At 37.4% G+C, this 288,358-nt stretch overlaps 10 protein-coding genes and 1 long non-coding RNA gene across 23 annotated transcripts in view; 7 read left to right on the forward strand and 4 right to left on the reverse strand.

The window, feature by feature from the left end:
• The first annotated feature begins 2,939 nt into the window (after positions 1-2,939).
• Positions 2,940-9,762, forward strand: spryd7a (SPRY domain containing 7a). Its single transcript, XM_067441047.1, has 5 exons — positions 2,940-5,348; positions 5,720-5,836; positions 5,939-6,105; positions 8,093-8,195; positions 8,686-9,762. The coding sequence occupies exons 1-5, from the start codon at positions 5,243-5,245 to the stop codon at positions 8,781-8,783; spliced, it is 591 nt and encodes a 196-aa protein (XP_067297148.1). The 5' UTR covers positions 2,940-5,242; the 3' UTR covers positions 8,784-9,762.
• A 987-nt stretch (positions 9,763-10,749) lies between these two features.
• kpna3 (karyopherin alpha 3 (importin alpha 4)) lies at positions 10,750-44,290 on the forward strand. Its single transcript, XM_067441048.1, has 17 exons — positions 10,750-10,905; positions 30,572-30,616; positions 35,792-35,881; positions 35,967-35,996; positions 36,149-36,201; positions 36,661-36,756; positions 38,010-38,095; positions 38,209-38,295; positions 38,799-38,968; positions 39,733-39,777; positions 40,154-40,285; positions 40,368-40,496; positions 40,665-40,769; positions 41,300-41,371; positions 41,452-41,614; positions 41,800-41,894; positions 42,097-44,290. The coding sequence occupies exons 1-17, from the start codon at positions 10,837-10,839 to the stop codon at positions 42,193-42,195; spliced, it is 1,566 nt and encodes a 521-aa protein (XP_067297149.1). The 5' UTR covers positions 10,750-10,836; the 3' UTR covers positions 42,196-44,290.
• A 1,167-nt stretch (positions 44,291-45,457) lies between these two features.
• ebpl (EBP like) lies at positions 45,458-48,734 on the forward strand. Its single transcript, XM_067441050.1, has 4 exons — positions 45,458-45,710; positions 45,805-45,874; positions 46,753-46,891; positions 47,268-48,734. Exons 1-4 carry the CDS (start codon positions 45,531-45,533, stop codon positions 47,497-47,499), a joined length of 621 nt encoding a protein of 206 aa, XP_067297151.1. The 5' UTR covers positions 45,458-45,530; the 3' UTR covers positions 47,500-48,734.
• A 62-nt stretch (positions 48,735-48,796) lies between these two features.
• Positions 48,797-49,479, reverse strand: arl11 (ADP-ribosylation factor-like 11). The gene has a single exon (XM_067441051.1). It carries the CDS (start codon positions 49,330-49,332, stop codon positions 48,802-48,804), a length of 531 nt encoding a protein of 176 aa, XP_067297152.1. The 5' UTR covers positions 49,333-49,479; the 3' UTR covers positions 48,797-48,801.
• A 1,113-nt stretch (positions 49,480-50,592) lies between these two features.
• On the forward strand, positions 50,593-59,678 carry rcbtb1 (regulator of chromosome condensation (RCC1) and BTB (POZ) domain containing protein 1). Its single transcript, XM_067442644.1, has 12 exons — positions 50,593-50,731; positions 51,605-51,815; positions 51,969-52,119; positions 52,221-52,387; positions 54,243-54,401; positions 54,540-54,647; positions 55,244-55,386; positions 57,279-57,469; positions 57,631-57,757; positions 57,847-57,998; positions 59,142-59,272; positions 59,530-59,678. Exons 2-12 carry the CDS (start codon positions 51,690-51,692, stop codon positions 59,668-59,670), a joined length of 1,596 nt encoding a protein of 531 aa, XP_067298745.1. The 5' UTR covers positions 50,593-50,731; positions 51,605-51,689; the 3' UTR covers positions 59,671-59,678.
• A 2,918-nt stretch (positions 59,679-62,596) lies between these two features.
• Positions 62,597-71,993, forward strand: cdadc1 (cytidine and dCMP deaminase domain containing 1). 2 transcript variants are annotated; one of them, XM_067441052.1, is made up of 9 exons: positions 62,597-62,812; positions 63,581-63,681; positions 64,317-64,494; positions 65,024-65,605; positions 67,412-67,461; positions 67,547-67,716; positions 68,034-68,223; positions 68,377-68,431; positions 70,828-71,993. In XM_067441052.1, exons 1-9 carry the CDS (start codon positions 62,692-62,694, stop codon positions 70,890-70,892), a joined length of 1,512 nt encoding a protein of 503 aa, XP_067297153.1. In that variant the 5' UTR covers positions 62,597-62,691; the 3' UTR covers positions 70,893-71,993. The 2 variants fall into 2 exon arrangements, with proteins under 2 accessions (XP_067297153.1, XP_067297154.1); XM_067441053.1 differs by having other exon boundaries at positions 68,034-68,189.
• cab39l (calcium binding protein 39-like) lies at positions 71,848-86,945 on the reverse strand. Of its 2 annotated transcripts, XM_067441055.1 has the most exons (10): positions 86,795-86,945; positions 86,312-86,704; positions 83,637-83,769; positions 81,831-81,995; positions 79,148-79,266; positions 78,383-78,551; positions 76,809-76,868; positions 76,658-76,723; positions 76,435-76,578; positions 71,848-73,814 (listed from the first exon to the last, which is right to left on the reverse strand). In XM_067441055.1, the coding sequence occupies exons 3-10, from the start codon at positions 83,736-83,738 to the stop codon at positions 73,635-73,637; spliced, it is 1,005 nt and encodes a 334-aa protein (XP_067297156.1). In that variant the 5' UTR covers positions 83,739-83,769; positions 86,312-86,704; positions 86,795-86,945; the 3' UTR covers positions 71,848-73,634. The 2 variants fall into 2 exon arrangements, with proteins under 2 accessions (XP_067297156.1, XP_067297155.1); XM_067441054.1 differs by having other exon boundaries at positions 86,312-86,915.
• Positions 86,946-90,389: 3,444 nt separating this feature from the next.
• mcf2la (mcf.2 cell line derived transforming sequence-like a) lies at positions 90,390-186,628 on the reverse strand. Of its 4 annotated transcripts, XM_067441059.1 has the most exons (34): positions 186,414-186,628; positions 182,018-182,500; positions 138,963-139,046; positions 131,076-131,190; positions 125,977-126,067; positions 115,242-115,361; positions 114,868-114,984; positions 112,455-112,604; positions 111,387-111,511; positions 110,662-110,776; positions 109,356-109,475; positions 108,121-108,312; positions 106,130-106,321; positions 105,823-105,982; positions 104,819-104,871; positions 104,586-104,665; positions 104,425-104,491; positions 103,797-103,912; positions 103,641-103,710; positions 103,465-103,557; positions 102,488-102,580; positions 102,268-102,393; positions 101,947-102,168; positions 100,927-101,019; positions 100,756-100,834; positions 99,705-99,878; positions 98,950-99,042; positions 98,651-98,713; positions 97,243-97,320; positions 96,863-96,931; positions 94,622-94,731; positions 94,417-94,529; positions 91,893-91,996; positions 90,390-91,802 (listed from the first exon to the last, which is right to left on the reverse strand). In XM_067441059.1, exons 2-34 carry the CDS (start codon positions 182,178-182,180, stop codon positions 91,723-91,725), a joined length of 3,720 nt encoding a protein of 1,239 aa, XP_067297160.1. In that variant the 5' UTR covers positions 182,181-182,500; positions 186,414-186,628; the 3' UTR covers positions 90,390-91,722. The 4 variants fall into 4 exon arrangements, with proteins under 4 accessions (XP_067297160.1, XP_067297157.1, XP_067297159.1 ...); XM_067441056.1 differs by lacking the exons at positions 96,863-96,931; positions 98,651-98,713 and adding an exon at positions 99,962-100,018; XM_067441058.1 differs by lacking the exons at positions 96,863-96,931; positions 97,243-97,320 and having other exon boundaries at positions 186,414-186,627.
• A 3,688-nt stretch (positions 186,629-190,316) lies between these two features.
• tubgcp3 (tubulin gamma complex component 3) lies at positions 190,317-216,984 on the reverse strand. The gene is made up of 22 exons (XM_067441060.1): positions 216,736-216,984; positions 215,954-216,061; positions 213,684-213,751; positions 213,477-213,560; positions 213,159-213,370; positions 211,471-211,643; positions 209,704-209,816; positions 203,417-203,542; positions 202,784-202,852; positions 201,900-202,032; positions 201,587-201,753; positions 199,442-199,552; positions 198,598-198,706; positions 195,863-196,052; positions 195,596-195,731; positions 195,447-195,515; positions 194,067-194,202; positions 193,883-193,971; positions 193,674-193,805; positions 193,420-193,560; positions 192,332-192,448; positions 190,317-191,587 (listed from the first exon to the last, which is right to left on the reverse strand). Exons 1-22 carry the CDS (start codon positions 216,809-216,811, stop codon positions 191,426-191,428), a joined length of 2,721 nt encoding a protein of 906 aa, XP_067297161.1. The 5' UTR covers positions 216,812-216,984; the 3' UTR covers positions 190,317-191,425.
• A 2,047-nt stretch (positions 216,985-219,031) lies between these two features.
• The window catches only part of atp11a (ATPase phospholipid transporting 11A), a 94,946-nt gene continuing 25,619 nt past the window's right edge, over positions 219,032-288,358 (forward strand). For all 6 annotated transcript variants that reach the window (XM_067441063.1, XM_067441064.1, XM_067441065.1 and 3 more), the window contains exons 1-18: positions 219,032-219,467; positions 263,911-264,033; positions 264,825-264,914; positions 265,019-265,099; positions 265,189-265,296; positions 266,969-267,097; positions 267,557-267,660; positions 267,997-268,047; positions 269,631-269,695; positions 270,477-270,558; positions 271,038-271,188; positions 273,077-273,274; positions 273,366-273,539; positions 275,365-275,531; positions 275,951-276,022; positions 277,205-277,278; positions 279,443-279,546; positions 282,241-282,422. In XM_067441063.1, the coding sequence (XP_067297164.1) occupies positions 219,429-219,467; positions 263,911-264,033; positions 264,825-264,914; positions 265,019-265,099; positions 265,189-265,296; positions 266,969-267,097; positions 267,557-267,660; positions 267,997-268,047; positions 269,631-269,695; positions 270,477-270,558; positions 271,038-271,188; positions 273,077-273,274; positions 273,366-273,539; positions 275,365-275,531; positions 275,951-276,022; positions 277,205-277,278; positions 279,443-279,546; positions 282,241-282,422 (1,994 nt within the window). In that variant the 5' untranslated portion in view covers positions 219,032-219,428. The remainder of the gene's footprint in view (positions 219,468-263,910; positions 264,034-264,824; positions 264,915-265,018; positions 265,100-265,188; positions 265,297-266,968; positions 267,098-267,556; positions 267,661-267,996; positions 268,048-269,630; positions 269,696-270,476; positions 270,559-271,037; positions 271,189-273,076; positions 273,275-273,365; positions 273,540-275,364; positions 275,532-275,950; positions 276,023-277,204; positions 277,279-279,442; positions 279,547-282,240; positions 282,423-288,358) is intronic.
• Positions 241,830-245,147, forward strand: LOC137073934 (uncharacterized). 3 transcript variants are annotated; one of them, XR_010904829.1, is made up of 4 exons: positions 241,830-242,173; positions 242,435-242,533; positions 242,804-242,850; positions 244,891-245,147. It is a non-coding gene; the product is annotated as an uncharacterized lncRNA (long non-coding RNA). The 3 variants fall into 3 exon arrangements; XR_010904828.1 differs by lacking the exon at positions 244,891-245,147 and adding an exon at positions 243,342-243,391; XR_010904827.1 differs by lacking the exon at positions 244,891-245,147 and having other exon boundaries at positions 242,804-243,391.

Genomic DNA, 288,358 nt, shown 5'->3' on the forward strand with positions numbered 1-288,358 from the left:
AATACATGTAAATTATTTCTTACACTCATCACGTAAGAGTCATGTCAAATATAGTTTTGAACAAAGCAGAATGAAACCTTTTTGTTCAGCTTACTCATATGGGTCTTGACTGATTTGAATTACATCTATGAATATACTTGCAAATATTATATTGAATGTAAAACTCCATTAGACAGCTTAAGTAAATTGAAAATCTTTTTAACAGTGGCTGGCTTTCTGGAGTTATCTTCATTTATCAAATATCCCTAAATAAAGGTTTGGATACAGTGAACTTTTTAATCATGATGCACACTTACCTGGCAATGGTGATTTCATCAGTGAGAGGCAGGCGAGTGGTGTAAGAAGGGTGTGAATAGCATGTTTTTCTCAGAACAGGTACCATATTACCACAACTGACCAGATTATGCAAATAGATAATTCTGCTGAAAAATCCACTCATCACTGTAGAATAGAAATGTGCTAGAAAGGTTAGAATTTGTTTGGTAATATAATGAACAGGAATGTTACATTTCTGAAAATAAAAGTTCGACATCTTTAAAAAAAGATGCTCATTTCATTTGTGCATTTTTTCAAACTCAGATTTTCCTGATCTAACACTTTAAAACTTGAAAAACAATGCATTTGACCTTGACATTGGACAGTAGAAGCTGCATTTTTTTGGTTGCCATTTAAAACAAATGAAATATATTTTACCTGACCCCTAAAACGTTTTCAAATAGATTACACTTGCACACTTTTTCCATGCATGCTTATCTTAATGACCAGCTATGCCCTGCTGCATGTGCATAGCAAAACCAAACGTGAGAAATAACAGCCCACAAAGGAAGTCTGACGTTGTAATCAAAATTGCAGCTTTTTTATTCCTATCTTTGATTTGAAAACCTAATGTTTCGAGCAAGCATGAATCTCTCTTTTTTTTCTTTTCTTTTTGTGCCGATATCATTTTAACATCTTTCAATGACAACATGTAGACATGCTGACACTTGTGACACATTGCATTTTTGTTGGTCCTGTGTTTTCAGATTGCGAAGCGAGGACCGTGTATGTGCGGCTGTGGGGGCGCGCGCGCCTCGCGTGAGTGCGTGAGCGCGCGCTCTGTGCGGGGCCTGTCGGTACTGTAGCAGCACAGAATGGTTTGTGAGTTATAACGGGGGTGCAGGCCGTACTGTGCTGCGGCAAGAACAACAGGACAGACGCGCACTTAGATTCAAACGGGTGAAAAGGACAGAAGGAAGGTGAAGTAGGCAAAAACAACAGCGGCAGCAGCAATACTACGAGTGCCAATGAGTCTCCTGAACTTGGCCGTGTGACTGACTGGCTGCCTGGCTGTAGCAGCACGTAAATATTGGAGTCAAAGCACTAGCGAATCCTCCAGTATTGACCGTGCTGCTGGAGTTAGGCGGGCCGTTTACCGTCCGCTGGGGCCTCTGTGCTTCAGGATCCCTCATCTCGTCAGGAAAGCTCAAGGAGACTAACGACCGACTCATGACATGCTGTCCAGATGCCGCTATTCTTTGATTCGTTTTAATGCTTTTACTCTCTTAAAGAACCGATGACATGAAATGTGATGAAACATCAAATAAGCTGTATAACTGTTCATGCAATTTCATTTTAAATTGGTCATATATGCTTCTGTAAAGTGATCATTGATGATTTATGTAAATTGAAAAATGCAACCAAAGGAAAATACAATTAAAAACATTAAAACCACAATAATTGCATCTAGCCAGATTAATTGCACAGAGCCGGCGCTGCATGCGCGCAAATTGTCCAGTTTCTGAAACACGAATAAATCTACCACATTTCTCACAACAGATTTGGACAAACAGTAGGCCTACCTAGACTATAATAAGCTCCTCTGGACGAAGCACGTTGTTGAAAACAGTTATAAAATGTGAGGTATACACAGTGTTAAGCATCATCACGTCAGTAAATGTACCTTCCATCTTTATTTTCACATTTTGACTAACGCAGCATCGCCATCTTCTGGGAACTTTAGACTCGCCTGTTTCAAGTTTTAAATTGAGATTTAGAGAAGGGGTACTGACGGAATCACTCCTTTTTTTTTTTTTAGCACGTTTCGCTGTTTCTTACCCCCTGTAAGGATCTGTAATATAAAGTATATTTACACTTTCTCTCCGTTGAAACGCGTGCTTTTCTCTGGCAACACAGAGGAAACCGCATCCTCGCGTGTCCACCATCAGGCCAATATTAAGAAAAGTTTGCGTTCATCTAGCTGGATCAACTGTACACAGGACGGTCAAATAAGCTAATGAAAGATGACAAAGCGTTTAGAAATGCTAATCGATCTAAAACTTTTGAGGGCACTTCATCTCAAAACACCTTGAGGGACACGCCTGGACAAAATTCGCGGACACGCGCCTGTCCTGAATACATTTTAGCCCTAATTTAATCAACTAAGGTTTATTCAGAAATGAGTTAAGAACACTATTAACTATAATATCTGGCCATAACGCTCTTTTTTGAATGTACCTAAACCTGGCAGAGCTCCGCTATCTCAAGCGTGGACTTTTTTGGGTCGTTCAGGATTTCTTACAAGAAACCCTGATTATGTTTGACGACATTTCCTGCTCAAAATTAATATACACATTACTGTGTTTGAACCTAGAATCATAAACATAAAAAATAAGAAAAAAGGAATTCCTCTATAAGCAACCAATTTAAATTCGTTTGTGACGTCCTATAGCCAGTTGAATATCTGGTTGACACTTTAGTAGCTAGTGAATGTATACGTTAGAACCGTAAAGATTAAACAGACCTTCTAGGTTACTTATAAATAATTATTTATAAATAATAATAATCATAGATTTAATTTACAATGCACTTTTCATTCCGAAGAATCTCAAAGTGCTATATATATATATATATATATATATATATATATATATATATATATATATATATATATATATATATATATATGTGTGTGTGTGTGTGTGTTTGAAAAAAATCTGTACTACACGTAATTTCTAAAACTGATGGACTGATTGTCCTTAATGGTTAACTTAAGTTACGTATAAGACTCATAATAAATATAATCACTAATTTCGTTCGTAGAAACCACCTAAATTCTCCCTAACAGGGTTCCAGAGAAAACCCGGGACATAAGGATAAAGGTACTTGTGTGGAGCTTCACCCTAAAACTTTCGGGTGAACATAAATAAAAAACATTTTATTCTGTGTCATTGTGATTAGTCGCTCATGGTTATATGCAACCGATTTTTCTTTTAATACCGAGAAACGTGAGAATAAAGGTTTGCTGACTGCACTGGTACAATGTGATGTCCGACTTCTACTTTATCTGAAACGAAATCACAGGCGAGAGTTGAAACGAGATGCCCTTATTTGACAGTTTACGGTCCTTCCACTTGTATTATACATCTGATTACATAATAAAAACGTAGGTATGAAATCAATGGGATACATCACAGGCAATGTTAACCGATAAACATGAGAGGGAAAATAGGGCAGAAACCACGTCACTTTCTTCTGCTCTTACGTCACTCCCTTCTCATGTCACTGAGGTTATTCTTTCCCTGGGCTGAACCAGTTTGAATACTGTACTTCAGAATACGCACTGAACAATTTCTGAAGCGAAAAATCGTACTGCACCCAAAAGAGCTGCACAACCTTTTCTTTCTTTCCGAATAAGCTATTCTTGGCAGGTAAGGCGAGATCCTTACCCGGTAATTTCCACAGAAACCTCATTCGGAGTGTCACCGCTGAAGAGCGCGCAGGTTTATGCTGAAATCTGATTGGGCGGTTCGTCTGAAAATAACGGTTTTGTTGTCATTCAAAAACCAAAGGCACTCAGATAAGTGCGCTCGTGTTCAGCATCTCGTTGCTGTTTTTAACTAGTTAATACTACAGACCTCACTGTAACAGTACTTTATATGGCATCACCTGCACCTTGTCGATGAGGTAAATCACATGTCGATTCCGGTAAAGTTATTATTCCCCCTAAAAAAAGTCATAAATTAAATGCTCTCTCGTTTTTACAAGATGCTATTTATTTATGAATTATTAAACTAGCGTAAAGAGATCTCTAGATCAGAAATATGTTGTTTTAAAAAGGTCGACAGGGAGACCATGATAAAATATTGTGACTACTTTACCTTTCTCGGTCCATTTACCTCGACATCTGCTTGCTAGTCACCCCAAAGGACAAGACCGTGATGTTGGTCAAAATAATTAGTTTCAACATTAATGTAATAATCCCATGAAAAGTAGGGATGTTGGGTAAAACAGTTCCACCGCATAATAACTGCGAACACATCACGCGCTCTTTTATTGGATAGAAACCGCGCGCGCCAGTTACCAGGGTACTCTGCAAACGCAATCATGGCGCTTGTTGCTGTGCAGATTACTACACTAGCGAACTTCAAAGAAAACAAACAAAAGTTAATATCGAAGGTAAATATTACACAAGTAATAAGACCTTTTTTTTCCTTCGAAATGTTTAATTATTAGTATTTGATGTGAGAGCAAAACATATATGAACACAAATAAATACCATATATTTTCGTTTTTGAAAGAAGTTGGTCAGATATAGATACCCCCTTACTTTTGAGCGGTAAGGTTGTTGCTATGCAAAACTTCACAGCTGTAACCGGGTGGCAGAGAGCAGGTTAAAAGCTTTTAAGGTCACGTCAAATCCGATCCTTCATATTTGAGCTCTTGTCTCGCACATCGTGCTCGCGCACATGATGCCATTTAGTCTAACTACTTGTCAGTAGAAGCAAACTTTTCCTATTACATGTATGTTCTGTCAGTTTTGTTTATTTTTCATAGTATGAATTTTTTTGCCATAAGTGAATGGTGCCTGAGGCTTGTCAGCCCATAATTCTGCCTAGCAATGTTTGTCACATTACGAGGGGTAAGTAAATGATAGGATTGTGTGTGTGTGTGTGTGTGTGTGTGTGTGTGTGTGTGTGTGTGTGTGTGTGTGTGTGTGTGTGTGTGTGTGTGTGTGTCCGTCGGTTGGTCACTAGAGGTCGCCCTTGAACTATCCTAGAAATAATAAAATAAAATAAAAAAAAACGTGTAGGAGGAAAATCCTTCCACGGCGGAATCTTTCCACGTCATATCCTGTTAGCTTAGCATCTAGGGAAAATAAAAATGACCGCCGTTGATTTTTAGCACAAATAACCTCGTATAACAGTTAAATAGGGCATAACTACATTATTTTGCTACGGGTATTTGTTGTGAGAGAAATACCATTATGGCTGCTTTATTGGCATGTTGTTTTGGCTGTTGCGCAGACAATACGAGTGGCCACGTAACACTGAAGGAAATGCCCACGGTTCAGCTGGACACTCATCACATGGGTGAGTGATGCTATCTGAATTTTCAGACCATTATTGACTGAAAAGAGTTCGAGTCTCAAAGGCTATCATTCAAAAATGGCTGTCATTCAAAAAGCGCGTGTCTCCATATACATTAAACTGAAAACGATCATTTCAGCGCTGTCAAACTCGAGCGATAACAGTGTGTGATCTTTAAATTTGGGATGAGGTAAAGTTTCTGTGGAGAAAAACATGGGATTTAAAATAATCGATAACCAGCAGTAGTAGAATGGCACACAATCTATAGCAGATGATGAAGAGCACAAGCATGATGCATAAACGCTAGTAATTAATTTTGATCTCTGTCATGCAATTAAGTCTCTGAAAATAGATATATTTTCATGATTTTTCAGGTACTGATGTTGTCATTGTAAAGAGTGGAAGACGTATATGTGGAACTGGTGGGTGCATTGCAAACGCCCCTCTCCATCAAAACAAAAGCTACTTTGAATTCAAGATTCAATCCACAGGTAAGACGTGTGTGCAAGCATTTACTGTATGTTAGACTAATCAATCGTCAATAGTTCATCTTAGTCATTAGGTGTGACTGCAGTGAACTTTGCCCCTTGCAGGTGTGTGGGGAATAGGAGTGGCAACTAAGAAAGCAAATCTAAACCAGATTCCTATGGGTAGAGACCCACACAGCCTTGTGCTCAGGCAAGATGGCACCGTGTACCACAACAACGAAGAAAAGAACCGATTACCTGCTAACAGCTTACCGCAGGAAGGAGATATTGTGGTGAGTCTTAATGGCAGTTATGTCAAATGAATATGGAATTTGTTGTTGGCAAATAATACATCTATTTGTGAACTTCCATTCTGGACTTAATTTGGGATTTGCTGCCTATAATAACAAGGGTTCTTAAAGGGTTAGTTCAGCCAAAAATTAAAATGATCACCCTTCTCAAGCCATCCTAGGTGTATATGAGTGTATAAAAATATTCCTTTTTTTTAGCCAAAAACAATCAGTTTATTATAAATATCCTGGCTCTTCCCAGCTTTAAAATGGGGGTGAATGGTCCATCCATCCATCCATCCATCATAAAAGTACTCCAGGGGGTCAATGAAGATAGCAAAGTAATGCAGTTTTGTAAGAATAATATCTATATTCATAACATTATAAACTATAATTATTGGCTGCCAGTAGTGACCGTATGCAAATCTAGTTCAGCAGAAAATGTACCTCTGACCCGACACATTCTCGTTTTAGACGGTGTTTTGGTTTACGGCAGAACTAGACTTGCATACAGCTGTTACCAGAAGCCAGTGATTATAGTTTATATAGATTATAGTGATTAAAGTTATAAATATTTTTCTTTCAAAAATGGATGGATGCACTTTTTTTTTGGCTTAAAAATATATGGTGCCATTCACAACCCATTACAAACCTTGGAAGAGCCAGGATATTTTTCTTAATAAAACTCTGATTGTGTTTGGCTAAAAGAAGAATGTCATATGCATCTAAGATGGCTTGAGGGTGAGTAAATTATGGGATAATTTTAACAGATGAATTTTACAGATGAATTAACAATAATGTTGTTACAGATTAAATGCTAAAGCTTTTTTCCACCAGCAATAGTGTTACTTTTGGCCTAGGACACACTAGAGGATTTTCAAATCTTAACTGATTTTCAAACTGGGAGACTCTTTAGCATTACAATGCTCCAAATCCTTCAAACACACTACAAGATTCACCTGAACCGCGACACCACACACTTGTCGACATTTTCACAGTGAGACGAGATCTCGCAGAGACTTACGAGATCAAATATGACTTGGGAAAAAAAACAAATGGAGGACGATCAATGTGGTCAGCGGGTTCTGTTTTACGGGAAAACAAAAAAGGAAAAATAGAACATGGGTCATCTTTCTCAGTAGTCCACTTTTGTGGCATGTTTGTGGCTGCCAAGTTTCAGTTATAGAAGCACATAAAATCTGGTTGGTGAAGCTTGCTCACTCTCATTGGTCAGTGGCAGCCTGATATTTATGAAGAGGCATGAACATGTCTGATATATTTATGATTTGTAATCATGCAGGCTCCAACGTGATCAGGAGCAGTACAAAAATCGTAATGACACCACAAAATTGAGGATTTTTTTGGACAAAAAGTTGTTTGCGATCAGCCTCGAATTAGGCCACACTCCCCCGATCGCTTGGGGGTGAAAATAGGGCTTAAAATCTTCAAGTGTGTCTCAGCCTAAGGCGATTGCTAACAAGTGGCTAGTTGGGATTCTAGAGGTTGTCAAGAACATTAACCATCAAGTAGAACAGGAAAAATTGTCTACTTGCCTTCATAGCCTTGTTGTGTTTATGGTCATGCATGCTATTGAGAGCTGTTCTTACAAAAGCTCTGTTCTTTAATAAAAATGTTCTTTAAATAAAGACTGAAAAAGTTTTCGGAAGCTTAGTGATGTAGACGTGTGATTGTAGTGTACTTCCTTTTACTTCTGGGGATTATATCTATGCTTCAAAATTCATAAAAGTTGTTTTCATCTATGATGATTATTATTATGAATAACAACATGTTTATGAATCATACACTTTAGTTGGTCTCAGAGCATATTTTCTGAAATAATCCAAACAGCCAATAGAAAAATCCTATTGGGGAACCAGGGGGATCTTAACTTTCCTGCTTGAATGCAAAGGCATGTAAATTACACACAATTCCTGTGCTTATGGTTCATTTTGTGTGTAATAATGTATCTAATTTGTTTGTGTGAATGTAGGGTGTTACGTATGACCATGTGGAGCTGAATTTGTACCTAAACGGAAAGAATATGAACTGTCCTGCATCAGGCATTAGAGGAACCGTTTATCCTGTAGTTTATGGTGAGTATTATATAAATTGTATTCATTATTATTATTACTAAACACTAATATCTTTGGTTGCCAGTGTAGTTGTGAGACTAGACTTGAGTAACACAATTACAGGATTGCCTGGATTTTTATGCTGTTACACAGTTAGTGATGAATTGGACAGAAATTGCAATCATAAAGTGTTTTAAATTAATGTTCTTTGATGCACAATAATTATATTTATTTCATACTCTGCTGTAAATATGTATTTTAAACATTAAAAACATACCCTGCAACATTGTCTGAACTGGTAAGGTTCTGCAATATTAAAATGTATGGTTGCATGCATCTCTTTAAAGTAAATTGTAGGTTAAAATGGTGTTGTGCATGTACATTGCAAGGGTTGAGATTTTTATACGAGTTTATATGAAGAGTTATTAGACTTTTTGCAATGTTTGGGAATTCTTCTTTTTTTGTTAAATAACATATCTAATCATGTTTGCCATTGTTTTGTCCCTCACAGTGGATGATAGTGCAATATTGGATTGTCAGTTTAATGACTTCTACCATCCTCCTCCACATGGCTACCAGAAGATTCTTTTCGAGCAACAGATCTTCTAAACTTTCTGACATGTTGTATATACACTAAATATATGTATCACAGATGGGATCTGATCTGCTATGGTTATGAATGATTTCTAAATACTGTGTGGCTCATTTGAACTAATGCCGTTTGTGATTTTGAGTTGTGTAAATCCGTCACACATTTAGCCACTTCTACTTCTTTAAAAAAAAAAAAAATGTTTTTTCAGCTCAACTCAGTGAGCAATATCATCTGCACAGTTATCTGTGCACTGATCCCAAAATATTTATATCAGAATATACAGCTTTAATTTGCACTTTGTCAAACACTGTACATGTATCAACGTATTAAAAAATAACAGATGACAATCAAAGCTTTATACTTTCTACATTTCAAGAGAGCAAAGTGATGCTGACTCAAAAATACTGTAAACACTTTTCATTGCTATTATCTGATTTCATATAGCTTTTGTATGTGATGTTTGATCTGCAGCCCACACAGCACACACCATATACATAATGATTTTGATACAAACGCTACAAATATATATATATATATATATATATATATATATATATATATATATATATATATATACACATGCATAATTCAAGGAGCTTATATTTTGTGTTCTTCCATGTGTTGCTTTTGATATATACATTGTCTTATATCATTTCAGTTTGTGCACAGCATTTAGTGTGACTAATAATGTATTAAGAAAATTTGACATGCAAAAGGATCAAACGTTTATTTACCCTAAATATTTGATATTTTTACCTAGGGTAAAATTATATCTGATTGTCTGTGTTAATTAATTATGGTTTGTTGTAATTAATTATAAAACTGTCTTGAACGAATATTGAATATGATGCTATTTTTGGACGTCTTGTCTTTTAGTAATAAATGTTTTGCTTTTGTCACCTGGCTGACTATGCATATAGACGTTATCAGTTGTGCATACCTTAATTTACGACTTAAATGTTACTGTTTATTATTAAAATGTAAATTTCTACTGAACGTCCATCATCTCAGGTTTGTCTAGCGTAGGTGCGCGTTGACGCATCTTTACGTACGTATTTGGCGGGCGTTTGATGCGGCTCATGGCTGCAGAGTGAGTTTGCGCAATCACTAGTCTACGCACACTGACGCAAATAATCCACTGTACGGGCCCATTGAAACACATCGCTATAACTCCAATGCTGTTTCACTGTCGAATCAAAGATCGCTACCCCGAGGTAGGGTAAACGGTAGTGTACCTGTTATTTGTCTCACACACACCAACTTTACCACAGGACCCTGTGTTCCAGCTTCCCTGAATCACTCCGGTTTTACGTAAATACATCTACTACCCCGTAGTGATGGGAGGTCCGACTCATTCCCACGAATCGGATCTTTCTCGTTATGAACCAGTTAGTTTCCCCTTACAAATACTTTAACTCATCATGGTCTCTAACACCCCACCTTCGAATATTACCTCTAAAAGGTTCAAACAAAGCACAAGTAATTGCATGTGTCCCAGTTGAATTGTACACGCATGATTCAGCTCATTACATAAATTGACTAAATGCTGTCTTCATTGGAAATGTCGATTATCATCTTCCTGGAAAAGTCCCACTTCTGAAGTCGTAATTCGTCGCATTCAAATTTTGACTTGATTCATGTTCATTTTTTTATTTTATTTTTTACTATTTACGATAATTCCGATAGCACGTGAAGGCAGCATCATATTAAACAACACTACAGATTTGTTTGTAAATTTTAATAAAATAATACCTAACACCAAAATAAAACTTGCTGATAAAACCTAAGGCATTTAGGGCAAGTGGGCCATAAACATATTTCTACTTCGAGGACATTATATCTAGGCTTTTGGTAACATTTCTGAAAATGAAGGTGCGGTTCAATGAGTGGGTGAGTTATTGATTTGGGAACCGCTAATTTTGTGAACCAGTTCATTAAATAAAAGATCCGACTCTAATGAATGATTCATTCACGAATCGGTCATCGATATACCCCCCGCCCTCCTCTTCCTCCCTGAGCGGAGCTCCGCACGTCGGTCGGGACTACAGACACACACATACACACAGAGCCATGGCCGAAAACGCCGGCTTGGAAAACCATCGCATCAAGAGCTTTAAAAACAAGGGGCGAGATGTGGAGGTGAGTCCGCGGAAGACTTTGGACTCTGGGCTTTTCCCCAGTTCGTTTTCCATCTCTTGAATCTCTGTGGTTCTGGTTTTATGGGGTCGGATAGGAGCGGGTGTTTGTGGACCCAGCAAGAGCATCATGCGGAGCGGGCGCGGCCTATATAGAGGCCTCTTTAAACACATTTCCTTTTAATATTCACACATTTATCACGGTTTATACACGGACTTGACCTGTTATAGCGCATTATTTAGCCGTGTAATATTAAAATGGGTTTGTTTATTATGTTGGTTTGGTGGTTCATCTATTAATTTTCTGTTTTAAATCGCGCTGGGCCAAAACATACAGATTTAGCGTGTTAGCATGTGTGCTAACTGTTTAGCAAGCGGCAGATTTATCGTCTACTACTCCGTTTATTCGTGTATTTTCTTACCCATACTTTTTAACATTCATGGATAGAAGACAAACTCTCTAAACATTAGCAAATTACCTGAAATATATCTTGCGAAGCAGATATATGCGACAAAGACAGGTGTGTTAATACCGGCTTTAGCAAGCTCTCCAGAACTGAACTAGTGACCAGTCATACCTTAACATCTGACCTCTTATTGCTTGTTTAGTCACACCAGTTTAGCAGACATGCTAGAGTTGATCTTATTGTACTTGTTCATTGATTAGAGCTGATTATGGTGGTTTAAGAAAGATGTCATTGTGAAATGTCAGTTGCTTAGCATCTTTTCCTCTTAAACCAGACTGCCCTTTGGTGTGGTATTCAGCATCTAAGCATTTCATGGAAGATATACCGAAGCTACATACGCCTAATTTTATTACCTTCAAACTAAAATGAAAACCTCCACATGGTAGTGCTTCTAAATTTATTCCCCAATACAGGCTGCTCAGAGGCGACCTAGAAATGCTAGTAAGCCAGGTTGTGCAGTAAGATGATGGATTATATAATAGAGCAATGGGATTTTTCGTTCTTTGCCACAGTTGCCTTTGGCGTACACACAAGGGGATTAAATGTATTATGTACTGTATACAGTGTGTTATGTTTAATGGTAATGCCATGACTTTCAATTAACCCCTTCATTAAAGCTGTCTACTGACAGGCGATATGCTCTCACTTTTACCCATTTATATTATGGGTTATTTACCCATAAATAGTAATTTGTCGCTAGACCAAATAGTTAAAAATTGAACACAACCTTCAGCCTACACATGTATATTGATATACTTTACAGCAAATCTCAAGTTCTTGATCACTTGTATCATTGAAAAATGTAAACTTTATTATTGGCCAGAAATATATTTACGTTTGGATACATAGCACACCCGCATGCATACAGTATATAGCCAATCTTGATCATTTATATTGTCCCTAAATGTAAACTATATAATCAGACGGCAATATGTTTAAAGTTGGACTTTATCTTTATCCACATGCATATGATACACATAGAAATATATACTGTATAGAAAATCTATACTGCTTGGTTGTTTATATTATTGCAAAATTTAAACTATATTGTCACAAAGCTTTCTATTTTATGCTGGCTATATAAGTATATACAGCTTTACCCATACAGTACATATATGTAAAACAATGTTTTTTTTTTTTTTTAGCAAACCTACACTGCCTGTAATATCGCCAAACTTTAATCTGCCAATTACGACTAAGGCGTGTTCACACCACGGTTGATAACTATAACAATAAAGATATAGTTATAAAAATATCTAAATATTAAAGAATTGCAGAGTCCGCACCAAAACTATAATGATAGCAGCACAGATAAATAATATTGTTGGAATCACTGTCAGAATGATTTTTCCCAGCTGATGAATGATAAAAAACAATGAAAGCCAATCGTCGCCTACCAGAGCTTGAGACTTTAAAATGACATCTGCACCATGCACTGAGAATAAGCAGAACAATATCGTCTGATGGTGTGAATGCTAATATAGTTATCATTATAAAGTTATTTTTATAGCTATCTTGGTGTGAACCATAAGGCATGACGAGTACGATATTTTTATCATGGTTTTCTGTAAAGCTTGATACTGTGTGAATTGAAACCATTTGGCATCTATATCCAAACATATTCAGTTCAATTAAGAAGCGTGGCAAACGTCACATCTAACCCAGAGGACCACTATAATATGTGTCTAAAGTCACTTCCAAATGAGTAGTGTAACGGTAATGGTGCTGCTATCACATTTATGATGAACTCATTTACTCGCATACCCTGTTGATATTAGACATCATTATCATCTTTTGCTAGGGGCTCATCCGAGTAACCCCTGAAGCCTCCTTCAAGATTAATGGTGTGAATTGACTGCAACTGACTATAGGCTGGTGTGACTCAGCCATCAGACACACATGGCTTTGGATGAAGCCAGCAAAGCTGTTGCCCTTCTGCAGCTATTCCGGGAATTTGCAAAGTAGATTCAAATTTCTCATCTTGTGTTCCTAAGAGCGGAGGGCTTGTGCATGACCCATTTGATGTGGCCAGCAGCGGACTGAGGAACTGTGGGATACTTCGGCTCATTAGCTGCTAGATTTAGCCCATAACAAGGATATACTTGTGGCTAACTGAGAGAATGACGGGAGCTTGTGTGTTTTGCATTGCTAAGTGCCTGTGGAAAATGAAACAAAGGCATTTGATTTGTCACCAACTCTTTTAAAACCAACCCCAAAAAGCATCAATAGAAGGTCAGAAGAGTTCGTGTTAAAATTTGCATTTTAATCAAAGAACATTTGCTATTTGTTTATGGGGTTGTGTATTGATTTGGATTTACAAGTTCTTGATTTGGTTTCGTTCTGATTTCGATTTGATTCATTTGGATATACTGTATATCAGGTTTTATTCTTAAGGGGGGTGGGGGTGGGGGGTGAAATGCTGTTTCATGCATACTGAGCTTTTTACACTGTTAAAGATTTGGATTCCCATCCTAAATATGGACAAAGTTTCAAACACTAAGTTGGATGTTTGATGGAGTATTTCTGTGTCAAAAATACTTTTTCCGGTTTCTCACAAGTTTCGGAGAGTTTCTTTCGAGTATGGGTCCGCTTGACGTCGACAGAGCGGAAGGTCCTTGTATGGGTCCTTGTTAGCCTCTTGCTTATTCCTATGGGTGACATCAAACGACTTTAATTCGCCCGCACAGCATTCCGGGAAGGCAGCGCTGCATTTGAACGCAGAAATGACGTGAAGCGTCACATCAAGCTTCGGTCGTGTCGCAATAGTGGATCTCCACGGTCACTGCTGTCACAGGACTTCACCAAATCAACAAGAAGTGTGTTTTTGACGGAGCGGTCCCAGCGATAAATGTTCACTGTCGTGCTTTGGAAGCAGGCGGTGAGTAAAACTGCTTCAAATGTCTTTGTTGGCTATCGTCACGTAAGTCAACATCAGTAAACAACACGATCGTGTATAACGTTACTTAATTTATCAATGGAGCATGCGATGTATGGTATGTTTAAATGCATTTGTTTAGCTGACTAATTTGTCAGTTTGTTTGTTGTAAAACCACCCAAACATAAACCTAGGCTAGGGGACGTTCTCACAAAGCGTGCTTCTTCATTCAAATGCGCTAACGCTACTCCATTGTTTTTTTTATACACTATCTGACGTGCAAAACCGTTTTGCTTGCTACTGCTAAGGTTTAGTCGCATACAATAGTCAATAAACCAAATCGTGTCATAAACCACGAGTAAACGCACACAAATGTTGACAGGCCACTAAATACAGTAACTTACAGAGAGTTACACACAGAGACGGACGTCCCGCTGCTGTTGTTTCTCCTGTTCAATTTATTTCATCCTCCGGATCTGATTCTGGATCATATATGTATTGAATCTGATTGATAGCCATGGTTTATTAGAGTAACGTTTTCTTTTCCACGCATGACGATGTCAGCTTTCAGAAGCTCTCGTGCTCCGCGTCGTCATTCTTTAGCTCCGCCCACACGATGCGCCTCCAGGCGCTCGGTTTTTACCGGAAAGACACAGTACAGCCTATCTTTCTTTTATAAATATAATAAAATTAAAGAATTTTCGGAGATATGAAGGATGCAATACATATAGGATGAATACTATAGGTACTCAAGATTGATGTGAGATTGACGGAAACTGAGTGTTTCGCCCCCCCTTTAAGGAAAACCCCCAACCAATGCTGTAAATTATACAGGCACCAAATACTTAATACTTAAAGACTTATTAGGCTATTTATTTTCAAACTTAAACATTGTTTTAATCTGGACTACAACATGCCCTAATGATTCAAATTTTTTGGATTATTTGTCAAAATGACATACAACTTCATTACTTAACATGTTAATTCATTATTACCAAACTGACAATGAAAAATACTTATAAAGAATTAATCATTCTAAGTAATGTTAATTTCTTAGTTACTCCTTAATAACAAAATAACTTTTTTTAATGGACCTGAGATAAAACTAACAATGATCAATATTTTTTAACTAACATTACCAAAAACATTATACTTTCTATAACAAATGTAGCTATTGCTCAATCTCAGTTAATGCATTAAATGATGAGACCCTATATTAATTTGTTACCTGTTGTTCTTTATAACCTAATTCTTTTGCACTTTAATCTGTTTGAAAATTGTACTTTTATTTTTTTGCTATGACCACTTTATTTGGAACTTATTTTAACATTGTGATAATATCGTATACCGTGATAAAAGCTTTGCAATTAATCGCAACATGAAAAATTGATATCGGCACATGCCTTATATATATATATATATATATATATATATATATATATATATATATATATATATATATATATATATATATATATCTTGTGTACTTACTGTAATACAGTTCGTAGATGGGAAGGAAGGAGGCGGGAACCGGCGAACGTTTCAAACATTTATTAACTCAAAATAAATAAACAAAACGAAAGTAAAACCGCGGACAGCCCCTCACGGACGACTGCCCGCAAACACACACAAAATAAACGTGGGCAGCCCCTCACGGACAACTGCCCACAAACACATAAACAAAACATAACATAAAATTCCAGGCCTGGTCCTCTCTTGTCTTCCGCTGCCATGTTCCTCCTTTTATGCTCCCGTCACATGGCCGCGAGACGAGACCGGTGTGCCACGCAGCTGGCACTCGTTGACATTAATCACTGGCCCGCTCTCGCGGTCCCTCGCCCCGCTGCTTGCCACACCACACTTACATTATCCCAAATGTTTCCAAGAATGTTTAAATCCAGAGAAATAAGCTTTTTCAACCAGAACACAGACCATGCGCCATACCTGCGTACCCTCGATTTCAGGTTTTTTTTGTAGAAACCATGGAAACGCCAAAGATGCTATGATATATAGATATGATATATAAACAGATTAGCAACTGTTTGGATGAAGTGTGCCACACAAGTCCTGAAAAGTAAAGCCAAAATGACTCTATCGCCCCCAGTTGACTAGAGCAGTATAGGTCACACGTTCTCCATCTTTTTTTACAATCAACGGTTTGGATGCATTTATCAATTCAACATGAGGGAAGTTTCAGCCGTCTTTTTTTTCTTCTTTTTTCTTTCTTTTTTTTTAGCATTACAATCCTCTGAATCCACAAACTAGAAGAATCGTCCGGATTGCAAGACCACACACCTGTCGATTGTAGCAACATTTTCACAGTGAGACGAGTCAAAAGTAAAAAACATGTTTGATATTTATGATTTGGGATTGTGCAAGCTCAGATTCGAAGGCTAAAATAAATTGAACAGGAGAAACAGCAGCAGCGGGACGTCCGTCTCTGTGGTATGTACTGTATTTAGTGGCCTGTCAACATTTGTGTGTTTACTCGCAGTTTATGAGGACATGATTCAGTTTATGGACTATTGTATGCGATTAAACCTTAGCAGTAGCAAGCAAAACGGTTTTGCACGTCAGACTAGTGTAACGTTATACATAGAGCAACAATGGAGTCCGTTAGTGCATTTGAATGACGAAGCACGCGATCGTGTCGTTTTCTGATGTTTACACATGCGACAACAGCATAGACATTTGAAGCAGTTTTACTTACCGGCTGCTTCCAAAGCAGGACCGAACCTTTATCACTGGGACCGCTTCGTCAAAACACACTTCTTTGGTATGATTTGGTGAAGTCCTGACAGCAGTGACTTGCTGTGCTGAAGCGTTGAAGTCGCTTGATGTCACCCATAGGAATAAAGTGGAGCGCGGCGCGGAGTGTTTATGGGAGTGCATTTCCTCTCTCGCTCTAGTCAACGCGCGCACGCACCCTTCCGGGATAAGAACCTGTACGGTCCATACAAGGACCTTCCGCTCTATTAACATCAAGCCGACCCATACTCGAAAAAACTCTCCGAAACTTGTGAGAAACAGGAAGGAGCATTTTTGACACAGAAATACTCCATCAAATGTCCAACATTAGTTTGAAACTTTGAAACTTTGTCTATGTTTAGGATGGGAATCCAAGTCTTTAACATTGTAAAAAGCTCAGTATGCATGAAACCCTGCCTTTAAGGATTTATTTGGATTTAATTGGGCCCCGCCCCCCATGTCGTTTGGAGGTGCAAATCGGCCTTAAAATCTTTGTGGCCAGCCTTAGGTTGTTCAGTTGTTTTTGTTCAGGATTCGAGCTGAACTTTGCATTAAGGTAGCTCTCCAGGAACAGGATTAGGCAACCCTGATCTAACTAAACCGCACGCTATTTGGCAAAGGATGTGATTATTTTATGCATTACTTCAAGTGCCCAAGGAAGTCTTTTTTTAGACAAACCCTCGACTACAATCTATGGATCTACAAGTCTACTGTATGATATTGCCATTATTTTGACATTTAACCACATTTAATACTTGTTGTTAGGGGTGTAGCGGTACACACATTCATACCGAACCATTTCTGATCCAGTGTACAAGTACACACAAGTAGTCCGTATGTAGTAGTCCATACTACAGTATATTATTGAACACGCGGAACATACTTCAATCTGAGTTCCCGCACAAACATATAATAATAATAATAATAATTGTTATTATTATTATTAACAACCTGTTGTGACATCAATGATGATCTGCTACGTACATGTTTACATTATAGACTGTAAAAAAAATGCACGTAGTGTCTGTGACGTCACCCATAGGATTTCCGATAAGCCGTTCTGAAGCTTAAAGTAGGGGTGAGCTGGGCGTTGCCATCTTGCGAGTGATTCATCGCGAGTAACAGAAAATGGGCAAAAAGGTGGGATGTGGGTGGAGCTTAGGTGACGTAATGGCTATAGACTGCGGTTAAATGGCTTTCCACCTGTCGCTCATAGTAACCACGCCCTTAATTATGCAGAACTTTAAGGCTTTATATAACGTAAACGAATGAGTTCACCCCCTCACAGTTGTCATGAAGGTCAAAATTAGCCTTGTAAGCCAAAAACCACAATTTGTACCAGGCTGTAAACATGTTTTTTTCTGCTGTAAAGTTGGGCATTTTAACATTGGGCTCAATAAGATTCTGCTCCCTTCTGGAGGATGTCCCTATTGGTCAGTCGATGAATTGCAGTTTACATTACTTCCGTATCGGCTTCAAGAGAGATCGCGGGAGGTTGCCGCTTGGTTTTCATCCGCTTCCCTGTGAGATCGCGCGAGCTGCTCAAGGTGATCACTCGATGGGGCTGGCATGATAATCTCTTATGGCCTGTCCACATGGAGATGCGTTTACATTTTAAATTTAAATTTTGTACCGTATCCACGTTTCGTCCACACAGATCTGGCGTTTTGGAAGCATGAGTCCAATATTTTTAAAAACTGGGTCCCAAAGTGGATAAATCTGAAAACGACAATCCTTTGTTTTTGTGTGTGCAGCCAATCCGTATATTTTGTGAAACGGTGATGTCATCACACTACGTCCAGCACGGTGAAAAAGTTAAAGGGATACAACGACGGGCACTGGGCATGCGCACATCAATATCGTGTCATTTAATTATCGTATTTGCATTATTGTAAGGGAAGGTTTAGGGTCGGGGTAGGTGTTCTCCTTATGTGAGTGATGCCACTAGATTTCATAATCGTTTAAAATCGGTTTAAAACTCCTCTAGTCTTAGCCCAGCTTAACCGGGCTGGTGGATCAGTGAAGTTGCCACTCAGGATTGGTCCTTTTTACCTGATGCCTGGTTACCAGTTCTATTTGAGCGATGTTAAAACAGCACTAGGTAACTTTTTTAACCTTCATAATATATTTTCAAGACTCTTGTGATGATACATCGACTTACAATAGGTTGAATGACACGTCTGCCATAGCCTGATGGGGTCTGTATTGTTTTTTATCGTACTTTTAAACTTCGGGTTTCGGGGAGTAACCCGAGAACAAAAAGAACTACAAAATTCGACTGCATTACGGCAAATACGTCACTTCCACCAACACCCACACTTCCTTAAATTCGGACGTGCGAGCCCAACTTTGTTCGTCGGATAATATAGTCATGTCCGAAGCAGCACAGACAAATAAGAAAAGGTTTTGTTGGAGTAAAGCAATAAGAGGAAACGAGAGAGTGCTGTGATTAAAGGCAGGACGAGGATCAACATGTGACCAGCGTTCGTCAGCGCTCGTCAGCGTGAGCTGAAGGAGGCGTGCCCGACCGATGCTGTCATGCTTGTTACATAGTATCATATAGATTCTGTAAAATGGTAACCAATAGACTACTATAATGACGCTGGCTTGTAAACGTGAGCATCGTGATTATTTGGCGTTTGAAAAAAATTAAAACCCATGAAATTATATTCATATGACATGCTGAAACATATGCCACTGACTGTACCTGGGATGAAGACATTTCACACGCGCCGCCAGAAGAACACCTGCATGTGAACTCCTCCTGCAGTGTTCAGGGGAACTGTTAGTGCTGCACCAACCCGCGGGCCGCTTTTATGAAGTTATTTGGCCCGCACCGCACCACTGAAAATATTTTTAAAATCCACCCCGCACCCGCGACCATTAAATAGACATACGGGGTCCATGGGTTATGAGACGACCCGCGCATCACTAGTTCAGGGCTATCAGGGTTGTCATGTCAACAAATGCACGCGCGATGGCATCCCCTGTTGTAGGATGACAGAGCTTACGACAGTAGTTGAGGACATTATTTTTTCCCAACTGTAGGGGGACCCCGAGAGCAAAAGTTGCCAAGTGCTGCTTTAACACAAATTAATTATACAATTAAAATAAATATCTGATCATCCTCCATAATGCGGTTGTTATTTACTCATATAATCAGTAAATCAGTCATCAGTTGTGTTGCTACGGCAATGACTGACTCTTTTGTTACATTCCAACGAGTGGCCGTTATCAAACACACAGTGGAAAATGAAACCAGAACCAAACCAGCTGGAAAAGCGATAAAAAAGCCGCTACTGTCTCAGAGCAAGCTGTTTGCAGATGCTACCTTTTGTGACATCGCAAAATGCTTAGGCCCCGCCCACAACTGCCTCTTAGTTGAGCTACTTGTGGTGAGCTACACAGGCTGTCTTTTTCTTTTCTTTTTTTTCTTTTTTTACGTGCTGGAGCAACTGTAGTGAGAAGAAAAATGTCTCTTTCGTGCTAGGAAAGCCAGGTGTGGTGGTGTTTTATGTGATGTTGAGCATCAGACTCTTCATTTACTCCTTTCATTTACATCCTATTCCACATAGTCGCACGGGACCATAGTCAGCTCAGCTCTGTAAATGTTAAATGTGTTGTTGTTTTTTTGTTAGAGCGAACACAAAAACAAACGGGCTCCATTCCAGTCCACCATACATGAGGGAATCACTTCAAGCTGTTGCATCCATCTTCTAACCTTCATTATAGTAAACTGCTTTAGGCAATGATGTTTCATAAATGAAATCTGGTTGCAGAAATTACATCTATAATTGAAGTAATACCTGTCTCTATGCAACGTATTTTATTGTTTCATTGGCATCCTGTCCATTTGCCACATGAGTACACTAGGGGTGTCTCAGACTAAGGATTTACACATTCGAAATCATAATTTTCGAATCTCTCTATAGTCGACCGATAGTCGAATCATCTGTGTGTGTGTAAACCATAGACCGTAAAAAAATAAATGGTATAAACGGGTTGGGAAGGGCTGGACACTAGTCAGCAGGAGGCTAAGACTATTTTTATTTTACTTTACACACGGCACACAGCCACCACTTTTAATAAAGTGATCAAAACTAGGCTACACTGCACATTCATAAATGAACCATTCTCTCATAACATTTAAAAGCAGCGATCGAAACACAGAACATCACACAAATATATAAAAGAACATTTTGATAAATAAACCTAAAAAAATACCTGCCTAGAGAGGAAAAGAACACTTTGAGTGCGTTTATATGCACGTTCTTAAGCCAATTGTGCCTAAAGGGGGTCGCACACTGGACTACAAAAAGAGTTTCCCTGACTACTAATTCAAATGTGATTGGACGAGCTTCCACAAGTAAGGAGAAAGAAATTTGTTGATAAGAGAAGAAAGACCAACATTCTTTAGTGGCGTGGAAGTGGTTCGGCTATCTACAGCACTATTCACACGGGATTAGTATTATAGGGACCTCTGTGATTTAGAAATGACTCCCCCACATCTGAGTTTTGCGTGGCGCATTCGCACGGGATAAGCAAGCTTGTGATTTTAATTGAATTTACTGACTGCTCCCAGATATGATAGACTTAGTTATAGATATATAGTTGTATGAAATCATAAACAAGCATCAATATCGTTTTGATTATTTTACAGTAGCCTAATAAATAAACATAATTCCGTTCAGTTAGCGAACATACGCCATGAACTGAGCTCAGATCAGCGGCAGGAGTCAGATTTAATTTATCACGAGTGAGAAGCTGACGATATACGGCGGAAGATTCAGTTTCAAATGCAAAAGTGGCTATTTAATCAAGCTTGTCATTGTACTGTACTGTTCTGTTTTCATTGAGAACAATATTGGTGTTAATATTGAACACACCATTCAATCAGATTACTCCCAAATTGATACTCATTCTAAAGTGAAAGTATAATCCGTGTGGGTGCGGCTGCACGGGAATTCATAACGGTGCGCATTATGAATGCAGACTTTGTTCTTCGTGAAAGATAAAGATAGAAATGCTCATAGGAAGAAAAAAAGCTTGCAAAAATGATATACAATCCGCCTAATCCTGGCCAAATCACAGAGATGTCGATTCGCACGGGACTACTATTATCACAGGACCTCGGTGTTCGGCGAAATATGGTAGGTCATTTGCGGGGGAATTTTTACTTTACAAATTACAGACATGGCCGATTCGCACGGGATTAAGATCACAGACATTCTGTGCAATTATTACAAATCACCAGAGGTCCCCAGATAATACTAGTCCCGTGCGAATGGGGCTTAAGATCTGATATTAAACTTCAAGTTTCAGTGTGCTGCAAAATGTGCCGGAGAGGTGCCGACCACGGGTGTAACAATACATCGACATAGATGCATCAATCTAATGTCTATCAATACGATGCCAATTTTACAAATAATCCATGTAGACTATTTGTGTAAGAGGCAAGTGGCACATTTGTTTTAATACTTTCCACATTTGCACACAATGACATGTATTAACACCAACGCGTTCATTCTCGTTTAAATTACCTTTCAAAGCTTGTGAAAGACGGTCAGACATGGCTTCACGAAAATGTATCATTTTCTCCTGTTTAAAGCCTTGCAAAAAGCAGCGTGCACTCATCTCAAACAAAGTACAAATAGGCCACTGAATTGAGTCTTCTTTTATTTATTTTTTGTGCATCAGTAGATAAAGGTCTATAGTTTTGCATAAAAGGAGAATATAGCGCTATGTATCGTTCTTCACTGAAATTTAAAACTTAAAAGAAAATGCTCAATAAACTGCGTCTGCGAAGTGAGTCTTGTTTATTTGATGGTGATTTCACATTTCTTGTTCGTACAAAGGCTAAATGCAAATAAAAGGTGAACATTAATTTATTTGTACCGTTTTTATTTCTAAAATATTATATAGTTTTATAGGAGGAGATTTCATAGACTTGGCAAATTAATTTTTCAGAAGTTTGTAGGTACAGACATCCTTTGTGGCAGTTCTTGGTAGTTTTTCTAAAGCTTTTATATAGTTCATATCGATATCGAAATTATATCGTATCGACCGAAATTAAGAAATATATCGTGATATAAATTTTGGTCATATCATCCAGCCCTAATATGTTTGTATGTATGTGTGTATGTGTGTTGTTGTTGTTTATCTATGATATCAATTTCGTAAAGTCTGTCTTTAATATGAAATATGAACCTCTTCTGCATCCACTGTGGGGGGAAAAACTCCTGCACATTGAAGAAAAACATGGATTGTCCAATAAATTTATAAGTTTAAGTTTTAAAATGTATTATTATATTCTTATTATTGATTACCCAAAAGTTTTTAATTCATACTGAAAGCCAGAGGGCGCCCTTGAGCGGAAAACGCCACTTTTTCCTCAGAGAAGTATTTGACTAGTTATATGTGAAGATGTTTGACTTGTTGCTTTTTCAAACGCACGTTATAAGCGACTCTCTGCTATATTCCGACCTAAAACACACTAAAATACACTTTTCACAATGTAGAAGTAGCCTATTAAAATCATTCAGATATTGCTTATTGTTTCGATATGCATATCGCAATATGTACATTTGCGATATTTCAATATTTTTTTATATATTGCGCAGCCCTAGTATTGACAGGCAAGGGGTTAACTAAAATGTGTGCTGGTAACTTGTTATATTTACGCATTTTGTCAACTTACAGTTGAATTCAAGAAATAGTTTTATCAGTATGTGGTTTCCCTTGGAATTGAACCCTGACTTTTGTGTAGCAAGCAATACGGTCTAAAAACAAGTCAGGCCTGATGTTTGTGGCTATTGTGTAGTCAGCCTATTTATTAGCATGTCGTGGACCGAACAGGAGTGAGGCAGCATGTCCTCAGACCATGCTGGCAACCAGACAAGCACATGCACATACTGTGTCATTATGCTGATCTCAAGCGTGTCAAGCTGTCATGTCACCGGCGAAGCATCGGCCCGCTGACTCCTGGAGAGCTTCCTCCCGGCTCTGCCCTCCTGTCATTCCGCTGTGACTCATACATACCGCATGCGTCGCTAAAATACTGCTCATGTTGCGTATTCAGTAATCCGCTTTGTGCTTTCTTGTTTTGTTTTTTTTGTTAGATTTTTTAAGTAGGCGGAGTTGTGGCCTAGTGGTAGTTTAACATTGAGCTGCTTTTGCAGATAAAACCAGTTCAAATCTGCCATCAATTAAAATACAGCTTTAGGCGTGATGTTGCATAGATTGAATTCTAAAAGGAACATTTAGCAGGTTTAAGAGGTTTTATGGTGATCCTGTAGTTCAACTGCAGTGCACAACACTAGTAACACCAATGTTATGGGTTAATTTTCTAGGAAACACAAATTTATAAATATGCATTTAATGCATTGTAGTCTGCCAAATGCATTCATGCATAATTTGAGTTCTTGCTTTGAGTATTTCATGATGGATCTTCCTGATATTTTTAAAGACCCCCTGTGGTAAAAACAGTTACTTAAACTGCAGTGAACCAAAGACTTCAAGAATCAAAATACCAAAAACCAAAGAATCAAATGCGCGGTTTGAAATCTCAGTTTCTTACGTCACAAACTACCTTGTAACCAATCAAGTCAGTGTGCGGCCGGGTTATCGAAGTATTCGAAACCGAAATGTCGGTTATTTTCGTTTTTAATCCTCTTAATACTTTCCACTTAAAAACATACTACAGCGCACGTAATCATGTTACACCGCCCTGTCCAGTCAGTGGCGTGGAAGGAACACAGAGGTAAACTCAAACACGGCCAACACCTGCAGACAGCATCTCTAGTAAACTTTTTCATCAGTATGGAAAACACAGCACTTCAGTGCTCGTGAGCTATTTTCTGTGACACTGAGAGCTGAGTTCATTGTCAACTTGTCAATTGTATGTGTTTTAAGGCTTTAATTAATTCAATTAGACCATTGGATTCAATTAATCAAGGTTTTGTTGAAATATTTTTCTGTTGATCGGGTGCATTTACCAGCATAGCAGCTGAATTATATATGATGTATATTACGATGTTATGATGAACTATATGCCTTTCTCCACTAGGGCTGGGACAGTATGGATTTTTATTTACCGCGGTTGAAAAGCAAGAAATTCCCGCGGTTCAGCGGTAAACCGCTTTTAAACCCATGATATACAAAAAAGGGGGGGGGGGGGCGTGCAACAGGCGTGGCGCCGCGCACCCTCTTGCACGTCTTGTTGTGAGTGCCACACACACATTTATCTTTTTGTATAGTTTGCTCTGCAAATTAAATTGAGAGTATAACTAATGCATATATGTTATTTTAAATACTGTACTGTATTCCAGATATATATAGCCTACATTTTACAATAATAAATGCGCAAACATCCATTTCATAAGCATATGAAATCCGTGACTCCTTCAGTAAAACAACACATAGGCTACATCCTGTAAAACATTTAAATGATTATAAGTAAATAATGGTAATCTTAAGAATATAAGAAAATTAAATATTTGTTTAAAAAATATTTGTTTTATAGCCTATTGCCCCGCAAAGATGCGTCATGCCGGTCTGCATAAATGTGTCTGAATGTGGGACACAAGCTGGATACACCGTCTTGAATATCTTCGTCTTCATGTTTTCTCCTGATGCTTCAAAGCAACACTTGCTGTAAAATGTCTGAAGAGAGAATTTTATCTTCCTTAGGGTCAAGACATTTAGGCTATGTTTGATTATGCACTGCTAGAGAAAACGAAAGTAAAACCGCTGCGTGCACGTGAACTGCACTATTCAAATAACTTGACGCGTCTCATGTCTAATAACAAGCACAAACTGTGTTAAATAATATTTCGTCCTACAGTGTTTTTTTACTTTACCACAGTAAAAGATGTGAACGGGTGTAATAGACAAAAACGAAAGCAAACGAAAGGAAGAAACGTTTAATTCCCTGCAAAAATAAGTGCGCCGCGAGTGAAGATTTGGGAAAAGAAACGAGATGTCCCATGGGATAACGTTAGGCCTATTGTTAAAATTCACGGAAATCGAAATATCGGATGACCAGATTGCAAAACAGAATTAAAAAGCTGGCAAATCTTAAATTGGGCTCAGCCTCCCTCTCATTCAGCATATGAATCCATAGCCTGTTTTCATGGCTGCGATGTAACATCTGCAAATCTGTTTCCCTTAAAAGCTTTGTGCTTTCACCCCTTTGGTAAAAATCACGTAAAACCGCGTTTGCATTGCAATATTTGCAATATTATAGCTCGAAATTATAGTTTTAAGCAGAACATAGTATGAAAGGAGATATTAAAATGAAAAGTGCACAACTCCTCCTAAGTGAAAGCAAGCACATTTTTCCCCTCACGTGCAAAATAGCGCGGATGAGTCCTTATTCGGGGTTAGTAAAATAACAAAATTTAGTTTTTAAGTAAAAAATATATTTATGTAAGAAGATAAAATACAGAGTAGCCTATAGTAACTTATATCTGTTTATACAAAAAAAAAATCACGATAAAGTGAAATTTTTTTTTTTTTTTTTTTTTTTGCGGTGATGGTGGTGACGATCTTAGACCCGCGGTAGGCATCACGTGACCGTGGTATTGCGGTAAAACGGTAACCGCCCCAGTCCTATTCTCCACTGAGTTTTCTAAGGATACTGATTTTCAAAAGACAGCTGTCTGACTCTGAGATGGTGAATGGGAACATGGTTTATGTAACATTAGCAACACATTTTTAGCTATTTAAAAAAGAAGTCAAGCAAAAGCTAATTATATTAATTACCATTATATCCCCGATGTTGTAGAGAGCGATACATAAAACGCATTGCCATTCTGATACATCGACAAATCAGTTTCTGGTTTAAACATATATGGTGGAATTAAATTGATTTACCCAAAAAGGAAAATGTTATGTTTATCTGCTTACCCCCAGGGCATCCAAGATGTCTGTGTGTTTGTTTCTTCAGTAGAAAAAAAATCTTCATTTGTGTTCTACTGAAGAAACAAATACACCGACATCTTGGATGCCCTGGGGGTAAGCAGATAAACATAACATTTTAATTTTTTGGTGAACTATCCCTTTAAACTACTTTTTCCACGTGTCATTGTGCAGTGTTTACTACAGTAAACTGACCGAGTGGATCAGGTAGTCTGAGCTGTGAGTGAGTGGAGGCGGGGCTAATTTGCATATTCATAGTTTCACGTGTACTCAACGAAGCAAGGTTGTAGAGTTACATTCAGGCTATTTTAAGGCATGAATAAAAAAAATCGTTAAATATTTTGGTGATTTAAAGATGAGTTTTAAGGAATAAAAATTATTAACTACAGGGGGGGGGGCTTTAATTAGTAATTAAGAAATAATTGCTGGTATTTTGTCTCTTTCTATTTCCCTTTCTTGTTTGTCGATTTTGCTTTTACATCCTCTCTCTTTTCCCCTTCATGACTTTTGGATTGCATAAGGCACACTGTGGGTTTGCTGTAACATGAACTAGGATGCCTAGTCACAAGATCAAATCCGATCCGTCCCACCATCCCCACCACACAGCATGTGAAGTCTGCATCGTTGGCTGCTGATGTTTTTTTTTTTCCTCCTATATCCCATTGAAGTTTTATATATAAAAAAAAAACATTAGGGATTGGAACAATTTGCTATCTGTGACCTGTCCATCTTGTCATAAAGTCTACAATTCTCCCTCTATATTTTTTTAAATGCATGTTGTAGCTCTTACTGTGAACAATTATTTAGTCCGCTTATACCTTATGCCTGAAATCTTGCATTCATCTTTTGCATTTCAAAATCCAATCAGCAGTCCCTGCCCTATATTTTTTCTTTTACGATAATCCATTACATTCTGATGTACATCACAATACACTCTTAGAAGAAAAGGTTCTATCAGCGCTACGTATTTGGAATCCCTATCCCATTCTCTGTAGTATACTTGACTATACTTCTATATAGAACGTTTTAGGGCCTAAAAGGTTCTATATAGAAGTATACTCCAAAGAATCATTTATGCTAAAAAGGTTCTATAATGACAAGAAAGAACCCTTTTTAAGTGTCAAAAGGGTTCCAAACACTTATTTAGTATTTTTATCTTGTTTCTATAGCCTGACAAGCCTGACCCACATCAAGATGTTTGGTCTGGAAACTCACCATAGACAGGGCTCAATCCGAGGGGCGGGATAAACGGTTGTCTTTCAAACTCCCTCTGCACGCGATAGGATAGCGCTACAACCAACCAGAGCAACGAAGGTGAAACAGAGTTCGCTGACTGATTAAACATTCGCCGTATCCGGTCGGCTAAACTCCGAACACATCTTCCCTTTTTAAGAATGACTTCAGTGCCGCTCTTTGTTCTTTTCTCAGAGAAAAGCTTAACTCCAAGTCTTCCAGAGTCGCGGTCAAAGCTGATTCGAAAGACCACCGCCGTTCGCCAGTTTCTGTGTTTACTAGAAGCACGCAAACTAGGGATGCACGATATTATCGGCACGACATCGGAATCGGCCGATAAACGCTTAAAATATAAAAATCGGCATCGGCCGATATGAAAACATTATGCCGATATGCCTTGCCGATATGATAACGTGTTGATATGCGCCTGCAATAACTCACGTGTGCAAGGAGTGCTACAGCGATAAGACCATGTCAGCACTGCAGTCATTCTTCAAGTGAAAACAAGAAAATACATTGCATGTACAGTGATTTATATTGACTGTTTTTAAATGCTGCCTTGAATTTCTGAATGCACGTACAGAAGGACGTGACAGTCAGCAGCAGATTTGCCATGTTTTCACAACAAAACTAGCCCAAAACAAGCCCAATAGCGTCTCCCCACTCTCTAGCGCGTGCGGCAGCCTCCATAGCAGCAGAAGCTCCTCCAGGTCCTAGTGCCCTCCTGCTAGACCGCTATATATTTATACATGTAGTGGGGGTGCTGTTGTTACAGTAATACAATGAAAAGTAGAATACACAAATAAATTGAAGTTACTTCTTGTTCTGAATAAACAAATCAGTAATGATGTCATAAATCCCAAGCATGACACTTGTAAATTAAATACTTTTATATACAGTGTATTAATCTGTAATAAAATTTTACGAAATGGATGATGAAAAATAATCCAAGGAGCTCTACAATAATTGTAGAATTAAAAGACAGCATCAATGGATGTCATGCCACCCCCACTTCATGTGCACAAACGTTAAATCCAAAAATACAATATTTAGTTTACAGCTGCATCTGGGGTGAAAAATTACTGACTTTATTATTGTTATTTTCAGAGCTTTTAATGTACTCTTATCATAAAAAGAACTTTATTAACATTTATTTATCTTTAACAAGAATCCTTTTAGTAAGGATACCTCAGAAATCTGAAACCAGAATGAAAAAAAATAGTTTTTGCTCAATATGGTGTTGTTTCCAAACAAAGGGAAAAAATAAACATATATCGGCATCGGCCAAAATGAGCTGAAAAATATCGACATATGGGATATCGGCAAAAATCCAATATTGTGCATCCCTAACGCAAACGCAACTCGGCCGTCGTCATTATGGCCCCGCCCGCCGACTCTATACACGATGTGATTGGGCCGTCTAGATTTTGAGGAACACAGCTCAGAAGGGTATTGAGAGCTCCTAGACGACACTTCCGGGCAAATTAAATTTGCTGCCGCTAGGGTGCGTCTAGATTTCTAGGCTATTGTTTCTAGTCTAAATATTTAAAAATTCTTATATAAAGAAACAATTACTAGACAAGTAAAAATTCTTGTCTTGTTTTGGGGAAAAAACCCAAAATTAAGAGAGTTTTTGCTTAAAAATATGCTAATGGTGAATGTAAAATAATTTTACCTACCCCACTGGCAGATTATTTACCTTATTTTAAGCAAAAAAACTCTTAATTTTTAGCTATTTTTCCCCAAAACAAGACAATTACTTTTGCTTGTCTAGTAAATATTTTTAGATGTTTGGACTAGAAACAAGAAAAAAATACTAAATAAGTAAAGCATTTTTTTGCAGTGAACCCTTTAGCTGTTCCAAATACGTAGCACCGATAGAACCTTTTAAGGTTCTATATAGAACCTTTTCTTCTAAGAGTGTACAGAATAAAATATGTATATCTACTTCCATTGCGATAATGTGTTTTGTTGATCCAGACATGGTCTTGCTCTTCTGTGTGGTGCAGATTTGTGTTTTATGGAACAGTTTTAATAGAATGGCTACACAATGTGATTGTCTAAACGGAGGACTGACTGACAGCGGGGCTCTGCCGTCACTATGGTTACCACGGTTGGTTGCCTCTTTGTTCTGTTGGATTGGCAAGACTTTGGTTGGCATTAATGTAGCATTTTGTTTGCATCGTTACAGCCCATTAGAGGGTGTCACCGTGGCAGTGTGTGAACCAATCACTTGTGAATTTGTAGCTAAACCAAAGTATTAAACTTTACCCAACCATCCGCAATGCAGTGTCAACACACGGGCACATTTTCATAACATGCAAATCTCTGGGAGTTGTCTTTTTTGTCACTATTTATACCTGTCACTATTTATACCTCAGATGTGTTACACTGTGCTTAACCAACCTATTTCTCTTGTACTTTTTCAGACGATGCGAAGACATCGTAATGAAGTAACGGTAGAACTGAGAAAGGTAAGTTCACAATTTATTGTCTGTCATTGTTTCTGATGTATTTGAATAGGCACTATTCAATTGTAAGTTTCCTCTGGGGGGACTCACTTAAGCTACAGTGTGTAGCTGAACATTGCATTCTGATGCAATTCATGTGACTCATCAGAGAATATGACTTGCAACACTGATTATCATAGTGTTTTTCATTCTTAAATAACTATGTTCACTCTCACATCAACAACATTAAGCTATTTATTGTGGTGATTCAGTGGGCACTTGAGGTCTGTTTTTAGCGCTGCATGCAAGAGCTCTTGATAGTTCCTCAGTCTTATTTAGGGCTGGGCGATAAAGCTAAAACAAATATATTTTCTCTATACATTTACTCTGTACATATCTGCTCTGAAATTATTGACATTTTTTTTAGATGTATTTATAGAGCTTGCTAACTTTTGGTGGCTGACTCAGCATTTTGAATTGATTCATAATAATAAAATGCAATATTTTCCTACTGATAAATTAGAGATGGCATTATAACATCTTTGACGTAACATTATAACATTCTCAAACTAGCCTGACCCACTTTTTGATAACCTCTTGTCGTCACTCTTCCACTCTTCTAAGGATTAAAAGGGGCTTTCGCAACGGATAGTTATAGACACACAGTTATAGGAACTAGCCACCAGAGGTGGAAAGAGTAACAAAATATTCTACTCAAGTAAAAGTACTGTTAGTTCAATGAAATTTTACTTAAGTACAAGTAAAATTACTGGTCTAAAAATTTACTCAAGTAAAAGTAAAAAAAGTAGCTCATTTAAAATCTACTCAGAGTAAAAGTTACTTTTTAGTTAGTTACTTTTTTAACAGTGGGGGTGGGGGACTCTCCCCTGTAGGGTTGTGATAGAATGAGATTTTCACGATATGACAACTATCTCAGAAAACATCAATTAAACATTTACTGTACCTATTATTAAATGCTGGTTATTATCATTAGTTAAAATGAAGTTAAATGAATGAAGAAGATTGGTCTTTTTTTTTTATTTGGTTGAACAAATGCTTTATTATAACAAACTTAAAACCATTTGTTTATTTTGTTTATTAAAATTTCAATAAAACATGTCTAATAAACTAAATTCAATAAATTATTATGAATTAGATTAACAACTTATTTTTATCATTAATTTGTAAAAATGTTTAAGAATAAAATATGTAGTAGACGGAGCAGCTCATTCACAGAGAGAGAACAAGCAGATCATATATTCATATAGCAGTGTTTTGTGCTTTAATGTTCACAGACCATGTCGCGATTTGATTTATTTTTAAGGCCTACAGCTCTACATTCGAGTTTTTCGTTCATCCACCAGTTTGCCTGTATTACGCCAATTCTACGTTATAATGTAAAGTTAATGTTCATGACTGGATTCCGGGATTCCCTCTACGTCACAGAAAAACCCCTCTGTACATTAATGTTTTTTTTTTTACTCAGTAACGGTTGTGGTTTAAAATGTAGCAAAGTACAATACTTTAATCAAAATGTACTTAAGTAAAAGTAAAATTACAGATTTTTAAAACTACTTAAAAAAGTAGAAGTACACAGAAAAGCTACTCAATTACAGTAACGCGAGTAAATGTAATTCGTTACTTTCCACCTCTGCTAGCCACCAAGGTGGTCCCCTGAAAACTGAAGGCTCCCACAGGGCCATTTTCCAAAGTCAACAAGTTGAGGATGGAGGACATCTTGATTGGAACTTTTTGTTTTGTCATGATAACCGATATGGAATATAGATGTATAAGATTGGAAGGGCAAAAAGGAGAGTAAAAAAATAAAATCTCCTACGACAACTGCAGTGCATATTAGGGCTGTGTGGTTAATCACAATTGATTTTCAATTTTGGCCAACGATTATGAAAACAAGATGATCAAGGTAAAATGATTATTGTGCCCCTGCTGCAGTCAGTCTTGTGCACCTTCTGTTCCTTCCCAGCAGTGCTCTTTCATTCCTCCCTAAAATCCTAAAATTAACATCCAAATCAGCCGATTAAGTTAATGTTGTAAAATGCAGTCTTATGTTGCTTTTATAATTCTCAGCAGGGCTTGAAATCAGATTCCCGAGGGGGTGGGTGTGATTTGTCACAGAAAAAAAATCACAGAGGACCCCTGAAAGGCGGGCACCTAGAATCATTACCAACTCTAACGGCTTCCACCGATAGTTATAGGAACTATTAAAACTTTCCTCCAATGCCAAAGCCCTTGAAGTGTAGCTGCAGCATTGTGAGAGATAATGTGATTTTGTGGGTACTAGGGGCTGCCCCTAGACTGGGTAAACCCGGCCTGATCGCCGGCAATTCGATTTTTGCCCTGCAACTCAGTCTGGAAACCTGTACATTCATTTCTACTGCTTCTGCAACACTTTTGCAGGAGCCAGTCTAGGGCTGTCAAAATTGCTCAAACTCCTGTGACCTGTCTCTGAACCCCCATGCGCATGCCCCCTCTCAAAGGAGAGAGCCACGCCTCTTCTACACGGCATTGTTTTCCGCTTTTTTCTGCTGTTTTATTTATTTTATTTGAATATTAATTTCACCTTTGAATATACATTCGAATTTAGAATATTTGTTGACAGCCCTAAACCAATCACAATCGAAAATCGGCACGGAATATCGACAAGACTTCCCCCTAATATTCAACTAAATGGTAATCGATTAGAAGAGGCTTAATCAACCAAAACTATATTAGTTGGTTAGTCGCAGAAATTAAAACTTCACAGGAAGTGGCGAAGTCACGCAGCCTCTGAGGGACAGATCATTAATGGCTGATCCTTGTGGTAACTACAGTATCTTGGGCAGGAAATGAAAACCTTTGCCTATCATCAATCGACCTTAAATATGGCCTATCATTTGAAATGTAAGTAGTAGTAACTTTACTTGGCCGCTCGCTCTGATGCTAATGAATGCAAGCTATTGATAGCTAAATATCTAAATGTTTGCGTGGACTGTGGAAGCTAAAGTATAACACGCTTACTGCATGACATTATGGATTAGTGTTTTCCCCACCAGTATATATTTAAGTTATTAATATAAATGTGTGATTAGTCGACTAATGGCTTAAATTATTAACTACTAGTCGACTAGAAAATTCTTAAGTGAGGGGCAGCCTCATCGTTGCAGGAAATAGAGGACATCGGTAGCTTAAATGTTGCCTCAGCGTGGAGTCTCTTCATGCATTACATTAAACTTAAGCAGGTGGGGATTACGTGAGAGTGCACAGATTCTTTGCTCTTCCCTCTGGACGCTGCATTTAGTATTTTTCTGTAAGATGTGAGCACCGGAAGCAAGGCATTTCACTCTATATATAGTGTATAGTGACACCTCTGATAGCTTAACCAATTGTGCCCAAAAGTTTAACATAATGAATCGAATACCAGAGAACGAAGGATGCTGCTGCTGTGCCAGACACATGATCTGATCAACACTAATAAGTGTGCAACTGAGCAGATTAGTCTTCGAGCCACAATTTTACACAATAATGTTAAATGACTAATGTTATAAGCAGTCATTGGTTAAAAAAAACAACAGAAAATGTGTTTTATTGAAGCCTTCACATGACTTTGTTCTCTCGGCTGGTGAGCGGTTTCTTTTGGAAGTCTGGTTTGCGCTTGCAGTATTTGGCTCATGCCATCCATGGTCACGGGGCCCCTGGTTGGCTGCACCCCAAGAAGAAGGTTTGTCATGAGGGGCTTCCCTCGTCACCCATATCTCCCCTCCCCCCTTTCTTTTGGCACGGAATTCAGACCTCGCTAGAACTATTTGTGCCTTTTTATTGGTTTTTACGTCTAAAAAAAGACTGATCTATATCATCACCAGAAGAAAAGTTTCCTGCAGCCTTTGACAAAGTCCATTAGGACAAATTGCTTCCATTCTTTTTGTCGCAGTCTTGCATTTTTTTTAATGTGTAAAAATCCCCATATTTTGATCTGGTAGGCCAGAGCTGATGTGGAGCAGAGGTTTAGTCCCACAGCCTTGATGTTGATGCATTGGTGCTGGACTGGGTGACGCAGCATGTCCTGTCCATATTAGGCGGTTATACTGTCAGCCCAGAGGAATCGGACAGATTGCTGCTGTGCTCTGTGCGCGAGACATTCCTCTTTGCATTCCTGTTTGCTCTAACATTAGAGTCACAGACCACTCACCCTCACATTATTTTCTCACACAGCCTAGAACTAGAAGGGACTTTCTGTGGGCCATTTCGTCAGTTATTTGCCCTTTTTTGAGGATTAGATTTTGTGCTGTCTAATTATTATCATTGACATCAGCAGCAAAATATTCCATTTAAAGGCTTAGTTCACCCAAAAATGAAAATTGTCATTAATTACGAGAATACTTTGAAATACTATGAGAATTTCTGGGCCTTGAAAGTGGTAATAATATTGCAGTCTATGTGGGGTCAGAGAGCTCCTGATTTGTGTTCCGAAGATGAACAAAGGGTTTACGAGTTTAAAATGACAGAATTTTCGTTTTTGGGTGAACCCTGTAAGGGTTTCATGGAAAACATCGTTTTTAAAATAAGATAAATATACAGTGGGAACATACCGTACATTTCTTAACTACAACTTCCTCCCCACTTAAAATAAAATCAAAAACCTGAAACATTTGCACATAGCTGCCCATTTATCTTGCTTTGTTTTTTCGAACTTCCCACGCCTATTCATGTTGAGGTAATAAAGATGAAGTATTCCAGATGCTTGCTAAATGTTAGAACAACCTGCAAAATGTGATAGTCTGTCAAGATAGGTTTTTCTGGCTGTATGATTTTTTTCTGCCTTCCGCTCTGCAGTTCCTTCTCAAGGATCCCAGTGTTCGAAACGGGTGACTGATGTTTATGTTTAATTTAGTTTGGGCAGCACATTGAACCCCTCTATTAAAGCAGATTAATTGTTTTATCAGGGACTTTAAGGTGAAAATGAATAGTATAGGCTCTTTAAAATGGCAGTTTATTAAAAATAAATACACCTTATATTAAATATACACAGCATTAATCAACGCTTGAGACTGTATTCTGTGATTTACTCAAATGTGTTGAGTCTGTAAAAATGAAAGATTAGTTTGTACTTGTTTTTGGTCTGTGTGATCTCATGATGCTTTTATTAAGTGCAAGTATTCACAGAGGACATTATATATTTATTTGATTTCTCAATCTGTACAGAACAAAAGAGACGAGCATCTCCTGAAGAAACGAAATGTTCCACAGGAAGAGAGTCTGGAAGATTCGGATGTGGACTCTGACTTCAAAGGGGTAAGAGGCTTTCTTCTCATTTCATCTTTCTCCATATCTTCCTTTACATAGTTTGTCTAAATGTTTTTCTTCCCTTTCTCCTCAGCAAAATGTAACACTAGATGCCATCCTACAGGTAAGCTTGTACCAAGTTAATGTCTGATAAATAACTGATTCAGAGCGTCAGCGCACATGGCAGCACTCCACTTCCCAAAGTGTGTGTGTGGGTGTGAGTGGCCCCTTCTTCCTCTCATTCGCCATTTCTCCTCTTTCTTTCATTTTCTACAGAATGCAACCAGTGACAATGCAGTGGTTCAGCTCAGTGCGGTGCAAGCAGCCAGGTAAAGTGTTGTGATATGAATATGAAAAGATTTGTTACACATGAATGTCTTCTAAAAACATCTCTCATAACCTTAAGTAAACATATCCTGGACTCTTTTTGCTACATTCCTGGCCTTTATGTCCATGATTCATCAGTGTGTGTGTGAGTCTAAAGAAGACTAATTCTTTAGACGGTTGAGGTTCTAATTTATATTCCTCATTGAATATAATTAAGTAATGCATCACATTTAGTTAATTTACCATTTTTTCCTGAAGTGGTCTGATTAATGTCAGCTGAATGTGAAAAGCATAACACAAAGCAACAGTGACATACTCTGTGAATTATTCTTGTAATTAAATATGTTTTGCTGGATTTGTCTCTATGAAATGGATTCCATTAACAGTGCTGACATGTATTTGGAGTGCCGGATGGTGACTGACAGAGTGCCTTACCATTTTTCTCTTTTCTGTCCTCGCAGAAAATTGCTCTCAAGTGACAGAAATCCTCCCATAGACGACTTGATAAAATGTGGAATCCTTCCAATCTTAGTCAAATGCCTGGAGAGGGATGACAAGTGAGTGTGACTATACATTGCACATAATGAAATTATTCAAAACTTAATGAAACCTTTTTAATTGTGCTGTTTGTGTACAAACATGCATCAGAGTTAATGAAGTTCTTAATGTCATCTTGAATGATGATAGAGAAAGTGAATGAGATAAAAGAATAAGGGATGAGGCAGAAGGTGGATGTTAGATGGAGATCCTCAAGTGAGAACACTGCGGTTCAAAAATTTGGGGTCAGTAAGATTCAAGATGCATGAAATTGACTAAAAGTGAATGTTAAGACGTTTATTAATATTTCTATTTCAGATTAATGTTCTTTGAAGTTTCTAATCCTCAAAGAATCCTGAGAAAATTTATCCTGGTTAGTTTCCACAAAATATTAAGCAGCACAACCTTTTTCAACATTGCTAATAAGAAGAAATGTTTCTTGAGCCGCAAATCAGCATATCTGAATGATTTCTGAACAATCTGGAGTTATGATGCTGAAACGCATAGACACTAATGCTTTAATGATTTTTAGGTGTGTTCAGTCGTGGCCTTACAGGTCCACCCATGTTTTATTCACCAAGACGTGCTGAGTCTGACACAACTTGCTCGGATTTCACTGAGCCCCATTGTTTTCTACAGCCTTATTTCTCAGCAACAGCAAAACTATTACACATTTTAGTGGTGAGGTTGCACAGAAATTTGGCTAACAGATATGGGTCACCCTAGACAGGTGTCACACCTTTCTCCATAACTGGCCCACGCTTTTTTAGGCAATGCAAAGCGATTTCTTCCTGTGAATCATTTAACATGTTCAGATTTGCTGACTTGTTTGGAAGCCATATGGTGGAAGTTAACTAAATGAAGTTGAAGTTACATTAAATGCATATTTATGAGGAGAAATAAGGATTGGTACCTGATACACTAATGGAAAACCACGCCAGCTGTATCTTTAAAATAATTTTTAGGTTCTTTTAATCACTTTTTGTCCTTTTAATCATACAAGACTGGAAAAATCATGATAAAATCATTGCCTTTGTCTTCATATGTTACTCTAAATCAGCCAAGAACTGGTAGTGTGTTTGTGTACTTTTACAATTTGTTTTATATTTTATAAAGGTCAGTTCTGGCTAAATCACGTAATCCTGTGAAAAACGTCCTGCTGAGCCCTTTTCACAGAAGGCCATTTTGTATTCAGAGTGGTCCGAGGTGAAGTGTTGTTTACCACCACCTCAAAAATATTTGAACTTCCATTTCCTCTTTCTTTCTTCATCAGTCCTTCATTGCAGTTTGAAGCTGCCTGGGCTTTGACCAACATTGCATCAGGGACGTCTGCGCAGACACAGGCAGTGGTCAAATCCAGTAAGTTGTTTGGACAGGCCTTCGTCTACCAGATCGACCTGTTTTGACTTCGTCAGCTCTCTCTGTATCTGAAGGCTCTGTTCTCCTCTCATTCTCTTTTCCCATCTGTGTAGATGCTGTCCCATTGTTTTTGAGACTTCTCCACTCTCCTCATCAGAATGTGTGTGAGCAGGCCGTGTGGGCGCTGGGAAACATCATTGGTGAGTAACTGCGAATTGTCTTCACACTGTTGCTGCCACTGAATTTAAGAAAGAGAACAAGAATTTCAAGGAGATTCTGGCAGCAAAACTAAACCACACAAGATGTGAACTTTTGGATGTCATGTCCAGAACAGCTGCTACATACATATTGGTGGTGTTAACACATTGAAAGCTGTTGGTTTAACCCATATTAAACACCAAAGGCAAAATAACATATTAAAGGTAAAAATAAAATAAAATTCAATTATAGTTGACAACTCAATTTTTTTTTAAAGTTTTTCTTGCGTTACACCACATTTAGTACTAAATTTTGTTTCCATAAAATGCTTTGTGTGTAAATAGGCTTCTTTTCTCATATAATTCTGTAGCACATTGGCAATCTAAACTTGCAAATTTATCCCAAAAAATCTAGATTCATATAATTTGAGGGTTGTGAAAGCCGTGATGCTCATCAGTAGTTTTATTTAGACTAACACATGCTTGTGCTTTATGGGTGTTTGCAGGTGATGGACCTCAGTGTCGAGATTACGTCATCTCGCTTGGTGTGGTCAAACCTCTCTTGTCGTTTATTAATCCTTCCATCCCCATAACCTTCTTGAGAAACGTTACCTGGGTCATTGTCAATCTGTGCCGAAACAAAGATCCTCCCCCGCCCATGGAAACCGTACAAGAGGTGAGGAGTGTGTATGTGATCCTGTACGGATTGTATGAGTGTTGTGAAAATGATAAATAAATTGTTGAATTTAATATTGTTAGACTTAAGAGGTGTTTTTGAATAATATAAAATAACACTTGGTCAACGTTAATATAGATTACTGAAGTGTTTTTTCCATGTCGCACTGCATTTATCTTCTCTCATTAAGTCAATACAAGCCTGACTGCTGAAGTGCATCAAAATACAGCGATTTGATTGGCTAAATTGATCCACTTAGCTGGCTATTTGGCTGGTTGAAATGCTTGAAACACTATAAACTGGCATTTAATCCAGTAAAGCACCACAACTTTTAAATCTTAAAGTGTGTGCAAGATATTGTGTCAAGGATTTTCATTCATGCCTTTCAGACTCAACCTCTCTCAATAATCTGAAGTTTTTAAGTATTTTATATTTATCATATATTTACTATATATTCATTCATGGGGTGCAGATATTATTCTTTGTAATCTATATGCCAATATTCTCTCCTCCTGTCTGTAATCTGGAGGTGTATCTTTGAGCTGAAGGGAACATATTGTACCTCCTGCTGCTAGAAAATCATTAGACTTCATTGTGTGTGTGTGTGTGTGTGTGTGTAATAGTAATATAACAACTGTTTCATTGATGGCAGGTCTAATGAATATTGTTGCCTACAGTGATTTCATGTTTACACGCTGTGTGCTTATTCTCACAATCTGGTGGTTTCAAATGAAATATCACCTTCTAATTTTTTTTTCTTGCAGATTCTTCCTGCCCTCTGTGTACTCATATATCATACAGATATAAATGTGAGTACAAGATGTAAAAAAATTAAAATAAAATCTATACAAATGTTGCTCTTAACTGAATAATGAATGTAGTAAATCTGGGTTTAGTCTCATTACTAAGTAATAATGTACAACTAGCCAGTTATCATCACACAGTAAACACTGAGTTCATCTGAACCTGTATGTGAAGTGTAGGTGTATTGTCTTGAAGGACTTTATTTTGTAATAATGATCGGCTGACTGTACATTTATCCCAGTTATAAATTAGTTCCTGCTAAGGAAGAAAAATAGTCAATTTGACCACTCAGTGCTAAAACTGACCAGTCAGAAACCTGCTGTGTAATAAATGTCTTGACTGAGGCTTGTCTAGAATACTAAAATGTCTTTCTTTCTCTAGATTCTGGTAGACACTGTGTGGGCTCTGTCATATCTGACAGATGGAGGTAATGAGCAGATTCAGATGGTAATAGACTCAGGTGTCGTCCCTTTCCTTGTCCCGCTGCTCAGCCACCAAGAGGTCAAAGTTCAGGTAAAAAATAATGCAGATTTGTATAAGTTTCCACTGAAACCCGAATCTGGTTTCTGATAGTGTTTGTGTATCCTCTGCTCAGACCGCAGCTCTGAGAGCGGTGGGGAACATTGTAACCGGGACGGATGAGCAGACTCAGGTGGTGCTCAACTGTGATGTGCTCTCTCACTTTCCCAACCTGCTCACACACCCCAAAGAGAAAATCAACAAGGTGAGACACACACACACATACCGTCTGATCCCATTAGTTTGAAATGTAATCAAAATGATGAAACCTAAACATTTACTTGCCTAATTTCTTAAACGACTCCAGATCACAGTGTAAGCGCTGTGGCTCATGTTTAGAGTACATCTGTGATGTGTCTGTTCTTCCCTGCAGGAGGCAGTGTGGTTCCTGTCCAATATAACAGCAGGTAACCAGCAGCAGGTGCAGGCTGTAATAGATGCTGGTCTCATACCCATGATCATTCACCAGCTTGCCAAGGTAAGATGTTATCTGTGTAGCCTGCTGTACATCAACCTTTTCCCTTTTGCAGTTTAATTTGAGCATTTACACCACCTTACTGCCACATGTTGTATACTGTGGGCACATGTTAAATTCTTCTGTTTGTTTTCCTATTTTACTTAATTATTACAAATTATATATTTAACACTGTAGAGTATTTCTTATTAATTTTGTCACCATATTTCTTTCAACTTTTATTTTTCAAGTTAAATGTATATTTTAAATCCAAGCAATATAGTATAATATCCTAAAGACTTGAGATTGGGTCTTATTTGACTTGGGCCAATAAGCAACCAATCAAAACACCCTATATTTGACATGAACTACTCATATTTTCTTTTGAAAATGTAAAAACCTAGTAATACTATTATTATTGTGCTATTGATCATCAGTTGTATGGCATCTGAAGTAAATTCTCAAGCTTGAATCTAGACTCTTATAAAAAATGTCTCACTAGACAGAACCTGTAATTCAATTTTTCATATATGCATCTTGGTTTTTCCAAACAGGGTGATTTTGGAACACAGAAGGAAGCTGCATGGGCCATCAGCAACTTGACAATAAGTGGAAGAAAAGATCAGGTATAAACCATTCTCAATGAATCTCTGATTCAGAGCCACTTTTCCTTCTTTTTAATTGGTTATGTTTCTGTAATTGGCAGGTGGAGTACTTGGTGCAACAAAACGTGATCCCACCTTTCTGCAACCTGTTGTCAGTGAAAGACTCTCAGGTGGTCCAGGTGGTTCTTGATGGACTGAAAAACATCCTGATAATGGCTGGGGAGGAAGCCAGCACAATTGCTGAGATCATTGAAGAGTGTGGAGGTAACGCATGCAGTGTAGAAAGGGGTAGTCATGGTTCCTTTATATTGAGACCGGTTGTATTCTAAAAGATGACCAGTAGATTAGTCTGAAATGATCACATCTGCACATTCGTTAAGGGTTTTATTTATTTTGAGGGGGAAAAAATTAAAAAGATGATCAATAATAGTCTTACCTCTGTCTTTCAGGATTGGAGAAAATTGAGAACCTACAGCAGCATGAAAATGAGGACATCTATAAACTTGCATTTGAAATCATTGATCAGTACTTTTCAGGAGACGATGTGAGTCTCAAACTCTTGTTTTTTGACATTTCCTTGATACTAACTTTTGGGTTATTCTAAGCGCATATTGCAGTTTTTTCATCTACCACTGATTTCTGCTATATCTTTCCACTGTGTTATCATTGTAGTTATGGTTTGGAGCGACTATTACAACTTAATAGTTGTATAAACTGACCTTAATTGTGTTTGGCTCTCCTTGTAGATTGATGAGGACCCCAGCCTGATTCCTGAGGCCACCCAGGGAGGCACATTTAATTTTGATCCAGCCTCCAACCTTCAAACCAAGGAGTTCAAGTTCTAGACATCCAGAGCTTCGAACTTAGGAACGGTGGGTTTCCCAGCTGCTCCTCAACCCCTGCCACCTACTGACCCCATCACCTACCAACCACTCACTAACCAGAAAAACAAACCAATCACCATGCTCAGAAACGACACTCGCTCACATAGAAGAAAATAGCACTGAAGGTTCTGAGTACCTGTCTCAACGCCACTCAAAACATGGATGGATCTCAACCAACCGCAAGACATGGAAGAGAAAAAGAACAAGACTCATTATACTGCAGTTGCCAAAAAAAAGAAAATGGAAAAAAAAGGAAAAATATTTTGCTCTTTCTTTCACTCACTCAAACACATAGGTGAGCATGAACAATAATAGGAACTTCTGTTGTTGTACCAGCCATCATATCAGCCAAGGAAGATGAAAGAAAGAGATATTCCTGAAATAGAAAAGCAGGGATTTTTCTTTTGTTTCCAAGAAATTCCTTCCCTCAAAATGTTGCATTTCTGGTGATGATCTTCGAGTCTCAGACAGACGTCCAGCCTCTACTGTGTTAAGCCATTTGGACCCCCCTCCCTCATTCATCTGAATCTGTGACCTAGCCTATAATGGGTTATTCCATGGAATATTATTCAAATGGGGGAAGGGAGCGTCTCTAAATATGTGGTGTGCAAACAGAACTTAAATTATCGCCACCAATTCTTGCTTTTTCTTCATCCTGAAATTATGGATATTTAAAAAAACACTGAAGATAATGAAAAAAATTATGTCAGCAGATTATACAGACTTGAATGGAGAAAATCTCATCTGAGATGGTCCAGCACCCTCATTTTCAAAGTTCTGCAGCGATAGTGTAGTGGACTTTCATTGTGCCGATCTTTTTGGTTTGCAATTGGACTGTCGCACGTGTCAAAGGAGGATCCTATGTGGGATGATCCTCAGTCAGGTCAATTTGGCCAGGATTTTTAAAGGGACGCCACATCCTTTGGAAGTTCTTTGAGATCACCTTAAAAGGTCTTTCTGCTTAACAAGGGTGCTCTGGCAGCGCTCTTTATTTTCCGGATTCATCTTCTCTACTTCTTGTCTGTAACCATAGTAATAAGTTCTTTGGGATAAACCCAATTGTTACCGGTTGGAGGATATTTTCACTAAATCAGTACATTTCAACACTCGGTAGTCAAAACCACAAGAAACTTTGCAACAGTGATTGGATTGTGAAATCTTTTTTTGTTTTGATCAGTGGAGCTTCCGCTTTTGCAGTTTTTCCAGTCTTACGCGCACACTTTTGGGTTTTTTCCCGTTTTATTGCTTAATGTATGTGGAGAGCGATGTTCGCTTAATTTTGACTATACAAGCAATGGGAAAAGGAGATTGTGGTTCATTTTTTGTTTAGTTGGTTTTTAATCTTTTCACTTGCTACAAAACCTAATCATACCAACTAAAAATAAAAGTATATTTCTTGTTTAGGTATATGAGAAGTTACCACACTTAGGTCCACTAGACGTTGTTGGGACGCTACAGAACAATAATATTGTGATTATTGATTTACAGCCATTAGGGGTAATTTGTTGTTTTTGTTTGTTCTTTTGTTTTGTAATGGCAAATGAATGCCATTATTTGGAAAATGGGCTTTCTTACTGTTTTGACTGGACTTTTTTTTTTTTGTTCTTTTTTCCCTGTGCATTAACTTGTAAAGGGATGTATGGGGAAAAAAATTGCCGTTGGACTAAAGTAGTTGTGTTCGGGCCGCAAACTGCTGAAAAAGACAGTAAGGAAGCTAAAGGCAGCCCTGATGATTTTTGAGTTAGCCATTTATTGTTGAACAAAAATAAATAAAAACTGGTTTGAAATTCATGAACTTATCTAGACAACTAGAAAAAGAGCCACTTTAAAGAAGTTTTGTCTTGTATCAGAAATGGATACAAGCTTATTGCTTGTTGCAAGATTTTTACTTGCTGAAGAATAAAATTAATCTAAAGAAGCGACAGATCGCATTTTGGCCTCTGATTGTTTGTATGTTTTTATAAATTTTAGAACTGAATTTTTCTTTAAGGTGGCTCATCAGTATTTTTTTTTCAACTCCTGTGCATATTAAAGATAAAGAATGAGTTGAAATTCATTGTGCCTTTTGTTTTTCATTTCAAAGCAACTAAAAAAGGTTCATAATGCCTACCACGTTGCATTGGAGCTGCTTATAATATGGGGTCTCGTGGGTGTTATATTTGCCTATCTCTGGACTTTACGATGAGACGTTCTCTGGAGTAGAGTATAATTCTAATTAAATTGTCCTCTAGTCTGCTGGCTGACTTGTAATTGATCCCCTAACTTCCATTCTGCTCCCTTCTCATTCTTTTCATATAGATCACAAATTCCCACACTCTTAAACCCATCCAATCTTTCCTCTCCCTCCCCTCCCTGCTACCACCTTTCTATGGCAACACATTTTTCACTCATCACTCCCTCAGGACGTGCTTTATGTATCAATGAACCTAACCAAAATAAACTTGCTGTTAGCCATCCTTTTTATTGCTCTCTAATGATTGACCTTTTGATGCTTTCGTGTCTCTTCTTTTACCTGTTACCTTTCCTCCTTGTCCCGGTTCTGTGCATATAATTTGGCTCTTTTGTTAGAGATTCGCTTTGTCTCTCTTTCTAATGTGCAATAGCTCGGTGTTATTTATTATGAGAGTTTTATGGGAGAGATTGGTGCTTGATGAGTATCGCACCAGTGACCTGTGTCCGTGCATTGTGAGAATCCATAATAGGTTAAATGTTTACATTGGTGATGTAAAAAGGCAGGTTTCTAACATATTGCTACTTAAGAACTACAATTACCACAAATATGAGACTTTATACGCATGAGGGATCAGACAACCGTTGTAGTCCTTATTCGGCAAAGTGCTCTCAACAAACTTTTTTTTGTTTGTTTTTTAAAGTTTGCAATTTAAATTGTAGTACAAAATGTCATTTTAATCTTAAGTTGAAAATGTATCCATGTGAAATTAAAAATGGCATTCATGGCTAATTAAATTGAGTTGGCCTACAAACTGATGCCATGGCTGAAAAAGGCTCTTTTGCAGATAAATTTTCATGCATTTCCAGCTAAGTAGAATACTTGTAATAAATATTAATAATAATAAATAATGGCAAAAAGGAAACTAATGGAATGAAACATGACTATTTGGCGCCAAAGCGTGTTCTGCACAACTGTGACGTGTCCGGATTGAAGTGGAGAGAGTTCTGCGCGAGCCTATGGCTGCAAAGCTCCACCGTTAGAACGATGGGCGGGGTCTGAAGGTGTCATTCAACCGCGGGGAACTTTTACAAACGTGCTCGTGCACCCGAGTCTGCTGTGTATAATGGCAGAAGCCGGTGAGCCCGTGCTTTTCACCAAAGTAACGGTTTATTCTCTACTCGCGTGTGTGGCTCAATTTGCTGTCGGGTTTGCTTTCGCGCAAAAATGGGGGAATAAATGTTCAGCTGTTGACCGGTGGGTCCTCGTGTGGTTATTTTACGACGCAATAGTTCATTTTACTCTGGTAAGTAAGTAACAAAGGTGCATACAAGAACGCTTTTGTTATACCTGCTTTGCTTGTAACTACCTGCTCGCCCCTTGTCGGCTTCCCCTTGCAGGAGGGACCCTTCGTTTACATGTCACTTGTTGGAAATGTGGCATCTTCTGACAGTCTTTTGGCAGAACTATGTGAGTAACTATGCGGTGTTACAACACTCAGCACCTAATGAAAAATAACAGGTGGACTGTTTAGGTCAGGTACAGAGCCTTGACTTCGCTTTGGTTAGCTGGAAGAAGAATTATTAGTTATTAGACGAATAGAGCAGGGCGACATCTAGTGGTGTCACTGGTGTGTATGTTTAGCAATGTTCAAAGTTCATTCAGAGATTTAGAGGTTCTATCGATTTAGAAATGTTGAAATTAATGAGACTTAAAAAGTAGTTCAGCCTAAAGTCGAAAAATACTGTCATAATTTACTCGAGCTCATATCATTCCCAACCCGACACAAAAAGAGATGTCATACATGCACAGTGCAGGGCCTTTTAAAGGGTTAGTTCACCCTAAAATTACAATTATCCCATAATTTACTCACCCCCAAAGCCATCCTAGGTGTTTATGACTTTCTTCTTTTAACCAAACACAATTGGAGTTATATTAACATATAGTGGCTCTTCCAAGCTTTAATAGGATAGTTGTACCATAGATTTTGAAGTCCCAAAAGTGCATGCAATTTTTGTGTGTGTGAACCAACTATTTAATGTTTTAAAAGGACAAACGAAGGCACTATAATTAGTCTATATGAATTGTGTGCTATATATTCAAAGCCTAGGCGTGTGTGTGTGTAGATGCAGTAAATTACAATTTTCATTTTTGGTTGTTCTGTGTATTTAAATAATTTATAACTAGGTTAAAAATGAAGTATAGTGCTGTTCTTACATAATACTTTTTTCAGAATCTCTTCCTGAAGCAATACATTCTATAATAACTTAGTTTACCTTGGACATTTCACTTCTTCTCTGCATTGTCTTATGAATGTAATGCATGTTACTGTTTAAAATACTCAACAGGGAAGGAATATGGCAAGGCAGATAAGCGCTGGTTATACTCTGACCCGACAATAGTGTCTCTAGAGCTTCTGACTGTGGTTTTAGATGGTTCTTTGGCCCTGCTTCTGGTCTACGCCATTATTAAAGACAGACACTACAGGTAAATCTGTCTCTAAGTTTACAAGAAGAGATCACATCAAAATTCAATGTTTAAAGCTTTTGACCTCTGCATAGAACCATATGATAACTGTTGCGATTCACTTGATACAATTAAAAAAATATGTATTATTAAACAATTACATGCATTAAAAAAAAAAAAAAAATATATATATATATATATATATATATATATATATATATATATATATATATATATATATATACACATACACACACACATACACACACACTTAAATAAAAAGTTACCATCCGAAAAGGGCTAAAGTGTTTTGGCATTTTGACCCCTGAGCAAAATCATCAGTACGGGTCATTGTTTTATACATTTGTGTAAATGTCTTTTCTTTTTTTAAACCCAGGCACTTTGTTCAGATCATACTGTGTGTGTGTGAGTTGTACGGAGGCTGGATGACTTTCTGTCCAGACTGGCTGATCGGAAGCCCTAACCTGAACACCAGCAACTGGCTGTACCTGTGGGTCTACCTGGTGTTCTTCAATGGGATCTGGGTGCTTGTGCCTGGACTACTACTCTGGCAGTCATGGAGGGATCTAAGAAGAATGCATCAGTATCCAAAGAAGAAGAACAGATAAAATCAGAGCAAGTTTGATATTAGTGATTAACCATATAATTATTGCAGTTATAATTAGCCGTTTAAACTCAACAGAATATGTAGAGAGAGTGTGGTTCAGTTGCACTATTATGCACATTTATTGTGTACACAGAGGAACGGTTGTTAAGGTGTATCTTTGCATAATTACAGTGGTAAAGACACAAAGGAAGGTCACACCAAACAACTGACTCATAGCAACTTTTCCTTGTGCTATCAATGACACCTAACACTGAATCCCTTGTGTCACAGTAGCTCCTTTACACCTTTCCAGGGCCATGTTTCCCTAATGATCCTCAACAAACTAGTCATCCATTATAAAAACCACAAATTGGTTCCAGATGACTATAAATAGTTATGTCAGATCATATTTCATCACATTCGTTTACTTGTTCAATCATGTTTCTTTTTGCACAGACTGTGCTATTGAGTTGGCTGTTGTCTTGTCAAGTTATGACCTGCTATATTTTGGTCATAGTCAGTTGTTATATGCTAGTATGAACAAGAAATACGTTTAAGGACTTCATTATAATTTCAGATAGTAATTTGTCACACAGGCATTATAACTACACTACAGCTTAATCAGATTCCATTTGTTAAAATTATTAATTCACATTCTTATTCTGTGACCATTTATTTACATTGTTAATTTTGTTTTTTATAGCGGTGTATAGCAACTTTTTTGTCTATCTATAAAATCGAGTGCAGTGCAAAAACTTTGAAGCTCAATATCTCAACTGCTGAGAATGCAGTAATATAAACAAAATCAATAAAAGCTAACAAATGCAGTGCTCATTGTTAATATTAGTTAATGCATTAATGTTAACTAATTGGATCCTTTTTGTAACGCCTTACGCTTTTAGAATGAAATTGAATGTAGAAGCACCTCATTTCTATGAATTGTAATCAAGGATTTTTTATTATTATTTCAAAACGTATGTATAGTATCACAAGATTCTCGACAAAATCACTTTTGTTAACTTGGCATATACATCTGCTCTACAGGAGACAGGAACAGGGCATTAAATTAAAAGGGAATAGATTCTTGCAGTGCAGAACATGAAGACAATTAAATGATATGTACAACATATATAAAAACTGTGAACTAGTACATTAGGTAAAGCAGTCCTCTGTGTAGTTGTAGTATGATCGTACCATAATCAAACCTCTTCACTTTGTGTTTTATCGAGGTTCCAATTAAATAAAAGGAGACTGTCAAGATACTATAAGTTTGAGCTTCATTCTATAAGTTTTGTATTCCATAGATAGGGAGATGGTACCTTCCTCATGCCTTATGTAGTAATTTAGATATAGAAAGAAAGGCTTGCTGGAGACCTAGTCCCTTCGTGGCGCTGCAAGCCTGGATCTCCCATGACCGATCAGTATAACTATCCAGCTCCAGCAATGTAGACACCTCTCTAATAGTCATAGAGTTTGGCAGATCTTTTTTGTTAGCCAGCACCATCAGGGGAACTCCTTTCAAATGCTCATCACTCAGAATCTTCTTCAGGGCTTTCTGAGCTTCTCCCATCCTGTCCCGATCACTGCTGTCCACTACGAACACCAGTACTTTACATCCCTCCAGGTAGTATCTCCAATTGGGCCTCATAGTCCCCTGTCCCCCGACATCCCACACGGTCAGTAAGGTCTTCTTGTCCAGCTCTACAGTTGCAACATTGAAGCCCACTGTAGGTGAGGTTTCCATCACCACCCCCCGCTGCTGTCTGTACAACAAAGTGGATTTTCCAGCTGAATCCAGACCCAAAAGGAGAATCTGAGGAGTCTTTTTAAACTGTTTAGACTTAAAGACACCCATCCTGGTTTGAAAGAGGAGTTTCTGATTAAACTTGCTTATCTCGGCAGATTTGAGTTGGCTTCTGGCATCAGGATCCTCTCCTACTTCTGTTTTTGTGTGAAATCATATGCAAAGTAGAAGCGACAGTGAATGACTGTACGCAGCTAAAATTATAGCTCAGGACTGAGTGTATTATACTTCCTGACGAGTTGGTCCACATTTTTTAAACGGGTTTGTCAGCTTTACATGCGGGCCAACCTGCTTGTGGATCCTGGAAACTGAACTGTACTCTAAATCATATAAATGACCCTGACGCTTGAATTGCAGTCAATGAATGGGCAGGGTAAAGTATTGTCTAAAGCCAAAAAGTGAAGGCAAAATATTTGCATACAATGATCAGGAATTACATTGACCTGATATCTTGCTGCCAAAACAGCCCTGAACTGTCAGGGAATGAACTCCACTAGACCCTTGAAGGTGTGCTTTGGTATCTGGCACCAATATATTAGTAGCAGATCCTTTAAGTCCTGTAAGTTTGGAGGTGGAGCCTCCATGGATCAGACTTTTTTGTTCAGCACATCCCACAGATGCTCAATTGGATTTAGATCTGGGGAATTTGGGGACCAAGTCAACACCTCAAACTCATTGTTGAGCTCCTCAAACCATTCCTGAACCATTTTTGCTTTTTAAGAGGGTGTATTATTCTGCTGTAAGAGGCCACAGCCACCAGAGAATACGGTTTCCATGGTGTGTGTGTGTGTGTGTGTGTGTGTGTGTGTGTATATATATATATATATGTGTGTATATATATATATATGTATATGTGTGTATATATGTATATGTGTGTATATATGTATATGTGTGTGTATATGTATATTATAGTGTTAAAATAACATTTTCCCAAGACGCACAAAAGTATGAACCTGTGGCGTCCTCCATTCTTTCCGACAACAAAGCAACCTGAACACAACAGGCTCGTAATCACGACTTCTGAAGTGGGAAGTAGGAAGCTTCCGATAGCACGTCAAGGCAGCACTGCTTCTCTATCCTCTTACTTATTATTGATATCATTACTATTACTATCAAAATGTATGTGGCTTATTTTTACGTTACGTACGTCCAAGTTTACTCGCGTTCATTTTTTAATCCTTATTCCGTCAAGTATCGCCCACTTTATCTCCCGCCTACTAGCCAATCCGTGAAGTAGGGGTGACTTTCAAGAAGTCTGTGATTGGACAGTAAAACATTCGTTCAAGCAACCGTAGCAACAGTGATCAGGAAACAAGTGCGTTTGTTTCCTCGCTGACGTGAGCGCGCTTATGTGGGCACACTGCTGGCGCTGCCGCTTGAGAGCACTTCTAGAGGCACTGGACTGGATAACTCGCTAATTACATGCTCTCAGACGTCCTGTAATAATTAGGTAGGTTTTGCTGCGGTGACTTGATAAAAACCGTTTTTCTGTAGCTGGAATCCACCTCATGTCCTGATGGAGCGATGCTGTAGCTGTCAGGCTAACCGTGCTTTGCTCGTACATACAGTAACGCGAGCCTGCAAGAAGATGCGTTTAAACCAACCCTGCTGATTTAGCTATTCCTTTCACATGGACATTAAACACAAAAAGACAGGGCTGTCCGCTGTTTGTTTTGGTTTAATGCATTTTGCTACTTGGTTTTAACTGATCCAACATCAGCTGTAAAATTGGTATACAATGAAAGCTGTAGCTAGTGAGTTTTGCAGCTGTATCGACGTTATAAACGACTGTACTGTGTGTTTCAGAGACAAAGCAACACGCAAATACTTGCAAAACGTGCCAAAACGAATACAAATCCATGTAATGCCTCAGAACTATTTCAGTGCAACTTAAATATGATTTTAAGTTGTGAATTTTAATAAACATTTGATGTAATGCATATTGTTTCAAAGGCTTTACAGCAATAAACAGAAATATAACAATCAATAATGGGAACTTTATCAAACTTGAGACATTTAAATATTTGCAGTGAAGCAGCTCTTCAAAGATAAGTGTTATTATTCAGCTCAAGTCACTTTATTGTTGATTCAGTTCAATAAATGTCAAGTTAATTAATTATGAAATTAGTTTAATTAATTCTTTTCATCTATGAAATAACAGCTATGCTTTACAGAAGACAATAGTGTCATTGTTCCACTTGAATCAGTTCAATGTTGGTTTAGTATCAGTAACCGTGTTAATGCTGCAAAATTCAGCAATTATGAAACAAAGTTGTTCCAGGTATATCTCCATGAATCCCTGACATTTAACATATGTGTCCAGTTTCAAAGGCGCACAGCAGCTGGGTAACTTCAGGTGTCTTCTCGTCTCCAAAGCCTGTCTCCTGCACTTAAAAAGGAGTGTTGCCATGGTGGATGTGAGTAAGTGGCCTCTCTTCACCCTCTTGAGTGCACAGGAGCTCGCCTCCATACGACAGGCATGCATTTTTGGAGCGTCTGCTAATGAGGCCATCTACATCACCCACAATGATGAAGTAAGCCGATGAAGAAACTGATAGTATCTGTGTGGGTCTTGGTGGTGTAAGCTTACATTACCTGTTTCAGTAGATTGTAGTAATGAAATAAAACAAGTTCACTAAAGTCTTCTGCACCTTTATATGAAAACTAATCTCAATGTCATGGCACAGGTGTATGTGTTGGGTGTGAACTGCAGTAACTGTCTGGGCACTGGAGACAGTCAGAGCACCATTATTCCTAAAAAGCTGGACTGTCTGAGTGGGAAGAAGCTGGTCAGTTTGAGCTATGGCAGTGGTCCTCATGTTCTCCTGGCCACAGAAGGTGAGTAACATGGTTGCATTATCTATATATTTATTCACAGTAATAATGGGTGTGTATTTTTATACTGTTGTCTTATTCAAAGTCCTTTTGTCTACGTATAGAGGGGGAGTTGTATGCTTGGGGGCATAATGGATACAGTCAGTTGGGCAATGGGACGACCAATCAAGGTGTGTCTCCTGTTCTGGTGTCTGCTAACCTGCAGAACAAGAGGGTGACTGAGGTGGCCTGTGGCTCTCACCACTCTTTGGCTCTGACCCATGAGGGTGAGGTGAGTTTTGGGAACTCCATTAGTATGAAATCCCATTTCTGCCACATAAGTAAAAAAAAGTGATTTGGTAAATCATAATAACATCAAAAGTTGAATATTGTGATATGATTTTGTAGGGGAATTTCCAGTTAAAGACCCAAGGACTAGATATGATGAATACTCCAGAGTCAGAATTATAATAAATAGAAGAATGAAGAATAGTTTGCAGTTTCATCAGCAGAGACAGCTTCAACACTCATAGGGTCGTAGGCTGCCCTGCATACATACAATTTCCCACCACAATTACACCTTAAAGTACTTCTTTGCTTCAGGCTGAATGATTTTGATTGGCTAAGGAATAGATACATAGGAAATGTCTGCACATAAACTGGTAGACCAGAGCATATCTCCATTAATAAACCAGATGACACCCAGAGTGGCCCTCCGAGGTCTCAAGACTAGGGGCCAGCATGAAGAAGAAAACGAGTCATTCCATCTTTCTAGGGTGCCAGTTGTTCATCTCACCAATACTGATCTGCAACAAAGAATACTAGCGCACATACACAGATGCACAGGATTATTCAAGGTTAGAGTTGGTCGAGCTCTAGTTTTTTTTTACTTTCCCAAAACATACTGATAGCATGTTCGTTCTCTCAGTAAGAGACACAGACATCCTTGGAAATGAACTAAATGTACCATTAATCTTTAGTGTTTAAATAAAAAATAGAGTAAATGAGATAGTTAGTTAGAGCAAATTCCATTAAACAGACATATAATTGTATAACTATGTAAATCTTATAAGCTTCAAGAAATCATTTGATATTTCAGAAGGATAAATATTGATTAATAACTTGATTATAAATCCCTTATTAGGATGCAAATGTATAATGAGGTGGCTGTAGATTTCATAATCCACCCCCTTCAATTTACCAAAGCATGATTAACTTGAAATTAATTACATGATTTACTTGCAGGAGTAACATTTTTGAAAAATGTAAAATGTTGCAGTACTAAGTAATAATTCTAAGATTAAAGTCAAATCTATGGCACAAAGCAATTATTAGATAAAATGTAAAAAATGTGTTTAAAAAGCTGAAATAAAGACATAATTATTAGATGTAAGTATGACATAACAGGTCGAAATTGAGCTCAATTAAAAAAAATTACATAGTCGTTGTCATAATCTAATTAACTTTTTATTTCATAATTATTACAGTATCTCTTAATTTAAAATGTTTTCTTTTTATGTCAAATAATACTTTGGCAAGTAATACATTTTTATATGTCAGAAATAGGTTTTCTTTACATAATACATGAACCTTATATCAACTAATCAGGCAGATTCAGAATATAGTAATATCTTAACTTTGCAATGTGTCACATGCTAATCCCATAATCCAAGCAAAATTCTTCCTGTTTATTTTGCATATAACAAAGTCTTTTTAGAAACACTCCAGCAGTGGGTTTAATATGTAGGTTACATATTAAAGGGTATTAGGTGGATTTAGGTTTGACAAAACCCTCTACTCTGCTCTCTCCCCATCTGTTTAGCAAGTACAGTTAGCTGCTTGGCCTCATAGTGCTCGCTGTAATGAGGAGCATGTGACCTTTTTCGCTAAGCTGTGAGGGCTTTTGTTCTCAGTGGAACTACCAAGTTCAGCTTGGGTGTAACACTGTGTGTTTGTCTGTAGTAATTAATATTCAGCTTCATTCAATCTTCTAGATGTATAGTGAAAGAGTATTTTGTAGAGCTCACTCAAAAACATTGGCAGCCATGTTTATAGACCGCTAATCAGGCATTTTTATAAATGAATATTTGTAGCTCGATGTCCCTGCTAACTGATTTAATCACGGTTGGCTAATTATGTTGTCCTAGGTGTTTGCTTGGGGCTACAACAACTGCGGTCAGGTGGGTTCAGGGTCCACCGCCAACCAGCCAACACCCCGTAAGGTGTCCAACTGCCTGCAGAACAAAGTGATGGTCAGTATAGCCTGCGGACAGACTTCATCCATGGCTGTGGCGGATAATGGCGAGGTAAGGGATGAAATTAACCATCTGTATTGTTTTCGTAAGGACCCAATCTTAAAACATGCTTAAAATATTTAGTTGGTTATTGACTATTTAGTATGCATGCTTGTCATTTGTTTGTTAGTGTTGAAATGTGTGTTTCAGGTTTATGGCTGGGGTTACAATGGTAATGGCCAGCTGGGGTTGGGCAACAATGGGAACCAGCTGACTCCGTGTCGTCTGATTGCATTACAAGGCCTCTGTGTGCTGCAGGTACAGACCAGAAGATCTGCTATGTTCTTAAACAGGTTGTAAGCTGTAAATGTAACATGCAAATACACTCCTGGTCAAAGGTTTGGGTTTTGGTACAGTGTTTTTTTATTTACCAAATTAACACTTCTATTGAGCAATGATGCATACATTTGATCAGAAGTGACAGTAAAGACATTTTATAATGTTAAAAGATAAAAGATTGATAATCAGAGGTTTTTGAGCATCAAATTAGGATGATTTCTGAAGGATCATGTGACACTGACTATTAGAGTAATGATGCTGAAAATTCAGCTTTACCATCACAGGAATAAATTACATTTTAAAAGGTATTCAAATAGAAAACAGTTGTTTTAAATTGTAATATTATTTCACAATATTACTTTTTTTTTTTACTGCACTTTTGATCAAATAAACGCAGCCTTAGTGAGCATAAGAGACTTTTTTCAAAAACATTAAAACATTCTTACTGAATTTACAAAGAATTGGCAACTACAAAGCAAGCATTTAGTTTTTTCACCCAACCCAACCCATGTGACTATACAGATGTTTAAAAATGTAAGTGGGTGAAAAAATATGTGATTTTGTCACTTTTACAGATTGCGTCAGGTTACGCTCATTCTCTAGCACTGACTGATGAGGGCCTGCTGTATGCATGGGGCGCCAACACTTACGGCCAGCTGGGCACCGGCAACAAGAGCAACCAGCTCAGCCCTGTACAGGTCATGACTGAGAAAGAAAGGTAATGAGGTTTGGGAATTTTTGAGGGATTTAAAAAAAGGAAAAAATGATTACCTACCTACATACCTACCTGTCAAGTATCCCGTTTTGGCTGGGAAAGTCCCGTATTTTACCCTCCTTTCCTGCCGTCCTCCCGTATTAGTATTTTCCTGTATATATTTTAATGTGCGTTATTAAAAAATAATAATACCGGAGGAAAAAAACAAAAACATTTCCAATCTGAGCTCTGTATCTAGCCTCGCGATAACTGCCATCTGCAGTAGCCTACAGTATTGTTGGTGGCCTTTGTTGCTATGTTAGTGTGTGAGGTCAGATGACGAGTGGCAACGCAGGGAAAAAAACAAAAACAAAACAGAGACGCATGATGGACGGAACGATAGAGACGGAAGGCACTCCTGCCAAAAAACTATAACCCGCGTGTCAATACCGTGATCAATGGGACAGCAAATTTAATTTTCTGAAGAGGAGCAGGGTGGGGGACAGTCACACGTTTTGTAAGTTTTGTAACTGTGAATTCAGCATCTCACATCCATATCATGTGTGACAGCGGAAGATCTTTTAAAGTGACAGTAACCACTTATAATGACAATGTAAAGAACAAAAGTAATTGCTCACTAAATATGCTCTGCTCTTGACTAAATAACTTCAGTACCTTTAATAATGATTCATCTATATATATAATTCATAATGTATCCAGTGCAAACTGATAACAATGTATATTTGTTAAGTTGTTATACAAGTAGGAAGAGCACAGGTACAAATTAAAAGTATTATTATTATTATGGGTCTATGTGAGGATTTATGCCAACCCCCAACCCCGCCCACAATATTGCCTTGACAATTACCTGAAATAAATTACCAGAATTTAAAAATATATATTTTTTATAAAAATAAAAAAAGAGAAAAAGAAGTATAAAACTAAATAAATATACTACTATATTTACAACTATATACAACTAAATAAAAATAAAAATAAAAGCTAATTAATAAATAGTATAACGGCATATAAATAATACTGAAACAAACAAGTTCTAAACCCAATGAACTGCCTGTAACATATAGTGTAGAATCCTACCCTACATGGGTCCTATGACTGATTTTGGCTTTCTCCTAATGGTTACTCCAGCACATATTTGATTTGAGAAGATTTTGACATTAGCATGTTGCTAAGCTAACAATGTAACACTCTAGACTCAAGCACAATAATACACGTCACTCAAAATATTGGGTGAAATAGTCCATTTTTATCTTACTATTTGTACTTATCTGTGCTCTGTGCATTGACTGAAATATATTTGTAGTTGACATTTCTTTTGACTCTGTCTGCCGTTTCATGTGCTGTCACCTTCCCTGCTGTAAAATTCAGCATAAATCCCCCCTGCCTGGAGCAGCCTTTGTGCGAAAAGCACTCCTTAAAATGATGCGTTTATATTCTGCCTAGGTTGGCAGCTCATGATAAGGAGTGCAGTTAACTAACATCACAGTAAAGAGCTCCTGATGTTGGTGAAAGCTGCATTTAGTCAGTGCCATTGTTGGTCTGAATTGTTGTAACCCAGGGAGATTTCCTGTTAGGCTGGTGGGAGCTTCCTGTAAGTCATCCTGTTTTGAGTGTAGTATAAGGAGTAGCTCTCTCGTACCCTCTCTGTGGGGTCACAGCAGCTACATCTGCTAATATTAGATTGGTTAAAATTTGCATAATAATGGAACTAACAACCCAGTAATATCTAATGCTGAGAGAATAAGACTTGTATACGAATCTGACTGATGTCTTCCTCCCTCTCCCCTTTGTGCCTTCTCCTCCTGCATGTATCCTTCCTCGTGTCCCTGCTTTCCTCCACCTTGGCCTCCTCCATTGCTTCCTGCTATTTTAACTCCGCCTCCTCCCTGCACCAGGATTGTGGAGATCGCCGCCTGTCACTCCACACACACCTCTGCGGCGAAGACCCAGAGCGGTCAGGTGTACATGTGGGGGCAGTGCCGCGGACAGCCCATCGTGCTGCCGCACCTCACACACTTCACCAGCACGGACGACGTCTTCGCCTGCTTCGCCACGCCCTCTGTGATGTGGCGGCTGCTCGCCATGGGTGAGTTGGTGTTGGCATCCATCCGTCATTGCTCTGATGTTTAGTTCCTTTTGGCTGCTTTGTTGTTTGAATCATACGGATGCCGTGTATTAAAACAGATCCTGCAGAAAACAATCGCTACAGTCGCTGCTGTTACATAACTGTGCTGTATTTGTTGTCAGAGCATGATGATTTCCTGACAGTGGCCCAGTCGCTTAAAAAAGAGTTTGACAATCCGGAGACCTCTGACCTCAAATTCAGCATCGACGGGAAGTACATCCATGTACATAAAGCTGTTCTCAAAATCAGGTGATGACCTCACCGATAATGGGTACATTCAAGAGCTCAACGGTCGCTTTCTCCCCTTTAATCCTTTGATTTCTGACTCCTCATTCCAGGTGTGAGCACTTCAGATCAATGTTTCAGTCACACTGGAATGAGGATATGAAGGAGGTGATTGAGATCGACCAGTTCTCTTACCCAGTGTACCGCTCTTTCCTGGAGTTCCTCTACACTGACAGTGTAGATCTTCCTCCTGAGGATGCCATCGGTGGGTTCTGCTCCATTTTCAGACCTGGTTTACAGAAAAATACTCTGGCAAGCTCATAGATGAGTAAAAAAAAACAATAACTTCTCTTTTTGGGGGTTTAACACCCCTTTAAATGGACCAAAACTAAACAAGATTGAAAAGACCCAGGCCTTTCCTTGGCCTTACAGTGGACCCGTCTCATTTTGGCCTGTTGCTGTGCACTTTCCATTCACGCTATTTTTTTTTAAATATATATCACTAAAATATTACATAAATTAAAATATTAATGATATATTAACAATTTAATATGTAGTAGTAGTTTCTGCAGTAGTATTTTTTCTCAATAAAACAATTGTTGACAATACATAAAATATCATTCTTTTCTTATTTGCAATAACAATAATGCATTCATTATAATAATAACAACTAATTTACTTTAATTATTAACTAATTATTATTGTTGCTCATAATTGTTATATTGTAAATAATGATAATCATAACTGTATTATTTATTATATAATTTGTTTATTTAATATCATTATTATATTGTTTTTGTGAATAATTATATCATTGTAAATAATAACTAATTAGGTAGTATTATCATTTGCAATGATATAATTATTTACAACAACAATAAATGATAATTTATTAACAATAATATAACCATGTTAATAAAATATTAAAGTCTCCATGAAATTAAGACTAACCCATTCTTATTTTTATTTTTTTGCAGAATGTTGCAGTTTATTATAAATGAAATGATCTGTGTACATTATTTATTTATTTATTATTATTCATATGCCCTCATAATCTATAATCTATTCTGTGTCTGTTTAGCTAGCAGTGCCCAAATTACTACGATCCAATCAATTCCTGAATCAATTCCCAGTCCCGCGCAACATTTTGTTTAATTGCTGATGCCATTTCACACAGCTAATACGTCAACGGCCGTTTCATGCCCACTTAAAGTGTCATCTAGTGCTGTATGCCTCTGTATATTTTGCATGCACTGTAACTTGTAACAACCAAAAATATTTGGAATTTCACAATTGTAAATCAACCTTGCCTTCATAATGCATGTTTTAAAAACAATGCAGAATTCAGAAAAGTCATAGCATTTGTTGTACTCGTACAAAAATATGAATGGATTTGACTGTGCCACAGGGTTGCTGGATCTGGCAACGTCATACTGTGAAAACAGACTGAAGAAGTTGTGCCAGCATATCATAAAGAGAGGCATCACGGTGGAGAACGCCTTCTCTCTGCTGTCTGCTGCCATCAGATATGATGCTGAGGTAACACAAACCCATCCTGGAGGCCTGGCTTACTAGAGCACTTAGCAAACACCTGGTTTACTAGACTATTACCTCTTCTCCGTCTCATTTTGTTAGCTTGTTTTTTTGCAATTAATCATAAAGTGAAATGTTTTTTAAATGTAATACAGAACATTGATACTGTAAGCTAATGATAATCATAGATGGTGATATTGATTGTTATTGCTCGCTTGTCCAGACCCTGATAATTACACATTCATGCTTTCTTTCATATGAAGGATCTAGAGGAGTTCTGTTTTAAATTCTGTGTGAACCACTTGACTGAGGTCACGCAGACAGCTGCGTTCTGGCAGATCGACGGCAACATGCTGAAGGAGTTTATCTGCAGAGCCAGCCACTGTGGAGCCTTCAAAAACTGACTCTGACGGCCACAACACACACACACACACACACACACACACACACACACACACACACACACACACACACACACACACACACACACACACACACACACTGTATTAGTCAAGGAATCCATCTGTTGTTGCAGTCAGTCCTCTTTACAGCTAGTGGGCGCTGTTACAGCAGACTGTCCTTAGCATGGTGCAGACGGTCATTAACACAGTGCCCCCTGTTGAGCATGAGAGAAACTCTTTCATAATGGTCAATGTCTGTGTTCATCTCATTCTTATGTACAACCACTTCCCATTTAGGTTTTGCACAACTTTTTACAAAAGACATGTCAGTTGGTACTAGTAACACATTCTAGTACTGCAGATGAGAAGTGTTTGCATAATAAAATTCAGTGAGTTTGGGCCAAAAAGAGGCATAAATACACTAAACAAAGTGTAAGGCTAAAAAACAGACCTTGCACTTCTTCACAGGAAATATTGAAATATGAATTGAGTCACTAAATAGTTTTCGTTTTCTTGCTGTGATGCAGTGCATTACAGTTTGCTCTTTTTTTTATTATTATATTGTATTATACTGGCTGGGATCTGTAAATGTGCATTATATTGGCCTACAGTCAGCTGACCTTGGTGTGGCTCCTTACATTGCACACTCATTTTTGTCTAAATGTTATTGACCAAAAGAATTTCTGTTAGGTTCATTTAGTTTTGCTTGATTTGAGTCTTAACCTGGGCATAGTTATCCTCTAACCTCTCAGAAACTTCAGACCACTGTTTTGCGATTGCTTAGTTTAGAAAGCGTTGGCGCTGTGGATTACAGAAGCAGCATTTAAAACAATGACTGTTGCACTTATTCAGTCTCATGTTTAAGATTTGCTAAAATATAAAGAGTATTATTCATAGTTGCACTGGTAGTTTCCTGTACAGCAGCTGCTCATTTAGGATTACTAGAGGGTTTGTATTGTTTTTTTTAAATATATATATAGGTGTGAAACACTTGTATGACACAATACTAATGCCTGTGGTAAGGTTTTTGTTACATATTAACCAACTGTATTTTTGTTTTCACATGTACATACTGTACAGTTTTTGCATTAGTTTTGTAAATTAATCTGTGTGCATCATGTGTGCCACAGTTTCTCTTGTAAGTTATAAAACTTGAACATTTTAAAGATAAATAAAGCTTTTCTTATAAGTTGCATTTGGCATTTTAATTGTATGATGTAAATGTCAGTATACCAACATATTTATTTATTGTAGATGTATCTGTTAAGACTGTAACCCTTGTTATTTAAAAGCATTTTATACATTTTAATTTTATAATTATTAATTGAATATACACTGATCAGGCATAACATTATGATGATTATATCCTAATATTGTGTTAGTCCCCCTTTTGCTGCCAAAACAGCCCTGACCCATCGAGGCATGGACTCCAATAGAAGGGTCTGCTGTGGTATCGGGAACCAAGATGTTAGCAGTAGATCCTTTAAGTCCTGTAAGTTGCGAGGTGGGTCCCCCATGGATTGGACTTGTTTGTTCAGCACATCCCACAGATGCTCGATTGGATTGAGATCTGGGGAATTTGGAGACCAAGTAAACACCTCAAGCTTGTACTCTTGGTGCTATTTTTTCTTTGTGGCAGGGCTCATTATCCTGCTGAAAGAGGCCACAGCCATCAGGGAATACCATCTCCATGAAAGGTTGTACATGGTCTGCAACAATGCTTAGGTAGGTGGTACACCTTAGATGCAACAAACTGCGGTGCACTGTGTATTCTGACACCTTTCTATCAGAACCAGCATTAACTTCTTGAGCAATTTGAGCTACAGTAGCTTGTCTGTTTGATTGGACCACACACGGCAGTCTTCGCTCCCCACGTGCATCAATGAGCCTTGGCCACCCATGACCCTGTGATGAAGAGATAATCAGTGTTATTCAGCATATGCACGCTACTTATTATAGTTACTAAAAGTCATCCTTTAATTTAAATTAAACTAAGTGTTAATTTTCAGAATAGTTGAATCCTTGTTTCGGTAAAAAGAAAGTTTTGAATGGTATTCATTTTATGATGTGATTAATGATGTAGATGCACCCACCTAATTTACAGGTTTGGCTAGTTCATCAATTCTAACTAATGTGGGTGTGTAAAATCAAACATACAGTCATGCAATCTTATTACACAAATATTTGTAATAGAGAGTGCCTCAGTGTTAGCCTAGAAATCTAGACGTCCCCTAGCTTGGCTTGTCAGGCTACCTCAGTGTGTCACTGTTATGGAATGTCATTAGTGAGTCTGGTGTGGAAGAATTGGACTGGCCTGCACAGATCTGAACTCTGCTAAACACTTTTGGGAGGAGCAAGGCTGCGTCACTGATGCTCTTGTCTTGTGATTCAATTGGAGGAAATCCCTGCTTCCTTGTTGCAGTATTTCCCAGGTTTTCAGGATCAAAAATGTTACAATCTTTAAAATTGGTTTAAAAAAATACAATATTTGTATCATGTAACACACACATTTTTTAATTTAACTAATTTTATATAACTATTAAAATCATCAAATTTGACCTTATAAGACTACCTATAAGCCTTTTTGGTAGCCTAAAGTAAAAGAGATTTTGGCATCATAAATTAATCTGTAAATATCACTAATATATATATATATATATATATATATATATATATATATATATATATATATATATATATAATCACTATATATTAATTATCACTGTTTGTAAACTACACTGGTATAATTACAGATTAATGTTTGTTTTGCTTTGAAAAACTGGCTCAAAAAAAATTGATGGATGAACAGGATGGCAAAATATGGGATTGTTCCAGATTACGGTATAATTTTTTTGAACAACTGGCCCCTGGAGATTGGGGAATCATAACAGGCGAGCCTTTAAAAAAGATGCCCCGCCTACTAGTGACGTCAGAGCAAATAGGAAGAGGACAGCATGAAGGCGGACAGGAGGCTGTTGTTTGGGACAGTTTAGTCAATGACAGGTCAATGTTGATCGCGGTTGAATGGCAGCTTCGGACAGTCGGCGGCCTTATCGGGATTTGGAGGGGAACAGATCTATTCCAAACGGCGAGGAAGTGCGCGATGTGAGAGATGCCTGCGTCCAGACGGATGCCAAAGTACAAGGTTAGATTAGCCTGTCAGTGTTTGCTTCTGGCAGATCCAAGTGCAGCAAAATATCATTCATATTCATAAAAGTAAATGTTCTCACTGCAAACCTCTTTTTTTAAGATTTAAATTTAAGATTAAATTGATTGAATCCATCGTAATCCATTGAGTGAACTAACGTTACTGCGTTTAAGGACTTGGCACTTAATCTCGACTGAAAGAAATGGAAATTTGTATTATTGTGGTATGACAATTATTCAGATTGTTACAGTTCTTTCATTTATTACAAAAAATAAACCACATCCCTGTGGATATCTAAACTTTAAATTACAGTGTGTTGACTATGCCGTTTAATTTCTTCGTGGTTATTTATCGTCATTAAAACATACCTTTGGTCTTTGCACCGACTGGTAGGCTATTATATAATTTTATAGCATATATCCTCATTTTAACAGCAATATAATTGATAAACTTTTATACTAACAATCTCCTTATAAAGATACATCGATTATGACTTTTGACACAACTAAAAAACTCAGACAACACTAGTAAAAAATATGCATTCAGAATTTTTTTAAATAATAATAAACAATAAAATATTGATAAAATTATAATCCATTTGATTAGCCCTAATTTTAATCAGTTGTCAATAGAATTACCAGGCCTACTACTACTTATACTGGTATTATAATATCTCTACACATCCCTCTCATAGCACTGACCATGTTATTTTAGTTAAGCTAATGTTTTTAATTTTGTTTGCATGATTTCTATTCTTTGTTTCAGGTCAGGGACCTCGACTGTCCAAAGCCAACCTCTTCACATTGTTGAGTCTATGGATGGAACTTTTCCCCAAGAAAGAACAGCGCCAGCGAGAAAATGATCCTGTAGGCATATTTTAATTTGTGTATCAAAGATGTAGAGCTTCTATTTAAAGCCATTTAAAATGCATTTATGAGGAAATTATTAAGAGGAATGTGTAACAATGATGTCCACCGGTGTAAAATATCTGATTTGTATTTATTTCTGGGGAAAATAATTATATACGGCACTATAAATAATTATTGGAAAGCTGTTTTGGTTACACTTTATTTTAAGGTGTCATTACAGTGTAATTATATATTTAAGTACTGAGTAATATTAATTAACTGCATGTACTTACTATAGGGTTAGGGTTAGATTACTAGAGTTCGGTTAAGGGTTAGCTACATGTAATAATGCATAATTTACTGTTATTACTATGTTATAATGGTAAGTACATGTAACATGTAACACGGACACTGTAAAATAAAGTCTTACCGCTGTTTCCCACATGAGAGTCCCTGTTGTGCATACAATGACTCATGTGCTCTAAAGGAGATGCTAATGAACTTGTATTGTGCATGAAATCATTTTATTAGCTTCATGAATATTAGAGGCACGTTAAGAGGAAAACACTTACAGGCTGCCTCAGTTTTATTTATATATTTAATTTTGTTAAAAGCGATGCAGAAGAAATGAGAGGTTTTAAATTTGCATCCAGGCTGGAGACAGCGGTCTTGTGGTGGTCCATGAGTGCAGGATTCTGGGTCTGCATTGCTCCAGTGTGCAGTTACATGCAGGACAGGTGGCTGTGGTCAAACATGGACCCCGCCTGAAGGGATGTGATCTCTACTTCTCCAGAAAACCCTGTTCAACCTGCCTCAAGATGCTCATTAATGGTAAGATTAGAACCTCTCTCTCATGTACGTACACACACACACAAACACACACATTATTCTAATATGATAATTTGCTGCTTAAAAAACATTTATTATTATCAATGATGAACACAGGTGTGCTGCTCAAATTTTTTTGTGGAAACTGATATTTTTTTTTCTTTAATATTCTTTGATGAATAGAAGGTTTAAAAGAACAGCATTTATTTAAAAATGGAAATCTTCTGTAAATTAAGTGTCATTATGGTCACTTGAATACATTTATTGCATCCTTGTTGAATACAATGATTAATTTATAATAATAATAAAAAAAGATCTCAATTACCACAAACTTTTAAATTGTAATATATCCCCCTTTTCCATTCCACTGAGCAGCACAACTGAACTCTTCTTTCAAAAACATTAAGTTCTTAATTATTCCAAACTTTTAATAACCAGTGTTTAATTATTATATTAGATTTATTTTATATCGTTTTATATTTGATTGGCTATCTCATCCCTCTTTGCCTTGCCTTTCGTGTCCTTTGTTCAGCTGGTGTGAGTAAGATCTCTTATTGGCCCGGTGATGCTGAGATCGGCTTGCTGTCAGGCAGACGTGACCCTGCGGACTCCAGTCACCAGGAAGCCATTCTAGACGCCACAGCTGCAGAGCGACTGAAGTCCAACAGCAGACCGCACATCTGTGTGCTCCTGCAGCCTCTGGACAGCACCATGCTGCAGTTTGTGGACCAAACGTCTCAAAACTGTGACTTCCTTGGGAAGATCGCGGCGGACAATCCAACTCTAGATGTTGCGGATGTCTTTAAAAAGGAACGGTGGAACAACTCGGATGTTTTCTTGGAAAAGTTCTTTATAAATGATGAAGAACAGCATATGTATGTGCTGAACAAGATGGGACTGGAGAACTTTTGTGTGGAACCAAATTTTAGTAACTTGAGGCAGCATATGAAGAATCTCATTAGGATCCTCACGTCTGTGGCTGCTAGTGTTCCGGTTCTACAAGAAGAATATGGTTTCTTCATGAGAGAGCCTGTAGGGACAGGTTCTCCAGCTTTACCTCAGGATGTGATACGGCACTGTATCATACAAGCCCGATTGTTGGCGTGTAGAACAGGTGAATTCTGTTTGATTACATTCACTTTTTATTATTAACTTGCCCCAATCCCCAACAACTTTCATTTGGACATCCCATTTTTCGCTATCCTGGATCAGGTAATCCATCTTTCTTTTGTGCCGGTTTTTCAATGCAAAATTGGATTGGATCATCCTGATCCAGACACACACTTTTTCAGAATACCAGATATTGAGTAATTGACAAATAAAAATTAAAAAATTAAAAATACACAAATCAAGACTCCAAAAGTGATGGCAAAATGTGCCAACAGGAAATTAAATGTGTTTGATTCCAGGTCTTTTTTTTAATTATTGCACATTTTTTATTATTACCCACTTAATGTAGGCTATTTTTTCTGACACAGCCTAAAACGGTCTTTACTAAAACAACACACATTTAGTGACTGGTAAAATGAGTCCAGTTTAGAGATGACATTACCTTGAAATGTAGTATCAGTGTAGTATCATTTCTCAGTATTAGAAATGAAGGATCACCATCTTTTCCTAGTTGTTGCCCATACTTAATTTTAAGGAGGGAAAAGACATGAGGGAAAGCCTTTGTGGAATATTTTTTTATTTTTAATTAATTCAATTAATTATAAAATGGCCCTGATATGTCATTAGACATTAAGAAATCATGTTCATTTCAAATAATTATACCACTGAAAACAGTAGTCCGGCCAGGATATTGTCATTTAAAAGTTGTTGTTGCAGTGCTCAATTGATGTTGATGTAGACATGTTGTGTTTTGGCCTGAAGCTCCACTCTCCACCTATCGACCAATCACAAAGTCAGTTGTGTTTCGGCACCCGGGTTGCCAGATCGGCTCTAGTTACCACAGCTGCAGTTACAAACGTTCCTGCTGATCCTGCAGCCAATCTGGCAACCTCGAGTCAGGAGGAGGGGGAGAGGGGAAAGTGATTGCAGTGGCCACAAACTTACATACACTTCCTAATAGAGAGAGAGAGACTGACTGACTGCTTGGACAGATGAGTTCAAGATACTCAAAATAATATGTAGAAACATAAAATAATGCACATTTATTTTTTGTCAATAAAAGTATAAAAATTTAGAAGTACAGAAACTAGAAGCATGAGTTCTTGTGTGGTTACAGGTGAGGTTTATTTTTAAATGCTAAAAAAGACAACTGTAGTTAAAGGAGTAGTGGAGGTAATGATCAATCTTGTTTTCCGTATTTTGACGGACATCGAAGTGAATGTACAACTTCCCGCGTGAAAGAATGCGGAAAACTGCGCGAAACTTTTTTCCTGCAAGTTTGCTGTGGCAAGCCGTTTCAAAACTGTGCTTTGCCCATATTTAGTTTGAAATGACATCACAACAGTTCTTTTGATTTCAAAGTTTTTTTAGGGGCCTTTAGCCTGAATATCCATTTCATGCTGACTTTAAACCAGCTGCAGGATGGATGACTGTCAGAACTTAATTATAATTTGGGAATTTACAAAATGGCAAGACAGTTGCCAAGAGGTTGTAAATAATGTGCTAAAGTTAGCCACTGCTCAGTGAAGGATTGAGGGTGACCGCTAATATTAATATTTTAACCATATTTTGGAATAATAAAATCATTCTATATTCTAAGTAGATTCTAAAAAATCTTTATCACTTTAAACATTTCATTATTTTTGATACAGACCCATGAACATACAGCTGCCACCAAAAAACATCACAGGATTCATTAGTCCATTAAATTTCCTACCTAAATGATGCCAGTTCCTGGACGGGGAAGTCAGGGTGCAAAGTTGAATTGAGGACATGGTTGAAATGTTTTAACTTGACTTTTTTTGTGTAGAGGATCCTAAAGTGGGAGTCGGTGCAGTTATCTGGGCTGAGGGGAAACAGGTGAGCCAAAAACCATTGTGAAAACTAGAATTTATGATTGTACGTATTAAAAAAACCCCACTTTTTCCCCCCCTGACTGTTGCAGTCACAATGTGATGGCACGGGTCAGCTTTACCTAGTGGGCTGTGGATACAACGCTTATCCAGTGGGCTCACAGTACGCAGAGTACCCTCAGATGGATCACAAGCAGAAAGAGAGACAGAACAGGAAGTACCGATACATCCTCCATGCGGAGCAGAATGCGCTCACATTCAGGTGAGCCAGTCACATTTACAATTGCTTTGCAGAATCCAGTCATTCCAATTCCAGGAATTCAGGAGTTTTGCATTAGGGCGAAAATTTTCCCCACACAGATTTGGCTTTTTTTTTAGCTCAATTTAACAGACTTCTGTGGTTCTACACTATTGACAGAGGACAGCAGACCTTTTTTGCATGTGGAATTTCACTAATCTGACACCTAAATTGTTTTTCAATCATGGTGGATTGCTTGCGTATTCATTTGAATGCATTATAATGATTCATTCATTTCACCAGCCTCCCACTTTCCCCTTTTATTTCCCTCCAATCTGCAGGAGTGCAGAGATAAAAGAAGAAGAGAACACAATGATGTTTGTGACCAAATGCCCGTGTGATGAGTGTGTTCCTCTGATTGGCTGCGCTGGAATAAAGCAGATCTACACTACAGACCTGGACAGCAACAAAGTCAAACATGACATCTCCTACCTCAGGTTCGACAAACTCAACGCCGTCCAGAAGTTTGTTGTAAGTGCTGATGATAAATTACGAACTTAATGGAAATGCATAAATACAGCACTGCGGTGTGGTATTTTTCCTCCTTCTTTGTTTTACTTTTATGATAAATAACTATTATACGTGTAAATCTACTCACTTTTTTTTTTTACAATATTTTTTCAGTGGCAACAGAAATCTGCTAGACATACTTCAGAACAAGCAGCTCCACCTACAGCAAGTAAGTGTTTTTGTGCTGTTTACATGACAGGTTTAAACTAAAAATGGAAAGTGTATGTTTTAGCCGTTCATTTACACGACAACAGCATTTGGCCTGAAAACAGGTTTCAAAGTGCAATTTTTTGAAAACTACCATTATTGTCTCTGTGTAAACTATAAAAATGTTAAATTGTGAAATAGGTGATGTCATGCCTGTGTGTATTTTGTGTTCAGTCTATAGGCACGTAGTGGTTCTTTACCAAGTTATATCGCCAACTACTGGGCTGGTTATAGCAAAAATGCAAACACTTACATTTTACAATGTCATTTAAATGTACCTGCAATTCTGAAACATACCTTTAAAAACATGCCCACTATTGTCAAATTGTCTCACTAAATGGATAGGCAAAAGTTACATGGCAGCTACTTTACCAAATGCAGTTCAGTATTACTGGTAATTGTCACACGTCTGTGTAGTTTAACCAAGATCAACCATTCAGGTTAAAAATGTGTAAGTACAGTTTTTTTTAGATCCTATGACTGCTCACATTTTTACCTAGCCTAGAAATCTAGACGCACCCTAGCGGCAGCAAATTTAATCTGCCCGCGAGTGTCATCTAGGCACTCTCAATACCCTTCTGAGCTGTATTCCTCACAATCTGGACGGGCCAATCACATCGTGTATAGAGTCGGCGGGCGGGGCCATAATGACGACGGGCGAGTTGCGTTTGCGTGCTTCTAGTAAACACAGAAACTGGCGGACGGCGGCGGTCTTTCGAATCAGCTTTGACCGCGACTCTGGAAGACTTGGAGTTAAAGGGGGGGTGAAACACTCAGCTTCAGTCAATCTCATGTCAATCTTGAGTACCTATAGAGTAGTATTGCACCCTTCATATCTCCGAAAAGTCTTTAGTTTTATTATATTTATATATACATTTATTATATTTATATTTTAAAACGAACACCTGAAATGAAATCATCGTGATGATAACTGCCTTCAGTGACATAAACTAACTCTGGGGAAAATTTTTTGAAGTGTAATTTTATTATTTAGTTTGCCTGGCGTCCATTAGAAAACACAGAGGGGCGGCTATACTGGGACCGGCCACCGGGGGGCGATCGAGGCGCGAAAGCTTCAGTAAATGAGAGGGAGACTGCAGGCTTGGTACCGAGTCTTTTCGGAAAAAAACGAGCGCCTGTAGGCGTATCGTGTGGGCGGAGCTAAAGAATGACCAATGCGCAAAGCGTAGACGTCCTCAAGCGTGGAGAAACCCATGCTATCGAGCTCAGCTAATAGATATATGATCCAGAATCAAATTCGGAGGCTAAAATAAATTGAACAGGAGAAACAGCAACAGCAGGACGTCCGTCTCTGTGGTATGTACTGTATTTAGTGATCTGTCAACATTTGTGTGTCTTTACTCGCAGATTATGAGGACATGATTCGGTTTATGGACTATTGTATGCAACTAAACCTTAGCAGTAGCAAGCAAAACGGTTTTGCACGTCAGACTAGTGTAACGTTATACAGAGAAAAACAATGAAGCCCGTTAGCGCATTTGAATGACGAAGCACGCGATCGTGTCGTTTACCGGATACGGTGAAAGTTTAATCTGTCAACAAGCTCTGTTTCACCTTCGTTGCTCTGGTTGGTGGTAGCGCTATCCTATCGCGTGCAGATGGCGTTTGAAAGACAACCGTTTATCCCGCCCCTCGGATTGAGCCCTGTCTATGGTGAGTTTCCAGACCAAACATCTTGATGTGGGTCTGGCTTGTCAGGCTAATTTTTACCATTTTGAAATCTTTTTTTACTTAAGGGTAGTTCAATTCAACTTTGAATATACAGTAATTTCAATGTAGTTTCTCAATGAAGTCCCCACAAGCCGCATTCATAACCATTAGATGGACTATACAGGGTTCATTCAGATACTGTAAAATATAATTCAAGGACTTTTTGGTTTTCAAGGACTATAATCAGAGATCTCATTTATCAAACAATATCCTTCAAAAGTCTAAAAAATGTAAATGTATAAATAAAAATAAATAAAACAAAATGGTACAAATAAATTGCAGCACATTCAACGACTGTGGCTTGAACAATTGAAAGGATACAATGACAAAGATTCCTTATTGAAACTGATTATTTTTTCTTCATAAACACGATTGACCTAAGAATGAAAGCTTTAACACATTTATATTGATATTTATGTGCAATGTCACGCTCACAGCCATACGAAATGGCTTTATATCAAATGGGCTGGAGCTTTAATTTAGCATGAAAAGATTGTTTTATCAATGAAATTTAAAGTTTGTTTAATGTATGAATTTCATATAGTATTTCAATCACTTAAAGCACCTTGTACAAACCCTGAATATAGCATGGAATATACACTGAATGTGTTTGATTGTGTTTTGCAGATGGCTGCATGAAACGAAGAGATGAAGAAACCCATTTTCAGTGCAATAAGAGACTGCGATCATAGAAAACATTTTGAAAGCTGTTCTCTCGCCTGTAGGACAGCCACAGAAAATGCCATTAATGCAGAATACACAGGTCCTGGTGATGATCAACATTATTTCACCTGCCATACTCAAGCTGAATGATACAAACAAGCATTATCTTAGGTTACACTTCATTTAAAGGTGACGTAGTTACATTGTACTTTAAGTACAGAGTAATGTAAATGAACTACATGTACTTAATATACAATATATTTAACTACAATCAATCACATAAAAATAAAGTGTTACCTTATCTTATGATTACAATACCAAATAAAATATGGGAAATTATGCTTAGTTTTATTAGTTTAATATGACAGCCTGTTAAAGAAAAGTTTGATATGAATTTTACTGGCTTGTATATGTTAATTTCACACAATGAAGTTTTTTAATTGAAAGGACACGCATAACTGTGAATAAATATATTTATAGTGTGAAGATTTACACTATATTCAGTATCATATGTGCTTTTTTTTCTTTTAAAGCTACACTGTGTAACTTTTTTTAGTTTATTCTTAGCTAAAAACACTTAGTTCTTTCAAAAATATGTGCTCATTAATGTATATTTACTTCTTTCAAGTAATAAAGTATTTTCATAAGTTTATAATATGCCATTGAAAATACATATGGGTGAGGGGTTCGAATGCTGGTCGCCATGTTGCCCCTCCATCTTGAAAGTACATTAGCCAAAGAGGGACATACCTGTAAATTCAAGCTTCGCCTTTCGCGTTTTAACACTCGATGGCACCGTGTCGAATGTGAAGAGGGGGATTGCCATGGTAATCTTGGACTAAATCGGCCACCGTAGGAGTTAAACGAAATCAGAATTGAGAGGAACAGAAAATATTATTCACTGGATTGTCATATACCTTTACACCGCTGGATGGAGGAAAATATCACACAGTGCAGCTTTAAAAAGGAGTCAGTGATACTGCCAATGCTTCATCTTGTTCTTTATTGACATGGTACTATTAGCACTTCAGATAGAAACTGCAAATGTGTAGTAGGAAAAAATTTATTTCAAATTTTGAACTGTCTATGTAATTGCTGACAAATATATCAATAAATTTGGCTTACATGAATATTTAAAATTTGAAACTACAGGTCCTTCTAAAAAAATTACCATATGTGATATTACATTATGGACAATAATGAACTGATAAAAATTCAACTTTCATATATTTTAGATTCATTGCTCACCAACTGAAATATTTGAAACTGAAAATAATTAACTTTTATCACATGCTAATTTTTTGAGAAGGACCTGTAGTTGCCTAAGAGTACAAATTTGGTCCAAACCACCTGAACATAATTTATCACAGAAAACTAAAGGCGACTGTAAAAATAAAATAAAAAATACTGAATCAACCAACTTAAGGAAAAAAAAAGAATGAAATTTAATGAATTTTCTTCAACAGCATAACTCAAATATAGCGAGTTAAAGAGGTTCATTGCTTAATCAAGCTAAATATGCTCAATCAGAACATATTAAAAACAAAAAGAAATTAAGCTCCCCCTTCCAAAATGTCTTATCACATAAAATAAAAAAAACAAGAGCAAGAGAGTAAATTAACAACTCAAGAACAAAAGGCACCTTTTCAGTACATTTGCGTCCTCATTTCATCTTGTTTTTCAGCTAGGCAACAATCTACTTCTGTCAAAATCAACATAGACAGCTGAATTATGGGTTATAGCACAAAATACATACTACAGTAAAAGGAATACTATAGTATAGAAATGATTATTACACTACAGCTGCACAACAGTACAAGAAGTACTTCAGTATGATGTAATAAAGTTAAAAATAGCACTAAGGACACTAAAGTATAGATCATACGATAGTAATTCCAAAGCACTATAGATTTACCTCACCGACCTACGTGAAATATACAAGTTGTAATATAAACTGGTTCACTTAGTGCCAAAAGTTGACTTTTCAACATTCTTCTAAAATGGCAACCACCTTAAGAGTAAAATCAGCTTTAGGTAAACATCAACTAAAAATATATAAAACAAAACAGCGATGCTTTCTGATCGGAAAAACGGCCCGGCAGCAACTCAAACTGTACATGAAGACCCAAACATGCGTTTCCTGCTTCAGCTCAGATGAACAATAATTAAAATACTGATAAATGAATTCATCCTTCTAAATAATTCTGATAAAACACAAACAGAATAAAGAGAACAGGAGGAAATGATCAGGTTTGTAGTGTTCGGAATAAAATAAAAGCGAAAGCAAGTCATTCTGATTCCTGAGAAAAGACGACAGAAAGGAGGAATGCAAGAATGAAGATTAGTGCAGTTATAAATCAGCAACCCATAATTGATCGTGTGGGAATTTCAGCTCTTCTTCCACAGACATCTTTTCTGATTGTGGCTCTGTTGATGTCAGGGAGTGTGGATTGTCCAGACTGGTGAAATAACGTTTACCTGTACTTCCTCATCCACGATGCGTCAAGCGATGTTTTCTTCCTGTAACTCAAACCGGCTGATTCCTAGTTTTAAATTGTCCTATTATGGCACGAGAGTTTGTGAGGAAATATAAAAAAGGCAGTAGGAATACAAAATCAAATAAGAACAGAGAACACCAATGATCAGGAACCTTCTTTTGGAAGCCTCAGAGCTAAGGAGACCAATTTTCCAAGTTTTAAATAGAATTATCATATATATTTTTTTGTGGGTTTTGTCGTTTTTTTTCTCCCTAATATTGCAATAGCTAAAGTTTAGGAGGCTGGTTTCTTTAGGTCTCGTATTTGTTTGACAAGGTACGTTTTTTCGTCATTAAACTGCTCGTCGTCCGTGCGGTCCTTCTGAAAGTTGCTAAGGAAGTCGATGAGTTTCGTTTGGTTCTTCAAAAGAATGTCTACTATAGGCTGTATTTTATTTGGATTGGCCACAAACACCTGAGGAAATACAAAAAAAAAAAAAATGATTCTTACAATTATATACAACTATTTCAGTCTGTCCCCCACACAAAGCTATAATATGGAATATATATTGCAATTTTATTAAATATAAGGGTCCCACTTTATATTAAGTGTCTTTAACTACTATGTACTTACATCTACATGAATTGTTAGGTACATAGGGCCTCATTCATGAAACATGAACAGAATTAATGTGTGTGAATCATGCATAAAGTTGTTCTGACTTAAGTTCGAAATGTTAATTGGTACGAAATAAGTTTACACCAGCACCCTACCATGTCTTAACGCTGCATAAAATGCTTGAAAATTCTGTTCTAATTTAGGCAAACTGATGATATTGGATTTTGATGCACTATGTACCATAATGATATTTGAGTTGAGTAAATTTGGTAATCGTCACTGTCACTTTTTACCCAGCCGTCCAATCACAGTGGAGGAGCGGCAGAACAAATATTCCCCCTGACCAATCCTACTTGTACACCAACTGAACACCAATGGAAAAGGTTATATTGCTTTTTTCAACATTTTTATATTCAGTAATATTCTTCTAAATTAGATGCTAGTAACACATTACTGCCATGGATATTCAGTATCATAGTAATAAATGTATCTAAATAAAAGTGAAATATCAATAAAAGAGAAATATCAATAAAAGTGTATAAAAAGGGCCACCAGCTGGCTGTTTTCAGAAAAGCACCAGACATTTTTTAGCTGGCTAAAACTGCTTTGCTGGAAAGACGATAATTGAATGTTTTGCTAGGCATATGGTCAATTAGTCTCTTTAGCATTTATGCAAAATACTGGAGCCAAATATTAGAAAGAAGTCCAGAAGATTCCTCAGCATTCCTGGACATGTCATTTGCAGATGTAACTCAGGGGTGGGAAATATGCCAATTATGAATGAGTGTACTTACACTCCCTATTTGCGAATGTTTGTAATTTGTTAATATACACAAGCCAAACTACTGACTCTGTGGGTATACGAAGCGTTTGTGAATATGGAGGAGAATTTTTGAAAAGGTTATCGGAAATTACTCAGAATTTGTTTGTGTATTTACAAAGGCTTCATGAATGAGGTCCATTGTACTTATTGTGTTGATGTTGTATTGCAAAACACTTGTGCTGCTATTGAGGTGGGATACGGGTAAGGTTACGGACCGGTTTGGTGGTATAGGTAGGTTAAAGGGTAAGGGAAGGACCAGTTTGTGAAATTATAGATATACACCGATTAGGCGATCAATCATTATGAGTCACATCATAGGTGAAGAGAACAACACTGATTATCTCTTCATCACGGCACCTGTTAGTGCAGGCGTTCTCACCCTGGTCCTCGTGGGCCACTGTCCTGCAGAGTTTAGCTCTAACCTTGATGTTGGGCCCTGTCCCAAATGGCACCCTAAACCCTCACGGTCTTCCTCTGAGTCCGCACTTTAATGACGTAATGCCGCTTTGACTGCCGGGTAGAAGTCCTCTGCGTAGCTCCTGAACTTGCGGGCTCAGCTGAAGTGCGCATCGAGGGAGCATAGCAGCCGCAAAGAGGGTAAGCTTAAATGACGAATGGGACACCTTACGGTCTTGTGGACTTAACGGACACGCGCACGCGATGGTCATTGTAAGTCCACAAGCCCGAAAGTGCACATGAAGTGTGCCATTTGGGACAGGGCCATACTCACCTTCCTGTTGCTTTTAACTCAGCAGGACAGTGGCCCTCGAGAACCAGGGTTGAGAATATCAGTGTCAGAAGGTGGGATATTTTAGGCAGCAAGTGAACATTTTGTCCTCAAAGTTAATGTGTTAAAAAGCAGGATGAGGGCTAGACGACGACAAGGGAGTTAGAGCATCTCCAAAACTGCAGCTCTTGTGGGGTGTTCCCGGTCTGCAGTGGTCAGTATTTATCATAAGTGTCCAAGGAAGGAACAGTAGTGAACCGGCGACAGGGTCATGGGTGGCCAAGGCTTATTGATGCACGTGGGGAGCGAAGGCTGGCCTGTGTGGTCCAATCAAACAGACGAGCTACTGTAGCTCAAATTGAAGAAGTTAATGCTGGTTCTGATAGAAAGGTGTCAGAATACACAGTGCACCGCAGTTTGTTGTGTATGGGGCTCCATAGCCGCAGACCAGACAGGGTGCCCATGCTGACCCTTGGTGCCAGATACCATAGCACACTTTTTTAGGGGTCTAATGGAGTTTATGCCTTGATGGATCAGGGCTGTTTTGGCAGCCAAAACAATATTAGAAAATGTTATGCCTTATCGGTGTATATAAAGTAATTATATAAAGTAATTGTAAGTCGCTTTGGATAAAAGCGTCTGCTAAATGATTAAATGTAAATGTAATTACATGAAGGTATTTTTTAATTATCAGTACAAAGTAAAAACATGTACAGGTGTACTATATCAAATTATTATTTTAAAATGTTAGTGCATAGTAATTAAAGACACTTAATATAAAGTAGATCCATATGAATGTCACAACAACGTTTTGATACTTTTTTGTTATTTTGGTGCTTGACATTTTCAATCCTGACATTGTATTTTCCATGCAAGGAAAAGAAGGAGGGGGAGGGGGGTTTAAATAGTGTCTAAATTTTTTGTACCTTAAAGACATGGAACGCCTCAAACTGAATGTTGGGGCTCTTGTCTCTCAGGAGGTTCATCATGAGCTTCAGGTTCTCTGGTTTACTGATGTACCGTGTCATGACTGTGAAATTGTGTCTGTCCAGGAGCAGTTCACCCAGCAGCTGTCACACAAACACATGATGACAGGATTAACGACAGGACAGGCTCTAGATGACAGAAATCAGATGTCAGAACACGCACCTTCAGTGACTGTCTCTTGGTCACGTAGTTCTCAGAGTGAAGCAGTTTCTCATAGTTGTCAAAAACCTGGAAGATCATATAGGTTATTCATGGCATTCTATGAAATTCTATGAAAAAATGTACCAAAAAACCCCCAAAACAAATATTTTACCGCATCATAGTTCATTTCTAAAAATTCCGACACTAGAACCTTGTGTCTTGTGAGCAGGTCCTGTAAAAGAAAAATCAATATATTTAGTGTAATTTCCCATTTATCAAATAATGTATGCATCAGTTAGAGCTGCACGATTAATCATTAAAAGATCGCAATCTTATTCCTAAATGACAGCGATTCATCTATTAAACCTTTGACAAAAATCACACCAGAACATTCAGATCTGCGTTCGCGCTGCCGCTGATCCAGTTATGTACACGTATGAAACGGCTTCACAAATAGTCTTTTCAACCACACAGCGTCATTATTTCTGTTACAAATATTCCTATTATCCCAGAAGAACTGGGATAAAAGTTTACAGTTACAATATAAACACTGATGTTAGGGCTGGGCGATATGGCCAAAATTTCATATCCCGATATAGCTCATTTGATATCCCGATAACGATATACATAACGATATAGCAATTTTTCTGTTAATTCAGTTTATGAATAGTCTATACAAAATTGCAATGTGGAAATGCAGTTTGAAATGATATACAAAACAAATAAAGGTAGTATGGACTACATTTTTGTTTTATTTAGAACCTTTTTATCAAGCAAGACAGTTGGTAAAGTTATCACCTGTCTAGGGATGTTAACCGATGACTTACATTTGGAAATATATTACATCTACATTTCAGTGGTAACACATAAGGTGTTGATCGTCTTTCTTTATTATTGTTAGCACTACCTCGAACTAAAGCGGCGTCTCTTCGGAGCTGTCATTTTCTTAAATGAGCCGCGGCAATGTTTCAAATGAGCTTCTAACGCTAGACAAACGCCTTTATTTTCAACGCGATCACCTTGTACCCAAACCATTTTAAAACTAAGGAACCATTGTCCTCAGATTACAAACAAGCTCCTCGGCGGCACATTTGCGGGACTCGTGTTTCGCGCTGTGGGGGATTTTAAAAAAAGTGACGTGAGTGGAAGTGAGGCGGCAGCGCTAGGACAGTGTGTGTGAGTGAGTGAGTGAGTGAGGCTCGCGGCTGTTATTTCAAATAGCGCAGCATATTTTAAACTAATCGGTTAACCGGTTAAAGGCTCGGTGGTCGGTCAAGAAAATGTTTAGTTTTCGCCATCCCTACACCTGCCATTAAAATATTTCAATATATGGCTATATGGTGTGCCACGCGTAAAAGCCCGTTGTAGCGTCTGTGTCTGAAGTTTGGTTTGAGCGCTTATGCCACCACTCCGGCATAATTACTCTGAGAATTACCCTGGTCTGAACCGCGTCTACTACCGTCTTCCTCCATGTTTGTTTATGTATTGCAGCGTGCATGGGCATGCCGTGGCGTGAGGTGCATCTTGACGTAAAATTCTGCCGTAAACGCCTTATCGTGGCGTAAGCGATAGAGCCTTATATAAAACGATAGACATTTTCTATCGTCCAGACGATATATTTTGTCATATCGCCCAACCCTAACTGATGTCTACTTCTTATGTCTTAAATGTATTTTTTATTGAAACATTTAAGAAATTTGTTCAAATCAATTAATAATGTAAGGTTTAATAAAATATAGCGCTCACCTTAAAGGTGGCAAATGCATCAGAAGCGATGTCAAATGTGGACATCTCCACGTAGCTGAAGAAATCTTTAAAGTGTTCAGAGTGGAGGATGATTTTGGCGAGAGGTTCGTGCCGGATGCACTCACGCAGCATAATCCCACAATTCAATGCCACCTGAGGGGTCTCATACCTGCCACGACATCACAGTAAAAATGTCACATTCACACAAACACATTATTGCTTAACAGGGACCATGTTCAGGTAAATTAAAGGGATAGTTCACTTTAAAATGAAAATTGTCATCCTTTACTCACCCTCAAGTTATTTTAAACCTGTATGAATTTCTTTTTCAGCAGAACACAAGGGAAGATATTTTGAAGAATGTCAGTAACCAAACTGTTAACTGGAGCCATTGACTTCCATAGTAGGAAAAAAAAATACTATGGAAGTCAATGGCTCCAGTTAACTGTTTGGTTACTAAAATTCTTCAAAATATCTTCCCTTGTGTTCAGCTGAAGAAAGAAATTCATACAGGTTTGAAATAACTCGAGGGTGAGTAAAGGATGACAATTTTCATTTTAAAGTGAACCATCCCTTTAAGCTAAACGATTTTACATCTATTCCATGTTTGCTGGTTTGATTTTGATGCTGCAGACATCAGTTTATTGATTAAATGGATGGAGGAAGAAAAGAAAGGGAAACAGCAACATTTGGAAGCTTTTCCATGAAAGTTTGTAAGTAAAATTGCTCATGTGCTGCATTTCAAAAATACCTATCATGTCTCACCCTTTGAGTAAAATGAAAAGAACTTCCTGATGAGAGCAGAAATATTCCACTGTTGGGCTGCGGACTCCAATCATCCTGCGTAGGATGTTGTTGAAGATTTGACAAACGTCCTTTTTACCCTGTACACACAAATAGACACCGTCAATATTTGAATTTGAATTTATTTATTTGATCAGGGACAATGCACAGAAAAAACATTAGTCTAAAAAGAAGAGATGTCATGTGCCAGGTTATAGCAAAAAATGCTAATTTCCACCCGCAGTCCCTGGACAGGTAGATGTTATAAGCCCTACGTACAAGAGTTCATAAAACATATACAAAATAATACATAAAATCATTACTTCACTCACATCATAAAAACACACTCCACTTCAGGAATGACTCACTCACTCTCAATTCAGTGCGCACAGGTTTGCTTTAATAATAACCACTGTTTGGTCAGGCGTCTAAATGTACTATAGTTTGTACATGAGATAATTTCATTTGGAAGAATATTCCAAAGGTTCGCTGCTTTATAAAAAAATGATTGTTGACCATATGTGGTTCTACATTTTGGAACGCTGCACTCTCCTCTGACTGTCGACCGTGTGGCTCTAGAAATTCTCTCCGAATTTAATGTGACAAATTTTCTCAAAGGGGGAGCAGCGATATAACAATTATTAGAATCATGAATGAAAAAGAAAGAGCAAAAAATTATGTCTGAAGAACAGTACAGACAGATGAGACCCCAAAAGTTTGACTAGTAATGTTTAGGGCTGGGCAATATGGCCAAAAAAACATCTCTCTATTTTTTGTTAAACGGCAATACTGTATATACAGTGAGGAAAATAAGAATTTGAACACCCTGCTATTTTGCAAGTTCTCCCACTTAGAAATCATGGAGGGGTCGGAAATTGTCATCGTAGGTGCATGTCCACTGTGAGAGACATAATCTTAAAAAAAAATCCAGAAATCACAATATATGATTTTTTAACTATTTATTTGTATGATACAGCTGCAAATAAGTATTTGAACACCTGAGAAAATGTTAATATTTGGTACAGTAGCCTTTTTTTGCAATTATAGAGGTCAGACGTTTCCTGTAGTTTTTCACCAGGTTTGCACACACTGCAGGAGGGATTTTGGCCCACTCCTTCACCCAGATCTTCTCTAGATCAGTCAGGTTTCTGGTCTGTCGGTGTGTCGAGTTTGAGCTCCCTGAAAAGATTTTCTATTGGGTTTAGGTCTGGAGACTGGCTAGGCCACGCCAGAACCTTGATATGCTTCTTACAGAGCCACTCCTTGGTTATCCTGGCTGTGTTTTGGGTCATTCTCATGTTGGGAAACCTTGACCCATCTTCAATACTCTAACTGAGGGAAGGAGGTTGTTCCCAAAAATCTCGCAATACATGGCCCCAGTCATCCTCTCCTTAATACAGTGCAGTCGCGGAAAAACACCCCCAAAGCATGATGCTACCACCCACATGCTTCACAGTAGGGATGCTGTTCTTGGGATGGTACTTAACATTCTTCTTCTTCCTCCAAACACGTTTAGTGCAATTATGACCAAAAAGTTCTATTTTGGTCTCATCTGACCACATGACTTACTCCAATGACTCCTCTGGATCATCCCAATGGTCATTGGCAAACTTAAGACGGGCCTGGACATGTGCTGGTTTAAGCAGGGGAACCTTCCGTGCCATGCATGATTTCAAACCATGACGTCTTAGTGCATTACCAACACTAACCTTGGAAACGGTAGTCCCAGCTCTTTTCAGGTCATTGACCAGCTCCTCTCATGTAGTTCTTGGCTGATTTTTCACCTTTCTTAGGATCATTAAGACCCCACGACGTGAGATCTTGCATGGACCCCCAGTCCGAGGGAGATTGACAGTCATGTTTAGCTGCTTCCATTTTCTAATGATTGCTCCAACAGTGGACCTTTTTTCACCAAGCTGCTTGGCAATTTCCCTAATTAATATTAATATTTTAAAATATTAATTAATATATTTTAATAATTTGTCTGTCTATCACCAGACCAAGTTGAATTTAAGATTGAACATTGGTCTGGGGAGTCTGCTCTGTATTTTCTACTGCACAAGTGGCGTGATCAACGGGCAACGACCCATCGTTTCTGTCATCGTGTTAAAAACACACCAATAGCTTGTCAGGTGGATAAGCCAGTCTGTTATTGGTTCCCGCAAAAGTGTAACAGAAGCAGTAGAAATTAATGTACAGGTTTCGAGTTGCAGGGCGAAATTAAATTGCCGGCAGATAAGGCTGGATTTACCTAGTCTAGGTTTAAATTTACATTAAATTCTAACATTACAATATAAAAACAAAAAATAATTTTGTTTTTCGAAAAATCACAAAACAATGAAAAAAAATGCTGACAAAATGTATTAGCCTACATTTAATTACCCCATCAAAATGGTTGCTTTCATAAAAATACACTTGCTTGTATGCTTAATTATTGTCCAGTGTCCATCAACAAATATTTTTGCATGTCTACGTAAATATTGTATATTTTAGTCAGAATTATTGTCCTCCTATTGGCGCACATGCGCGGGGGCGGTACTCATTCATCGTACAAACTCAATACCGCCCAGCCCAAATAGTGTGTATACAATTATAATGTCATTAAAAATGTCATGTTTTCTGTAGTGTTTGGAATTCTAATGTAATTAACTTAAAGCATCCTCACCTCAAAGTCGATAACCTGCAGGTTTTCCACCAATGAGATGAGCAGGGCGCTGTTGTAGAGCTCTTGGGCCAGTTGGGCCACTGTTTCTGTGTGCGGCTCCTTATCATTAGTGCCATAGAGGATCTCCTTCATTGCCACCAGACATTTCGACACCTCCTCTGAAGCCTGACAAACACACAAAAATCACTTAGATACTACTACAAAATATGCTGCTAATTCATGTGTATGCAAAGCACATGTCATATATGTATCAATGCCATATATATTGCTCTGAACACCTAAAATGATTCTGGGTAATTTCACGTGTCTACGCATTTCAAACGCTCAACTTTAGCGCAAGGCTGCTGAAAAGGGCCTTAGCAGGCAGGTGAAAATGAGCAAGAGGTCGGGCAGTGGAGCGATATTCCCACCTCTGCGAAATCTTTCAACTAAGAGAGCTTCCAGGAAGGAATCCAGCCTCTCGCTCATTTGGGTCTCTAATGGACGATGAGTTCACTGCAAAAAAAATGCTTTTCTAACTTAATATTTTGGTCTTGTTTTCAGTGCAAATATCTAAAAATAAAAAATAAATGATGAACAAGCAAAATGATCTGCCAATGGAGTAAGAAAAAAATCTTGTTTCTGTTTGGGACATACCTGAACTTCCCCCATTCAACAAACAACAAGCATTGCTATGTCTGGGTGATAATGTATGTAAAGAAGAATTCTGATTAAATCAAACAGTTTTTTAAATGCATATCCCAGACTGCATGTCCACATTAGTCACATTGCTCACCAAACCGCCAAAGACCTATTCATAGACATTTCCATGTCACACTTCCCTCAAAAACAGACAGTAAAGTTGAGCTGACTTTATTCCAATAGTCAAAAGGGTGGCTAGACACAGTTATAGTTATCAAAATGCATATCCACATTCTGAGCACATTCTACTATAGGATCAGAATATTCATGTCCACAGCTCATCTAGTGCACTGGTTTAAAGCTCTTATTTGCCTGAGGCCAGGCCTGCCTCTCTGAAAAAGCAAATGAAAAATGCAAAAATACAATGGTAAAAAAAATCAGCAGTGGAAAGAAGCCTGATTTAGACCGTCTGATATTCTGGTTGAAAATTGCAATAATGTGTCTTAGGTTAAAGTTGTAGAGACCTAGGAAAACTTGAGCATCATCACTCAATAGTCAAATTCATTATGCAGTCATCTGAGAGCTTGCATACAATCGGGATAGATAATGGAATGGAAAGAAATTTTATGCGAAGAGCGGAAAAACTCAAAATTCATTAAACCTTATAGTCATTTTTGTGCCATCTTAAACAGGCACTAAATGCTCTGGAGCATTCGTCTCAGTATAAACACCTCCTTTGATGCAAATCGGCTTATTAAAGTTGTGAAATGATGCTGTACAGTCGCAGTAAAGTATGCCATATATATTGCAGCGATCTGTTGATTTCTTTAAAAAGCTAGAGTTGTGCTCATGAACAACACTGTACTGTTGACTACTATTTAGAAGTTTTGTGTAATGACGAAATGTGTGGAGAACTGAAGTGAAAGAGTGAACAAGATGGATGAAGTTTGTTACTCCTGACTTGTGTCCTTTATTACTTTTTACCAACTCCTGACAGATACCACAGCTAGCAATCAGATCCAGCTTGCAAGATGCCCCTAAGCAATAGTGCTCAGCACACCATGTTTGCACTCCTATCTGATTTAATTCCTATAGTGAATCGGGTTTTATCAGCAGGTGTAATTCACTGACTAAACCCCCCAGGAACTGCTAAATGCTGTAATAATGCCAACTGCAAACTCATACCTTCTCTGTCTTCTTGTCCTGTTTGACTAGGATAGAGAGGTTGTCCTTCAGGGTCTTCACAATTTCTGTGGGGTTCTTGTGAGATTTACCAAATAGTGGCATGGTAGCGGCCGTAAACTTCTGGCTTCAGAACCTGGAATAGATCAAATAAAAGAAATCTCAATGGTGTTGTTGACGGCCTTTTAAAATTCTGACAACAAAACACTGAGACATAAGACAAAGTGTACCAAAGTTTAAACAGAGACGTATTTAACTGGGAAATATTAAATTAATCAAAAGCAGAATCATTTCATATTGTACTTAACCGAGTGTTTGTTTTTCATTATCTTCAAAAATCTTGTGATCTAATGTTATACAATTTTTTGTCAGTTTGTTTGTAAATACTTTTTTAGAACGCTTGCTTGGTTTTACAGTAATATATCAGCACAACATACAATTTAGTATAAAGAACAGATTAAATACTTCTATTTGTTTTTTATTTATTACATTTCAATTTTAGTTTTAATCATTTAAGGCAATTTTAGCAGCAATATCATGATCTGAAAGTCCATTTCAGTCTAAGTAAATGGCTTTAATTATGTAAATTAAAGACAAAAACTCCTCTAATTTTTCAAGCCTCGAACTAACATGTATTTTTTTTTATTAAACTAAATGATTAGTCTCAGTTTTATTCAATGAATCTGCTCACAGTAGAAAGCCATAACCACAGGAAAAAATCCATTTTGACAGGGTTGACACCAGAATGTGACGTGAGAGGAACTTTCAGCAGCGACCTAAACCACACAATTATAATGAGGGGAATATTCACTGTTTTTCCAAGAGAATCAAGTGAAACTTGTGACTGGTAATCCTGTGATCTAAGAACCTAAGGTGTGTGTGTAAGGGGGAGAGAGAGAGTCCAAGAGTTAGAAATTTCCTGTTCCTCCACCTGTCAGCAGCTGATCTTTGAACAGATTCCTTTCATATTAGTGCATACAATACATCTAACAATATAACTACAGTATGGCGTAGATTAATGATTACATAAATAGTTGTGATGGGACCACCTGTAGAGGATTATTTTACTAATATTAAAAAAGGTTTTGAATTAACTGCTCATACTAGTCTTAGTCTGCAATCTAGGTGTGTTTAAAGACTGGAAATAACTTGCAATAATTCACTATGTAAACACTGACAGCAATAAAATCAAGACCTGACTCACCACAGTTATGAAATAATAAGTCATAACCGATCTGCAAAAAACTGCCACCCTGACTTCACCCGGGTTTACCATCACCATAAAAAGGCCCACCGGTGAGGAATGTCACATGACCACATTTATTTAGCAGTGAGTGAACAGGTCCTCTGTTTGCAGTGTGACAGTTTTAGGAATTTTATATAGTCCTCTGCAAAAAAAGAAGACGCTCCACCTTTGTTTACAATCTGTAAATAGCACATTTAACACCCTAGCGCCGCAAAATTAGAAAATAAAATATGAAATGGAAGGACTAGACATAGCCTGGATAAATGAGGATAGATGCCAAACAGGAATAGGGTACAAAACAAGGCTATAAAATATATATATTATATATATAAAAATAAATGTGTTACAGAATGGGTAACAAGGTTACAAATTCAGCTTTCAGTCAGCAGAAGCTAAGCTAGTTTGTGACCAAAACCTGAAAATTGTGCTTATTAACTTATATTTCCATAAATTAAAGAAAGATATTTGGTAACAGGGTTCAGCGGGCTGCGCTTTAACACTAAAGTCAAGAATTAAAAAAGGGGGAAAGAATTTACTTTCCACTATGATGTAGAAAATATTCAAAGGGTGTCACTGCTTAGGTGTGACAATTTAGGTAATGTTCCATGCAAGTTAAAATCCTAATAAACATGCAGTAACGGGGTTGCTCAAAAAATACAGGTGGGACACAGCTCAACATATTTAGGTCATTAAAAATAAAGTTTTATTTAAAGTGATAAAGTTAATTTAAAATGACCTGAATATATTTTAAAATCGACATATCCATAAATTGTGTACTTAATTTTCACATTGTTGTAATAATTCTGCAAATAACAACACACAGATACAACTTTTTTTTGGACTTCATATCTATCACAGAACAAAGAAATGAAGGCTAAATGTATGCCATTTCAGCGTCAGGCGTCAGATTTGTACGACAAGGTCTATTAGGACTGTAGGTCCGCATCTGACAGAGTTGATATCGGTATTGTGTAGAATCGTGCTGAAATGCACGTTGAATTGAGTGAGCAGGCCCTTTAGAGCATGATCTACTAGTGTTTGTGTTGCACCGAAGGCCTTGCAGTGGTGTGATCTGTTTCAGGCCTGTTCACTCAGTTCAACACAAACAGCAGCAGAATTACAGCGTGACACCGAGCGAGCTGCTTACAATGTAACACGCGAGCACAACGACAGACTGTAACAATGAAACAGATCAGTCGCTGGCGGCTCAAACACTCACATAGCCTACACTCTCAGTTTGTCAACATTGTTAACAAAAAACAAGCCCGACATGCGGATAATTGTGCGTACGTTTAGCTTATTCTCTTGCGACACCAAAATAAAAGACACGCAGCAGTAGCCCGTGAGCCTATACTGGTGTTCGACGGTGTATACCATATCTAGCTGGTATTTCGATATCGCGTTTGTAATGTCGGAAATGTTGAATACTTACAGTGCTGCGACGTAATTGTGTCTTCTGTGGCTGCTGTGGTTCTGTGTTTGCGAGCAGCCGTCCTGATCACGCCAGCAGACTGAGTGTGTGTGTGTGTGTTTGAGAGAGAGTGCGCGCGCTCGCGCTGGGCGAAACGTCAGAGGAAAGTGTGTATGAGCGAATTAAACACTGACTGACTCAAACGCGTATATCTGCAAAAGACATGATGGGTTTGTAACATAAATTCCCTGTCTGGTGCCTTTCCGCGGTTGAAGAATCATCTGGGATCGGTTCTGTGACCGTCCGTGGCGATTTTGTCTGGGACGTGCGAGCTGATCTCAGGTCAGATCTGCCGAAGCCTTCCTCCCGCACTGAGGCGAGGCGTCGCGTTACCCGGATGTGGATGTGTTCAGCCTGTATTATAAAGAGATACACAGGCTAAAATAAGTGCATGACTCACGAATTCGAATCACGACGTCTTTATACTAGTATCGCGTCATATACCTGTCTGAACTACTGAACGACACCGTCACTCACAGCCAAAGTCCGCGTGCGCAGTGCGTTACTGAAGCACAGACTCTGAGTCACACACCAGCTCCTAACGATCTGTGGCTGTTACACAGTCTGTGGTGTTTGTAAAGGTTCAATTGAAATGAAAAGCAAATGACGCAAAATGAAGGCGTTATACCTATATTTTTATAGCCTATACAATATGGTGTTTTTAATCTTTTTTTAATTTTGGGCCTTGGGACTATGTAAGTATCTAAATTCAAATACCTATTTCATTATTACATACAGAATTGTTTATATTTCCTTATTGCCAAAGTTTTGGGACACCCTCCAAATAATTGAATTCAGGTGTTCCAATCCCGTCGATGCCTGGCCACTGGTTTGACGTTAATTGTGACCATGTTGACTATCACCTGCATCCCACACAACATGTAATGTTCCTTTGTTGGCCCTTCTTTTATTTTTTTAATCATTTTTTATCTTTTTTGATGCACAGTCCAAGTCTACTAAAAATAAATGAATTTCCTCCACACATGCTGCCAACTTTGTGTGAACAGTTTGGGGATGGCCCCTTCCCGTTCCAACATGATTGCGCAGGCATGGATGAGTGAGTTTGGTGTGGAGGAACTTGACTGGTCTGCACAGAGTCCTGACCTCAACCCGACAGAACACATTTAGGATGAATTAGAGCGGAGACTGAGAGCCGGGCCTTCTCGTCCAACATCAGTGCCTGGCCTCACAGATCTGCTTCTAGAAAAATGGTCAAAAATTCCCATAAACACACTCCTAAACCTTGTGGAAAGCCTTCCCAGAAGAGTTGAAGCTGTTAAAGCTGCAAACGGTGGCCAACTCCATTTTAAATTCTAAGGATTAAGAATGGGACATCATTACAATTCATGTGCATGTAAAGGCAGACGTCCCAAAGCTATTGGCAATAAAGTGTATTTTACTCAAAGTGCATTAAAGTGTCTATTATGGATTTTTGACAATTAACTTTCATGTATGTAACTTAGTTCTGAGTGAATAAAAAAAAAGAAAGAAAAAAAAGAAAAAGAAAAAAGAAAAAAAAGAAAGAAATCCTGCAAAGTTTTAAATCAAATGCACCAGATATATTATTGTCTCTCAAAAGTAGAGACAATACTCAAAATATTGAGTATTATTTTATTGAGTATTATTACATGGCGATTTCAAAGAATCGCCATGTGTCCATTAGGTCACAACCTGCTTTCTGGAATACCCTCCAGGACTTTTATCACGTTTATCGGGCATTCTGGGAGACACAACAAGTTAATAGGGAAATAAATTATATTTCAATATTCCTATGAAATATTAGATATTATTGTGAAAATATTGCCAACTACTTCTCCCATTATTACACTTATATTTAATTAAATTTTGCTCCAAAAACACAATATGCAAATTATAAACAATGTATAGACAAATTGTATATAATGGGAATCTCAATGTACTGTAGAGTCTAGACATTAATAATATATAATGTAATATGGGAAAACCCATGTATGGGCATTTTACACACATTTTATAAAACAAAATGGTATACCTTATACAAAGTAGTGGAAGAGTGTGTTTCAATTCAAATTCATGAATATCTCTTAAATAATAATTTGTATGAACAATTTCAATCTGGCTTCCGTCCTCATCACAGCACTGAGACTGCTCTTGTCAGGATAACCAATGATTTATTGCTGGCAGCTGACTCTGGGCTGTTAACCATACTTGTCCTTCTTGACTTACGCGCTGCCTTTGATACTGTTTCACATAAGATTCTTCTCAATAGGTTAGCGTCTATTGGGATTGCTGGCACGGCTCTGTCTTGGTTTGGGTCATATCTATCGGGACGCACTCAGCATATTCAATTAAAAAGTTTTAAATCAAGAACATCTACAGTCACTTCTGGTGTTCCCCAGGGTTCTGTTTTGGGCCCACTTCTTTTTATTATTTATCTGCTTCCTCTTGGTTCCATTTTGAGAAAACATGGTATTCATTTTCATTGTTATGCGGATGACACCCAACTTTACCTGTCTGCCAAACCACTGATTCTTTTCCACCACCATCGTTGACCAGCTGTTTAGCTGAAATTAAAGATAGGCTTTCAGCCAACTTTTTGAAGCTAAATAGTAACAAAACCGAGGCTTTACTTGTTGGCACTAGATCCGTTTTATCAAAAGCGAATTGTTTTTCTTTGTACATTGATAATAACGCAATCTGTCCTTCCTCACAGGTTAAAAGTTTGGGTGTTATCATGGATAGCACACTATCCTTTGACACTCATATTAATCATATCACACGGACTGCATACTTCCATTTGCGTAATATCAATCGTCTCCGTCCTTTTCTTTCAACTGATAATACAGCCGTTCTTATTCATGCATTAGTCACTTCACGTATAGACTGCAATGCTCTTCTCACAGGTGTTCCTTTGAAATTGCTACGTAAGCTTCAGTTGGTTCAAAATTCTGCAGCACGTGTTATTTCTAGATCACCTTCTTTTGAGCACATCTCTCCAGTTCTTTCAGCAATTGCACTGGCTTCCGGTAAAATATCGAGTTGAATTTAAGATCTTGCTACTTACTTACAAGGCACTTCATAATCTTGCACCCCTATACCTTACTGATCTTCTCCATGTTTACACTCCATCACGTGCTCTCAGATCTTCATCTTCAATTTCTCTTGTGGTACCACGGATTCGACTAACTACCATGGGTGCCAGGTCATTTAGTTATGCTGCCCCCCGTTTATGGAACTCCCTTCCTCTTGATGTTCGTAACAGTGATTGTTTATTGACTTTTAAAACGCGTCTTAAGACATATCTATTTATACAGGCTTTTTTATAATGTTTTTTACTGAGTCTTGACTGCACTTTTCTTTCTTTTTTTTTATGTCTTTTTTTTTTTACATACTATCTTTTGTATATGCGGAGTGTTCGTTGTGTGTTTTGTGCAGTGTTCTGTATTTTCATTGTGAGGTGTCCTTGGGTGTCATGAAAGGCGCCTTTAAATAAAATGCATTATTATTATTAAAGTTTTCATAGAAAAAATCCTCAAACCTAAAAAAATGATTGGTGAATTTATCTATTAATGTTGTTTTTGTTTTATTTTTTGTTTATGAGTCATTGGGTCCTCTACAGAGGATATAGCATAACATATTAATACAATTAATATAATTCTTTTTTTTAATTGTTGTTCTCATGCTCTAATTAATGTTATGACACAAAAACATATTAAATTCACACACAAAAAAAGAGTTTCTCTTTTTTGTGAGAAATTTCTCAAGAGATTATCAAGGGAATTGTTTTTTCAATACTCTTAATATTCATAAATCAACTTTCAAAATAAATTTTATTACAAGTTTCCCTATTCACTATCATGAAACTATTCAATTACATTTAAATTAATCAAAAAGGTCTAATATCATTAAGTAAAAAATTATATCAGCTTTTTCATTGCGGGTTCTCACAATTCTTACATTATTTAGCGCAATTCACAACTTTAAGATCCAAACTTAATCTTTAAAGCAGAAATGAGAGCAATGTGGGGAAAACATTCAAATGTGAGCCAGCAGAAGAGGATAGAATGTTTCAGTGAAGTTTATTTCAGCCTAAGCACTTTAAATTCATTCATCTCATACAACCTCTTAGATACATATTTACACATATTCACAGATACGAGCCTAATACAGGAAAATATTTTAATGTCAAATGAGAATACGATAAAACTAACATAAGATAAAACATGCAGCAATGTGCCACATAAAATTTAAATAGATATTAACAACGATTTTTGTATTGCTGAACACGTTAAAACAAAAGACAGTGTACAGTTATGGGAACATGAACACTGTGGGGTTCAAACTGTCAAATATCCTTGATTGAGTCAGCTGTCTGATTCTAGGATTATAGATGACAATTAAAAATAAAAATAAATACTTAATTGAAAAAAGGTTCTGACCTTTAAAATCAAGTCTTGCAAAAGTCGGGTGCTGGTTACGACACGCCAGTGATCACTTTCCAGACTTTACACCGAATTAAACAATCTGTGGTGACGTACTGGAAAATAAATGGCTTAAAATGTGAACACAATTGGTGTGTTGTTAATGGAAATTCATAATTGTACATGAATGGTGCTGAACGGTAAAGTGACAAAAACAACAAAATACAATTCATTGACACACAACAATAGTGGTCATAATATACAATATGTATAGATATATATATATATACTGTTTTAATGAAAAACATGAGATAAAAGTTAATATCTGTACAAATCTTCTTTTACAGGAAATAATTTAAACTATACAGCTGTTTTAGATTAATACATACAGTGAGGAACAGGACTTTTCACCAGGCATAACCTCAAAAATCGTTATGGTATAAAACAACATTTCATTGTCTTGCTGCTACAGCAAATCAGACAGGAGCTTTAGACGTCAGACATTCCAAAAAGACACTGATATTCTCAACGCGAGATCAATAAAACCAGTGGAAGCTCATGTGGTCGTACATTAAAGTCCAACGAGAGTCCTTTTCATGTATATTTAAAGATTTTTAAACCGCAGGCCACTCTGATATTAATGCCGACTCGACCAAGCACTCGTTCTCTCTTTTAATCTTTGAGGAAATGCATGCAGATGCGAAACGAACGGCATCACACGATACTTTCAAAGTTAAGGAGGATTTGAATGGGAACAGCAGACATTTGAACGCCCTTTTTTCTCTCTCTTATGAAGGAGAGACGGCTGAGAAAGGGTGACGCTCTATATAAAATATCCTGAATAGCGCGTATTGACCGCAGAGGTCGATTCCTTTCCCGGTTGAGGAGGTTAAATACAGTACAAAGGCTCGAGGAGCTTCAGGAGAAAGTGCACTGTGTAGGAGCTGCCACAAGGCGCTGGAGCGGTGGGCTTCAGGCTTTGATGTCTGAGAAGCTTGTGTAGGTTTCGCTGCAGCTGGACGACGTGCTGAGGTTTCCAGACCCACTGCCTTCTGTGGGGAGAAACATGCATGCACTTTCGTGAGCTAAATTCATGACGGGGATTTATTGTGTTGTGGGGGAAAAGCAGGAAGTTGCGTTACCCGAGCTGGAGAGAGATTGAGAAGATTTGGATTCTCTGATGAGAGTGAGCAGGTTTGCAGCAGGGACCCAGCCCTCCTTATTGGTCCGCAGATTACGTACAAACCTGGAAAACAAAAAAAATCAATATCACACCATACTGACACCACACCAGCCTCTGCTCACAGGAAACATCATGTGATTCTAATTGAGCCCAGACAATCAATGCATGTGTGGAATGTACTTGTCATCCATAAGATCCAACACTCAAAATGCCAAAATGGACCTAGATTTTGTTTTGTTTTTAATCCTCTGTGTAATTTCCTGTTATTTAACATTTTTTTATGTTTTACAATATTCTATTGAGCCTATGAAATTATGAGAATGCATTATTTACGGCTTTGCTTTTGTATGTCATGTTTTATGCATTTATAGTGCATTTTATATAAAAGTATATAAATTAATAATAAGCTTTTTCTGTTAGAAGCTCTAAGCTCTGGAATTTATTGCCACCTGATATAAAAACTATTCCTGATTTTAAAATATTTTCTTCCAGACTTAAGACATGGTTAAAGATAAATCAGAATTGTACTCACTTATAATATTGTGATTGCATTGTGTATGTTTGGAAGTTATAGAGTATTATTGTTTGAGTTTTATTAATGTATGAAACGGTTTTTAGATACTTTTTTGTATTTATTGTTTTTGATTGATAAAGGCCCTTCGAGGGACAAGTGTTGCAAATTAGCCTTTGGCTATATACATTGTGATACAGACATCAGATTGTTCAGTTTAAATGATCTATGTTGGTGGTATCTGTCCCTATCAAATAAATTATTAAATAAATAAAAAATATATAATATTATTAATATATTGAAATAATATAAGTATAATCTAATTTGGTTTTGGTGTGAACAAATTTGTGTAAAGTAAAAATAAATAAATAAAAAAGTCTAAGTATAACCTAAATGCAATGGTAAAACACACTTAATAAAAAATATTCCCTAAATATTTATTGTTTTTATTGAAGAATACTGGAATCACAAAATGGATTGTGGTTAAATTATTCAGTATATTAAAAAAATAAACCAAATAATTAAATAATATTAAGTTATCAGTACAATGTTTGAAAAAGCAGCTTTTTCATGAATAAAGCAGAAATATCAAGTGAATATTGAGTTCGACAAAGGGGGGCCTTCGAGTCCAAATGTTCGAGGTATTTTCATGGTAATATCAAATATCAAATATTAAAATAAATATAAGTAATATTGAATACAAATAAAAATTAAACTACATGAAAATATTAATTAAATTAATATTAGTATACCTGTATATATATATATATATATATATATAAACTGTTATGATTGATAATTTATTTAAATTGATTAATTCAACAAAAAAAGATCCATTGAATAAATAAATAGTTAATTTATTAAAAACCACAAAAGATTCTGTGTCATAGCAGTTTGGAATGTGGCACATGAGGACGAGTACATGATGACTGACAGTATTGACATAATCCTGAAGGTGTGAACCAGTGCTGAAGCTACGTTTATTAAATGTAATTTTCCGTGGTCAATTGCAGGGTTTCATAGTTTCCCCTCTCCCTATGGGTGCATTTCACACACTTGTCAGATAAAATAAAAAGAAAAAGAAATATTGTAGAAGTACATGCAAACATTTATAGTATATACTTTTAGTTAAAAGATTCTAAACATTAATTCATCAGTCTGTTTGGTGCAGAAACCTCATATTTCCATATTTTGTAATTACATATCCCCCCCACAAATCATTACTATTGGTCACCCTTTACGGCTCCCTGTGGGTTTTGCAAATATTTAACCAAAGAAAAGTACTAAAAAGAGCTTGTGACTAAACCTCGTAACTCGATTGGCTCTTCAAACCTGTAAGTTTAATAAAAAAGCGCACTTACAGCCTCAGATGCAGCTGTTAAGGACATGTGTATCTCTGATATTGGCCCTGTCCCAAATGGCACACTTCATGTGCACTTTTGGTCTTGTGGACTTACAATGGCCGCTGCGTGTGCGTGTCCGTTAAGTCCACTAGACTGCAGTGTGTCCCATTCGTCATTTTAGGTCTCAGAAGGGTGCTCGCGAGCGCCTCCTTTGTGGGGGCCCTCGATGTGCACTTCTGCCGAGTTCGCACTGGTGCGAGCTACACAGCGGACTTCTTCCCGGCAGTCAAAGAGGCAATACGTTGGGAAAGTGCGGACTCAGAGGAAGGCCGTGAGGGTTTAGGGTGCCATTTGGGACAGGGCCATTGTCTGAGATTCACTGGTCAAAAACCTCATAACTCCATTTGAGCTTGATTTTTGTCAAATATGTCAGACCAGATATAAAAATCATTCATTCACGTTTTATTTGCTGCTTTGTAACTTTGAACTTGAAACTCTGCTGTTTTTTTTCTTCTGATAATTTGGAATGAAGTTTTCATAATCGATTATATGATTTGTCCACCATGATTTGTTTTATGAAGGCCCATCCGCTTGATCATTTCTGACCTCGTCCCTGTTGTTAATCTTACCAGCGTCCATCGTCTCCCTCTCTCACCAGCTCCACTGTGTCTCCGCTCTTAACCGTCAGCTCCTGCGGTCCGCTTTTATCATGGTCAGCTACTACCACGTACCTGCCTGGAGACTACATGCGAAAAACAAACACGAGTCAGACCATCAGTGCTCAAACCAATATAGGACACAAGGAATCGTACAGCAAAGGCTGCTTGGACTCACCAGTTTCTTCCCTCCCTCATCCTCAGGATCAGAGTTCATGGGGTCCTCAGCGCTCGAGTAACCGTCGTTCTCCTCAGACGCATCCATAGACAGCGATGCCTTGGAGAAGCCTTGTGGAAGAGAGGGCGGGTGAAACGAATGTAACATTTGAATAATGGCAAGGCAACAAAAGAGAGGGATAAATGGTGCTCCACATAGATGGTGTGTGGAAGGTGAAGAGGAGCCTGGCTCTGTTTCAAAACGTAGTTAGCTCTTTTTTCTATTCCTTAAATATACAAAGGCAACATCTAACTGTCATGGAAACTAAAGATGAAAAGGGTCTTTATAGAACCTGAAAGTTCCTGTCAGGCATTTCTCCTTATATAGAACCTTTTTGGCACATTCTTTAAAATTATTTATTGATAAAATCTAAAAAATTTAAGGATGAATAAAATAAAATATAATTTCAGACTAACGTATTTATGATTTATAATGATATTAGCTTTCTGGACAAAAAAGGTATAATTTCAAGGGTTATTTTGACCTGCAAGGGAAGGATTTGTTACAGGATGCTTGGGATTTCAATAGAGTTTGGCATTAGCATGTTGCTAAGCTAACAACACAATAGCACACCTAGCAAACTAATTGTAAATTCATACAGTTGTCATTTCTCTCAACCAATTTCACCAGATTGGATGGATGGTTTCACTGAGCTTGTCGCAAGGCATTATGGAATTGCCAATTGATGTGAAAGATGCATGAAGTAATAGTCACACTCCCCAAGTTTCAGAACAGGTTTTGCATTTGGGCGGGTGCATGTGATGGCTATATAGGCAGCACACTAGGTTTTGAAAAGGAGCCAGGGCCTCTCTATCTCATAATCCATTTTAAAGAGGAACAGCTCCAGGCACTGAGCTAACAGTTGTTTGTGTTTTATGTTCAGATTATGATTGTGAAGAAGGCATATGACACATTCGCAAATCATACGAAACATGTTTATGGAGAGATACATAAACATTTTTAGATATGAATCAGTGGATAATCATGGAGCCCAGAAGGGTGTTTGGTAGAAATGGATCTGTGGTCTTCAGAACTGTAAAAGTGAATCCAGAACTAGCACCGCAAACCAGCAGACAGGAACCCAAACCAGACACTCATGCAGCTTAAACTCAAGTGTTTCCACACGAAGGGAGGTGCAAGCTGAGATTCTTGCTCAAACTGACATCTTTTGGTTTATATATGTACAATATTAAAGTTAAATTGTGAACTGACAGTAAAAACACAGTACTTAAAGGAATCAGCCAGAAATGTAAAGTCATTTACTAACCCTCATGTCGTTCCAAACCTGTTTGGCTTTTTGTTTTGTGGAACACAAACTTTTTTTTTTCCATGCAATTACACCACACGGAAACTTTGAAAAAGGCCTAAAGAAAACAAGAGTTTTCAAACTTCAAAAAGTTGGGCAAAAGTATAATTTCCTGTATGTATATGCAAAAATCTTCTGAAATCATACACACAGAGAAAAAAAAAGGTGTACTTCATTGTACTTCTAGGGGTACAACAGCTTGTTAATGAGTAAGCACCCTTAAAATAACATCTTTGTACCTTTTTTAACCACAAAAAAGTTCTTAGTAGACACCCTTTTTCTCTGTGTATGACAGCTTTGCATGAAGAACAGCTCAAAAACTTCTTATTCACTGAAAATCTTGAAGAATCATGGAAAGCTTGGAGGGAAAGATTGTCAGCGAATAACAGCCAGTTCTATAACACTTTTACGGTGCGTGTGCTTCGTTTCTGAAGCTTGGTTCTGGAAAACCAACCAGCAAATTGTGAAACATTTCTTCTTTTGTGTTCCGCAGGAGCAAGAAAGGCATACAGGTTTGAAATGACATAAGTAAATAATGATGATAATTCAAATTCAGTGGATTCATAAAAAAAAAAAAAATAAAAAAAAAAAAAAAATAAAACAAAAATGAAGAGAGAAATAGGAAGAGATGATCAGATGATTTCTCTCTCTCCTGTTATACAATATAAACTGTGCTGGATTCACGTTCTCCCGCAGTGAGAGCATTTTAGATTTACAATAGTAATTTATTGAGCAGTTATGTCAGAGATGCCATTTAGCACTGTGATTTATCCTGCAAACCACCAATTACAGTGCAATATTATCATACCCTGTGGTTAGTGTTTGCCAGTCTGTTTGAAAGTGTGAGAGAGCAATAAAGACGATAAGGTTCATTCCCACACCAGGCATCTAGTTACCTCTCCTTTTAGTCTGCACCAGACTAGAAGTGCTCATCCATCTCACTCGGGTAAGAGAGATGTGGTGACCTGCGTCTAAGGGAGAGGCAGCCGATAAGATTTCAAAGACTCCATTACCAACTATCACAGATTGCTTTTGTTGGTGGGGTACACAGCACTAAAGTCAGTTTGTTTGGATACGCTTAACACCCGATATAGAAGGGTTTTAGTTTTTTATTATGGCAGGCTGATGTATGAAAGATGATTAAACCTAATATATGAAGGTGAAATAAAATGTGGAAACCACATAATATGATCAAATAAATGCTTGGGGGCACAGAACACTGGTCATGGCTGATGTTGGAGGAGGGAATGCTGGGAGTTTTTATGGGACAGTGTACCTCTGAAGCCAAACGGCGTAGGATCGCTCTTAATCTCATGTCTTTTAGTTTTGTGATCAGGGCTAGGGGGGGATGATCCTGGCAGCCATAGCAAGGAGCGAGAAAGGAGAAAGAAAAGGATAAGAGGACAATTAATCAGGAAAGAAAATAGAGAAAGTCTATAAAGGGTTAAAGGAAAGATTTGTAAATATTATAAAGAAAGATCTGGCAGTTCTACAGGGTGAAAGCTTCTAAAATAGCACAAACTCTAAAGTCTTACACTGTGCCCTAACCATTTGTGATGTGATAAAACAACATCTGATACAAGATCTGTCCAAAATCCCACTCCCATAACCATATAGAAAATAAAATTCAATAAATAATATTAGTTTCAGAGAGGACAAATTCTGGAAATCAAGTTGTGACACACGTTTGAGACCCTTCCACAGTATTAATAAAAAAGTAGTATAAAATAAAGTGGTTTTGTTGTGGACAAATTCTTGTTCCTGAAAATAAGTTGTCACATCTGGTAAAGGCACAGTAAATAGGATTTAAAGGGTTAGTTCACCCAAAAATGAAATTGATGTCACCCATTGATGTCATTGACTCACCCCAATGTCTTTCCACACCCGTAAGACCTCCGTTCATCTTCAGACACAGTTTAAGATATTTTATATTTAGCCCGACAGTGTATCTAACTGTATGCACACTATACTGTCCATGTCCAGAAAGGGAATAAAAACATCATCAAAGTAGTCCATATGTTCATTAGAATCTCTTGAAGCATCAAAAATACATTTTGGTTCAAAAATAACAAAAACTACGACTTTATTCAGCATAGTCTTCTCTTTTGCGTTTGTTTTCAAACCTCAAATAAAGATTCAAACGGTTATGAATCAGCGGATTGAATCATGATTCGGATCACCAATGTCACGTGATTTCAGCAGTTTGGCACACGAGCCGAATCATGAATCAATACGCTGATTCATAACCGTTCAGAACTTTGTTTGATGATTGAAAAAAAATGCGGACAATGCTGAATAAAGTCATAGTTTTTGATATTTTTGGACCCAAATGTATTTTCGATGCTTCAATAGACTAACTGATGTCACATATGGAATACTTTGATGATGTTTTATTCCCTTTCTGGACATGGACAGTATAGTGTGCATACAGTTAGATACGCTGTCGGACTAAATATAAAATATCTTAAACTGTGTCTGAAGATGAACGGAGGTCTTATGGGTGTGGAACAACATTAGGGGGAGTCATTAATGACATCAATTTCATTTTTGGGTGAACTGACCCTTTAAGTAATGATGGTTCTAAACTCTAATGTAACCAAACTTAAGCTATGCTGTTAAACTGCTGCTAATCTAGACTTTCTGCTCTACACTAGAGTCTAGTATATCCCTAGACTGCGGTGTACCTGAAGGGCAGAGAGTGACCATGGGCAGTGTGAGGCTTTTGCCACCAGAGGCTGCTATCAGTTCTGCAGTGAGGTTCAAGCCAAATCTTAGTAATTATTCCAGGTTAAATACTTTTAACCAATGTCACTAATGTTTTAAAATGTATCGTAGTTAAAAAAATATATTTTTACTAAGAAATTTCTGCTAAAAAAAAGCCTTTATAATAATGGTTTATAGAAATGTTTTTATCAATATGCAATGACCCTGCTGTAATAGTATTGGCTGTGATCATGTAAAGTTGTGAGCCCTCCTGCTGTACCTTTTTGACTCTTGAGGTTACTGAAGCCCTGCAGTGTAAAACGCTTTTTAGCCACTGCAGCTCTCTCAGTGTTGGGACTGGTGACAGTCTCGTCTATTCTCCACAGAGACAGAGAGAAAGAAAGAGGAGGGGGAAATAATAAAGGCCGTTACAGGTTTAGTCAGAAAAAAACTAAAAAAAAACTAGGATAAAAAATAAAAACACCAGGGGTGGTGTTTCACAAAGAAATTCATCACAGAAATTCACAGTCTAAGCAGCAAGAGGAAAGAAAGCAGCATTCTGAATTGTGGGACAGGCTTCGGCAAACATTAGTCTGTGGTTGGTTTCACTGATACATTGCCTGATTTCAAAGATGTCTTGTGTAATATCAGAAAGACGACCTCTGAAAAAGCGTACACAGACTCTGCTACTTCCTTACAGTATACGAAAAACAGTACGCATGTATGAATTCATAGTATTGATAAAAAAAACAGAAGGCAAAAATGACCTACTACTTCTGGCGAGATTTGGACACTTTATCCCATGAGGCCACGGGAGAGGGTTTGTAAATTGCAGTGAAGCGATGCAACTGACGCTGTTAGGTCACGTGGCAGTAACAAAATCCAAATTCAAATTCCATTCACACTATACAGAGCGTTTCGAGTTTTTTTGGGGGGGTCGTGGAGTAAATTCAAATGATACATTCAAATGTAGTACCTACTCAGACAATACGTGATTTCAGATTATGTTGTGCAAGTTGAGAAGGGGTGACTGACCTTTGACCTTGTCGTTATTTTTGAGTAAGGCAGCCGTACTGGGATCTGCTGTTGTCGCTTCAGTTTTCTTCTCTTCTCCCTTCTTGAGGCTCTTTGGGTTGGTCTTGAAGGGGCTCAGGGTTAGGCTGCTGCTGGTGGGAGTTAACTGATCTGAGCCCTTCTGCTGCCTCGCCTCTGTAATTCAACATCACAAACATTATTAGATAACCACAAACAATGAAGCTGATAACGTGAAGTGCCATTTCTATATACTCTACCGTTCAAAATGTTGGGGTTGGTATGATGTTGGTAATGTTCTCTTATGCTCACCAAAGCTGCATTTATTTGATCAAAAATACAGTAAAAACAGTAAAATTGTGCAAAATTATTTCACGTTAAAATGGTTTTCGATTTAAATACATTTTAACATGTAATTCATTCCTGTGATGAAAAGCTGAATTTTCAGCATCTTCAGTGCCACATGATCCTTCAGAAATCATGCTGATTTGATACTCAAGAAACATTTCTGATTACTATCAAAGTTGAAAACAGTTGTGCTGTTTAATACTTTTCAGGATACATTTATGAATAGAAAGTTCAAAAGAACAGCATTGATTTAAAATAGAAATCTTCGTAACATTAAATTGTCTTTACTGTCACTTTTGATCAATTTGATGTTTCCTTGCTAAATGATCAAAAGAAAGTGTAAAGTTCCATTCACACCAAGAACGAAAGCTTTAAAAATGACTATAAAGATAACTATATTAGCATCCACACCAGCAGATGACATTGTTCTGTTTATTCTAAGCCTGTGCTTGTTTGTCACTTTAAATGCCCGAGTTTGTTACAGCAGGATGGATTCTGATTGGCTGTCAATGTTTTTATCGTTCATCACCAAAAAAAAAATTATTCTGATTCCAGCGATTTTGTTTCTCTGTGCTGTTATTGTTAGAGCTGTGGTGCGAACTCTTCTATTCTTTAATATTGAAAATGATTTTTAGAACTATGTTTTATTCTCATCTTTATAGTTATCGTCCTTGGTGTGAATGGCCTAAAGGAAGACGTCTCTCACCTCTGCAGGCCTTTAGTTGCCCAGTTAGAACCTTCCGGATCTCGTTCACCCATGCGGTTTTGATTTCTGGTGTTGGCGCCTGAAAATAAACAAGAAAATGACCAGAGAGGTGAGTGAAAGGATACATAAACATAAATAGACATGGATATTTTTATAAGGACAATGTTTTACCTGTACGATATACACCTCCTCTCGGGAATTACACCAGATCTCAAACTTTTTGTTGTCTCCTTTTGCATTTTCAGTAATCCCTACAGCACTCATCTATCAGAGGACAAGAAATGAACATAATCAGTCTCGCATGGAAACCTGATATTCCTTGTAAATGTGTTTATCTTCATTAACCGTTTTTATACAAGACAAAACACAAATGAAACATGCAAATTTCATGAGAATTTGTTCTTTTTCTGCGTTAGATTGCACCATTTTCTAAAATAAATCCTTCCTTTTGATAAAAAAGAAATTACTGTTTGACCCTTTCCTTTACCAGCCCACATCTTTAAAGGGATAGTTCAGTACATGACTTTTTTCGTTGAGACGAATACAATAAGAGTTATATATTTTTTTTAAAGTCATGGCTTTTCCAAGCTTTATAATGGCAGTGAATGGGAGCCCAAAATTTAAAAAAAGTGTATCCATTCATTATAAAAGTACTCTGCACGGCTCCGGGGGGTTAATAAAAGCCTTCTGAAGCAAATCGATGGGTTTAGTAAGAAAATTATCCATATTTAACACATTATAAAGTAAATATCTAGCTTCCAGCAGACTGCCTTCCATATTCAATTTACGGAAAAAGTGTAACTGATGCGACAAAGACGTCGGACGTACCGTAAAAAGGCGCAACTGGCGTGGCGATGATGCTGGACAAAGCATAAGCATTTTGAATTGCGAGTTAAGTTGAATACAGAATATGGTGGATAATCTTTTTTGGTCTTCAAATTTTGGACTGCCATTATAAAGCTTGGACATTTTTTAATATAACTCTGACTGTATTCGTCTAAAAGATGAATGTCATACACCTAGGATGGCTTGAGGCTGAGTAAATCATTGGGTAAATAAAATTTTTGGGGTGAAATATCCCTTTAACCACTCCGCCACATCATCCGGCTCATTTCCCTGTCAGAGAAATTATAAATGAAAATTAGCTACTTTAATATTCTGTCTTGAACTTATTTGACACGCAGGACTTACGTTGAGTGAGTGTTTGAAGCTGTATGACGGGGCTTTCTCATAACCTTCTCCGTTCTCCTCTCGTTTCTTACAGAAGAGCAGAGCTTTCTCATGCAGGAACAGGTGTCTCTGCATGGGCTTAAAGCGCGCCAGGTCTTTCACCTTCGCGTGACCCTTCTTATGCTCCGTCCACACACTGAACGACCCCTGCATCATCAAGCGGCCCAGATCACTGAGGTTGCCCTGGAAACACGTCAGGGGTCAACAACGACTCCAAAGGTGACTTACATTTTTGATAACCTTTTTCATTCACTCTGCACATTCAATAAAAAGCAGCCTTACTTCATAACCAGTGATGGCAATAAGGTGCATAGAGTCATTCACAGCTTTCAGGATGCCTAAAATAGATGAGAGCGCCTCCTGCAGGTCCTCCTCACCACCGCAGCCTTTACTGTACTTCAACAGTTCCTGATATAAACATACATGAACACAGAGGTTACATCAGACAGAGGTGCAAATATAGGAATTATACATCTGCACATGTACTCTGGGTCTAGTTTACCTTCAGTAAAAGCTGATATTTGGTTATTCTCTGCACAGGCTTGAGCAAGTACGAGTCCAAACCAAGCTTATGCTCCAGTTTCTTTTGACACTCCTGAAAATAGCATACACAAATTCTTTATTTTTCTTTATTTCGATTATATATATATATATAATTAGAATCCATCCTGCTGTATATATATATAATTATATATATATTATATATAGATTATATATATATAATTAGAATCCTATATAATTAGAATCCATCCTGCTGTGTATATATATATATATACACACAAACATACACACACACACACACACACATATATAAAATATTTTAGTACAGTGATATTTATGAAATAGTAATAATAATAAAGTTTTAAAGATGAATACATTTATTCAATTCAGCAAGGACATTAAATTGATCAAAAGTTACAGTAAAAACATTTACATTGTTATAAAAAATGATATTGCAAATTTCTATTCATCAAAAAACCCTGAAAAAATGTATTACAGTTTCCACAAAATATCAAGCAGCACAACTGCTTTCAACACTGATGATGATGATGATGATGATGATGATAATAATAATAATAATAATAATAATAATAATAATAATAATAATGTTTCTTAAGCATCAAATCATCATATTAGAATGATTTCTGAAGGATTATGTGACACTGAAGGTTGGGGAAATGATGCTGAATTCAGCTTTATTTCACAGGAATGTAACATATTAAAAACAGTAAAAAGTTATTTTAAATTGTAATACTATTTCACAATATTACTGTATTAACTGTATTTTTAATCAAATAAATGTAGCCTTGATAAGCATAATAGACTTCAACATTTTAGAATTTTTGTATATATTCAGGTCCTATATATATTGTATTCCTAATAAGTTATCTATGATGCTCTATAATATGACTCTTTTGATTATAGAAATAAATGTGTGCCTATAATGTGGCTTAACAGTTTTCTGTAATGTAAGATAACCTGGAAGAAAGCGCAGTCAGAGCACTGTCTCCACAGAGACTCGGAGCGAGGCTTGTTCTGACAGTACTTCTCGTATATCTGCAGATCCGTCATCTAACAAAGCATGAAAAAGACATTTGAATCATCTACTTAAAAATATAATAAATCAGAACAGCACAAGAACAGCACAGGCTTACTCTCTCCAGAAAACACCGGCCCACAAGCTCAGGATAGTCTGTGTACGTCTCCAGTTCACGAAGAAAAGTCCTATAATATATAGAGAGATGAGAGGCACTTTAGCTTTGTAACCACACAAATGACGGCTCAAATGGAGACAGAGACGGTTCACTCACTTCTTGTGGAACTGGTATATCTCAGGCATGTTCCCAAAGAGGATGTCCTTTTTGTGAAGCAGCGTGTTGGGAATAAGATGAGCCATGGCTGGATTGTCCATTTCTGCTGCATAACCCTTAACATAAATTCATTTGTCAAGTTAAATGTAATACAAGTTACTCTCTCCAGAAAACACCGGCCCATATACAGTCATAAAACACACAGCCCATAAAACACCTCCAGAAAATACAGTCACCATGCAATCAAAATGGACAATTTCTATTTTTGCAGGCTTTATTATAAATTATTTATCTGTGCACATTATTTATTAATTCATGTGCCCTTAAGATCTTTATTCAAAATGACTTCCCCTCCCTCTTGCAGTGACGTCTCTTCTCTAATGACATGTTTACTGGTGTGAGGGCGGGACAACCTGTCACTCACATGAGATCCATCAACAGCAAACCACAACCATCCAATCAATTCCCCATGGACAAAATCAAGTCCCAATGTTCAAGAGGCCGTTTTACTTGGATATACGTCACAATAAAAAAGAAAAGACGATTGCAACTTCTGTTTCATGCCGACTTTAAAACAAAAAAGGGATTGATCTGAGCTCCAGTAGCGAAAGGTGTCAGTGTAACTCACCTCCAGCACACACAGCAGCTCCTCCACATACGCTCTCTCCGTCTCCAACAGCTCGTTCATCACATGCCTGCAGTGGACGGACATTCAACAGATAATCAGTAAAAAAGAGGAAATGACAAACAATTATAGCTTCCTTTCTTTTTAAGTCATCCCTGACTGACCGTCTAAGCACAGCAAAGTTTTCTTCTTCATCAGAGACAGAAGTGTGTCTGCTGCCATCATTCTGTAAGTGCATATCTCCCTGCAAATACAAACAACCATGCATCAATTTCTATGTATATAACATTAATTCTGTTATTTTATTAAAAACCACAAACAATAACGAGAAGTTGGTTCTGTGGAATATTTTAGTTCAATGTTCAGAATTCACTCAAACTAGAGATGAGAAACCTACTTTTTTGCAGTTTCCATTGATGATATCACCCTCTATAGTCTTCTCCCTATGAGCTGGGGTAAAAAACACACATGCATTAAAAATATAACCTTTATTATTATTGTGTGTGTGTGTGTGTGTGTGTGTGTGTGTGTGTGTGTGTGTGTGTGTGTGTGTGTGTCAATGATCCCTGCATTTTTCTATTATAAACACTAGATGGCAGAAGAGTAAAATAGGTAATGGTATATGTGTGTGTTCTTGTATTGAGGGTTTGTAAAGGACATAAATGTGTATAATGACATGGGAATTACAACGTAAACATGCTTTAGGAGGACATTTTCTGTGTCCTTGTAAACCAAAATGAATTGTGTGTGTGTGTGTGCGTTTGTGTGTGTGTAGGGGGTTATAGGACGACATTGAGAGGACACAAAGACTTCCACACTGTGGCGGAGAGAAGCCAGTGCTACACTGCCCTGTAAAAAACTGCAGTATTAACATTTACCTCTCTGCATAAAATGCACTATTTGTGTAATATTAATTAAAGTTTATTCCGAATAATTCAGAATGAATACAGCCAGCTAAATAATTGAGATATTAAATTATTTTAGATATCCAAGCTGTTCAGAAACTGAGAACCCAATAATCCTGAACTCTGGGAACTAAAGTAAAATGTGAACACTGGAGATGAATAAACTTATCCCCAAGTGTTTGTATGAATCATCTGAATCGTTAAGTTGTGATGAAAGGAATGCTGCTTCCAAGTCCAAGACACTATTTTTTTTAATTCATCATCAATATCATCAAAACAGCCATTTATTTTTTGCACACATTTAAGCTCAGCATTTAAAAATTCAGTGTACACTACGGTTTCCTGGCTCACATTGTCCCACACACCAAGATTTGACGATTTTGGTACACTTTTAAAAATAACGGTTACAAAGGTTTTGCTTTTGGCGTCTTATGGAGCATTTGGACCTAGAAACAGTGAAACCTATCACGCAAAATGTCATGTTTAGGGGGTTAACCTGGAGACAAGATGGGTGATTTGATGATGGCCTCTGGACGCGGGGCGACGGGCTGCACGGGTCGTGTCTGTTTGGCTGCTAACTTCTTAAGACTGACCCTCCTCTTCTCGAACATTTCCTGCATGGACAGCTGCTTCTGAAACACTTTCTCCACCTGATCCTGTATGAGCACGGAGAAAATATTCAAACCCAACAAACTAGACACAAGACATTTGACTTAAATAACCTATACAGTAAATGTATAACTTAAAATCCATACACACGTATAATTCTGTTTTATAATGGTTTTCTGTCTTTTGTCTTTTACCCTGAAGTCTTGAGTGAGCACTGACTCATAGTCCCTCCAAATTGCACTCAAATCTGTCAGCTTGTGCTGATTGGCTGTATCCAGGTAACGCTCAATCTCCTGCAGCGCTGACTCCGCCCCATCCTGTGATTGACACTTATCCACAGGCTGAGACGCCAGCAGGTAGATCCCATCATCACACCATTTAGTGGCCTGAGAGTGACAGAGGAAGACAGACAGTCAGTTGTCATCATTAAAGGGGTCTTGAATTCAGAAATCTAATTTCCTTGAGGTTTGAACATATACGAGGTCATCATACTATAAGGATATCCTGTAAGTTTTAGAGCTGAAAACGTCTTTGTTAGTCCAAAAACAGCTTTTATTATAACCAAGCCCAGAGAACGACTCGTTGTGGAATGCACCTATCAGAAAGACTGCCTCTGCAGAATAAGATCAACTTTCATTGCAACTTTTGCCCCGCCCACTGAAGTGTTAGTGATATGATGAGGAGAGAAAAGAGATACAGGATCACTGTACTAAAAATAACATTACCTTCCAAAGGATCCTAAAGCTACACTGTAAAAAAATTGTTGTTGGTTTAACTTAAAGTAACTAACCTGGTTGCCTTAAAATGTTGAGTTTATTGAAATTAAAAATTTGAGCTGATACAATGAAGGAAATTGGTTTAATAAATAGAAACAAAACAATATTATTATATGCGTTATCATCACAAATAAAACACACACAATTACCCAATATACGTACATTATTAAAATCTTTTAATAATGCTTTTTCTAAAGGTGGTTGATTCTCAAAAATGTTCATTGTATTAACTAAAAAAAATATTTCAATTAACTTGTAAGCAACCATGTAACTTATAAAAAAATATATATTTTTTACAGTGTAGGTTATTTATTTTCAACAACGTGAATGTCTCAGTTGAACATTATTTGTTTGTTCGGTATATTTCACTGTGGATTCTTTGGTAAATCAGTCATAATCTCATTTTGCCAATAGACGATATGGACTCAACAGTATTGCCACAACAACATACAAGTAACCGCGTTAATTCTAATGCCTGATCTGTGATCAGTGATTTCTGATATTTAATGATTCATGTCCAGTCAGATGTTTTTTTGCCAATGTGTCAGTATATTAAACCGTGACTAAACGGTCAACGTCACATTGTTTCTCTTAGTAGGATGAAAATAATCTGTTATTTAAACTGCGATTAAATTATATATAGAAATCAATCAAAGAATGCTCCCTTTACAATTGCTGGAGCTGTCATTTAAACACACTCAGGGCAAAACACCTGTATTAATCAACAAATCTCTTATTTACATTGTTTGCGCTGTTAGTTATGATGACAGCATTCGTTGGTGTGTAGAAATCGAGTTGCAATGAGAAGATCATTGAATTAATGCACTCAACATTTTACCTTTCATTCCACGATGTAAATATAATGCCATAGATCTAAATATAATCCTATAATCAACACTTTACAGGATTAGTTGATATTGAGAGCTGTAATAGTAGCCCACGTTCTCAGCTATTATTTCACATTCAAAGATTTTAGCCAATCACAGCAGTGGAAGTTCAAATCAGAGGGCTGAAATCAGGGTAGGAAAAATGCCTTTTATTTCTAAATTATGACCATATTTAATGTAAAAATCATACTAACATTGTAAGTGCACCACAAGAAACATTATAAAACATTAAAAACAAATATAGTTCAAGGTTTTTGTGTCTTTTAGTCCATGTTGGTTAGCTTTAAGACCATTTGTAATCTAGTTCTATTCCTAAAAGTTGACAAAGCCTCCTCCTAATTTATAAACAGTCTATGACCTATGGCTATTAGCTATTTAGTGGAGCATGATCCATTTGATACAGCCAGCTCCAACTTCCAGTTTTAAATGGAAATATGTCAACACAGGAAGAAAAGTTGTCCCGTTGACTATTTTAGAGAGGTCTTGAACAGTTTTGATGAAGAAATCAACAGGGTGGGCTACCTTCTCTAGACACTGGTGTAGCTCCATGGCTTTGAGAAGATGAGCTTTCTTGGCCTTGAGGACACCGCTGATCTCCTCACACACAGCTCGCAGCTCAGAGCATTTGGGCAGGATGGAGTCCACAGCGTAATGAGACGCTTCAATCAGCCGATCTGCATCACACGCTAGAGACAGAGCATGATCCAACACCTCCTACACATGGAGAGAGATTTTTTTTCTTTTATTCAGCAAGAACATTAAATTGGTCAAGTACAACAGTAGATAGTACATTTCTTATGACAATGTTACAAAAGATTATAATGATTTAAATTTCAAACAAATGCTGTTATTTGGCAGTTTTAATAAAGATCCCTAAAAATCTATCATGGTTTCCCCAAAAATATTTCCCCAACAACAGTTTTCACCATTGATAATAATAATAATAAATGTTTCCTGAGCAGTAAATCACCATATTCGAATGATTTCTGAAGGATCATGTGACACTAAAGACTGGAGTAATGATGCTGAAAATTAAGCTTTGAAATCACAGGAATAAGTTACATTTTAATAAATATGAGAATAGAACAAAAAGAGTTGTTTTAAATTCTATTAATATTTAACAAAATTTGTATTTGTGATTAAACAAAATGCAGCCTTGGTAAGCATCTTTCTAAAACAAAAAAAATCTTACAGACACAAGCTTTTGAACAGCATGTGCATATTTTTATTTTAATAAAGTGACCATGCAGAAAAAACAAAACAGAATTTTAAATAAATATTATACAATTATGCTATTGGTGAAGGTGACTTAATTTTGTTGAACATTTTTTTTTAACTTGGATGAAAAAAAATCAAGTTTGCCACTTTGTGGCCACCCAGAACTCCCACAATCCCCCTGTGTCAGCAGAATGATTGCAGCGTAGTGATGGGTGATTTATCACATTGGGTAGAACACCCCCCTCTTCTCTCCGCAGGATGAGGACATGTGGGTGATTTCTCTAAAAGGGCCTCAAACTGCCGTGCTCAGCAATTTCATTAAGGAAGGCGAGATTTACATGCTTTATAAGACCATATGCTCGTATCTACACACACTAGAACATTATAAGGACAAATGAATGTTCGCTGGGTTTGAAGGGAAGAATTGATTGGGTCTGTAATAGATTTTTTGCAGTACTATGTCATTTACTTTTGTATCTGAATAACAGTGTCATAACGTCATCAAAAAAAGACTAAAGAGACAGCAGGTTAATACTTACACAAGCTCGCTCTTCATGATTGGTCAGCTCTTTCAGGATATGTTCAGCGTGGGCGGGGCTTATTCCTACTTCTGAGAAGCCTGATAGTCTGTCATACACCAGGTCTAAATGAGCTCTAACCTACAACACAGAGGAACACGGCCATTTTAACAACTGCTCAAACAGACCCACACACACACGTCTGGTTCACTATCTTTGTGGGGACTCTCCATAGACATTATAGTTTTTATACTGTACAAACTGTATTTTCTATCCCCCTACACTGCCCCTAAACCTACCCATCACAGGAAACATTCTGCATTTTTACTTTCTCTAGAAAACTCTTCTGAAAAGTTAAGGACATTTGGTCCCCACAATGAAATATAAACAAGTGCGTGCGCGCGCGCACACACACACACACACACACACACACACACACACACACACACACACACACACACACACACACACACACACACACACACACACACACACACACACACACACACACACACACACACACACACACACACACACACACACACACACACACACACACAAATGTGGTTTATTGGGACTCTCCATAGGTGTAATGTTTTGCAACTGTAACTGTCATTAGAATCTCGTGAAGCATCGAAAATACATTTCGGTCCAAAAATAACAAAAACTACGACTTTATTCAGCATTGTCTTCTCTTCTGCGTATGTTTTCAATCATCAAACAGTTCTGAACGGTTATGAATCAGCGTATTGATTCATGATTCAGATTGCGTGTCAAACTGCTGAAATCACGTGACATTGGCGATCCGAATCATGAATCAATACGCTGATTCATAACCGTTTGAATCTTTATTTGAGGTTTGAAAACAAATGCGGAAGAGATTCTAATGAACTAAATGATGTCAAATGATGATGTTTTTATTCCCTTTCTGGACATGGACAGTATAGTGTGCATACACTTAGATACGCTGTCGGGCTAAATATAAAATATCTTAAACTGTGTTCTGAAGATGAACGGAGGTCTTGCGGGTGTGGAACGACATTAGGGTAAGGAGTTAATGACATCAATTTCATTTTTGGGTGAACTAACCCATTAAAGAACTAAAACTGAACTGAACATAAATCAAATCTAATAGAAAAAACTTATTACAAAAGCACATAAAATGACAAACAAACAAAAATTTAAATGAAAACAGAAAATATAAAAATAAAAGCTCATTCAAAACATTAATTAAGCCTATGATAGTAAATAAATTATAATAAAAACAAAGCATTATCCATGTATCCCTATTGAAAAAGTGTTTGAGATGTTAGTGTGTGTAGCTCACCTCCCTGAAGTCCTGCTCAAAATGCCGCAGTTGCAGACATTGCTCTAGCTTGGTCTGATGTTTATCCCAAAAATCATCAAATGCCGTTTCGGTCTCATCTAACTGACTAAGCAACCTATAGAAAGAGAGAGAAGAATATTTCACCCAAAATTTGTCACCATTTATTTTCTCTGTGTAACACAAAAGGATATGTTTGGAAGAATGTCCAAGCTGTTTTTTACTACAAATTACATACAGTAAGTAAAGCCAAAAAAAGGCAAAAAGTCTTTTCTTTTTGTCTTCTGAAACCAAAGACAGTGAAACTGTCTGTAAAAATTCAGCCCACTGTCATAGCTCTGAAATCTCACGCTGTAAACAAATATAGCCACATCGAGTTAATAAATGCGGACAGCAGATGCCTGTGGATATTAACACACACACACGCATAAGCACAGATCCCCGAATGCAGCTGCACTGAAAGGTCATGTGAGTAGAGCTGGATTCAGTATGTTCCTGTAAGTCAAAGCTCTTTTTGCATGCATGTTTGTAGATTTGCTGTATTATCTTCACCAGGTGGCTTGTCTTGTTGTGTATGCAAAAGCACCGCTGACCAGAACAGCTTAATAAGGACGAAAACTGACCAAGGACACGCAACAGTCTGCTGCTGTATTGTAACCGTCTGGTCTCTCCTTTTTGCATTCCAGCATGGTAGATGGTATCTCTCTCACACACACATACACACACACCTCCGAACAGTAGCCAGGTTCTCCAGTTCATCCTGGTTCATGGTGTAATCTGGATCTTTCACCAGCGGCTCATTGATGCTCTCCAGCAAACGTCCTCCCTGACAGAGAGCGATCTTCAAGTCCTCCTGCGCACACACACACACACACACACACAAAATAAAAATGTTATTCAGTCCGAATGAAGAACGTGAATTATTTATGTAGACTTAAGGTTTGTTTATAGCTCATGGCCATGTGAATAATCCATGTTAAATTATTTATGATCTTACTGGACCTCTTTTTAAGGGCTAGCTAGCCTATGCCTAATAATGAAACATAGTATATGATCTAATCTTTATTATGCACCTCTCTGGAATACTTGACTCTGGTACATTCTGGTCATTTTTTGTACAAAGACTGGCAAAATGTATATTGTACAATAATGGTCAGATGTTTGGAATAATTTATGCTCACAAAGACTGCATTTATTTTAATCAAAAATCCAGTAAAAACAGTAATATTGTGAAATTGTATTTCAATTTAAAATAACTGTTTTCTATTTATATATATTTTAAATTGTAATTATTCCAGTTTTTAGTGTCACATTATCCTTGAGCAATTATTCTAATATGCTGATTTGCTGCTTAAGAAACATTTCTTAATATACTATATACTTTAAGAGATAGTATATTTACTATATAATTTATATATTTTTTTAAAGATTTCAAATAAATGCCGTTCTTAAATTTGAACATTTAATTAATCAAAGAATACTGAAAAATTAATAAAAAAATAAAATTGAATAAAAACAATATTGAAATCTTGATTATTTCAAACATTTGACCTGTAGTATTGCTGTAATGGCAATCAATCTTCTTCGTATTTCATTTTGCTTTCTCTTTCTTTTTACATAACGAATAATAAAGCAATAATAACAAACACAATAAAATTCATAATAATTAATAATAATTTCGCTATATTTACATCTTTACTAAAAATCTGTGTTGAAGAAGGATAATGTACAATTAGCTGGTCATTATAAATAAATCCTGATGTTTAGTGACATTACGTTTTACTTTGTTTTCTGACCTTCATCTTGTCCTTTTTCTCTGTGTGGATGGTTAGAAGGTTGGACGTGGCCTCAACGTCATTGGGCAGTTCTGTCTCTGCCAGCTCTGTCCCGAAAGACTGGAGAATCTGTGCTGTTTTCTTCACCATCAGAGCAAAACCTTCAATGGCCTACAGGCATAACAAACCAAGAGACACATCTGCTGAATCATGCTACATCAGTGCACTACAACAATCACATAACAGCAAGATACCCAAACACAATCACACTAATGGCTGAGAGTGCAACAAGTAAAAAAACATCCACATGCACTACAAACTAGTGCACCGTACACAAAAACATCAGATCAATGCGGACCTGGTGAAAATCAATTACTGATTTCTTAAAAGCAAGTCCACAAATGGAACGAGAAGGCAATTAATTTGCAGCGCGAGGTGAAGACCAACATCCTTCTAGAGGACTTGTTTTTTTAAATGGGTCCTTAGAATTATGAAGAACCAAGACTTAAAGGCTTCACCCAAAAATGAAAATTACCCCATGATTTACTAACCGTCAAATCACCCCGCACAGTAAACAAATATTGTTGGTTTAACTTAAAAAAGTAAGTAACCTGGTTGTCTTAAAATATTGAGTTCATCGAAATTAAAAATTTGAGTTGATACAATGAAGGAAATTGGTTTAATAAATAGAACCTCAAAATATTATTGTATCTGAACCACATAAATACATTTTTTGTAATAAATCTTGAATATTTGGCATGTTTCACTGCATTACAACAAATAAAACAATTACGCAATATGCTTACAACATCTTTTAATACTATTTGAATAAAGGGTGATGTAAATTCTCAAAAATGTTCATTGTGTTACGGGTGTATGTCTAGTGCAGCAGAGATGAGGAGATCCAGGACTTCCAAACAAACAGATAGGCTTTATTGGACAAACTCAGTGAACAGAACACTAAACACTAAGGACATAACATTAACGACGGACAAGGAGTGCAGGGAGTGAGTCCCAGTATAAAGGAGTGCTGATGACGAGGACCAGGGGCAAGGAGAGCGGGAGAGATAATGAGAAAGTGCGATCAGGTGCAAGACAGGGAGGATCATGGGAAATGGAGTCCGGGAACAGGTGTGACATGTAACACATTGTATCACCTCAAATTTTTAATTTCAATGAACTCAAAATTAAGGGAACCAGGTAAGTTACTTTTTAAACATTTTTTTACAGTGTAGGTGTATATGACATTTTTCGTTCAGACAAATAAAATCAGAGTTGTATAAAAAATATCCTGTAGTGCCATCTGGAGTACTTTTATAATGGATGGATGCACTTTTTTGATCTTAAAATTTCAGGCTCCCATTCACTGGCATTAAAAAGCTTGGAATAGCCAGGACATTTTCTTATATAACTAGGAATTTATTCACCTGAAAGAAGAAAGTCAAATACCTCTCTAGGATGACTTGAGGGGGAGTAAATTATTGGATACTTTTCATTTTTGGGCAAACTATCCTTTTAAGGTATGTCTAGAATACTATAGCATTCATTGTACTACTACTACTACTACTAAATATGCTTCGTATGAAAATGGTGTGACAATTTCCACTTTCACTACATGTACAGAATTCACTGTTAGCACACTGCATAGCACTGTATCCCATAATGCAACGTGTCCTTCAATCTCATGAGTGGTCAATGCACTGGGAGGATTTTTAATATCAATTACAAATTTAATTTGTAAATTAATGACATATTACCATATTTACACTACAGTTCAAAGTGCGGGATCAGTACAATTTGAAAGAAATGATAACTTTTATACAGTAAGGAATCATTGAACTGATTAAAAGTGACAGTAAAACCATTTATCATGTTATGAAAGGTTTCCATTTCAAACAAATGCTGTTCTTTTGAACTTCCTATTCATCAAAGAATCCTAGAAACAAAATGTATCCTGACTTCCATAATAACAGTGTAACATGATAATAATAAGAAATGTTTCTCAAGCAGTAAATCACCATATCAGAATGATTTCTGAAGGATCATGTAACACTGAAGACTGGAGTAATGATGCTGAATTCAGCTTTCCCATCACAGGAATAAACTACATTTTACAATATAACATATGAGACTTCTTTCAAGAACATAAAAAAGCTTACCATCCCAAAACTTTATAACGGTAGCGTATTTCTAAAATGATCAATAGACACCTCACTGACGTAACCATGTGACATAAGAGCTCACGAGACAAATAGCATCCTACAGTAGTATACCATACACGTACTGCACTATATAGCATTTCCATTTTGAAGACACTGCTATATGGAAGCTTATTTCATTTACTCATTAAATCATTAGGTTTTCTTTTAATCTTTCATTCATTGTGTAGCTTCTACATCTAAGCAGTCTGTAGTGAAAAGCGATCGGTACTCACGGTGCGGTGTGAAATCCATTTCTCGTGGCAGTACTCCTGCGTGCCACCCAGTTCCTGCGTGAGCTGTGTGCGGTCGATGTAACTGTGGAGCTCAGTCACAGAGCTGAGCATGATCACCTACACACACACACACACACACACACACACACACACACACACACACACACACACACACACACACACACACACACACACACACACACACACACACACACACTTCATTATATAGGGCACTTCACTCATGTCAGCGTATAATCCATTTCATTACGCTCTTCATTATCCCCACATCACACACATTCAGTAAGCCTGAGCCTGTGTGTGTGTGTGTGTGTGTGTGTGTGTGTGTGTGTGTGTGTGTGTGTGTGTGTACTTACCGGCACCTTCATTTTAAACTCATCCTTGTTAAACTTAAATAAGATGTCTGAGATTGTCCGCTGGAAGAGGGTTGTGGGTCTCAGTACCAGCACCAGCTGCAGGTTGCCTGGGAAAGAGCCCTGTAAAACACACAAGAAAGCTAAGAAAAACATGCAAAACAGGCAAGCACAAATAAATATTAATACCAAAGCTTATGTTAGTGAGCCATTACATTTGACTAGTACAGCCCAACTCCCACTTTCTGCATTGACTGACACACACACACACACACACACACACACACACACACACACACACACACACACACACACACACACACACACACACACACACACACACACACACACACACACACACACACACACACCATCTATATTCAGTTGCCATGACAACCCAGTTTCTTGAGACACTAGAAAGGCTAACAATGGTCTCACATATGCTTCCCTCCCTCTCTTTCTCAGTCAATGCATGAGCACACACCCCTCGTGGAGATCTTGTGTTTACAGTCTCTTCATTAAAACGCCTCCCTACTGGGCACCACGTCAAATCAAAAATATGTCCGCAGATCAATACAGAGCTGTGATGTTTGCGTGGACTTTGGTGTGGGTCTCCTGGCGGCAGAGGACTCAGCAGTCCCCATGTCTCTGCGTAACTGACAGTGTGTGCTGGTCAGTAAGCAGTGAAGCAGAAACAAGAGGATTTTTATAATGGGACACTGAGAACTGATTTAAAAACACGGTTCCTGCATTATTATGGATATATCCAACCATTAAAAATGATATAAATTCACACAATTTATTTATTAAAGTGTATTCAGTTACAATAAATAATTTCCTTGATAGCAATGGAATAAAATATTTAGTTAGTTCATTATAGTATTAACTAATTATATAAACATACTTTTTTTATTTTATTTTTTTTACATGATGTGCAATTAATAGGCACATCCAATTTGGCTGAGAAATGACCCCCAAAATATAATTTAAAGTCATTATTGTGTTAAATGAGAAAAGCATTAAATAGACAGTCCAAAAAGGAGCTTTAGAAAGAAATATTTGATAATAACATAGAATTTACACAAACTTTTAGGCTACAATGGCCATGATTTAGTTGATAGTTATTGTTCTTGGTGGGAAAGGACCTTAAATCATTGAGTGATTTATTCATTAAAGGCAGCAGCTATTTACACTAAGTGCAATGATGCTGTTTACACTAAGAAGCTATTTACACTTATAGATACCATTTACAGTAAGTGAAAATAGCGATATTGTATATACACAATGTAAAAGTAGCAGTTAACTAAATAGTAATTCAACGCTATTTATCCTTTATATGGCCAGATACTATTTGCATCTTTATTCCCACTTTTAGAACATTTTCTTTCCAATGTGATATGTGATGGGAAAAGGGAGAAGAGTGAGCTTAAAGGGGGGGGTGAAACACTCAGTTTCAGTCAATCTCATGTCAATCTTTAGTACCTATAGAGTAGTATATCGGTCAGATATCACAAAGCGGTTTTGCACGTCAGATAGTGTATAAAAAAAAACAATGGAGTAGCGTTAGCGCATTTGAATGAAGAAGCACACTTTGTGAGAACGTCCCCTAGCCTAGGTTTATGTTTGGGCCGGGGGTGGTTTTACAACAAACAAACTGACAAATTAGTCAGCTAAACAAATGTATTTAAACACACACCATACATCACATGCTCCATTGATAAATGAACTATACACGATTGTGTTGTTTACTGATGTTTACTCACGCGACGATAGCCAACAGCACAGACATTTGAAGCAGTTTTACTCACCGCCTGCTTCCAAAGCACGACCGTGAACCTTTATCGCTGGGACCGCGCCGTCAAAAACACATTTCTTGTTGATTTCGTGAAGTCCTGAGACAGCAGTGACCATGGAGATCCACTATTACGACACGACTGAAGCGATGTTGTGACGCTTCTTGTCATTTCTGCGTTCAAATCGGTTCAAATGCAGCGCTGCCTTCCCGGAATGCTGTGCGGGCGAATTAAAGTCGCTTGACGTCACCCATAGGAATAAAGTGGAGCGTAGCGTCAGAAGTGTTCACGGACGAGTGAATCTGTACCTGAGAGCAGTGTTTATGGGCGTGCATTTCCTCTCTCGGTCTAGTCACACGCGCGCGCACCCTTCCGGGAGAAGAGCCCGTACGGCCCATACAAGGACCTTCCGCTCTGTCGACGTCAAGCCGACCCATACTCGAAAAAAACTCTCTGAAACTTGTGAGAAACCGAAAGAAATACTCAATCAAACGTCCAACTAAGTGTTTGAAACTTTGTCTGTTTAGGATGGGAATCCAAGTCTTTACCAGTGTAAAAAGCTCAGTATGCATGAAACAGAAAACCTACTTCAATGAGCCTTATGCTCTAATGACTACGGCACTGCAGTGCAGGCGTTATATAATGTCTCTTTTAATATTGTGTTGCCCAACCAGGCCTTGTTGGGCGGAGTAAATAGCACTTGACAACAAGGGCCATTGAATCAACTAATTGATTCCCTCAAAATGCTTATTCATTCAGTAATGAAGCAAGGCTGTGACGCAACAGTTCTGCTTTATATGCAATATTTTCTTCAGCAAAATTGAGCAAAAACAAACAATATTGTGCCTAAAATATAATACAATATTAACTTATTTATTGAACTGTTGTATAAAATCAATATCACTTTCACTCTATTCGGGACAAAAAAAGCACTTGTGTGATATTGCGCTCGTTACTCGTGAGAGATTTCAGAAGATATAAATATAAGACAAACTCCTACGGGGCACTCTCATGTTTGAAGCACAATAGTGCTGCTTTAAACCAAAACCCCAAGTATATGAATAAAGTAACAAATGATAAATTAATTCAAGTCAAATTTCATTAGCATGTTCCCACTGCACCCAACTGCACAGTCACTCTGACCACAGATTTAAAGGGGGTGGTGAGATGAACAATCGGGATTTGTTATGAACACTTGAGACGTCCCAAGAATCACAGTCACGTCCATACAGCTCTGCGGGAATCTGCCAAACATGAGATGAGATAATCCTGCAGTGGGCTGATCTCACAGTCTGCCACGCTGAAATGCCTCCAGCTCTGGGTTTCGAGGAAAATTTGTTTACCCTGCCCCCCTTTTTTTCTTGGACAGTGCTGTTGTTTGTTTGTATTCTCATTTAACAATTATGAAAGAGTGAGATTCAAGGGCTAACGAGAATAATTAGAGTGGCAATTGGACGTTTGTTTGCAGAGTGGACCTCAACAAAGAGATATGGCGATTAATTAACTTCACACCGGAAATTTTACATATTCATAACTCATCACATGATTTAAATGGACAGCAAAGCATCCGGCTTGTTGAGCCTGCAAGCAACTACCTAGCAACTGCCAAAACACCCTAGCAACACACTTAAAAGTGAAAAAATTAAATGTATTAACATAGTTCCATTGTACTCTTTGTAAGCAATTATCAAATCAAAATGAGCAAAAGTTTTTCCACTCATAATGCCCAAAAAGACTCACTCAGTTCAATTAAAAACCTCATGTTTGATTGCTGACAAAGGAGTCTCCTCAAATTGAACCCCGCCTTCATATTACCATGACAATATCATGTTCCTCAGAGGCAGATTGGCCATGCTTGTCCCCAACAAGCCGGCAATAACCGACGAGTCGCAGGGGTCAGCTGTGAGCACAACAGGAAGTCGGAGAAACACGCCCCATTATTGAGTCCTCCATTAAAGCTCATTCAAGCAGATGTGACCAACACAGCTCCTCTTTTAAAGAAGCTTTAGTAAACCGCTGTGTGTCTGTGATTGTATTACACGATTGCCTTGGGCCTCTCATAAAGACTGCAATTACAAGATAACGGACCATCGGCCTCGTTTCGTTCACAAAATGAATTGAATGTGGTTATACTCGGAGAGAACACACACCCAATGTTTTCCCAAATATGATGCAGTCATTAAAAACTCCACGTTGTTTCTCAATGTTGCAGTGAAAATGTGGTCACCCTCCCTCCCCCCATAGTCGCTTACTCACGGCATTATTATTATGGGTGTGTGTGCATATGTGTTTGTGTGCAAGGACTGCAGTAGTGTTTGTCTGGAGACATACCTAGAGAGCAAGGATGCTGATGGCTCTATCTATCCATCTATCTATCTATCCATCTATCCATCTATCCATCTATCCATCCATCTATCCATCTATCTATCCATCTATCCATCTATCCATCTATCCATCTATCCATCTATCTATCCATCTATCTATCTATCTATCTATCTATCTATCTATCTATCTATCTATCTCTCTCTCACACTCCACAATTTACAGCAATGAAACGGGAAAATAACAGGATATTGAGAGTGAGAACAAGTGTGAGACGGAGAAAGGAATTACTATGTGCATTTATGGGGGTGTGACTCAATGTTCTCCTGGGAAAGCCGTGTGTGCGTGTGTGTGTGTGTGTCTGTGTTTGTGTGCAAGGAGATTGAGACACTGTGTCTCCAGGGAGCAGCTGCCACGACACTGATATACCACAGACTAATCAGACACGTGGCACGTGGAATTCAATTAACACACACACACACACACACACACACACACACACACACACACACACACACACACACACACACACACACACACACACACACACACACACGAACAGACACAAACACGCACACTAATTAAATTACTTTTTTTGGTTAACATTCTAGGGAAATACTACTCATTAAAGTCCCTTATTTTCAACAAAACAAACCACATACATTCCAATAAATAGCTAGGAATTTAAATCCCACCGCAGTGACCCTAATGCGTACCTCTGTGACCTTTCACCTTTCATCTCTAACCTCAGGACTAACCTCATGCCCTGTGCAAAAATCCGTTATGTACAGCTCTACGTCACAGGTGAAATGCCATAGATGGCATAGAGCAGTTCTCATGACTGAAAACCACCTAAAAACAGTGTTAGTGTAATGTTTAACTTATCAGCTAATCTCATGTAGAGACCAGTTTAAAAAATAATGCTTCTTTATTTACATTCCACAAAATAGTTCTAATGTTCTTGACAATAATAAAAAAAAGAATTATTTTAAGAACTGTTCACTGAAAGGTTCTTTGGTGGACCAGAAATTGTTCTTCTATGACATCGCTGCTTTAGAAGCTTTATTATCAAGCCTGTATGTCAGATTGGGGTGAAAAGCATTTTGTACAGCTTTACCTTCTGATTATGCATTACAAAAACCATTGCCTGAGCCATACACACACACACACACACACACACACATATTATATATATATATATATATATATATATATATATATATATATATATATATATATATATATATATATATTATATTATATTATATTATATTATATTATATTATATTATATTATATTATATTATATTATATATATATATATATATATATATATATATATATATATATATATATATATATATATATATATAATAAAGTCTGGGAATAGGCTACTTCAAAGACTCTACCCGTAGGGTAAAAATGGATGCTTTTTCTTCTTTTTACTGCGGATGTCATTGGGTAGACACTCTCCTGTCTATCAACACGAGAGCGCCTTAACAACCTCCCTTGAGACGCCGGAGAGAGCACTGAAGGGAGATGCCCATCCACGCTTTCAGGTCAAAGAAAGGAAATGTTTAGCGGCAGTAAAACCAGAACCAGCAGCACCATAATAAAAGACCTCCAGACACAGCTAGTTGGTCTGGAGGCTGAAGAGCTCCACCGTTGGATGAAATGAGAGGGAGGAACGTATTAAATGCTTGTTTTGTTCATTCATCAGCTGTTTAGTGTCATTGTGGAAACAACAGCTCATGCTGTACATATAACCCATAATAAAAATAATAAAAAAATTATGAGTTTAAGAAAGTGAATGATAAATAATGATCATGAGATGTTAACATAGGCACAAAAAAGTGAAATGCAAATACAAATATTTGCATGTTTGGGGGCAAGATCATTGGTCTTCCATTGCAAATATTACAAGGATAGCCCAATATTTCAATTTAGCTACACTGGGGAAGATGCTTATCTGTGCCCAATTATCATACATTAGCATGCATTAGCACACATTAAAATGTCCTAAAGTGAATTAGATTGGGCCATACAGGGACTAGTTCCATCAGACTTCTTTGTTCGTTGGTGCATGTTGTAGAACGCACAAAATTGCACAAATCAAAATGCAAATCGATTAATAGAACCAATTCTAATAACAAAAAACTATAATGAGTGTGCACAAGGGATTTTGTTCCATGTTAAAAGAAATGAAGAAAGCGATGAACATTTTTATTATGGCATAAATGGAACATTGAGAACATCATTAACCAGGCAATTTAACACGAAGCACAAGCAAACCTAAACACCAACATTTCCTTCATGATATAGAACGTCTTATTGTTCTTAATCTGTTCAGTTTTTAAAGCAACATCATTCGTATTTGTGTGAATACAACCTATAAGGACTACTGCACACAATGGCCTTCAATTCAAATGAATCATTATGAGTGATGTTACTAGGACCTTGTATATTTTGTATTGATTCCAGACACGTGTAGGAAAATCTCCTCTGGCCGTTCCACACCAGCTGCACTGCTGATAACCATTACCAATCAGCCATATGTGCTGTGACGGAGGTTAGAGAAAGGAAGCAGCAGATTAAGTGCTTGTGTGTGCCAGTGTGTATGAGGAGAGAGAGAGACTGAATGAGAAGAAAGGAAAAAGGGGAGGGAGAGAGAGAGAGAGAGAAACTACTCCATGTATGTACAGCATGGTAAAAGCTCTACTTAAAAAAAAATGCTTTTTTTCCTGATCACAAAAAAGTGTGTGTCAGCACAATGGCAATTGAAGGAATATTTGTATTTGTATCAGCTATATTGACAGAGCAACCAAATTCGTTTAAAGCTAGATTTATAGATTCAGTAAAAATACTATTATTCAAATGTCTGGGGTCAGTAAGACAACAAAGGTTGCATTTATGTGAAAAAGGTTATATTGAGAAATAGTATTTAAATATAAAACAACTGTTTTCTATTTGAATATATTTTAAAATGTAATACAGTCCTGTGATGGCAAAGCTTAATTTTCAGCATTATTACTCCAGTCTTCAGTGTCACATGATCCTTCAGAATAATATGATGAATAATAATACCTAATATGATGATTTGCAGCTAAAGATACATTTCTTATAATCAGTGCTAGAAACAGTTTTTTTCTGCTTAATATTTTTGTGGAAACTGATACTTTTTAAAAAAATAATCTTTGCTGACAAAATTCAAAAGAACACCATTTATTTGAAATAAACATCTTTTGTAACATTAATGTCTTTCATGCGTCAATGTTGCATATTCTAGCTTACTGACCCCAAACTTTTGAACACAATGCCCTCTTTGTTATCATATGCACAATACTGTAAGTACAGTAAGATATTCTATGTACGAAGATCTAAAGTGCAATTGACATGAAGGTTGAAAGTAAAATAGAGAAGGAGAGAGGGACATGAGACAAAGGAAGAATGATAATCCTGTTATTTGATTACTGTCAAACCTCTGACATCAACCACTGACACAAAATGCATTATGGCTATGAAACAGAAAGAGAAACTGCTCTCTTCATGGCGCAAGATAATCCTGGACCGTGCCACCATTTTTATTAACTAAAGTGGGTTTGTGGGGAATGTAAAATAAACCTCTCTATCATCAACACAATAGCACAATAATAACTATCTGAACTCGAGATTCTTGTAAGCTACATTTAGATCTGATATCACAAATACATTAAACCTGTTAAAAGCTTGAACACAAACTCTATATAAAACCTTAAAGGGTTCTGTCAGGTTTCTCATCATGGGTTTAGTTTATGGATTTAGTTCATTTAGTTGCAATTCAGATACTATTTGGTAAAATTGTATGCATTAAGCTTAAGCAGCTTTGTAAACACTATTGCAAGAAAAAAAACTACACAACATGATAAATTATTGCATGATACTTTCAAGTTAAGACATTTCTCCTTGTATAGAACCTTTTGGGCATATTAAAACTCAGTCAAGATCTAGAAGGCCAATGAACCTTTACAGGTCCAGTCAGTGACCATGTTACAATGAGCATCTACACACTTTTCAATGACACAATTAAATATTAAAAGCATGTTGCTCATTATGATAGCACTTAGTAAAACTATCCATTTACAGTATTAAATGGACACTAATGTAAAGAAGTGAATAATTAATTTAGTCATTCATCACATGGGATAATACACAATCCAACAACTGCAACCCAAGTTAACAGTTAAACTGGGCCTTGCTTCACTGTTTCACTGTTGTTCAAAAGTTTGGGGTCAGTAAGATTTAAAGACATTCAGCGAGGATGCATTAAATTGATCAAAAGTGACAGTAAAGACATTTATAATGTTACAAAAGACTTCTTTTTACCTTCATCAATTATTTAATTCATCAAAGAGTCCTGAAAAAAACTATTTTCTACATTCTGCAAAATCATATTAGAAGGATTTCTAAAGGAAATTATTCTGAACATTCAGCTGTGTCATCACAGGAATAGATGTCATTTCTAAGTATATTCAGATTGAAATTGTATACGAATATTACTGTTTTGACTGTATTTTTGATCAAATAAATGCAGTCTTGGTGAATATATATTACCGACTCAAACTTTTGAACACTGCATGTTCATATGAATATTTTTTTCCCCACACTCAGAATATGTTTGCTGGTAAAACGTATATATTCTCACTGCAGTATGAAATAACACATCAGTGAAGGACAGTGAAAGAGCCACTAAACATCATCTGATATTCTCCTCTTAGTCTTCAAGCTTTAACCACAGCCTTCAATAAGATTTGCAATCCTCACCAAAAAAGTAGCACATGTTCCCCACTGCTGTATTTTACCTGCCCTATGGCAATAAAGTTAAATAATAATGTCAATAATAAGAGTAACAGCAATAAACCAACCAAAGTATGTATTTTGTCTGCAATGTAAATTCAAAGATAACAACAAACAATACAAAATATTTCAGTGCTGACACCACATTTTGCATTTCTAAAGTAAAGAAGTGAAACAGAAATGAGCAATACTTTTCTTGATCACTTATTAGCGTTTGTGAGTGCTGACCCAATTAAACACAGTTAATCTGATTAGCCCACTGACCTCTCCCCTACTGACCATCATACACACACTCTGCCTGCGGCCACCACACTTGTTGACAGACAGTTTACCAGGAGCATAATAGCACTGATGATCAATACAATACAATACACACTCAAAACCAGCTAATGAAGACCAGCTGCTATTGTTGATAGAACATAACTTGATATCGTTCGAGCTTTCAGTGTGCTGTGTTTACACTCTAGTGGATGTCTGCAGCATGCGGTGCTGTGGCTCGCTAGACGCCTCTGTGGTGGATTAAATATTTACTGTTTCTATGAAAAGAACCGAGGGCCTTGTTTAGATGCCCTCCGATTTGGAATAACGCTGAAATTCTGACTAATCCACTCATACAGCCTAAGGCACCTGCCTGACAGCTCCTATTCTTCACACAGCATGGAAAAACAACACACACATGCACACGCAAAAGTTTCCACATTCGCATGGACATGCAAAGAGATTTCTTCTTGGAGTATTGAAACACAAACACATGCACTGCATTTTTTTTTGTCAGTACAATACAAATAACTAAACATATTTAAATAAAGATAATTACTTCAAAAGCAAAATGACCAGTTAACAATTCTTGTTTTCTAAATTTCTTTTAATCAAATTTAAGTGACACTTAAAAGGACAGTTCACCCAAAAGTGAAATTTATGTCATAATTTACTCATCCTCAATTTGTTCCAAACTTGTATGAGTTTCTTTGCTCCGCTGCACACAAAAGAAGATATTTTGATGAATGTAGATAATCAAACAGTTGATTTGACTTCCATAGTATGGAGGGGGAATAAAACTATATGGAAGTTAATTGAACCCTTCAACTGTTTGGTTATTGACATTCTTCAAAATATCTTCTTTTGTGTTCAGCAGAAGAAATAAATGAATGCAGGTTTGGAACAACTTTGGGCTGTGAAATGATGACAATTTTCATTTTTGGGTAAACTTTCCCTTTTAAACAAGGGAAAAAAAGTTTGACAATGGAGTAAGAAAACACATTTAAATTAATTAATTTTTTCTTATACCACTGGCAGATATTTTAGTCACTAAGTCCCTAAACATCAGTTTTCCAGAAAATATTTGTACTGGAAAACAAGAAAAAAAAATACTGCAACTAAATGTAGTATCGAACTCTCTTAAAGGGACGGTTCACCCAATTATGTCATCATTACACATCTGTGTCACTTCCAAAACATATGACTTTTGTGAAATACACAATATTATATTCCGAAGAACAGTTTTTGTCCATTAATTAAAGTCAGTCGGGACCAAAACAATATTGGACCCCATTGGCTTTCATTGTATAGAAAAAACAAAACATTGAGACATTTTTGTGTTCCCCTTAGGAAACACTAAGTCATACAGGTTTGGGAGATTAAATAATGTCAGAATAGTATTTGGTAAACTACCCCTTTAGATATAGAAGTATGATGTTCTCTATCATAATTTACACATTTAAACACATCCTATTTTTCTTCTCTCTCTCTTACACACACACACACACACACACACACACACTGAGGGCTCACCGCGATCCGCAGCAGTGTCCCCTTCACTGATGCCCATCTGTCTTGCCGGCGGTCAATGACCAGGATGAAGCCGACCCCCGTCGAGCTGAGACTGAAAATCAGAGAGACACCATCACCATGGTAGCAAGGGCGCGCGCGCGCGCACACACACACACACACTTCTAAAAATCATAAACATTGACATACTGAAGATGTCACACACCTTAAAAGGGCATCATTAAAGAGTTCTCTATTAACAAACAAACACACTGCCGTCATCCTTACAAATCAGATTCAGACAAATTAACCAGCACACTGTATACTGCAAACTGTTATTTCATTTATAAAGGACACATCTGCATTTTCCCTCTAACACCCAAGATGAATGCAAAAATGTATCCAAAAGCGTGTTAAGACACAGACGTACGTTGAAATGCTCTAGCCCAGAATGCAAACGTAGCGCAGAGATGCTGAGCTGGTTGCAACGTCCATCACCATGGAGAACGGCGGCTCTCCGCGCCAGCAGTATCAAGCTGCTTTTTTAGTGACCGAAGCAGCTGAAAAATCCAATTACACACTCCTGATACAAAAAAACCCCAGCATGAATGTGCAGAATCTACCACTAATGCTGATACTCCAAGTGTCCTTCAGCAGATTTCGATGTATACAGATGGTTCTCTCTCGGCTTCTTTCTTTCCTTCAGTGCACCTTTGCTTTCAGCCCCTCTGTTTATGGTTCCATTTGAATGAGTGCCACCGCAGGCACAGAGCGCGAGAGCAGCTACAGTCTGCCTCCCCCTCTACAGCGGCCAATCCTGCAGCATCAGGTGCTCCCTCTCAACGAATCGCAGCTCAGGAGAGCACTGATGGACAGAGACTCAGAGACTAGCTTGAATTGCTAATGCAGAATGTGGGTGTGAGATAGGTGCTGATTGATAATGCAAGCTCCTCCCAACAGAAACTGGCACTGCAGATACTCATGTATCAAATCTGCCGCCATTACAGCAACATACAGATTGTGTGTCTCATTTTCTGGCTTGCATTACCGCTCCCGCCTTCACCTAATTTCACACTCCCATCCCTTTTCTCTCCTCTCAATCCCACCTCCCCTGTCCCCCCTCTCAGCCTTTGGCTGTTTTTCTCAAAAGCGTTTGTTCTCCGCTCCTTTCATAGCAGAGGGCAAGAGAAAGAAGGAAAGGAGAGAGATGTAGGGGTCTTATCAGCTGAAAAAGGCCCGGCGCAGATCTGCACTGACATTGACTAATGACCTTGAGTGTCTGTCAGCAATAAACATCAGAAATCTGATGACAATCATCACTGTAATTATAACCGTCCATTCAAAGGCTTCTGGGGAGTTCTAAAACCATCGGGTGCTTCACTGCACATGATTTATGGTCATACCGGTCTGGTGCTTAGTCCATTACTGTTTTTAATTATTGTTCTGTGTTGTTAGTGCTTTGAATTAAGAGTGACAAGTAATATTTTTAATATTTAAATTCTAGATAGCTGGATGCTTTGAGTGAACAATGGGATGAAGATATATTCAATAGTGCATTTGCATTTTCATTGTTAATACAAAAAAAAGATATAACCACAATATATTTGGATTTGACTAAATTATTAAATTAATTAAATAATATTTAATTATATGTAATATTTAATTACATGTCCTATAAATCTTTGGATGAAAAAAATGTTTATAAATGTTTATAAATAAAATATAAAAAGTAACAAAACAAATCAATTACCCCCCCTTAAAAAAACAAAAATTATATATATATATATATATATATATATACATACATACATACATACATACATACATACACACATACACACACACACATATACACATACTTCTACAAAACATTATTTTTTTGACATAACATTAATGAGAATTAGTATTTTATTGCATTATAATACTTATTATACTTAGAACTTTGGAGCTAAATGTATTTAACTATAAAATAAAAATAATCACAATGGGAAAAAAGTAAAACAAGTCAAACAATTTCCTATTCATTTCTTTTGTGTTTAAATATAACTAGGGCACATTCTTGAGGGTTTTCACGACAATCACCCCTTTATTTCATGAGCTTCTCATTCACCAAATCAGAACCAAATTAAAACCCCATCAGCCATTTTCAGCATGAAGAAATCCATCTAATTACTCAATAACCCCTCTCTCTCGGCTTCTCATGGGAATTATGGGGCAACAAAAGATGCAGAGAGAGTGATAGAAAGCACAGGTCCAAAATCACTCATTCATTAGAATATTAACAAGGGGTGTTAAATTAAAGAGGATTCCACAGGATCAGCACAAATAGACCACTACTGAACTTTCACAAGGATTAATACTGAAAAAAAGAATATGTACAAGCAAATGAATTCAACATCTCTTATTAATATGATGGCATCTCCAATTTAATAATAACAATAATGTATTTCCCTGAGAATCTCATGTATTCAAATTATTTACAAACTTAGAATGCATATGTAAAACAAGGGCCATTAAGATCACCTTGTTAACAGTGTACATATCACACATTCTAATTTCATGCATGATAAATATTGATGAGACAGCAGTCACAGTCACACACACACACACACACACACACACACACACACACACACACACACACACACACACACACGCAAGCAGGCAGTGTTGATATTCATTAAATTGCAAACAGCATGATGTTACAGTGGGAAAGCATTAGTTTGCCCCCTTCTGTCCAATTCAAGAACTAAAACAAACCACCAAAATATTTATCATCCAGCTTTTCATCTACAGTACAGTGATATGATCATGAATTAAATACACATAAATATTGTTTTTAGATATACTTTTTTTCTTGATTAAACATTGCATGATTAGCTGGGCAATTTAGTGTGTGTTTGCACACTTTAACCAACAAACTTTCCAATCACTCATCATAACTTTAGATCAATGGAGAGACAGATGTTATCACACTGGTTTACATCCAAGTCTACGTTATCTACAAGCATTAATTACCCAATAAATAATGACTTTTATATGTATGAAGAACCAATGTATATATGTTTTCACATTCCCTGATACTTCAGAGATTTCCATGAATCTAGGAACCATGGTTATTTTTTGTTTAAAGGGATAGTTCTCCCAAAAATGAAAAGTATCCCATAATTTACTCACCTTCAAGCAATCCTAGGTGTATATGACATTATTATTTCAGACAAATACAATCAGATTTATATTAAAAAATGTCCTGGATAATCCAAGCACTAAAATGGCAGGCCAACATTTGAAGACCAAAAAAGTGCATCTATCCATTATAAAAGTAATCCTTATGACTGAAAAATTTCTAGTGACTGATCTTCAGTTGGCCAAATTGCATTTCTGTGAATTGATGCAATTTAATTCAAAGAAATTCAATTTGGCCAAATGAAAAATTTAGATGAAATTTTTCAATTGGAGACCTGATTTTTTCACAGTGCTCCGGTGGGTTAATAAAGGCCTTCTGAAGTGAAACGATTGGGTTTTGTTAGGTCAAATATCCATACAGGTGCTGGTCATATAATTAGAATATCATCAAAAAGTTGATTTATTTCACTAATTCCATTAAAAAAGTGAAACTTTATTTTGATGATTATAACTGACAACTAAGGAAAATCCCAAATACAGTATCTCAGAAAATGATAATATTGTGAAAAGGTTCAATATTGAAGACACCTGGGGCCAGACTCTAATCGGCTAATTAACTCAAAACACCTGCAAAGGCCTTTAAATGTGCTCTTAGTCTAGTTCTGTAGGCTACACAATCAAGGGACTGCTGACTTGACAGTTGTCCAAAAGACGACCATTGCAAAAGAAGCTGGGGTGTTCATAGAGCTCCGTGTCCAAGCACATTAACAGAGAGGCGAAGGGAAAGAAAAAATGTGTAGAAAAAAGTGTACAAGCAATAAGGATAACCGCACCCTGGAGAGGATTGTGAAACAAAACCCATTCAAAAAAATTTCAACGAAGTGTTTCACTTTTTGAATAGAATTAGTGAAATAAATCAACTTTTTGATTATATTTTAATTATACGACCAGCAACTGTATATAAAACTTTATAAAGTACAATAATATCTAGCTTAAGCTATGTCAGACATCATTATCGTTCCAGTTATGCTTTTTCCGTTAAAGGCCCACTGAAGTGCCTTGAAACGCGCCGCATTATTCAATGTGTTGACGCAATTTCCCCTAAAACGGCTTCAGCTGTTAGCAGCTCCTCCCCTTTTTTGAAACAGCCAATAGCGTTTCGTTAATATACAGTTTGACTAGAGCGCAAGAGCGGACCTTCTCTCTGTTTGGTAAAGCCAGTTTCCTCTAACACTGTTTACCATCATAATCTCCTCCATATCGCTTTGAAATGCAGCATTCTGTGCAGAATTCAAATGGGTCGATATGTTTGTTGTCTGCGCGGACTCGCGCATATGATCCGCGCTGCGCTCTCGTGTCTGTAGTCTAAATTTAGACCAGAGCCGTTGGTGTGTGTGCACTGCTGCGGTGCGTGAAACTAACGTGAAAACAGACTATTCGCCTCAAATGAAAGCATATTTACACTGAATTGTTTCCTATCACATATATAGTGTGCCTTTCACCATGTAGAAATCAGTAAATGTGTTAACAACTGACCGAGTTCAGCTGCAGCTTCAGCCGTGTAGGAGGCGGGCTTTAGATTCTAGAGAGCATTTTGATTGGACAGAAGATTTGACGAGAAGGTGAAGTCTGCGATGATGTCACCAAAATCTGAGATTCGTTTTAACGGAAGTGGGAGACTGTAAATTTTGAATGCTTATATTTCCTAAATGCAAATTTTGTCATAGTTTTGGAACATACCAGCTAGCACAGGCTAACACAGTCATACTAAAAGCTAAAAAACTTTATTTTTACATTTTGATTTCAGTGGACCTTTAAACATGGATATTTCTCTTACACAAACCCATTGCATTGTATTTGTCTGAAAGAAGAAAGTCAAATACGGTACAACTAGGATGGCTTGAGGGTGAGAAAACCATGGGATACATTTTATTTTTGGGTGAAGTGTTCCTTTAAGTACTGTTAATGGCTAATCCTTCCACCTCCTGTTTTCTTACCTGGGAATGCTGGTCAGGTATGTCAGCACATTGTGAAACTCCTGCTCCTCCAGCTCACCAAACGCCGGGTACTCTGGGAAAATAATGATGGGGCTGCCATTCTGTCCTCTGCCACCTGGAAATGCAGATTTGAAAGAATGCAGCTGTTAGCAATTCTGTTTAAGACACTATTTCATTATGCCTTGTGATACACATTTGCATGGTTTGAATAAATCAAGCATTGGACATCATCTTTAACCAGTGACCTGGAAGCAGCTTTAATCTCCTGAAATCATGGAGAAGCTTCTCTGATATATTTGAAATATCAACACTTATCCATTTAAAAATTCTTCTATCCACAAGGGGGCACTTCCACATCTTCCTGTGTACAGCTCACACAGAGAAAGACAGAGACTGCGTACATTCACAGAAGACTAATCTCAGCTATTACAAACTGCATAGGTTCATCAAGGACATGAGGCAATGTCAACGACACGAGGACAAAACCTTCAAATCTCCTCTTTTCCTGTCACTGAGCTTTGATGATACCATTTGAAAACACTAGAGATAAATCATACTGGGGCTTAGTCAGTGTGTGTGTGTGTGTGTGTGTGTAAGAGAGAGAGAGAGAGAGAGAGAGAGAGAGAAAGAAATAAAAAGAGACAGACACAATGGGAAAGAGGAAGAAGGACATGTTTGGTGCATTGTGTGCTGTGACAGGTCATGTGATGATACAGTCTGTGTTTAATAGAGCAGGAGGGATCCACTGCAGAGCTCACGCATATTATCACCTCTATGACAGTCACACACAGGTGAACACACACAAGGTGAAGAGGACGCTGCTGTTGCATTTGTAATCATAAGCAGAGCAAAACCAAAGTGACCCGGTGTGTGTATGTGTGTGTGTGTGTGTGTGTGTGTGTGTGTGTGGGGTGGGGGGGGGGGGGGGGTGGGGGGTCATTGCAATATATTAGAGCATGCCCAAAAAGACAAAGAGGCTCTCATCACATTCAACACACACAACCTAGAAAACACACACAGAAAATATAATAGAGTAAGGAAATAATAGCGTATAAAAGGGTAGAGTGTTTTGTTTTTTGCCTGAGTGGTTATTGGTCTTATTGGTTTATTTAAAGGAATTTAAGGAAGTAAAGAAAGAAATAAGAATGGTAAAAGTTGTAGATATGGAGTAAACGATGTGCAAATATTTGCAAAGTAAACTATTTGCAAATACACAGTATATATATTATATATTATATATATATATATATATATATATATATATATATATATATATATATATATATATATATAATTATTTGTTTTTATATTCACATACACTCACTCTTATTTCTCTTATTTGTATGTCTAATGGGTAAAAAATTATTTGTCAAGTTTGTTTGTCAAAAATGTTTCTTGTCAGGTCAAATTCAGTTACATGACAAAATTTCAATTCAATAGTGAAATTTCATAAAAATGTTTAGTTTGCTTCACTGGATATTACTGTTTTTCGCTGAACATTTCTTTCGTAAAAGACTTGTCAATGAATTATTCCATAACATGAATTAACATCTTATTTTGTTCACTTCTAAAACTAATGCATTGCACTGGAATTCGCAACAGTTAACCCTCGCCTTCTTTGATCTGATTGGTCATCTCACTCGACCACTGAGGCAGACCAGCCTAAAAATATAACCGTTAAAACTTTTTGTCATCTTAGCAACAAACAATGTGGTGCGTAATGATGTACAACAAAACAGAATCAATAATATTAAATATTTGGGTGTGGGGGGCAATTTGGTGGGGACCAACAACCACTTATCCTCATCAATATATATGGCAGTTACGGCCCTGGAATGGAGTATAATAAAGCTGAATAGAGTAGAATGGAGAATAAAAGGGAAGAAAAGAGAGTAGAACAGAGCACAAAGGACAGATTAAAATATAGTAAAATTGAGTATATTAGAATTGAGTATAAAAATAGAACAGCAGAATTATGTATAAAATGGTAGATAGAGTAGAATTTATTAGAATTGATTATAAAAGAAAAAAACGACAAATAATAGAGTAGAATTATATGGGTAGAATAGAGTAGTATGTAGTCCAGAAAAATGGAGAATAAAACAGTAGAACATACTCAAATGGTGTATAAAGCTATAGAATACATAGTAGAATTGAGTATAATGTAGAAATGTAGACTGTAGAACAGTGCATTAGTGTTTAATAGTGTAATATAGGAGTAGAACTACAGAATGGAATAGAATAAAGAATAATGGAGTATATTAGAGCAGAATATAGTATATATTAAGGTGGAATAGAGTAGCGTGTACAGAATAACAGAATATTAAAGTTAGAGTAGAATGAAATATATGGTAGAACAGTAGGATAGAGTGGAGTTTAGTTTAATGGAGTATAATAGAAAAAATAGAATGTAGTAGAATTAAGCAAAGCAATGTAAAATACAGTAGAAGAACAGAGCAGAATCCATTTAGATTAGTATACAGGAAAAGAAAGTAGAGAAGAATGTAGTAGAATAAAGTAGAATACAGTACAATAGAGAAAACACACACACACACACACACACACACACACACACACACACACACACACACACACACACACACACACACACACACACACACACACACACACACACACACAGTAAGGAACACAGACAACATTATCGGGGAAGATAAAAATCATCAAAACTTCACATGCTGGGTGACTTTAGTTTCCAGACAAACACAGTATGATAATGATAATATCAGACACAGGCCTCTGCAACCGGCTAGAGGAAAAAAGTTGGGCAGAAAAAGAAAGATGAAAAGAGCAAAAAAGGAAATGAAAACAGGAAATAAACAGAGGCAGCGTCTAGCAATGAAGGTCTGTCATTAAATATAGGAGGAGAACTGAGGCATGAGACCAGCAGAGACCAGAGGAACACACACACACACACACACACACACACTGCATATGCTGCATGGACACACACAGACTGTACATGAAATCGTACCCGCGTCACAAGTCAGTTTTCTGATTTCCTTTACAGATAAAATGAGCCACAAGAGACCCCCCCCCCAGCACGCTTAATTTAAAGGTCGCAAAAATAGGTTAAGGATTATGAACATCCTAATTGTTTCTGTAAATAATTTTGCATGTAATATCTGCTTCTTCAATGACGCAACATGGTTGTAGTTCACTCTTCTGGCACTATCGTGGTAAATGTATCATGGCATGTATAATGCAGGAGTTCAGAGTCAGGTTTGTAAATATTCAGGAGACTCTCTCATAGATTTGATGCAATAAAGGCATGAGGGTTTTTATAGAAAACCTGAATCCCAATCTAATCCTCTTTTTCACTGTAAATCTCTTCTATAGGCCTGACACACAGCCTAACTGTCATTCAAATATCCTCGCAAAGCACATCAGCTTGAACTGTGTTGTCAAGCGCATCGTCATGGCAACACTGAATAATTAAGGGGCGCTATCCTGGGCAACCTGAGCCAGGCCCTAACTGGGTTATTTACGGACACTAGAGAGAGTTTCTGGAGTGTTATTAAGTGACTGCGTGTATATGTGGAATCTGTGCACGTTCTTAATAAAAAAAGCAGTTGACGCTGTGAAAGTAGACATTTATAAATGATCTCTGTTGCATATTCACTTCTGACTCATTGCACGTGAAACCGGACACATCATACTCAGGATATTGTCAAAGCAATATAAATACAGCTCATTAGATCAGTGCTAAAGTGAGTTATTCACTTCCTGGAGGAGACACTGCAGAAACATCTACGCTAAAAGCATTTGAGAGAATGAGAATGTCACCATTGATTTTATAAAGGATTATGTGACACAAAAGACAGGAGTAATGACGCTGAAATTTTATCTTTGCCATCGAAGAAATAAATTACATCGTAACTATATTTTAAATCAAATGCACCCTTTATGTGTGTATACAAAACATAAATGAGGCCTCAAAATGATATCAATGATGATCTAAAATGCCTTAAATTGTGTTTGTTCTTCAGGTAAAGGTCAATATTTATAGCAAAATCCCATTACCTGGGGTCTGCTGCACAAAATCAGTTTCATTTGCAACCTAGGTAAGCTTAAGCAAACTACATTTTTGGGACTCAAGAAGGTGAATTGATTTTTAGTGGTGTTCATGGACCATGGTAACTTGCACTACACACGGCTAACCTGGTCTGGAGCATGTTTTATTCTGCATGTCGTGTTCTAGTGATTGTGGACCAAAGCTGGACCAGTCAGCTGGGAGCAAAGTGGCATATATCTGATGCAATCAAATTGGTTAGCTGGCCCAGTGTGTTCTGATTCGCTAACCGCCTAGTGCACGTTTCTCGGAAAAAACCCTACCTTTATCGGTAGTCTGTAAAGACTGCGGATCTGTAGTGATCGCTACTGAATGGCACCTTTTGTATTTTTAGAATGATTATAGCCAAATATCTGTCGCAAAAACTATTAACCCAAAATGAACACTAAACATTGGCTTTACTATTGTAGCCAAATCAAACACAGATCCATGTTTAGCACACCTGTAAATAAACAAGCATGTAGATAAACAATGCATAAACGCCCTAATCAAAGAATAATTTACACAAATGCAAATGCAGTGCCTTGCGAAAGTATTCGGCCCCCTTGAACTTTGCGACCTTTTGCCACATTTCAGGCTTCAAACATAATGATATGAAACTGTAATTTTTTGTGAAGAATCAACAACAAGTGGGACACAATCATGAAGTGGAACGAAATGTATTGGATATTTCAAACTTTTTTAACAAATCAAAACCTGAAAAATTAGACACGCAAAATTATTCGGCCCCCTTAAGTTAATACTTTGTAGCGCCACCTTTTGCTGCGATTACAGCTGTAAGTCGATTGGGGTATGTCTCTATCAGTTTTGCACATCGAGAGACTGAAATTTTTGCCTATTCCTCCTTGCAGAACAGCTGGAGCTCAGTGAGGTTGGATGGAGAGCGTTTGTGAACAGCAGTTTTCAGTTCTTTCCACAGATTCTCGATTGGATTCAGCTCTGGACTTTGACTTGGCCATTCTAACACCTGGATATGTTTATTTTTTAACCATTCCATTGTAGATTTTGATTTATGTTTCGGATCATTGTCTTGTTGGAAGACAAATCTCCGTCCCAGTCTCCAGTCTTTTGCAGACTCCATCAGGTTTTCTTCCAGAATGGTCCTGTATTTGGCTCCATCCATCTTCCCATCAATTGTAACCATCTTCCCTGTCCCTGCTGAAGAAAAGCAGGCCCAAACCATAATGCTGCCACCACCATGTTTGACAGTGGGGATGGTGTGTTCAGTGTGATGAGCTGTGTTGCTTTTACAACAAACATAACGTTTTGCATTGTTACCAAAAAGTTCAATTTTGGTTTCATCTGACCAGAGCACCTTCTTCCACATGTTTGCTGCGTCTCCCAGGTGGCTTGTGGCAAACTTTAAACTACACTTTTTATGGATATGTTTAAGAAATGGCTTTCTTCTTGCCACTCTTCCAGAAAGGCCAGATTTGTGCAGTATACGACTGATTGTTGTCCTATGGACAGAGTCTCCCACCTCAGCTGAAGATCTCTGCAGTTCAACCAGAGTGATGATGGGCCTCTTGGCTGCATCTCTGATCAGTCTTCTCCTTGTATGAGCTGAAAGTTTAGAGGGACAGCCAGGTCTTGGTACTCTGATACTCCTTCCATTTCAATATTATCGCTTGCACAGTGCTCCTTGGGATGTTTAAAGCTTGGGAAATCTTTTTGTATCCAAATCCGGCTTTAAACTTCTCCACAACAGTATCTCGGACTGTCTGGTGTGTTCCTTGTTCTTCATGATGCTCTCTGCACTTTAAACGGACCTCTGAGACTATCACAGTGCAGGTGCATTTATACGGAGACTTGCTTACACACAGGTGGATTCTATTTATCATCATTAGTCATTTAGGTCAACATTGGATTATTCAGAGATCCTCACTGAACTTCTGGAGAGAGTTTTCTGCACTGAAAGTAAAGGGGCCGAATAATTTTGTTTGTGATTTGTTTAAAAAAAAAGTTTGAAATATCCAATATATTTCATTCCACTTCATGATTGTGTCCCATTAGTTGTTGATTCTTTACAAAAAAAATAGTTTTATATCTTTATGTTAGAAGCCTGAAATGTGGCAAAAGGTCGCAAAGTTCAAGGGGGCCGGATACTTTCGCAAGGCAGTGTAAGTTCGCGGTTGAGATTTAAAAAAAGTTTGAAACTTAAGGTGTTTGTCGGATAACGTTAAGTATGAATGAGCATTCAACAAACTAGTTTGCAGAACCAAACAGCGTTGTCATTTGTTTGCTTCCTTGCTACAATGTACAATTGTGTATTTTTGAGAGACCGGCTTCATAGACCCCAGAAAACATCAGACCATTTTTACAAGGAGGGACAGAGTAGTGTAGAATAAAGGTAAAATATATGAAAAATAATGACATTTTTTAAAAACGAAGCATGAACACGTTACATTGCACCCCACAAACACAATCAAGCCTTCGAAAGAATGTGTTTTACCACCCCTTTAAAATACCCCACAGATCAGTTATTATACCCATGTTGTAAATGTTCATTTTTGAGGTGAAGCAAAAGCATGCTGTTTTGCGCATTTATATTTAAATGCAAAAGAGCTGCTGCTCCCCACCCTGCTTTCCAGAAGAGGGCGGAGCCTTTACAGCTTGATTTTTACCACAATAGAGGAAATGCATCGACACTTTCCCGCCGGAACACGCCCCCTCAGCCGGGGCTGAGTGGCAGAAGAGCTGCTGCGTGACTGGTGTTACTAGAGGAAAACGCCAGTTGAGCAAACGATTATCAGTTTAAACTAAACGTTGGGCTAGATATAGTGGTCCTTACAACTTACCACTGATTCAGCGATCCATGGATAATCACATGCAGACAGGAATAGTGTTTTCCTGACATTTTTATGAGCCTGATTTCGACATGATTATTTATAACTGATCAGTCATCAAATTTTTCGAGTGAATCCTGCATGTAAGTTATATATGAATGGGTCAGTGTATTCAAGCGTGTATGTGGCCGCTTGTCACGAACGGAAAACAAAATTTTTATTCAAAATCTGAATATATTATAGACCTATTAATAAAAAATAAACAATTATATTGCCAAGAAGTGCACTCCCTTTATAATCACTAAAAGCTGTCACTCATTCAATAAACGCAATCTCACAGATTTCCGAAGTGAAGCTGGTATACAATGAAGATCTTATTTTCCCAATGTCTGCACTTAAAGACGCGTGTGTTAACTGAACTCATCTCCTGGACAAACAGTCGAGCGGTCAGTGGATTCCAAGTTCAACACCTGTGATTGGCCAAGAAAAGCTTGTGTGATCGCCGCCGGTTCGCTGTGCAATGCAGTCGTGTCGTGTACCAGCCGACTCGTAGCGTCTGCAATATCTCACGAGCTCCCGGGTGTCTGAATTCGCAGTGTACGCCCGCCTTCAATCACAAACTCTGGATCAAGCTCTGACAGATCATTTTTTGAGCCTGCTGAACCTGATCTTAACCAGGTTGGATTTGTATGGTTTTGTTTGACAACTCTAAACCTACAATGAAACTCAGAGTTTGTTTAACTAGCTTCATGCAAAAGGCCTCCGATTCTGCTCTAAATGTAAACACCTTTGCTGGCTTATTCAATGTGGATATCTATTTGGCATTGCAAAAATTGATTTTTTTTTATATAAACCATTTCTTCACAAAAAAGCTAGTTTAAAAAGGTATCAGTGCTGTGTTGTACATGTAAACTCATTTAATATTGATGCTACATTCAGAATCTCTGACAATGTGCACACAGTGGTCTTTATTGGCAAAGCTTTCTGGGGCTGATTGCGTTGGAGACTCACCTGACAGGAAGGCGAACTGTTTCCTGAGGTCTGGGCTGATGTCTGCGGCACACAGAGGACTGCTCTCCTGCTGCATAATCTCATCTGAATGACAAATAAATGAAGAGATTTGGTTAGTCCACAGCCAAAAAAAAAAAGCAAAAAAAAAAATGAAATGGTTGTTACTTCACATTTAAAGTGTCCCTAATTAGGCTTTTTCAGCTATTTCCTTTCATCCAAAGTGTGTGTGTGTGTGATACAGCTCTTTGTGAATGTAAACGTTCTGCCAACTTTAAAAGATTAAAGTTATTGTCTCTAAAATAAAGAACCATTTCTAAACTGCTAAAACGAGTCGTCTGTAATTCTAGTCTTACTTCCTGGACAAACCAATGTAGGTTTATAACAAATTTGCATAATGGTAGCCTATGTTCTTCATTGGCTGCCTGCAAACAAATCTACTTTGACACGCCCACAAACACTGTAGTTGTAGCTGAGGCCTGGAAAAGTTTGTGTTGCCGACATGTTAGGAAGACGCTGTTTTCTGTGCTACAAAAGCAAATCCACTTTGCATGCACTTCCAAATGATGAGAGGCTCAAATTGATATGACAAAAACAAAGCCACTGTTACTTAGGGGTTACACGGATTGTAGTCAGTCTGTGATCCAGACCATGCTCCACGGATTGGCCCACATGTGATTTGCGGATTAATTGCAAGTTTAACCGTCATGGAGTAAAAAGATATAATTTGCATGTGTTTGGTCTTGCTAGTTTACACATTCAATACATTTTAAACAATTCAAACGCTAGAAGCAGCAGAGGAACATTTTATTTGGTATTTGCACAGTTATCTGTACGCACAGCAGCACACAACCGAAGCGCAAATGTATTCCCCTTTCGCGTCTCTATGCCCTTGGATGGACACACACACACAAAATTATGTCTAAATACCAGTCTCTATAAGTATTCTTGCAAACACTGTTAGCTATGTCTTAAGTGAATGTAGAGAGTTGGGAAAGAAATCAGTTGTGTATTATATTGGATCTGTGCATTGGCTCTTAAAGTGACAGCAGCCTATAAATACCTGCTGCTGTCTGTCATAAGTGTTAATCAAACAACAAAACTAAACTTTAACAAAGATGAATCTGCAGTATACCTCACTGCAGATTACACCTTATTTTGTGTGTAACTTATATTGTGTTTATCTATTGCCTTTAATAGCATTTTCAATTTATTTAGGCTAGTTTTTGCTGTGGTATCGGAGTATTTAAAGTGAGCTTTAAATAATAAATGCACAGCAAAGTTACCATCACCCCAACATTTTTTTTCTCTTGCTAATACAAAAAATGATCTGATCTGTGACTCAAAAACCGTGAGTTTTGTGATTCGCTGAACTACTACCGTTACGGTTTGTATCAAATGTATAAAATCTCTAAAGGAAGCCCCCAGAGCTGCAATTCAGATACGACAATGGCCATTTCATATCCGCCACACGCTGTAAGTGGAAGACCAATCACATCAGACCGACCAATCAGAGTAGAGTAGGCATTTAGAAAGAAAGGTTTAGAGAATAAATCCTTAATCAATCTGTTTAGATACTGTGAGAAAACAGGTGTTGCAATGTATATTATGATAGACATTGGCTGTTTTGACCTTGGATGCATGTAAATCTATCATACAAGACCTCCAAGACAAAATAAGGAAGGTTTAAAATAGCATAATAGCACTTTAAAAAAACAAATTTTTAAAAGACACTAATTTATCCAAAAAGCACCACACAATATTTTAGACACAGGAATCTGACTTCACATTCTTAATCCAGATGTAGGTTATAGTAAAGTTAACACTCATGATTTGAGTTTGAGAAGAGCAGCTGAATGAATGGATAGAGGTGAGTTTGGATGAAAGATCAGTTGGATGAATGGAAAGATGCAGACAAAAAGGTGAAAACAGAAAAAGGAGAGCATTTTCATATGCACCCGGATGGATTACTGTAAGCAGCTTTTGAGAGTTGAGCTGCTGTGGTGTGTGTGTGTGTGAGTCACTGCTGTGGTGCGGCACATCTCTCTCAGATTCAGACTCTATGAGAGTTTAGATATGTTCTCTCATGGTGCAGGTTAGAGTTTGAACACGCATGTCAATATCAATAAAGGTAAATTCAGGCCACTGTAAACAGATGAATTCAAAACAAACCAAGACAACATGATCCATCCTACAGTGCCTATCTGCAAGGATAAAGTCACTGGACAGCAGTCGGAAACACACTCACACATTTTCATCTGTCTCTCCTGCTGTTAGGTGCTTGGGACCTTAAGAAATCTTTGTTAAGGATCTTGAACTCAGCATATGGGTATGCAAGTAGGTCACAGACAAACAGTACCGTAAGTGGGCTTACTGATTTGATCATTAATTCTCCTTCTATTAGTCTTGCTGCAGAGGCTTCATGGCAACTCACTGAACAGTTCACTCAAGACAAACACAGATTACATCCTTATGTCCAGCCAATCATCTGGGTCATCAAAACATAGGTTAAGAAATAGATAGGATCGTTTTTGCTGCCTTAAATTAGCAACAAATCCAAAATTAACATTGCCATGACTGCCATTCTCACGGAGACAATTTGCATGCAATACTTACTGGCAAAAAAACTGTAAAGTGAAAATAAAAAATATATTTAAAAATGAATTAATTATTTAAATAACAAAGATTATTTTATATATATATATATATATATATATATATATATATATATATATATATATATATATATATATATAAAATCTTGATAAAAGAGTCCAAAAAATATGAAGACAGACTGAAGTAATGAATGCTGAAAATTTTGCTAGTCTATTACAGTAATAAATTACAATTTATGTAGGAAAAACTTACTTTAAATTCTGTTAATATTTAACACATTTTACTGTTATTGTGATCAAATAAATTAATCCTTGGTGAGCATAAACTAATCTTTTTATCTTACTGACCCCAAATATTTGGTAAAAAAATAAATACAATTTTATTTAAATGTTTTTTGGGTATTGACCGATCAGAATTACTCTACCCATCAACAAACAAGTTTACAATCACTCATCTTATCTGTAATTTATACCGCAGGTTACTTTTGATTATGTTGTGAGATATAATATATTTTCTGCAAAAAGCAAAACAAAACAAAAAAACAGCACAACCTTCACACCATCTGATAAGGAGGCATGTTAATCTAATCTCCTCCCACAGGAAATGCCCTTGTTTGGAAGCTATGGAGTACATTAGAGAAGCCGTCAGGAGAAGATAAGGCCTCTTTGAAGCCTGAAGGACTGTGACGTAAGGCACATTACAACATTATAGAAAAATACTCCAGCTACTCACCCTGTTATTAAGGTTCTGTAAAATTCAATGACATTGTGCCTGTTCTTTAAATGTAGGTTCAGTATTCCTCACAGTCGTAATTTGTTGGACCATATATGCACAGTCCCTTGAACTTCAAAGTTCAGCCCCCTCAGTGTCAATAATAACATGCCCTGCTCAAACTGAACTAGACATCTCCCCTTTTCTTTCCCACCACTCCATTCCCAGATGTCACTGATCACCTGTTCTCACCATTTCCAACACCTCACTACAGCTATGATGAGCAATGGCCAGATGCTTAGGGTTAAAGAGAGAGCTGTCAATCCTTAAAGGTGTCATATAATGGCAGGTTCATATGATTATTTAGTGTCTAAATTAAAACTTTGTAATATACTTTGTAATATTTCTGTGCATGTGCCTTTTATGCTAATGAGCTTTGCTCGCCCCGCCCCTCTGTTCTTTGGGGGGCTTTGGAGTGAAGCGTTGCTTAGACAGCAGGAGAAAGTTTGACAACGTGAGTCTCTCAGGACACATCTGTGGAAGTTCAACCGTATCAATTCGATATATCAGATATATCAACATCAAAATGACTGCTGTGTTCATTATTACACCCAAGAACAGAACACCACAATCGCTTAGACGCCATTCTGCTCCAGCATATCCACAATGGCAGACAGCTCGCGCTCGCTCAGGGCGGGTCTGAGCTGAAACCCTGCTGTCAATCAACAGTCGTGGGAGGGGTGTCCGATCGTGTGACGTCACATCGAGCGGCTTGATTTCAGACAGGTGATTTTTTTTAAAACACGATGGATTTTTATCATTATAGGATGGTTGTGTACAGTCACTACCAACACACATTGCTGTATAATCAACTTGTCAACTTGTACCATTATATGACCCCTTTAATTGGATTTACCCTGGTAACACAAACGGGGCTCACGCTTGAGAACCGTCACTGTAGTTGCCGCAAGTCTGGCTTGTTGCACAGATCGCAGACCACATTTAGATTAAGATGTTAAAGGGATTGCTGGTGTAAGATCAGCCGCTGTCGCGTGACTTTAGAGACAGCTGCCACGGGAGGGTTAAAACTGAGCTAGAGAGGTTAAGAGATGACTCTGGCTCAGAAAGATTGACACAGCTCAGCAGAATAGACGTCATCATGACCGACAAAGATAACAATAGGGGCGTCATTTAAGCATGGCATTCAACAATTGGAGGATGGAGGACACCGTGATCGGTTGAGAACTTTGACATCAGCCCATGTATTGCTGTTGTCCAAGTTAGTGGAGGTAGTTCTTGGAGTGCACATTTGTATACTGTGTGTACACAGCTTTTAAAAAATGGCGGGTGCTGGTGTTTCATATGTGCTCGGCAAATCAATGTATACTTGCGTCACAGCTAGTTCCTATTGTGCTGGGTTAGACCCTACTCTGAAGTAGGAGGTCATTTAGTCCTCCAAAAGGTAGAACTAAATACATTTCCTGCAGTGCGAACACCAAAAAGCCGCCAATAGTTAGAGCAACTATGAAAATGCTCCACCCTTGCGAAAGCCCCTAATGTTTTGCTTTTTCTTTGACCTGGTTGTAATTTAGTATAAGCCTTAGGAGATATTCAGGTAAAGGACATCCATGCTCATGAAGTTCATCTCATATATTCATCACTTGTTGCTTCGGGCTATAAGGGTTCATTCTACAGGTTGTGTAACATCTCACAAAGACCAAATTTGATGGAAGAGAACTTCTAAAAATAGACTTGCTTAAAAATAACAGGTCAAGAGGTTTTATGGCCAAGTACTCCATGACAAGTTCCTCTGTGTTCTAAATTGGATTGTATTCCAAACACTATTATACATTTAAGCAATTAGGTATCAGAGGCTGTTACATTGTGAATGTAGTCACGGTTACGGGGCACATGACATAGACACACAGGAATGCCAGCAACTCCATTTGTGAAAATATTTTTTGTGGAAGTCCAACTTCATTTGTGAAAATATTCACAATACAGCACAAACTCGATTGGTTTTTTTTGTTTGTTTTTTGTTTTGTTTTAAAACCGCAAACAGTGTATTATTTGCCATGAGAAATTATATAAATCATCAATATTTGATCAAATAGACACATAGACAAGACAACACATAGCAAGCAACTCCTTCATTTGTGAAAATATTCTCCCAAATGCTTTTTTTACCGTTTTAAAAGTGCAAACAGTATTAATATTCATGAGAAACTATAGCCTGACATGGTCATACTCAATTCTAGTCAGAATATGAGTCTGATCTGCTCCATTGGGCTGTGATTATGGGGTGTGTTTCAACGGAACTAGGAAAGACCTCAATTGGATAGACCTACAACCAATCAGAGCAACGAAGGGACGCATTGTCAAATGTCAACATAGTTCAACTGCACTGTGTTGCCAAGTCCGCATTTTTCTTCTCCGCAGGTCGTTTTCTATTTCCGCGGTATGAAGCGACTATTATGTGATATATAGACCCATGAGTGCGAATTTTAGCAGGTAACCTTGCCGAAATAACACACATTTTACCCTCGAAACGCCATTTTTTCCCCGGAGAACCCCCTGAGAAGCTATTGTTTAGGGCTAGTAGTTGGCGGGTTTTGTTGTAAAAACTTGGCAACCCTGTCTGCATGTTGTGCGCTGAAATCAGGCTGAAATACACGATCTTTGTAATTTTTTTAATAATTTAATGATACACAGAGTACTTACCCAACATGATCATCATTTCTGAGAGAAATTGTGAAGGCGAATGCATACAAACAAGCTCTCCGTTTAGGATTCGAAAAAATATAATCCAAGCCCCTTTGATGACGTGCATGATTACGTTACTGTTAATCATCTGTCCGTCATCGTCTAAAGCCCGCCCTGATGATCTCATTGGTCTGAATCAGGGGCGTTTCTAGGATTTTTATTTTAGGGGGGCTCAGCCCCCAGTGAGGGTAGGTCTGTAGAAAAAATGGTAACACTATTTCGTTTAGGGTCCAAATTGTGCTATTAACTAATAGCTTACAAACATGCATACCCAGAAGATATTGGCTTTTTATCATTACTTATAAAGCAAATATTAATACCTTAATGCATGGCCATACTGTAGATGCAATTATCATACCCAATAATGTAGGCAGGTTTAACCAATAGGGGGTTCTAACATGGTCCCCCGAGAAAATTTTGATTTCTATGATCTACATATGAACATTTTATGATGTTCTGAAGGCCAAAAAATTTGATAACAATAGCTTGAAAACCATGTCACTGGGCAGTAAATTATTTGTCTTTCTTATCTCCACATCTCTCGTTTTCTCTGTTTTTATCTTGCCCTGTCTCTTCATAACGCTGAGCTTTGACTGTTTTTTTTTCCGTTTTCGTCAGTGAATAAAGTGAACATATGGTTTACATATTAACATACTGATATTTATGTTTCAAGAATAATTTTCTTAGACACGTTAATTTACTGTTTATCAAAGTTTTAAGTTTATTAAAATCACAGTATGAACATTCATTAGGCTACTAATCTTATGCCCAATACAGGCTGAAAAAGCTGATGTTTTTTATTTTTATTTACTGAATGTTACAAATAGAATTATATTAATTTACAATATATACACATTCATTATTAAACTTACGCCTAATCTGATGAAAATGGCTTTGTTAATATTTTCTGTTCGTTAAGGCCTACATTATGAATCACATTGGCATATTTCTAGTTAAAAATGTCTAAAAATTAGACACAACAAGTTTATTCATTTGCCTAAATATTTTTTTTCTTTTGATTAACATTTCTGACTTAAAGCAGCAGCTGTCAAACATGAATGTTTAATTTAGCTGCATTTATCTTACTTGACGTCGAGTTGCTCTGCTAAAATTTGCGCTCAGCCTCAGCAGTTTCTGTGTGACCATAAAGCCCGCCTACTCTGATTTGATTGGTTTTATCAAATATTTTGACATTGACGAGTGGTGACAGACCAATGACGCTCAGATTTACACACACACACACACACACACACACACACACACACACACACACCTCTGCTTCTGACGTGCGCTGCGCTCTGCTCAGAGCCGCTGCGGATTGGAGAGACAGACTAAAAAACGGGACGAAGCCGAAGCCTGCCGCCAGTTTCATGTGTTTTAAAGGTTAATCACATATTTTTTAGGGGGGCTGAGGCATAAGTTTAAAAAGGGCCTAGCGACGCCTTTGGTCTGAATAGTTTCTGTTCGGGGATAATTACTCCTCTATGGAGCAAGGCCAGACCGAACTGCCCGACCTAAAAATTTTGTGGGCGGGTCTAAGTTCGGCTGGCATCCAGGCTAGAGAAACTATATAAAATCAATAATAGATAAAATAGACACACACAGACAATAATAGACAAATAGATACACCCCCCCCCCCCCCCCCCACACACACACACATACATGCATACATACATAGGCTATTAGGGATGTCACAATACTCAATATAATATTGAACCGCTCGGTTTTGCATTTAATTAATTATTTCCATTCCCTCCCTTTGAAATATTCCTCTCAGTTTATTTCGGCTCTTTTTGAGTGTGCCTGTGAGTCTACGTGCTGATTTGAGCAAATATCCAATCATATGCACTAAAGTTAAGGGATGTTTAGCTGCGTTTAAAGCCTTCCTGTTTAAACATTTCATTCACGTGCATGCTGGCAAGGCACGGACTGTTCAATGCATGCACTGTTTTGCATTGAGCGCGTGCACTAAACGTCTGTCAAACACAGTGATTACTGGACAATCTTACTGCGCTAATACTGTCAAATACACACAAGGTTAACATATAAACACAGTCGGTTATGTCTAAAGTGAAAGTAAAATCGAGTGTGTCTATATATGATATAGGTCTTCAATTGACAGTAGCAGCCTAGTGAGCCGCTTGTCCTTAGGGACCGTTAACCTCTAAAATTATGTTAATAAAAAAAGACCTTTATTAAAGTAGCTTTTAATAAATGTTGTATATTTATTTTATTTATTTTATTTATTTATTTATTTATTTATTTGATTGGGACAGTGCATGTTAATGAACACAACATGGAGTACATGCATGTAAACATGCCGGATTGTAGCCGAGGGCTAATTTCCATCCGTAGTCCCACGAGCTAAGGTCACATAGCTCACAAAAACAACCGTTATCTAATGTCCTATAAACTATATTTACATAAAAATAAAAAATTAATTAGTCATCAGAAATACATCCATATGCACAAGACGAAATACAAAAGTTAAAATACGACGCAACATACTCACTAATGTGTGCAACTTTGGTTTGCCCATAACCATTTTTTTAATTGGACTTTGAACAAACTATATGTAGGGCATTCTCTCAGTGTTAGAGGAAGACTATTCCACATGTTCCCACCTCGGACAGACAGGACTGTCTGTCCAAAGGTGGTATACCTGTGGGGTATTATCAAGTCTCCTCTGGTGGAGGCGCGCGTGGTCCTTTGTGAAGAATCTTTAGTTTTGATAAAATCCTTCAGAGGTGGAGGAGCGAGGGAATGTAAAACTTTGTAAATCTGACAGGCCATTTTCAAATTTATCATATTCTGAAAACCCAATAGTCTATGTTTTTTCAAAACATGACAGTGATGATGTGATACTGTTTTTTTATCAAATATTTTTAATGCTTTTTTGTAGAGACTTTCTATTGTTTGGAGTGTTGCTGGGCATGCAAGAGACCAGGTAGTCAAGCAATAGTCAAAATGAGAAATAATCATTGCAAAAAAATATGTTTTAGCCGCACCCACGGTTAAATTATTTCGAATATGTCTAAAATTTTGGAGATTGAATTTAACAACTTGTGCTACTTTTTTTACGTGACTTTTGAAGCAAAATGTTCGATCAAGGACTACCCCAAGATATTTAAATTCTGACACCAGTTCAAGTTCCATTCCATTCAGAAAGACACTTGATCTAGTTATTTCCACATGACGTTTAGAAAAATACATACACACAGTTTTTCTGGTGTTCAACATGAGGCATGAGTCCTTGAGCCAATTCTGCACATGAGATAAAGCAGCTGTGAGATCAACAGATGCTTGTTGAATAGTTTTTGCTTGAGTGTAAATTACTACATCATCTGCGTACATCTGCGAGAAGACGTTTGGACATGAATTTGGTAGGTTATTAATAAAAAGAGAGAACAGAACCGGCCCAAGGATAGACCCCTGAGGGACACCTACTCCCGAATCTAAACAAGGAGATTTGACACCATCTACTACCACATACTGTTTCCTGTCGGACAGATAAGATTTAAACCATAAAAGTGCTTGATCAGAGATGTTAAACTGAGTCAACCTAGATATTAAAATCTGGTGGTTTACAGAATCAAAGGCTTTCTTTAAATCTAAGAAGACAGCCCCAACATAAGGACTCTTGTCAAGTAAACCTTTTATGTTTTCTGTTAACACACATAGGGCACTATCCGTGGAGTGATGGGTCCGAAAACCGAATTGTAGTCGATGCAATGAAGGTTGGACCTTTTCTAAGTGGGCCGTCAACAGCCTGACTACCCACTTCTCTGCGATCTTTGATATAACGGGTAGTATACTAATTGGTCTATAGTTTGACATGTCTGTTTTAGCACCTGATTTAAATATCGGTGTCACTGCAGCAACTTTCCAATCTGCAGGGACTATAGAATGGTTAAAAGACATATTAAGAAGAAGGGTAATTGGATGTACCAAATGGTCTTTGTACTCTGTCAATAAATGTATATTAAGACCAAATGCATCGACGGCTTTTGAATTTTTCATGCCAATAATAATTTGTGTGACTTCATAGTCCGTAATTTCAGTGATGTTAAATACAGACTGTTGTAGATCAGTAACATTGTCAGAGCACAGAGATGGACCAAAATGCTGCGTAATCTCTTTCACAGAATTAATAAAAAAACTGTTTAGATTGGTGGCTATGCAAAGTGGATCTTTAATAATCGAATCATTAATGTGAAGCTCCATTTCCTTATTATTTTTAGTTGTTTGACGGCCAAGCAATTTATTTAAATTTTGCCAAACCAATTTTCCATTACCGTTCGCATTCTCTATTACTTTAATGAAAAAATTGGCTTTGGACCGTCTCAGGCTCTGTGTTACAATGTTTCGCATGTGGGTAAACTTCTGACGGTCTATTGTCAGACCTGATTTCAAAAATTGTTTTAATAGCAGGTCTCTAGCTGACATCAGATTTTTACATTCTTTATTCAGCCATGGCAAGTGGCACCTTTTTTTACGTTTGTATCTCCCTCTGCTCGAATGGGTAGAAATTACATCTTTCAGAGAATTAATAAATTTACTACTAGAACATTCAGGATTATCACCAGACAGGATTGTATCCCAGTCCAGAGATGACAAAGCTGTTGCCACATTTTGTCGTTGGCTGTTAGGTATAAACTCATAAGGAGACCTGCTATTTGTGGAATTAGAGAGATCATTATTTACTCGCGACTTAGACAATTTCCTAGAAAAAAGTATAATATTATGGTCTGAAAGACCAGTCAGAAAATTATAAGATCTAATTATCCTTTCAGATCTATTACTAAAAATTAGATCTATTTTAGTTTTAGAATGTGTTGTAATCCTCGTTGGTTTTTGAACAAGTTGGAAATAATTTAATTTGTCCATTGTATGCTTTAGTGTTTTTCTATCTTTCTTGCAGTCCCAGTTCACATTAAAGTCTCCAATAACAATGATTTCATTGGACTTATTGTGTGTTGTATGATGTTTAAGTAGTACCTGTAGTTGTTCATAAAAGTCCACTTTGGATGATGGAGGACGGTAAAGGCAAACCAAAGTAAAAGTCATCTCTGCAGAAAGGGAAATTTTTACAGAAACATTTTCAATTTTAACCTCACTTGGCACACTTAGTTGTGTACACTCCAAATTATTTTTAACATACAGCAATACACCCCCACCTCTTCCTACACCTCTATCCCTTCTGAACACATTGTAGTCAGGAAAAATAATACCAGCTTCAGGGGATGATTCTTTAAGCCAAGTTTCTGATAGGCCTAATATATCAATATTAGAATTCCTGAGAATATGCTCCAGTTGTTCACGTTTAGGGAGCATACTGCGTATGTTAAGATGAGCACAAAGAAGCCCTTTTGGCTTATTTTTATTGTCCCATATTAATTTAGCCTGATTTAATGTATTAAAAATATTTGTTTCACGATATCTTCTCATTACATAATTTCTAGTCTTTTTAAAAACTTGGCATGAATTTGGTGCAGACTGAAATTGCGGTACGAACCCGTTTTGGATCCCTGGCACTGTTTCTAGTTCAGCTGTCCTATTGAAATCCAATGTCACGCGATATTGAAGGATATGCAGTTTTAATTTAAGCCTACATTTATTCATTCAATTTCCTACTTAAATTCTACTGTACATCTCTGAGCTGCCACTGTAAATCTATATATTTATTTTATATTATACAATACACTGGGAATGTGTACAAAGTTTTTTTAGGTAAAGTTTAAAGTTTAAGTAAGGGTTTTCAAATCTTTTAACTAAAATAAAGAAAGAGTATTGCTCCTTAACCTTTTACTTTTCTTGTCGTCCTAAGAATAGAATAGCAAAAAGAACCGAACAACCGGGCAAAAACCGAGGTATTGAAATTATACTTTTATTCATTGTCAAAACAGTCTATACAACTAAAACAACTTCTAATAAAGAAGTCCGTTTGTGATATTATACAATCAACCGGATGTGGTCTCTAATTTACATTTATCCCATGGCTCCTGTTAAACAATAGCAGGCCGGTGAGATAGAGTGGGGCGCGTTCAGTCTTGTCACTGTCACCTCTCAGATAGGATCATGAGGAAGAAGCTTGAGCAAAGTCCAACGTTTCATTCACCATCTCAACACCATCTCAGTGTTTAATCAACAAAACTTCGGCATAGAGCCTCTGCTCAATACAAAACATCCTCTCACACATCCGCAAAACCAAAGCAACAATAACAGGGCTATAGAACCGGCCCCGGGCCCTGCATGGTCGCCAAGAACGCCAACCGCACACTGACAAAACCATTCAATGCCACAGCGCAGGGTGCTGGGATTCACAGACGCTCTCATTTTAATGTCATTCAACGGATAGATGAGTATTCTTTACAAGGCCTTACATATTTAATGCCACTCAGATGGATTGAGCCGTGACCGATTGAAGATCTGGGTTTGGATTGTAACCTAAAAGATCCCAGTTATAAAAGACTCATATTCATCTCAGGAAACTGATAGTCTTTTGTTAAATTGTTTTGTTAGCGGAAAAAAGTAGAACGGCAGAAAGCCTTTTTCAATGTTATGCATTACATTTAAAGTGTGGCTTGATATAAAAAGTTGATATAACTTTATATAAAATTACACTAAAACATTACATTTTACGGAAAGTTGCTGTGCTATTTTTTGCAAGAAAAAATAATAATGCAACAATAAAATGTTGATCTGACGGTGTAAATTTATAAAAAGTAATAATTTGTTTAAAAAAGCGCAATATTTTACATTTCACACTGGTCTTATGGTCTTATCTTATGGTCTTATCCACTGGTCTTATCTGACTAACATCCTGGTGCTTAAGTTATCCTCCAAATTCTTCACTTTTCAGTAAAATTCAGCTATAAAAATGTGCAATCGTGAGCCTCAAGATCTCACCTCTCTTGGAACTCTGTTTCCTGGCGCAGGAGAACAAGGACAGCATGCTTTCCGTGTCTCTGCGGTTGTGTTCTCTCTTTGCATTATTTACAGGAGAGTGTTGGGTACAGTGACTTAAAAACCTCAGTATTACACTAAGAGCTCAGATGGAAAAACAAGACACATACTTAAGATATACACGCACATAATGTTAACATGATGCAAGGAAAACATCCACTTTGTTCTTCATGTCTGTGCAAGCATCCCAGGTTAAACACATACTGCAGTTTTTGTTAAAGACCTCTTTGGCTGTGTCTTGTTCGAGCCTGTCTGAACTATAAAGGAACCAAGTCCAGGTTAAAACACTGGAGTGCAATATAGAAACCATTACTGCGACACTAGACAGTGAAGGCCATGTAATGAGGGTTGCACACACACACACACACACCGAACCAATCACAGGAAACATTCTGCATTTTTACTTTCTTAAAAAAACTCATCCTGTATGATTTATAAGCCTTTTGAAAAGTGGGGACCGCTGGCTGGTCCCCACAATGTAGGTGATCTCAGGATTTACTATACTTATGGGGACATTTGGTCCCTACAATGTAATATAAACAAGGGTGCGCGGACACACACACACACAGAGTAAGGAACACAGACAACATCTTTCACATGAGAATCACACCCAAATCTCATTGTTATTTCCATAATAACTATATGGTTTATGTGCAAACAAATTAAAGCTCATTGAATATATTACAGTGACTATACAATGAATATTCCACAATAGTAACATACCAAGTCACATTATATGATATGAATAACTTAAAGGAGTAGTTCATCCATGGTCTCTAACATCTTTGGGCAAGACTTTTTGCAAGTCATAAGATAAAAATTATATCATCATTTAATCCCTTGTGTCATCCCAAACTTATCATTTTTAAATGGAATTTTCTTTATTCTGAGGAATAAAGAAAATTTTTGGGGTAAACCATCCCCTTTGATATAATTAATTCAGACTCTGGGATCAAACATCAATTTGTATTTGCACAGTCAGATGCAGTCCTTAACTCATACATATACACATTACATATAACCGCTCTAACTCATCCCAAAGGTGTTATGTAGGGCTGAGGTCAGGACTGTGCAGGCCAGGCAAGTTACTCCACACCAAGCTCACTCATCCATGTCTTTAACAGGTGGCATTTAATCGATGCCCAATTGGCACTAAGGGGCCTAAAGTGTGCCAAGAAAACATCCCCACACCGTTACACCACCACCACCGGCCTGCACAGTGGTAACAAGGCATGATGGATCCATGTTCTCATTCTGTTTACGCCAAATTCTGACTCTACCATCTGAATGTCTAAACAGAAATCGAGACTCATCAGACAAGGCAACATTTTTCCAGTCTTCAACCGTCCAATTTTGGTGAGCTTGTGTAAATTGTAGCCTCTTTTTCCTATTTGTAGTGGAGATGGGTGCTCCCCGGCGGGGTCTTCTGCTGTTGTAGCCCATCCGCCTCAAGTTTGTGTTCTTAACTTAATCCTTTAGGTGAGTGAGTGAGTATAAATAAATAAATATATATATATATATATATATATATATATATATATATATATTTGTATATGTATATATAAATATATGTGTATATGTGTATAAATATAAATATGTGTGTATATGTATATGTAAATAAATATATAAATATATATGTGAGCTGTATGCCAAAAAGGTTCTCTAAACGAGCTATTAACCTAATCATCTGAATCAACTAATTAACACTAAACACCTGCAAAAGATTCCTGAGGCTTTTAAAAACTCCCAGCCTGGTTCATTACTCTAAACCGCAATCATGGGTTAGACTGCTGACCCGACCCTGTCCAGAAGGCCATCATTGACACCCTCAAGCGAGAGGGTAAGACACAGAAAGAAATTTCTGAATGAATAGGCTGTTCCCAGAGTGCGGTATCAAGACACCTCAGTGAGAAGTCTGTGGGAAGGAAAAAGTGTGGCAAAAACACTGCACAACGAGAAGAGGTGACCGGACCCTGAGGAAGATTGTGGAGAAGGACGGATTGCAGACCTTGGGGGACCTGCGGAAGCAGTGGACTGAGTCTGGAGTAGAAACATCCAGAGCCACCGTGCACAGGCGTGTGCAGGAAATGGGCTACAGGTGCCACATTCCCCAGGTCAAGCCACTTTGGGCTACAGAAAAGCAGCACTGGACTGTTGCTCAAAGTCCAAAGTACTTTTTTTGGATGAAAGCAAATTTTGCATGTAATACGGAAATCAATGTGCCAGAGTCTGGAGGAAGACCGGGGAGAAGGAAATGCCAAAATGCCTGAAGTCCAGTGTCAAGTACACACAGTCAGTGATGGTCTGGGGTGCCATGTCAGCTGCTGGTGTTGGTCCACTGTGTTTTATCTAGGGCAGGGTCAATGCAGCTCGCTATCAGGAGATTTTGGAGCACTTCATCCTTCCATCTGCTGAAAAGCTTTATGGAGATGAAGATTTGTTTTTTCAGCACGACCTGGCACCTGCTCACAGTGCCAAAACCACTGGTAAATGGTTTACTGACCATGGTATTACGGTGCTCAATTGGCCTGCCAACTCTCCTGACCTGAACCCCATAGGGAATCTGTGGGATATTGTGAAGAAAAAATTGAGAGACGCAAGACCTAACACTCTGGATGAGCTTAAGGCCGCTATCGAAGCATCCTGGGCCTCCATAACACCTCAGCAGTGCCACAGGCCGATCGCCTCCATGCCACGCCGCATTGAAGCAGTCATTTCTGCAAAAGTATTCCCGACCAATTATTGAGTACATAACTGAACATAATTATTTGAAGGTTGACTTTTTTTGTATTAAAAACACTTTTCTTTTATTGGTTGGATGAAATATGCTCATTTTTTTGAGATAGGAATTTGGGGTTTTCATGAGCTGTATGCCAAAATCATCAGTATTAAAACAATAAAAGACCTGAAATATTTCAGTTGGTGAGCAATGAATCTAAAATATGAGAAAGTTAAATTTTTATCATTACATTATGGAAAATAATGAACTTTATCACAATATGTAATTTTTAAAAAAAGGACCGATAGATAGATAGATAGATAGAGAGAGAGAGAGAGAGAGAGAGAGAGAGAGAGAGAGAGAGAGAGAGAGAGAGAGAGAGCTTTATACAATACAAAAAGTTGCAAAGCAGCTTTACAGAAATAAACAGGAAAATTATTTTGTTGCCAAATTAATCAATTACACTATGAAATTACTTTAATGTCAGCTGCTCTACAGAGGACAATTGTCGTTATTCAGCTCAATTTAGTTCAATGTTGATTCAATTAGTTCAATGACAGTGTCAGTGTTACAAAGTTTTTCAATTATGAAACAAATTCAATTTACAATTCAGCAATGAAGCAGCTCTACAGAGGACAACAGTATCAGTAAGCCACAGAAGTCCCAGTACACACGGATAGCATCTCTGAACTTCACAATACAAAACTACAAACAATCAATTTTTTTTTCACAACATACACAAAAGTCCCAAATAACTCATTAACAGTGATCATGGTTGATTGTCAGTAAGGCACTGTAACATTGTGTGTGTGTGTGTGTGTGTGTGTGTGTGTGTGTGTGTGTGTGTGTGTGTGTGTGTGTGTGTGTGTGTGTGTAGTGTAGTATGCAGACATGTGGTCTTACTACAGCTACATGGACAAATGTGAACAGTGCGATATCAATTATATGATCACACCAACTGCTGACAAAAAGGGCAGCTGAGTGTGTGCTGTCAGAATAGACAGAGATACGCGTTTGTTCATGATAGCAGACAGAGGAATTCATGCACTAACATAACATTTGGCATTATAGCTGCACTTTTCAGAGTCTCCATCTGCCAGGCTGGAAGGATAAGAATCAGAACACACACACATACATACACACACACGGGCAACAAGTGGGTCAGATTTTCTACATTCCAGTGCCCATCCCTTTAACAGTGTAATTGAATGTATATCAGATCATTGTGATCCAAACTGAACAAAAACAAAACGTGGTCACAAATGTTTAGACTTCAGAGTCTTTAAAAACTCTCAGCATTTATATGCAACGCTGATCAGAGTGAATTGTATAAACGCAGTATGTTACTAATTACGGGGTATGATTTTACATGTTTCTATTTTCTCTCTCAGTGATAATATTGGAGAGGAAAACGTTTCTGGACTTGGACCCAGCAAAACCACTGTAGCTGGCCACACATATAACAACCACACTAGACATACATAATAGGCAGATGGTTACTGAATAATCATAGTGAGTAAAATTGTCATGAAAAACTTCTGCAGTCAGCCAGAACAGTGAGAAAATATAACAGGCTGCAAACTGTAAAAGACTTAGATTTCAGACATGTTTGCAAGTATATTATGGTTACTCTAAATATTAACTCTATTGCAAGTACACTATTAAGTACACTACAGTTCAAAAGTTATTCAATAATTCATATTTATCAAAAGGTGACAGTAAAGTCTTTTGAACTTTGTATCCATCAAATCAAAACTCAAATCAAACTTTTTTTAATCAGTTTCTGCAAAAATATTAAGCAGTGGAACTGTTTTCAACAATGATAAGAAGTTGAGAAACAAATCATCATATCAGAATGATTTTTGAAGGATCATGTGACACGGAAGACTAATGATGCTGAATTCAGCTTTGCATCACAAGAATTACATTTTAAAACACATTTAAACAGAAAACTATTACTAATAATTTCAACAATATTGCTGTATTTTTTATTAAATAAATGCAGTCTTGGTAAATATATGAGCTTTCATACACATTCAGATAGATAGAGCCCCTGTGTGTGTGTGTGTGTGTGTGTATGTGTGTATATATATATATATATATATATATATATATATATATATATATATATATATATATATATATATATATATATATATATATATATATATATATATACACACACACACACACACACACACACACACACACACACACACACACATATTGAATGAGAGACCTGTGCCACATTTACATAACAGGGTGGGCTCTCTTTTGCTTTGGGCAGTAAGGCAACCACCCAGAAAACCCTAGCAACTGCACAGCAACATGCTAAAAACCTTTCACCTTAGCAACTGCATAGGAATGCCCTGGCATCCATCCACAACACCCTGCCATCGTGACCACAACATTTGCATTGGCAAACACAATTCAAATTTCATTCCAGAAAACGTAAAACTAGTTAAAATCATGAGAGCACAATATCATCATTTAATGAATCGAATACACACTCCCTAGAAAGAACCGAAATGTGCTAGCTACTCAAATATAATAGAGACAGTCACACCCCACATTCTCTTAATAGCAAACAGTTCTTGGACGCCACCCTATAAATGAAAAAAATAAAATACACCCTGTACCACTCAGGTATCCATGTTCTGGTTTGGCATTTCCCTTATTAAAGCTGCTCTCATTTTCTTCAGGAATCGGCTAAATAAAACTCATATTTCAGCATTTGATTCAGCATCTAACATGACTTGATAAGTCACAACATTTCCATTCATGCTAAACTAAACTTGACAGTGTCTTATATAGCCTGAGGTCATAGTTACGTTGATACAATAAGCAAATATGTGCCATATTCTGATGTGCCATTACATGCATACACAGGAAGATATTTTCTATGATGAGCATTCACAGCTAAGATAAAACCATGATCAGCACTGAGCATATTGACAGGCTTGAAGCAAAGCTTTGAATATGAAACAACACTTCTGACGCCAGTCCAAGGGGGCTCTGAAAATTGGCATAAACCCAAACTGGAGCCAAAAGTCACCCATATGGCCAGAGCCAATGAGCACGGATGAAACTGTTACAAACCGTTGACCAACAAACAATATGCTTCTCACGATCCAAGAGCAAAAAAACTAAGGGAGGGGGGAGTTTATGTTCAAATTCAGGGTCGCAATTTAACTTGCAAGTCAATGAATTGTGGGAAAGTTTAACATGTAACCTTCAAATCAAGGCACTGTATACAAAGAGAACAAGAACAGAATGATAAATATACTCAATAGAAAACTACATTGCAGTTCACAAATGAAAGCAGCCTTAGTGAGCATAAGAATATACTTTAAAAAAAATCTGATATCTACAAGGGAAATATGCAAACACACACACACACACACACACACACACACACACACACACACACACACACACACACACACACACACACACACACACGTTTTAACACAAAAGGTTACTAAAGTCCTAAAGTTAAATTCTCTATACTAAAGTCTATATAGCTGAATAAATTCAAACATAAACACACTGGACAAACCCGTAAACAAAAGGATATGTCTGACCTGCTTTAGTATATTTACCCCATTTATACAGATAAAAAGACTAGTTCAGTCCCCTACCTGTCATCACTTTCAGTTGCAGCCATAGTCTGGTAATGTCCTGGCAGAGCAGGGACACTCGGTTGAGTTCCATCCTGCTCAGAGTGCACCTTTCCTGGACAGCCTCCTGTCTCAGGTGCCTCTATCTCTGGGGCTTCATCCTCCCGCAGGACTCACGTAAGCAGCCGGGCATTACCGAGGCTAAACTGTCCGTCAACGCACTTCACATATCCTCATCTCCCAACACGGACAGGCAGACACACGAACTCCACCGGCATCAGGTTACACCCCTCACTGCTCAGCCGCACACACGCATACACACACACACACACACACACACACACACACACACACAATGTGCAGGTGGAAGCAACAGACGGTGTAGTTAAAGGGAGGAAAAGCCTCAGGGCAGCCGCTTAAACAAACCAGAATGCAATTCTTTAGCAACCTGTGTGTGTGTGTGTGAGAGAGAGAAGAGGATAAGCTCTTACATACGCACACACTCTCTAATCGTACTGCCGCTAACAGGTTTGGGTGTGAGAGAGAGAGAGAGAGAGAGAGAGAGAGAGAGAGAGAGAGTGAGAGAGAGAGAGAGAGAGAGAGAGAGAGAGAGAGAGAGAGAGAGAGAGAGAGAGAGAGAGAGAGAGAGAGAGAGAGAGAGAGAGAGAGAGAGAGAGAGGACCTCTGGATTAATAATAGACAACCAATCAAAATACTGGGGCTGGACTGAGGGGCGGAGCACACATCACAACTGTCTACTTTTCTTCATGAACACGATGAATGAGAGAGAATATTTCTATACATTATGTTCATTATTACAATTGGCATATTTAGTCAGCTATTCTTCATCCTATTTAATGTTCTATCGTATTTCTTTTTTAGTTTCTGTGTATAATATTTTATTTTATTTGTTGAATTTAGTTTGATTTCTTAATTTGCACTTGTTATTTTACTCAGTTTTAAATACTGTATTGTACTGTATAGAATACTATACTTACTCCATTTAAAAAGTTAATTGTTAAAATTATTGCAGTAGTTACACTTTTTTATCATGAATTGATCACTTTTAATAGTTGTTTAAATAGTAAATGTTTAGTTCATTATTACAATTCAACATAAACCTTTTTTAATAACTTATCTTGTTATTTATCAAATGTTACCATAGTATATTGGTAACATTACAATATGGTTCCATTAGTTAACATTTGTTAAGACTTTTAACTATAAATGAACATTGCATTTGATATAGTGATTATTAAAGACCCCCTGTGGTGAAAATCAAGTTTTTTTTTTAATGCTGTGTTTTTGTTATTTATTCACAAGTCCAAATTCATAAGTCAACACCACTGCTGAGTATTTTCTCTTGTTATTTCTTATGTCACAAACTACCTTGTAACCAATCATGTCAGCTTGGGTGGCTTTAGTATATCATTAACTATAACCGCTCTGAAGCAGGGGAGTCTCAAGAGAAGCCAGGTTATCCTCGTATATTTTGTGTTGATGAAAATCAGATACATTCACCAACATAGCATGTAGCTGAATTATGTATATAATGCACAGTATATTATGATTATTATGCCTTCCTCCACTGACGTTCTAAGTTGTTCAAAGCGTTGTTTTACTTTCAGAAGGCAGCTGTCTGACTCTGAGATGGCAAACGGGCAACATTAGCTTTAGCATTTAGAAATTAGCATTGTTAGCTGTTTGAGAATGTCAAGCAAAAGGCTAATTATAAGAATTACCACTGTGTGTCTGACATTGTAAAAAACTATACCATTGTGCAGCGTTTACTACCATAAAGTTGACCTGACCGAGTGGATCTGTGAGCTGCTGCGAGTGAGTGGAGGCGGGGATAATTTGCATATTCATGGCTCTGTGTATACTAAATGAATCAAAGGTGTTACATAACATTTATGCTATTTTAAGGCATGAAGGCAGGCATTTCCTGTTTTTTTTTATTTGATTAAAATATGTTATTTTAGGTGATCAAATATGATTTTTAAGGGATGAAATTATTGACTACAGGCAGGGGGACTAATATTAACATTAGTAAATACAAATATAACCTTCATGCTAAGGTTCAGGTCTATTAAATAATCTTAACAGATAGATCTGATTTTAATGACTTATTAGTTTAAATGTCTTTGCTTATGTTAAATGTCAATATATTTATTATTTTTTTTTTTTACTCTGCACTTTGTTCTCAAATATGAAGCGGCAGGGGTGCCACACACACAGTTCAACATCTTTTAAATGAGAAACCTTTATAATGTAGTGTCAGGGGGATCGGCAGGCAATCCATAAGAGCAGAGTGAATGGCTCTGTAAGTCTGTATTCACAAATAGCCTGGGAAAGAGACCAACACACACACACACACACACACACACACACACACACACACACACACACACACACACACACACACAGGACCACCTGTTTGTCGCTGGAGTCTGTGCAGAGAGTCCGCTGTGAATTAAACAGCTCTATAGTTCTGCAAAGCCTTTGCAAACTCAAAACCCTTCGGCTGGAGGGGGGGGGGGGGCACAAGCGTTCAATGGCAACAAAATGGATTTAGATTTAAAGCTTTTTACGCTTATAAAATAGCAGAACTATAGCAAAGACTGCCAATGTTAGAAAAGTAAAGCTTTACTAAATATGTTTCCAGTGTGAGTACTCTATTCTTTGGGGCAGTGTGTTTACTCACACAACAACACCATGTCATGCATTTAATTTTCAGACAATATCACAGATAAGTTTACAGAAAGGTGTATCTGGGTTGGTGCTGTCTGGGAAAGTATACATTCGCTGTGACTTTTGTGATATGCAATCTTCACCTCAAGGCTCTATCGTTGCCTGAGGGTCATAGGTCACATACAACAGGAGGACTTTCAATGCAGGTCAAGTTCAGACACTCTCGCTGGAAATCCCCTGGCTCTCTCCTCTTAGATCTTGTGTCCATCTATATATACCCACTCCCATGCTCGTCTGAGACACTCATACACTACAGATTATTTAAGAGAGGCTGGCCTTCACTTTTAGAAAGAGAACAAGACAATGTCTCCTTCTGTGCCTTATCAGTAACACTATGCCAGTGAGCTAGATCCTCTGGGCTCCAGTGTAAATAACAGTTCATCTACTTAGTACAGAGACTGAATATATTAAATAATGTTAATGCTTTGAACTGGAAATAAAAATGTGCATGGTTTTACTGCTCAATTGTAGTTCAATTTAGTCTATAATTTATAATATATTGTAGAATATTTAAAAATATATATTTTATAATTTGTTATTATTATTTATAATAATACAACATTAGTTCTTAGAATTAAATCTAAACTACACTCTAAAAAATGCTGGACTAAAAACAACCCAAGTTGGGTTGAAAATGGACTAATCCAGCAATTGGGTTGTTTGAACCTAGCAATTGGGTTGTCTTAAGCAACATTTAACCCAACAGCTTGGTTAAAACAACCCAATTGCTGGGTAAAAACAACTCAACCTTTGGGTTAAAACAGCCCAATTGCTTTTTAGAGTGTAAAGACAGTGACACTTTTTTAAAAGAGAGTCTTATTGGCTAAAGTGGTCAAATAATTACTGCTATTCATAACTAAAACAAACTTGAAATTTTACATTTTTGTTAATTGAAATTAAGCTGACAAACAAAGCATAAATTAAAGGTGCACTATGTAGTATTTTTGTAGTAAAATATCCAAAAACCATTAGGCCAGTGTTATATATTTTGTTCAGTTGAGTGCTTACAATATCTCAAATGTTTCCAACTATTTGTAAATTGTGAGAAAATTGCTATTTTCACCAATGAACCGGGACGTTTCAGCCTAGCGTTTGAGCGAGTCGCCTGTCAAATGCGTCATATCAGCGTTACCCTTGGTTTCGGGTTTTATTTGGCCGATTTATTGAATTAGCAGTCTGAACAAGTGAACGGAGTAACGTCATAACATCATTTTCAACACACTTAAATGTATCTAATATGATAAACGGAGCTGCTTTACCTCATAATCATAACCGGAAGAGCGGAAATAACCGGAAGTGCCCGGCGAATGTGTCCCGTCATAATAATAAAAGTAATAGAAGTCCCGATACTCGCAAGCCATGTGTTTGTATAACAATTGCTCCAGCGGCCGTGCTCAGCTCCCTCAACACTCGGTCCTGCTCTGCTTCACACTACAGTAATGTTAATTAACCGCATCCACGAACATGATTTCTGCCGGAGTCCTATTTTCCACCGGCTGTGAGGGGAAGACCACAGGTCCCAAGATACTGCGCTCACACTTGGCGTCATCAAACTACGCCTTTATTTAGAATAGGCGCCCTCCAGTGGACGGAAAGTTGCATAGTGCACCTTTAAACAAAGATTAGAAAATTAGATTTGCCTTGAAAACTACCTGAAAAATGTTTGCTATCACTAGAATTGTTGTAGTTGCTAAAAATGCTATCACCAGACCAAGCTCAATTTAAGATTGAACATTGGTCTGGGAGTCTGCTCTGTATTTGCTACTACACAAGAGGCATGATCAACGAGCATAGTTCAAATGACTCTGTACACGGCTGGTGCCAAGAGGTCTGCACAGAGAAACAAAGAACTCTCCTAAGAATTTAAGGGTTACTTCAGCGATTAGCAAATAGCCTTTTATCAGTAGAAACCCTGTGTATATTCAAATGATTGAGCTCGCAGCTTCAGGGATTCATTTAAACGGACCTATGCTGAGAGCAATGTATGTGTTTCAACTTCTCAAATTAATTTACCGTATTTTCCGGACTATAAGTCGCTCCGGAGTATAAGTCGCATCAGTCAAAAAATGCGTCATGACGCGGAAAAAAACATATATAAGTCGCACTGGACTATAAGTCGCATTAGGGCAGAGCTGGAGCCGCGCGCATGCGAGCACGCGAGCACCCGCGCGCGCATGCGAGCACCTGTTCGCGTGCACTCGCTCGTGCCCGCTTCACTGCATAACCCGAGCAGAAGAAAGAAAGTTTGAAGTGAGTGAGAAACTTGTAAGGGACTGGCGAAAAGCAGAGGTTACTTTAATTGTGATGAAGAAGAAAAAGAAATCTACTTGCGGACTGTAAGCAAGATGGCCAGAGCTGAAGGAACGAGTCCACAGAGGCTTGAACTCTCTGCTGGGAGAGGCTCTGCCGCGCGAGACGAACGCTGTGAGAATCGTTCTCCGCTGCATGTTTTACTACATGCTGTTTGTATTTTGCAGAATAAGATTTTCTTTATGGGGCATTTTGTTTGTGTTCAGTCTTTCTAAGTTGTTGTCTATAAGTAAATATTAGGCTACAGGAGCAGCATAGAGCGCATTCTCGCGGCTATATGTTTATTCTTGTCAGTTAAATTTGATATATAAGTCGCACCTGACTATAAGTCGCAGGACCAGCCAAACTATGAAAAAAAGTGCGACTTATAGTCCGGAAAATACGGTATATGAAAGTTAAGCTTCCAAAGGCATGAACTGAAAACACGCCAGACTGAACTCGCGTTGTGAATGTATGCCGCGAATGGGGTCGCGATTACCTCAGCTCTCATCATGAGAGCTCATCAGCTCATTTATCATGTTAAATGTAATCTCTGACTTCTGCAGCTGTGAGACTCACACTCATTTTTTATGTGGTTCAGATAATAAAATATTTTGAGTTTCTATTTATTAAACTAATTTCCTTCATTGTATCAACTCAAATTTTTAATTTCAATAAACTCAAAATTTTAAGGCAACCAGGTTACTTACTTTTTTAAGTTAAACCAACAAAAACCACCACAAATTTTTTACAGTGTGGGAATGGCCTCACAGGGCAGCGAAGCATTCTGGGAGTTGTAGTCTTTCATCTCAATGACACAAAAATAAATTCTGTCTTTTCTCAGTCTAGAAGGCACCAAATTCAAAAATAATTTCACATTTCTACTACATTAATGACCCAGTTTAAATACAGATTCATCTGAAGTACGCCTTTAACATTAAAACACTCTCCTGCAACACCATACCCATACACTCACACCTCACCCTCACACTCTGCATATTACCACCTGTATTTGCCTTTTCCCCCCTCTAGGAAGACACATACAAAAGCTATATAACGTGACGTGTGTACAATGAAAAACTATATGTTCTTACTATCATTTGAAATGTCTCAGAGTGTCTAAAAGTGGTCTCATTCTCACAGCTATAATACAAACCCCCAAGAAGTTTTAATAAGTTAAGGAAATATTGTATGCCTGTAAGAAGGTGACCTCCCACAGATCTATAATACAGGATGCCTCCTGTATGTAAATGAATGCCCCCCTCCACAGATGATGAGAACCCATTCAAACACAAATTATGTTTGATCTAATTATAATCACAGTAAACACCATTTGGTGACCGACTGAATTATCTGGGTGTTTAAAGGAATGTTGCAAAGAGATCGGGGCTTGATACTGTATTCAGGTCAGCGCGTAATGTTGGACGTCTCAAGATAGCCAGCATTATGTAATTTTTCAGAAGTCAGGTATACGTTTCATTCTTTACTTCAGAGTATTTAATGTTATGTATGGATTACCTTTTAAATGATTATGTAATTGGCATTTACCTGACTGTTTTCAAATTGTTACACTTTGATGAGCTGGTATAATTTCAACAAAGAGTTAAACGGAATAATTAAATGTGTGGTTAATTATGAAATATACATTACCAAAAAAAACATTTGGCATTCTAACCTAAATTCAAAATTATGATTAAAGGTGCACTATGTAGTATTTTGCAGAAAAATATCCAAAAAACCACTAGGCCGGTGTTATAAATTGTGTTCAGTTGAGTACCTACAATATCCCAGATGTTTCCAACTATTTGTAAATTGTGAGAAAATTGCTATTTTAACTAAGGACAGGGACGTTTCAGCATTGCATTTGAGGGAGTCGCCTGTCAATTGCTTCATATCTGCGCTACCCTCGGTTTCGGCTTTTATTTGGCAGGAGCGCTTTACTCTTAGCAGTGTGAACAAGTGAACGCACAGAGTAACGTCATAACATCATTTTAAACACACTTAAATTTATCTAATATGATAAACAGAGCTGCATTACCTCAAAATCATAACTGGAAGAGCGAATCAGTGCAGGCGCCCGGCGACTGTGTCCTGTCCCGTCATAATAAAAGTCCCGGTATTCGCGAGGCGGGTATTTGTTTAACAATCGCTCCAGCCGGTGTGCACAGGTCCACAACACTCGGTCCTGCTCTGCTTTACCCTACAGTAACGTTAATAACCGCATGCATGAACGTGATTTCTGCCTGAGTCCTATTTTCCACCGGCTGTGATGTGAAGACCACATCTCCCAAGATGCTCCGCTCACACTTTGCGTCATCAAACTACGCATTTGTTATGAATAGGCGCCCTCCAGTGGACGGAAAGTTGCATAGTGCACCTTTAAATGGAGTCAGATAAAGAGGAATTGAAATTAAATCCTTTGCCCAGCTGAAAAGGCCAAACGCGTAGCGACCTTCACCTGCCATCGTTAGCCTCCATTGGGACGATTTGGGTGGCCTTACACCTTCAACCAATCAGACCACAAGAGGCGTGATCAACGGGCATAGTTCAAATGACTCTGTATGCAACTGGATAGTCCAACCAATCAGACCCATGATCCATCACTTCCCTATCCGTCATTGTGTTAAACCCGCCAATAGTACGTCAGGTGGATAAGCCGGTTCGTGACCGCACCCTGCAAATTTGTAACAGAAGCAGGATAGGAAAATGTACAGGTTTCCAGCCTGAGCAGGGCAAAATCAAATCGCCAGCAGATCGGCTGGGTTCACCCAGAAAAACTTTAAATGTTGAAGTTTAACGATTATATCTCAAATATCGAACTGGGGAAAAAAAAACTTAAACTGAAATAAAAATAGCTTAAACCTAAATAATAATAAAAAAAAGAATGAAAAAAAGCACATACAATTACAAAAAAATAACATTTAAATTAAAAAAACGGATCATATAAAAATATAAGATAGTTAAAATATAGTTTACCCATTTAGTTGATCATTAAATCACAGTGGGATTTCCATGTTGTGAAAGAATAAACTGAAAGGAGAAATGAGCCCTCAATGTTTGTTCTCTGAGAGGAATCAAGCTCAATTTACTGCCCTTCACACACCCATCACTTTTACTTTAACTTCTCATTTCAGTACTTATGGATCATGTTCCATAAAGATATTTAGTAAATTTCCTACCGTAAAGATATTAAAAAAAATGTATTACTAGTAGTAAAATGCATTGCTAATGTTTAAAGTATAATGCATATGGCGCTGCATAGTCACAGAGCAGTCAGGGTGCCCATGCTGACCCCTGTCCACAGATGGAAGCGCCAACAGTGGGCATGTGAGCATCAGAACTGGACCACAGACCAATGGAAGAAGGTGACCTGGTCTGATGGATCCCTTTTTTCCATTTTACCTCAAGTGGATGGCCGGGTGCGTGTGCATCACTTACCGGAGGAACACATGGCACCAGGATGCACTATGGGAAGAAGGCAAGCCGGCAGAGGCAGTGTGATGCTTTGGGTAATGTTCTGCTGGGAAAACTTGGGTCAAAACAACAAAACTTATCTTATCTTATGCCTGTTTGGTGTATATTAAAGTAAAATACTACATTCCATCCACATATCAAATTATTAATATTTATTTAAAGTCACCTTATTCAGTGAAAAACAGTAAATCAGGTGTAAATTGTTCAAACTGAATTAACATTACATAAGTAAATGAAAACAATATTAATATCCATCACATACTTTGGTAAGGCTTTTAGTGCATTAGTTTTAATCTTATTAATTATTAACATAGTTATTTATTATTACTATTGTTATTATTGTTTTTATTAAATATATTTTTTTAATTATTATTATTATTATTATATTTCACAAATGTAACCAGATTCTTGACTCTTTGTTTATAAGTTTATATAATTGTGACATTTTAAGTGCATGTGTTTAAGAACTTCTTTCAAACAAACTTGTGTGTTCATTAGAGTCACAAGGGAGGGATGCATTTTTACTGAGAGCCACTTTTAGGAAAGCACATGATTCTTCGTATCTTAGGAGGAAATCGTCTTTCATAATAGATGTTTTCCTGTAATTCTTGTATTTCTGTAGAAAGGTTTTTTTCGCCCAATGTTCCACAGCCATATTTCTCAACTCAATCTAATCTCAATATAAAGCAGTACAAGGCAGAAGGCATTAAAACTAAAATAAAAAAATTTAATCAGCAGCTTTGGGGAACAATCCTTGATTAGCGTCAATCAGCAGGTTTGAGGGAACTATATTGCTGGCGTAACCTGACTGCAAATTTACCAGAAAGCGGGAATTTTCAAATCACTTGAGAATGAGTGCAACTTATGTCAGCACAACACAGTGATCATCCGACACATCAAAACATCCTTTCAGATGATCCCGGTGGCATGTGTCTCACACACACACACACACACACACACACACACACACACACACACACACACACACACACACACACACACACACACACACACACACACACACACACACACACACACACACACACACACACACACACACACACACACACACACACACACACACACACGATCATGTGATCAGTCTCATGCACTCTGTGGTGGCTATTGGTGAGCTATGGGTTTAGTCATAGCAGCATGTCTAAAGATCAAACAGCAACCAATCAAATCCTCAGTTCACAGAGAAAACAACTAATATAAGATTCATCAGATGAACAAGTTTTAAATCACAAACTACTGCTGGAGTAAAGCAAGTTAAATTAGTTTTTTTACACATTCTGTCATTACAAATACTTTTGGTAACACTTTACAATAAGCTCTCATTTGTTAACATTAGCAAATGCAAAAACTAACAATGAACAATATATTATTAAAGTATTTATTAACCATTGTTAAAATGAGTTAAAGCCATAATATGTTTTTTTTTTTTGCCGCTAGAGACATAGCTTGATGATGCCTTAATTTTGCGGAGCTTTTATAATGCCATATACTATAGGCTACCGCTTCCAGTTTTTCCGGGCAAGCATATGTGGGGAAACGCAGCGCTGTTTTATCATATTAGACACATTATTTTAGTGTGTTGAAAGTTATGTTATAATGCTACTTTGTGCGTTCTGTTTGTGACTACTATGAGACACTTACACTGCAGTAAGCTAATGGATATTAGGCATGGTAAAAAACATCTCACAGTAAATCAAGAAAATGTGTAGAAAAACTGAGCTATATAACAATGATTCGTTTTCTGTCGATGAATGTATCCAAACAGTTGCTCATCTGTCCAATAAAAACATAATATATTAAATATTCTTTGGTGTTTCCATGGTTTCTACAAAATAAAAGAGGATATAGAGGGTAACGTGTGTATGATGTCATTGATAGGCAACGCACAGACACGTCCATGTCCTGGTTAAAATGGCGTATTTCTCTGGATTTAAACATTCGGGATAATAAGCAAGTCACTAAACGTATACAACTTTGTTCTAATGGTTTTTGGATATTTTAATCAAAAAACTCTTACATATTTTGCTTTTAATAATAAAAAAGTTCATGCTAGTTCTAGTGTAGGCCTTAAAGGATTAGTTCACTTCAAAATGAAAATCTCCTGATATTTTACTCACTCCCATCTCATGTCTTTCTTTCTTCAGTCAAAAAGAGAATCATTTTTTTCTTTAACGTATGTTAAAGTACCAATCCAATGCCAAAAAAACTCCTCTCATGTTCTCCTCCAACTTTAAAATGGTCAGATATCATTATTCTACCTTTATTTTTGCACGTTCATTTTAACACTGGGACATACGTCCCGTTTGTGACCTTTCTGAAGTGATGACATGAAGAACAACACCGAAAAGTCACGCACTAGAGGTTAAAAAGTATGTAAATGTCTATTTATTTTATTTTTTAGAAAATGGCAGATGGTTTTGCTGGATAAGAGCCTATTTCTTGTCTGTGATTTTGCAGAGCCCTCTGAAAAGGCATTGATTTGGACCTCCATCCTGTTGGTTGCCGTTAAAAATAACGGCATATGGAGAAAAATCCTTGAATGTTTTCCTCAATTTTTTATTATTATTTTCAACTGAAGAAAGAAAGACATGAAAATCTTGGATGAAATAAGTAAATCATCAGGAAATTTTCATTTTTTAAGTGAACTAATCCTTTAAGAGGTGTGCCATTTCCGAAACTCACTTTAAGTGGTTGACCAATCACAACACACTCCAGCCGACCAATCAGAGCACATGCGCTTTTAAGAAGGAGGGGTTACATTGAGACAAGAAAAATATGTTAGAAAGAGTTCAAGCATGAAAAACTATTCTATAGACCCCAAAAACTAAATCAAGACTGAAAAATGCATAAAATGAAACCTTATCATAAATTCTTACCATACTTTTCATAGCATAAATGTCAGAATAACCATGATAAATCAGTTTTATTTTGTGTTTGCTCTTTTGATCGCTAAGCCTATAATGAAACAGGAAACCAGCCCAAAAGACAAAAGGTAATTTTCTGACAAGCACCTGCAAAGAAAACAACACACAGAGACATGAATACAACACCGTCCACGGCTCCACAGGATATTACTATGACAACATGTCTGGTTTATTACAAAAAAACAAACAACAACAATAAGGATGCAAGAACTTCCTCTGCAGGCTCTGAAGCTACAAGGAGGGGGGGGGGATTTCCCTTTTATAATTAAAGTAAAATCCCAAAGATGAGGAGAAAAGCAATGAAATTCTCTGTCATAAGATCAGGCATTTCCTTTGAATAACATACTTATATTTTACCAACGGGATTGTGCTTTCTTTTTTTTGTCTACATTTTTCACTCATGTCCTTGATTCTCTCTATCACCGGACATTCTGTCATGCCAGTGGGACAATCTCCCATCATTAAACTCCATCTATGTCGACAGTCGACACGTTCTCTGGCCTGTGGGGGGATGGACGGGCGTCTGGACAGCCGTTAGAAATAGGGGTTATCTATAATGTCACCACACCCCTTATCATGCAGATTTAATCAGCACAGACACTGTAAAAGAAACACTAAACATCTGTTTAGGCCTCTACTTCTTCCTCCATTCCCTGTCTTAATTATCAATGCTTACTGTTGGCAGCATATACGGTTTACATTTTTATACAATTTTACCAAACAGGAAGACTCTGTGTGTTTACATGTCTTATTTTACTGGTAACTTTAGGAATTCATGAGGAAAATGGCTTTAAATTGTCATTATTTACTTTCAAGTCATTCCAAATCTTTATGACTTGTTTTCCATTGAAAGCCAATGGGGTCAAAAATATGTTATTTTGTGTTCTGCAGAAGAATGTCAAGTAAATGATGACACTCAATGATGACAATCCCTTTAATAATGAGTAAATGTCTTATTTCACCTGGTGGTGGGGGGTTATATTTATAGGGTGTAAAAAGCCTGGGTTGTTCAACAGAAAGGAAAATTAAACAGATGCATTTTTTTTAATGGTCCATAGACAAGAGAACAAATTTCATGGCAAAATAAGCCTTCTTTGTGTGGTAACAAATGTGAAAAAAACCTTAATACTTTACAATTTAACTGTAATAGTTATAATTGGAGACAAACTTGTTCTAAACTGAATTAATAATAGGATAATATCTAACACCTCACACCCAAGAGGTATGAGTGATATGATTTTTTTTTTTTACTTTGCAAGTTGTTAGGAAGGGTATACACATACAATTAGGATATTAATAGGATTAATAATCACAGTATAACAACAGCCAGTTAAACTTCAGGGATATCACTGACCAGTTAGGAAGCAAGTGATTGTGAATCAGTTTCAACTGCTTTGATGCAAATGAAAATGACAACAGGTGCACTGGAGAGGAAACAGCAAGACAACCCCCCCAAAAGAAATGGTTTTGCAGGTGGTGGGCAATTATTCTTTCCTTATTCTTCCTGACTGATTGAGTTTTGTGCTTTGTTAGAGTCCTTGTCACTGTTTGTAGGATGAGGCAGTACCTACAACCCAATCAGTTAGCATAGGCAGTCCTGCTCCTCCAGGATGGCACATCCATACATGCCGTTGCAAAGGAGGTCTGATGTGTCCCAGCATAGTTTCAAGAGCATGGAGGAGTTACCGGAGGAAGGCTATTACACAAGGACAGCTGGACAGGGACATAAAAGGGCAACAACCCTGCGTGCATGTTTCTGACCAAACTATCAGAAACAGACTTTATGAGGTGGCATTGGGGGACTGATGTTCTCTAGAGGGACCTGAGCTCACAGCTTGGCACCGTGCAGCGCGATTGGCATTTGCCATAGAACATCAGAATTGGCAAGTTTGTCATTGGGGAGTAATTTCCTTGGAGAGTCGCACACACGGCCAATGGTTCCCTTACTGCTGTTCGGTACAGTGATGAAATCCTCAGAGCCATTGTCAGACCTTATGCTGGTTCAGTGGGCTCCTGGTACATGATAATGTCCAGCCTCATGTGGCTAAGAGTGTGCAGGTGGTTTTAAGATGACAAAGGCATTGATGCCATTGACTGGCCCTCATGTTTCACAGACCTGAATCCAATTGAGAACCTCTGAAACATTATGCATCGGCGCTTCTTAAGCCACCAAGTAGCAACACAGACTGTCTATAGAGCTCACTGATGCCCCCTGATCCAGGTCTGGAAGAAGATCCCTCAGGACACCATCCACCATCTCATCAGGAGTGGGCCCAGACGTTGTTGTGAGTGCATGCAGGCACATGGGGACCATACACACTAATGACTTGCATTATAAGTTGATGTGATAAACTTCATGCAACTTCATTTTGAATCCAGCCCTCAGTGTGTTGATGATTTTGTTTCCACTGACTTCTTGTCTAGGGGTGTCTCCGACTAAGGTTTTACACATTACATCAGAATTGTCGAATCTTTCTATGGTCGACTGATAGTCGAATAACTTATGTTTGTGTGAATGGGTTGGGAGGGGCACGACACTAGTCAGCAGGAGGGTCAAATTATTTTTATTTTCCTTTACATACTGCAAAAAGCAACAACGTTTTAAAAAAACAACCAAAACTGCCTGCCAACTGACAGACGAACTTTTTATTTAGGTTTAAATAAAAGGTAATGTGGTGGATAAACATTCGTAAAAAAAAACGTTGTGAATCTCAGCACCGCGCCACGTCTTTAAAATTTTAAGCACCCCCATATTGCCAAAATGGTATGATCCTCATTTCATATCGAATGTTGGACTATTCGGGGTCACACCTAGACTTGTCACTTCATTTTGTTCTTAAATTACAGAATGTATATAAAGATTTTCAAATTGAACATTTAATTCATTCGGATCCAATGATTTAAGTGTATTTTTTTAGCAGTGTATATTTTGTGCAGTTTTCCTTTGTGTATTCTTTTGTTTCTGTGCTCCAGCTGTAATTACTCACAGGTGGAGCTGTTAACGAGGAGTGACCCGATTGGTGATGAGAGTGATTGCTGTTAAGCCTCCGAGAGTGACGAAGCTAAGCCTCCTAAACTATAGATACACAGATCCTAACTCTCATGGCTTACTGGACTGTCAGAATTGATTGTTGTTTCTCAGTACAGTGTACTTGTGATTGTTAAAGATCCAGCACAAAAGACATTTTATAAATTTGCTAAATTTTCACTTCTGTTAAGTGCAGCTCCCATCGACCATTATTTAATCAGATCATAGTAGGGAATGGGTGCCTTTTGTTTTATCATCAATTTTCTCCTGTTTATGTTGAATTGTTATCTGTAAAGTTGTTATCTGTGACCAGTTTAGCATTGTAATAATTGTATTACACACAGAGACGTGTTTAGCTGTATACATAAAACGTTTGCCTATTGCCTATTCCAAGAAGAAAATACCAGTGTTTTGTCCAGATGGATCCGGTGATTTAGGAGCCTGAAACCAGTATTTTTTGAAACCGGGTCCCAGAGTGGATAAATCTGAAACTGACACCATTGCGCTTTTGTGTACAGCCAATCCGTATATTTTGTGAAACGGTGATGTCATTAGACCATACCTGTCAACATTTTGTAGAATAGCACTTCTGAGAGTACTTTGACTCGGCGCAGTAAAAAATTACGCCTGAAAAATCCTCCCTCACATCTCAGAAAAACTATTCCACCATACATTATAGTTCTCCGTTTAAACACATAGAAAAGCGGCCATGTTTTATTTTGTGTCACCATACTTGGTCATTCAACTATTCGTGTAACTGTATTTAAATAGGGGAAACGTGGAGGTGTTTCATCGCTTCTAACTTGATCTCTGTTTGGTACCATAGTGAATGAACTGGGCTTAGTGGGCTAAGCTAAATGCTATCAGATCGTCACCGCGCGTCAGAGAGATTAAGCGCACACACTCAGACGAGAGAGGGATGTATCAACTCATTTTAGTTAAGGGAATAACATACTTTAATATGAAAAAGCGGTGAAGTTTCCCTTTAATTACTATATTTGCATTATTGTAAGTATGTATTTGTTATTTTATTTTGATATTTTGCTTCACTTCCTACCATTGCTGTACACCTTATAGACACAACTCTTCTGTTTTTTTTTTCTGAATTACAGTGCCACATACTGGTCTGGCATGTATACTACATCGTTTTGAGTCGTTGTGATGGTTTTATGTGTACCCAGATATTTCTTGAGACGAGGGGAAAATAAAGAACGGATAGGGAAAGCTCTGGCTTCGTGTTATTATTTGTTTTGTCTTTACACACTCCCGAAGCTTGTTTAATAAATGTACTTTTTTGCACTTTAAAAACAGTTTAGCTTTTTTGAAGCCTTGCGAGTGAGGATCTTGTTGATAGGATCCCTGTTAATTATTGCGGGTATTTTCTTTCTCTTTGAGTAGAGGCTTAATATATTTGTACCAAAGAGCCCAGGGCAAATGCAGAAATAAGTAGCAGATGATCATGGCAAAATGCTGGTTCATCAACCACATGCAACTTTGCATATAATTGCAACACAATAACAAGAGGAAAAATCTTTTAATGGTTTCCTCTAAAATGACTGAATATTCATGCCCCTAAATACATTCATGCAATCTGTGAATGTCGGCTTCTGAAAATTATAAACGCTTGAGTAAACACACACAGGCATGGGCTTCCAAAACAAGAATGAACTCAGCAAGAGTAGCAACCATAAGGAGGAAATGGAGGCCAGTGGCTCTAATACACACTGACAGTAAAGCCAAAGGGGGAGACGGTCATAAAATCAATGCACAATGATGATGTGGGGAAAATAATGGGGGTAGTAGTAGTCACACAGAATATGCACATGCAGATTTCAAAAACATGCAATTCAAAGTTTGTAAAATATATATATATATTTTTTTATCTATCTATCTATCTATCTATCTATCTATCTATCTATCTATCTATCTATCTATCTATCTATCTATCTATCTATCTATCTATCTATCTATCTATCTATCTATCTATCTATCTATCTATCATAATGTTTTGGGCTTTGGATGGATGGATGGATAGAAAACCGCTATTTATAGAATGCTCTAAATAGTTCATAGCTCTAATACTCATAGTTGAGTCAGCTTTTGATCTGTCAGTGCTGCTCTGAAAATAGTAAAGCCCACGCAATAAGAGACCTGCTCGAGTAAATACACTACAACACTACAACACTACAAAACAAAGTATTACTGAGTATAAGTAAACTCAGTGAGGGCAGACATTTACTCTTGAGTAAACAAATATGAGAAAAAGGCTCATGGCTCAAACACTGACAGCAAAATCAAAGAGAGACTGTCACAAGGCTTCAGTGCATTGATTATATAATTTACTATAATGTGTAGTGGATTAGTACTGATCACCTACTGTATCACAGATCCATTTGTTAAAATGTTAAAACCAACTCTAAGACGATTCACTCAGGGATTTAGGGTGTTGACTTGTGTAAGCTGCAGCTCTCTACAGAGTGTGTTTGTTTAAGTTTGTTACTGCAGTGCCTGTGCTCCCATGAGAGAAGACTCCATAGCTTCAGTCTCTGGTGATCAGCAGTACAAATTAATGCACATGCATCCAAGCCAGAGTGGCTTAAACAGCAGAAATACAACCATATGTTGGATGCTCAGAGCTCAAATGGCTAACCCTGTTTCACCTAGGTTGATTGACTGAGGCTTCATAAACTAGACAAGCTGATCCAAAATAAACAGTGAAGGCCAAACCTAGAGTGGTTTAAGATCAACCCTCCCCTCTGAACTGTGTCCTCATAACACTATAAGCAAACCTCACCAACCCCATAGGCAAATAAAGACATGCTCTTGACTTGTATCCTCTTACCGCTTCAATGGAACGTGTGTTAGAGCAGAGCTCAGTCTTTCCTTGTTTGATGCGTTATCCCAAAACAAAGATTATGCAAAACACTCAAGCAGCACAGAGACAGACAGTCAGAGAGAAGCCCATGCTGGACGAACCACACCCACAGAGGAACATGCCAGCAGGTGCATCTAATTACAATATCCTGTCTGCAAATGTTTGGAATCTTATGACAAATGGAATTTCAGATGTTTCCATGGATAAGGACAACTTAGCTAATAAACTAACAAAACAGCACACGTTATTTCTTATAAATTCTGGTTGACCTAAGTTTTAAAGAAACAGTTCACCCAAAAATGTGTCATTTAGCCCCCCCCTCCTCTCATGTCATTGGATGGAATCCCATGTGCAGTCGGAACACTGAAAAATCTTTGGACACTAGAACGCTATAAAATTACCATCAAAAATTGAAAAATGGTGCGTTAACATCATTGCCTTTAAAAAGACATTGGTTGTCACGTGTGGTAATCAGGTAACCATGTGATGTTTCATTTTTAATTTCAGGAAACAAATGAGCTAGGGAGAGTCAAACGGGGCAGTGACTATCAAGAGAATATGGAACCAGCTAATACTTTAATGACGCCATTATGTGTTTATTTTGTCCTTTAAGCTTGACAGACCTGCTAACCATGTTATTGTTAACTACAAAATTATTATTTTTTTGGTCTGAAAAAAATTGAATAAAAAAATTGAATAAAATAAATATAAATATTAAATGGAAAAACTTATTATATAAACTTATTTTTACTGAAATAAAATATAATAAAAAAAGAATATATATATATATATATATATATATATAATAGTATATATATAATACTAAAATAACACTGTTGATTAATATGGAGCATCATAGTAAAAGCTATAAAATAATTATTTAAAAAATGTATAGCATATTGTAGCTGCATATTGGCTCAACACTAGGATGATTAAATAAATAACACATTTTCATTTTTAGTTAACTATGCAGATACGAACATATATTCAAATGACATATGCATTACCACTCTAAAAAAAATCCCATGATACATCACTCTCAACAACATCATGCATCTTAAACTGGGAAAAACAACCATCTGAAAATATACAAACACTTCTCATATTCTCAGCACATGATGACAAAAGAGGAACTTACAGATCAGCCCATCGCAGGAAACAATGAACCTGTAGAAACTTTCCATTTCCTCTAAAGGGATCTTCATCAAGCTCCTGTAGTTCTCCGGGGGCCGGAGGTGTGTCCCAGTCTCCTCCATCAGTATCATTTTACCTCCTTCACTTGGTCCCTGTTCTTACCTTCCTCGCTCATTCTCCCTTTTACTGTCACATCCTGTCTGTCCCCGCACTGCAACTATTCACTCTCTCTCTCTCTCTCTCTCTCTCTCTCTCTCTCTCTCTCTCTCTCTCTCTCTCTCTCTCTCTCTCTCTCTCTCTCTCTCTCTCTCTCTCTCTCTCTCTCTCTCTCTCTCTCTCTCTCTCTCTCTCTCTCTCTCTCTGTCTGTCTGTCTGTCCGTCCGTCCGTCTCTCTCTCTCTCTCTCTCGCTCTGAGAGGCTGTATCTTTCTCTCTCAGGTGTGAGTACAACTGACAGCAACGCGACGCTGTTTTTCAGTCACGCCCATGTCAAACGCAGGTAACTCTGCTCTGCACACTCATGCAGTTACTCAGTTGTTCACACCACACATCTGTTTATCTCATCTGTGATTTGAGAAGTAATATCACATTCTTTACATTATTAAATAAACACAAAACAAATTTTACTTGGTTACTAGACTACTGTACATATAAGGAATACATTAGGGCTAAATACAAGAAATACATTAACATTAATATTAACAATGTTGCATCTCCATCACTCTCCATAATAAAATGATACTGTAAATGTGGTTGACGTAATAATCAATGCACACTATGCTGTACTGTTTGACCAAAAAATACTGCAAATACCAGTATAGTGAAGCTGTCGTCTATTTAAAGAGTTAGTTCACCCAAATTATTTTATCTTTTACCCCCAGGGTGTGTTTGTTTCTTCAGTAGAACACAAATAAAGATTTTTAACTCCAACAGTTGCCGTATAATGCATGTCAATGGGGTGTTTTCTATGACAGTCACTATTAGAGTCAAAAACACACAGACATACGAATCCATATTAAACCCTGTGGCTCGTGACGACACACATTGATGTCTTAAGACACAAAACGATTGGTTTCTGCGAGAAACTGAACAGTATATATATATTTTTTTTTACCTCATATCATTGACATGCATTATACAGCAACGGTTGGAGTTAAAAATCTTCATTTGTGTTCTACTGAAGAAACAAACACACCTACATCTTGGATGCCATGGAGGTAAGCAGATAAACATCACATTTTCATTTTTGGGTGAACTTTATCCCTTTAAATGTATTGACAAAGCTGGTTTGTTTAGAACTATTAAGAGATGAACGCAAAGTAGGCTATAGCCCTATTCGATTAGTATTATCTAGGGACATCTGCAAATTAGAAATGACTCCCCAGTTTTGCGTGACACAAGCCTGTGATTTTACTTAAATTTACTGACTTATCTCCTGAATATGATGTCAAGACTTAAATGTTTTTTTTTGTTATAGATATATCTGTATGAAATCATAAACAGTCATATGTATCGATATCATTTTGATAGTTTAATAGTAATAAAAATAATTTAGTTGAGTTAGAGGATAGATGCTACAATAAAAAACTGAACTGAGCACGGATCAGTGGCAGGAGTCAGATTTCATTTATCACGAGTAAGAAGCTGACAATATACGGCAGATTCTGTTTCAAGGCTAAATGTAAAAGCGCCCATTTAGGCCAGCTTATCATTGTACTGTTCTGTTCTGTTTTTCATTAAGAATAGTATTGATATTAATATTAAACACAACATTCAAGCAATTTGCTCCCAAATTGGTACTCATTCTAAAGTGAAAGTAACCTGGCCAAATCACAGAGATGCCGATTCTCACGGGACTACTACTATCACAGGACCTCGGTGTTCGGCGAAATATGGTAGGTCATTTGCGGGGGAATTTTTACTTTACAAATGACAGACATGGCCGATTCGCACGGGATTAAGATCACAGACATTCTGTGCAACTATTACAAATCACCAGAGGTCCCCAGATAATACTAATCCTGTGCGAATAGGGCTTATGTCGCAATTCTGTTTTTCAACTCTGGCTTTAACTGTTATGCCACATTAAGTGTGTCAAAATGCTATTAATTGTCTGAATTTCAGAAAAAATAGTAGGCTAAATCGTGCTCACGATTTAAAAATCGAGGGAACGAATTAGTAAATTGTGTGGCCGGTTAGCAAGTCGAGGGAACAAAATAGTCAACTGTGCACATAATTTATAAATTGAGGGAGCAGAATACAGCCATTTAAGCCATTTCAAAATTTCTGTGGGACCTGGGACTGATTTGCCAACGTTGTCATTGGCTGCATACAAAAATCTAGGCAGCTAACGCGTTGCCTCGCTGCCTTACGAGACAATAGCTTATAAACCCAGCGTTTTGTGAAGGCACCTCACGAAACTGATTTTGAACTGCTTTCAAAGGCAGTGTAACAGTTTAATGATCTACAAAATAGAGAGAGCTTTGGTCCGAACTAAACAAATATTGAATTACTACAGTAGTAATTTCTTGCTAGAAATGACATCAGAAGTGAAAAATATTGGTAAACAACTTTTAGATGAAAATCCTTGTTTCCCAGCTCAACTTTTACTGAATGGAAAGCACAGGATTGTGGGATATCAAAGGCAGTGAAGGACACATGTAGGCTGCCTTCAAATATTGATCAGATGAAGGTATCTTAGGAGACAGGAAGTGAAGCCAACAATAGATTCGGATGTGGCTTGATACCTTCCTGCCTTGAAGAACATATGTTGTATGAATAACAAATTAATATGTAGATAGATATGATAGTTTGGGATCGCTACTAAAACTCTTAGAGGAGATCCTTGAGATTACTTACTACCGTTTTTTTTTTAGGTATCTTTTGAGAAAATTAGTAAAAATCCTACAGGACAAAAATACAGTAAGAATTGATTAATGATAAGTTCTCTTACTCTATAAGGTGAGACTGTATCAAATCTAATGGGACATACAAGCAATTTTAAAGTAAAACCTTCTCAGGGGTTAACCAAACACATTTACCTGATCGTGAGCTCTGCGTGTAGCTGGTTTGTGTCCTCCCAGGTCTGGGGAGGAAACAGCACACTGTTTCCATTTTCTGGCTATCAGGATTTACTTCTCGCAGCAAACACAAAAACGTGCAAATGGATCCAGCACCACTTCACGACTCTAACCGCTGTCCATTATACTTTGACCTAATGCAAACCGCTCAAACCTGCAGCTGAGGTTAACCATTACCAGACAATATTACAACACAAAGCAGGCTAGAGAACTCCACGTGGCTATGATTTATAAACAGAAAGGTAGAACAAAATATGTCAAATCATCAAATATATCTCAAACTCCGACTATGAGCAGCAGGGTTATAGTTAACAAAAGCAAAAAACATATATATATATATATATATAAAAAAAAAAACATTTTAATTACTAGAAATAAAAAATGCCAACTGAAATAAAATATGCGAGAGCAACTTGATGTTTTAAAATAACTCAAACTAAAACTGAAATAAAAATGTAAATTATATAGACATATGCAAACTATTAAAAACAACAAAAATGAAAATGGGAAATATAAAAACTAAAAATTTTATATAAACTAAAACTAAAATATAAAAAAAAAAATGTTGTGTCTCAATGGTACTAAAATAACACGGATACGCAATAGTTATAGTGACGCTTGCCTTAAATGAACAATACACACAGGAACGGACGTATACATTTATTCGAATAATAAAAGGCTTTGAAGAAATAATGCTGAAGCTGGTCCGAGATCAGCCTAAAAAGATGTTGAGTCTGAATATGACATGAAGCTGAAAATAAATGAATCTCCATAACGCAGATAAAGAACAAAAGAGTGCGACAACATCACAAAGATGCCAGAAGTCGTTTCATATTAAACACACAGAAAGTCAAACATCAAAGAGCAAATACACACACACATACACACACACTCAGACTTAAGCAGTATCCTGTTAAGAGTGAGAAGCAGACACAGAGCAGCTTAAGATCAGAGATTTACTCACATTTCAGGACGTCAGACATCTGCTCTCCAGTACAGTAAGTTGTCCTTGTCAGTGCCTAGTTTTTGAGTGTGTGTATTCCCTAGTCTGTCCACTGTGTATTGTATGCAAAGCAATGCACTTGTTCTGTTTCACGAGTTGGTATGCGTGCGATTATCTTTTTGAGAAGTTGAGATAATACGCTATTTGCCAATATTTATATGTCTCTTCTGCCATGTGTTCCCTAAATATACCAGTTCAGCTCTGTGCTGAGACGCATTAGTTTACTGTGAAAACAAAACTTTTAGCACAAAGTGTCTGAGCGAGAGAGAGAGAGAGAGAGAGAGAGAGAGAGAGAGAGAGAGAGAGAGAGAGAGAGAGAGAGAGAGAGAGAGAGAGAGAGAGAGAGAGAGAGAGAGAGAGAGAGAGAGAGAGAGAGAGAGATGTGTGTCAATGTGATCCGGGCAATGGGCCATCCACATGCATCTCAATGATGAGAGAGAAATCCCATGAGGAAACCACCTTTCAAACTTCCACACACACACACAAAGAAATGGACAAATATTCACTTAAATTGCCCCTAAAAAGAATACGGACAATTCAAATGTACACATTTCCATTCATGAGACTTTTTGGGGTCACAGTATATTCCAGAAATAATGAATCGATTCTGATCATCATTTACTCATCCTCATGCCATTCCATACCTGCGTGGTTTTCTTTCAAAAGGAGATATTTTAAAAAATGTGCTGGTCGATCTTTTCCATGCAATTATAATCAATAGAGACTAGTGCTTTTTGTGAGAAACAAACCTAAATTTAAGGTGTTGTGAGACTTTTAGTCTTGTGCAGCCTGAAAGTTTCAGTTCTTATTCATCGAAACTGCATGAAAAAAAATCTTCAAAACACTGCAGTTCCACAGAAGAAAGAAAGTCACATGCGTTCGGAATGACACAAGGGTGAGTAAATGATGGCAGAAGTTTCATTTTTGGCTGAAATCTTCCTTTTATTGTTACTATAGGAAAGTGTCCTTAAAATTGTATGACTCACAAAAGAACAGAGCCAGTCAGCAATTTCCATCCTATTTCCTCAGCAAAACCATCGGAAAGCAGCTACATCACACATACACACGCTGATATTGAGTTCTCTCACCATTCCAGTCCCTCCAGGAGCTTTTGCGGCTGAAGGTTGTGAAAGGAGAGAAGGGGACTCCCTGTAAGACCGTAGCCGATAGGTTGTAGAGAAGCTGGGTCAGTCGGGACAGGATCCGTTGTGGGGCGTCCTGGCCCTCCTGAAGAAACTCGGGCAGAGACATTTAAACTGGTCCCTACATCTACCTAAACCAGTCTCAGCTCGGCCTGACCTCTCGGAACCAGTCCACATTAAGATTAATCCACATTCGGTCAAGACCAATGGTAAAACAGTCCTGTAATCTGAACTAAGCAAGACCAATGAAATCCCAAGCCAGGACGGTGCGATCCAAGAGAATGCTGGGAAGACTTACATCAGCCCAGTCCTGGTCTCAGAGGACTTCCTCTGTCAGATGGGACCCGCAGAGAGACGCATTTCGGACCTCCTGCTTGTAAGGAAACAACCCCAGCATTCATGCACGCTGTCCCAGTAAACACACGTATTCTTGCAGAGGAGAGAAGAAGAGTGGAAGAGAGGGGAGGGAGAGTTTTAGCACAAATCCCCTTCTGCTCTGCTAATTACACACACAAACACACACACACACACACACACAATCATACTTAGACTCTAATCTCCAGCATTCTTGTGCGCCACTTAGGGGCCAAACTGACTAACTTTTTTCCAAATTGAAACAAAACCTCTAAATTAATTTGAACTTTTTAAAAATCATTTAATAAGACATGCATTTTACATTATACTGCTGACTTGAATATAATTGAATGTCCTAAAACAAAACATACTAAAACAAATCTCAGAGAGTTACTTCAGTAATGTGGTGTGTAGTTATTGTGAGTGTGTTGACCTACCAGTATGCAATTAGATTATAAGAGTTCAAAATAAACACCATTAATAACTCTATTATTATTATTACAGTTCATAACTACCATACAGTTATTTGTTATCCGAGAGAAGTTTCTCTCGCTCTCTCTCTCTCTCTCTCTCTCTCTCTCTCTCTCTCTCTCTCTCTCTCTCTCTCTCTCTCTCTCTCTCACACACACAGTCATTTTCTGTTTCTTTCTTTGCTCTGATTCTCTCCCAGTTTCACCCTTGGCACTGTCTTTGGAGAACACAGAGAAAAGAGGAGAGAGGGAGAAAGCGCCTGCCAAGGTTGGGGCAAAGGCCTCCACAGCATGCAATTTAGCCCTCTAGTTCTCATCCTATTACCACGGTGGAAGTAACCCTACAGAAGAAAACAGCCTCCTCTTGAAAGACAACAGAACCCGTTACTACAGCAACCCACAGACACTGTACAGCATTTAAAGCCAAAAATACAGAGATAAACTACTGAATAAGGTAAAAGTGTATAAATGATGATGCAATATCATAAAACACATTACAGAGTTTTTACTATTTCACGTCCACTATTATAGTATTGTATTTTACTCTTCCACTAGTGGCTAACCTGAGCTGCAACGTCAATGCTTTTTAGAACCATCAAAAAATAATGGCACTGGTAAAACATCTACTGTACTATAAAACAAAAACTAGATGGTTTGATGTTAGCTTGATAAAGCCTGGTCTGAAAGTTTAGTTTTAAAAGATTGAGGTTGTACTGTCAAATATTGAAAGTAATACCATAGACCCCCTAAGAAACCATATCAATTAATTTCTGTCCCTAATAAACCATTTCAGACCCAATTAGACCTCATAAAATCACTAAGAAACCACATCAGACCATGGTAAAAGTGAAGTAATTATGTTGTTTTTTTGTGGTGGATTGATTATTCTTATCCTTTGTGTAACCATGTTTTTTGGTTATATTTGTAGTTAAACCATGGTTAATTTAGTTTCTAGGCATTGCCAGATGTAGCTAACATGTTTTAATGTAGCTAACATGTTTCTAGCATATTTAAGCATATTCTTAACATGTTGCTAGCATGTCTTAGAATGTTGTTTGGTATGCTGCTAGCATGCTTTATCATATCCCTAGTGCTAGCATGTGTTAACACATTGCTAGCATGCTTTATCCCATCCCTAGTGCTAGCATGTTAACACATTGCTAGCATGTTTAAGCATATTGCTAGCATATTTAACACATTTGCTGTTATAATTTCAAAGGCTACGCCCTCCGGAGGCCACATCAAGGCTGCCTCATTTCAGAACCATTATATTCCACAGTTAATATAATAAGTTAATTTATAATGGTTACATACTTTTCTGAAATGAGACATCCTTGATGACATATGTCATTCTTAGGTTTTGCTAACATGTTGTTAGTATGTTTTAAATGTATTGCTAGCATAATTTAGCACATTGCTTGAATTATTTACCCAGTTTATAATAGGCTAGCATATTTCTAATATTTTGCATGTTTATGGCATTCTGAGTAAGAACATCCCGAAGGTCTCTGCTGAGTTTGGTGGTCATAGCTTGAAAGCTGTAGGACAAATCACTGTTAGAATTGTAATATGCCTAAATAGATCAGTGTTGTCAAGCCAACATAATTATTAGCAATATGTATATATTCAGCTGTGTCACTGAACTGTGTGTAATGTTCACTCAAAAATGAAAATGCATTTAGTCAGTAATTACAATTTAGATCTGCGATCAACTCAAAATCTAACTGTCACTGTGCTGGGAGATGTGATAAGCTAGATTTGCACAATGGGTGACATTTAGAGTGCAGACGTTATGTCATGTGTGTGAGTGTGTGTGTGTGTGTGTGTGTGTGTGTGTGTGTGTGTGTGTGTGTGTGTGTGTGTGTGTGTGTGTGTGTGTGTGTGTGTGAGAAAGAGAGAAATTGTGATCAGACAGCTGTGGGCCAGCATTAGCTCTTTGGCTAGACCAAGTTTTAAACACCTAATAAACACTATCCAGTTCCTCTTTTTAAGTTTTATTTTTAAGGCATAAAATGTCACATGTGAAAAACATAGGTCATAAGGCAAAACTGCTAGTGTGTTCACACACAAGCATTTATTAATGGGTGAATCAATGTCATGGATCCATCACAGTTGAATTTTGCTTCGGTTTTGCTAATTGAATCAATGGTGATATATTGCAACATTGGGTTGTTTTCTATATTTGTGATATTAATGATAAAATTTTAATGATATTTTCTATCCCCTAGTGCTAAACCTATAGATTCACACACATCTTTTTGCATTTTTAGATTTCCATAAACACACAAAAATGTTGTATAAAATGTTTTCAGCTGGTTGGTCCACACAATAGAGTTTAGCCTAGTTTTTTAGGTTTTCCCTTTAAAACATAAAAGTCTAATAAATAAGCATACATTAATTCTACCTTGTTTTCTGATGGTTATATTATTACCGGGTAGAAACTAATGATAACTCATTCAGTAGAGCTTCAGCAAATACGTGAGTGTGGGAACATGTGCAGGTTGAGTGTGAGTTCATCACAGTGTAAACAGAAACATGTATCTTTATACACCAGAACGCTACAGGCCAAAACCTCTTGACTAAAGGATGACCCATTTAGAGACATATAATATTTTTGAAAGACCATGAATGTGAGAACGAGTGCTACTTTGTTTTGTGTTTGCTGCATGTGTTTTTAGCTCACTGCCAGTGGCAGACTGCTCAGATGAAGGGATATAGGACAAACAGATATCCTCAGAGAATGAGCGGAGGAAGACATCATAAAAACACAGATATGGTTACTCATCACAGACATAAATTCATATTTAAAGTTTGAGTCAATCCACGTATGTTGCATTCGTTTTATATATATATATATATATATATATATATATATATATATACTGAAAGCAAAAGTATTTAAAAAAAATTTATTTTTCGAAAACAAGATTTCAGGTAATTATTTTTTATTAACCCTTTAACAATCTGCAACTATAGCAACAGATGACTATTATTCTATTAAATGGAATGATGAATGGTGTTCACTCGTTGGTTGACCAGTGGAAAGGGGCATTTCACCCCCGTCCTGCATGTGGAAATAAAATATTCATGCTGTTTATCCATTTTCTATACTTGAACATAAAAATTAAACGCTTCCATTCTAAAAGCACCATTCTCTCATTCTTCTGCTTTCAATATTAAATAATAATAAAAAAACAATTGAATGCAACATACAAGTAGCTCAAATTTCTAAAATCTAATTAGGAATGTTGAAAATACTTTCATCCAGACTTCGAATTTCAAATTCAAAAAGGCATGAAAGTGATGCCAATCAACAGCAACAATTTTGAGCAACTAAACATAACTAAATATAACAGCTGCTGTGGTTTCGTAGATTGGAAGGATTCATTACTTAAGCAAAGACAAACAAAGCTGCAAACAACCTTGAGCTATATTTCCCATCTTTCCTGCAATACCACTGATTCACACACACAAACACACAAACACACACACACACACACACACACAGTTCTTCCTACCGATTTTATGTACGATAACCGTGAGTCGTCTGACGAGCTCCTCCAGAGAGTCCTCTCCCATCTTCACCCACAGGATCATGATGAGCAGGACGCATAGAATCAGGAGCAGCGGAGGCACGCAGCACTGCTGCTCAGGAGAGAAGGATTCTGATGGGGGGAGAGAGGAAGCCGTCTCGCTGCTTGAACCAGCACTGCTGCTGCTGCTGCAAGAGATGCTAGAGAGAGAGAGAGAGCGAGAGAGAGAGAGAGAGAGAGAGAGAGAGAGAGAGAGAGAGAGAGAGAGAGAGAGAGAGAGAGAGAGAGAGAGAGGAGCCTCAGCAAAGCGGCAAGGATGAGACAGCAACACACTGACACACATACACATACTCACGCTCTGCATCAGCAATGCAGAGTCAGTATACACACACACTCACACACACACACACACACACACACACACACACACACACACACACACACACACACACACACACACACACACACACACACACACACTGGTTTACTATCTTTGTGGGGACTCTCCATAGATGTAATGGTTTTTATACTATACAGACTGTATATTATATCCCCTTACACTAACCCTACCCATCACACAAAGCTTTCTGCATTTTACATTTTCAAAAAAATTCTTTCTGTATGATTTATAAGCTTGTTTCCTCAGAGAGACCACAATTTAGGTCCCCACGGTGACACGAGTCCCCATGAGTCCCCATGTGCATTTGAAGTCCACACCAGGATAGAAAAACAGGCACACATAGGTGTGCGAATATGAGTGATATTAAGGTCACTACATAATACTATGACCGCAATGCATGCAAACTGCACATAAACAGACCGTGACGGGGTGACCTACAAACCTGCATGTTAGCAATTAGCAATCATGCATAACTGTGTGTGAGATATGTCATATTCATTTATTATCCTCAGCTAGAACACAGTCTGAGAAAATAACTGCCCCCTGATAGAGGATCCGAGGGCAGCTCATCAAGGTCAAGAAAGGACATTTGGGTTTATTTCGAGTAAATTCAGTTATTTTTGATGCTGGTATATTGTGGAAATGTTGTCATGAATATTAACGGCTCAATTTTTTTTTTTTTAAAGCAAATAACTGCACACGTGTAGCACAAAGAACCAGATGAGTTTAGTGCTGCATTACCTGTGTCATCGACCTCGAGATAGATATTATCTGTAGGTTTGGAACATGGCGACACTTTGTGGTCGAGAAGCAGAATTACAAGATGCCATGACTACTTGGAGGAGAGAGACATTACGTGGATATAAAATATTGACTTGCTTTGAATAACTTTGAAATCGTTTAATCTTACTTGAAGATTAGCTTTAAACTTCCGTTAAGAAAAAATACCGTTTACAATAGGCATAGGAAAAGGACGAACACTAATGTAACAATATTTTCAATGTACTATTAGCAATCTGCAATCCAATTTAGTTTATGTATGGAATGGTGAAAATACAATGTATCTCTATAGGCTAACTTACACTAACAAAATGGCGCCAATCGGATTTTAACTGCATGGCCTTGGTTTTTTGACAACGGTTCAGTTATACAAAAAATAAACGATTTCCCACGCAACGAATTAAATAGGCTATTCAAAATAGTATGCATATGTTTATTTTCTTCTTTGAATAACTCGGTGAAGAGCTGGTTGCATATCTGACAAATGTGAACTCCGAAATACCGGTGTAAACTTTTAGTTATGGAGATAATTTATCCCTACCTGTTTAGGGTCCAACTAATATTACTTTATGGGGGAAATTATGAAGCAATAGGGTTGCATGCAAATTATCTCATTTTTCACACATATCCCACTACAAAAAACAAACAAACAAACAAAAAAACATTTACGGAGCTGTTGAATGATTGAATCTGATTGTTTGGCGAAGGTTGGTGTGCAATTATTTTCAGGGTCACGCACGGCTAAAGTAGTTCCAGGCACAGGTCTTTCCTGACATTACAGTTTCATATCCCTTCGCCAAATTATTTGTTATTTAAGAAGTCCTTACAATTGAAAACAGCAAAAGAACCGAAACCCACAACGACATCGAACAAACAAATAGCCTAAACAAAAATATATAAACGACAAAGTATTTCCATGTTTTATGCCACAAAATTACGTACATTGTAGCTGTAATCATAAAACAAAAACAAAAAAGCCTGAAGTGAACTTACATATAAACTTCACAAAAGCATTCAGTTAAATGTTTGTCAGTTCTTTTTTTCAATAGTTAAATATATTCTAAATTAATTTAAGTTGTTAAAGTCATAAAAAGTAATTTCTTAACTTAGAGTGAGGAAAATAAGTATTTGAACACCCTCTCCCAAGAAATCGTGGAGGGGTCTGGAATTGTCATCATAGGTGCTTAAAAAAAAATCCAGAAATCACGATGTATGATTTTTAAAAACTATTTATTTGTATGATACAGCTACAAATAAGTATTTGAACACCTGAGAAAATCAATGTTAATATTTGGTGTAGCCTTTGTTTGCAATTATAGAGGTCTGGTTAGGTGTTTCCTGTAGTTTTTCACCAGGTTTGCACACACTGCAGGAGGGATTTTGGCCCACTCCTTCACCCAGATCTTCTCTAGATCATTCAGGTTTCTGGCCTGTTGCTGACAAACACAGAGTTTGATGAGCAACCTCCAAAAATTCTCTATTGGGTTTAGGTCTAGAGACTGGCTAGGCCACGCCAGAACCTTGATATACTTCTTACAGAGCCACTCCTTGGTTATCCTGGCTGTGCTTCGGATCATTGTCATGTTGGAAGACCTAGCCTTGACCCATCTTCAATGCTCTAACTGAGGGAAGGAGGTCGTTCCCCAAAATCGTGCAATACATGGCCCCGGTCATCCTATCCTTAATACAATGCAGTCGCCCTGTCCCATGTGCAGAAAAACACCCCCAAAGTATGATGCTACCGCTCACATGCTTGACAGTAGGGATGCTGTTCTTGGGATGGTACTCATCAATCTTCTTCCTCCAAACACGTTTAGTGGAATTATGACCAAAAAGTTATATTTTGGTCTCATCTGACCACATAACTTTCTCCCATGACTCCTCTGGATCATCCAAATGGTCATTGGCATACATAAGACGGGCCTGGACATGTGCTGGTTTAAGCAGGGGAACCTTCCTTGCCATGCATGATTTCAAACCATGACGACTTAGTGTATTACCAACAGTAACCTTGGAAACGGCAGTCCCAGCTCTTTTCAGGTCATTGACCAGCTCCTCTCGTGTAGTTCTTGGCTGATTTCTCACCTTTAGGATCATTAATACCCCATGAGGTGAGATCATGCATGTACCCCCAGACCGATGGAGATTGAGAGTCATGTTTAGCTTCTTCCATTGCTCCAACAGTGGACCTTTTATCACCAAGCTGCTTGTCAGTTTCCCCGTAGCCCTTTCCAGGCTTTTTCCAAAAGGTGTACAATTTTGTCTCTAATGTCTTTGGACAGCTCTTTGGTCTTGGGCATTTTAGTAGTTGGGTTCTTACTGATTGTATGGAGTGGAGAGGTGTCTTTATGCAGCTAACAACCTCAAACAGGTGCATCTAATTTAGGATAATAAATGGAGTGGAGGTGGACATTCTAGCTGACAGACAGGTGTTCAAAAACTTATTTGCAGCTGTATCATACAAATAAGTAGATAAAAAAAAATCATATATTGTGATTTCTAAAATGTTTTTGTAGATTATGTCTCTCACAGTGGACATGGACCTACTATGACAATTTCAGACCCCTTCATGATTTCCAAGTGGGAGAACTTGCAAAATAGCAGGGTGTTCAAATACTTATTTTCCTCACTGTACATGGTTTCATTATGAATCAGCTCTTTATCAATACTGGCACTTTGAATTAAAAAGGAAATAGAAAGCAACCACATTTTAGTATAAAAAACTTTAGTTTATTTATTCAAGAAAAGGATGACAGGATGTTTGTTCATTTTGAATTCTGCTTTGTACACAGTGCAGAAAGAGTTTGAAACCCTTTAATGGACAATCATTTTACTCTCCTTAACCCTCGATTCCAAGTGACACATTAAAATACAGATAAAAACAGTTCCAGTGACACTTCAGTATCTTTCCCACTGAATCAAGGACAAAATTAATTCATCAGTCCATTTTCATCTTCGCCATGTAAGTGTGCACTACGGGGAGGAGGGAGAGACCGAGACTGATTTTCACCAGCTTTACCAAGCCACTTCCATCAATACATTTCATGAACATGGGAGAGACAAGGGAAAAACACTACAACAGTAATCTATTATCTTGCCCATAATAAACCAATACTTCAGAATTGTTGTCCTCACAGTATCAACCTGAGGCTTGTTAAGATCACACAGCATTGTGGGTAATTGATTTTACATGTACAGGATCTTACAGAGGTCATGTAGTTCATTTAAGTGCATGTTATTTAACAGGTCCATTCATATAAATTAAAGAACTGGTCGACATTTAAGGTTCCTCTTTTTTTTTTTACACTCAGTACAAAGGTCACAGCCTGTATAATTACAAACGACAACAAAAAAACATTTATATATATATAATAATGAAAATGGACTTGAGAGGATGGTACAAAAGCATCAGAGAAATGAAAAGTATGTATTCTCTTGAAATCTGAAAACTTTGAAGTGAAAAATTAAGGGCACTAGAAGGAAGAAAAATATCCCAACAAATGGACTTAAATATTATCATAAATGTAAACGCAAACAAATCTTTACAAAAAAAAAACTAGTATTCACACATTAACTACACAACTGAAAAGAACCCACAACAGACCTGCGACCTTGTGCTACTGACAGTTACACTGTATAACCACTAGATAGTCAATTGTGTGTGACTGAAATCATTTGGCCATAGGATATTCTATAAACAATTTCCCTGTTATATGAGTTTCTTACAGACCGGCAGAAGAGTTCTGAGTAGCCCTATTAATAAACAGTCTCTTGACACGGTCCCCAAATAACAGTAACTTTCCCAAAGTCTGCAAGGTCAGATGTTGGAGCTTCGTCTCCCTCTTGTGGCCCCTAGCGAAGGCCTCAGGCGTGGATCACGGGCCTTATAATGCTCGTTGAAGTCCAGACGGAAACTGAGAAACTGAAGACTCTCATCAGAGCAGGTCATTAGCAGCCGCAGAAACTCCTGCACTATGCCCTAAAGGACAAGAGACAAAAAGAAGGCATCTCTGGGTTACATCCAGGGCTCGAGCTTCAGACATTTGTAAAAATGCCAAGACATAATTTCTACCATCTGGTATCGGAGGATGAAAAAAAAAGGATGAAATTTATCCATAATCTAATAATGTTACAGTACATGTTAATATTATATTATACACTGACTATTAATACTGTTAATAGTCACTGACAAGCTACTCAAACATGTATGTTATAATCATCGTTATTGATCAAAATAAGCAGATTTGAAATTATATTGGTTTGTATTGACATTACCAAGGCTGATATTCCAATGATGTACGTTTCATATCTCCAGCAAGATTACAGTGAGAAAAGAATGTGCATGTCTTGATATATACTGATTACATTTATATTACACAAATATTGCAATAGTTCTAAAGCACATGTATTTTCCAGAACAAAAGGGCTTTAATCAGAAAATCATGCTCATATAAAAATGATTAATGTTCACATTACATTATTATCTAGCATTATATGTGGTGAGTACAGACCACGCTCTGATGTAACCGTGTTAGACTCCTATTTAAGTGTTTGAGCATTGCATACGTAATGTGTGGATCAGCATAAAATGCTCTACTAAACACCATTAAGTGTGTTCTCTCACGCCCGTACCTGCTGGGTCAGCACTTTTTCACACAGGCATGAAATGGTATTGGTTTATTGGGCGAGCATATTGAAGCGTATGAAAGGCTGTGTAGGGTACCTGATAGAAGTGTGTGAGTAATCTGAGTTGAGAGCACATTTTTGGTATGGTGTCTTTAAACTCCTGCACACGTCTGTTCTCTTCTGCCTCCTGCTCTGCTGTTACACCCCACTCGCCCTGAAATACACATACACAGAGCTATAAACAAACACACAAAGACAATCTGCCACTCTTTTTGCCTTTGTTTACTTTCACAGCAATTTAGCTGACACAAGAAAAGAAAAATCAATGGCAATAGAAAATTAACACCATCCCTGTAAAAAGAGCATCCACTCTGGTTTTGACCTGTACATTTGCTAATGGCCACTTTCTAGAGTCAAATTAAAGAGTGGATCATAATTCTTCTTTCCAGTGCTCTGAATATGTGACTTTAAGCAATAGGAATTCTCTGGCCTATAAGAAGCCTTGCTTTCTTTGAACATATAGTTATAGCAATGGCAAACTTTTTTTGTTTGTTTTGAAAGGTCTTTTATGCTATTATTTGACAAAAAATAAAGTAATTTTGTGAAAATTTCTTTAGAATTTAAAATAATTGTACAATCATTACATTTTTTAAATAAAATGTATTGTTTTAAGCATCATTACTCCCGTTTTCAGTGTCACATGATCCTTCAGAAATCATTCTGATATGATTTGCTGCTCAAGAAAAATGTATTTTTATGATAAATGTTGAAAACAGTTGTACTGCTTAATTTGTGCGTCTGGAAACTGAGATACATTTATTCCGGATTCTTAGATGAATAGCTTAAAAGAAAAGTATTTATTTGAAATTAGGCACCTTTGATCAATTAAATGTGTCCTTGCTGGGAAAAAAAAAAGTTTTAGTTTTTAAAAGCACAAATATAAAAAAATCCTACATGCATACCTTTTTTTGTGTGTGTTGCAAAAATGTGCATTATGTACGTTTTAAACACCAGTTTCATGGCCAGTAAGAAGTATTTTTGTTTGATAAAATGCACACATTTGATCTGCCAGAACGAGTCAATGAATTTTGAATTCTGCACATGGACAGCACAATAATAGCCATATCAACTTTTTAACATTTAATGTGTGGAACAGCAGTTTTTTCTTTCTCTCTCTCTACATACCATCTCTTCTCTCTGTCTCTTCTTGTCCTCGAATTGGATGCGTAGCTGCAGCTCTTCTAGAGCGGAGCGGTACAGCGTGTCCTGAGCGTTCTGGAACTCAATGATCTGATCAAACACTGCGCGCAACTGATTCAACAGAGACTGCGCACACACACACACACACACACACACAGAGGACAATAGAGTTAGGTAAATGAGGACAAGTACGAGTGACCACCACTGGTACAAAAATCCCTGTGTCAAGCGCATCGTACCCTGTTGTTCACATCCAGCAGGCAGCGAGATATGATGGTGTCCAGAAAAACATCATGAGCTGCAATAATGTGATCCAGATCCTGGGCCTGCTGGACCTTATTCCACAACTCATCCCAAGAGCATTCCAACACCTACAGTGACACACAATACAATTAATACAGCTCAACTGTTTTGAATGAGAAACAAGAAAAAGTCAAGAGGGACATACCTCAAATGTGATATAATACTGCATCTGATGGATGAAGTGAACCATCTCGGAAGCCAGAACATGACATTGGTGCAGGACGCCAGAGAGCTCTGTGCAAATACACAACAGATGTCGTATCTGTCTGCTGAGAAATGTAGAGCTCACAAACGGCTAAAGTGGTTCAAAAACTGAAAACTACACTCACCTGGCATGCTCTTCAGCAGTTTGGCGTTACACATTTGACCCTTCCAGATGTCTGTGAGGATGTACTCCATTCTTTTAGCCCTCCACAGGAAGTTGAACACACGCAGGTAGTGGCTCATACACTCACGGGTGAACACCTGACGCAGGAATGACATACATAGCGTTAAGGAAAAAAAAACTTGCCTATACGATAAAATCATTTTAAATGCTTAGCTACAATTCAATTTTGGCATCAAAATATTATAAATGGACAGTATGAAAAAATGTATAGTTTACATTTAATGGGCTAATTCATCAAAATATTTACATTGTCATCATTTACTCGCCATCACGTCATTCAAAACCCATAAAATTTCCGAACATAGTTTCATAGAACATAGAGAGATACATTTCATAGAAAGTCTCAATGGAGAATTTCAATCAAAATTATGATGCTTTTAATGTTCAGAAAGAAATTGTAAATGAAATCCATTTAAACGGAGTGATTATAGATTATAGCAATTGGACTTTACAGTGAAAGAGCAACCCCTGACGTGATGTATAGATGCATCTCAAGCTTTGACGCCTCTCGCGGTTAGGGCTGGGCAACAAACTCAAGTCCCTCCTCTTATATTAAAATTCTCCACCATTTCTCTTTAAAAACTCTTGTTTTAGACTACCGTAATTCATGACCATTATTTTGTTTTGCTCTACCCTCTGCGCTTCTGTGTTCGTCAATACGCATACATCAAAGATTCAAGTGTTACTCTTTCGCTGCAAATTGATGCATATGGCAAGTTGCCGGAAGTTAGTTATTTTAGTCTATAAAGTTTAAAACACTTTTACACAAACGTGCCACTTCGCTTCAGAAGGCCTTTATTAACCCCCAGAGCCGTGTGGAGCAGTTATACGATGATAGATGCGTTTTTATGGACTTTATTAAATGAGACAACAATTTACTGCCATGATAATAGAATTAAATATAACTCTGATTATAGTCATCTGAAAGAAGAACCTAGGATGACTTGAGGATGAGTAATTCATTGGCTAATTTTTATTTTTGGGTGAACAACCCCTTTAAGGTTATTGGATGCTGAATATTATAAATGCTGCAATGAATTCATCATCCTGGTTCACTGACTGAAATGTATTCCCTTATTCTTGTATGGGCCTTGGTCAGGCACTTGAATACACCTCTGCTAAAAAATATGCCAAACCTCTTCCAGGTCAAAAACGACCCGAATGAGTTATAGGTTAACAGTAATTAAATTAGTGTTTGTAAAGATTAACTTATGCGAACAGGAGATTATGACAAAATGTATCTAAATGGGCAAGAACACTCTTGCTCGGTGCAGATGGTCCACAGCTGCCTGTATTGATGAAAATTAAGCCACACATTTACCGTGGCAATGGGCCCCTCTACATGATAATCCAAACTGAAGACGTCCCAACCGGTGTCTCCAGGAGAAACCTGGACAAAACAGGAGACCATTCAATTATCTACAGAAATCTGCCATCAACTATTTGTTTGGCTCAGTTTCCTCTCAGTACCTCCAGTAGCCGAACATCAAGCCTCTTTAGTATCTCAGGACTATCAAACTGGGCATTGGTTGCCCTGACGGCGGTCTCCAGGATACCGGTTAGATTGTGTTGGTAAAGAGTGGTGGCAGCTCTCACCAACTCTGGCCTGAAAGAAAGCAAGAGATAAAAAGAGATGGATGACTCCAAGAATGAATGTCCTTACTAAAGGAGAAAGATCGGTTATAAATCAATGATGAAATCAAGCACATTCATGTCAAGCTCCACCAACAAACTTACTTGAGCAGGTCCATGAGATGTCGGATGAAGTCTCCCTGGCCCAGCAGAAGGTATCTCCTCATGGCCTGAAGATGCTCCAGCAGTTGGTAGTTCTTATTCAGCACATCCAACAGATACTTACTGGTCTCAAAATACGCAGCATCAATCTTACTCTGAAAGGCCCCTTCCAGATCAGTGAACAATTCTGTCGCTGAGAAAGATATAAAGGGTGTTAAATGAAAGTGAGAGAAAGAGGGATGGGAAAAAAACAGAAGAGGGAAAAAATGAGGCAGAGCAAGAAAGAAAGACTGAAAATACCCTTATAAAAATATATTAGTATTCTGGCAAATACTTGCGGCAAACATGATATTAATTCCAAACGTATATTTCCCATGCAAATGAGCAGTGTTATGGTATATGAAAAGTAGAACAAAGACAAATCTCATTTTAGATAATAAATAGTGTTGTCATAATATCGGAAATTTGATACAATACCTTTTGCTCATCCACTGAAACAATATTTTTAAGCTTCAAAAAGTAATGCATCATAACAATAATACATATAAATCAAGTGGTTTAATCAAACTCTCCCCAAGAGACATGACTACTTTATATGATAAAGAGATTAGGCTTTTATTCACATTTAAACAATGATCAATTATCATTACAATTAGCTCAGCCCTAAATGTTTGCTCACTCTATGTATTACCGTTTTTAAAATGGGGTCATTTTATTGCAGCAGCATTACACACAGCACAAAGAAGCCTGATTTCAAACTTTGAAATTAATTTACAAAAAAAGTCACTAAATAATAAATAAATTACAAATGACAGCCCAAATACATGTCTAACAGTGACATTCAAGTACAGAAATTGAATAAAGTCCTATAAAATACCATTGGATGTCTTCATTGTAAAAATTAAATACAGATGAATTAATTACAATAAAAAAGTTAGAGCAGTGAGTGATTTTCTCTTTGTCTTTTGTTGTCTGATTAACATTAATACCAGACAACAGCAGGTTTATTAGGCCGCTGTCCCTTTAAGACTGAGATGATGGATCCAATATGCTGTTACACGTTTTATTTCTCAACTGTTTACATTCACATACAAGACATAATGGACCAAGACGGACATTTTGACATTATTTTATGTATATTTGACCGTGCATTTGACAAAGTTTGTAATAAATAGTTTGAATAGAAAAGTAATATAATTTAATTAAAAATACAATTATTATTTTTTTTTAAGGAAAGAGAAAATCCTCTCTCTTTTGAGAAATTAGTGTTTTTATTTTTGTCTCATGACATGAACTGAAAGCGCGCCAGATTGAACACGCACTGTGAATGTATGCCACGAGCGCGGACGCGTTTACCTCAGCTCTCATCACGAGAGCACATCAGCTCATTCATCACGGTGAATGTAATCTGACTTCTGCAGCGTTTGTGCCGTGACACTCGCACAGCGGCTAAATCGCATTATACACGAGCAGACACAGATTTTAGTGTCTGTTCTCTAACTGAACTGATTTTATGAAAATGACACGGTGGGAAAGTGATCCAGTGATCCAGTGCTGCGTTCCACTCCACTTTAAGACACGCACTTGCGAACTTCCCTAAGCAATTCCCCTTGGGGGAATAAATCCCTGCCGCCATTTTGAAGTGCACAAGGGAAGTTTATATGGACAGATCCTTGCTCCCTCGATTTTGACCGAGTGAGCACGACTACTTCATATGTACACTTCACGCAGCTTCATATACCACAATGCAACGCGATTGTGATATCAATGCATATCGCGTTTAATTTACCCCACCACAAACAACTTATGACATTTTTAAAAAAATCTATAGTGATTCCAAGTGATCAAGGGCTTAGGGCGTTCCAGTTCAGTCCATTGCAAAGTTTTTGCCAGTAGTGGACACTCATGCAACGTAAGCAATGATGCACATCCGAGTGAACGAGACGGAGGGAAGTTCATGAGAGAAGGGCATAACAAAAACCAACTGGAACGCAGCACCAGTAGCGGTGGCTTTGGGTGTGGCCTCGTAGGACAGCGAAGCATTCTGGGAGTTGTTGTCTTTCATCCCCAAGATACAAAAAATAAATTCTCAGTCTAGAAAGCACCAAATTCAAAAATAATTTCACATTTCTACTACATTAGTGACACAGTTTAAATACAGATTCATCTTTCCAGCGCTGAAGTACCCCTTTAAGTGATTCTTTAACAATAAAAGGAAAAAAAATGAGAAATAAATAATGGTATTACAATTACAAAAAAGTTATTAGTACTACTAAAAATACCAGGAAAATAGAAAGTATAATAACCTTGGCTGTAACTGTATAAAAAATGTTTACAAAATTATGGTCAATGTGACTGCGTTGTCACACACTAAAGAGCAAACTGCCTTGAAGCCAGAAAACAAAAAAAACACAAAGTAAGAAAGAGACATCAGAAAATAAAGAACCTTCTCAAATCACACTGAAGGACAGAGATGTGCGTTGGAGGCTAAGAGCATTGATTAGCCATACTAGCAAAGACGTTAAATACAGCCAGCGTCGATTATGGACAACTACACCATAGACGGACAGTCAAAAACAGCACTTTCCTCCACAACAGATCAATCCTTCCCTCTCCTCTTTCTCCATCCCTTACTTTCAGCAGGTTATTTAACTATTAGCTGCCATTATGGACACAAATAATCGCATTAGCAAGCATAAACGCAGCTATTTTAAGCAACTACATTAGCGCTAGCTCACCATCTTTGGGAGAGTCAGTGGATTTGGAGGCGGGCATGATCTTTCCCGGCGGCGTCCTGTCGTGGCAAACCTGATGCAGGAAGTTGATGGATTTGCCAATGAGTAGCACCTGGAGAAGGGCAGAAAGGATGAAAACACATCAGATGGCATCATTATATGCTCATTTAATTTGAAGATGAAACACTGTTAGGTAATGTCTTGCATTAAACAATCAAACTGTGGTTTTGCTATTTAAGAGGAAAATGCGAGTGCTGCTCGCAACTTTCTAGTATGTACTGAGTGGTTGATATAGATAATAATATAATATATTATACACACACACACACAATATATTATATTATATATATATATATATATATATATATATATATATATATATATATATATATATATATACACACATATATAGACTAGACATTGTTATACAGATAAATTATGTGTGGTGCTCAAGTTATAATAAATGATTAATACATTTTATAACAAATATTAAATTAGTACAGACAAAATACATTTTTTAAACATACAATAATAATGTATATATTCAATATTTTATAGAAATAAATTGCTAAATATTGTACCTCATTATTTCTGCAAGTGTATCATTTGTAATATTTTTTAATTTGTCATTTTTATAGCAAACATTTATGAACGAGTACCCACTTAAAACACCCTAGCACTGTTGTAGAGATTCTGCACAGGCAAACACCTTTTTTTCTCTCTCCAGAAAACATAAAAATCTTGTTTGTGCATGTCTTATTTCCAGATCAATAACACTGATGTTATGCCATCACGGATCAAGTCAATGTAAAGTACATGATGTACTACCATGAAATAAGTGCTGTACCTTCCTGGCTTGGTCCATTGTGATGAAGGACGGGATCATACTCTTCCTCAGAGAGTACTTGTCATGCCACAGTCTGTCCGTCTTCACTGTTGGGTCAGAGGCTACAAAGAACTGAACACATTTTGATTGTCAGAAGGATTTCTTAACTTTTATTTTGTCTTATTTAAGAAAGTTCTTAAGCTACGGTCTGTAGCACAGTGTCATAATGTTTACGCTGATGAAACATCACTGCAGACAAATAAATGACCTCCATCGACTGGTCAAGTGGTCGCTGTAATGCAATGACCTTTCTGTGGTAATTACACAGACGGAGAGAATGAAAGTAGTACATCAGTACTTTCAACACGGCAACTATTTAAATGACTATTGCCGAGAATAACGATGCAGCGTGAAACGAGGAGCTCGTAAACCCTTGGACCCGCAAGAGAGTGTTGTCGATGGGTACATTAGTGATATAACCCTCTCCGTCACCTCCAGCCTCAACACTGCTTACACTGTGGAAAAGCCAGTTGCACTTCGGCCCGGGCAAGATTAAATCCTGTGATTACGGGCAGGAACGTCTGATTGGTGCCCATGCTGAGGGGAAGCTGGGAGTTGATTGGGCGATAACTCTTCTACGCCCAACGACTTCAGACTTAGTTGAGTGGGCACAGACTAAGTAAAGAAAGATTCATTGACACTATTTGGTAATGGTGGAGGACAAGGAGAAGTAGATGTGAGAGTGATAGTGGGAGAAAGAGAGACAGAAGGCCACTGAGGAAGTGGAAGGAGAAGGGCCCATTAGCGCAGCCTCATCTGTCCTCATCTGGGTGTCTGTGTGTAGGAGACTGTGGTTCACTGTGTCTGGAAAACTAAATCACACTCAAGTGCAGCTGCTTTCTCAGACATACACCAGTGCAGAAGTCAACAGAGTCAACTCGAGGACACTTGCCTGTGATCAGCTTCCATTATAATGGTGGAAATTATTAAATTATTAACTTATTTTATATTAATAACATTAAAATTTGAACTTAAAATTATTACATAACTCAATCAAGTGGCATTTTTAACACCCCACCAAGTAGAAAAAAGTATATAATATTAAATAAAACTATCAAGTAAATAAAAAATAATTAAGGCATGTTTTCTACACTGTTTTTCACAAACAGCCTTGGATAAAACAAGTATATAAATCGCTTCCATCAACGATACATATCGTCACATTTTTATATTGCAATATATTGTTACACCCCTGAGATATATATATATATATATATATATATATATATATATATATATATATATATATATATATATATATATATATATATATATATAAATATAAATATAAATATAAATATATATATATATATATATATATATATATATATATATATATATATATATATATATATATAACAGACAAACAGTTTTTAATAACAATTCGTTAAATCAGTTTTAAATCAAATTGTTAAATCAGACTGTCTGAACCAGTGTTGTTATTGTTACCTAAAATTATAAAAAAATATGTATTTTTGGTAATTGAAATAAAGCTTTTTTTTATTCAAATAAAGACAAACTTTAAGAACTTAAAAATTATAAATGTTGCTTTGGCAGCTAAATATACTAAATATATATAAAACAAACAAAAATAAAATAAAATAAAAATAAAAAAACTAATAAAAATACTCAAATTAAAACAATTAATATTTTAAAAAGGCAAGTGAATCAAACTCTTAGGTCGCTAATGAAGTTATTTAAAATATTTTTACACTTTATATATAATAAAATAAATATATCTTAACACACTCCTACTTGCGAAATATGAGGCTTGCGAAGCTAATGATACACTCTTCAGGACATTAAAATGACTAAAGTAAAAGTTAATTAAAATCATAGCGATAGTCACTCTTAATTCTATACTGTGTGTTACTGTGCTGGTATACAATATATAAAACATAGCGAATCTATTGTAATTATTTAGTCCAGGCCTATATGAAAGGAACAGAATAAAGACTAGAATACATAGGTTTGCTTTTTTACTGTAAAGTAACTACTCAAATAATGAATTACATTCTAAGCACATACAGTAAGTTCTGACAAGGATATCTGGGATGGCATTGCAAATAAAAAAATAAAAAAATCAGTGTGTGTTTATGCCCTTACCTCATGGTAAGTATCCTCCAGTTCCCCGTCATAGATCCAGCGATATAGGAAATTGAGAATAGGGTGGGACACCAGACCAAGGATGTGCTGGATCAACGCTCTCATGTGGGGGTCACCCGTCTTTCCATACGCATGTACAGCTGAGGCTAGCTCTCCTCCTTTGCGCCCTGTGAAAGAAACCAGGGTAAGGCAGATATCTTTGTGCACCTTTTTACTATGTAATATGATCAGGAGTCTTACGTGAATGCTAAATACATTCCAAGTGTATTGTGTTGCAGGTTGTATATTTTAAATGAGTTGGATCACCCCTAACCTTGGCAGTAATCTACCAGGGCAGCCAGTGTTTTCAGCCGAACCTTGGGGTCGTAGGTCCACACCAGCAGTCTCCTTAAAGTCAGACTGCTGTCCACGCTCATGTTTACACCCTGATCGTCTTCCACCTGGAGCTAACACACACACACACACACACACACACACACACACACACACACACACACACACACACACACACACACACACACACACACACACACACACACACACACACACACACGTTACCCCTTTTCCACAGAAATAGTGCTGTTCTCATACTTGGTTGTTTCAGCATTTCAAATCTATTAAGCAGCTTTTTATGCAAATCAGAAAGCGTAACAAGTACAATACATTTACTGTATTTCAGAAGGGGTACAGACATTAGCAAGATCTCACAAAAAAAATCTAAATTGACGATACTTCTTATTTTTAATGGAACATTGCAGTATTTACTGTAAATGTGCAAATCATTAATGCTTAATTCATGTGCCCTCTTAATCTTTTATCAAACTGGCTTCAGAAAATTGATTCCCCTCCCTCTTGCAAGGACATCTCATCTCTTCTGTGATGGCATGTTTAATGGCATGAGTGAAAGACAACCCTGTCACTCATATGAGATCCACCAATAGCAAACCACAACCATCCAATACATTCCCAATGGATAAAATTTGGTCAAAAATGGTCAATTTTTTTTCTTGTTCGAGAAGCAGTTTCACTCGTATATACATCACAATAGGGAAGAGGAGGAAAATCGCAACTTCCATTTCATGCAGACTATGTTATCCTGCAGATTTCTCCAGCAAAGCAGCAGCGGCAAAAGGGGCTCAATTAAATGAATGTTTCATGGTCAAACACACATTCTCCTCTGCGCTGTCCTGTACTCACCTGTGCATGAAGTACAGATAGCAATCTGTAGTACTCCTTCAGCTCTTGATGCAGTGCAGCACAAAAACTCTAAAGAGAAAAGAGTGAGAGGAGAGAACGAAACAAGCTTACTAAAATTATAGTCTGCGAAAAAACTGAATTATTCCTGTATGTAAAGTACCGTTTTAAAAAGTACAAGTTTGGGGTTGGTATGATTTTTTAAATGTTTTTGAAAGAAGTTTCTTATGCTCACCAATGCTACATTCATCTGATTAAAACAGTAATATTATGAAATATTATTAGAATTTAAAATAACCTTTTTCTATTTTAATATATAAGTTATTGCAGTTATAGCTAAGCTGAATTTTCAGCATCATTACTCCAGTCTTCAGTGTCACATGATCTTTTAGAAATCATTCTAATATGAGATGCTCAAGAAACATATATTATTATTTTTTTAAGACTCCAAAATAGAAATATTTTGTAAAAATGTAGTCTTTACCTTTGATCATTTCAATGCATTCTTTAATGCAGAGGAAAAGTATGAACTTCTTTCAAATATATAAATAATAAAATAAAATGTATAATTAGCATTATAAGATCTGTTAAGATTGTATGTGATGGGCTTACTGCCAGTCATGTCACATTTCCTACCTGTCCGACTAGGCCAAAGGCTCGATCCAAGCTGTGGGAATCTGTGTATTTTCTAATTTTATTGTGGAGCCAGCCGAGCTCTGCCAGCCTGCTGCTAGTGTCTCTCAAAGACTTGCACAACGGCACCTAAAGAGCAAAAAGGCAGAACAGTTTACGATCACATAACAACAGACTACAAGAAAAACCATTGATTTTATTTATTTATTTCAGGGGTGTAAAGATACCCCCATGTCACGATAAGATACATATCACGATATTATTGCGATACTCCAAGACATATGGTAAAATGTTAACAAAAACAATTGCACCGTTTATTAAAATGCTAAATTTGGTATTACAGCGGGTGTGGGAATGAATAGGCTTGGACTTGGTGCTGGAAACCCAAACACACAGGACACTGGTGACAGCAGAATAAAAATATTCATGTGATTCTGAAGCTGAAAATACAGAATTATTTTAGATGAATACGTACTGTCACTGACTAGATATATTTAAAATAATGGAGGCCACTTTCTACTGGCAACATAAGACATTTGGCATGATCAGGACCCATACATATCCACCCATTGTATTATTATACATAATATTCAATATTATATATACAGTCCCTGACAAAAGTCTTGTCGCTTGTGTACAAATTACCTAAAGTGCCGCTGAAATATATTTCTAATCAAGATATTTTTACAAGAAATGGCTCATTTTAATCCCACCAGCTTTTGTGATAATGTTTCAGTGAAAAACTAAACTTTCAAAAAGTATTCTAATATTCACAGCTTGGTAAAGCCCATTGAGTCAATTTTTGCAAAGACATAAGTGTTGTCACCTTGTCATATGAGCTTCACCTGTGACTAATAATGGATCAATTAGGTCTCAAGTGTGTATAAAAAGAACCCCAGTACGCTAGACCTTCACATCAACTGCAACTAGACCTCTGCAAACATGCCTAAGATTCACCCTGAGACTAAAGTTTTGATTATCAAGAGGCTGAAGACCAGATCCACTGCTGATGTGGCAGACACCTTCAATGTGTCTCAGCGTCAAGTACAGAGGATTAAAAAAAGAGATTTGAAGAGACTGGAGACGTTTTTGACAAGCCCAGGTCAGGCAGACCCCGCAAGACAACTGCTCGAGAGGACCGTTTGTTGGCTCGAAAATCCAAGGCCAGCCAATTTTCCACTGCAGCAGAGCTCCACGAGACCTGGTCACCTGAAGTCCCTGTGTCAACCAGAACAGTTTGTCGGATTCTGTCTCGAAATGGCCTCCATGGTCGAATCAGTGCCCAGAAGCCAGCACTAAACAAAAGACAATTGAAAAACCGTGTGGCATTTGCCAAGGCCCACAGCCTGCTAAAAGGATGGACGCAGGAAAAGTGGCAGAAGGTGGATTTTTCAGATGAATCTTCTGTTGAATTACACCACAGTCGCCGTAAATATTGCAGGAGACCTACTGGAGCCAGAATGGATCCGAGATTCACCCAGAAAACTGAAGTTTGGTGGCGGAAAAATCATGGTCTGGGGTTACATCCAGTATTGGGGTGTGCGAGAGATCTGCAGGGTGGAAGGCAACATCAATAGTCTAAAATACCAAGAAATCTTAGCTACCTCTTATATTCCCAACCATAAAAGAGGCCAAATTCTGCAGCAGGACGGTGCTCCATCGCATACTTCCATCTCCACATCAAAGTTCCTCAAGGCGAAGAAGATCAAGATGCTCCAGGATTGGCCAGCCCAGTCACCAGACATGAACATCATTGAGCATATGTGGGGTAGGATGAAAGAGGACGCATGGAAGACGAAACCAAAGAATATTGATGAACTCTGGGAGGCATGCAAGACTGCTTTCTTAGCTATTCCTGATGACTTCATCAATAAATTGTATGAATCCTTGCCAAACCGCATGGATGCAGTCCTTCAAGCTCATGGAAGTCATACAAGATATTCAATTTGGATGTCACAGCACCACAACTTAATTTGCTGACATATTTTTGTATTTGCAGTAAATTTGTTCAATTTCTGTATAGGCGACAAAACTTTTGTCTTGCCAAAATTTGACCTTTTTGTCTTGATTAAATGATAAATATTTTTTCTGTGAAAATTATTTATTTCAGTGCATTAAACATCATTTGTTAGAGGAAACTGGCTTTACCAAACAGAAAGGTCCACTCTAGTCAAACTGTATATTAACAAAACGCTATTGGCTGTTTAAAAAAAGGGGAGGAGCTGCTAACAGCTGGAGCCGTTTCAGGTGAAATCACGTCGACACATTGAATAACGCGGCGCATTTCAAGGCACTTCAGTGGGCGTTTAAGCTTTTCTCTGAGAAAATAACAAAGAACGGCACTGAAGTCATTCTTAAAAAGGGAAGATGTGTTCGGAGTTTTGCAGACCGGATACAGCGAAAGTTTAATCTGTCAACTAGCTCTGCTTCAGCTTCGTTGCTCTGGTTGGTGTAGCGCTATCCTATCGCATGCAGAGGGAGTTTGAAAGACAACCGTTTATCCCGCCCCTCGGATTGAGCCCTGTCTATGGTGAGTTTCCAGACCAAACATCTTGATGTGGGTCTGGCTTGTCAGGCTAACAGTAATTTTAATTTTGGCTGAACTATACACAATGGAGATCGTCAATGTCCACGATACATATCATTGCATTTTTGTATTGCGATATATTATGACAATATATTGTTACAACCCTAATACAATTTTTAAATGCAAGTTAAACATATGTCGTAGAAATGTGTGTGAAATCAAAGTCTGTTTTAATGTATGCTGTCTGTGAACTGGCCAGTGTGTCATCTGCCCTTGTGACACTGTGTTAAAGATATTTCAGTCTGAAGATATGGCTTTAGCTAATCTCAACTCTTACTTATTTTGGCCCTTTGTGGGCTACATCTGTGCCATTCAACATAAAAAACTGTTTAATATTGTTTAACAAAAGGCCCATTTAAGCCCTTGATCAAGTGTTCAATTGGAAAGGTCACCAAGACTCCTTCAAAGGAGTTTGCAAATTTCTTTTATTCTATATTCCAAGCGAATATGCAAAATATGTGTTCCACAAAACAATGATCCATAGTAGGGCTGCACAATAAATCTTTTTAATATCGATATCGCAGGATTGCACTCGTAGTTGATCTGTGATCCGTACAGACCAGACACCATGGTTCGAAACACACATGATTCTCGGATTAATTACAAAGTTTAATTAATTACCATCATAGAGTGAAAGCTTATAATTTCCACGTTTAAGGTCCTGTCAGTTAAAACCAAGCGCCAAATCCCGCAATCTCTCTTGAAGCCAATACGGACGTAATGTAAACTGCAATTCATCGACTGGCCACTAGGGACAGGCTTCAGAAGGGAGCAGAATCTCATTGAGCCCAATGTTAAAATGCCCAACTTTACAGCAGAAAAAAACATGTTTACAGCCTGGTACAAATTGTGATTTTGGTCTATACCGCTAATTTTGACCTTCATTGCGTCACCTAAGCTCCGCCCACATCCCACCTTTTTGCCCATTTTCTGTTATCCTGGAGTGAAATGCGATGACTCGCTCACAAGATGGCGGCGGCCAGCTCGTCTCTACTTTAAGCTTCAGAACGGCTTAATGGAATCCTATGGGTGACTTCACGGACACTACGTCCATATTTTTTTTTACAGTCTATGGTTAAAACATTCAAGCAATTTAAGCACAAGACGAGGCGATAGAAAACTAATTTCTGAACTTGCACGCTGTTTTCTGTGGGCGCACAGAGAGCCGCACAGACCTCTAAATTCTGTTCTCTTCCGCCTCTATTTGTGCTTGAACAGACACATACATGCAAAATTACGTTAAAATACCCTTCTCTGCGAGTGTCCTTTTAAAACACAGTATGCCTTGTGAACGTAAACTATTGAGAAAGAAATTGATCATTGCATTAGATCCCTGCATTAGCTCTTTAAGTGACAGCAGCCTAATAAACCCGCTGCTACATGTGTCAGTGTCACTCAAACAAAGGTAAACTGTATTTAATTTACACATTGAAGCCTATGAAGTATTGTTACATTTGATTACTTAATTTCCGTACCTGCATACTGTTACTTACCTAAAAAAACAAAGCAGTTTATTTCACTTGCATCTTTGTGTCTACTGTATTTATCTAATTTATTTTCATTTGTTTATTATTGTCTATGCATATTCACTCCCACACAAAATCAACTCAATCATTTTAGAATGATACATTCTTTCCAAATAGAGCCATTCAAATCATCTTCATAATATATCGCAGAAAAACAATGTTGCAATCTGCTTTTTTCCAATATATTGTGCAACCCTAGATTAGTTAAACTCATGCTATCTGGGTAAATGTCAAGAAATGTCCTCATATTAAGACTGATTATAGCCTGACAAGCCAGACCCACATCAAGATGTTTGGTCTGGAAACTCACCATTGACAGGGCTCAATCCGAGGGGCGGGATAAACGGTTGTCTTTCAAACTCCCTCTGCACGTGATAGGATAGCGCCACAACGAACCAGAGCAACGAAGGTGAAGCAGAGCTTGTTGATAGATTAAACATTCACCGTATCCGGTCTGCAAAACTCCGAAAACATCTTCCCTTTTTAAGAATGACTTCAGTGCCGTTCTTTGTTCTTTTCTCAGAGAAAAGCTTAACTCCAAGTCTTCCAGAATCGCGGTCAAAGCTGATTCGAAAGACCGCCGTTCACCAGTTTCTGTGTTTACTAGAAGCACGCAAACGCAACTTGGCCGTCGTCATTATGGCCCCGCCCACCGACTCTATACACGATGTGATTCGCCCAGCAAGAGTTTGCCGATTACAGCTCAGAAGGGTATTGAGAGTTGCTAGATGACACTCGCGGGCAGATTAGATTTGTTGCCGCTAGGGTGCGTCTAGATTTCTAGGCTAGACTAATTATGCTTCATATAATCATGTAATATGTAAAAAAGTGACAGTTTGATTTTTATGTTTTATTAAATAAAATACACTTTTATTCAGTCTAATGGTATGAACATGTCACATCCAAAATTAAAACAAACAGGTGTGGCCCAGCAAAAGTGCCCAATTATCCGGCACACTTCACTGGACATAAAAAGCACATTGCTCTTTTGTAAAATGGATGTGTCATTTTAAAAGTGTCACTTAAAAAGGACACCTGGTCGATGATTCATGGTCAACATCTGCCAGGAATGTAAAAAAAAAAAAAAGCCCAGGGAGGCGCTTGGCTCAAATTGATGGGCAGCGTTAGCTGTAGCCAGACAGAAGAAGCTGAAGATCAGATCAATGCTTCTACATTTCCCATTATGCACTTACAAAAGTGACTACAGGTGCCCCTACTTAAGTTTGTTTAATAAGAACTCACTTAAAAAGCACTTTAATAAGCGCTATGCTAAAACATTCTGCTCATAATTCCTTCCCAGCATCTCAGTCTGACATGTAAAGGGTTGGTACAAAAGTGGGGAAGAAAAGAAATGAAGAACATAAATTGCACGAAAAAAGGCACTTGGCAATAAAATCTGAAACTTACACTTGCCTTGTTAACTTTATTCACTAAACAGAGTCATTATGAATTATGAACGTCTAAATGATTTGATTTGCTGTTCATTATGATTTAATAAATCTATAAGCTTTTTATTTGTGTTGGCATTTAAATGTGTGGTAATTAAACAATTGTTTTATAATAACACAGCAAGCTAATATTATGAATATGCTATCATTAAAAAGGCACACACTTTTCATAACAATTTTACAATGTCAACGACCTTGCAACAGTATTCCTTTATTTATAATTTTATGCTAATATATGCTCTCATTCAAAAGATTGGGTTTGGCCAAATTATGTTTTTAGAAGTCTCTTCACAACGGCTGCATTTATTTGACCAGTAATACCATAAAACAGTAATATTGTAAAATAATATTGCAGTTAATATGAACTGGTTTCTATCTGAATATATTTTAACATTTAATATGTGATGGTAAAGCTGAATGTTTAGTATCATTACTCCAGTCTTCAGTGTCACATGATCCTTCTTTTATTTTTGTGGAGACCATAACACATTCTTTTTTTTAATAGAATTATTTTGTAATAAAAGTATTGCTTTACATTTTTTAAACTGGATGCAGCACTTGAAGCTGTAAGTTTGCCAGTAGCTCTCAACAAGATTTCAGTTGATTGTTTAAGTTTGCTATGCGATGTACAGAAAGTTATTCTAGTTAACTGTCTGCATGTGAGCAAGTGAGCAAGAAAAATCAAAGAGAGAAAGAAAAATAAAGACAGAACCATAATGAAAGCATCACCTTTGAATCAATTTTGTAGCAGTTTTCCGGGCTGCACATCTTGATGAACTTTCCATCTATTCCCTGGAAAACATAAAGAATGTCTCGGACGAGAGCGGCCTCCCCAATCTCATCTGGGCCAAAAGAAGAAGAAAAAAGAATTGTGAAAAAAAAGAGGAATTAAACTAAAGTGCGGTAAAGGTCATACTCGTGTATCTGTCACAGACTGCATCTTAAACACATCTAAAATAGATATTTTGGAGGTGATATTTAAGGGAGAGACCCTCTAAAAGAACAGATAAATATAAAAAGGCAATTAGTAAACTACTGAAAAAATTCAGCAAATATGTAACATTTATGCCATCTATCCACCCATCAATGGTATTTTTTATTATATTATCAATTATTCTATTTTTTAATTATTTAGACCCCATAAAATAAAAATGGATTGGGGTTGCCCCCCAGAAAATTTTATTAGTCAGTTAGTAACAGGGAAAAAACCTCCACAGAGTAGAAAAACAATTATGTCTTTACATTTTTTTTAATAACGTTATTATAATAAAATCGTATAATTTAAATGTAAGTAGCCTACAAATCAGTTAATTTTAACCTTTAATATTATAGTGATGTACCAACGGGGGTCCCTGTAGCCTTACATTAGCCTTTGGACTAACATGGGTATATTTACATCTATCTTTGCCAAAAGGTTTGGGACGCCTGCCTTTACATGCACGTGAACTTTAATGATATCCCATTCTTAATCCAAATAGGGTTTAATATGGAGTTGGCCACCCTTTGCAGCTTTAAAAACTCCTCTGGGAAGGCTTTCCACAAGGTTTAGGAGTGTTTATGGGAATTTTTGACCATTCTTCTAGAAGCCCAAACCCAGACACGTCCATCGGATATCCAGACAGAGAAGCGTAATTCATCACTCGAGAGAACGCATCTCCACTGCTCTAGAGTCCACCACTGCATCAGACACTTTGCATTGCACTCGGTGATGTGAGGCTTGGATGCAGTTTCTCTTCCATGGATACCCATTCCATGAAGCTCTCTACACACTGTTCTTGAGCTAATCTGAAGGCCACGCCAAGTTTGGAGGTCTGTAACTATTGACTTGGCAGAAAGTTGGCGACTTCTGCACACCTCAGCATGTGCTGACCCCGCTCTGTAATTTTACGTGGCCTACCACTTTGTGGCTGAGTTGCTTCTGTTCCCAATTGCTTCCACTTTGTTATACTACCACTAACAGTTGACCGTAGATCATATTTAGTAGTGAGGAAATTTCACAAAATGGACTTATTGCACAGGTTGCAACCTATTATGGTACCATGCTTGAATTCACTGAGCTCCTGAGAGCGACCCATTCTTTCACAAATGTTTGTAGAAGCGTCTGCATGCCTAGGTCTTGATTTTATACACCTGTAACCATGGAAGTGATTGGAACACCTGAATGCAATGATTTGGAGGGGTGTCCCAATACTTTTGAAATAGAATCATGAAATTTGTGTCAACGCCCAGCGTTGATTATTAAATAAGTTTGATTAATAAATTGATTCATGCATTATTTATATTCAGTTTGTGCATCCATCAGTTCAAAATGGACAAAATGTTTCGCCAAACTTTTTTTTTCTTGTTTCACTCAAATATACGTCACAATAGGGAAGAACAGACTACCTCAAATTCTGTTTCATGCTGACTTTAAAATACCATCCTTATTAATTTTAGTATATAGTCACCCAATTGTTTCCAGAACTGACCATTTCCAAAACAGCTACAGAAACTCACCGCTGCCATCTCCATCCCGTCTCTGTCTTTGTGGGGGTCTGGGTGCTGGACTGGAAGAGGGACCACTGGGAGGACGAGGGGCAGCAGCTGCCCCAGAGGGTGAACTGGAAACTGGGAGAGTCCAGGCTAGACGAGACCCTCTCATAGATTCACCCACGGCCTGAGGACCAGGTCTGAAAAACAAGCAGAAAAATCACATACGTGGTAAAAGCTTCCTATAAACACCCGTTTATTTTTTTTAAAACTCTGCACTTCATTTTACAGCTACACTCTACTACAGAAGGTCACACTCTAGGAAAGTGGTCAGTTATTTTTGCTTTACATAATTTTACCTCTACATAAATACACCTCAAACGTCATTGTCTTGAGATGCATCCTTGTTGCCCATTAGCAATACCTATGGGAATTCACTTAATTACCTCGTAATGGTGAGCTTTAACCAAATAATGACACTGAGGTTCAGACACTTTAATGATGCAGTTGGTTCAAAAGATTTACTGTGAAATGGATCCAGTAATCAATTAATTCAGGGCTTGGAGTACATGGTCATATTTAAAATATCTTAAGTGCCGCAGGTGCTAGACAGCAGCATTAATAATAGATGAGTGTGTGGCAGTTCAATTAAACAAGCTACAAATACAACCAATGTATTATTGGGGGGGAAAAGTACTATGAAAACGAGAGAGAGAGAGAGAGAAAAAAACATATGCTTTTCAGGCTGTCACTGAGCTAAAGCAAAATAAAGCTTTTCTTAGAAATAACTTTTTCAGAGTAGTAAACACATGAAGTAAAAAAATCGCTTTACATGTGCATAATTATTTTTCCACATGCAGCAAACACAGATCACTGCATTCATGCCTTATGAGTTATGACACAGTGGAAAACGTGCGCTTCAGGAAAAGGATTTCAGTCATCAACCCAAGATACGAGCTCCCTGGGCGAAAATATTTTTCACACGCAGCTATCCCTGCACTTTATGGTGAAGTTAGGGAAAGGGCAGAGGAACAACTGAAGTCAGTGTCATTTTTCTTTTTTCTGCAGCTGAGCACTTTTCAAAAGTTTTTTTATCTTGGCTGAAGCACTTTGGTTTATAAGAACAAGTTGTTACAATACGTTTTGTGTAAAGAATAATATAATCAGCCTGTTATTGTTTAAAGATAAATATATTAATAAGGTCAGTCTGAGAGTCTTATGTTTATTTCACTTTTCTTGTTTGTATAAAGGTTAAATACAAATAAAAGGGTGAACGTTCATTTATTTGTACCGTTTTTAATTCTAAAATATTATGTAGTTTTATAGGAGGAGGTTTCATAGACTTGGCAAATTAGTTTTAATGTATTATTTATTTATAATTTTATAATTAATTTAAAATTAATTAACCTCAGAAGATTGTCGGTACAGACATCCATTGTGGGCGTTATTGGCAGTTTTTCTGAGGCTTTTATATTGTTCAAATCGATATCGAAATTATATCGTATCGACCGAAATTAAGAAATATATCGTGATATAAAATTTGGCCATATCGTCCAGCCCTACTGTATTTTGATGCAGCCTTGGTGAATTAAAGATTTTTATTTTTTATTTTTATTGTCCTTTTTGGTGTTTGACAGCCCATGGTCACTCCATTTCTGTATTTAACTCTATAGTAAACAGCAGTGTGGATTGCATTCCCAGAATAAGTCACTCACGCAGTAAGTAGAGAGGGAGGGGTCGGTGCAGGACCATTGATTGAAAACACTCCCATACTGCTGATGCCACTGGTGGCCATGCTGGAGTTATGAGCGGTGGCAGAGCGCTCTGGGTAGCTGAGCGGGAGGCTCTGGGGACGGGCGTAGTAAAACGGGGTGGAGTGGACATCACGGGGCAAAGCCTGGGCAAGCAGAGCTCCATAACTACACACCTGTGGACAAGAAAGATGATTACCTCTGCCCTTATCCATAACGTAAAATTATTTTCATTATGTTACTTTGCAGTATCTGAAGGATAACTGGAGAAATATTTCATACAGGAACCCGGTTGGACGGCTTCCTTGGGTCTTCACAGAGGCTGAGTAAGAGATATAAGATGGACCATCTATGTTTCAAAATGCCCTGTAAAACAGAAATATCAAAAGCAACATAAATAACCAAACAATATGCAGTCCATTATATCTAAAATATGCATTATGCATTGTATTAAGAACTCAAAACAGTGGTGATGAGTTGGATACTGACCTGGGTCTGAAGCTTTCTGTGCAACTCAGAGAACAGGGCAGCATCTGCTTCCCGTCTTTGTTTCAACACTATAATAAATAAGCAGAAAAAAATCAGATAGGTTGTTTTGCATATGAATCACACAAGGTTGAAATATTAAAGGATTGCCTGATAAGTTTAAGACTTGTTGAAAGAAACGATACAGAATATGTATTCATGTACACTATATTGCCAAAATTATTGGGACACCCCTCTGAATCATTGAAATCAGGTGTTCCAATCACTTCCATGGCCACAGGTGCGTAAAACACCAAGGCATGCAGACGCTTATACAAACATTTGTGAAAGAATGGGTCGCTCTCAGTAAACTAAAGTGTGGTACCGTGATAGGTTGCCACCTGTGCAATAAGTCCATTCATGAAATTCCCTCACAACTAAATATTCCACTGTCAACTGTTAGCGGTATTATAACAAAGTGGAAGCAATTAGGAAAAACAGCAACTCAGCCACAAAGTGGGAGGCCACGTAAAATCACAACGGGGTCAGTGCATGCTGAGGCACACAGTGCATAGAAGTCAGCAACTTTCTGCAGCCATTAGCCACAGATCTCCAAACTTTGTGGGGCCTTCAGATTAGCTCAAGACCAGTGTGTAGAGCATCATGAAATGGGTTTTTCATGGCAGAGCAGCTGCATCCAAGCCTCACATCAAGTGCAATGCAAAGTGTCGGATGTAGTGGTGGACTCTAGAGCAGTGAAAATGTGTACTCTGGAATGACCAATCACACTCCTCTGTCTGGCAATCCATTGGACGATTCTGGGTTTGGCGGTTATCAGGAGAACGGTACTTGCTTGACTGCACTGTGCCGTGTGTAAAGTTTGGTGGAGGGGGGATTGTGGTGTGGGGTTGTTTTTCAGGGGTTGCGCTTGGCTCTGTAGCTCCAGTGAAAGGAACTCTTAATGATTCAGCATGCCAAGACATTTTGGACAATTTCATACTCCCAATTTTGTGCGAACAGTTTGAGGATGGCCCCTTCCCGTTCCAACATGACCGCGCACCCGTGTACAAAGCAAGGCAAAACAGACAAAGACATGGATAAGTGAGGTTGGTGTGGAGGGTGGCCAACTCCATAATAAACCCAACTGATTAAGAATTGGATTTCATTTAAGTTCATGTGCATGTAAAGGCAGACATCCCAAAACTTTTGGCAATCTAGTGCATGTGTATATAAAACAATATTTATTCTGACGTTTTACTTTATTTCATCTTTATATAACAATAAAAACATCAGCAACAAAACAAAAAAAAGACCATGAAAAAATAAATAACAGGCAAAATAAGTGGACAAAGTCTACTGTTTTCAAAGTGTGACCATATAAATGACATATGAGTATCACGTTTGCATAAACTTAATCTTTGGTTCAAACTAAATGCATTAAACTTAAAATGTTTAGGTGTTGTTTGCTTATTAGGGTAAGGATTAAAGACAACTAATTCACTGGAATAGTTTTATAGTGTTAGGAAAGTAAAAAGCAAAACAGTAACTATATAGAGTCCATTCTGAATGCTATGTTATCATAGTTATTAATGTTTTTTTTCTTCAGTTTAGATTATGAAATACCTGCTGACAGCACATAGCTAGCAGCACATCTGCCGTCAATCTGGCGACAAATTACATGTTCATCTCATCAACCCATTTATAAACAAGTTTATTGCTTAAGAATGTGTATTTTGCCCCATGAATTTCTTTGCTTTAATGTTCAGTGATAATTTGCATAACAGTATGCCTTGGAAACGTTTTGCTTTCTGTGATGCACTGAACATGCTGAATTAATGATCTCACCAAGGTACAGTTATAAAGCAGGCTAAGATCTATTTTGTGTAACAAAATTGTCCATTTTGGAAACATCAACTAGAATGGGTTGAAAATTATAAACAAAATCACCACATATAAGCTACCATAATGAAGTGCTATAAATAGCTGTCACGTTAAGTTATTATAATACCTGTTTAATTTCCAGGTGTTATAGCAAATTAATAATTTTCTGTAACTTTTGTACAGAAACAATAATGTTTAATGATAAACATTTCTTTCTGCCATAAACATGTTGTCAAAAGTATTTGTATTGGCAGGGCAAGTATATATTGGAACTACTGCCCAGATCAATCTAACACATGCATATATAAATTCTTATTGTTCAATATCCTTACTGCACAGAATGCTCTGTGAATGCCTCCTGAAATGATAATAGATGTTGAATAAAGCATGAACAGGATATTCAGATTACTCACACTCTTTTTTAATTTTCTCTGACACCAGAAACTCATCCCGTTCAATCGTGGGTGCATAATTACTTCCGATGACCCGCACAGCATACTGGAACTGATGAGCTACATCAGCTAAGAACAATGACAGAAGATACACAAACAATGGATTCATTCATTACCATTTAAAAAAGAATCTAAAGAACTGATGATTTTAAAATGATCTGAAACACACAAAAGCATTTTCATACGTTGATACAACATTTCATTTTAATAACAGGATCTAAATGAAGATCTATGCAAAATATATATTTCAAGCATAAAATGGGGGTCTGGTTATACATAAAGCATTAGCTCTTCTTTTATGAAAATGAAAGCAGAGATTATATTCCTGTATGTCTGCTGTCTCTAACAGTTAACGTTACCTCTACTAGATTCCCTGATGAGCTGCTCATGACCTGTTTCTGCCTGTTGTGAGATGTGTTCCTGCAGATCAGGGTGTAATTCACACATACTACTGAAATAAGACAGCCCCAGTAAGCTGATAACATGAAATAATGGCTTTGGGGTTTGTCTTTATTGACCAATTTAAACAGGGGCCCTGTAAAAACTAGCATCTCCCTGATGTTTTGCCAACCTGTGCGATTAACGTTACAGTATCTAACTGTTAATCGGTGGAGATCTGACCCTCCGTCACATACATTGTCTGTTTTTCAACGAAACACTACATACACTCATCGCTACACATACTAATTATGTTTAAGCAGCTGTGTGACAGTGATGTAACCGGTTGAGATCTGATTCTTTACCTTCACTCTTGCCCGTGATCTTACAGCACAGACTCTGCAGAAGCACATTGGGTGATTTCTGATCAAGCGCCGCCATTGTGCACTTATATATCCCCTCCCGTGCGAGCAGAAGCGGTCCGCGGTGTGATTTTAACCGCTGTCGCTTTTAATGCGGTGGGTTTCAGCTGCTGGCAACAACAGCGCCATTTTAACGGAACCCGCCGAAAAGAGCCCACATCGGACAGTGAACGGAAAACACAGCAGCGGTGCGCAGCAGAAAAACCACCGGCTGCAAAGTGAGACTCCAGAAAGCGTTCCTCTCTAAAACGTTACCTAAACTCGAAGTATAATAATAAAATTAAAATTAAAATTAAACTAATTAAAAACGGACTTTTCTGCAAGGACATTATCCAGTAATTTTACGGATTTTTTTTACGTTAACTTTTAAAATACAAAATTGAAATACGTAATTCAAAATACAGGTAAACCACCACGAGTGCTTTAATATTTAAACACACTGTGCCCAGTTTTACTAAAAAAAATATTAAAAAAATTGAGTGTATTTGACTCCATTAATAACAAAAATGTTGTATTTTACTAAAGGATGAAAAGGGATAAATGACTAGCTTTAATAAGTGCACAGACAGGACTAAGTATAACAGGATAACACACACACACACACACACACACACACACACACACACACACACACACACACACACACACACACACACACACACACACACACACACACACACACACACACACACACACACACACACACACACACACACACACACACACACACACACACACACACACACACACACACACACACACAGTTCACTGTCTTTGTGGGGACTCTCCATAGATGTAATGGTTTTTATACTGTACAAACTGTAAATTAGATCCCCCTACACTGCCCCTGCCCCTAAACCTACCCAAATCACAGGAAACATTCTGCATTTTTACTTTCTCAAAAAAAAAAAAAAAAACCTTATCCTGTATGATTTAGAAGCCTTTTGAAAAGTGGGGACCGCTGGCTGATCTCAGGTTTTACTATCCTTATGGGGGGACATTTGTGTGTGTCCATATACACAAGGACACACACACACACACACACACACACACACACACACACACACACACACACACACACACACACACACACACACACACACACACACACACACACACACACACGTGCGCGTCGTGTTTCCATGTTTTATGGGGACTTTCCATAGGCGTAATGGATTTCATACTCTACAAACTGTACATCCTATCCCCTTACACTGCCCCTGCCCCTAAACCTACCCATCACAGGAAACATTCTGCATTTTTACTTTCTCAAAAAAACTCATCCTGTATGATTTATAAGATGTTTTCCTCATGGGGACCTAAAAATGTCCCCACAAGGACAAGGATTTCGGATATTGCCATCTTTGTGGGGACATTTTGTCCCCATAACGTAGGGATTACCAGGCCACACACACACACACACACACACACACACACACACACACACACACACACACACACACACACACACACACACACACACACACACACACACACAATATTGATATGTATCAATATTTGTATTATTATTATATACATAACAAATTATTTTAATCGGTTACATTTATATAATATTCATTGCTCTTATTGTATTATTTAAAAAAAATAGGCTATTATAAAAAACATACATATTGTATTAAAACAACACAATTTATTAATAATTATTAGGTTACATTATAATAATTAATTCATAACAACCTTATAGTTTGTAAATTATATAAAATGATGTATGATAATTGTTGGTTTAGTTGATCCTATTGCTCTCCTCTTTTGTAAGTCTGGATAAAAATGATTGTGTAGGCCAAAATGTAATAATTATTAACAAAATTATTAGGCCTACTTGTTTAACAGTGTTGTTGCTGTTATTATTGTAGTTGTTAATGATTTATTTATCTTTTTCTGCTACTTTCCGTCATATTTTTGTATAACATTTGCAGTCAGTCATCAAATCAGTACACATGGGAATTCAGGTTGTCTGGGACACTTTTTCATTATCTCAATGACAAAAAAAGTGTCCCAATCAGCCTGAATTCACCCTACCTAAAATGATTGAGTTTCTTTGATCATGTAATAATCATCACCCTATACCGGCGATTTGGCAGTAACTGGACGGGGAAGCAACCGGAGGACAGGCTGAAATAAATCCCCCCGTGGGCGGCGGGAGCCGAGAGGGTGTAGCCGCGGAGTGCGCGTGCGCTCGTGACGCGCCAGACTGCTCTACTACACCGAGAAGGAGAGTGAGTACGTCAGTACATCAGAGAACAGCCCGAGCCCGAAGGGACGCCTGACAAGGAAGAAGTGGCCAGTCCCTTAAAATATTAAGACAAGACCTTGGAAAGCGAGAGCTTGTTGTTTTTTCCCCTCAGTCAGTGAATGTGTAGGTGACACCGGAGCATGTCACTATGACAACGTTCGGACTTTACATAGTAGCCTTCATCATCATTTCAGTTGGGGCTCAATAGATATAATAACCGCAAGAGTCGTTTAGGACTGTCATTTGTCAATCCTAGAAGAAGATAGCAAAAGACAGTCATGGAACAGAGACTTGGCACAACGATCAGCTAGCGTTTTACGTACCCAATCTACAAGATTAGAGGAGCAACCGAAGACAGCGCACCTGGAGCGGCTCGAGCAGAATGGATTTCAGCACCATTCGGAACCTCATCACTCGATACGTGAGTAGAGACGCGAGCACTCTCGCCAACTTGTTGGTTTGGTTTGCTCCATTCCGAAAGGCTGCAGTGCTTGTGGTAGACTACACATTTGTGTGTACTTTAAAGCAGCAAATGACACGTTGTTTATAAATCTGCCCGTTTACAAGGCGTGCGTGCACCACTTTTGAGCCTCCCTTGTGAATATATAAGCTAGCAATGGACGCAACCGGAATTTACAGTTACTAATCTCGGGCGTTTAAGTTATCACTGCGGTTCGGATTGACTGTGACCTGAATTCTCAAGCGAAGTCACCGGTGTTATATTTTAATGCCTCGTGATGACACTGAGCGCATGAATGAGAATCACAGCGTGTGTTATGAAATATCAAAACTGGAAATTGGCCTCAATGAATCAAAACAGGCGCGGATGGACAGGCGAATGAAAGATATGAGACGTTCGTGTAGCTACCATTAGAAACACCTCATGAAACCCCAAATCTTATGTTTTGTTTGTAAGAGCATGTTTGATTAAACTAAAATCTAACAGATAATTTAAAAAAAAATCTTGTTTTAACAATCAATTTGTCTCAATTTCCTCCCGTAAAATAGTACTTTTGGCTAAACTATAGTGTTTAAGTCAAGCTCAACCATACAACCAGTTAGGCTACTGTAAACAGAAATCGTTCCTCATTACAGAATACCTATTTTTCTGTAATTTAATAGACATGGAAGTTTATCAATAAAACCAACATTTTACAGTGACAGTGTAATTTGGACAGAATTAACTCATTTTGTTTGTTTAATTCTGGTTTATTGATTTAATTTCTTAGCATTTAGGTTGACCTCTTTTATTATTTCGTTAATGTGGGTGGGTGGGGATCATTCCAAAAATATAAAACTTATTCTGTAGCATATCTATCAGAAGTTCTATAAAGGCTGAATCAGTAAAATTACGTTTCATTCCATCATTCCACAATGTTGCTCTAATTTTACATTTACATTGTTTTATTATATAATCAAATAGTTTTCCTAGGCGGGTTCAATTCAATCGATAGGTTACTGTATGCCATTCCTACACAGATTAGACCTGCTTTTAAGCCACTTAGCCCTCAGTATACATGATAAACCAATTGTCCAAGCTGTTGGGGGTTAGAGAAAGAGATTTGCTCAGTAACTGAATCAAGTATGTGCAGGTGCCAGCAATCTAAGGTTAAGGACATTTTACTATAGACAACATTGACTTTGATGCAACTTGTTAGTTCCTAATTTAAAAAACCTAAGACAATATACTATATTTTTACTTTAGTAGTGCATAGAATCCCGCTTTTGTGGTTAAAAACTTGTACTATGTAAATACAATAAATTGAGGATATTATGTTAGGTCATAATGTATAATCTTAGGCCAATTTCTGTTCTTGAATCTTAAGTGGTTTATATTCTAAGAATGTTGGTTGGTGGCTGAAATGGTGAAAAAGCATATTAAAATTGTATGAGTATTTAGTTCTCCATCACTGAAGGCCATATGCATCTGTTATTGTGTGGTCTGTCACTGTAATCAAGCTGACAGAATGCAAACAGATGAGCAAAATCTCTTGCGCTGTCTAGACAGTCTGTAAAAAAACAGATGAAAAGATGAAGAGTGTGCGATTAAACATGGCGTGAGCAATAATGGTCGTGTCATGTCACACACACCTCTCACCTGCCTGTTTATATGTTTGTATTTTGTTTGCTCAGGTTTTTACGGTAAACCATATAACACATGGGCTCAACAACAGCGCCAGTGTGAGAGAGTTTGGGGGACATATGTTCACTTCAGTGTTATTTTGGTATTAATTGGGAATTTGGGATATCATATTTTAGTTATATTTTGAAACCTTTTTGTTTTTGTATTCTCTATATTAGTAGTATAGTTGTGTTGTTGTCATTTTTTTATTAAAATAGATCGATCAACTTAATTCACCCTTAAATATATTCTAGATAGTTCGTTTCTATTTCAGTTTTAGTTAAACTAAATGAAAAATGAGAAATGTTGAGAAATACGATTAATTTATTTTCTACTTTATTTCATTTTAGTTGTATTTTTAGTTTACTTTAAGGGCTCTGCGCTGCTTATGTCACTAAATATTACATTTGTTAATTATTTAACAATAATAATGACCATTTTTTTGCACCATTTGCTTTGAAAAGATCTTTTGACTACTTTAAAATGTTGGCATGGTTATTCAGTTTATATTGTTGAGCTCTGCACACGGCAAGGTTACCTCAAACAAAATCATATTTGCATCGGTGAGGTTTTAGAAAAGTGCTTAATTTGAAATGCAAAGCAATAAAATGCGAGTCTTTCTTTCTAAACTTTGAAATTAATTTATCCCAAGGAAGTTTAAACATTTTTCAGTTTTGCTGGAAAACAAGCAGTTCATTTATCCCATCTTAACCGATCATTTAGAGAGAGCTGTGTCATGAGATCGGATGGAGTGTGTTAGTCACATGAATCTGTGTGTGTGTGTGTGTAAGATTGCCTGTGAAAAGCACAGTCCACCCCACTGCTCTTTGATCTAATGCGTGGTAATGCAGGTTGGCAGAGTGAGAGAAAGGCAAATGAGAGTACCGGGGAAATGAGAGGGGAAGAGAGATGGAGCGAGAGAAGACAAGAAGAGAGAAGGGTGGAGAATGAGATGGGTCAGAGGAGATGAGAAATAAGTCCCTGCGCGGATTTGACTGGCTCAGACAACAAAGGAAGTGACAGTGGAATGATTTGCTTCCACCTGTAGTAGCGCTCACTTCCAGAGTCGGTCTGCTGAATGGGCATTTTGTATGTAGGAAGATAAATATGAATTGGAAATGTGAAACCTGTTTTAATACGCTAAGCTCATCATTTTTCGTTCAGTTAGAATAGTAGGTTAGATAAATGGAAATGATTGTCTTCTTTGAAGTCCAGCGGAATGTTTCTGGATTAGATTAGAATTCAAGCATGTCAAATGTATCAGTTGCATTCCAAATATGCTTATTCTTAAGTGAAGTATGCGTGTATTTTATTCAGCATTCAAATGTTTCAACTGCTTTTCGGTATTCAAATAAAAGTAGTCATTTGTAGGTTGATTCTCCCTAGAACAAAGTAAAACTCTGTGCTTTCAAAACATTGAGCGTTCCAACCAGCAACAATTTTAACCAGTGCTGTAAGTTTGGGGTGGGGCCTTCTTTTTGATCGACCAATGGCAGGTGGGGGTAGTTTTTTGGGGGCTGGTTTAAAGTCAATTGAATTGAGTAATGTCTTACTACTTACTGATTATTATTATGTATACAAGTGAAACGGTACTCGGTAAACATTCTAAATATTATGCTATACTACCACATGACATGTTCTTAATAGAATTTAGTGTAAAAATGCCTTAACTTTTTCAGTTATTAAGAAAGAAATGTTAAAAATTGTGGCTCTCTTGTATACTGCTATTATTGACAAATGTAGTATTCTACATATACAAAAAAGTCATACTGTTGCTGCAATATGTGTACTGTCCTGTTTTGAACATAGCAAATTACTGGTAATACAGAACAATTGTCCAATACGCAAAATCATTAGCATGATAAAACTGGTTTCCAGCGAAGAGGCAACTTCCAGCCATCACTGGCTTCTGAATAATTTCCATCCATGACAGGAAGTAGCATGACTGCCCATATCCTGTCTCAGGAGGCTGCGAGGTAATTTGAGCTCTTTGTACAGAGCTCATCTCATCGTCTGTGGTCAGCATCAGCAAAGACTTGGAAATCATCCTACATGATCAGGAATATGTTTCTGCTGGTCAGACATGTGAAACATCATGGGAAGTCATTACAAGCAAGTTCATACTTCTCTTTACAACTTTAAACATGGTGGTTCATGGTGGTTTACAAACATGGTTTGATAAAATTCATCAAGTAAGAGAGTAGACTCTGTAGTTGCATAATGTGCAGAGGTAGAAGTATTATTTGGAATGCATTTAAAATATGCAACCGTCACTTTGCTGATGTCCGTGGCGTTTTTCTGATACTGTGACTATCAGAATAGCATAAAACCTTATTAAATTGATTATTTCTGTTGATAATTTGTATGCACAAATTAACTGGAAGGATTTTTCTCTTAAATTCTTTTTAAAAGAACTGATCCGATGGACATCGTAAGAAACATGTCTTTAGAAAACACACTGACATCTGTCTTGAGCATTTAAAAACGTGCAGATTTAAGCTGGATTATTGTGTATAGTGTACACACTGGACCCTTTGGAGTTTGGATATGTTCATTGTGATTACTAGCTGGCTGGGTTTACAAAAGCTTAAAAAATTGACAGATTATCTTTACATAGGGCATTCAGAAACAAAGCTTGCCTCTTTCCAACTGTAATTATATTTCCTGTGTGTTGAGAAAAAAAAACATAGATTAAACACAATATTTTTCTTAAATATTAACATATCTAGTATCTACACTGTAAAAAAAATATTTAGAAAAAAAGTTACCTGGTTGCCTTAAAATTTTGAGTTAATACAATGAACATTTTTTGAGATTCGACAACATTTATTACAATATTATTAAAAGATTTTGTAAGCATTATGGGTAATTGTGTGTGTTTTATTTCTGATGATGCAGTGAAACATGCCAAATAGTGCTATTTTCACGATTTATCAAATTTATTATGTGGTTCAGATACAATAATATTTTGAGGTTCTATTTATTAAACAAATTTGCTTCATTGTATCAACTCAAATTTTTTATTTCAATTAACTCAGAATTTTAACGCAACCAGGTTACTTACTTTTTTAAGTTAAACCAACAAAAACCAACAGAAGCTTTTTACAGTGTAGTTCATTTCCACTGGGAAACATGCAGAAAGTCGCAGTCCATAGTTTTGTGGCAGGTGCCAGCGAAGATAAAAATGTATCTTTTTTGAGTGGCAACCGGATCATCTTTAACTAATCACTGAACAAATTAACAACCAATCATATAACATTTCACTGAATGAGAATATCGGAGTGTTGAAACATGTTAGAGAAGATTGATCAAAAAAATCTCATACAGACATATACATTAAAAATTCTGAGCTTGTGAATGTGAGCGCATTAGTTGGTTTTCCTGGTAAAAATACAAATACATGCAAAATGTCACATATCTGTAAATACAGTCAACCAAAATGTATTCAGACGCCTTCAACATTTTCTCACATTATTACAGTTTATTCACTATTAGAAAATGGTAATAAAATATGACAAGAACAGTTTAACTCAAGAAATATGAGTTAAACTGTGTCAGAACAAATTAATCTTGATAATGTCAGATAACTTTAAGATATGTAATGGATTACAATCAACCAATCAGCTGTCACTTGTTACATTTAAGTACACAATTAGATAATATTAATTTAGCCCAACCAATTTCCAAGCAATGCTTCATTTTGTTCATTCTGTGGTGTAAAAGGTTGCATTAGCATTTAACGCAAAGTTTTTGGGTATAATATGTCAGTTTACTTTTTTTTTGCCATCCTCACTTACATAAATGAACTATAGTGTCCTGCACCCACTAGTAAAAAAATCTGGTGTCTGAATAATTTTTGGTTTGACTGTAAATAGCATTTTATTGATGATTTTACTCATAAATTGAAAACCCCATTATAAAATCCCTTAGGGTTATCTCGAGGGAACCAGTGGCGATTGGCGAATTAGTCTTCCAGGTTTTGAAATCATGCCTGCACCACTCTATTTATTTTGTAAATATTTATCGTTGCGCATTGTGTTTCATTTCACGTACTATTATAAAACGATTGTATGCGGTGTATAATGCACGGTATGCAATAAGCTTGCCAGGTTTGCCAAACATAATAACGTATTGCGTGATTACAGCATTAATGGAATTTAATGGTGCAAGCAACACACATTTTATCAATAAAACCAGCCTAATGCAACACTTTAGATCACATCATCCAACACGGTGAATGCCAGAAACCAGCTGACCGAGCTAAGAAAAAAAATACAGCTATACATCACAATCACTGGTTTTACTTTATCTTAGCTTACTCTGTCTCTTTTTGTAATTCCCACAACAAATGTGAACGAACCAGATGTGGGTATTTACTGTATGTGCGTTTCTTATGATGGATCAGGTTGGTTTAATAAAGCTAACAGCAGTAGATCAGGGTGACGCTGTTGTTAAAGGATCAGTTTATGCTAATTAAATTCTGTCAGCGTTTCCCGCTTCCCCTGATGTCATATTGACATTTTTGGCACTGCTGGTTTAGACTGCTGAAGAACCGTGCACATACACACGCAGGCGTACGAGCTTGTTCACCATTCATCCCGCTGACAACGGATGCTGACCCGTGGACCGTATCCTGGAATGATAAATGATTTGTTGGCAATCAATATGGGTGATGAAATGATAATCATTATCTTGACGCTTGACGTGTCCATCATAGTTCAACTGAAGTTCACCGTCTGTGCCCTTATTTACAGAGTTTGGAGGTCTGTGAGAAAAGACTATAAGATTTTTGCAATAAAATAGCTAAATGTGTTCTGTCAAACTCTTGTTTAGACTCTTCCCATTTGAGCGGTCAGGTCCATTCCATCTGAGCAACTGATAAGTGACAGCAAACCCTGGTCCCTCAGGGTCTGTCAAACAGTACCACCATGTGATTCTTTTCTAAGTGGAATGATCTAATGACTGTTGCTGTGGTCAGACATGATGTAATAATGCTGATGTTTGTCCCTGGATTTGAGCTCAGTAAATAAAAGCGCACTCAAAAACTGTGGGGGGAAAATTATTGTTTGTTTGTAGCTTTGGGGTGGAAACATGGCTGTGTGAGTGACAAAGGAAAACGCTTGATATATATATTTTTTACACGCTCTTGAAGAAAACTAATAAAGGTCAGAAAGACATGGTTATGTTTTGACAGAATTGTCACCTTCCATAAAAATATAAAAATATCAGACTCTCCTCTCTTCTCTCAGGCAGAAAATAGTGTGATCCAAAAAAAAAAAGTGATGCATTTAACACAGCATAAGAGTCACTCTCCCTTGTTCTTTCTTTGTATATATATTCTTCAAGAAAATATTATTTTTATTTGACAGTCACATGATAGGGCCTCTGTGAGAGTATTTGTATTGGGTTTTCTGTACTTTTTTAGAGAGCAAGTAAATCTAAACGCTTGTCACTGAGTTTGTAGGTGACTGGACTATAGAAAAACCAAACCCTTCAGTCGTAAACTTTACAGCCAAAGACAAGAGTGTAGAGACAATTCCATTTGAAAGGAAGGCTTAGGATAGAAACCAGCAAAAGACCTTGGGTTTGGAGTTCTTGGGTGTAACCCTGTTTAGACTCCCTTAGACTGTCCTCCCTTAGACATGCTGCAACAAGCAGAGTTGTTCATTCATTGAATTCAAGATTTATCTTTTTTTCCGATTTATGTTAAAATGATGATTTAGAACTCTCAAAGACAAAGTTCTTTTAGGCTATGTCCACTCTGGTGCATTTTCAATTCAACACAACGTTTTTAAAGGAAAACGATTCGTCGATACTAGCATTTCCATTGTGTTTCAGAAAAGTTCAACGTCCACACCACATGGTCGAAAGCTCGTCACATGACCAATCATGCACACTAGACATGTGCGCACAAGTGTAAACAGTTGGCGATTGCTCTAATAGCTTACTTCTTGCATGTGCATGTAGACACCTGCAGTAAAATGCAGAGTTTTACTGCACAACGGCTGCTAAAGTGGACACCAAAATCAGCAAAGCTTGCAGTTCCGTCTCCATGATATTGATTGCATTGTCGTCAACGCTGGTCTGTTATTGTTGTGTTCTGGCCGTGTAATTGTCATACGATAGGAGCCTGCCGAATCAGGGATGAATATGCAATAATCCAGAAGACCTTGGGTATTTGGTCCGCCAAAAGTCTCAGTTTTGGTCAGTCTACACTGAAACGCAACCCCAGAGTGTTCAAACTAAAACAGGGTCTGCAGAGTTTCCAAAAGTCTTCGAGGGTGTGGTGTGGACGCCAGTTGTAACCGCAGTAAAAGTTATGCATTTTCAAATGAAAACACACTAGTAGCGTATACGTAGCCCTAATGTTCTCTCAGATTAATGAGGCTTTTTTGATGTGTGATAAGGAGGGACTGACTCATACTTCAGACTGCTCAAAGCCACTGCAAATGCCCTGATAAAAACTCAGTTGTTGTAGACCTTCTGCTCCCATATGAAGTACTGCAGCTCTTGAGGGCTTACTGCACTCTTAATGCAACAGTCAGAGGAAAAAGCCACTGGAATAATGGCCTATTGATGGCTGTGAAATTGAATTGTACTTGTTAAAAGAACACATGACCCTCCACTCGATAGCAATAGAGAAGTCTGAATGCCATTGAATGGGCAGGTATTTATTTGAAAGAGGATTTTGGGCATTACATTTAGCTTAAAGATAGGGAGAGTGGAGAAGGTGTGGAGGGATTTGTTCGAAACGAAACACGACCTTCAGTGGAACCAAAAGTTTTGACATGAATGCACAGTGACTTGTTTTATCTCACTTTATTTCCCTTAATCTTTAGGAATGTTATCCTTTATTCCTTTATGAAAAATGAATCTGTCATCATGACAAAAAAACTAAACAAAACAACAACTGCTAGCCATTCTCCAGAGATCCCTGCAGAAGATGTGCAGTAATAAAATGTTTTTTGTTATTCAACAGACATTTCTTTGCTGAGTCAGACTGTCTTAATATGAAAGTGTTGTTGAGTTTATGCAGTGAACCCACAGATCGATGGAAGCATTTACAAGTGCTCATCTGCTTAGATCCAGGTGTCCCTGCCTGCTGGGAAAGGAAATTCACGCTGCACTTGTTTCGTGCTGACCTGAGATCTGTTTAACACTGCCTGATGAACAATTTAGGCCCTGTTTACACCTGGTTTTAAGATGCGTTTTGGTCAGTGGATGATGCAGTCTAACATGGGTCTGCATTATATCCTGCAACATCTGGACAAACAAGGGATTTCTGCGAGGATCCTGATGGTGGACGTTTTAGCCCTTCAACACCATCATCCCAGCACTCCTCCAGACTAAGGGTGCGTCTCAATCAGCTCCCTAGTTCAGTAGTCAGGGCACTGATTAGGGAGTCAACCCATTGACTTTTGTCCTGATCAGTGCCCTGACTACTGAACTAGGGAGCTGATTTAGACGCACACTAAGGGTGCTTTCACACCCGCCTCATTTAGTTCGGTTGAATCGTACTAGAGTTTGTTTCCCTCTTTGGTGCGGTTCGTTTGCTCAGGTCTGAAAGCAGCAATCGCACTCGGGTGCGCACCAAAAGCGGACCAAACAAGCGTACCGAGACCTCCTTGAAGAGGTGGTCTCGGTACGATTTCAAACGAACTCTGGAGCGGTTCGTTTGTGGTGAGAACGTGATCCGACCTCGAACAGAAACAACTACAAAAGTACTGATCATTTTTGGACTAAACCAGCTGCCGTAGTTAGCTGCACTGACATTGTGTGCATGATATTATTACCTGATAGATCGTTGGAAATATTTTTTCGGGAAGATGAGCATGTCGAGAGTTAATAATTAATGTACACCTCCTCTTGAAGTGACGAGCGATGCACTCTCGCCGTCTGCAGTGCATTAGAACGTTGTTTCACATCGCATCTGTGCTTCATTATAGAAATGTATTTGCATACTGTGGTAAATACACACAGTGTAGTAGATTGTGGCCAGGGACAAAACCAGCCCGCGCAGTCGTCTCTCCATATTGTTAAATTATAGTTTGCTGGCTTTGCCTCTTCTGTTGGAATTTTCCCACACGTAAATTCTGACCAATTGAAAAGCAGTTTAGGAAATACGCCATGGCCAATGACTGATGTGGATGTTGTCACGTGCCTGCGTTTTGGTTCGTTTCAACTGGTTCGGACCAAAGCAATCAGTGTGGTGTAAAAAAGGAACCAAAAAAGCTGAAAAATGCAACAATGTATAATTGTTTGCCCTTGGTTCGGACCAAATGAACCGAACTAGAGATGTGAAAGCACCCTAAGTTAACTCAGCTCTCTGTTATTTGTCAGTGAAACACCAGCTTTCTGACAGATAGGTAACAATCACTTCTGTCCTAATTTCTTGGAGAACATGGTACGTTTTTCATCTTCAAAGCAAACTTCAGTCGATAAAGTGTAAATTCCGTCTGGCTAGTGCACTAACTTTTGTGGCCGTCCGAATGCATTCGACCACATAAAGCGTCTACTACACTATGAAAGCAATCCAGTAAAAAGCGTTTTTGACTACCTCTGGTAGATTTGGAGTCTGTTTACTTCTGAATAGCATTGTCGACTTGGGATCCGAATCCGATCAACCAAAATGCATCTTAATACCAGGTGTAAACAGGGCCTTAGCAGTGAATGGATTATTGTGAACTTTTTTTTAAAACAAATTCTACGTATTCTACAGGAGAAAGATTAAGAATTGTTCCTTTTTGTCCATGCTAAAAGAGAGAGGGACATTCCATTGAGTACACGCATTCAGTGAGGTTTTTGGTTATTGTACATATATAGTCCTATTACAGCATTTTCTGAAATGAATGTTTAGATTGAAAGAGATAAATTTAGAATGTAATGGTCATTTGGGCTTTCACAGGTGTCCAGATGGAGGTTCCATAAATGTGAAACGTAATATAGTTTTTTAATATATATCGCTTGATTTATCAAGATCCATAATCTAACCTTCACTTGTCCTCATTCGCTATTTCTGTTCATCCTATCCCATCATCACTAGAAACACTGAATGCTCTAAAAGAGATTAACCTGACAGGAGAGTTCTGCCAAAAGTTCTGGTCATGTGACCTCAACTCAGTTTGATCCCATAAGGCCCCAGGTGGTAAGAAACAGGACAGGAAGGCACAGAGAGATTTATTGGAAAATATATTTTGTATATATATTTTTTTAAATATTGGAATTTGTAACATCTGTTGCATTGAAGCAATAAGACAATTTTTTGAAACCAAGTGGGCAAATTAATATTGTGATTTAATACTCATATAAATATACACCATTCAAAAGTTTAGGGTCAGTACAACATTTTTCTTAAATGTTTTTGAAGAAATTAATGCTTGTATTTATCAAGGACACAATTATAAAAAATAATAGTAAATGCATTTTATAATGTTCCAAAAATCCTGAAAAAAATGTATTACAATTTCTACAAAAGTATTAAGCAGCAACTGTTTTCAACATTGATAATAATGAGAAATGTAATTTGAGCATCAGTTCGGCATATTATACTGATTTCTGAAGGATCATGTTACACTGAAGACTTTGTCATCAGAGTAGAAAAATACATTTTTAAAATATATTCAAATAGAAAATTTAGTTTTTTATATAGTAATAATAAAATTTCACAATATTACAGTTTTTTGACAAATAAATGCAGCCTTGGTGAGCATAAGCAATGTTCAGAAAAACTCAAAATTGTGTTTAGAATATAAAGTTTAAGTCTTAGTTTAATCTGTTTGTACTGTAGCTGAAAGTTTTGTCTGTCCAACAGTGGAGCTATTTGAATAGAATAAAGGGGTGAAATAGACAACAGACTTACAAGACTGCCAATCAAGAAAGCTGCTATCATCTCATTGCCCTTCAGGCATTGTGTGTGTAAGTGCGTGCGCGCGTCAGTCCAACACAAGCAGTCCTTGTCTGAGCGACTCAAAAATGGACCATGTGACGTACTGTGCTGGGGATCTACAAAGCTAAACATAGGGGTTGGAAACTGACAGCACAAAATGGACGGCCATTAACAGTGTGACCCAGTGACTTCCAGTTCCCCATAGACCTGTGCTATATCTTCTGATAATGAGAAAGGAAACAAAACGTCACACTTTGTAATACAATATTCCTGAGAGACTTTCCACATGTTCTGATGATGAACTGCTTTATGCAGGTGCAAGAAAAATAGGAAAGTATCGTAGATAACAGTAAAACCACAGCCAAAGTTACTGTGCTCATTCATGCTAGTCTAGCCATAGTACTACCACATATCAACTCACACACTGGATCTGTATAATAAAATGCTCTCTTTTTGGGTCATAGTGACATTTAAAGTGCTCCATCCATCCATCCATCCATCCATCCATCCGTCCATCCATCCATCCATCCATCCATCCATCCATCAATCCATCCATCCATCCATCCATCCATCCATCCATCCATCCATCCATCCATCCATCCATCCATCCATCCATCCATCCATCCATCCATCCATCCATCCATCCATTGGATGAAGCACCATTAAATGTAAACATGGCAATTACTGCCTGATTCTAAATTTCTGTGCCCATCAGGCTGGATTATGAAGACTAACATGTTTGTCTGCCTTCCTGCTGGTTTGCTTAATTATGTATGAGATCAAAGTCACGGATGAAGTCATGTTATTAACATGCCCAGGACTCATGATGATTACAAGATTAGTACTCCCAGTGAGGAGGCTACTTAATGAGCACAGACTAATTAGCCAGGCGCCACACTGCCTATTAGAGATCTCTACCGCCAAGAAAAGTTGATTTGGTGATCGCAGAGCCTGACTTGTTGCAATTTGCATATTACATCATTCAGATTATAGAATTATAACGTTTGTTGTCGAAGAATGAGAACAGAAGAAGAAAGGTGACCTGGTGAATAAATAGAAAATGAGATGTTCTTTTGTTTATTTTTACCCAGGCAGAGGGAGAAAAAGAATTTACTATTGGAGACATCCACTGTTGCCAGATCTCTCCTTATGAAGTCTTTAAAGGCGTATTGCCAATAAAATTGGCCGTCATTACACTTGTAGCAGCACTACTAGGATGAAATCCAGCCAGCTTTATAGTCAAGAAAGTGTGAAGAATGAAAAAGCTGACATAATTTCCTAACATTTACTTTGAACTCTCCTCATTTGAGTACATTCTCTGACCGTGGGCCATTTGTGCCCAGGAGCACAGGAAGCTGGAACACTGATTTATTAAGAGTTGGCAAATAAAACCAAACCTCATAAGAGCACCTGGCTTTTTCGGCAGCTCCATTTGCCAGCCTGGTACATTAATGAATGGAGGGATAATAGTTGCTGCGGTCTGTGATTCTCTTTGACCCCAAGAGAATATGCTGGAATTACTCATGATTAACTAGTGGTATTGCATATGATGATGGCATTTGTTATTTTTCTGATATTTGATATTTGAAAATATTTTTTCCCCATAATCCCTAAGGACACAATCCATTCTTTCGAGTGGCTATTTGTTGTTTTGACAATGGTAAGTTGAAATGGATGAGAATATTAATGGGCTATCATTACCAGAAAGTGCCTGTGGTCAGTTTAAATTGGAATCTGCTTTCTTTTGTTGCTGAATACTAATGTAGGTGGGCAGACGTGTGTACTGGGTCAGGAGGATCATCACTTAATGATGATCCTGGACCCATCTGACCCACTTTAGACCTGGATACAATAAAAGCCTAAAGCAACATTTTAAGGTAGTTACTTGAATAAACTAATTCCTGACTGTCAACTGATTGTTAACAACGTTTTGCTAATTTTTAGCTTGTTTGAGTGAAGATTCAGGCTCCATCTCCATATTAGCTCTCCTAATCACTGCAGTACTGTTTCTCAACTGATCTCATTCTATACTCTTAAAAATAATATTGGCATCTGTGTTTTTTCTTTCTTACTTTAACATCCATGGAATGTTTGTTAAAGTAAGAAAACAGTGGGAAAAGAAGGTAAGGTTCTTTGGTTAGTGTTAAATGGTTCTTCTATGTCAACACTGCAAAAAAAAAAAAAAAAAAAAAAACCTTTTTTTGCACCTGTTTTTTTGAAAATATTGGTTCGAACTGGTATCTTGCACATTAGGGCTCAGCAGAATCTTGTTCTATTGACCTATTTTATCTTCCCTGGGGGAATATGAGGGCCCAAAGATAGATGGAGTTGTTAACACTCTTGGATGTTTGCTTGCGTATCTTCTTGTGGATAAGCATTCTTATATTCACAGGAATGTCTCCACTTTCACTCTGTATCTCAGCTTAAGATGAACTTAACTGTGCGAGCTGAAGATGAGCAAAGAGGTTGGTTGAAGCGACAGTCGGATCAAGCGTTGTGTAACATTAAAATCACACAGGGAAAAGCCGTTAATGGGCACAGCATAGAGCAAGGGACCTCATAAGACTCAATCCTTAGAGTCTCTAGATGATAAAGCAGTCTGAATGAAGACGTTTCTTTGAACCGAGGAACAGGTTGAGAGAGTTCATAGTAGTTTCATTGTGAAGTGGAGGATTAAGCCAATTTAGTAATGTTAGTCTGAGAGTAGAAATTGCCCTTCATTGTGTTACACAGTAAGAGGGTCCATTCCGTAGAGGACTCAATAGTATAATGAGAATAATGGGATGATATAGCAGTATAAAGTCCACATAATAACGTTAGAGATTCTGTGATACCCCTACTGTAGTTGTGCAGCTGTCATTGAGAAGAACTGCTTTACATAATTCATAAGTGAGGGACAAAGAAGCCTAAAGTGATGCGGAAATAGATCAGAAAATAGAACAAACGGCAGGATGTTTTTCGACTGAACAAAACAAGACGTATATAGGGCCAGATTTACAAAACGGAGCAAATTAGCATGCCAGCACATTTCTAAAAAAGCAATGCTGTGAGTTGAAAATTCTGCAGGTGATCTACTGATGACGCACAAATAAAAGACAACAGACGCAGCCGGATCATTTCCGTAATGACCAATGCAATTTACCCTTGCTTTTTTAGTCAGTAAATAACGGCGCAAAAAACAATCAATTGACAAGTGCAAACCTTAATAAATCACTTTGCCTGATTCATTTAAAGTCCTGATGAAATCAAAATTGACCCTATTTATTTTGTTAGCACATATTACAGGTCTTAGGGTGAACAATTAATCCATGCAAGTTAATACAAAGAAAAAAATATTTTGTAGTGGTAATCTTTAATCAAAATCTGAGAAGTTACTTCCGGTCTGGAAACGACATTCCTTCTCAGATGACGGCAGTTTGACGGCTTAAGCCCGGTTACAAAAGCAGTTCCTGAATGAATCAGTGTTTTTGATTCAATCCATTTGGTTGAGTGAATAATTCAGTGATTTGCTCATAAAGAGTCACATTCATGACTGAATCCGCATTTTCGATAGCATTAATATCAATGAATGGTTCATTAACGCTCTCATATAAACCTGTTGCCAGCTACTGGTGTAACAATGTAATGTGCAGTTTCATTCAGTTACGTTCAGTTTAGCTTGCCACATTAATATAAATCCAGATGATGTCTGGCTGTTTAACGACAGCTTTGATTCCCGCGTAACAATAAGAGAGTTGAAGCATTCTGTTTTTATAATATTAATTGTACTGTTTACAGTCTTTTTTTGTTACATTGTATGCAGTTTTTTGTGTTTTTTTTTTGTTGTAAAGCGAGACTTATCATTAATTTGTTACCTTTAGTCTTTGTAACATTCTAATTTACATAAAGAAACAATCATCAGATTAAATGTACTATTATTTACTTTATTTTTCAACAAATCTTCTAGCCTGGATGCCAGCCGAACTCAGCCCTGCCCACAACATTTGTGCTCGGGCGGTTCGTTCTGGACTCAATCCATAGAGGAGTGATTATGCCCGAACAGAAACCGTTCAGACCAATGAAATCATCAGGGCGGGCTTTAAACGATGACGGACAGATGATCAACAGTAACGTAATCATGCACGTCATCAAAGGGGCTTGGATTATATTTGTTCAAATCCTAAACGGAGAGCTTGTTTGTATATGCATTCATCTTCACTATTTCTTTCAGAAATTATGATCATGTTGGTAAGTATCTGTGTATCCTTAAAATCGTTTTTTTTTTTTTTACAACACCGCCAAATATCGTTTATTTCAGCGTGCGTGCAGACAGGGTTGCCAAGTTTTACAACAAAACCCGCCAACTACTAGCCCAAAACAATAGCTTCTCGGGAGGTTCTCCGGTGGAAAAATGGCGTTTGGGGGGGTAAAATGTGTGTTATTTTGGCAAGGTTTCCTGCTAATATTCGTACTCATGGGTCTATATATCACATAATAATCTCTTCAACAAGCGAACATGGAAACAATCCGTGGAAAAAAACGCAGACTTGGCAACACAGTGCTGTTGAGCTCTGTTGACATTTGACAACTAACGTAATGCGTCTCTTCGTTGCTCTGATTGGTTGTAGGTCTATCCAGTTGAGGTCTTTCCTGGTTCGGTTGAAACACGCCCCATAATCACAGCCCAATGGAGTCAGATATTCTGACTAGAATTGAGTATGACCATGTCAGGCTACAAATCTTCCTGACTTCCACTACAAATTACTATATCGATATAAGACTTTGGTCATCCCACCCACCCATAGAGCAGAAATACTTGCTTGTTGAAATGTTCTTAAATGTGTGGAGACATTTGGCACTCAAAGTAGGATTGTAATGTAGCTTTGACTTTTGGAGTTAGATGGCTTGAGGCTGTATAACCGATAACTGAAAGTCCTCTCAGATTTCCTTTTCTTGCTTCTCTTCAAGGTGCATGTTCTGCTTATGTAATGTTTGTCTATGACTTTCAGAAATGTTTTCTTTTTCCCACAGTCTTGAATTGGACAGATTATGTTTTATTCAACGCTCTGGTGTGGGTGCACTGACCATTCTCACATTCTGTAATTCAGCTGTCTTATATTTCAGTGTATGGACACATGAGAATGTTAAACATCACTAATGGTGGATTTCTGGCATATCCTGAGCTTACTGAAAGTCATTGGCAGGTAGAAGAGGCAGATTGCGTAACACCCATTTTTTGCTGGAAGATAAAAGCTGAAGCTCTATCACTGATTGCATGGGAATTGAATGGGAAGGGGGCTGAGCAAGCTTGAATCAATGCAGTTAAGGTTCATATGGTTCATCACAATTTGTGACGTTACCTGACTTTTAGAATTTACAGCCAGTGATATGAAGATGAATTTTGTGTTTCTGTAAAAGTTTAACACTCCTAAAGTGCAGAAAGTGTGAATAAACCAGAAGAAAGGACAATCAGATTTGTGCTGATGGATTAGCCAACTTGATGGAGAGTTCTCATACTGTTCTGATTAATGTAAGGGTCATTAAATGACGTGTGCCTTTTTCAGGTTGATAAAGGAATTTTTACATGTGTGACTTTTTAAAATCTTTTAAAATAATTTATGTTGTTTTAACAAACTGAAGTTTTTTCATTTCAATTTAAGTTACCGGTTTTCTCAGTCGCTTTGGTGCATTTCTCACATCACTATTTACATTTGCACAACAACCTCCACAACCTTTAGTTATTTGTGCTCATCATAGTAGTAGTTTCTCATTCCTTCCAACAAATTGCAAATGCTTTTGGACATGCATCAATTGCTTTCATACAACTCTCTGCTCTTTTATAACATTATAATTTTCTTATGTCATGTCAGTCAAAATGAACTACACTTGTGAATGCTGAATAGTGATTCCATATAAAGTCTTTTTTCTTTCTTTCTGAAAATGTATACTAAATTGAAAAAAAATCTCTCAGCTTTCACTGATGAGCAGGTGTGTGTTAAGCTTTAGTTGTATGTATGTTGTATGTTCAGTTCCAATATGTACTGCAATATTGTTTACAGTTGTGCACAGCTCTACCCAAAGGAAGTTTATGTTTGTTATAAATAAGGGTGTCTTTTTTCTTTTGCACAATGCTGTGAACAAAATAGAATTGCAAAGAGCTTACAAATCTGAAACATACATATTCAGTGTCTTGTACTCAGTTACCTCACTAAATGCAGAAATGTGTAATTTTACTGTATTTTTCAAATGGCTGTGCAAATAGTAGTGCTGTCTTGAGCATTTTCAGGTAGTGCACCAAGATCTGACTTTTTTTGCATTGGAAAACATTTACAGAGCAAACTGTCATAAAGAAAACATGACAAAGCCATTTGACTATCTTGTTCATAAACAATGGTGTCAGGACTTTTCATCTTGATGACACTGACACTTTCATTGACATGAAAACTTGCCTTTGAGGAATGAGCTATCCATTTTGAGCAAGTGACACACTTTTGTGGGTTGTCAACTAGGTTCAGTTTGTACTAATTGTTTTGAGAACTGCATTAACTGTTGTGCAAATGTAAGTGATGTGAGAAATGCACCAAAGCGACTGAGAAAAACTGTAATACATTAAGTACATGTTGGAATACAATTATGCCTTGAAAGAAGTGAAAAGTTTGACAATTTTGTACTCCTTGGGCTCAAGGTTGTAAAAAAATGTGCTTCTTAGTATGAGGATATAAAGGGTGGGTGAAACACTCAGTTTCAGTCAATCTCATGTCAATCTTGAGTACCTATAGAGTAGTATTGCATCCTTCATATTTCCGAAAAGTCTTTAGTTTTATTATATTTATAAAAGAAATATGGGCTGTACCGAGTCTTTCCGGAAAAAAAACGAGCGCCTGGAGGCGTATCGTGTGGGCGGAGCTAAAGAATGACGATCGCGCACAAAGCGGTGACGTCCTCAAGCGTGGAGAAACCCTTGCTATCGATCACATTCAGCTAATAGATATATGATCCAGAATCAGATCCGGAGGCTGTAATAAATTGAACAGGAGAAGCAACAACACCAGGACGTCCGTCTCTGTGGTATGGACTGTATTTAGTGGCCTGTCAACATTTGTGTGTGTTAACTCGCAGTTTATGAGGACATCCCTTACGAAAGGAAAATATATTTACCAATATATTACTTGAAATATATTATAATATATTGTAAATACATGAAATAATATATTGATGGTATTATACAATATATTATATATTCCTGTAATATATTGCAAAATATACAAATGATTGCCGCTTTCATATATTGCAATATATTGGAAAATATTAATATTAAATCCCATATATGTGAATATATTGCCTAATGTATTACATGATATTTTCCAATATACTGCAGTATATTTTTGTTTCGTATGGGATGATTCGGTTTATGGACTATTGTATGCGACTAAACCTTAGCAGTAGCAAGCAAAAAGGTTTTGCACGTCAGACTAGTGTAACGTTATACATAGAACAACAATGGAGTCCGTTAGTGCATTTGAATGACGAAGCACGCGATCGTGTCGTTTACTGATGTTTACTCACACGACGATAGCCAACGGCACAGACATTTGAAGCAGTTTTACTCACCGACCGTGAACCTTTATTGCTGGGACCGCTCCGTCAAAAACACACTTCTTTGGTATGATTTGGTGAAGTCCTGACAGCAGTGACCGTGGAAATCCACTTTGCGACGCGACTGAAGCGATGTTGTGAAGCTTCCCATCATTTCTGTGTTCAAATTGGTTCAAATGCAGCGCTGCCTTCCCAGAATGCTGTGCTGAAGCGTTTAAGTCGCTTGATGTCACCCATAGGAATAAAGTGGAGCGCGGCGCAGACTATAACGACATAAGTGTTCACGGACGAGTGGATCTGCAGCTGAGCGAGTGTTTATAGGCGTGCATTTCCTCTCTCGCTCTAGTCACGCGCGCGCACCCTTCCGGGAGAAGAGCCCGTACGGCCCATACAAGGACCTTCCGCTCTGTCGACGTCAAGCCGACCCATACTCGAAAAAAACTCTCCGAAACTTGTGAGAAACCGGAAGGAATATTTTTGACACAGAAATACAACATTAGTTTTTGAAACTTTGTCCATGTTTAGGATGGGAATCCAAGTCTTTAACAGTGTAAAAAGCTCAGTATGCATGAAACAGCATTTCACCCCCCCCCCCCAATGCTGCTGTTTTTACTACTATACACTAGATAGATAGATAGATAGATAGATAGATAGATAGATAGATAGATAGATAGATAGATAGATAGATAGATAGATAGATAGATAGATAGATAGATAGATAGATAGATAGATAGATAGATAGATAGATAGATAGATAGATGGATAGACCATGTCTTAATTGGTGAAGAATATTTTTACAGATTTAAATGTGTAGAATGTTTTCTGTATCTATTGCACTGGTGAAGAGATTGCTCCACGGTAAATCGACAAATCAGGTTTACGCTCTCATGTTTAGTTTCATCTGTTCTTCCGCTTGGGGTTCACAGTGGGGGCAAGAGTGAATTATTCCACTGCAGTGTGCTGTCAATTAAAGCTATGGCTCCATTTTTCAATTAGCTGGAATGCAGGATCTCTGGCTGAGATGAGCTAAACATTGATCCTTATCTGAATCAAGTGATCTATCTATCTATCTATCTATCTATCTATCTATCTATCTATCTATCTATCTATCTATCTATCTATCTATCTATCTATCCATCCATCCATCCATCCATCCATCCATCCATCCATCCATCCATCCATCCATCCATCCATCCATCCATCCATCCATCCATCCATCCATCCATCCATCCATCCCTCCCTCCCTCCCTCCCTCCCTCTCTCTCTCTCTCTCTCTCTCTCTCTCTCTCTCTCTCTCTTTGAATTCTCAAGAAGTTGTTCCTAAGGCTGTGTTAGGTTCACACTATAATTTAAAGAGATGCTAGAACAAAGACAGTTATGCGTTGCTTTTAAACAGTAAATTGCTGAGATACTTGAGAAAATGAAAGGCGAATGACTGGACTTCATAAAGCTAACTTACAAAATGGATATTCATATTCTGTTCATTTCCATCAACTCTTCCAACAGAGTCCTGATATACAGTCTACGTAAAAAATACACTGATTGCACTCCTTAAGGCTCTGTCTGCAGAACTTGCAGACGTTTATGTATATGTCTGAAATTGGGGTGTGCAGCATTAATCATCTAGGATAATAATAATTTTTTTAATGATATTCAAGGTGAAATTATCGAGCATGTCACTCACTTCGCAAAAAAACGAATGCAGAATGTTCAATGTCGTGGCGATGTCACTTTGTAAAGAAACACTTCACTCTTATAGACTGAACACCTAATGCATATGCATGACCTCACAAATGACGATAACACTATTGGTTTTAAAAAATATGCACTTTTTCGAAAGTTTGCTTTTTCAGTCCCTCAAAACAGCATTAAATGAACGGCCAAAACACATTAAAAAGTTTTATGTTTTTAGTTGAAAATGGTGTCAAGCAAGCGGCCCCTTAATTTCATATTTATATATCCATGACAGGCCTTACCCAGCCAAGTTAGCAGCACAAAAACAAGCACAGCAAAATATTGTCTAATAACTGTTATCAAAAAAAATGCCCCAAAAATATCAAGATATATATATATATCCCATTGAAAGACACTTAGACCCATTGCACTACAGAGAAGTTAAGCCCAGTAGAGTTTCTGTATGTCTCATCTGGTAAATGGGTTAATTAGAGTGACCCACTAAAGAGGAGCAAATGAATTTTAATGTGAGGTTAAGAGGTCAAGTCACATCAAGAAAGGATCCCTCCTGTCTGAATAATCATATACAGTTGGGCATGACAGGTACATTCTGGTCATTAAACGGTACAATATACTGTATACAGTATATCATAATAATTAATGATAATTTGTTAGATTTATTTACTGCTTTTCTTGGGTCCTCAAAGCACTTTACATGGGGTACTCATTAGTTACATAATCAGATTACTTTTTTCAAGTAAACAGTAATGCATTACTTTTAAAATGTACAACAAAAATCTGAGCTACTTTTTCAAATAAGTAACTCAAGTCATTTATTTTCCCATTTATTGACTGACCGCTCTCTTGTCCCCATGTTGAGATACATCGTAAGTGTGGAGTCGTTGTGTGTAAACCATGATGGTTATTGTAGTTCTAGGCTCAATATAAGTGTGCATTTACTAGATCTCATTTGCACACAAAAAATGATTCAGTATTCCTTAAAATTTGTAAATCTGTGAAATGCAAAATGCAGAATACTATGCAAACCTCCAATAATAAATATGTTAAATAAATCAAATATTTTTATTCATTTAATCTCACTTTATTGACCAATGTATTTGCTGCTGACCTTTAATGAGTCTGGTGTAAAAGGGTCTTTACATTTGCTCAAAAATATAACTTTTTTGTTATATAAAAAACATGCCCAGCCCAGGTGAAAAAAGTAACACAAAAGTAATTTTATTTAAATTACTTTTCTTAAAAAGTAACTAACGTAATTAGTTACTTTTTAAGGAAGTAATGCTATATTGTAATGCATTACTTTTCGAAGTAACTTTCCCCAACATTGTTAAGGAGGCATCCATTTAATGTTTTAATAAATGTAATAATTTACACTGTTGTACTGCTATTATTTTACAACAATACACTGTAAAACCTAACAGTGAAATTCACTAAATGAAATAAGTTCATTTTACTTAATGTTACCAAAAAAGTTAATTCAACTTAACAAATATGTGTGATGTTAACTCAAAAATGTATTATTGTAAGCAAACCTAAATCTAAATAAGTTACTAAAACTTTTTAACTCTAATGGTTTAAGTTACAGATATTTATTTAATCTAGTATTTTACATCTATGGCCAATTAAATAACTAAAAGCTGATAAAATAAATAAATAAACAATAGTATATACATTAATCTACCTCATATTAAGCCTACAGTCTTACATTAAGCTCTTTTAAAGTCATTACATTTAGTCATGTCAAAGTATCATCCCAGTGAGTTTCCGAGGTAACAAAAACCGCACCATTTTCCCTCCTTCAGTCCAGTCACAGCAGGACGGCTCGCGCTACAGTCAAGAAAAACAAAAGGTAAGCGTTTCAAACTTATTTATTCATATTTCGCTCATGTTTGAACGTTTTCAGTGTTATTTTCGTACCTCTTTTATGTTTATCCGAAGATTAACCAGCTCAGTAATGTTGTGTGTAAAGTTAGCCAGCAACATGAGGAGCAAATGCGCTATTGCACCAGTGTTATCAACGGTAATGTACACGTTTGGAGTTAATTATGCTGTTTTACACTGCAGTTTGTCAGCGGGGAATTAAAAAATATATGTTTGTGCTTTCTCAGAGTCGGACAGATAAACGCTGGCTTTTGAGACAGTTGGCCATCTTTCCATGTCTCTCGTCTCGTGCCACAGTGACGTTAACTAACTTACGTTAAAGCAAAAGGTAACGTTAATGCAAACTCACGCATTCCTTATATTACAACCGTTTTAAATGTATTGTTAATCGAATTCGAGTTTCCTCTATCATATGTGATGCTAGTTAATTTGACTAAAGCAGCTGAAGCTCCGGGGTGAACAAAGTGACTTGAGGAGCATTTTAGATCCTGTTTTGCTAACGTTAGATAAAATTTTAAACTGTTATTTGTTTCTCATGACGTTTTCTCATTTGAAACTCACACTAACACATTGTTGCCATGCTTTTAAATCTTTTCAGAGCAAAGACGAAGGTGCAATGGCAGCAACGTGGCTACAATTCTATGAGTAAGTAAGTTAGAATTAACATTGAACAAATCAATGGAATTTTGTAACGTTACTGTGCAAAATGCAAATGATAACGTTATGAACAGTTACATAATGTTCATACAAATATAAGTTTGTTCTTCAATTTTAATTTTTGAATGAATTGCTATTTTTGCAAACGTAATTATGACCATAAATGCCTTTTAGCACAACTTGTAAGTCTTCTGAAGCAATATGATTTTTTTAAAAGGCTTAAAGTCCAAAGTCCAGTCTGTCTATCATTCAAAGTCATGTTGTATTGCTTCAGGAGAATACTGGTCAAGTCTTGAAAGTTGTTGTTATAGTCGGCTTTCCTAATATAAACAGAAACATTTCGTGTGTTATATTTTCACTGGCAGTTATCCTGAAGTTGCCTTGGGTTTGTAAAGGTGTAAGGTAATTGGCAATGCTAGATTTGCAGTGGTTCAAAGAAGTCTTGTCATGAATCATAAAAAAAACTACGATCCTGGCAGGTCTGTTACTATTTAAAAGGAAGAGTCAGGAGATGTTTTCAAGACACAAGGTAGGACACATGTCAAAACTACATTACATTTATTTAGCAACATGTTAACCTTTCAGCTGCCACCAGCATAAATGCATGGTGTGGTTACAGTGACTGATAGTTGATCATTCAAGTTGTCTTAAATGTATAGTCCACTTGCCAATACAAATTCAGTCATGATTCATAAATTACCAACCCTCATATTGTTCCAAACACATAAGAAATTTATTAATCTGTCCATTGAAAATCTAGTCTTCAAAACGTTTAATTTAGGCTTTCATTAGCATATACATTGAGCACAGCAAAAGCTTATTTGACACATAATAAACCAATCTCAGCTCAAGCTTAAAGGAATCGTTCACCCTGATTTACTCCCCCCCTCAAGTCCTCCTTGGTGTAAATGACATTCTTCTTTCAGACGAATACAATCAGAGTTATATTAATACGTGTCCTGGCTCGTCCAAGCTTTATAATGGCAGTGAATGGCAGCCCAAAATTTGTAGCCCAAAAAAGTGCATCCATCCATTTTAAAAGTGCTCCACACGGCTCCGGGGGAATAATAAAGGCCTTCTGAATTAAATCGATGGGTTTGTGTAAGAAAAATATCCTCTCGTGATTCAAAACGCTTGTGCAACGCCCGACATCATCGTCACATCATTTATGTTTTTTACGCTGCGTCCGCCGTCAACGCCGTGGCTGTTATGCTTTTTTACGCTATATCCGACGTCATCGTTGCGCCGGAAACTAGTTATTTTCTTATTTTATAACGAGTTAAATATGGATATTTTTCTTATATAAACCCATCGATTCACTTCGGAAGTACTTTATTAACCCTCCAGAGTCATGTGGATTACTTTTATAATGAATAGATGCACTTTTTTGGCTTCAAATTTTGGACAGCCATTTACTGCCATTATAATGCTTGGATTAACCAGGACATTTATTAATACCGCTCTGATTATATTAATCTGAAAGAAGAACGTAATTTACACCAAGGATGTCTTGCCATTATCCATTTAAAATTTTATAATCAAATCTGTCTTGTTTCACTTTGTCTACACCGGATGTGAGCAGCGCGACAGGACAAAAGAGCCCCTTATAGTCCGTTATGTTGTCTACACTGGATGCGGCGTGATGTGAGCGACAAATCTTTGACAGTAAACTGTTGCCTCTTTCTATTTATGACATACTGACATGAAAAACAAATGTTTTGCAATGTGTGCATTATCGCTTGAATTCAATTCAATTCAATTCGTCATTCAATTCAAGGTCTAGAACATTCGGCTGATACACCCCTGAAAATGTTTTTCCCCCAATTAAACCTTGCTGACAAACAACTTAACATCTTTACAAAATTGAACTACAGGGTTTTAAATAAGCACACGCCCAATTAAATCAACAATAATCCGTTCCTTATAACAACGTTTTTTTTATTTATGAAAATTGAAATATGGTGTCTGCCCTGACAAGGGTTATTTTTATATGTGGTGACATACAAACTTTTTTTCCAATGCATATAGAAAAAGGAGCTTGACCAGGTGGAGAAGCCAACAGTCACCATCCTTACTGTCGAGGAGGAAGAGGGAACGTTACCTTTAAACCCACTGGATGCTTTGATTGTCTTTAAAGATGAGGTGGTGATGTCTGCCAAGTCTTCGGTCAGTGCAATACACTTAGAGTACATTAAAGATCATACAGTGCTTTTGCTTTTTGAGGAAACGTACCTTTTTACATAATTTTTTTTATTTTATATGTTTTGTTATTTAAATGTTATGACTTTTTTAAACATGTTTGTGCCGTTTTATTTGGTGAAAAAGTCTAATATTTTTTGTCTAGTTATATCTACTCTATTATATATACTATGTCTACTATATTTGTGAACATATGGCATACTGTATTTATGATGTAAATGTTATATTTCAATAAATTACTTAAAAATACCCTCCTGTTCTGTCTTCATTTTGTACCAATGTTAGCTTGTGCTTAGTCTTATGTAACTTAATCACTTTGAGTTTGATGAACTTAAACCATTTGCCGCAATCTGTTTCCTAAAACCATTTAAGTAACCATGTAGTTGTTAAGACTTAGTTAGATTTGTTACCTGAATTCAAACTGAATTAATAAAATTAACTTAAAATCTTTAAGTTCAGTTTACTCTTAATAATTGATCAACACAACACTAAAATATAAGTTTTAACACTTAAACAACACTAAAATATGAGTTAATTTAACTCAATGTATATGAGTTTTCGGTACTCATACTTAATGGTTTTAAAACTTAATTGGTTTGAAGCAATCGGTTTCCTCAAATGGTTTGAGTTACCGTAACTTGTTGGGTTTTACAGTGTACTAATATGGGCCCCACTTTATATTAGGTGCCTTAAGTACTATGTACTTACATCAAAAAATAAGTTCAGTGTACTTACTGTGTTCAAATTGAATTGCAAAGCACTTTTGCTGATATTGAGGTGGGATACAGGTAGAGTTAGGGACAGGTGTGGTGATATGGATCAGTTTAAGGGTAGGGTTAGGTGTAAGGAAAGTGCCAAAAGTGTAGTTACAGAAATTAATTACAGACGTAATTACAGATGTAACTACATGCAGGTATTTTTAAAATGTAAGTACAATGCAAAACATGTACACTCTAAAAAAATTCTGAGTAAAAAACAACCCAATGTAGGGTCAAATATGGACTAACCCAGCAGTTGGGTTGTTTTAACCCAGCGATTGGGTTGTCTTAAGCAAATATTTAACCCAACCGCAGGATTAAAACAACCCAATCGCTGGGTTAAAACAACCCAATTGCTGGGTTAGTCCATATTTGACCCAACATTGGGTTAATACAACCCAGCATTTTTTAGAGTGTATGTACACATTTAGTGCATTGTATCAAATGATTAATTAAAATGTTAGTACATAGTAGTTGAGGCCACCTAATATAAAGTGGGTCCCTAACTCACATCTATTGCTATTTGCAATAGTTAGCAACTGGCCTGTGTGTGTGTGTGTGTGTGTGTGTGTGTGTGTGTGTGTGTGTGTTTCAGCCACACCTCTCGTGGTCACATTGTCCAAACGTGACAGATTGGAGTGAGTTTGAGTCCACGTGACTCAAGTCCTGAGGCTTGTCTCATGCTGGCACAGATTGATTATTGTGTGGGGAGAGGGGGTTAGAGAGCGGTTCTTATATCATTCTGGAAGGCACTAGCCATTTATTCTTTCACAGATTCTTATATTGCTGACTCCTCATGAGTGTTGCACATCTGGACTGATCATCCGGTCGCTGTAAGGGGCTCTTAGCATCTGTTTGATCTCTACACACGCTCTCAGAAATAAGGGGCAAGAATTGTACCTTTAGGGGTACAACAGCTTGTATCTAGTTAATATGTAAGGAATAACTGATGGACAAATGATGAAAAATTTAAAATAATATGTTAACATTATTTTCTTTTAATAATAATAATAATAATAATAATAATAATAATAATAACAACAACAATAAAATTATTAGTTTATTTATTTTCCATTTTGTATCAAAATAATACTGTGTTCACGTTGTAAGGGATTATTTCCACCTAAAAAAAATATTATTATGGTACCATATTCTTTAAGGTATATTATTACATTCCACTTATGGTATGTCTTTGTTCTAGCTTAAATAAAAATACCTTAGACTTGCAAATATTCTATGTCTTTTTGTGCTTGCCATTTATTGTGCTGCTCATAATGGTGATGCACAAGGACAGGTACACTTTACACTAATGGATACTAACTCCAGGCCCCTAAATATTTGATGTGCACATGTAGCACATTGGCTCGGCCGGCGTTCCCCATTGAACCCACAAGTGAGAGAGTCTTATCGTGTAAAGGGCAATGGGGTCCTGTAGAGACAGTTGAGATGAAGCTTGGCGAGAGAAGAACATTATGACATTCAAATCTAGAAGCTTCCAGACCTCTCTGCTCTCTTCCGGGGGCGGAAGTAGCTAACAGATGGAGCGCATTTGAGAGCAAGTGTAGCGTTTACCATAGATATACCTCCACCAGCAACAGCATGAACCTCGGTCAGCGAGCAAACATAGCATGATCTCCACAGATGGCCAGTAATGTTGTTTTTGCAGATTTTTATATATTTGTTTGCCAGCCCGGACTTTTATATTTCCTAAAAAAAATGATTTTATGTTTATATTAAGTTTATATTTTCTGGGGCAAAAAAGGAGATCTATTTTTCAAATTATAGTGATGTTAGATTTGTGAGTGGATTTTTTGAGTCAGCTTTTCTAATGAATCAGTCAAAATTCAACTGCAGTATCTTAAAGGGACAGCAGCACTGTTTAATTTGAAAGGGATCATTTACCCAAAAATGAAAATTACCCCAGGACTTACTCACTCTAAAGCCATCCTAGGTGTATATGACGTTCTTCTTTCAGATGAATACAGAGTTATATAAAAAAATGGCCTGGCTCTTCCAAGCTTTATAATGGCAGTCAATTGCAGCTAATTGTATATAAAGTTTTAAATATGGATATTTGTATTACATAAATCCATTGATTTACTTAAGATAGCCTTTATTAACCCATCTGAGCTGCATGTATTTCTTTTATAATGGATGGATGCACATTTTTGAGCTTCAAATTTTAGGCATCCATTATAAAGCTTGGATTAGCTGGCTTGAGGCTGAGTAAATCATGGGGGTAATTGTCATTTTTGGGTGAACTATTATGGGTCAGAGAAAATTGTCATATACAGGTTTAACTAAATTAGCGTTTTAAATGTGGGGTAAGTGTTATTTCAAAACCGTTTTAAAAAAAGGACTCGGGCCGAGTGGAATAACAAACTTGTAGCCAATCAGCAGTAAGGGGCGTGTCTACTAATGATGGTGAGAAGAGCGCTCGCTCTCGCTCTGTGCACGTCATTATTCAAAACACACGAGTCACACATGACGGATATTAGCCGAGAACTAGCCTAATATATGCTGCTTGACTATGCTCGTGTGTAATGTTCGCTTGTTTGTCCATTTGCGATCGTATTGTGGCTCACTTCAGCGGTGATAAAGACCCGTTCATTTCCACACCGTATGGAGCATCTAAATTTCCTCACTGTGTGCTTCAAGCATCAGCTCACACAATGTGTCCGACAAGAAAGATACTATACTCCTAATATATGTTTGTTTCCTCTTTTCATGATCTATATAACCCTTATCCAGTCATAATTGTAATATGTCGTTAGCTGGACTGTAGTGGTGTACTATAGAGTTGTTCATGAGAACAGTTTGTGTTTTTGTGATGAAGGGGTGACTTTTTCATTGAATATTCGACCTGGATTAGTTACACAGATTCTGCTAACGTCGTTGCCTGGATGTGTGGGGCGGAGCTATCAAAATAGGGCCAAGACCCTTTTGGGGGTAGGGGTGTGTTTGTTTTGGTGATTTGAAATATCAACAACGGTTACCAGATATCACTTACCCCACCTTTAAGTGGAAGAAACTTTAAAGCTACACTGTGTAATTTTTTTAGTTTATTCTTAGCTAAAAACACTTAGTTCTTTCAAAAATATATGTGCTCATTAATGTATATTTACTTCTTTTAAGTAATAAAGTATTCTCGTAAGTTTATAATATGCCATTGAAAATACATACGGGTGAGGGGTTCGAATGCCGGTCGTCATGTTGCCCCTCCATCTTGAAAGTACATTAGCCAAAGAGGGACATACCCGTAAATTCAAGCTTCACTATTCGCGTTTTAACACTCGATGGCAGTCATGAACGAGGTCGAACTGGAAACCATGTTAATCTTGGACTAAATCGGCCACCGTAGGAGTTAAAACGAAATCAGTGGATTGTCATATACCTATACACCGCTAGATGGGGAAAAATATCACACAGTGTAGCTTTAACTAACATTATCAGTAAATCTTGATGTAAAAATATTAAACAAAATATTTCATACATTCAAAAATATTTTAAAATAATAAGTCGCGAAAAGCAGAATAGTTCTTTTTACATAAACAACAAACACTTTGTTTAGCATTTTTCGATAGCATCTTACTAGCCTCCTAGAGTTGTTTACCGCACGCATTCTCTCTCTCTCTCTCTCTCTCTCTCTCTCTCTCTCTCTCTCTCTCTCTCTCTCTCTCTCTCTGTCTCTCTCTCTCTTTCTGTTGGCCGTTTTTTGGCTGAGGACTGATTGTTTGGCCTGTTGACAACCCTATTAATCTCAGTCCTGTTTGGGCCTGTCTGCCTCCCCCAACAAACTATATTTAAAACGCCTTTTATGATGTAAAATGTTGTTAACCTTAGAGATGAGCTGACTGGACAAGCATGATAGCTCTTATCGCTAGCTACTTTTGTGAACTATCCATGAATTATACACAAGTGTTTAGAAAACGTTACTAGAGCTACCGTTGAATCAATGGCCAGGATATGTGTGGGTTGTGTTAGAATGGCTATATTTCAGTCTTCTGTGCTGTGCTTATCAGCGGGTGAGATAAAACACATAAATGTCTGTTTTTTGTGAGCTGACTCAAGAACAGTTTGAATTCTACATATAACACCAGCAGAGCCACAGCAAAAGCATTCCAATTGAATTGTATGTCTAAATATTTCTGTATTCACGCACGTTAAAATTACAAACAAAGGCATTCGCTTATTTGATGGACTTTTTGAAGCTCTTGGAATTTGACTGTTGTTGATTTCTTGTTCATTTTAATGTTTGGTCTAGGGATGCACAATATAAATAATTATCAGATGATATTGGATTTTTGATGCTATTATTTTACCTTTTTATTTCATTCACATTTTTATTAAATATTTATCTTTTTTTGTTTACATTTTAGCTTACTTAAAGTTAATGGTTTAAATCACTGATAATTAATTATTTAATTAAATGTAAACTTTATCAAACATGATGCATCACTGTAAAAAAAAAAGTTACCTGGTTGCCTTAATTTTGAGTTAATTGAAATTAAAATTTTGAGTTAAAACAATTTACATTTTTTGAGATTCGACAACCTTTATTAAAATATTATTAAAATATTTTGTAAGCTTATTGGGTAATTTTATTTCTGATGATGCAGTGAAACATGCCAAATAGTGCTATTTTCATGATTTATCACATTTTTTATGTGGTTCAGATACAATAATATTTTGAGGTTCTATTTATTAAACAAATTTCCTTCTTTGTATCAACTCAAATGTTTAATTTCAATAAACTCAAAATTTGAAGGCAACCAGGTTACTTACTTTTTTAAGTTAAACCAACAAAAACCAACAATTTATTTTTTACAGATATTGTGATGTAGCATTTAAAATGATGGATTTTTGTTTTGTTTCATTTAGTCAAAATAGTAAGGGAATTTAAATATCAGCCGTTAATCAGTTATCAGTCATATGAAAATATTCATCAGCTAATCAATCAGCTTACCATAATGCATCACAAAAAATAATGCCATCACTAAATTTAAATTAATTGAAATCTTCATCTAGAGAACACCTGCCATTTAATGTTTCCACTGGCACTCATGTCAGATATTAAATCATGTGTTTTGTCTATCCTCCTTCTTTGTATTACTTTACTTTATTTTGGCCAAAAGTATATCTTACTCATTATTATATAATTGCTTGAGTCCCCATGTGCACATGAAGCAAAATATACACAAATAGACAGATGGGTGCAAACACTGTATTCCTGGTTCTCTCAGTTGACAAAGAAAATGATGTACAAGTTAGAAAGAGGATATATTGATTTTTACCCCCCACTCACTATAGGCAGTAGTCACACAAGTCTATAGCAAAACATGTATTGCGTAATTCTTATGCAATATGTTTTGGACATATTTTTATGGACATAGATGTGTTTAAAGATGTGTGATATTTCCACATGTACAGTGATATAATAATTTCCCATGATAGAGTAATTCAGGCATAAATGATGCTTATATTTTATCAGACCACTCTAATAATGAGCCCAGTGGGGAAAAAAAGCACAAACAGCAAACACCATTGATTTTTCTTTTTTGTGCTTTTCTTTTTATATCAAAATACTTTCCAGTTTTAGAAGACACGCTTTTATCCAAAGCAGTACTAAGTGTAAGTGACAGTCCCACTGGTGCAACCTGGCGTTAAGTGTTTGAATCCCCTCAGGATTCGATCCAGACACCCCTAGATACCAACCTTGAGCATTTACCACTACGCCACACCCATTGCATCCTTATTGTGTTATCCTATCGCTGGTTTTATAAAACGGATCAGGATTAGAAACCGGTTTAATGTGACAGACATCTCAGTAATGCACTCTTCAATCCAGACATATTTAAAAGCTAAAACTAGATCAATAGCAGAACCACATTCAGTGATCTCCACTTTAGCAGTACTTAGCAGCAATGAAATGAACTACTGTGTTTTTATTGTCCTTAAATGCATGAGGAATATTAAGCTTTTAGTCTCACTTAAGGCTTGTCTTGCTAATTTTATATGGTACAGATCGTTTGCAGCATTGTTGCTTGGAAACACATTTGCTGATTTGCTTTCTGTATAACGGAATGTCTTTTTTAAAAACACATGCATTTACTTAATTGCATGCAAGCGAGAAAAGATCCATGAATGCACATTAATCAGACATAAGAAGGCGTTTATATTTTTTGCTGGTACTTTCTGTGTTAAGCATTGATAAAACATTGTATCAGTGTAGTGGCTTTCAGAGTAATTGAAAAGTTTGTATGAATGTAATCCAACAGATTTTCTAGGTTATATAACTTGCCGTGTGCTCCATTGGTCAGTGTAGCATATAATGTAATGTTCAATCGTGTTATTAAAATCCAGACACTGCGCTGTGGGTACCTGCTGTCTGCTTTTATTCCAGTCATAAAATATTACCACATAAAAGTAAAATGACAGTAACTGCTCTCTTTTAAGCAGTTAACTTTTAACCATTACTTCACTGCAACAGATTGAATTTACATCTGCATTCATGTTTTGTGATTTTTTTTTTCATAACCTGAATATATAAATAATATAATTTTCTCACTTAAATTGATAGTTCACCCAAATGTTTTTGTATTAAAAAATGTTTTGCTAATGCCCATACAATGAAAGTGCAGTTTCAGCTGTAATGAGAAATGTTTCTTGAGCAGCCAATCAGCATATCAGAAGGATTTCTGAAGGATCATGTGACACTGAAGACTTAGGGGTGTAACGATACCCTCGTGTCACGATCCGATACATATTACGATACGATATTATTGTGATACTCCAAGACATATGGCAAAACGTTCCTGTACTGTCGATTTGGTATTACAGCGGGTGTGGGAATGAATAGGCTTGGACTTGGTGCTGGAAACCCAACGCACAGGACACTGGTGACAGCAGAATAAAAATATTCATGATTCTGAAGCTGAAAATACAGAATTATTTTAGACAACTGTGCATTTTGTCACTGACTATATATTTTAAATAATTGAGGCCACTTTTTACTGGTGACATTTGGCATGATCAGGACCCACACATATTCACCCATTGTATTATTATACATTACATTCAACATTATAGTAGTTTAATAGTACCAACACTAAAACTCTGATATTAAAATTAATTTTTCTCAGACAGTAATTTTCATTTTTTACGTCACGATCCATGATGCATATTGTTGCACTTTCTTATTGAAATATATTGTGATTTATGATATATTGTTACAACCCTACTGAAAACTGGAGTAACGATGCTGAAAAATCAGCTTTGCATCACATAAATAAATTGCATTTTAGAATATACTACAATAGAAAACAGTTATTTTACAGTTTCCACTGTATTTTTATGATCAAATACAAATCTTTCAAAGGTTATTTAAGGTGTTTGGTGACAAATGCAGCTGTTGAGATTCTCACAGACCTATTGACCCAGATCACAATATTTGTAACCAGGAGAAATGAAGCCGTGCTGAAAGTCAGGGTTATAAATGGGGCAGGAGCAATCTCTCATCTATTTTTTTTTAAATATAGCTGATGTGAAGAGCAGGTTGCATCATCGATACAAGACACAACGGTTGACTTGAATGACATGCACTTTGGATTACAACCTAGTTTTCTGGTAATGGTCAGCTCTTTCTCTTTCACTCATTTATTTGTTCTGTTTCTGATTTCCGAAGCGATTTCCCTGTGAAAACAGAAAAGCACCATTCGATCATGCTGCTATTTCAGCCTCGTTGTTTTTGCCATTATTTGACTCTCACTTTCCCACAGAGAATGGATTTCCCAGTCTCACCCTTCCTGTCTGGTTGGTTTTGTCATTGTACTACTAGTTTCTATAATTGGCTCACCCTTAGCATTGGTATGGGTCTTAGCCTTACAGTTAATCCATTATAGATAAGATGATTCACCAGCTGTCTGCTACTCTTAAGAACCACCTGCTCTGAAGGCCTTAAAGCATCTTGAATATGAATATTCATACATTCATTTTAAGAAGAGATTTCTACCACAATATGTTCTTTGCAGTTTTGATATGAACTACAGCCTCAGTGGCATCTTAGTTCTTTTCTTTCTTTATTGGTCCAGTCGGTAATGCTCATGGCTCTTGACGGACCGTCCATGAATCGTTCACATACCAATACGTAACAGTACAAAAATTGTGTTTCCTTCAGTCTGAGGAGGATGATTCAGTGTATTTTGAATACACTAGAACTTTATGCCACATAATTCTGTTACAGTAGGCATCAAATTCAGATTTACATGCCCCTAAACGTCACGTCGGCTTAAAGAATGCACCGATATGAAATTATATGATGCTGATAACTGATAATTATTTATATTTATATTTGAAAGCCGATAACTGGTATAGGGTCGATAAATGTAAATCTAAATCCACTTTTTTTTTTAATCATTTTTTGAGCCTGATTACAAAAAAAACATTAAAAGCCATGTCCCAAGCGCACAATTATAATGTTCTCATTTTAATTTTATGTAGACTGTATGACAGACTTGCTCTGGACATGTTGCACTTAACTGTATTTTCATTTTGGAAATTATTCCAATCATATATCAAACAATTCAAAACCATCATGGTGAACAGTGCACATCTGAAGTGTCTCAGCTGAAGGACATAACCCATTATTAATCAGCTTTAATATATAGGCCAAATTTTGTATTTGGGCCGATAACGGTGACATTAAAAATGAACATATATCAGCCGATGCCGATACGGTGGCTAATACATCATGCGTCCCTAATTTAAACGCCCCCTTCCTGTCAGTTTGTGCTTAATAAGATGCAAAATGAACCATAATTTCAAGTCTAACTCAGTAGTATTTTGGGTAATATTTGAGATGAGTTGTTCTTGATGATCTTGCTAGGTTGATATTAAAAAGGTTTTGAGTTCAAAGTCAGCGCAGCAACATGCAATTATAGTCATTTACCACTCAAAGTTAAACCTGATTTCCTCCTTCTCAGTCGCCAGTTACATCCAGGAAAATGTCTACTGTTATTTTCTCGAAAGGGCATGTTTTCCCCTGTGGAGCTGATGTATGAGATGTGCACATGTAAGTGTGTGTGATAAAATTCGCTGAGTGCATGTGTGTGTGGAGGGTGGAGTGAGCGGCCTACCAGGCACAGTGTGTGTGGGTGTTTTATTTGGCATTCGCTTAAGACAACAGGTTGCCTTCGTGTAGAATGAGTAAGACAGGAAGCGGGAGAGAGGAGGAGGCGAAATAAGAGTTCGACTCCTCCCACAGAATATTTGAAATGCTAACAAACGTTCTCCCACTTGGTTTATGTTTGTGCTTTTAAAACCCCCGGGGCTCCAGTTTTCTCTGAAATAGAGGAAACGTCCTAAAAACGTCTGTTTTTCTCCGTTGATAGTGCATCTCCTTCTTGTAAATAGCAATTGTTTATTTTCGCTCAAGGGAGGATGTCCCACTTCTCTGTTCTCCCTTTGTCTCTTGTTTTTTTCTCGTGAGTTGTACTGAAACAACAGGACATTTGGATGGGAAGCCGACACCCATGTGACCAAACAATAGCAGACAGATACTTGTTCATTCACAGGAGGCCAGGGTTTACTGGTTTCACTCATTATCCAGGTTAAGCAGGGGTCAGAGAGAGATCGAGAGATTTCCAGTTCATACTCTAGCACACAATCTCATTCCAGTTCAGAGAAGTGTGAACAGACAACTGACTGATCCAGATTCAGCTCCACTTCACTTTTCGGTTACAGTTAGATAGGTAGATTGGTCACAACTAGATTCATTTTGTATTAAAATAAGACATTGTTCTTTAAAAAAAATTGTCCTGATCAAATAAAATATTAAATAATAATTACATTAATACATTTTCAAATGCATGCAGAAAAAACTACATAAAACAGGAAATATATCACAGAGCCTCTGACATTTGTTTCTATGTAAATGTCAATAAATCACTTCATATGTCATATATAATTTGACATTTAGCTCCTCAAAATAGTGTTTTTTTTTTTATATGAAAATGAATAATACATGATATTTATACAATACTTTTTTACCTTGAAGAATATATTAAAAAACGTATTTTGAAATAACGATTCAAGATACAAGGAGAAAATAAAAAAAACACTTTTTACACCACATGACATTTTTCGGGTCATTTATATTTAATTTGTTCTTTAAAAGTTTTTTTTGAAAAACCATATAGCACCAACATGAATACAAGACAAGTATTACATTAATAAGAACCATTTTTTATTTATTAGCTTGTAGGAAAGGACAAGACAAGATATAAAAACAAAATTGCATTTTTAAAACCTTACAGTGTAGAGTATGTCATTGACCTTTTGAAATTTGAAATCTGCACAAATAGCAAACAAGTACGGTACACACACGCTCTTGTTACACTCCTCTTTCTGTGTTTCTGCATTTTTGTCTTATCTCCACATCTTGCTCCTCTCAGGCATGTGACCCAACTGTCCCACGCTTAAACGAGAGTCATATGCTGACTTCCATGTAAGCTGATGACAGCTTGAGTTATTACTGTACATGACTCTATATTCAATTATGACCACTCAAGTTGTTTACAGACAGATTTCTTCAGTCAGTTTGTGTGAACCATCAGTGATTTAATCTGAAATGAGTTCCTGTCGTCTTATTTAATTGTTTAAAGGCCTCACTGCATTAAGTTACAGGAATCATGCGGGAGAGATTTTTTTTTTAACCATTTTATTTTAGAGTGTTTTGTGTTTGTGTGTTGTTAAGTATTAGTTGTAGTTCACATTTTCCGGACAACCCCCTTCTTATGCCCTACTTCACACATTCATACTCACAAACTCAGAAACACTCTTACCTGAATCTGCTTGTAATGAATTGTAACTCCCTCTGGCATATTATGTGCAAAATAAATAATCAAATGTTTTTATGTATTTATTTAAATAAAGCAAAGCCAGTATAACATGATGTATATCATTATTAATAAAATAATCTTTATTTATTATGCATTACAGAAATAAGATTGAGATATTCTCACATTAGGAAATGTGCCCAGTCGACACATTTTTGGCTGAATTTGTTTGTACTAATTAACTCACTCTGACATTCTTTTATTAATATTTGCAAAGGAATGTAAAAAGTATAAAATAATAAAAATATATAGTTTTTTTTAATCAGCATAAATTACTTTGTGCTTTGCAATTTAAATAATAATAAAAACTAAATATAATTGTTTATTAAAGTAATATATCATGTATTTTTTTCATTGAATAGGCCAATTATACAATAATAATATTGATTATTTTAATAATAATAGTTTAATATATTATATGATAAATAATAATAATAATAATTATAATTATAGGCTTATATTATTTATTTATTATTATAATTATTTATATATGTTTATATGTTTATTTTGTTATTATTATTAATAATTTTTATTACATAGTTATTCCCAAAGTACAGTGTTAGACTCCCAATGTACTGTAACATCATGTCTATTAGTGAATATTTACAAACTGATTTCTGTGTGTAAGCAATTTACAAAAAGGAATAAATGCACATTTATGATATGACTTCCAACACCAAACTCTGACCCGCATACACAGGACAGCCTTTTTAGATGTGCCTTTTTTATCCTCATACTGCTGTTTTTAGTTTGATAGCAAAATATCTAACTGTCATTAGCCTGAAAGGTCATGACTGGAAAATGTCGTCATGGAGAGCATTATGTTTTGCTCTGTATGACCCGTGTTGACGTGGAAAGTGCTGATTTAGGATCAGTTTTTGCCACTCATGTCCTGGAGTATGCCATCAAAATATATAGGGTTAGCTGTTCCTGGATTAGCACGTATCAGTGTCGGCTGGAGGAATTTTCACCCGTTGTTTACTCTGAGAGTTGGCGATGGTGTGTTTGTGTGTGTGCGGTTGGGTAACTTGAGCTATATTGCGCGGGAGCTCAGGCACAAGTCGGCCGTGAGATAACCCCTTTAACTATTGACCAGACTACTGCCACCTCTCGTTCCTGTGTTATTGTTTTTCTGTTCAGTTATGAGGTTGTGTGCTTGATCAGTTTTCATGGGAGCTAATGCAATGATTTCTTTTATTATTCCGAACAATCAGTCTTAGTTCAACTGAATAGCTCACCCCAAAATAAAATGAGTCATCATTTACTCACCCTCATGACATTCTGAACTTGCATGCTGTTGTTTTTTCTGTGTAAAGAGTGGCATTAACTTTTCGTCCTTTGTGGAAAAAGTGATTTTAGAACAAAGTGAACCTGAATAAATAAAGACTAAATAAAGAGTAGGCTGTTACTTTACCATGATTCAGCCATATTTAAACTGTTTGTTAGCTATCATTTGAGGATTTCGGATGTATATGGGTCATCCTAGATCAATCAGGTGACTGGAAGAACACAAAGGAGACTTGTTTGTTGTGTGAGTGTTAGCATGGCTGTTGTGGGTGTGAGTGTGTTTTAAGGCAGTGGATTAGGTGTGATTATGGGGGCTCAGGGTTCACTGAGCCTTTGACCAGCTGTTCAGTGCCGTCTGCTTAAAGCCACCTCTCCATCACAAAGACGAAGAGAGAAAGAGGAAATCAGAAGATTCTTCTTTATGCGTTTGCAGTCTGTTTACTGTATTTGAATTTTATCTCTGGCCGCATTAAATTAGTTACAATGCTGGAATTATGACGCTGGAATTTTCTAGGACATTCTGTAAAGCAGCCTTTTATTTGAGGGTTGAATCTCATGAAAAAGAAGCCCAGAGCATATTGCTAAAATTTTGGGACGCCTGGCTCTACATGCACATGAACTTTAATGGCATCCCATTCTTAATCCTTAGGGTTTAATATGGAGTTGGCCCACCCTTTGCAGCTTTAACAGCTTCAACTCTTCTGGGAAGGCTTTCCACAAGGCTTAGGAGTGTGTTTATGGGAATTTTTGACCATTCTTCTAGAAGTACATTTGTGAGGCCAGGCACTGATGTTGGATGAGAAGGACTGGCTCTCAGTCTCCGCTCGAATTCATCCTAAAAGTTTCTGTCAGGCTATGGTCAGGACTCTGAGCAGGCCAGTCAAGTTCCTCCACACCAAACTCACTCATCCATGTCAACATGACATCATGACTTTGCGTAAACATACACGGCACTTTCTAAAGCCAAGTGGTGTGTTATTTGTACGCATTTTGAGCTATCCGCGTGTATGTCTATACGCTGTGCGATTCCATGTGTATGTCTACGCCGAAACGAACCATCATCTCCGTGTATGTCTACGCCGTGTGATTCAGCCAACCTGATCTCACAGAATTAATATTTATAGCCTAATTTTATATTTTGGAGCAACTAACTCCACTCCTACCCTAAACCTACCAACTCTCAACAATATAAAACACGTAACAGGCAAATAAATGTACAGTCACATGTATTTATTGCAAAAACTGACCAAAAAAACTGTATAAAAGTATTAACTCATGTTGCATTCTAAGTCTTCTGAAGTCATTATGATATCTTCATGTGAAGAACAGAGTTGATCTTAATGTTTTAGTCATTGAAATGATGATCGCACCCCTTTGTGAACAGAACACACACACGCACTCGTTCATATTTTAGATTCAAATGATGATACAAACGATAAGTTTAGAATGACGCAATTGGTCACGAGACACACGACAGCCAATGCTGTCAAAGCTGACCTGACGTTTATTCCGGCGGCAATATTTGAAATGTATTATTAATCTTTGGCGGATGGACTCGACGTTCTGATTGCTTTTGAGGTTTTTCTTAAAAATAAGGGATTTTCTTCTGCAGGAATAAATTGTGCCTGCAGTCGTATCTGCCTGTTATCCTGTTTTTTATAATACACAAATGGGTAGGTTTAGTGAAGAGTTTGAGTTACACGTCCTAAATGTGTCTGAATATGTGTGTGTCCACAAGGCAAATGGATTTATAAACATACTAAATTATGTATTTTTTTAAATGTAAAAATGCAGAATGTTTCTTGTGATGGGTAGGTTTAGGGGCTGTGTGTGTGTGTGTGTGATGGGTAGGTTTAGGGGTAGGGGCAGTGTAGGGGGATAGAATGAAACGGCGTTGATAAACACGCTAAAAAGCAATTATGCGTCTTAAAAGCACGCCAAAATGGCATACGAATTGGCGTGTCATATATACGCCATTTCATGTGATCAGTCTGTCCATGTCTTTATGGACCTTACTTTGTGTACAGAAGTGCAGTCATGTTGGAACAGACAGGGGCCATAGCAAAGCTGATCCCACAAAGTTGGGTGCATAAAATTGTCCAAAATGTCTAGACTACACTGAAGGTTCCTTGGTTCCTTTCACTGAAACTAAAGGGCCACGCCCAACTCCTGAAGAAGAACCTTAGACTGTAATCCCCCCTTCTCCAAACTTTACACATGGCACAATTCAGTCAGGCAAATACCATTCTCCTGTCAAATGCCAAACCCAGACTTGTCCATCAATGTTATTTTAATAATGATAATTTAATATATATCTAGTAATGGAACTCTAGAGGACGCATGTTGATAGGTCCTTTACAAACAATCTACAAGCAATCACATCTTTACCGCATGGCACAAGCTGTTTGGCTTCTGCTCATCCTGATTGAACTATATATTTTATGCATAACAATTAAGCATAACAATCCAAATTTGAACTAGATTTTTATTATATAAATGGTGTTAGAACATTAATATTAATTATATATCAATAAACAAATAATAATATTTATTTCACAATACAGTAATACGTTTTTTTGATAATAATTGGAAAATGATCTTATTTGTCATGAAATTGTCTCAATAAAAAAAAAATATTGTGCCAAAGTAGGGTTTATTTTCTTCATCCTTCACCTTGCGGGTCCTAAAATTATACTTTTTTTTTGTCCTGAAAGCTTATATCATAATATTTTTTTTCTATTTTTATTTTATTTTATTTTATTAACCTTTAAATTACTAGATTTTTCAATAAATAATATAATTAAGCACATTCTTCACATTCTTTCAACTTAAATTCTAAATAACTCTACAATACATGCAATCTCTCTGCCCACGTTTTTACTTTATTTCAACCACATGAACTTCTCAAATCCTGTCAATTTGTTTGTGTATTCGTGATTAAAGTATGACAGAAGTCCTGAGGTCTTGGACCACACCGATTATTACTCAATGTTTTATTTATTTATTTGAGTTTTGGGTCAAAATGACCTAAGGGAAAGATGAAGGTTAAGCGTACCATACTGTTTCCTTCTGATTTTGTATTGTGAAAGTGTTTTATGAGATGTATCCTTGAATTTGTTTTCTTGGAATGCGTGTTGTCATTTTAGGGGAGCTGAAAGACATTTTGAGTAATTTGTGTATTGTGTCTGAGCTCACTCTGCAAGGTCAAAATCACCAACACACACACACACACACACACACACACACACACACACACACACACACACACACACACACACACACACACACACACACACACACACACACACACACACACACACACACACACACACACACAAACAAATACACAGAGGCATAGAGATGCATGAGTCACAAAGTGGAACTTCAGACTGACTTCCTGTGGGTCTCTTAGGATTTTCCATGATGAACAAGGTGATGCGACGGATTTGACATTGCTGTGGTTCATGACGTCAGTCCGAGTGGTTTAGGATTTAATTTGTATAATTGATGTTGCCAACAGTTGACCTCGGATGCATTTAAATCCCTGCCAAAACCTAAAAACTTACAGCCAAACACAAGAACATCTGACATGTTCTCAATGGCCTTAATATGACAGATATCTGCATGCATGTCCTGTTGCATGCCATGCTGGATACAGGCAATGTTTGAAGTGGTAATGGCTCATATTTCCCATCTTACATAAGAGTTTAAGAGGATTTAATCCCGCCCTGACGGAGAGAGGGAAAGGCGGAGCCACACAGCAGCCTATCCCATCACGGTCATTGACACTCACTGTGGTTGCAGACATGTTGTATAGTGCTGGAATGTAAAGACACACAGTGTTAGGTTACTCCCTTCACCCTGATCCAAGATCAGATTTCCTTGCATAATCCAAACCTATTAATATGTGAAGTCAGCAGCAGTACTTAGGAAGAGCAGATGCTTCATAACAGCACATGTTGAGTAAAGTGTGAGTAATGAAAAATGAAAAGAGAGAAATTAAGATGTGTGCAAACCTGCTAGGATGAATATTTCACGCGGTTGTTTTCATTACCACATTTTTTTTTTTGCTTTTAGTTAATGCAGTACAAGAAGTGTATGTAAAAGTCGCCGTGGGCATCTTTTCTTGCTGTTTCTCATATTTATCATATTAACCCCTACAGTATAATTTACAGAAAAATTAACATTCTGTTATCAGCCTTGTGTCGTTCGGGGAAAAAAACAGATTTTTTTGTGGGGGGGGGGGGGGGGGGGGGGGGGGGTGTCATGTGGACTTCAGCCCGACACAGTTATCATGTTTTCATGTCCAGAGCCTTGTTGTTTAAAAGTGTCATGATCTGGCTTTTTTATTTTTTTATATTGTTGTCTGAGGTTAACTAATGCCGTTCTTGTGGTTTTTACATTCAAAAACATCATAACTAATAAGTAATAGGCTATTTTCTACACTGGTTTTGAGGCTCTCTCCTGAACGCTGGGTTTTGATGGGCGTGCCGCACTGGAGACTTTGAAGTAAACGCCCACGACTAGGATTGGAGAAGATTTGCATATTTAATGAGCTTCTGCTCCCCTGTCAGTTCAGTTCACATGAGAGAGTGAGGGAGAAGCGGCAACCGGAATGATCTTCTCGATCACAGGGCTCGTAAACGTCTTTATCAAACAAACACAATGATTTATTTCTCATCAACCCGCGATTGAATGGACTATTATTTTTATATTACACATAGCCCTAATGATTGGAACACATTCACGTTCGGCGCGCGCGCCACCGTTCAGATGTCAACGAGAGAGAGAGAGAGAGAGAGAGAGAGAGAGAGAGAGAGAGAGAGAGAGAGAGAGAGAGAGAGAGAGAGAGAGCAGATCAAGAATGGCATATTATGAGATTAATCGGCCTGCCAGGCTTTGCGAGCCCTGGCCCATTCGTGTCTGAGTCCAGCGTGCTAAAGGTATGCTCTGTTAGACACGTACACATAAGCGAAACGATCTATAACAATGCAACACTATCATATATAAAAACACGTTTTACTCACATCGGTGTGTTGCACCATTCCTGTCGGATCCTAATCCAGCATCGACCAGAGATTTGTTTACAAACGATCCCGCAGTGAACTGAAGTGAACATGTCTTCCCCACGTGAGCTGGAACGTCATTAAAAATAAAGTTAAAAATAAATGAGTCGGTGGGCGGGGCTACTGAACTGGACGTGCTGTAGAGGTGTGTGTTTCGTCGCACACTGACGTAAGTATGAAGCACAGGACCGTTTGCTGAGCCAGACGTCTATAAAAGCTTTTCTCTGACTAACAAGGAAGTTTTCAGCTCTGAAACTTAGAGGATATTCTTCTATTACCATGACCTTTTATATATCAAAGGATCAAGGGAAAGTTGATTTCTCAATTCATCACCCCTTTAAAACTACTCCGAACACCTTAGCAACGTGCAACGTCACAGCAATGGACTGGCAACAACCATATAACGTCTTCGGGGCAAAATGTGAAAAGCTAGTATCATAGCGTTATTTTTCCTGTCTATTACTTACCTCTCTCTCTCTCTCTCTCTCTCTCTCTCTCTCTCTCTCTCTCTCTCTCTCTCTCTCTCTCTCTCTCTCTCTCTCTCTCTGTTATGAAACTATGTTCGCTCTGCCTTTGAGAGTCAAATCAAGCATGACGGGAACCATAAGTTCTGTATCTGTTCTCTTTCTCATCAGAGCAAACTATAGTTTTAGTTCAAAGCTGGTTCCTCATTTTGTGCACCTGTTTTCTCCGGTGGGCGGGTCTGACCTGTGAACTCGAGTCAGGCCCGGCCGACCATGTCAATACTGATTAAAGAGTGTGATCTCCAACATGGATGGATGATGCATGAATATCTATGAATGAATAAATGAATAGTCCACTCTCTCTGTCTCTTTGTTTCAGTGTACAGGAGAGGAGAGCTGGGTGGACAGCAGAACGGTTTATATTGGACATAAAGAGCCTCCGCCAGGAACAGAAGCGTACATTCCACAGAGATTTCCTGACAACCGAATCGTCTCCTCAAAGGTCAGATGGGCTCTACAGCCAAACAGCTATTTGAACCAAAAACAATACATTAGGGATGATTCACTGTACAGTCAGCCAGTCATTATCGCAAAATAAACATGGAACGGATGATCAGGAGTCAGGACAGGATATCAGGTGGACTTGTGTCACCATGACCAGCAGAAGAAAAACATTTTCTTACTCATTATTTTTATTTTATCTTCCAAGACATATAAATAGTATAACATAAAATTGAAATAATTACAATAATAAAGGAAAATAATAGATAGTATAAGAAAATAATTGCATTAGAAAATATATATTACATTAAGATAATTTTTCTTATATTGGCTTGTTTTAACTGATTTAAACAGAATTTGCAGTTTATACAATTTAGTGTTTATTGTATAAAAATACTTAGGGCCCTACAAAATCCATTTTTCTTTCATTTTTTAAAAATCTTTAAAAACATTTTTTTTCTAGATTCAATTTAATGGTTTAATTAAACGTTAATAATTAAAAAGTCTAATTAATTTAATTCATAAAAACAACAATATATTAATTTAAAAATAACATTTCTATTTTATTTTATTTTGACGGGTTGCCGTGGAGACCTAGGCATTGAGACAGGTCACATGTGTGACGGAAATGTTTGCAACTTTTATTAAAAGCTGTGGTTTTATCTCACAATTGGTGGTTCCTCCTTTATTGTTAGACTGTGCAAGCTTCTCATTTGGAAATTTTTAAGGTGCAGTGAGTTCCTGGTTTTCTTTACTTGTTTTGCTTTCAAACATCTCTCTTTCTCTCCACAGTATACTTTCTGGAATTTTATACCGAAGAATCTCTTTGAGCAGTTCAGAAGAATCGCCAATTTCTATTTTCTGATCATCTTTCTTGTGCAGGTGTGTGATGGTGTCGCTTATGGAAATTGTCCTATTAGCATGAGCTGACCTTTCTGTGACAGCGTGATGTGTGATATTTCCCCTCTCACCATCTCTCTCTGCAGCTGATCATTGACACACCCACCAGTCCTATGACCAGCGGTCTGCCTCTTTTCTTTGTCATCACTGTTACAGCCATTAAACAGGTGAGAAAAGACTCCTTACTTTCCTCTCTGTTAAAATTGTGTGACGTCACTCCCTAACTGGTTTCTCTCGCCACTCTTCTTCTCTGCAGGGCTATGAGGACTGGATCAGGCACAAAGCGGACAACGCTATAAACCAATGTCCAGTCCACGTCATCCAGCATGGCAAAGTTGTGCGCAAACAGAGTCAAAAGCTACGGGTGCGTAAGCACATATAAAATCTGTCATAGACCGTAAAAAATATGGACGTAGTGTCCGTGACGTCACCTATAGGATTCTGAAGTGCAGTTTTGAAGCGTAAAGTAGAGACGAGCTGGCCGTCGCCATCTTGGCAGCGTGTCACGCCCGGAAAACAGAAAATGGGCAAAGAGGCGGGATGTGGGCGGAGTTTAGGTTACGCAATGACTAACAGACGGCGGATAAATGCCAATCCACCTGTCAATCAATGTAACCACGCCCTTAATTATGCAGAACTTTAAGACTTTATATAATGCAAACCAACGAGTTAGAAATAAATCCGCCCCCCTCACAGTTGTCATGAAGGGCAAAATTAGCCGTATAGACCAAAATACCAAAACATACACATGTTTACAGCCATATAGTACCAGGCTGTAAACATGTTCTTTTCTGCTGTAAAGTTGGACATTTTAATGAGATTCTGCTCCCTTCTGGAGCCTGTCACTTGTGGCCAGTCGAGGAATTGCAGTTTAAGTCACTTCCGTATTGGCTTTAATAGAAACTGCGGGAGGTTGCCGCCTGGTCATGACTCATACCATAAGGTTTGGTGAAGTGTCACTAGCGCCACCTCTTGGATTCACAAAAAAAATACTGTTTTCAAACAGGTTTCCCAAACAGTCCTCTTCGTTTTTCCATTGGTGAAGCAAACAGATCGCCCTGCCACAAACGCATCCCATCGGTTAAGCCGGCAGTTTTAAGAAATAAACAGCAGTGTTCAGGAAATTGAACCTATCAATGGCTTACTCTTTATGCATATTAAGCTGGCATAAGAGAATCTTTTTATGACACACTTCAAGTCTGAAAATGCTTTTTTGCTTTATTCTCAGAGAAATATATCTACAAAGTTTTGCTCTGCTGGCCAGCGTTCTGCTTACACAGCCAGCTTGCTGTTTGGAAACTGAATGTTGGCATGTCAACAAGCAGATTGACAGTGTGCCCACGATACCCACAATGCACTGGGAATCTTTTGTTATTTAACTGTGGAACTTTTGCTCTCACTCTCTTTCAATATGAAATAATCAGTATTTTAATGTTAGAAACATGTTTTTATTTGTTTAGTATGTATTTTTTCCTCCCAAAATTTTCATAATTCATTCTTGATGATTTCATGCTATAAAATGAGAAGAAGAAAAACCACGATGAAAACCACTGGAAGCTGCGACGATAAAGAGAATGTGCTTGAATACTAACCATCACAGCTTTTCCAGTAGATAATCCGGCCAGCATCTGTAATCCGTTACGCAACACATGCAGATCGGCCAGCGGGAACAACTACCAGGATCAGGATTTTCATTTATGTAGATTTATATGTTTGTATATATATATATATATATATATATATATATATATATATATATATATATATATATATATATATATATATATATATATATATATATACAAATCAAGTGTAGATAATGAGTTGCCTCTAACATCACAGTGGAATGAAAAAAAAAAAATATATATATATACATTTTCATTCCACTGTGATGTTAGAGGCAACTCATTATCTACACTTGATTTGTTGGTATGACAGTATATCTTACTTTATTCAAAATCTCTGCAGTAAGGTTATGGAGACATTATCTGTAGCACATAAATGTTGAATTGGACCCTCGCTCTTTGACCTTTCAGGTGGGTGATATTGTCCAGGTGAAGGAGGATGAGACGTTTCCATGTGACCTCATACTGCTCTCCACCAGTAGAGAAGATGGAACATGTTTCGTCACAACAGCCAGCTTAGATGGAGAGTCCAGCCATAAGGTGATTGGTCATTTTATAGAAAAGCAAACATCACTGTTATTTTTCCTAAAACTGTTACAAGTCAAGTCACATTTATTCATATAGCGCTTTATGCAATACAGATTGTTTCCAAGATTGTTGTCAGATTGTTGTCGAATTCAGTTCTGTGGTAGAGCAGTTCTAAAAAAGACAATAGTGCAATTCAGCTCAAGTTAGTTCAGTATTGATTCATTGCAAAATACATCAATTATAAAACAAAGTCATGTCAGCTTGAAGCAGCTCTGCGAAAGACCATAGTGTCATCATCCAGCTCAATTCAGTTCAAGTTTTGTTCTCATAGACTGAGACTGAAATGTTTTGTGCGCACTATACAGCACACTGTCAGTTACTCCTATTAGATGGGAGATGGTAGAAATATGTGAGTGTTTTTGACCTTGGAATGCCAACTGGTTTCTCTCGTGCTCTCCTCTCTACACAAAGACCTATTATGCAGTTCAGGACACAAAGGCATTCAACACAGCAGAGGAGGTGGACACACTGCATGCCACGATAGAATGCGAACAACCCCAGCCGGACCTTTACAAGTGAGTAATACACACATATATCAGCAGTAAACACATAAACAAACCCTGGCATTCTCTTACAAACACACTCTATGCATAGGACTACTGTTGGACTGACACGGCATGCCACACACTCCAGATACCCCACAAAAATATCTTCACATGTTGTCTTAACTACACACACACACACACACACACACACACACACACACACACACACACACACACACACACACACACACACACACACACACACACACACACACACACACACACACACACACAAACAAATATAGACTCAGAGCACAGACTAGACATTAATTTCTGTCTTTTCTTCCTTCTCCTCTTCCGCTTTAGATATGTGGGACGCATCAATATTTATTTGGATCGAGACGAGCCCATCGCGAGGTAAATCTATACTCAGGAAATTGACTCTTAATTAAAGGGCCAGTGTGTGAAAGATTGAATTCAGAAAGGGCAATTTATCATTTTCATAGAACAGCACTCTCTTCCAATTTTGATTCTTACTAAAGAAATGATTTCCTTGCAGTCCATTCTAACTTTAATAAACAATTTTGTCTTTTGGTACAAAAATGTAAATACGTGAATATACAGTGTTAAAAATAAATAAATAAATAAATAAATAATGTTATATGATAATATTAGTGCTGTCAAATGATTAATCGCAATGAATCGCATCCAAAACAAAAGTTTGTGTTTACATAATATACATTCAAACCTAAAATTATTCAGACATTAGATATACTTTTTTACTAGTGGGTTAAGGACACTGTAGTTTATTTATGTAAGCGAGGATTGCAAAATAAAGAACACTGTGACATATTATACCCAAAATGTCTTCATACAGTGGACTACCAGTAAAATGTATACAAATTGATACAGCTGATTGGTTAATTGTAATCCATTACATACCTTTCTATCTAAAGTTATCTGATATTATCAAGATGAATTTGTTCTGACACAGTTTAACTCTTGAGTTCTTGTCATACTTCATTACCATTTTCTAAACAATAGCGAATAAACTGTGATAATGTGAGAAATGTTGAATGTGTCTGAATACAATTTGGTTTGACTGTATGTGAGTCCTGTGTATAATTATTATGTGTATATATAAATACACACACACGCATGTATATATTTAAGATTTTTTATTTATTTATGTATAAAATATTTATATGTAATATAAATTATATAAATATATATACAATATATACATGCACATATTTCTGAAATATATACAGGTGTGTTCAAATATACATAATAACTATAGGCAGTATACACACACACACATATATTATGTAAATTAAATCACAATTAATCTTTTGATTCTAAATAATATACCGGTGTGTAATATTATACATTTGATTTTATATAATAGAAATAATGCAAGTATTTGTATCTTGGTGCACTTCAAATATGCAAATATTTTAATAATTATGAATAAATATAGTATTTAAAATAAATAGATAATATTGTATATTGTATAATATTGCCTTTTATATAATATTGCAACTTCTGAATAATATAATATAATATAATATAATATAATATAATATAATATAATATAATATAATATAATATAATATAATATAATATAATATAATATAATATAATATAATATAATAAAAGTAAAAGTGATATCAACAAAGTACATTTAGGCAGCTTCACAAATATTTATTTTCATATTTAGTTGATTAATATTAGGTTTGTTTACACACAACATGAATGTTTTAGGTTAAATGTATATGTGCATACACTTTATAAGGTAAAGTGTATGTTTCCATTGGTTTTAGTTACCATTTAATTCACCTTTCCACAAATTTCAATCACTTTGTTAACCTCAATTTTTACTTAAAATAGCCCTGCAGTGTGACTAATGAAATTGCACTACAGTGTGTTCACTGTCAAAAGATGTGAGCATAATTTTTTAATCTTTGTAATGCTCAGTTTGATCTGTTTGATTATTTCAGACCCCTGGGTTCTGAGAACCTGCTGCTGCGTGGAGCTACACTGAAAAACACTGAATACATACATGGTAATACAATCCACACTGTATATTTACATATCATTTAAGCGCATGCTCATTTATATTTATGCATTTGGCAGACACTTTATCCTGAACAGCAGGCAGTGCAGACAAGGTGTATTGTGCTCCTAAGGAACTCCGTTTGCACTCAGTCAAAACCCACTGATGCCAATGATGATCCATCACTATAACTTGCTACAATAGTTTTTTAGGCAAAAGAAAGGGCAGGAGGATGGGAGAAGAGTTGCTGATTGAGTCATTTTGTCACTCTGTTCCCACTGTAATTAAATGAGTCACTGAGGCTTGTGAGATCAGAGAGAAGTTCTTAATTGCTAGAGAGAGAGAGAGAGAGAGAGAGAGAGAGAGAGAGAGAGAGAGAGAGAGAGAGAGAGAGAGAGAGAGAGAGAGAGAGAGAGAGAGAGAGAGAGAGAGAGAGAGAGAGAAAGAGAAAGAGAGAGAGAGAGACAGAGAAAGAGAGAGAAAGAGAAAGAGAAAGAGAAAGAGAAAGAGAGAGAGAGAGAGAGAGAGAGAGAGAGAGAGAGAGAGAGAGAGAGGGCAAGGGAGGGAGATGAATGTCAAATTATACATGTGAAGATCCAAAGTGCAGGGCACAAAAATGTGTACCTTTGTTACGGGCGAAGCCATTATGTCTTACCGTACAGTGAGACAAAAAGAGCTCAGTTATGTAACGACGGCTTTTACATTATCATAACTTCAAAGAGTCTGTACAGAAATGGTCATGAGAGAATTATGTTTTCCAAATGCTCTCCGTCTTCTCTTGTTTCTCTAGCTGTGGCCATCTACACAGGCATGGAAACCAAGATGGCCCTCAACTACCAGTCCAAGTCTCAGAAACGCTCGGCTGTTGAAAAGTAAGACACGATGATAGGCTTTCGATCAGTTTATCTTGCTGTCAGCATGTACAGCGTAATGCATTTAGTGTCCTTTTTGTAAAGCAAACTGCAGGCCTCTGTATTTGTTGTCACAAATTGTATCAAGTTGCGCTCACATGTGTCTCACTGACAATTCTGTCAGACAGATAGATGCAGCCATTAAGAAAATACATCAAGTCTGTTTAAATTGAATAAGCAGGTGTACTTTCAGAGATCTTCTTTCAAAGTTTAAATGTCATTGACTTTTTCAATCAAATAAATGTGGATTTTTGTTTGTTTTAGACCTTTATTTAATATTATAGATGTCATTTGGACAGGATACGAGACCCTCAGGGAAAGTTAGTGCGGATAGATTTTGTCACCCTGATGTATGATATGGGTCTTTACCATCAGGTCTATAAATGATTATGCATATACTGTATGGGTCAGAGATAATCGCATTACTGTTTGTCTTGCAGGTCTATGAATGCCTACCTGATTGTATACCTCTGCATTCTGATCAGTAAAGCTCTGATCAATACGCTTCTGAAGTACGTCTGGCAGGCCAACCCAAACAGAGATGAGCCCTGGTACAACCAGAAAACTGAGACTGAGAGGCAACGGCATGTAGTACGTGCTATAGAATAATGCTTATTATTACAAAGCTTATTATTCTTTTAATTATAATTGATTATAATTAATTTTATTATTATTTATATATTTTATTTAATTTTATTTACAAATTAAAAACAAGTTAAAACATTTGTAATTATTTAACATGATACAATATTAATATTAATACAATAAAATATTTTGTGTTACTCTATATATATATATATATATATATATATATATATATATATATATATATATATATATATATATATATAATATATATATATATATATATATATATATATATATATACATACATACATACAACAACGATCAGGCATACATTATGATGACCTAATATTGTGTTGGTCGCCCATTTATTGCCAAACCTGCCCTGACCCACCCAGGCATGGAAAGGTGGTGTGCCAGATACCACACCACTAGAAAGGTGTGCTGTGGTATCTGGCACCAAGATGTTAGCAGAAGATCCTTTAAGTCCTGTAAGTTGCCGGGGTGGAGCCTCCATGGATCGGACTTGTTTGTTCAGCACATCCCACAGATGCTCGATTGGATTAGATCTGGGGAATTTGGAGGCCAAGTCAACACCTCAAACACGCTGTTGTGCTCCTCAAACCATTCCTGAACCATTTTTATTTTGTGGCAGGGCTCATTATCCTGTTGAAAGAGGCCACAGCCATCACGGAATACCATTTCAATGAAAGGGTGTACATGGTCTGCCACAATGCTTAGGTAGGTGGTACATATCAAAGTAACATCCACATGGATGGCAGGACCCAAGGTTTCCCATCAGAACATTGCCCAAAGCATCACACTGCCTCCGCCGGCTTGCCTTCTCCCCATAGTGCATCCTGGTGCCATGTGTTCAATGCACATGATGCACCCGGCCATCCATGTGATGTAAAAGAAAACCTGATTCATCAGGCCATCTTGTTCCATTGCTCCATGGTCTAGTTCTGATGCTCATGTGCCCATTGTTTGCGCTTTTGGCAGTTGAGAGGGGTCAGCATGGGCACCCTGACTGGTCTGCGGCTATGGAGCCCCATACACAACAAACTGCGGTGCACTGTGTATTCTGACACCTTTCTATCAGAACCAGCATTAATTTCTTCAATTTGAGCTACAGTAGCTCGTCTGTTTGATTGGACCACACAGGCCAGCCTTCGCTCCCCACGTGCATCAATGAGCCTTGGCCACCCATGACCCTGTCACCGGTTCACCACTGTTCCTTCCTTGGACACTTGATAAATACTGACCACTGCAGACCGGGAACACCCCACAAGAGCTGCAGTTTTGGAGAACCTCTTTAGCCATCACAATTTGTCAAACTTGCTCAAATCCTTCAGCTTGCACATTTTTCCAGCTTCTAACACATCAACATTGAGGACAAAATGTTCACTTGCTGCCTAATATATCCCACCGACTAACAGGTGCCGTGATGAAGAGATTTTTAAAGTTTTATAAACTTCACATGTCATAATGTTATGCCTGATCAGTATATACCAATAAATAAATGCTCAAAACATAGCTCAAACTTACGGAGCCCCGCACATGACGCACATGCAGTAAAAAAACTAGTAGGCTAAATGGTGCGCACAATTTACTATTTTGATCCCTCGATTTATTAATAGTGCGCACATTTTACTAATTTCATTCCCTCGATCTGCTAAATCGTGCGCACGTTTAACTAAGTCGATCCCTCGATTTACTAAATTGTGCTCACAATTTATAAATTGAGGGAATTAATTAATATAACAAGCGCATGATTTATAAATCGAGGGAACGAAATAGTGAATTGTGCGCACTATTTACCTTTTTTTTCTTCTTGCATGTCATGTAAGAGCATGCTATCAAACTATTTAATTCTGTCCATTTGTCTCCTCAGTTAATCCGGGCATTCACAGATTTCTTGGCCTTCATGGTTCTGTTCAACTACATCATTCCTGTGTCCATGTACGTAACCGTAGAGATGCAGAAGTTCTTGGGCTCGTACTTCATCCTGTGGGACGATGACATGTACGATGAGGAGCTCGGAGAGCGACCGCTCGTCAATACCTCCGATCTTAATGAGGAACTTGGGCAGGTGAGAAACCATTTCAGTCCACTCCAAAAGCTGCCCAGGTCAACATTTGCTCACCTTCTCTCTCTTTTTTTTTTTCTTTGCTCCATCACAGGTGGAATACGTCTTCACAGACAAGACTGGCACTTTGACAGAAAATAACATGGAGTTGAGAGAATGTTGTGTGGATGGGCATGTTTACGTGCCGCATGCCATCTGTAATGGGCAGATCTTACCTGGAGCTGCAGGAATGGATATGATCGACTCCTCTCCTGGCATAGATGGAAAGGTGAGCCAAGCTTGTTGTTTTTGTTTCCATAACTGCTGTTTAGTAGAGATTTTGACATATATTCAACTTTTACTGTATGATGATGTATGTTTGTTTTCTCATTAAATAATTTGTTGGGCTACTTTTATTCAACAAGAAAATTTAATTGATCAAAAGTGACAGTAAAGACTTTTTTTTTTTATGGAAGGTTTCTATTTCAGCACAACTTCTTCCAAAATTGATAATAGTAATATTTCTAGAGCATCAAATCATCATATTTTAGAATGATTTCTGAAGGATCATGTGACACCAAAGACTAGAGTAATGATGCTGAAAGTTTAGCTTTGCATCCCAGGAATAAATTACATTTTAAAACATATTCAAATAGAAAACAGTTATTTAAAATAACATCTTCCAATAACTGTTAAGTGCTGTACATGCTTGATCAAATAAATGTAGCCTTGCTGAGCATAAAAAAATCATTTTTTCAAATGTCATTGTACTTGAACCGCAGTGGTCCCAAAAAGTATTTGTACATATGTACTTAAAAAATGAAAACGCAAAATCATAATTTTTTTAAAACCAAATATCATTTTAAACAAACAAAATATGTTTAACCATCTGTTTCTACAGTGATTTTTATGCATTTGATAAAGGAAGCTATAAAAATGTTTGGACAAGATGAGAGAATGAAGGTGTTATTATAAATGGCGAGTTATGTTTCATTGCACAGATAAATGATATTATCACCAAGTTTTTGCATGAATATTTTAGCTGTGGATGGTTGGAGTGATGGATGGATTCTAATTTTATCTTTGAGCGATGTGACACATTTAATATCAGAAGATTAACTAAAACATTTATTAAAAAATGTGTTAACTGGAATCTCACATCTCTTGTCAGTCGTATTTTTGAATGTGATTTGTGAATAATGGATAAGCTCATTTTGACCATTCAAAATAGATTCTGTAAGGATGATATTGTGTGTGCGTGTGCATAAAGTGAAATATCAGAGTACAGTGTTGTTACGATTTTTAATGTCTGCTTAAATCAAATGCTTTCAAATATTTAGTGGATATATAGTGACTGCATTTTGTTCAGTGTTAGACTCTCTCTCTCTCTCTCTCTCTCTCTCTCTCTCTCTCTCGCTCCTTTTATCTCTCCGTCTTTGTCACTTAATCTCTTTTTAGTCTCTCTGTTTTCCTTTCTTCTGGTGTGTGAGGAAACAGATGAATGATTCTGTTTGGCTTTTAAGTAAAGGTGGTGTCCCATTGCCTGTGTGTGTACACACTATTGGTCAGAAGTTTGGAATATTTAAGACATGTTTTTGAAAGAAGTCTCTTACAGTCACCAAGGCTGCATTTATTTGATCAAAAGCACAGCAGTAATATTGTGAAATATTATTGCAATTTAAGTTTAAAAGAACTGATTTTACCAAATCTGCATATTAGAATGATTTCTGAAGTATCGTGTGACACTAAAGACTGGAGTAATGATGTTAAAGATTCAGTTATGTATTACATTTTAGAATATATTGAAATAGAAAATTGTTATTTTAAATTGGAATAATATTTAATGTAATTTTGTTCAAATTAATGTAGCCTTGCTGAGCCAAAAATAATTATTTTTTCTAGTATTTATTTAAATAGTCTATTAAACATTCTATTTTTCTTATGGAATTGCAAACTCTTTGTAGCAAATTCACAGTTGCAGCAGTTTTTACACAGTATTTCAGGGCAAACTTTATGTCTTCTTGAATTAATCATGAATTTTCAAGCAATTATCTTTTTGAATCTCATAGCGTGGTGTCATTTCTGACTCTTGGTGTATGTGTGTGTTTCATCAGGAGCGAGAGGAGCTGTTTTTCCGCGCATTGTGCCTGTGTCACACAGTCCAGGTGAAGGAAGAGGAGACGGTGGACGGCATTAAGAGAGGAATCCATCAGGGCAAGTCCACCTCCTTCTACATCTCCTCCTCTCCAGACGAGGTTGCGTTGGTGGATGGCATGAAAAGGCAAGACGCATGCATGCAAACTCATAAACATGCACTCACACTGACAAATTATATGGTAACACTTTAGAATAAACCCAATTTATTAAAATGAATTTACAACAAGCAATATATTCTTACAGTATTATTCAAAGGTAGGGTAGGCCATTTCACATAAGATCCAACCCTCCCTTCAGAGCGTCTACAAAGAAAAAAAATTACCTACCCTATCTTTAACCCGATACCTTTAACACAGTCAAAACTTCGTTTTTATGACCATTTTGTATCCTTTCTTTGACCATACAGTGACTGTACATGCTGTTGTGTGTTTAAGTCATATTTGCCAATGACAGATATTCAAGGAAAAAATGATTCATAATGAAATGGCCCCTTTTATCGCAACAACAAACAAAGCTTACTTTCTCTTTCTCTCACCTGCTCAGGTTGGGCTTCACCTATCTCCGTATGAAGGACAGTCACATGGAGATCCTTAACAGAGATGATGAAATGGAAAGGTGAGCCATCTGGACAACAGCATTAGCACAATGACCCGTAAACATTTGGATGTCTTTTGCACAGTTGGCCCGAGCCTGTATTTTACAATAGTTTACTGTAAACTTACATGTATTTATATGTGAAATATAGATTTGCATATGACAATTCATATTGCTAACTTTAAAAAACAACAACCAAAAAATAATTTAAGCTAAATGAATAAACAGTAAAATAGTAGTTTTAAAAAGTTTGTATTGTTTTTTTTCAAATAATAGTAAAATAATTATGAATATAAATATAAATATAAATAAATATAGATTTGCATATGATAATTAATAAGTTATATTAATACTTATACGTATATTACTTTAACTAGTATTATATATATACTATTATTATTGTACTACTATTATATATATATATATATATATATATAATTTGAATAGAATAACTGATATCTTAAACCAATATAAATTAATAATTTTAGTGAAATAATAATTTTTTGCACCCTCAGATTCCAGATTTTCAAATATTTTATCTCGACTAAATATTGTCCTATCCTTACATACCATACATCAATGTGTTATTTATTCATGACACCCTTATGTTTTGTGGTCCAGGTTCACATATATACACACACATTTATGCATTTAAACTTTTTTTTTTTTTTTTTACAAACAAGCATTTAGATTCATACCACAAGCAAAAGCAGGGCTGCTAACAACTGCTGTGGTGACTGCAGCTTTAATTTTCTTGTCATGCTATGTTTTTTCCCACATATGGTGTGAGAAAGAAACCTCAGCAAAGCAATGTTTGCTCAGCCTAATTTGTAATCATCTGTGTATTTACTCAGCTATATTAACATCGTTGTGTGTTTATTAAAATAACACTGTTATACAGTATGTTGTGGGAGGCAGTGAAGTGCCTCTGTTCAGGGAGTATTGTGAAAGGACCAGTGTTTGTGAGTGTGTGTTTATGTGTGTCCTTGAAGGACAAGGATCAGCCATAATTAGTGCAGCTACACACTGTCCTACAGCTGAGAACATGAGGGTCAGCACAGAGCGCAGTCACATAAAAACTCTGTCTGTCTGTGATAAAGATGCATCCCAAAGGATCCAGTCAGTGCCACCTATGCCTCTGATTTATCTCGACATAGTCATTCATTATCCCTACGATGTTTGTTTGTGGCTGTACATTCACAGATTTGAGCTGTTGGAAGTGTTGAACTTTGATTCAGTGAGGAGGAGAATGAGCGTAATCGTAAGATCAAGCTCAGGTATGATGAAAACACACACACACACACACACACACACACACACACACACACACACATTTGTTTTTGTGACATATGGGGACATTCCATAGACGTAATGGTTTTTATACTGTACAAACTGTATTTTCTATCCCCTTACACTGGCCCTGCCCATAAACCTACCCATCACAGGACACATTCTGCATTTTTACTTTAAAAAAAATTCATCCAGTATAATTTATAAGCCTTTTGAAAAGTGGGGACATGGCCAATGTCCTCATATTTCACCATCTCCTTGTAATACCTATGTCATACCCATGTCATTATACACATTTGTGTCCTCATATGTCACAAAACATGTGTGCCCCCCCCCACACACACACTTACTTACAATGTAAATGAGGAATTGCCGTACACTTACATTATTTTCATATAGCTAATTATAATTATTGTATATTATTATAGATGCCTTTTTCTGATATAAAAAATACAATGTCAGTTTAACATGTTAATGTTAGTGTGATTTAATTATTTAAAAAGTGATCAAAATTGAATGTAGTTAATCATGCCTCCTGACCAGTAATGGCTAACATACTATTATACAGTTATGTATAAACTTATAACTTATAATTTAGCCCTTAGCTCTTTGTCAAATCTAATCAGTTTTATTTTGCCACAATAATGAAATGTCTTTGAATTATCTCTACAAATATTGATATTTTAGAATAATTTGGTTAATTGCATATGATGCAGAATAATTAATTTGATTTGCAATTTAAGAGATTGGCCGTCCTAATTATTCACTTTATTTATGAATTATTGTCCCATCTGAGTACATCCCCAAAGGGATTTAGCTAACGTCTGGGGATAATTTTGCCCTCAAATCATTGCTGAGTAAACACACGCGCGCACACACACACACACACACACACACACACACACACACACACACACACACACACACACACACACACACACACACACACACACACACACACACACACACACACACACACACACACACACACACACACACACACACACACACTCATTCTGGATCTGCAAGTGACTGTTGCACATTCCAGTGAAAGTGTCTGAGTCACCATGTGTGCCCAAATTAAGGGGGCCAGTTAATGCAAGTGGGTCAATGCGCTGCTAGCATACAAACGAGAGCTAGATTTAGACATCTGTCTGATTCCTGAATACATTCAGTCACAAACAATTGACCTAATAACTACTCTTCTAAATAAATAAAAATATTCTTGAATATATTGAGAACCTGACAGCATAACTAATGTGCTAATTTAAAAGACTGAAATAATTATTGTGATGTATGATAGTGTTTCAGTGAGAGAGAAAAATAAAAAATAAAAATGTGTTGCTAAAATGATGAACTAAAGGGATAGTTCGCCCAAAATTGAAAACTGTCTTATCATTTATTTTCCTTCATGCCATCCCCAATATAAATGACTTTTATTTCTTCAGATAAACACAAACAAAGATTTTTAGGCAAATAATCCATCTTTGTGAGTCCATATAATGCCACTGAATAGGTGTTGCTCGGTTGACGCTTGAAAAACCACACAAAGTACATGAATGTCTTCTGAAGCTAAATGATAGGTTTAAGAAAAATACTAACATATTGCATTCTTTTAACTATAAACTATCGCTTCCTTTCAACTGTCCTGGGTTCGTTTCTGTAAGACGTAAGTGCGTTATGACGTTCACGGAAGAAGTAACGTAAAAAGCACAGAGGACAGCCACTTCCCGCGCTAACTACACAACACACTTCACTCGTACGACAGTAGAGCTGAAGCAATGATTTTCTAGATTAAAAAGTTGTATTATTTTATTAGTATTTAAAAGTTTTAGTATTTTCCCCCACTCACCTATCATTTAGCTTTAGAAGACATTGATCCATCCACTGGGAGTCGATCAGGGACCCTTTTGTCTGGTTTTCCTAATTGATTATTTTCCTAAAAATGAGTGTTTGTGTTTTTCTGAGAAAAAAAAGAAAGTCATATATACATCAGGGATGTCATGAGGGTGAGTAAATGATGAGAGAATATCCCTTTAATACCTATTACGGATTTATTCAACGCATTTAATACCGGTGGTTATACAGTTTCTTCTTTATTCTTTATAGTTGTTATAGTTGTATGTGTTCATAATTGTTTGCTTGTTCTAGGAGAGTACTACTTGTTCTGTAAAGGTGCAGATTCCGCTATTTTCCCACGGGTGGTTTCTGGGAAGGTGGAGCAGGTCAGAGCGCGAGTGGAGCACAACGCTGTGGTGAGCAGAAATCGGAAACATCTTTATCTTCTTTCTTATTTTAGCAGAGCTATTAATAGGCCACAAAAGCTCCTTTCTAGATCTTGATGTAAAAAAAGCTTCTCTCAGATGTGTTTGCTTGTGCAACTTGTGTTAAGTTAAAGAGAGCTGAAAGAGAAAAGTACCTAGGCATCACTGAAATCAGAAAGATTCTTTCTATTTTTGTATTTTCACACTGCCGCCCTGTTCTCATTAGCTTTCCTTAGAGAGATGAGCATTATGAACAACTGATATTAGTTTAATATCTCTATGTACTGGTAGCATCCGAAGTCAATTGCACTTTTTGCTGTTTATAATCGATATAATATAGTTATCTTAAACATCTCAAATATATGAAATTGTTTAAAGACAAATGATAAAATTATGGTCCCAGACATAAGGAATGGATCTAATGTCATAGACTGACACAGCTCTATATTACTTTATTGTCTGTGTCAGGAATTACATCACTTTAGAAAGGGTTTGGTTGTACTGGCATCCGTGCTGATTCATGACTTTGGTAGCCATAGTGAAACGGTTTCTGTAGAAGCAGACAAAACAGAATCTTTGTTCTCATGACAGTGTGAAAGAGCTCAAAAGGACAGTTCTATCTGTTTTATTAAAAGTCCTAATGGGAACTTTTCAATTAGAACATTTTATCATTCAATAATCTATATTTTAAAGGGGTTGTTCTAGCCTGACGTGGTCATACTCAATTCTAGTCAGAATATGAGTCTGATCTGCTCCATTGGGCTGTGATTATGGGGCGTGTTTCAACCGAACCAGGAAAGACCTCAATTGGATAGACCTACAACCAATCAGAGCAACGAAGCAACGCATTGTCAAATGTCAACATAGTTCAACTGCACTGTGTTGCCAAGTCTGCGTTTTTCCCCCCGTGGGTTGTTATCTTTGTCCGCTGATTGAAGCGACTATTATGTGATATATAGACCCATGAGTGCGAATTTTAACAGGCAACCTTGCCAAAATAACACATAAACCCCCCAAACGCCATTTTTTTAGGGCTAGTAGTTGGCGGGTTATGTTGTAAAAACTTGGCAACCCTGTCTGCATGTTGTGCGCTGAAATCAGGCTGAAATACACGATCTTTGCCGGTGTTGTAAAAAAATAAAATAATTTAATGATACTCAGAGTACTTACTCAACATCTTGAACTTACTCACTTCTGATAGAAATTGTGAAGGTGAATGCATACAAACAAGCTCTCAGTTTAGGATTCGAAAAAATATAATCCAAGTCCCTTTGATGACGTGATGATTACGTTACTGTTGATCATCTGTCCATCATCGTCTAAAGCCCGCCCTGATGATCTCATTGGTCCGAACAGTTTCTGTTCGGGGATAATTACTCCTCTATGGAGCAAGGCCAGACCGAACTGCCCGACCGAAAATTGTTGTGGGCGGGGCTAAGTTCGGCTGGCATCCAGGCTAGGGTTGTTCACCAATAAATGAAAATGGTATAATCATCATGTAGTTTTAAATCTGTATAGTGCTTTTCGCACTTGAAATAGTCAATCCTGGGTTATTCTAAACCCTGGGTAAACAGAGTCCTGGGTTATCCTGAGTTATCTTCATGTTTCACACTGCTCATGCTTTACCAGGGTTTAACAATTAATTCTGGCTATTCATAAAATGACGTTTCACATTGTATATACCCTAGGCTAACGTCCTTATTTGCGATGTCATTGATTGGACGAACGCAGTGCACGACCTGTTTATATAAAAGCTCTAGCATTGCGCATCCTCTTATTATACATTGTCGATCTTACTATCAAGTTTGTCATGAATTACAGTTTTGTACTATAAAGGTAAGAATTAAATATTGTCACTTCAGTTGATGCCCTTTCCTTTGTCATTTGACTTTTTTCCGCATGAAATGTGGAAACAACTATTTATACAATGTGCACATTCTAACACGCATAGTTTCACACAAGTGCTCTGGAGCAGGGTTTGATAACCCCGGGTTAAAAGTGTTGCTATAACCCCACCTCTAAATTACTATATTAAAGTGGGAAATGTTTAAACTGGTTTTTGAACGACAATAACCTGGGGTTAAGGGTTATTTAACCCTTATTTAAATGGGTTATTTAAATGAAAAGCTCTTATGACTTTCTTTCATGCATGGAACACAAAATTAGATTTCAGATTTTCTGAATGTTCACACTGCTCTTTTACACACAAGTCAAGTTTAAAAAAAGACACAAAAACCCCAAATAAAAAGTCATATTTGACTTTGACTATTGCACATTTCATATGAGCTATTTTTGTTTGGCTTTTGAGCTCTACAACTTGTGGTCAACGCATGATTGATCCTATGGAAAAGAGCAGCGTGAGCACTCTGCAAAATATCTGTTGTCGTACCACAAGAAGAAAGAAAGTCACAGATTTGGAAAATACAAGGGTGAATACAATAAATAATGTCAACATTTAATTTCTCTTATCATTGGTATTGTTCTTTCCTTTTATATTATGATTATTCTGAGCTAAACCTATATTTAGTTATATCTAAGATTAATGCTGTTTTAGGACAAAGAATGAATTCTGGAGTTGAATTTTGGCTCTTTTTGTAAATGAATGGACCTGGTAGGCTAAGCTGACAACTTGTTTCAAATCCTGGAAGGCTAAGCTGACAAGTTGTTTCAAATCTTTCCCTGTAGGAGGGTTTACGGACTCTTTGTGTGGCTTATAAGAAGCTGACTCATGAGGAGTATGAGAAAACGTGCCGTCTCCTCAACGGTGCTAAACTAGCTCTGCAGGAGCGCGACAGGAAACTGGCTGAAGCTTATGATGTCATCGAAAAGGATTTCATCCTCCTGGGAGCCACGGCTGTGGAAGACAGGTGAATCACTGCCTCCTAAGTTTGATTGACTTGTTTAAAAATTCTTGTACTGAAGTGAATCAAACTTTCGATTTCAAAGTTCACAAATGAACAGAAGCTGACCGACTGGAATCCAAATCATTTCATGTTCAGTATTCCCTTGACAAATACAGCAAATACAAACACCCTGCCTCAAAGACAGTTTTGTCAAGTGGCTAGCATAACATAATTAGCTTTCTGAATCGCATAATGAATCGCATTTCATGTTGCATCCGGTTTATATAAAAAGGATATTCTGATATCAATCTAGATTGCTTCAAAGTCTCTCATACCAGCCACCGAGCGAACGCAGAGCAACGTTATAACAACTTTCAATACACTCAAATGTATTCAGTATGATTATTTTTATTTTAACAATGTAAAACAGCACTGTGACAGTCCACTATTTTAGGATGCCTGCATTACACCATCAAAAAATCTATAGTGTCGGGATATATGGAGCCATGATGTCCGATGCATTTCCGATATTGCTTTCCAATGTATATGTTGCCAAGTAAAAACATCAGCATTTAATAATAGTCTCATGTTATGCTTTCAATAAAGTGCGTCATGCATTGGCCTAAGTAAACAAGGTACGTTGTACATTTTGCTGAACTGAAACCGAGCATAAATGTGCATTAGCAGTATTAGATTTTAAACTGGCTGAATGCCATGTTCTGATTGGCCCAACAACTGGGTGGAAGAGTTACAGGTCCAGCATCCAGTTGAAAAGCACGTGAGCACCGTGGCCCTGACAGAACCAGTACGAGTTAACGTTAATTGCACAGGCAATCAATGGAGTCCATCCATTAGGCTCCAGTGTCCTGATAATGAGCAGCTAACGTAATTAGACCCCCTCTTGAATCAATCAGGGCCGGCAGACGCGGTTCTGATGAACCACTGTTTTGGCTTATGCACTTATGGAGGCCGTCCAACCCAACGTTATAAATAAACACATCAATCCATGTCAACCCCCTTAATGAATATGACAGAGCAAACAAATAGTGATTACTGAACGGGAACTTATTTTGTCAGGCTGTGTTAATTAGATGCAATCAGTGCCCCGTAGGCACCAGCCTGTTTGTGTCTTCAAGAGGGCACTCAAGATCATGTGTTATAATCAAAAAATATAGGGAGTTAATCTGATAAATCATCGTTTGACTGTTTGTAACTGATTTGGGGGGAAAAAAACAGAAACATTCTTAGTCAACATGAAATGGAAAATCATTTTTCTTCCGTAAAGGTGTGGTCACACTAGTGAAATTTCTTTTGCCGAAATTTCACAGGCAAAAAAAATCCATTGTTTAGCGATGTATGAAGCCCAATATTAGCCTGACAAGCCAGACCCACATCAAGATGTTTGGTCTGGGAACTCACCATAGACAGGGCTCAGTCCGAGGAGCGGGATAAACGGTTGTCTTTTAAACTCCCTCTGCACGCGATAGGATAGCGCTGCAAACAACCAGAGCCGTTCGCCAGCTTCTGTGTTTACTAGAAGCACGCAAGCGCAACTCGGCCGTCGTGATTATGTTAAGCCCCGCCCACCGACTCTATACACGATGTGATTGTATTCATATCACATATCATAAATTATTGGAAAGCTGCTGACCGCTAAAATAACTTATCCTCCATCACTCATATTGGTTGGCTGCATAGAAAGTTGTTCTTCATTTGCATAAAGTTAAAGATATCGCATCTGTTGCTGGACATGCCTACATCCCGTCGCCAATGGTCACTATTGATTGTGTCGCCGGAATTTGCCAGCTCTCTACTGAAATGAATGGGATTGTGTCGCTGGTAATGTTTACGCAGCTTTATAAAAAGAAAGAAATGAATACTTTTATTCAGCAAGGCCCCATTTAATTGATCAAAAATGACAATATGTAACAAAAGAATTCTATTTAAAAAATGCTGTTAGTTTGAACGTTATGTTCATCAAAGAATCCTTTAAAATGAATCATGGTTTCCACACACGTATTAGGCAGCGCAACTGATGCAGTTTAGTCAGTTCTTCTTTCAAAAACATTAATGTTAACTTTAAGCCAAGGTTTTATAATCTTAGAATGTCATGAAGTCAAATAGAATGTTGGGGGAGTAAGAAGGAACGCCATGACTTAATAAGAATGTTAGAATCTGTTTAACTTCAATAGAATGTTGTTGAGGGAAATGCAAATCGGGTTATTCGAATGTTTAATAAGAAGTGTAATAGAATGTCTTGTCGTTTCTTCCCGGGAGTCTTTGTGAGAATGTCGCTTCCTGCATGGCTGGGCTGTGAGTGAGGTGCAGTGGGGGTGGAGTCTTAATTATCTGGCAGCGGTGTGGCACTGTGAATCCTGACTGCTGGGCTGCTTAATTACTGAGTGAAGTGGGCTGAGACATCACCCTGCCGTATAAGACCTCCCTGCCACCGAGCCATGCAGGGCACTGTCCATTAACTTTCACTCCAGCACTGCGCAAAGAATAAAGCACAAAGAATAAAGATTGCTACATACTGTGCCAAATTTTGCTGCTACTATACAGTTGAGACAATTGCATAATTGTCACTTCGGGATTTAATGTAGTACTTACGATACTATTTACGTCAAAATGTGACAGGTTCAGTAGATTTGTTTTTAAAGAGTGAACTTATTTGAAATTGCCCCCCTTATTAAGCTTTTATGTTTACAGAGTTTGGGGTCTATTTTAAGGATCTGAGCCCATGACGCAGGTGCACTTAGGGTATGTCCGAATAATAGCAACGCACCAACAATGCGCCTGAACATACCTCGTTTTCAGACCATGGGAAAACAGATGGGCGCAAGTGCATTTGCTATTTAAGGGCATGATAAATTAAGAAATCAACTTTCCTTTGAGCTTTTGATATATGAAAGGTCATGGTAATATAAGAATATCCTGTAAATTTCAGAGCTAAAAACTTCATTGTTAGTCAAAGAAAAGCTTTTATAGACGCCAGGCCCAGATTGTGTGAGCATCTTTACATCATCAAGCGACAAAACACGCCTCTACAGCACATCTAATTCAGTAGCCCCGCACACTGACTCATCTAATTCAGTAGCCCCGCACACTGACTCATCTAATTCAGTAGCCCCGCACACTGACTCGTCTAATTCGGTAGCCCCGCACACTGACTCATCTAATTCAGTAGCCCCGCACACTGACTCATCTAATTCAGTAGCCCCACCCACTGACTCGTCTAATTCAGTAGCCCCTCCCACTGACTCGTCTAATTCAGTAGCCCCACCCACTGACTCGTCTAATTCAGTAGCCCCGCCCACTGACTCATCTAATTCGGTAGCCCCACCCACTGACTCATCTAATTCAGTAGCTCCGCATACTGACTCATCTAATTCAGTAGCCCCGCACACTGATTCATCTAATTCAGTAGCCCCGCACACTGACTCATCTAATTCAGTAGCCCCGCCCAACGACTCGTCTAATTCAGTAGCCCCACCCACTGACTCGTCTAATTCAGTAGCCCCGCCCACTGACTCATCTAATTCGGTAGCCCCACCCACTGACTCATCTAATTCAGTAGCCCCACCCACTGACTCGTCTAATTCAGTAGCCCCACCCACTGACTCGTCTAATTCAGTAGCCCCGCCCACTGACTCATCTAATTCGGTAGCCCCACCCACTGACTCATCTAATTCGGTAGCCCCACCCACTGACTCATCTAATTCAGTAGCCCCGCACACTGACTCATCTAATTCAGTAGCCCCGCACACTGATTCATCTAATTCAGTAGCCCCGCACACTGACTCATCTAATTCAGTAGCCCCGCCCAACGACTCGTCTAATTCAGTAGCCCCGCACACTGACTCATCTTATTCAGTAGCCCCGCCCACCGACTCGTCTAATTAAGTAGCCCCACCCACTGACTCATCTAATTCAGTAGCCCCACCCACTGACTCGTCTAATTCAGTAGCCCCGCCCACTGACTCGTCTAATTCAGTAGCCCCGCCCACTGACTCATCTAATTCAGTAGCCCCGCCCACCGACTCGTCTAATTAAGTAGCCCCACCCACTAACTCGTCTAATTCAGTAGCCCCACCCACTGACTCGTCTAATTCAGTAGCCCCGCCCACTGACTCATTTAATTCAGTAGCCCCACCCACTGACCCATCTAATTCAGTAGCCCCGCACACTGACTCATCTAATTCAGTAGCCCCGCACACTGACTCATCTAATTCAGTAGCCCCGCACACTGACTCATCTAATTCAGTAGCCCCGCACACTGACTCATCTAATTCAGTAGCCCCGCACACTGACTCATCTAATTCATTAGCCCCGCACACTGACTCATCTAATTTAGTAGCCCCACCCACTGACTCATCTAATTCAGTAGCCCCGCACACTGACTCGTCTAATTCAGTAGCCCCGCACACTGACTCGTCTAATTCAGTAGCCCCGCCCACTGACTCGTCTAATTCAGTAGCCCCGCCCACTGACTCGTCTAATTCAGTAGCCCCGCACACTGACTCATCTAATTCAGTAGCCCCGCCCACCGACTCATGGAGCTGATCGGCTAGTGCTAACCAACAACAATAAACATGCCGAAGCAAGATATTTCACTATCCCTTTTTTGTGGAAGAACACCGTCGCTGCATAAGCTTCCTTCGGATCCTAATATTATTTAGAAACGTGTGGTTGGAATTTATTTTTAATGAAGTTCCAGCTCACATGGAGAAGACATGGTGTTTGCTTCATTTCACTGCGGAATCGTTTGTAAACAAATCTCAGGTAGATGCTGGATTTGTAGACATTTAAGATTAAAAAACAACGCTATTTCTTCTATATTGGATCCGACAGGAAAGGTGCAACCCACTTATGTGAGTAAAACGTGTTTTTTATATATGTAATAATATTGCATTGTTAAAGATCGTTTTGGATTATGTGTATGTGTCTAACAGAGCATACCTTTAGCACGCTGGACTCGCAAACCCAACATCCAGGTTGTGTGTTTTCCAGACGGGCTACCAAAACGTAAGCCAGACAGCAGGCCGATTAATCTTAAATAGTGAAATAATATTCCTTTCTTAATCTGAGCTGTTCACTCTCTCTTGACTTGACATTTAAAGGGCGCGCACGTATGTGTGTGCGCGTGGTTCGTACTTATATCGACTGATCGGGCGGGCCATATAATATAAAAATAATAGTCCAATCAATCGCGGGTCGATGAGAAATAAATAAATCATTGTGTTTGTTTGATAAAGACGTTTATGAGCCCTGTGATCGAGAAAATCATTTCGGTTGCCACTTTCAAAACAATCCCTCCCTCATGTGAACTGAACTGACAGGGGAGCAGAAGCTCATTAAATATGCAAATCTTCTCCAATCCTAGACATGGGCTATTACTTCAAAGTCTCCAGTGAGGCACGCCCATCAAAACCCACCGTTCAGGAGAGAGCCTCAAAACCAGTGTAGAAAATAGCCTATTACTTATTAGTTATGATGTTTTTGGATGTAAAAACCACACGAACATCATTCTGTCAGGTCTATTAAGTCAAGAACAAATAAAAATGATTTAGGAATTTTTGAATAAATTGCAATTCAAGTTGATAATTCTGAATGAATGTTTTGGCGGTATGGCTCTGTTCAGGGAGTCCTCTGACCAATAGCGGAGAGTCAGAGGACAGCAGCAGCATTAGGGAACGCTCGCACAGTTTAGGGCTGTGAAAGCTGAACTATTCCCCCTATGAACAGAGCAGCAATGAGGACAAAGTAAAATGCCACGTTATACACGACATGGAGGAGCTGGGGAGGTGGTGGGCAGCAAAGAGCTAGCAACAGCAGTTTAGGAGCGAACTGAATCTGTTTGAAGATGCGCGCTGTTTATATCAAGCCATTAGCAGTGAGGGGAGTGTGAACAGCTGATGCACTGATGCAAATCAGCTGATGCCTCTCAGCTGAGCAGAACC

This window comes from Pseudorasbora parva, chromosome 4 (assembly GCF_024679245.1).
Source record: "Pseudorasbora parva isolate DD20220531a chromosome 4, ASM2467924v1, whole genome shotgun sequence".
Lineage (NCBI taxonomy): Eukaryota > Metazoa > Chordata > Actinopteri > Cypriniformes > Gobionidae > Pseudorasbora > Pseudorasbora parva.

Bases quoted from the DNA above. Each gene is read 5' to 3' on its own strand.
- kpna3 (XM_067441048.1), top strand. From the start codon at position 10,837: ATGGCCGAAAACGCCGGCTTGGAAAACCATCGCATCAAGAGCTTTAAA. The intron at 40,497-40,664 runs GTGAGACACACA...TCTTCCCTGCAG, and splicing joins CCAAAGAGAAAATCAACAAG to GAGGCAGTGTGGTTCCTGTC. The intron at 41,895-42,096 runs GTGAGTCTCAAA...CTCTCCTTGTAG, and splicing joins AGTACTTTTCAGGAGACGAT to ATTGATGAGGACCCCAGCCT.
- rcbtb1 (XM_067442644.1), top strand. From the start codon at position 51,690: ATGGTGGATGTGAGTAAGTGGCCTCTCTTCACCCTCTTGAGTGCACAG. The intron at 52,388-54,242 runs GTGAGTTTTGGG...ATGTTGTCCTAG, and splicing joins CTCTGACCCATGAGGGTGAG to GTGTTTGCTTGGGGCTACAA. The intron at 54,402-54,539 runs GTAAGGGATGAA...TGTGTGTTTCAG, and splicing joins CTGTGGCGGATAATGGCGAG to GTTTATGGCTGGGGTTACAA.
- ebpl (XM_067441050.1), top strand. From the start codon at position 45,531: ATGGCAGAAGCCGGTGAGCCCGTGCTTTTCACCAAAGTAACGGTTTAT. The intron at 45,875-46,752 runs GTGAGTAACTAT...AATACTCAACAG, and splicing joins CAGTCTTTTGGCAGAACTAT to GGAAGGAATATGGCAAGGCA. The intron at 46,892-47,267 runs GTAAATCTGTCT...TTTTAAACCCAG, and splicing joins ATTAAAGACAGACACTACAG to GCACTTTGTTCAGATCATAC.
- cdadc1 (XM_067441052.1), top strand. From the start codon at position 62,692: ATGGCAGCTTCGGACAGTCGGCGGCCTTATCGGGATTTGGAGGGGAAC. The intron at 65,606-67,411 runs GTGAATTCTGTT...TTTTTTGTGTAG, and splicing joins ATTGTTGGCGTGTAGAACAG to AGGATCCTAAAGTGGGAGTC. The intron at 68,432-70,827 runs GTAAGTGTTTTT...TGTGTTTTGCAG, and splicing joins AGCAGCTCCACCTACAGCAA to ATGGCTGCATGAAACGAAGA.
- spryd7a (XM_067441047.1), top strand. From the start codon at position 5,243: ATGGCTGCTTTATTGGCATGTTGTTTTGGCTGTTGCGCAGACAATACG. The intron at 5,349-5,719 runs GTGAGTGATGCT...ATGATTTTTCAG, and splicing joins GCTGGACACTCATCACATGG to GTACTGATGTTGTCATTGTA. The intron at 8,196-8,685 runs GTGAGTATTATA...TGTCCCTCACAG, and splicing joins CGTTTATCCTGTAGTTTATG to TGGATGATAGTGCAATATTG.
- mcf2la (XM_067441059.1), bottom strand. From the start codon at position 182,180: ATGTCTCTGCCCGAGTTTCTTCAGGAGGGCCAGGACGCCCCACAACGG. The intron at 109,476-110,661 runs GTGAGCTACACA...TCTGTGTTGTAG, and splicing joins TTGAGCAGGACTTCAGGGAG to GTTAGAGCTCATTTAGACCT. The intron at 91,997-94,416 runs GTAAGATTAACA...TTTGTTTTCCAG, and splicing joins GAGGGAGACGATGGACGCTG to GTTTGTACGTAATCTGCGGA.
- arl11 (XM_067441051.1), bottom strand. From the start codon at position 49,332: ATGGGTGTCTTTAAGTCTAAACAGTTTAAAAAGACTCCTCAGATTCTC.
- tubgcp3 (XM_067441060.1), bottom strand. From the start codon at position 216,811: ATGGCGGCGCTTGATCAGAAATCACCCAATGTGCTTCTGCAGAGTCTG. The intron at 213,561-213,683 runs GTCAGTATCCAA...TCTGTTTTACAG, and splicing joins ACAGAAAGCTTCAGACCCAG to GGCATTTTGAAACATAGATG. The intron at 202,853-203,416 runs GTAGGAAATGTG...TTTTCTCTTTAG, and splicing joins CCTTTGGCCTAGTCGGACAG to AGTTTTTGTGCTGCACTGCA.
- cab39l (XM_067441055.1), bottom strand. From the start codon at position 83,738: ATGCCACTATTTGGTAAATCTCACAAGAACCCCACAGAAATTGTGAAG. The intron at 76,724-76,808 runs GTAAAATATTTG...ATGATCTTCCAG, and splicing joins TAGAAATGAACTATGATGCG to GTTTTTGACAACTATGAGAA. The intron at 73,815-76,434 runs GTACAAAAAATT...GTATTTCCTCAG, and splicing joins AGGCGTTCCATGTCTTTAAG to GTGTTTGTGGCCAATCCAAA.